Source organism: Vipera berus, assembly GCF_964194415.1.
Source record: "Vipera berus genome assembly, chromosome: 3".
Lineage (NCBI taxonomy): Eukaryota > Metazoa > Chordata > Lepidosauria > Squamata > Viperidae > Vipera > Vipera berus.
In genome coordinates, this window is record NC_138204.1 from 182,097,950 (window position 1) to 182,386,307 (window position 288,358).

Here is a 288,358-nt window from a genome sequence, read left to right on the forward strand (position 1 = left end):
AAAGATTTTCAGGGAGTGATTAACATTATTCTTGAGATATAAAATCTCAATGATCAACCTCAATACATGCATAGAAAGTGGAAGCTAAATGTTAGGTAACACTGAAGAACTGTGCATAGCAAGGAAAAGGCAGGACTGCTTGTCAATGGAAGATTAAATGCTTAACATAGCAGAAAAGCAAACCCAGTAAATATTATATTTTATATTATATTATGTTTATTAAATTTTTATACCGCCCTTCTCCCGAAGGACTCAGGGCGGTGTACAGGGCAATAAATATTCAAAGACAAAGTACAAAAGTTAAAAAACAATTAAATATTATGCCCGATATATACAATAATTAAAAACCATGTTAAAACCCCAACCCCAAACCCATCAAACCAGGCCGGATTGCTCAAATAAATAAGTTTTTAGATCCCGCCGGAAGGAGCGAAGGTCGGGGGCCATCCAGAGCTCAACCGGCAAGCGGTTCCACAGGTCTGGCGTGCCCACAGAGAACGCTCTCCCCCTGGGGGCCACCAGTCAACATTCTTTGATCGGAGGCACCCTGATCTCTTGTACCATATGAAAGTATCGACCTCCAGTGTTCCAGTCTATCTCGTCTGAAGAGCAACAACTCAGAGAAGGTAGACAAAATTCAGTAGGTGAACAAATTAATTATCTGAGATAAATCCTTGGGTATTTTCCATCCATTCTGGTGCTTTCTGAATGTGACCTCACCCCACTCAATCACATTTTCCAACCTATCATAATTGTTCTGAGCAACATTTTCTTTGTTTTTCTTTTGTTTCCTTTAGCTCTTAAGGTAATCTATGCTGGTCTGAATGTAAGGAAGTAAATTTTTGTAATTGTTCCATTTCAATATGATTCTATCATCATGATAATGATCTCTGTTCTAGTGTTCCAAAGCTAATGCCCAAAGAGACCTATTAGTTCTTCTGATCTGTTGTGTGTTATTCTTACATCTGAAGAAATACATATCATGGTACTTATCAGGATGATAATTATCAGTTTATTTTCAGACTGAATCAAGTCACTCAGTGTTCTTAATGCATGTAGATACATATGTGTAGATACCTATTTATTTAAGAAAAAAACTATTCATATTCTACTAATGATTTGTTAGCAGGAAAAAAATATGTCCCATTGGGAGCCCAAACACATTGTAGCTGCATAATATGCAGAAATGGAATTGTTCTTTTTATTTAACTGAATTCTATCACACAATGCATATCTATGTCTTTATAGGCAAACTTTATATCATAGCATAAATTACAGACATTGGAATACTTATTCTGCTAATTAGATAATGTTTTATAATTATTATGCAGTTACTTGGTAAAAAAATTTGGGACCAACATGGTACTGAAAAGAGGGTAATTTCAGGAACTTTAGCTTGACTCAAACTGACATGCTGTGCCTGACTGAGGAGCACCTCTGTACTAATTATCTGTGATAAACCCATCATTATCTATAAAAATGTCACATTCTTCTGAATGCTAATGTATCACTTAAGTAAACATATTGCACATGCCAACTGGTGATAGTGATTAAATTCATGATTTATAATCTCTGTATTTACATTTTCATTGAACAATAAATAGAAAATATAATCATCTATTTTCATTAGAAGCATCTATACTCATTTGACTAATTGTAACATTAAAGAAATACATAACAATTTTAATGACTTGCAGATCTGATAAACGTGAATGTATTATTTTGAATGTAATACACACACACACACACGTATGTATGTATGTGTATGTGTATGTGTATGTGTATGTGTATGTGTATGTGTATGTGTATATATATATATTGTTGTTGTTGTTGTTAGTTGTGAAGTCGTGTCCGACCCATCGCGACCCTATGGACAACGCTCCTCCAGGCCTTCCTGTCCTCTACCATCTTCTGGAGTCCATCTAAGCTCACGCCTACTGCTTCAATGACTCCATCCAGCCACCTCATTCTCTGTCGTCCCCTTCTTCTATTGCCCTCAATCTTTCCCAGCATTAGGCTCTTCTCCAGTGAGTCCTTCCTTCTCATTAGGTGGCCAAAGTATTTGAGTTTTAGCTTCAGGATCTGGCCTTCTAAAGAGCAGTCAGGGTTGATCTCCTCTAGGACTGACCGGTTTGATCGCCTTGCAGTCCAAGGAACTCGCAGGAGTCTTCTCCAGCACCATAGTTCAAAGGCTTCAATTCTTTGGCGCTCAGCCTTTCTTATGGTCCAGCTTTCACTGCCATACATTGCAACTGGGAAGACCATAGCCTTGACTATATGCACTTTTGTTGACAGATATATATATATATATATATATATATATATATATATATATATATATATATATATATATATATATATATATATATATATATATAAATAAAGGGAACAGAAAATAAGACATCCTACTATTAAATACAGTACATTGTGTTGTTTAAGTGTTCCCTTTATTTTTTTTGAGCAATATATATATATATATATATATATATATATATATATGTGTGTGTGTGTGTGTGTGTGTGTGTGTGTGTGTGTGTGTGTGTGTTTTCTGAGGTTTTCGCGGGTGTTTGTATGTGGATCTTTGGTCATTTGGGTTTTTTCCCGCATAGAATTGAAGGTGTAGGAGCAACGTTTCGATGGAATCCCATCCGTCATCCTCAGGCTGGTGGCTTCAGCTTCCTTCTTCTGGGAGAAGCATGTGGTAGTGGCTGTTTGTTCCTCTTTTTTAAACTGCCAGAGGGGGTGTGTTCTGTGGGTGGAGGTGTGCTCTGATTGGGTGGGGGATTAGGTGTGTTCTGATTGGGTGGGAGTGTGTTTTGAATGGTGGGTGTGTTCTGATTGGGTGGGGTTGTGTTTTGAGTGGATGGGCTGGTCTCAGCTGCCAGCCTTAGACCTGAGCTGGTGAGTTGTGCTGCTTTTGTTCGGCTTCGTGTTTGTGGTGGTGCTATGTTTTTATAGTGGGTGTCAGTTTGCTTATTGTGTGGTTTGGAGGGGTTTAAAGTGGCTGATGTTGCAGCTATAGTTAGGTTTCTGTTTTGTGGTTGTGCGTCGTTATCATTGTGGGTTCGGATTTGCTTTTTGAATGGTTGTGTGGTGGTGATGTCATGTGATGTTATCATGAGTTTGGGTCTGGTATCATTCTTGGTGGTTGGGACTCGTCTGTCAATCAAGGCGGGTTTCCAAATGGCTGGTAGGCAAGAGGTATCATCTCGTTTGTTCATGCTGTGGGGGCGTTTTTCTATCTCAATGGCTTCTCTGATTATTCTGTTGTTAAAATGTTCAATTTTGGCGATAGTTTTGGTTTTTTTAAAATCAATTTCATGTCCCGTGGCTTCAAAGTGTTGGACCAGGGATGAAGTTTGTTCTCCCTTTCTGAGTGAGTTTTTGTGCTCTTCAATGCGTGCACTTATTTGAAATCCCATGCCCCACCTGCCCCACCACATACATCGGACAGACCAACAGAAGAGTCTTGGTGGATGTGGTGAAGCTAAAGAGGATTGCACTTGGATTGCATTTACCATTAATACCAAGTCTATATTCTATAATGGGTGGGAGGGATTCCAATAGGACTGTGGTGGCGAACCTATGGCACGCGTGCCAGAGGTGGCACGCAGAGCTCTTTCTGTGGGCACGCGCACTGTCACCCCAGTCCAAGTCTTCAGCTGGGTTTTATAAAACCTTTTCGCTTTAGGCCTCCACCGCCATATGCAAAAAAGGGTTCAATTTCAACTTCTTGCGGGACAAAAAAAGATCTTGCAAAGTTGGAATTCATTGATTGAACTTTTTAGTCCCAACCAGTCTGCCATTACACTGCAGCCATGCCCACCCAATGGGCCATGCCCATCCAATGGGCCACGCCCACCCAATTGACCACACCCACCCAATGGGCCATGCCCACCCAGCACCCACCGATACATAAGTGGGTTTTGGGTTGTAGTTTGGGCACTCAGTCTCTAAAAGGTTTGCCATCACTGCAATAGGAAGTAATGGCAAACCTTCTTCCATTTTGTTGTCAAGAAAGGCCTGAGGATGTGTCCAGGAAACAAGTTTGACTGTCCTGAAGGAGATCTTAACTTTGGCGATATATTTTATCATTAACTCAAGATATATTGGATTTGGACCAAACTGTTGGTGCAAATCAGGCTGATGTAACTGCTTCATCTTAGTTGGATTATTATACATCTTGTCAGGATGTTGGAATGGTAAAGTGAGGATGCCACTTTTTTATTCAGTCCCTATCCTTCATCATATTACCTAAAAAGTATTGGTACCGTGTCTAACAGAAGTTAATGCTTTTCTGTAGAAGATTCTAAAAGAAGCAATAAGATACCAGCAGGGCAATACTATTTTTCACAATCAGAGTGCTCTGGCATCGGTTATTCTGACATTCTGAAAGCCCTATTGGCAAGCGCCTGTAAGTTTGGAAAGGAAGGAAAGAAGACTTTTGCAGAACCAGTTCTTTTCCCAGCTTTGTTTGCTAAAGAAGAACATTTGTGCCAAGGCCGGCATTCATTGTACATTGTATCCAATAGAGGGACATATTGAAGAGCATTAGACCTTCAACACTGAAACATGACAAAAGGCTTTCTTTTGGCCTTTTTCTTCTTTGGAGTTTCCAGTTTGCTGATATTAAAAAGAGACTAGCTTAGAGCTGGCAGGGCACATTAAAGGGATTCCAATTCCAACATCAAATCTCTGTTCTGAGGTTACAATCTTATTTTCCTCCAGCTGTAAAAGAGAAAAATCTGATATATTATATGATCCTTGGAAAATTGTCCTAAGGATAATAAAACTGTAACTGAAAGAAACCTGCCTGACCCAGCAGGAGAATTGCAGTACAGCTGCAAGGACACCAATTTTGGCCAAGATTTTTTTTGGCCCAATACTTTGAAAAACCATTTATCTCTACTACTAATTGAGATTAAGACAATTGTGTGCACATCTTCAAGTGAGCATTGACTCCTGGCAACTGTCTGCAAAATCTTTGCTGTTTTCTTGGCAAGTGTCCTTGAAGATGTCAAAACGGGCTTGTTACTTCCTCCTTGCTAGGGCTGAGAGAGAATGACTGGCCCAAGTTCACCCAGTTGGCCTAAAGCAAGAGTAGAACTCATTGTCTCCTGCTTTCTAATCTGGTGCTTTAACAACTACACCAAACTGGTTCCCTGACAGTTGTCACAATATCAATTACTAATTACTAACCTAACAATTACCAGCAGTTCTTTCAGACATTCAATCAAAAGGGAGAAATGTAAACAGAAATATTTAGACCTTTTCTCACTTAAATACCCAAGAGTTCGGAATCTTTTGAAGGATTATGAACAGCCTGCAAAGACACTGATGGAGCACTGCTCTTTCATTATAATCCTTTAGCATCATTCTACAAGTAGATGATTTATTCAGGTAGATCCAAATGTGGAGCTACGTTTCTCCATCCCATTATTTTGTCTTGCTACAGTTACCAGAAAAATACATCACTGTGTCTTCTGATAAACTCTGCTGCATGGCAACTACTTTGGATAAATTGTGTTATATAAATAAAGTTAATAATAACTGCAATGTCAAGGGGAAAAACAAGGGATGCAAGCGTTGAAGCATGCACAATGATATTAAATACCCTTTTTGTGTGAGCAGTCCAACTTTCACCAGAACATAACATCCAGATTCAATAGATGTCTCTGATAATAATAATTCTACAGGGAGGGACCTAGCCACTGACTCCTTAGCCTTTTGACTAGCACTTATAAAGGCTTCAAAATACTGGACCAATGCTGGAGAATAACATATTTGGACATATTGCTCAAAATTTTATGACATGCTGAATAAACTGAAATTACCTGGTGCATGGCACAGCATATTCAAATGACAGTTCTAGAAAAACAACTGAAAATCAGCTGAGAAGCTTTGCAATTGCTGTCAGTTTTTCTGGGCTTCAGTTCAAGTTGTTTATTTAAAATTTTAAACACTAAATGACTGAAAAGTTTGCTGACAGTGGAACTACTTCTTTTGCTAGGAACCTACAGTATCTGTCTATTAAAATGGAAGAAAAGGCTTCTGGAAAAGGGCTGGCTGTCAGATAAATGTGAAAGGTCTTTCTTAGTGGTGCATGAAAATGGAAGAATATACTCCTTTCGATCAGTACTCCAGTTTTAAGGGGTGGGGAAGTATGAAAACAGACATTATTCATCCTTAAATTTACCTAAGACAGGACTTAGGTAAATTTAAATACCCAGTTCAGGCAAAAATTGGATTATACAAAGCTTTCTGGAACCAACATTTTCATGTAGGTATTGGAAGATTTCATGTTGCTACAAGCCTTGTAGTTTTTAATGTTTTTCTTCTTCCACTGTTGTATAATAACTTGGTTATTTTGCAGGGAAGTGGTGCAAACATGGACAAAAAAGTTGAGAGGGAAATGGCATAGCATCTAATGTATATTATCCACAAATGTTACTTGTAAGAATATATTTTATGAAATGTGATATATATATATATATATATATATATATATATATATATATATATATATATATATATATATATATATGCAAATTATTCAAATTGCTAATAAAGAATTTGGGAGGCTAAGATGATCATTTCGAACTCTTTATGTTCTCATCAGTTAGTCATACCCTTTATCTGAGATTCGATAAAGGGTATGACTAACTGATGAGCAATTTGCAATTTGAATAATTTGCACAATAATGAGCTGTCATAAGTTGACTAGTTCCTGTGGATAAGCCCTGAGCCGGGCCAAAACAGGAATGAAAGAGTTAATTAGCAAGGTCCATTCAAAAAGCCTTGACAAATACTTAAAACATATATATATATATATATATATATATATATATATATATATATATATATATATATATATATATATATATATATATATATATATATATATATATATATATATATATATATATATATATATATATATATATATATATATATATATATATATATATATATATATATATGAATGAATGACTTGGATTTTACATTCCTTTTTGCCAGTGCCTAATCTGTCTATTGTCTAAACGAATATACTTTATTCATTAGGTTTGTAAGCCACACATTAGTAAATCAAGCTGCCTTGCAGGAAACTGGCATATGCACAAGTAGCTTTTGCTGAAGGCCTCCATAGTACCAAAATAAATCTATTTCAAATAAACATAACTTCATTGTCAATTCGACAAGCTGAACTAAATGACTTTTCTGGACTGATTTATGCATTTGTCTGGCACCATTTGCTAAGATCAACCTGGAAGCACTTTCTTCATCATAGGTCTGATTTATACCAGAAAGCTGCACAAAAGAAAATGAGGGTTCTCTATCTTCTTCCTTTCCTTTATTTTTTTTTCCTAGGCTCCTGTTACTATATAACTAGCATATTTGTTTTCTCTAATTACCTTTTCCACGGCTTGAGAATTTTGATGACTTGATTAAGTCTTGCAGTGCAGTTCCAGTCCCTACCCATCTGATTAATTAGCCCAAAGCTTATTAACTTCCAAATTTCAATCAATAAGGCAGTGATGCTTAACAGTACAAGGGCATACTAAGGATAGCACTTTTATTTAAACCTATAGAGAGAGAGAATGGCTAGTCTTTTTCTACTATGTACTTTAAGTTGTTTCACAAGAGTCTTAAAAATGTGGAGCAATGGTGTAATATCAAAAATAGAAAATCCAGGGAAGGATACTTTTGAGGAAAAGATGATATTTCTGTACAAGGAAAATTGTAGCAAGATAGATCCTAACAGTTGTATACAAGTGAAGACAGAATAACTAGTTTAGTCAGAAAGTCCCATTAGAATGCACACAATTGTAATGAGTTACTACCTGCCTATATTCAGAGCTCTGTCAAGGTTTCCTAGTTATTTCAGTGGATGAAAACAGCTGTATGAACGCAGCAGGCTTTTCCAATCTCATTATTTCAAAAAGTCAAAGTGAGAAAACTAAAAAAGGAAGCAACTATGCATCAGAGCAAAGCACAACTTTCCAGAATCTTCTTGATTTCCAAGAATGCCCGTGGATTCCATCTAGACTGCATAGGTATTCCTAGCTCTTGGTTTTCCTGGCAGGTCCCTTTATATAGAGACAAAAGTGTGTATGGCTTACACAGCTCACTTCAGGATGAGACTGAGACTGATATTTTTATATGTAAGTAGGTATGTTCATATTAGACAAATTTTAAAATACTGAAAGCTAATAGTGAAGCCATCAAAAACTGAAAAATTCAGTTGAGAAAATCTCAAGTTCATGGGCAATATATTAGATGGGCGGGGAGGGCGTGGCTTGATCAGCTAATCTACCAATCAGTATTTCAGGGACTTGGATTGTGGCAGAGAGTGTTTAGTGATTAGCTACACTAAGGTGTCCAAAATCTGATCATGTGACTGCAGGGCGGGGGTTGTGGCCACCGGAACTTCACATCTGGGTCATAAATAGCCCTAGAGAGGATGTTCAGAGCAATTGCAAAGCAATCAGCATTAAGTAAAGGTCTACCTGTACTTGTCTTTTTGTTTTTTGACAAACCATAGAGCATGGCTTTTCAACCAGTGGTATGGGTACCACCTGTGGTACATTGGCACTGGCAGGTGGTATGCGACCATCCTAGAAAAGTGGTAGCGGGGGAGGGGAATGAGCTGAACTGGTGGCAGCACTGCACAAGCTTGAGCGAGAGATTGCTGCAGCTGCAGGGCTGTCAGAGCTCAGCAGAAGTGCTAATATCAGCGCCAGGCTCCAGCTGGAGCTCGGCACTGATCCTAGCCCTTCTGCTGAGCCCAGAAGAAGCACCGATCAGCTGGAATGTTGCAGCATCTCCAGGGTCTTGTGATTTACATTCAGATGCTTGGCAACTGATTCATATTTATGATGGTCACAGTGTCCCAGGGTCATGTGAAGTGACCAAAACCTCCTGCAACCACCCAGCAGATGGGGGAAATAAACACCAAACACCCCCCCCCGCCCCATCCCTGCTGCCAATCCTCAACAGAAATGCTCACAACAATAAAAAACTCGGACAGGAGGAAGAGTGCCGCCAGGCGGGCAGGCAGGTGTCTTGCTCGGCTGTGGCTTGGGGGGCACTTTTTTCAGTGCCATTGTAACTTCGAACAGTCACTAAGCGAACTGTGGTCAATCGAGGACTATCTGTACTTCATCAAGTTTTTCACACCTTGCTAGGCGACTGGTGGTATTCGGATGTTGCCATATCCTAAGAGTGGTACAATGGGTGAAAAGGTTGAAAAACCCTGCCATAGAGTTTGTTATGGCCTGTTTTGTAAGGCTAAAAAAGAACCTATAGTACTCTTTTATTATTTTTCCTTCTTGGTGAAGAGGAAGGTATTATACATATCTCTACTTTTATAGAGTAAAAATGATTTCCAGTAAAATATAGTTGGAGGATGGATTTTTGTGGTAAAAAATTTGGTTGTGTTTACACAATACATGGTTTGATAGTTAACTGAACTAAAGTAACCTAATATTTGCATTTGCAAAATATTCTTAATCAAAAGCTAACTCTATTTGTTAACAGCAACCATCATATTTTACCAGCTGAGATTGTAGTAATATTTGCAAAAGTTTTCTACTCTTGCTAATAGAAATTATTTAACAAGAGAGCCCAACAAAATTTCTCTAACTCCTATTTTCTTCTCTGTGGCATTGGGGAAACAGATTTAAAAGTATTCCATGGTAACATTACTTGAAAATAATTTCCAAATATTCAGTGTTACTTACCTTTGTGGCACTGTCTGTGTTAACATTACACTAAGAAACATTCTATAGATTTTTACTAACTAAACTGTAAAATGGATCTCTTTGCAAAGATGAAACAGTATAAATGGAAGTTCCATGTAAGTCAATCTTCATAAATATTCAAGAGAGAGAATTTACATAGGTTCTGCTTGAGGAATTGATATTATTCATACCATAGGATATTTTTCTAGGCCACTTTATTTTGTAGAAATTACCAATATTTTGGAAAATCTAACATTAAGTTACATGAAAAGCAGGAACTAACAAATGCGTTTTTCTAACTCTGATAATCTTACCCATATCTTGCTCACTGATTTCTGCCCTTCAAAATTATTAAGAAATAACCCAGGCTACAAAATGTGATGCGCAGAACTACCCACAGATCTTTGGTCAGATTTCAGTTGTGGTCCTGATCAATGTTCAAAGATTTGCTGATGAACAAGGCAGGTCCAACCATGGCTTGATGGTTTTAAGTTATTTTAATTCTTCTGGAAAGTAAAGTTTGACGGGAGAAATAAAAAGAGGGAAACAACAAGAAATTGTTTATAAGCTCCAAGTCCTGTTACCACGTAAGCTTGTGGGGGGCCTGAATCTCTGTATAATTTATGTTTCCTCCTATGTATAAAAGCTAAGATTAACATTTCACCCATCTGATGAAGTAAACTCTAGTCTGAAGACTAGCTTCTGAATTGGTGGTAAATTAGGATCACACAGAGTGATACTTTCTTGCTTGCTTGAAGTCAGGCCAGAAATGTTGATTAGGGTGTTGATCTTATCTTTATGCTTTGTATCCTTCACATTGTATTAATTTATTTGTAGATAAGGGCTAGCTCCAAATTTTATAGTATGGAACCATGGTGGTGAACCTATGGCACGCATGCCACAGGTGGCACGCAGAGCCCTCTCTCTGTGGGCACGCACACCCAGTCCTACGCCTTCAGCTGGGTTTTATAAACCCTTTTTCCTTTAGGCCTCCACCACCATGTGCAAAAAAAGGGTTCAATTTCAACTTCTTGCGGGACAAAAAAAGATCTCGCAAAGTTGGAATTGACTGATTGAACTTTTTAGTCCCACCCAGTCTGCTGTTACCACCGCAGCCATGCCCACCCAATGGACCACACCCACCCAGCACCCAACGATACATAAGTGGCTTTTGGGTTCCAGTTTGGGCACTCGTCTCTAAAAGGTTCGCCATCACTGGTACAGAACATCAATGAGATGTGATCTTTTTTACTAATTCATTTCACAATGGAATTAAATAACTACAACTTCTCCATCACACTTACAATACATTTTAACAAATGGATTTTAGTGTCCAGAAGACAATAAAATTCCTTTATCCCTCATGTTTCCCTAGGGGATTTGGCTGTAGCTTTTACCTAAGGACCTTAATGGAAGCATCCTAACCAGTGTGAGATTTCTAATACAATGACAACTCAAGGTCATTCCTCTTAAAATGAAACATGTTCAATATCATAACTAGAAAACTAGGTATAGCACACAGACATACTTGAATATGTCAATCAGATTTGTTGCTACTTCTTCAAATATGAAATTTAATGGGGGCATTTATGCTAAAAGGCATTAACAAAATCAAGAAATCAATTTCTAGCAAGAAGCATTCAGAATGAAGAGGAGCAAATGTTCTTCCCATCTGTTTTCTTTTCCTCTTACAGAGACTATAGAAAAATTGCAGAAGGAATGTTACACCAGGTTATTGATGAAAAGTAGCCAAGGGCAAAACTGCATTCCTGGAACACTAGCAAAAAAACTAATAGAGATATTCCATTGAAATATGATTTTAAGTCAACAATAAGCAAGGTTTGTTGCATCACAACTTGGCTTAGGAATTGTAAGATAAAAGACAGTTTAAATTTAAGATGTAAAGAACTAAATGCAACAAGTAACAGCCTGTTAGGTCAAACGCTGCATTTTGATCAGCTGAATGGGTTCTTCCATTCATAAAAGAAGCCTAGTTTTAGTAAAGATTTTTACCAATATTCCTGATGCTTAAAAAATTGTAGTTGTGCTTGGAAATGTTGCATTAAAAATGTAGAAGAAAATTCAGAATGTATTGTAGGACAATAATTTAATATAACCAAATTAAAAGTCATGAATAAGCATTTTTTTTGAGGTTTTCCAGAAGTTCTTCAGGGAAATAATTAAATTTCAGCCTGAAATATTTTATTGCACCTCTACCAGAGGCACACTAAAATAATAATACTAGAATAAAACAACAAATAACAGCAAAGTTGTCTTTAACTAAACAAAAGCCTAGTAAAAATTCTTAGTTCTAGTTTCTGATCTTACTGAATCCCTCACTTAGAAAGAACATAGGAGCTAAGTGAGATGATTACCATGTGTGGATGTGCATGCATGCACACATACACACAACATCCTGGGGCTATACTTGCTAAGTATCTTCTTGGAATGCAACTGCTCCATGGTTCATCTACATATAAATAGGTTAAAGAGCTTCAAAAAAAAATCCATTACAACTATTTATGGAATAATGGCTATTATGCTGCCCAAAAGTCTCTCATCAGGAATGCAAAACAGTTTTGTTTCTCAATTCATCAAGTTGTATGCAACCTCCTGAAATATTTCCAGGCGAAGGAACTCTTGGCTATGGCTACCTGTTGAATTCCAGATGTATTCTCAGAAATTCTGCCACATATCTTTTCTACCATCTAACTAATTATTCCGTAACACTTAGAAATGTAGTGAGTAGTTTCCCATGTAATTAAGAGAAGTAATAAAACAGGGTTCAGTATTCATATTGTAATAATATCTTTCTTGCATAGTAAAGTTATTTTCTATATGCAAAAGGATTACATTTTAAGGTAGGGATTCAGAGTGTCATGACTGTGCCATTTTTAAATGTTCCTAAACTATTATTTTGCAACACCTCTATTCCAGTCAGTTTTGCCTCTGTGGGCACCTTGGCCAATCACACATCTGACAGTTACCACAAGCCATAATAATGGTAAAGCCTGCCCCAGAGACTGAGGGAATCTTTGCATTCATAGCAGAGATAGTTGTGTTGAAGCCAAGAGGAGCGAAGAATGTGTCTGATCTTACCTGTCAATTCTTTTCTACAGAACAGTCAGCTCAGAGAGGTCTGACTCTTAAGCCTAGATAAACCTCTGAAAGATGGAGACAACCACAGGAAAGGAAGGAAATGGTCAGTTTTGTCTTAGGCTTCTTTTGAGGCTAACTCATCATTCCCTCAACTGGAGACCAACCATTATTACAGTCATTGTCATGATTATCTTGAAATCTATTGCCTCTGATTCCAGGCATCTATTAGGAAAAGACCAAAGGCCTTATTAGTGTGGGCAATAAAGCTTAGCTGAGAAGGAAGCTAGTGGGAAGATAAATTAACCTACCTTCTAGCTACACTCCAATCAGCTTTGTTAATTCTGAATGACATTTATTGATATGCTACTTTTTATCACCCCTACTATCAATCTGATGGACACTCTCTTGCCAGACCTTTATAATCATTTTGTGGGCAACCAAAGACTATATATATATATATATATATATATATATATATATATATATATATATATATATATATATATATATATATATATATATATATATATATATATATATATATATATATATATATATATATATATATATATATATATATATATATATATATATACAAGCTTTTCCCACCTAGAGGGCTCATAGCATTGGCTACTATTAACCTGTCTGCCTGCCTTCAAAAAGGCTAATCTGATATACTTGCTTTCAGCACAATTAAAACAAAATAGTTGTTCAGTTTTAAGGATATTTTGTCAGTTAGGAGTTCAAATTAATACTCAAATTATTTCCTATCAATATATTAGCAGCATTGTAAAGGTCCAAAACAATGGTAGAAAAGCTCATTGGTTTTAAACCAAACTATTTAAATAATAAAAAGGATTCTCAAGCTTCAGCATAATCCAGGGTCATTATGAAAGAAAGGTTTCTCTTTGTGTACATTTTTTTTAAAAAACCCCAAATCTATCTTAGCAAATTCACAAGTCTGTTTTTCTTATGCAGAGATGATGAGATCTAAACCTTACTCATGGGGCACTTGGGAAATATCAAATTAAATTTAAAGCTGCTAGTTTTAAAATAACAGCCTGCTGCTTTCAACTGAAATCAGGAAGTTTGTAACTCTGCTTTTGAAGGCATTTTATTTATGTCTTCAAAAAATGATGAATGCTGGAGGAATTTTTAAAATATCAACAAGACCACACATTTTATATCCCACCCTAACAGAAGGCAAGCAGAATGAGAGAAGCTCAAGGTTATGGCAACACAGTAATCTGAAGAACTGAATGCTGAATAATCTGACCAACATCCTTAACTGAAACTACTCCTGGCAGTGGAGAAAGGTGCCCTATTCCTAAATTGCAACACAATGCTAATCAGTTTGGTCAGCTTCTGTGTGTGAAATTGGCAGAGGGTAAAATCACCCTATTCCTGTTGTTTGGATCAGAGCTAAAATCAGGGTGCAATATATTAAAACATAATCCGTTAAGGAAATCTGGTTAAACATTTATCTCTTCTCAAATTATTAATTATATTTCAAATCTTAAATATTTAGCATCCCTACTATAGAGAAAGGGACGCGGTGGCTCAGTGGGTTAGGTCGCTGAGCTTGTCGATCAGAAGGTCGGCAGTTTGGCGGGTCAAATCCCGAGTGCCGCATAGCAGAGTGAGCGCCTGTTACTCGTCCCAGCTTCTGCCCACCTAGCAGTTCGAAAGCACGTAAAAATGCAAGTAGAAAAATAGGGACCACTCCGGTGGGAAGGTAACAGCGTTCCGTGCGCCTTTGGCGTCTAGTCATGCTGGCCACATGACCACGGAGACGTCCTCGGACAAGCGCTGGCTCTTCGGCTATGAAACGGAGATGAGCACCGGCCCCTAGAGTCGGAAACGACTAGCACGCATGTGCGGGGGAACCTTTACCTTTACCTTTTTACTATAGAGAAGTTGCAGTGATAAAAAGAGTGATTTGATAGCATTAAGGTTACCAAAACATCACATAACTTTCTACAATAGTAGAAATTTAATGGTTTTCTGAAATGAATCTGTACCAGATCTCATAGATTTGATATCCTTATAGTCAACATCTAAAGTTTACCTTTACTATTAAATGGATTTCTATAGAAGTGGTCTCTTTGAGCTGAGCTAATAATCTTGTTCCTTCAGAACTCAGATAAAGACTATAAGGAATTACTAACTTACCTTATTATTGGCCAAGCTAAAAAGCCAATCACATCTTAAATGTTTCAGGAGAACTACCATATACTGCCAATTAAAGGAAAGCATTTAATCTATTGTGATTGGTTTTTAATGACTGAACACAGTTACCTTTGACCTAAAGTATAGAACTATTCTCCAATTGACCCTTGTTTTGCTCCTTGTAGATACCTCTAAAATTATGACTGAAAGTCTCTGTGTGATCAATACTAATATGTTTAACTAATGCATTAATAAGACTTCTTTACAGACTAGCCTTTGAATTTACACCACCAGTGACCCTGCCACATATGAGTAGAATGTTTTAGAGCCTAGTATGGATGTTAACTGACAACAATGGAATTAGAAGATTAGGCTATGCCAAACAGCAGCTTTTGGTATAAGTATTTATATACGGTAATAATTCCTTGGGGGGCAAGAAGAAAACAGTCCTAGAAAAAGCAAGCTCACCATCTGCCATTGTTGTAAAGTCATCTGTTCCACATTCTTTTAAGCAGTGGATGGAAATAAAGAGAAACCACTAAAGCACCCATTTCTCAATGCACAACAAATAACAAGCGTGAAATAAGAGGCAAACTAAATTGTTCTGAAATGGAATTCAAAATGAATTGGAATAATATCCCTTAGTCCTGGTTCAGATGCCTTCACAGATTCAAACATTTCGCTGTGCAAGCTTTTTCATTCTCTGAAGTTAAGGACCTACATTGCTTGGCTTGTTTTTAATTTTTATTATTCCAATTTTTCTTGTACTATAGAGGAAACAATAGAATGGGCTAGTTTATAAACATCAGGCTTGGGTAGTAAAGATGAGAACCACAATAGCCTCAAATACTATACAGAACAGACTTTCAGCTGAACTTTGATCAATCAAGGGATGCTTCTTCTGTCACCCAAATTGCCAACAGCTGCCCTGAAAAGACATCTGCTACAACAGAGGTACCCAACCTTTTGGGCACCAGGGACCGGTTCCATAGAGAGAGGTTTTTCCATGAACTGGAGGGGGTGTGGTTTTGCGTGCTGCCTGCATCCCGTGGATGGGGCTTTGCTTGTTTGTGCGGACCAGTTGATGGCATGCTGGAGCCCCCTACTGGTCCACCAACCAGGGGTTGGGGATCCCTGTGCTACAGCAAGGAAGGAGAATTTCAGAACCAAAAACTGTTTCTGACGTTAACATATCATTGGAAATAGATCCTTTGAAAAATAAAAGTATTGTAACATGTATAATTGTTTCTCAAGGTAATTGTATTAGGGAAGGGAAAGCTTTATCTCAAGCTTCTCCCTCCTAGTGACCTCCAAATATATTAGATCTCATTTCCAATCCTTCACAGCCACTGTTAACCATAATATCGTAGTCTAGTTGGTTAGCGATTAAAGGAGTTGAACTCCAACATACCAGGAGAGGACAGGGAAGGCTATATTATCACATTTGTGACAAGCAAGCTCAAATCTCTTTGGCTCTTCTTTGTGCTGAATGAACATTTAGAGAAAGAACCTTTTTGATTTTTCTTGGCAGATCTGCCCTTAAGTTGAGCAGGAGATTCCTAAGCAACTCTGAGGAGATAGGTTTCTTTTATTATGACCATGAGGAAGAAATAAGTGCTTTTCATTAAAGGAAATGCTTGAAAACATGAAACTGATACCACCACCATAATTTTACTCTATCACTGCTTCCCTCTGTTATAATGGCCTTTGCATTAGGCAGCTTGCTGGGGAAATCACTGATGTCCATTTACTTTAGTAAAGATTGTTATTGAATGGAAGCTGTAATGGGTGGGTGGGTGGGTGGGGAGGCGTTTATGATCCTACTCGACTAAGAGCTCAGAGCCCTGTCTTAGAATAGTCTTTCTCTCCACCTTGACAGCTATTAGAGAATCAATACAGGTAATATGTCAGCAGTGGTCAGCACTCATGTAAACAGTAAGGTGAGGCTGAAATGGAAACTGACAGGTAGCCACTTAGAAAGAGTCTGTGAGTCAAACACATTGAAAAGTGAAGCTCCTTGAGGGACCCCCACCAGCAACAGCAGCAGGTCCCTTGCTGCTCTGGGGCAGGAAATTAGAGGGGAATCCAAAGGCCAGACACCCTTCCAACCACACAAGGCATTAGTGACACACACTCCTCAAACAAAAAAAAAGCAACCTTACATCCCAATGATTACAGACAGACCAGCAGTGCAACTCTGTCAATTTCAGAGGGCTTTTAGGATACATCCAGGTCAAGTCTGTGAAGATGAGGTGAAGTAGCTGGGAAACAAAGAAAAAAAATTGGCCTCTTGAGTGAATGTCTTAATGCTGGATGTTTTGAGGTTGCTACTTCTGGCTATAATTTAAATGCAGTTCTTTACTAGGTGACCTTGCTGTTCTCAGAAACCTAAACAGGGAAAAGTCTAGTTGGTTTACGCTTGGATAAGAGACTGCCAAAAATATCAGGAATGACAGGTAGATTGGAAATTGACCTTTTCCTCAAAAAAGGCAGTAGTCAAAACAATTGCAATACTGTATTGTTTTCACAAAAAGTACAAGGACATGTTGAGAAAGATCCAGAAGTTGAACAGGATTCCTGGGAGACTCTGCCTTTTATTATTCATCTATTTGTAAAGTAGGTGCTGTTGGAAACTTTTAAATTTAAAGGGAGTTGGAGAGCCTTGCCCAGGCTCTGGATATGAATGAGGATAGGACCAAAATCCAATTGCAAATTGTAAGGGCTGTTCAGACATATCTGCAGAGTATGGTTTTAAAAAAAGAATGACAGTTTCACCATTGCAATTGACGTTCCAGCTGTGTTTTATATGGATGTACATAAAAATCATGTGGCACTATAATTGCCCTATTATGGCCACCATCTCACATTTTATCATTTGCTGCAGACACCCCTTGCAGTTCCATACACTGCATCATCATTCTGCATTTCAAATACATCTTTTTCCATATTTTCATATACTTTCACAACCAGACCTTGTGGGAAAAATGGCTCCCACTCACATGTGCAAACCTGTCTTTTGGAAACTGCAATACAAGAATGCTGATTACTTCAGCTCTGAATAAAGTCTATTGGATTGAATGGTTTTCTTTGTTTAATGAGCAGTTTGGTTTAATCAATATTTGTTTGCTGCATTATCTGTAACTCACTAATCTCTTGGCTGCTTCCTTCTATTCCGTGGGGAGAAACAACTCTCTTCTTTTTCTTTTTCCCCTCACCCCATTCCATTAAGTACAGTAAAGCAAGAGCTATTGAAAAAAAAGGTGGGGGAGAGGAAGAAAAGGTTAGACCATTTGGTGTCATGCTGGAATTAGCCAAAGGGTAGCAGATGTTAACTCTAGTTGCTTTTGTTTCAGCCTGAGCTTTAGGACCATATTACTGTTCTATTGTCATTCACATTACAGGGGAACCCATTCCTCTCCATTTAAAGCCCAATGACACTTTTGAGTTTCCCAAAAGCCTCTCCTTGTTTCTGTTTAGAATACTCCCCAATCAACATTTAAAATACTCTTACAGAGATCATGCAAAGCAAGTGAAATCAATTAGCTAGTCCTGCAGGTTGAATTTATAGTGGTGACCTTCTGCTGGATCTCTGTCAACCTTCTTCAGTTAGAGATGAGTCTTCTAAGCAACGTATTTCCCCTCCCAAATAATGGTGGAGCTACAATTCCCATCATTTTCATCCAGTAGGAATACTAATTATTTTGGCTGAGGTGCATATAAATGCTTGTCTAACCATCTGACAGGCAAGTCTTAGACAAAAAGAAAACAAAGACCCTCAAATAATACATGATATGTATTGCTAAATAGAGACTAATAATAGAACGTAGTAATAATATCTTAATTTCATGTAGCTCAGAAGTTTTCTTCATAAATTCTTTGACATTTAGTCATTTGCTATATTTATATCCTGTAGTTTCATATATTTTAAATCGTATTTAATATGATTTTTAAAAATTTACAGAAACTGAAATTGGAAGATTTGTATAATCTGCCTGTCTCTATCATCTGTCTGTCTGTCAGTCTGTCTGTCTGTCTGTCTGTCTGTCTATCTATCTATCTATCTATCTATCTATCTATCTATCTATCTATCTATCTATCTATCTATCTATCTATCCATCATCTAGTTAAATAAAGTTTATCAATGGCCTAGTTAAATAAAGTTTATCAATGCTGAATATTAGTTAAGAAGATGCCAGGAGGCAAGAATCAAGACATGGTTGCATAATTAAGATTACTATCAACAAAAGGCCCTCTCTCTAGTGTTCATATGCCTCATCTTTTTACAGAAAGGCTCTAGAGCAGTGATGGCAAACCTTTTGGGCTCAGTGAGTCAAAAATTTAGAAAATATCTAACTTGGCATGTCACACACACTCTTCTCCAAACAAAAAAGAAGCCATTCTCTATCTAGGCCATCCTGAACAGTGGCATAGTAGGAGCATCAAGGCTGGGCTGAAGTTGAGACCCAGCCTTGACTCCAGACCTAGTACTACTGCTGCCACTCAAAAAGTCTGTATTGCACCATTCAGTTGCTCCCATAGCCCAGCAGCCCTCAGAATCTGCTGTGCATTGCTTACTTTCAGGTAGTGTTCTCTTACTGTTGACAGGCTCCTACAGCCTACCCAGGTTGCATAAGGTTTTTGTTCTTGAAGCAGCTTTGAAGAATGCTCTTCTGTGGCCTCTGAAGCCTCTGAAAACCATTCAAAAGAACACCCCACACATGCAATTTTCAGAGGCACCAGAGGCTGCATAAAAGCACACCCCTCTTGTGCATTTTCCAAAAGATCCAGAGGCCACACAAGAGCATACCATATCCTCATGCAGTTCTGCAGCATCCAAAAATGCTGCGAGAATGGGGTGTGCTGTCAAGAAGAGTTTTGTGATCAGGTATCAGTGAATTCTGGCATATCACCCAAAACATTGTGGTGAATCACTTTTGACACGCATGCCATAGATTTGCCAACACTGCTCTAGATATTTCAAGATCTAAAATAGGAAAAGGCAGTCTTTCAGATATCTAATTTGAAACAATTTAGGCCTTTTGGGATTGGAGTAAATACAGCAGTGGTATAATGTGATCAAAATTTCCAGAGCAACTAGTATTCAAACCATTTTGGGGAAAAAACATTGCAATAGTCTAAACAAAACTACCCAATTTTGTGAAGGTGCATTCAGACTATCATAATAGGAGTTTCCGAAAACATGAAAGGATGTCACAAAGTAGAGAATGTGGGTTTATGTTCTTCCTTACATACAAGGGTAAGTCAAAAACCAATGGGTGAAGCTTAACAGAAAATCAAACATGAAATAAGGAGAATTTGTCTAACTGTGAAAACTATTAAACAGTGGAACAGCTCAATATAGTAGCTAAATGTCAACCTCCTAGCTGGTGATTTCCCAACAATATTTGTCTAGTCTGAGTTAAATCTCAGTTTGTTGACCCTTGGTAGTACTTGTTCAGGAAACCTTTTGCCTCACTTGCCTCTGATGAAAAAGAGAGATAAAACTCTGACTGCCCATTGGACTAAGTGGGAAGCTTGGGCACATGACCAGACTGTATTGGAGTGGCTTCTCTCTTTTCACAGACCCACTGCTACTACTTGATTTACTGAGGAGCACAGAAAGATGAAGCAGAAGAGATGCCTAGAACACCATTGGAGGGAGACCCATGTCAGGTTTGACCTACCACTGTGTTTTTGCAAAGAATATCAAAAAGGAGATTGTTTTATCATTCTGACTGCCTCTGTTCAGTGTTGCCCAGCAACTGTTTAAAGTGGCATATTCCCTTTTAAGAAAATATGATAATCATTGCCACTGTGAAACATTCTGAGACTGACTGGCTGACATAATTGTTCAGATTTAAAAAGGAGTTGGACTTCACATGTACAATGCCAATGGATAAGACCGGGACTTAATATTATTTCATTTTGTGAAGCCACTTCCTACAGTATTTGTATTTCTGTTCCTCATTATTGGTTATAGCCTCCTGTGGGATGATAATCAGCACTACTTTGACAGAGAGAACTAGCAATACTTTGGAAAAGAGAACCAGTTTGGCCTAGTGGTTAAGGCATGAGACTTGAAAGCAGGAGACATGACTTCTGTCTTAGCCATGAAAGCCAGATGAATGACTTTGGACCAGTTACTGTCTCAGCAAAACCCATCTCACACGATTGTTGTTGTAGGAAAAATAAAAAAGAGGAAGATGCATTGGATATGTTCTCCACCTTGAGTTATTTGTAAAAAATAATAAAGGCAGTGTATAAATTAATAAAATGTTCCCATCACAATTGTGCCTTCCACTCCGGAAACAGTTGCTTAACTCACCTACTGTATGCTTCTGTTTCTAATCTTCCCTATTTGGAAAGGTTATAGAGAAAATGGTGGCCCTGCAACTTCAGGAAGCCATAAACAAACTAGATTATTTGGGCCCTTAGCAATCAGGTTTCAGGCCAGGATATAGCATGCTCACTTGTGGATGGCCTATGGAAAGATTGGGATTGGAAGAGTGCAACCCTCCTGGTCCTCAACCCTTCATCAGCTTTCACTAGCATCAGACAAGTATCCTATTGAGATGTTTCTAAATGATTGGTAACTTTTGCAACAGTTCTCCTTCCTGATGGGGGGGGGGATCTGCTGGAAGCTTCTATTATATGGAGTGCCTCACCACTTATTTTTGACATCTGCATAATAGTGATGGGGCAGGTCAGCTCTGGTATCATCGATATGTCAATGAGATAGTGACCCATTTCATCCCTGAGCCAAACAGGTTTTGTGCCAGAAATGCTAGATTCAGTGCCTGGAGGGTATGGGTATAGATAGGTAAGAACAGATTCAGACTGAGTATCTCCAAGATGGAGTGGTTTTGGGTTTTGTGCACTAACAATTCCAGAGAAATGCCAACTTTGAATGGAATTGTACCCCCATTTACAGGGAATTTGAAGATTGAGGATTTTCCTACTTACGTTGTTTTTGCTCATAGGGCAGATAACAGTTCTGGCTAGGAGCACTTTCGCAGTTACATAATGTGCAGCAATTGCTTTCATTCTTAGATGAGATTCTAGTCATTCACACAACTTGGACTACTGTAATGTGTTCTACATGAGACTTGCCTTGAAGAATATTAGGAAGCTACAGCTGGTTCTGAATGCAGTTGCCTAGGCAGTGATGGCTGCATCCCAGTAACTTTTGGTAATCTAATTCAGGGCTTTTCAACCCGTGGTAAGTGTACCACTGGTGGTACACAAGCACCTGACTGGTGGTATGCGGCGTCGCCTTCCTCCCCCCGCCTCCCCCCACTCCACTCCTTCCCAGCTCACTTGCTGCCAGAAAACATGCTGCTTGGCCGCAGCCTGCAGGAACCCTACCAAGGGTGAGGCCCCGCCCTCCCCAGGGAGTCATTATGCAACAACTTCTTCTCGTGCAGGATCCATGTCACCCTTACCCCCTTACTTCAGAAGGGAGAGTGTCTTGCTTGTCTTCCTCCCCCTCCATCCAGAAAATAGAGTGGGCCCTGGAGGAAGAGGGTGCTGCCCGCTATTATACAGGGCCTGGCCAGGCGGAGGCTCCCGGCTGAGCCAGGGCGCTCCCCATGCTGTTCCAAGGACTGTAATCAGCGGCGGCGGCGCCTTGCAGCCACCACAGGGCAGAGTGCAAACAGCCAGGAGGCCGCACCAGCCCCTTCAGCCATAACCGCCCCTTCCCCCTTCCCTGCAAAACCGGAAGAGACACCTCCCTTTGTGCTCTGCTCACTCCCCGCTGAAAATGTTTAGTTTGGATCTGGGGCCCGCCAAGGAGCCAATCGGCTTCGTCAAATTCCTGCAATGGGTAAGTGAGCGGTTGTGGCTGGAGGCGCCCAAACAGCAGGGCCCCAGTGAGCTGTGCAGCAGAGCCAGGATGCCGCGCAGGGCCTGCAGCCAGAGTAGGCTACCTCGACCCCCTCCCTCCAAAAGGGTCAAAAACAGAATGCAAAGGAGGCAACCGGGGAGGAGGGAATGTCACTGCCAGACAGCTGGGAACCCTGGTATCTTCTCCCCGCCGCCGACCAGCTGAAGGTCTCAATGGCTCGCCCCGGCGCCGCTGAACAGCTGGGAGCGCCAGTATCTTCTTTTGCCCAGTTTAGCTCCCCCGTTTGCATTTTCCCCCCTATCTCCCACCCTTCCCTTCCCGTTGTTCTCCCCCCACCCACCCACCGGATTTATAAACAGACATGGCCTCCGGGCTGCAAAGTTCCTTCTAGGTCCATATTATGGCTTTCCCACACCCTAATCCTCTGGCGGTCTATTTTTGGGACTTTTTCCTCTCCCTCCCCACCCCCGCTGCATACTGTAGTTGTGCTGTGTTCACACAACTACAGAAGCCACATGCCTAAGCCGCGCAATCTGCGGTGAGAGGTCCCGCGGTTCCAATGGGTCACTCTTAAATCCACTAAAAATTCTGCCTGAAATGGTTGGGTTTCCGCCCCCCAACACACAACTGACCTCTTTCCCAGGAATACCAGATCCAAAGTGCCCGTTACATTGGTGAAGGAATCCAGAGGCTTATAATAAGAGGTCTGGGGCTAATAGCTGAAAATGTAAGTTTATGGGGGGGGGGGGAAGAAGAGCAAAATGGCACCTGTTTTCTACTGCCACCAGATGGTGTCCCCTTTCAAGGGAAGAGACCAAAACCTGCGGCAACCACCCAGCACACTGGGGGGGGGATAAAAACCCACCCCACCCCACCCCTGCTGCCAATTCTCAACAGAAATGCTCACAGTAATGAAAACCTCGGACAGGAGTAAGAGCTTGGGCGGGCGGGCAGGCAGGTGTCTTGCTCGGCTGTGGGGGGCACTTTTTCAGTGCCATTGTAATTTCGAACAGTCACTAATCGAACTATTGTAAGTTGAGGACTACCTATACTTCATTTTTTTTCGGTCACGTTTTTGACACCTTGCTAGGCGACTGGTGGTACTCTGATGTTGCCATATCCTAAAAGTGGTACAATGGGTGAAAAGGTTGAAAAGCCCTGATCTAATTAATAAAACTACAGGAGCTGCTATACTGCTTCTGGGATCCAATGGGCTGGTTGTCAGTAGAGACCTGCTTGGCTCCAGATTGGTCACCTGATAAGATTGCTTTCTTTCATATAGCTCTACCTATTGAATAGGGACAAGTTTCTTCAGGTTTTCTCTTTTCCATCAGGGAGGGCCTCAAAGAGAAGGAGGACTCTTTCAATAGCCAGCCCCAAACTTACAATACCCTTCCCTGCAGAGATTTTATCAGCTCCATCCTTCCTGACGCAGTGGCTCAGTGGGTTAGGATGCTGAACTTGTCAATCAGAAGGTTGGCAGTTTGGCGGGTCAAATCCCAAGTGCCGCGTATCAGTGTGAGTGCCTGTTACTTGTCCCAGCTTCTGCCAACCTAGCAGTTTAAAAGCATGTAAAAATACAAGTAGAAAAATAGGGGCCACTGCGGTGGGAAGGTAACAGTGTTCCGTGCGCCTTTGGCATCTAGTCATGCACGCCACATGACCACGGAGACGTCCTCGGGCAAGTGCTGACTCTTCAGCTTTGAAACGGAGATGAGCATCGGCCCCTAGAGTTGGAAATGACTAGCACGCATGTGCGGGGGAACCTTTATCCTTCCTGAGCTTCAAGAAAGCCATCAAAACTACTTGTCTTTTTGGAACAGGAATGCTTTGATTGGCAAGCACCCTATTGTTATTCATAGGCTTCATTCTTTTATTTTGGTACTTTTCATACTTTTAGGTATTTTTGCATCGTCTTTTTATTTATGTTTTATATTGTTAGCTGCCTAGAGCAGGGAGAAATTATTCAGATACTTTTAAAATAATGCCTACAATTAACAGGATGTCTACAGCAACAGAATTGAAGGTGGTTGGGAGGTGTATGCATGCGGCAGGACTAACATTGTCTTGAAACAAAGAATCCCCCCTTTCACTCCCAAAGGGAAGAAATTGTAGGCATCCCTTTCTCAATCTACAGTAAAACAAAAGTGGAAATAGCCCAAGTTGTTTGGCATTTTGCAAGCTGTCTCATCCCATGTCCAAGGAGGGAAATAGAATGGGGATCTTGAGAATTTACTATTATTCTAATATCAATATTCTGCACTTAAATTGAAACATATTGACCCTCTGGGATCAAGCCAGTTCAAAGAGTAGTGCATTCAATTCTAAGCATAAACATTCAATAAGTGGATATATGAAATGAATATCTGATTTGGCTACAAACACTTGTATTTGTTTCCAAGCTTAACAGGGCAAATGTTCATTATTTAGATGATGTCCTGTTTGCAAGTATGAGAGCAGCCATATATTGCAGAAGCACATTTCCAACCTTTTATCAATTAATTGAACTGAGGGGATTTGTAATCCTAGAATTAAAAAGGTAATTGCAATAATGTTATTTTATCAGACTTGTCAATTCAGTTATGCTTCAGATGTTTTACACTATTAAAACCCCATTATTACTACCCACTAAAGGCTCCAATGGGCGATGGTTACTGTTATGTATTGGGCTTGTGGTATTACACCATGTGTGTTGCTGGGAGAGCAATGGCTCTTCAGCAACCCAGACAGGCCATCTCCGGTCCTGCAATTGGTCAGCCCCAGGCGGCAAGCGCAGGTTCAAACCTACTGGCTGCCACCTTAGGGCTAGGCTATATATTGTGGCTGGGTGCGGCCCAAGCTCAAGTACAGTTCCAGCAAGAATAAAAGAATGAGTTTCTCTGTACTCAGCCTTGTTTCATCATTCCTGCTCACCAAAGCCCACGACTTAACAGTTACCATGCAATAAATGAGCCTAAATTCATGGCAAGGATAAAACTAAATGTATAATACAAATTCTACTTGTATGTAGATGTGTTGGATTAGAAAATGTCTGCAGATCTTATAGTCATCTTGTCCTCTGTAAGACTCTCATCTTCATATCAAAATCTAGCAAAAATTGACTCCATGAAGGAACATCCCTAACTGTATCTCTTGAGAGGCCTGGATCCAAGTCAATGAACCTATGGGCCCATATGAAGATCTTTTACTTCTCTACATTAAAAAAAATCAGTAAATAATACTTTCAATTAATAATGTTACAACAGAATCCTTTATGTAGTTACATACATTTTTATAAGCATTGTTTGTGTCAACAAAAATGACATATTCATTTTCTGTCAATTTGTGCACAACAAATCTAGAGAATGCCAAATTATAGAAAGCTGGTTCAGTCCTGATAAAATGGAATTTTCACATTCCTAGGCTGCTTGTCAGAAGTCAATTAAAATATATTTTAATGTTCATACATGAAATGTCATCCATATAAATCTTTCAGTAGAATAATTCCTTGCAAGAATTTTCAGACAGTTGTGGTCCTAACAATGTGTAATTTTACTAATGATGTCAAGAAAGAGACATAGAAGATCAAATTGAATATTTTAATTATTTTGTATCCTGTACCTTCAGCACTCAAATGCTCTCAGGAAGAAGGCTAAGAAGTAAAAGTAAAATGCTTAGCAAACAAAACATGGAAAAAGCAAAACAGAAACACATCAGCATATCTTTAAAAATCAAGGAAAGATAGTTTTAGCAGCTGTATTCTGAAGTAAACAACTATGAATATATTCTTAATCATCACTCTGCAAGCATATTATACCAGCTCAGTGCAAAATATTTTGTAGCTACACATTTATAAGTACAAATACACAAAAGCAGCAGCATAATGCTAGTACACATTTTTGTTTCTTAAAAATTGTAGTTCTATTCAGTTACGTCTTTTGTTTTACAAGTCTTAATATTCATATAAGAATTTTATAAATACATCTCTGTATAAGATTGCAACCATCAAAACAGCAGGACCAGCATAATTTCTGATAAACAACAGAAAAGTTAGTGCAAACCATTTGGTACCGTATTTTCCAGCGTATAAGACGACCCCCTACATTTCCTGTTAAATTATAGGGTTTGGGCTATACTCGCAGTATAAGACTACCCCTCTTCCAACGCACACCAAATAAAAATTAAAAAACATCAGATTTGATTTTAATATGGTAATTTTAATTCAAATGCTTATGACATGCAGGTACTTAGTAGGAAAACTGTCACTTATAAACATAAGGCTGTTTGTCATCAAACATGTAAATATAAAACAGTGCAAGTGGATCAAACTTTTCCTAATTCACTCTAAAGCTTTCCCTGCGCAAATGGGAGATCCGCTCCAGGTTTTCCAGCCAGCCCGCCCAGTTTCTGAGTCAAATGTGTCCTTAGAGCTAAGCAGCTGCTCTGGCTGCTGCATTCCCCACCTGCCTTTCAAGTTGGGATAGACTGCAGCTGCTCTTCAACTTTAGAAGGAAAGACGCCCAGACCCCAGCCTGTAAAAAATCACAGACTGCAGCTTCTTCTCCAATTGGTCCTGCTTTCCCTGCGCAGACAAAATGGGAGATCCGCTCCAGGTTTTCTAGCCAGCCCTGTCCCTAAAGTTTCAGCACCCGGCGTATAAGACGACCCCTGACTTTTGAGAAGATTTTCATGGGTTAAAAAGTCATCTTATACGCCGGAAAATACGGTAAATCATTCCTAAACATAAATTTTTTTGATTTCAATCGTCAGCTAAGAATCAAACTATATTTAAACAATTCTCAATCCTTATCTGATCCCCATTGTTTCCACTTGTGCAAAAGACAATACACCTACTTGGCTGAAATAAATATTTCAATGTTTTAAAATAACATTCTTCATAACAACAAAATTATCTTCTTCTGCATTTTAAAATGCAAGCCATCTTTTGCTGTAAATCCCTGTATACATATTTATTCACTTTGGAATCATTGTTCTACTATTTATTTTCATGACTGGATCATAATATTGCTATGACTGATTAACAAATGACAATCACTCACTTCCCATTTTTTGTTGGATGACCTTAAGTAAGTTATTAACTCATCATAAAATGTGCTAATTTTGTGCATTGTTTTTATTCCACGGGGAAAGGAAGGATATAATTATCTGTATTGCCATGTTAGCATTTTTCTATGTTTGCAGCCATTTTCTTTTAACCAGTATTTTTTAAAAAAAACAACCCAATTTTATATTGATTGATCCTACTCTTAGAAACAAACTTTTTTCATGCCCTCCTTTCTCCAGGCAATTTATTAGATTAGTTTATATTGTTTCTCTCTTATAATTGTGTGTGTTTTACTAGTTTAAGGTTTTGCTTTAAATATTTTGTTTACAAAGCTAAGAAAATGTATTTATACAGCCACCTCAGACATATTTCTGCTCTACTGTCTTCTTCAAGTAGCATCCTTGAGAGTTAGTAATATAAGAAGATAAAGACAGTTGCTATTATAACTAGTTCAGTCAGTAGATAACATCCAGTGACTTGAGGATACACTGGCAGGGGAAAGTTTTAAACAGACAATCAAGTAGGAGGAAAATAAATGAAAAAAACCTGATTATACTCAAGTAGTCCACAACCAGTATTCTGCTGTACTGATAAGCTTCTGACAGGCCAATCAACAAATTCTTCTAAGTTTAGCATCCTTATGTGGAAAAGCCAGAGATACTAGGTTTGCAGAACTGAAAAAGACTTTTGCTAGTTAGAAGAACAATTTTTTATACAGATAGTCCTCGATTTGCAACCATTTGTTCAGTGACCATTCGGAGTTATGGCCTTGCTAATGAAAGAACTGATGGCTGGTCCCTTAAGATATGACCATTGCAGTGCCTCCATGATCATGTGATCAAAATTTGGCACTTGCCAGCCTGCTCACACTTATAACTGCAGAGATGCTTCAAACTCCCTACCTGCTTATACCCGCCCCCCCTTTCTATTCCCTTTCAGGTCTTGGCACTCCATAGCTCCTGCTGCCCCAGCTGAATCTTCATACTCCTGCTGCTGACCAAGTATGGCTGCCATGGCCCTTTGCAAGGTAGCTGCTGTTTGAACAAGGTTTTCTTCTCCAAATCACACACAGCAGTCTCTTCATGAGGCCTAGGGAAGAAGGTTATACATGGCCAGCAGCTGCTTCACAAAAGGCCAGGGCAGGCACACCTCATCAGCAGTGGAAACAAGAAGACAGCAAAGGTCAGTGGAGCAAGGAAGGCTCTCTTGAGTAAAGGGTGTGGTGTGGGTGACTTGGCTAGGAAGGCTTCAGCTTTGCACTGCACTGCTGGACCAGTCTGGACTATTGCACTGCACTGTGGCTCAGGACTTTCTTCGAGCCTTAGAGACGTGATGCACCTTTAAGGCCCTTTGCACCAAGCTGCTGGGCTGTGGTGGCTGCGGCTTCCAAAGGTGGCTGTGCTGGGGCTCAGCATCTTCTGTGCTGAACTGTGGGTGTGCCAAGAAGACTTGCAAGGCAGGTGCAGGTGGGCCAAAAGAGCAAAGATGGGGAAAACAGGAGTAGGGGGAGTTGAAGGGGCAGTAGTCCCTTACTTTGGCAAAAAAAGAAGGCTCAGGAGTTGGAGGGACCAAGCCAGAAAGGCTTGAATTGGGATGGGTCCTTTTGCCATAGCTAAATGATGCAGTCATGTGATATTATACTTTATGACCCCATAACTTAGTGCTAGAAATTCTGTCCCAATTGTGAATGTAACTGAAGGATTACCTGTATGAAAGAATTCTTCATCATCATTTTAATTTTTGTAACCAAGGTACAATAGCCCTATAAACATCAGTAATGGAAGTATTGTTTCTTTTCTTATACTATATACATATATACACATGCTAATTTTGATAGGCTCCAAATCGACATAAAGACCAAGTTTCTCCATTGTGCTAAGTTTAATCAATATAGAACAAACCACAACCAGCTTAATAATGGACATGAATCATACACTATGTTTTAAAAGTCACAATGCCTGGTTTAGTACCTGCTAAACCAAAAAAATGCCCAGTTTAGTACCTGCTAAACCAAATCTAGCCTGCTTTAGAAAACAGTCTAAGGGAAAAAATGAAGTTAACAGATGTTGTTCATAAGGTCTGCAAGATCAGTTAAAGGATGAGATTATGGAAGAAGGTGCAGACTTTTTTAAAAGGTAGGTTTTCCCTTTTGCCAATAATGGTTTCTGTTTGCATCATGAATATAAAATCCAGAAGTTACTTTAAGCCAATCTTTTGTCCTTAGATGGAATACACAGGCTACTCAGGTAAAAGGCAGACTTAAATAAAAACTAAAAGCTGAAGATGAGAAATAATCAGAGAAAAACAATCAGTAGAAACTTTAAAGACATTCTCTAACAAAATGAAGTTTTAGTTACATATGCCCATCTCTAGCTTAGATTCCTATTGCCAAGAGTCACAACCATTGTTTCCCAGGTCACATAAAACACAACCATGATAACCACAGTAAAAAAATCTGAAATCTAAGTTGCAGCAATACCTTTTATTAATGGTAAGGCCACATATTGATTGCAACAGCAGAGGTCATGATGTCCTGCATTTTGATTGATAAGTCAGCCACACGGTTTATAGTCTTTCAGGACTCCTCATGCCTCTTACCAGCTCATTCTGCCTACCTGTGAATCCAGCATGCACAGCACAATATTAAAATGTACATAATGTCACAGGAAGGCAGACATGGCCCCAACCATTACTTTGCTGACTAAAGAGTTGTGTGAAATTTCATATGGAAGTGAAATTCTTCTGCCTCTAGGAATGTTTTACCACACAGTGTACATGTACAGCTTTTGTCTTTCGTACTATGCGTGCGTCGCACATGGCTATCATGGGCAGCGTGCGAAGCAAACACTTTACCGCAGTGCTTACACTTGAAGGGCTTCTCTCCTGAATGTTGGCGGATGTGAGTACGCAGGATGCTGGAGGCGGTAAAGGCCTGCAGAGATCAAAGGAATGGATAAGGAAGTAATTAGACCTCAGAAACAAAATGCCAGAAACTGAACTCTGTAATAATCAGGGGCGCATCTCAGTAACTGAGGTATTCATAACTGTGGGGACTCTTAATCTCATGCTTATGAATTAAAGCTGCTCCTTTATTCAATAGTTTAGTTGTAGTATCCTTGCCACAAACTGGAGAAAAGCAGCTACCGTGTTTCCCTGAAAATAAGACCCTACCATAAAAGAAACCCTGATTTTTCAGGATGCTTGTAATATAAGCCCGACCCCAAAAGCCCCAGGTAACATCGTCAGCTAGATGGATGCATTTAGTACCGTATTTCCCTGAATATAAGCCATAACAAGAAAATAAACCATATTGCGTCTTTTGGAGCAAAAATTAATATAAGACCCGGTCTTATTTTTGGAGAAATACAGTAGTAGGGCAAATTCAGAATGGTTCCACCAAGTACAGCATTCTTGTGAAAGATGATCCAAATGGCTAATTGAGGGAACCAAACATTCCAATTTATAAAAAATTGAAATATTGCAAGAGAATTGCAAGAAACATATCCTCACCTTGTTGCAGTATACACATTTATACGGTCGTTCTCCAGAATGCACCCTCGTGTGCTTGTTTAGACTAGAGGACTGAGAGAAACTTTTACCACACACAGAGCACTAAAATAAGAAAAAAATATCTAATCATTCGGTAGAAGCAGTTAGATCCCATTCTGGTAGAACATAGAACTGTGCAAACATTCATATTATGCAGGTGAATTACCACACACGTTAGAGCAGTCTGTCACTGCATAACAATATACATGTGAGGCTCTGAACCTTTCAAAAATTATTTAGAAGTGCTTCAGATATCCTTGAAGCAAACCATCTTTTGGGGACTTCAGAATTTGAAAAAAAGGCGTAACTACTCTATCTCTTTGAAACATGCAAGCAATGTCCCAGTAGGAGTAGCAACACCACTTTCATCGTTCTGACACACATGCCCCAGACATTCCCAAGGAATATAACCATCTTTCCCCAAATAATGCACATTAATACCTGGCATGCAGCTGTAGTCTTACTACACGACTTTTACAAATATAAAAGGTTGTTTACAACCATATAGTTCTGAATTAGATTCAGAATGCCCTCTTGATAATTATTCTAGCATTGTTTATTTACCTGGGATATCTAATTGCCATCAAGGTACAAAAACAATGTCTTTCTCTAAGATAAGAAAAAAAGCCCTTTTCTCTTCTCCCTGCCCAATTTTGGCTTATTCCCAGTCTTTATTATCTGTTAAGAAAATATGTCTGTGCTGCTATTTGTAAGGAAAATGCACAGAATGCAATGAAACTTCTAAATATATGTGTCTTAAATTGAAACTGTCCTCGTATGTATTTAAAAGTTATAGTAAGACGAGCAAAACTAATCATATGAATTGTAACAATTTTAGACACTATGTGTGATGGTGCATATGTGCAATAATTCTGTCAGATGCACATACAATTCATATATTTTTTAAAAAAAACATATACAGGTTTGTTTCCAGACAATTTGATATCCTGTTGGCAAAATAGTTTTGAAAGACAGCTCATATCCTAAGCATGCCTCCTCAAATGTATACCCCAATGAATTAAACTGCATTTACTTTTAACTTAAGTATTTACTTGAATTGCAATCATATGTACTTCACAGAAAAACTAACAGTTTCACTTAAGCTTCCATAGCATGAAATAAAATTCTATCTATCCCAATGGAAGTTCTCAGAAACTTTAAAAAATATTGCACTTATTTCCTGCTGGGTCAAACAGTTTGAATTATTGAAAATCTACTCAGAATGTTAAACATATAATCTACTTCTTAATTTCTTTTAAAGCCTCGCTTTTTGGAAATAAATGTGCTTTAAAAATGAAGAAATCATTTTAGAGGCTTAGTTTATTTGCATTGTGCTCCTAAGGCCTCCCAGGAGATGATGCACAGGTGGTGATAATAAATGCCTTTCTGAGGGAGAGGGTGGTGCTTCAGTCCATTATGGCGGCTATGGTTCTACCCCTTCTTAAGAGGCCATTGCTTGATCCCACCCTACATGAAGAATTTTCATCCTGACTCCAACCTTTCCTTTTGGGGAAAGGTGGTTGAGAAGGTGGTTGCGCTGTGGTTCCAAAGGATCCTGAATGAATCCCTTTCATTTGGGATTCAGGCATGAATATGGGACGGAAACCTCATTGGTTGCACTTTTGGATGATCTCTGGTAAGAGCGAGATGGTGGTAGAGCATCTGTCTACTCTCACTCTTTTTAGCAGCTTTTTATACTATCAACCATGCTATTTTTCTGGAATGGTTCCAAGGGTTGGAGGGCACTGTATTGTCCTGGTTCACTTCCTTTTTCTAAGGCCATTATTGGTGGTGCTGATGAGGAGCAACCAATCTGACCCCAAGTCCTGCCTTTCAGGATCCCTCAAGGGTCAGTATTTTCTCCATTGCTATTTAACATCTATATGAAACTTCTGAAGGAGACCACCTGTCACCATGAAGTAAGATATCATCAGTATGCTGATTGTACATGTTTGGGCAGAACTCTGGACAACCACTAGATGAGAGGATGGAGATTTCTGCCATCAATAGGTTTCTTGCTTTTGCAACCCAAGTCTGGTAACAGTTAGGATTCCTGGCTGAAAGCCAACAAGGTGCTGAAAGTCTAGCTCTGTTAGTTGAACCTTCTCAGCTCAAATTAGCAAGAGAGTCACCAATATTCTTCTCTTGGTCTCCGTCAATAATGACCAAAATTTAGAAGACTACTTCTTACACACGTGTGCTTATGAGCTACTAAAATTAGAGAGCATGACTTGTGATAAAAACCTTTTCAATTCAAAGCATAAGGTAAGATTATAAATACAGACTACAAGAAATGGTAGTTGGGCTTCCATCTATCAGATTACAAGCCTAGAACCATATTTACTCAGAAATAAATTTCAGGGTAGTAGATTTTACTTCCAAGTAAGATTGTGTACGGAGTGCTTCTTGAGCATAATTCCAACAGAAAAATAGTACAGAGATACTATCTCTCTCCTCTGTCTTATGCTAATGAAGAAATGCCTGCCCCAAATCCCACTCCTAAATCCTGAGAAACTGAAAGATGACATTCTGCTTATGCGTAATACCACTCTCCTCATCACTGCTGCTTCCACTGTTGTAAATCATGGAGGACTTTCCAGAGATTCTAGTAGAATCATACCAAGAAACTGAATGCCTTACTTTATGAGGTCTGTGCTTCTCATGGACATGGAGAACGTGGATCCTCAGACGGTCCCGTTTTTCAAAAGATCGGTTGCAAAGATGACATGGGAATTTTCTGTTCCCTAGGTCCACACATCGCGTGTACTTCAGATGTTTGTCCCGGTAGTATCTGTAGGCAAAGACTTTTTCACACCGCCCACATTCATAACCTTCCACAGATTCTACAAGGAAAGGAGGAAAAATCACCCTCAGGAGCTAAAGACAACTTACAGTCAAAGACGTGGGCAGCAATCGGAAGGCAAGATTGTACTGTATAGCAAAGGAAATGACTAGGGAAAGGCTAAATGAAAGATCTCTTACAACTACAGTGCTGGGGTTGCCAGTATTTTAATTGAAAACCAGCTATTTTTTCCGTTTTCTGAAAATATATTCTATGACAACGTTCACTTTTAATGCTCATTTTATATGTTTTTGCCTCTGCAAACCAAGTGTGGCTACTGGACCCCTTTGAAAAACATTAGCCACACATAGACAACATAGATAACATAGACAACAAAGATGTAAACTCCTATCCCTTAACATTTTTACAAATAAGGGACAATGGAAGCCATGTGAGTAGTAGTGAGTTAAATGCAAAGTAAAACACTAAATCCTGAAGATTCATTTAAGTTACCTTTTGAGGCAATACGTTCCAGCTCCCTAGGTTGGATTTCCTCAGTTCCTACATCCAGCTGGACTCTTGGTAAAGATTACAAAATAATATGGTACTTTGGACAAATAGCTTATCCTACTGTTGTCATTATACTGCTGAATGTTAACAATACCAGAGGAAGAAGGAAACTGCTTCTTCTCAGTTAAAACATTAAATACGCAGACGACGATGCTTCTCGAGCAATCAAGAACTATGTTTGTGTCTCAACACTGAGACCCTAACTCAACACTTCAGTTTTTCTTAAAAGAAGGATCCTTGCTTTCAACCATAAACCTATAACTCGATTGCTGGCCAAATCAAGACATTGCTTGCTTGCATAGCACACTACCCATAGTGAACTTAATGCTTGTTTGTTCTAACTACCATTTTTTGTTTGCACAATTCCCTAAAAGATTCATGGGGGCTGGCTTCTCGTAACATGTGATGGTCAAAAGACGTCTCACTGTTTGCAGTTTAACTGCTTCCCAGCTGTTCAGAGGGGAAAGGTTTGCAAACTGACCTTCACTACGTTGTGGGGTTCGCTTTTCTTCTGCTGTTCCTTTGAGGCTGATAGGGATGCCAAGAAACTGTGAGTAACAATCACCATACCAGACCAGCAGTTCTTGACCAGGTGTAATTTCTTTGCAACTCTCATAATAGATCTCCCCTTGACACTGAAGGGCTGTCAGGTTTTGCTCCTCTGGGAAGCGGGCACAGTTCACTAATGACATCCAGTTTCCAGAAGAGCCTCTGCCATCAATGAAATGACTCAATTGCCCACCTTCAAAAATCTGCAAAACACACATCTTTAAGAAATGCAGAAGTCCAGGCGTTTCTTGGGCAAGGCTTTCACGCATCTTGTTGCCCAACATTGAACCAGCTTTACTATTAGAGAATTGAATGGTTGACTTCAGACAAAGCAGAAGAGAACATAAAACTTTGATATTCAGACTTAGAAGATGGATGTAATTATATATATGTTTTCTTGGGGAAAATACCTTGGGGGAAAATTTTTAAAAAATCAACAAATAAATTCAGGGATGGAGAGGCTAGTATCTAACCAGCATAGCTGTATCATACTCAGCAGGCATAGGAGTGGGATGTACATTGTTTCTGTCCCACCTTAAACCCTACTACCTTTCAAACTATTCTAAGACAGAAGGTGCGATTTCAAGTACCTCCCACATCAAAGAATTGTCATCATAAGTTTTAATCTCGCTGGTGTTGACCACTTTGCCCTGGAAAGGACCAAACCGAATACCCTTAAGGAGGGTTTCTGTGCAGAAGACACCCAGCTGTGGACCATCAATAAACACAGTCTGCAACACAGTCAGACCTGGAGGGAAGAAACCAAGTTGGTTAGTCAAGTCAGAGCAGAAACATCAGTGATGGACAGTAAACATTCTTCCCAAATAAACAAAATTGTACTACCTTTGGGAAGTTGCAGAGTTGATCTATCCAGAAGTTGGGGCTGACTGTCAGTATCACCTGAAAGAAAAGCAGTTATGATGAGATCAACAGGGCTTTAAAAAGAAGAATAAGCAAGAATAAACAAATGTGCTCAAATTGAAAACTCAGCTAAACTAGAACTAATCCAAAATAAACTGCCATGAATTGCCATAATACCAATGGAGCAGCAGCTCTAGTTTAACTAGCCCACTTTAACAACCTCAGTTGAGATGCCTCTTGAGATGAATCACAAAGTGGTTCAAGTTGCCACTGAACTGTGTTTACAAAAACAACCTCTGGGTCTTGCAAAGAAGGGGACATACGCAAAAAGGGTAAGACATCATTCAGAAAAAACATTGTAAGATTCTATTATGCCATCCTGGTTGGGAGTCAGGAGAGTGAACCAATAGATCTGGAATGGATAAGTTAGATAAGCCTATTTTGGACCCATTTTACCTTTAAGGTATTTATTGAAAATAATTCAATATTTCATGAAATTCCCCATCCAATATTTTGTTAACAAAAATATCAACGTCCAGGGAAAATAAAACACCAGATCAATGAGACCAATGTAATTATAACTAGGACAATTAGTAGTTGTTGTATTCCAACATAGGGACTACTGATTTTTAAAAAGCTACAATTTTTAAAGTTAAGGGCAGTTCAGGTATTTATTTATTCCACTCCTAAATGCATAGAAGTGCACAGAAGCTATCCTCTTTAAACCGTTCCACTCTTCTCCACCTCCCCCCTTTTTAACCTCCTTCGTGCTGCAGAAAAGGTCTGTGCTGCTGCCGATACACAGTAGTTCTCCTGCCAACCAGCATCCTTGATGCTTTGAATCGATGCTTCCTTTTGCCAGGAATCAGACAACTAACTGGAAAAAAACATTACCAACCAAGATCGGGGCAGGTTCGAGAACTCCTTAGGCACCAGACCAAAGGTTTGCTCAGCCTTTCGAGGAAGGGATCCAGAGTCAGGGGAAAGCAGCCTCTTACTAGAAGGGCGAGCGGTTTCCAACCATCCTCCTTCCTAGCAGAATTTCCGCCCGCTTCCTCCCTCGCAATCCAGAGCATCTTTGAGCTTCAGCCCGGCCGATCAAGAGACCTAAATATCAGAAGAAACTTCCTGCGCGGTTTGGTTTAGCGGGGCTTAAGCTTAAAGAAACGTTCCCTCCTTTCACAAAATGAGAAGTTCCCCCCCCCTCTCAAAATAAGCCACGTGCGATACAATTTACAGAGCAACCGAGGGCGATTTGAGCAAAGGCGCGCCTCTTTCAAACTCGCCCAAAGCAGAAGCGAGGCTTTCGGGGTCGAGACTGGGCGGAACTGCCCGAAGACCCGCAGCGAGAAAGCGGAGGGAGAGCGCCGGCTCAGCCGCCTCCCTTACCCGGACTGGGGCCCACCTGCCGAGAGGGCGCGCGGCTGCCTCCGCCCGGGCAAGGCGCCGTAGAGGACGGCATGGAGCTCCTGGGCCGTGAAGCGGTAGCTGGGCCGGCGCTGCTCCGAGTCCGCCGTCCCTTCGAGGCTCCTCTTTCTGGGCGAGGCTCTCCTCCCAGGGAAGGGCGCGGCCAGCACTGGCACAGGCCGGGGCAGCGGCGGCGGCCGGAGAAGAGGAAGGGTGGGCGGCGGCAGCGGCGCCTCCAGGTAAGTGGCGGGCAGCCGCTGAAAGGGGAAAGGCGGCAGCGGAGGCGAGCACGGGCTCTGGCGTCCGGCAGCTGACGTCGGCGACTGGAAGACCACCGTCGGCCGAAGGGTGTCGAAGAAGAGCGGCGGGTGCAGAGCGGGGGCAAAGGAAGCGGCGCCGGTGGGGCAGCTGTGGAACAGCATCAGCAAGGGCTCGCCGCCGTCGGCGGCGCCCTCAGCCACGCCGGCCTCTTTGGAGGGCGCGGTCCCCGCCAACGACGAAGCCATCGCTGCGCGCCGTCAGGAAAAGACGCGGCACCTGTGAGGCGGAGAAAAGGCAGAGCTGAGGCAGCGCGCTTCGGGGGAGGGGCGGCCGAGGCCCAGAATCCCCGCCCAGAAGCCTAAGCGTCGCTCCAACCTGTCTGGCGAAGAGCCGGGGTACCTCAGCTCTGGGCAGCCGGGCTCGACAGGCGTCGCCCGCTCACTCTGTGGCTTCCCGCCTCCCGCCCACTTTTCTTGAAGGAGGGGGGAGGGGGCAGCTCGGCCCGGAACCTTCCCGAACTTCCTTCAGCAGGTTGGATGAGATCCAACGGCCCTCAGCAAGGAGGGCCCCGGGTGGGGGAGCACAGCCGCCCCCTTTTCCTGACTAGGACCTGTTGGTGCTCTTTGGACGAAGTAGACTGCAGCAGTCAACCCTGCAGCAGTCGTTGGCCGTGTTGACTGAGATTGTTGGGCACTACATTCCCATTCGCGTGAAGGGCCGGAGAGCGAGAAAACCTCCGGGAAGAGAGTAATTCTGATTCCCCGCCCGCTATATTGATGCGTTTGAGAGAGAAATACAGAGGCCGGTGTAAGTATGGCCTCTCTTTCTGCCTCTCGGGCATCACTGGGGAACGCACCAAGAGCGATGAAAGGGGAGACCTGAGAAAGGTTGGACGGCAATAGATTTTTATAGGACTGCTATCCGCTATCCGTGAAAAGCCCTAAAAATTGACAAACCTTCTCGTCGCTTCCTTCCTTTTCAGAGGTGCTCACTGTCAGGTACGTGGGTGTAGGGCTTTTAAGTAAGCCAAATCTTCCCATTTTCCCCGAGGAAAAAAAATAATTTCGTAGTTTGCTATACAATCGCCCTTGCGAGCGTACGTACACATGAAATATACGTGTGGATTTTATTCCTTGGGAAAGGGATATTGGACTGCAGCTTCGGTTAGTTTTAGAAAGATTTGTTTCCTCGACCGGTTTGATTCTTTTCTGAATTCTTTCTAGCTTTGCCATTATTAGAGGGCTCTTAAAAGTACATTTCTAGAAGTACGAATAAGAACTTGGTTTTAATGATGAAGCCGGCAATGAAATAATTCCCAACACAATGAGTAAATTGGATAGGATTACACTGCAAACGTGTTTCTCAGGGAGGGAGGTCCGTGACTGAACTACATCAAACTTTTCCTCTTCTAAAGCCGTATTTCCATACATAACTGTTTTGGACCAAGCTGTAGTACAATTTACTCCCGAGTAAATTTGAGGCTTATCTGGAAACGGTTTTGAGACCTTCCAGTGCAATCTCATTCCGGCCTCCTCCAAAGCAAGACGTGTTTTTCTGAACTAGTGCTTCTGGCAGAAGACCGTGCTATAAGGACCGTGAGAGGCTGTATTTCCGGCCTAGAGTCTACCGGCTTTTCTGCAGTGCCCAAGTTTTTCGTTCGCACGTGCTCTCTCGGCTGCTACAAGAAAGCTCTCCCCAGGGAAAAGGGCCGCGAGGATGATCGTGCGGTCAGACCTTGGTGAGACCAGAGCTGCAGAGGATGGCAGAGAAAAGGTCGCCTTGCATAAGCAACACATAAAGAGTGCGCCTAATTCAGAAAACGAGCAAGAGGCACTTAACGTAGTTTCCCGCTAAAATAAATCACGCTTTTCCTTCTGCCCAGCTGCAGAAGAGCTGCTTTGCTTACATATGTTGCCGGCTGGGGGACTGCGGTCTCTTGCTTGGAGATCGCGGTCCTTAAGCGGCAGCCCGCGGCTTCTTCGGGAATCCCTTCACCCCTCCCGTAGTGGGCAGACCCAAAGCAAAAGGCGGAGGCTCCTGGAAGACGCGGCGCCTCCCCGTGTAGAGCGGAGTCTGTACGCCGCCGTCGGTTAGAGGCAGGGGTGGGTCTTTGCCAGCGCCCGAGGCGCCCCTCAACCTCCCAATTCTGCTTCCAGGGCTCTCCGGGTCATTCTGAGCAGCTCGATTCATCCAGCCTGCGTCGTCCACCAAGGCCGCTGCTGCCGGCGGCAGCTACGATGGGCCCGGAGGCTTTCCTCTTCTGGAGCAGGGGGACGGGGGGGCTGAAGGATGACGGGGGGGGCTACGGCTCCCCGTTGTGGCTTTGGCGGTCGCCTGGCTCACTTGCTACCCGGAGCGTGGTGCTTCTTTGGCCGGCCTCTCGGCTGCGTGGCATAATCAGCAGCTGCACCCGAGAGGGAGCCGCGGGCTCTGCGTGGGCGACTAGCCCACCTTTTACTCTTGCCCTTCTCTCGGGCCTTCGGTTGCAGAACGCCGCTTTTCGCAGCTACCTGCTGGCGGAGAGCAGGTGTCCAGCTCGGCTTCTGCTTTCCTCCGACGGGCTTATAGAGGTAAATCGTAAATGTAGAATTTTAGGGCGCCGTGAACCATAAGTGGACTCAGTCTGGTGAGAGCGATGGAGTTAGGAGCGAGCCACTTGGGGTGCATATTTATCTCCGAGGTGGGTGCAAGTGCTAGAAGCACAGAACAGACCCTGAGCATCCAAGCTGTGTTCGCACAAAACCTTGCACTAAAAATCTTGTAAGTGTGTGGCTTCGAGACATTAACCCAAAATCTGGCTGACTCGGCCTCAAACGCAATCTGGTCTGGAAACAATGCCTGGTTTACTGGATGGGCTTCCCACCTCCCTCGGAATGTGGGGGCCCCACCCGGTCGGGAAATCACGACGCCCTAAAAGTGCAAAGATTCGCCGGATGGTCAAAAGAGTCAAGATGGCGGTTCAAATAAGGGAGGGGCTTCAATCTCAACTTGGTGGGCCGCCATCTTGTCTTTTTCGACCATACCTTGCAGATACCCGTGAACCTGAATCTCGCTGTAAGAGACAAAGGTGAGGAGTGGTGCGGCAATTCCTTGTATAAAGTTAAGTTTCTCCCTTGGACCAGAGCCCGAATGAAAAGTTCTGCAGCGATTCTAGTTCCTGGATGATTTATCCCATGGTGGAGCTTACAACCGATGGGGTCCCATCCAAGACAGGCCCAAGCGTGATGCCGCTTAACGTCTCGGTCCCGACAAAGCCAGCGACATTGTTGCCCTTTCCTGAAACTTCTGTTGCGCCCAAGCTTCGCAGTTTCGGGGGGGCTAAGCCCCCTAAGCGGAGTCCGCCTTGAAGCTTCCGGCTGAGCCTTCCCTTGCAGACGTTTGGAGCTCCCCGCATTTTCTGCCAAGGCCACCCACCCATGTGAGCCACCCACCCATGTGAGCCCCCAAACTCCGGACAACCGTGTCCTGGCGGCAAAGAGACGCCGCCCGCCCAGTCTTTATTGTTCCCCAGGAGTGCTGCGTCGCAAATAACTTCGTCCGATTTTCTGGCCAAGCGGCCCTAGAAAGAGCGGGAGGGGACAAACAGGCCGGCCGGCAGCTCTTGGGCCTGGAAGCCGAGCGAGGCATCGAGATTTCCAGGCCAAGGGCTAAACGAGTGGACCGAATTGGAGGGGTTTTCCTTCGGGTTTCCCGTTGCATTGAGAAGATCCACTACGGGCTCCTCTGAAGCAAAATAGGAGGAGCCGCGAAGCCGAGCCCGCGGGAGTCTCGGGTTCCCACCTCGGCATATTTCTATTATGGCAGGAGAAAATCGGCCGCGGGTTTCGACGGGCGTCCTTTGGCTCGGACGCGCGCGGTTCGTTCCCCCTTCTCTTTCCCGGCCCTCGAATCGTTTCGTAGAAAGTCCCCTCCAACCGAGACCATTTCAGGAGTTAGCGGTGGGAAATCGGAGAGAGGATTCATTTTGAAAATATCCAAAAATGCTTCTGTCGAAATGAATTGCTCCAAGTTGCATCCCTCCAACCTTCTCTCAATTGATCGAGGGATTCGTCTTGGCGCTTTCTTGCGAAAGCAGGACTGTAATTATTCGTCTACCATTTCTTCATTACTTAAAATCTTGCTTAGCGGTGTGGACAATTATGTTACTATGTTGTGTTTGTAAACCTCTTTTGCTTACAAACCATTTCCTCCGAGATTCTCCTTCGTTGCTTGGAATAAATGTTGGCCATGAGAAAAGGCGGGGGGGGGGGGGGAAAGAGCTGTGTCCACGGTCACAATCACCTAAACGCCTCCGATCCATATCAAGTGAACATTAACGAAAAGAATGAATCCATCCAGAAGTGAAAGGCTATGCATTTCCGAGGTTTCGGGGTCGGTTAATGCTTGTTACCATTTGCCTAACCATGGTTGGCTAAGCCTCATATGCCTTGGTTCACGCCTCGTACCCAAAATATAAACTATGTTGGTCCGCAAGCCACGCGGAGCTCGCACAATTGGCGATACCAAAACGAAAGCCCATTTTCTGCCTCAGTGCGACGAACCACCCCTCTGAAGCGTTGGGCAATTTCAGCCGCTTTTCTCTCCCGCCTCTTCTGAAAATGAACCGGCCAGAAAAGATGCATTCCCCCCCCCCTCCAAACAGAAATTTCCTCTAACGTTGAATCTCCGTTAACGAATCAGAAAAAGCGAGAAAAATCCACCATGACGTGTCTAAATCAAAAGGATCTCTAAAGGCAACTGGATCAGCTTTCTTTTGATTTTCTGATGTTGGTCTCGGGCGGGGTGGTGAACGCTCGTCTTTCAGATTCCCACAAGGCAAGTAATAAGAATCGGCGGAAAGGAGTTCTGCCCACCGAGAAGAGAATCCCCCGGGAGAAACCGGGCTGAAGATATGATAGCCCCCTTGGCTTGGGGAGGCGGGGGGGGGGGCGTCAATGAAATATTAAATCTGACCTTCCCTTGGAGTTTGGTTAGACCAGGGGTCGGCAACCTCGGCTCTTTTATGACTCGTGGACTTCAACTCCCAGAATTCCTGAGCCAGCATAGCTGGCTCAGGAATTCTGGGAGTTGTAGTCCACGAGTCATAAAAGAGCCGAGGTTGCCGACCCCTGGGTTAGACCAATCAGTTAAACCTTGATCTAGGGCTATTTTAAGGACTACCGCGTGAAAAGATAAAAAAAATACGTGAAGGCAGAGGAGAAATAAAAACTGTGCTTCTGTCTTCTTTTATTAACTGGGGAATTGCAAGAATAACCTTCGGCCCATTTAATTGTATTCGTTAACAGCGCCGCCTTATGCAGAGAGGTTCAGAAGGAAATCCTATTGAGTTCCAAAGGATACATTCCCGGCAAAGTTTATATATTAGAATGACATTTTAAAATTAAGAAGGATATAGCTTTCCACCAAAATAATTCTTACAATATTTACTCTCGCTGATCAAATTATTTGATCAGACTCTGTAGCTTTTACAAATACAGAAATACAACGGAATATACTTCAAAACTACCTTACAAAGTTTTCCATAGGTACTAGGCATATATGCTTATATATTCAAATGCAGACTCCACTGAACTGTTTTTTTGCTTAATCATAGTCAAAGCTCTTTACTGAGTATCAAGAATGTTTACTTGTAATATCTAAAATGCATTTTAAAAAGACATTCAGGTTACATTGGCATTATACACAAGGCGTGTTGTCAACAGGAATTTTAAGTCCTTGTTAATGTATTAAAATATACAGGGAAAATGGATTAGGAAACTGAGTAAGACTGCCACCCCATTAAACGATGTTCAGTCAAGCAATTGAGAGAATAGCTATATTATTTTTTTTGTATCTACATTTAGAAATCTTAAAACTGTTTCCAGAACACCTGGAAGTTTAAATTCAATAGGTCACTTAAGATTAGCTATTTTTTGAGGTATTAAGAGTTATGCTTCCTCTTTCCTCTTCCTCAACTTGCATAACACTCCCCCAGATTCCCCCCCCCAATAGCCCACTGTGGGACTGGGAATAAGGGACTGACCCATTTCCCCAGTGGCTGTGAGGGGAAGGGAGTTAAGTCTGGTTGCCAGGTGTCACCAGTCATTTAACACACAACGATTATCATCTCTAGTCTGGTCTTCGTCCAACACCAGTTCACATCAGTTCACACAATACCTTAAGCCATGGCTATGTTACCACTGTTTATGGAATAAACCCAGTTGATTTTTTAGTTCATAAAACAGACTAAACTAGGAACAAGTAATTATATTTTGGCTGGCAATGTGAGTCACCTCATAGAGAATATCTGAAAAATCTTAAGAGAAGAAGCTAGCCAACATTCAAGATGTAGGAAGCCTGCTCACAGTTTGGTAAGTGTGGCTGAACCATGATTTGTAAGTAAGTCACAACTGGCTAGGTTCACAGAACCTTTAAGCAGTACAACGTGATTGACGGTCGCGTTAACTGGGTTCACGCACGCAACACGTCTCAAATAAACTACGTTTGAGTCCGCTGAGTTGTATGAGAGTCGCACGCGTCTAAGCCGAACAGCCCGCATAGCCGCGCTGGGAGGAACCCTGACTTGCTCCTTTACTTTGATTTAGAAGCGAGTGCAACGGAAACACCTTTTTAGGAGGATTACAAGCACCAGGAGTTAATCGCTCCCGCCCCACCCCCTAAAAGACCGATTCTGGATCCGCTCGGGGGGTATTAGAAGCGACCGGAAGGTCTGCGGGAGCCAGACAGTTCTTTAGCATGGGGAAATACCGAGTTTGCCGCCATGAACCTTCAAACATTAACTTCCTACCGTTATTCCTTACGGTGGTCCGTCTTCCTCAACGAATCTGGAAGTTCCAGGAAATTGAGGAACAATAAATGCAATAACTCCGGATGGGGTGGGGCAGGTTCGGAAAGGGCGAATAAATGGCTTTGAAGTTTCTCCCATGCTTAAATCTTTCCTGCACCTGACATCTTGCTAAGGCTGGTCATTCTGGAAGAAAAAAAAACTTCTAGAGAATTGAACGATAGTTTTCTTGCTTGCAGAAGGACACACGTTGAGGGCTTGTTTGTTGAGTTGATTTATAACCTGCCTTTATTTTGTACAACTTCAGGCATGAGACCTCAGGCGGCTCTCACCACCAATTTCTCCCTCAACAACAACCCTGCAATGTGGGTTGGGCTGAGAGGGCCCCCCAAGTTCTCTGTGCAGCTTTTGTGCCCAAGGGAGGAGACTGACTCCTCTCTAGCACCTACTCGCTGCACTAAACTGTCTGTTGCTAATATGAGTAACTCATGTGTAAAATATACATTGAACCCAAGGAAAAGGGTCTGTTGCAATCAAATGTATTTAGTATGTAGTCCAGGGGTCTTCAAACTTGGCCCTTTTATGACTTGTGGACTTCAACTCCCAGAATTCCTCAGCCAGCGTGGCTGAGGAATTCTGGGAGTTGAAGTCCACAAGTCATAAAAGAGCCAGGTTTGAAGACCCCTGCTGTAAGACAACCACTAATACCCAAATCTCTATAGTTTATACTTGTTTTACTATACTTAAATAGGTCTCCATCAAAGTGATCTTTGCATTGTGTTGGGATCGTAACACCAGGTCTCTTAACCAGTATCTGGAATTCTGGGAGTTATAATCCTGACATATTTGAAGGGGGAAACAGGCTTAGTTTCTTTTTTTATAGCTTGCTTTGCAGATGACTCATGATGTGGATTGTTAGAAATCAAGTCACTGCGTTTGAAAGATTATGCTTTTCATCTCTCCTTTTCTGTGAACAAAAACCTGTTTTTCCCCCATAAACTATCACTTAAAGTATGATACAATGTGTAAATGCATCATGAAACTCGGCTGCTGTAACTGCATTCATAGCTGCATTTTTTTACTACCCAGATGACAGCAATTTGTAGCTTAAACAGGTGGTGGTCTTATTATTTACAGGTGCTATCTCACCTTTTCTCTTCCATTTTTATCTCCACAGCAAATTTTTGCGGGGTAGCCAGTGTAAGTGTTTCATAGTCTTGTATCTTACTCAGTGTCTCACCTTGGCAACTTTAAGATGTGTGGACCCAGAGATTCTGGGATTTGAAGTCCACATATCTTAAAGTTGCCAAGGTTGAGAAACATTGCCTTCACTATTAATGGTTGTGTAACAATTTGTATTCAGGGGGGAAAGAAGGCTTGGGGAAAATGTGGGACCTCATAATTATACATTTTGTTAGTTGACAAATTCAGGTGTATCATGAAAATTACAAAATCAACTGAAACAGTTCAAATGAGCAAAAGAGTATTTTAATGTTCGAAAACAAGTTGCTCAGTGTGAATCTCAGCCATGATTTTTCTTCATGTACAACTCAGTTTGTATTTTTATTGGTGTTATTTAACCTAAAGGATGGAGATGAAGTGATGGCTTCTTCAAGTGGTCTGGATCTGAAGTTGCAGTTAAGCACAGCTAAATGATCGCAAGGTCTTCATACAAGCAGTTTTATGTTACCCTGGGTAAGTAAAACTGCTTGATGGTACGAAATATGAAGCTCCTAAAGTATGTCCTTGTGTTTCTAAAAATTCAATTGATTTTTGTCTCCTCTGCTGTAACCTTGTGAAAGAACTTGTCAAACTCCATGCATCTTCTTGTTTACCAACAAGATCCCTTAATCAAGGATCCTCGGGTTCAGTTTTGATATCTGGTGGAACACCAAGTCTTGTGATCCATTCTCATCTTAGGATAAATCGGCAGAGAGATTGATCTTCTATTCTTTCATATTTCTGAAATTCTGGTTTTAATTCTGTCTAGTACAGATTTCTTCAAGCTAGAGCCCTCCAGATTGGCTCATTTTTTATTTTTATTTTTAATCCACTACCGCCTAGCATCTCCAATGAATATCCTAAAGTTTGGGAAAATGAATCCTACCTAAGATTTTTGATCTCCCAAGAGGTGATGGCAGGATCATAAACAAATCTTGGTGATGCATGCCTGATCCACGTCAATGTTCAGTTAGATGGAACAATTTTTTGACTGTATAACTAAAAAAGTTTTACTATTTTTTGCATGCTGGAAAGCATATGATCTAGTCTATAAAGCATATTTTAATATATATGATCTTTTAAAGAAGTATAATTGCCTTTATGTCTCTGCTGCTCAGGACTCATGGAAAGAAGGCCAACCTGGAGTTCCAAGAACATCATTGTCTCTATGAATTTCCAGTTGGATGAGATGACCATTCAGATGCCTATTTGCCTGAATAGCACTATAAGGTCAGCAGATTATGAGGTACTTGCACAGTATTCTACCCAGCAATTAATTCAATTATTTGCTTCATATCATATTGAACCTAACTATATGGTCTGGTTTTATACAAATTTGGTTAAACAGTATTGCTTGATTTGTGGTTCACTGTCATGTAAACACAGCCAAGGAGAAACGGGAATTGGTTATCCATTGTTTATTGATTGTACAGCTCCAGCTTTCAATTTGGAATCTTAGAAAATCCACACTATGTAATAGAAGTAGGCCATTTTAAAAAAAATTCTGCCATTAGGAATTGGGCTGCAATCTCTACCATTCCCAATTAGTATGATTTTGGAACTGTTTAAGATTTCCATCTTAACATGTTTTAATTGTGTTTTTTTATATTGCTAAGAGTCTGATTAAGATTGTGGTGGGAGAGAAATTAATATTTGAAGGTTAATGTAAGTAGTCTCCATACATTTGTATTTGCTGCTAATTGTTTAAGCAAAAGTAACATTTGTATCAAACCATATACTGCCTCTTATCACTATTCCTGTGTATGGGGGAAACATATTACTCCTTGGACCAGTGTTTACCTATATGCTAACAGGTTGGTGTCAATTTGCAGTGATCATATAGATTTTCTCCATAACAGTTCGTGCCCAACCTGATCCTCTAGGTGTTCCAGTAGTTCACCCATTGCTGTTGTAACAGTCACTCCATCTTTTGCACTGATCATCATCTTTTTCCTTCCACCACCCTTAGCATTATAGCCTTTTCCAGAGAGCTACGTCAAAATATGGTAATTTGAGCCTGGTTATTTGTGATTCAAGTGGTTGATTTGTTGGCTGAGAATTGTTTGCTTATTTGTTTAATTTGAATCAACTCTGCATTGATTTGTTTGATGATGTTTGTTTTCTTGGCAGTCCATGGTATTCTCAAGAGTCTTAACACCAAAATTTAAAAGCATCAGTACTTTTCCTACCCTGCTTCTTCGGAGTCCAATTTTCATTTCCACAGTGTCACAGGGACTATCATGGCTATTCTGATCTTTAGAAGAAGAGACAGATCATATAGCATCTAAATATTTTTTCAGAAGCCTTTATGGTTGGCTGCAATACTGAGTGATAATCTGCAGTGGATGTTTTAACAGCTTATTCCTTTGTTATTAATGGTTGATCTTAAAAGACGGATGTTATCTGCCATTCTGACATCTTCATTGTGAATTCTAAGGTTGATTGTCATTTTGTTATATTTTAGTCCCATTATTTTTCATTGTACTTCTTGACCTAAGTTATTTTATAGGTAAGGAACATTGGAGTGAAATGCTCATTGCATTTTTTTAAACTAGCAGTTTTTAAACTGAAATAAACTCAGTTTACTTGCAGTTTTGAACTACTGGACTCAGAGACCTTTAGAAATTTGTTGCTGAGCATTGAGAGATCTAATATAGATCACAAACTACTCTCTGTTGATTCTATATCAGCATCCTAATGGTTGTAAGGGAAGTGTTCTGTATTTGTTTTCATTGTAAAAATGGACATAGTCTTCTCATTAATGTCTCAAAGGTGCTTTTCAAAAGGCAACTGAACTTTTTTTGTTATTGAAAATGTTTTGCTTTTCATCCAAGAAGCTTCTTCAGTTCTTCTCAGTAAAATAATTGATTTTCAGTTCTTTGGGACAGGGCATACATGGAACCAGAAAACTGGCCAATTCACCGTGCCTTTTAATGCAAATTAAATTCACATGTGAACATTCATGACAAGTAACTATATTCTGAACACATCTAGCAATTGTCCAGTTGAGGGACTGATCAACTTCAAGTTTTTCTTGTGTGCATTAGACAACGGTCAAAAGGGAAGAAATCAGAAGAAGGTTAGGAAGAAAGTCAAGGCTATTTTAGTAAGCTATATTGTTAATTATGAAAATGCCACCTATAACCTATTAGTTCCAAGGCATACATTACAGCATTCCATTACTTCTCAAAGTCAAGAGACAAATACTGGTTGTTGAGGCAACAAAGGTAATGATTAGGATTCAGTATGGTTGCTGCTTACCTATTTATGAACAGAATTTTGTTAAACCATTCTGATACAGCTGTTGATACACACAAAAGGCGCAACAAAAGAAATATTGCTATATCTGAAACCATGTAAAACCCGAAGGCATTAAAATTTATTAAATGATGCAATAACTGAATTCTTTATTTACAATAGCATTATTTAACATCAAATAAGCGAATAGCATCAGCAAAGCAATATTAACTTGCATAAATGTATTTAAAATTTCTCTGAATATATCTACCTTTGCATAAACTGCTCACACTAGAAATACAAACATCAATGCAGGTGAACAAAGTGATGTTCAAAGTTAACTCGGTCTTGAAAATAATTCACAACCTGAAAACACTGTAAGCTTTCTCCTGAAGAACCATAGTTTATATATTGCTTAGTTTTACCCTTGTATAATCTTTTCATATACACACACTCATACACATCTCAGATGCAACTTCATGAGGAACTGTACAAATAAAATTCACGAATGACCAAAAGGAAAAAAAGTCAATGTTTGAAGTAATGTGTCCATCATCTCTACTCAACGACTGAAAGCTAAGTGATGATGCGCTTATTCCAAAATTGTACACAATTCACTATACAAATATAATACATCAGACAGCTATGTAGGAATATACAAGACTTAAAAACAGATCTAAGGCATTATGCTAGATTTTAGCATTTTGAGGTTCTTGCACGTAGCTTTACCTGTAGTAAGAAACTTAAAAGATTTTGTTTTAGTCTACAAAGAAACACCAGGGAGAAAAAATCTAATTAAAAACCAAAGCCACTACAGTAATTTTCTTTTGTGCAGAGAATGCTTTTGCTCTTAGGCAGCAATACTACCATACAAATACTAGAAAACTTTAAAGTCACACCAACAATTAATGGCTTAAATTGCATTTCAAAACTGATTGTGTATCTTTGGGTTTTGCAAGTAGAGCTGAACCATCTTTTCATGTGTTAAGCCCATATGAACTCATTTTTAAAAAATACAGATTAAAAATGCTTTGTATAAATGGCAAAAAGCATTGCTTTTACGTAATACAGACCAATAGAAAGACTGGGAGAGGGGCAATCTTTTAAGTTTGAGAAATATTTGAAATAACTAGTGAAATGTTGAACAAGATGTTTATCAGCTTACCTGGACATGACTGAATGGTTCTTTGCCCTGTAGAATTATCTATATATTTTTCTGACTTAATACATTTTGCTTTTCCACACTTTTGTTTGACAGAACTCTGATGCTCCAACATAAATCTAATTACTATCTTTATTTACTGAATAAGAAATACTGTTTATAAAAAAAATAAAACAACTAACTTGGCATCATTACTGTTGTACCTAGTGTGAATGTTATACTCAGAAAATGCTTAAACCCACTGCCTTTTACTAATTTAAATGAAAGGGAAAATCAGCGATTCCCTGGACATGGCTGATAATACAAACACTCCATTTTATACTCAGTTGAAATCATTACTAGATGGTGTTAATATAATTTAAATTGGGCCTTATTTAAAATAGTTTATTTGCCTACTAATCTACTAAAGCATGATTTAAAAATAATCTATTTCAAAACTATTTTATCATCCAATTTAGAATGGTTTAAACCCTTTAATCTTCAAATAATGTGCATTTGTATTTATATTCTCTCAATAATACAGAGTTCAGGGCTGACATTTTATTATTTCCACCAGATGGCTCAGATGTTTGAATAACTTTTGAGTCTGGTGACTCTTGAGAAATATAGTTTTCATCTCAAGGGGTAAGAAAGCCATTCAACAGGAAACAGATGATTTGAAATGCATTCTATATATTCCATAACTTGTTCTTTTCAGCACTCTATGAAAGTCAATTTACCGTATCTGTATATTTTAACTCTCATTGCAAGCAAACACCAGGTTTCAAGATAACAACCCTTCTATTTCCAAGGACATGAATATTGACAAGAGAAAATATAAAATGCATTGCACTTTAAGTAACATCTAAATTTTGAGTTACAGGTACGAAAGTGTAGATTAAGTGGAACAGAAGAAAAGGAGGTCGAAAACAATCAGTTTTCTGATATTTCAAGTCCTCAAAAACTGATGTCAGCTTATATTAAAAGAATACTCAGACCAGATCCGGTAAGAGTATAACCACTTTCAGGAGTGGTCTGCTGAACAACAGTTTTGCTAAGATTATTACGAAAAAATATAAAATACAAAAAAGTCAAGAATTGGCTCCTACACTGGCTGCATATAAGGTTAGATAAATGATTTATGAGCAGAATTGCATTTAGAAAAAGAAGTCTCAAGCTTACAAATTAGGTCTAATCAAGGCATTGTAATCCTTTACAAAACACATTTTTGTCCCCAGGAGACACGCACAGTTATGAAGATATCTAATTTAATACTGAAGTACCTCATTTGGAAATCAACTCCACAACATGTATACCTCACAAAATTATACAGTTAAAACACTAAAATCTTCAACTTAAATTATTGCTTGTTTACATAGAAACTGTTTTGTATGTACCTTACAAAACTTCCTCAAAGTCCACACTGCTTCAAAATAATTGAACACATGATGGTTACTTCTGTAGTGATATCTGCTATAGCTTAAGTCATTGTTTCCCCTAAATATGGAGATGGGAAAGTAGAAAATTTATTGTTTAAATCAGATGCCTTTGGCTCTGATATCATGCCTCAATCCTGCCACTTCCATCACCAAGAAGTGCACCTTTGTTCAAATGAAATTATTCAGCAACTAATTTACCTGCAACCTAGAGCTTAGGTAACAGATCTAGAACTATGATGGGGATTACACTTTTATCTAACCTATCAGAAAGTCCAAGTGAAGGCAGGAGAACAGGGATGCTAAGATTAGTTAATTTTAAGGAAGCTGAAATCAACATGGGAACTTAAATTCTGTGACTGACTCATGATTTTATCCCAAAGTTATTAAAAAAGCTTTAAAAGCCCTCAGATGTTTTAACCCACTTAAACATTTACAGTTACTTAAATAGATTTAGATCTGTTCAAAACTAAATGTTTGTTTTACAGAATAGCATATCTAGCCACTAGATTAGATATGTATTCTCATTTTTTCATCTGTCACTCTGGAATTCATAATTTGGCCTACTCCCTATTTCAGAGTGTCCTAATACAAACCATTGATTTCCAGATGAAACTAAATACTTTGCACCTGACTGTGTAGCTATGGAAAACAAAACAAAACAAAACAAAATCTACAACTAAAACAGAACAGAATGAGATCATGGTTGGTTTTCCTTAAATACATTTAAATACATTCAATCTGACACGTTTTATGAAAACTGGCTATCAACATTTACTTTGCAGGAGAGATCTAAGTTGCACTAAGGTGAATGCAGTGTACAGGCTGAGCAACTGTCTGTACGCTAGCTTCAGACTGTCAAAGAAGAGACTGCTCTTCCACCAAGAAAGGTTTGATGCCACTCAAGAACAATGCTGTTCTGTTTGCAGCACTAAATTCTCATTTCTCCAGTAGAAGTGCTGGCAGAAAAGATGGAGCAAACAGACATAGGCAGCTCTTCAAACTGGCAAGTAGTTCAGAATGGAGAGCCCAATCAATTGAAGATACAGCCAATCTTCAGGGTCAGCAATATTTCTGTAAAAGAAAGCAAGAACATTTATAATTATTCAATTAATTAAGCGTAAGGTTTTATCTTTTTCTAACTTCAAATAATCAGAACAAAAATGAGAGCTTTCAGGCTGATATAAGACATAGTAAGAAAAAAAATCTCCAAATTCCATCAATCGATGATGGAGTACATGACTGAATGGAAACTGAGAAGCATAGAATTAATATTAAAATCAACAAATCCTTAATGAAAAAGATGTGTCCTTTTTGCAAAAATCCTGGCATTATCCAAAATCCATCAATCAAAGTGTATCATCTGATTGGACCCATAATTTGTCTTTTCTTGTGTGCCTGTCTATGGAACAGCATCCCATCCCCTAAAATCGACTGGCTGCAATCCTGCCAGCCTTTAAGAATGCCTGGAAGACCTGGTTCTCCCCTTAAGACATTGAGACACATTGACATGAACTGGCATGGTGTGAATATATGGGTATCACCCATAGATCACAATGTTATGTAATTTTTTTAATAAATGATGCTTTCGTATTGTGATTTTAACCTTGTTAGCTACTAAAGTCGCTCTGTGAGTAGGTGGCTATACACTTTAAATGAATAATAAATACATAATAAAATACATAAATAAATACATTATCTAAACACCTTGGGGGATCTTGCAGGAGAGCTCCCTAAGATGCAACAGAAATAGGCTTCTGATAGCAGCAGCAGCATTAGGAGAGTTTTCCAGCAGATCTTAAGAATCCAAAAGGTTTTTAATAGGAGGTTCAGCCCTTCAGATAGTCCTAAAACATTTAGGACTTCAACTTACACGTGTGTCAAACTTTTGAGCACGTATCAGATTTACTTTTATATATATATCAAACTACTTAAAGAACAGTCCAAGATAGTTTTCATCCAGGAACTTTGTTGTTGTTCAGTCGCTAAGCTGAGTCCAGCTCTTCATAATGCAATTGACCATAGCCTGCCAGCCCCCCATCTTCCACTTTCTCCAGGAGTTTGCCCTAATTCATGTTCATTTAGTCAATGAACCTATCTAACCATCTCATTCTCTGCTATCCCCTTCTCCTTTTGCCTTCAATCTTTCCCAACATGAGCCTTCTCATTTGGTGGCCAAAGTATTTGAACTTCAGCTTCAATATCTGTCCTTCCAAAGAACAGTCAGAGTTGATTTCCTTTAGGATTGACTGATTTGATCTCCTTGCAGCCAAAGGGACTTCTCAAGAGTCTTCTCTAACACCAAGCATCAAAAAATATATTCTTCTGGCATTCTGTCTACATGACCTTAAATCTATTCACCATCTCAACTGTACATTCATAAGGGATGTGATTTAAGTCATATCTGAATGGTGTAGTGGTTTTCCCTACTTTCTTCAATTTAAGCCTGAATTTTGCAATAAGAAGCTCATGATCTGAGCCAGTTGGCTCCAGGTCTTGCTTTTACTGATTGTATAGAGCTTCTCCATCTTTGGCTGCAAAGTAAATAATCTGTTTTCGGTATTGACCATCTGGTGATGTCCATATGTAGAATCACATCTTGAGTTGTTGGAAAAGAGTTTTTGCTATGACCAACATATTCTCTTGGCAAAACTCTTTGCCCCACTTCATCCAGGAAATAGGTGAACTTAATTTAAAAGAAGAATGGACAACTTCACATTTCAGGGCTGTATCAGTTCACAAGAACTTTTTAGTTCATTCCAAATATGACTACTGAAAATGGACAGCATTTTTCAGCCATTTGTAGTGGCAATTTCATAAAAAGACCTAGAACAGGCATGAGATTTAACTCCAGGGACAATCATAAAGAAAATCATGCCATTAACCATTTAGATAGCTACCAACTATGGCCCTTAGACCTTCAACAAACTTAAGTGAAGTCCAAGGTCAACTGAAAGTTATCCACTTTAAGTTAGTGTCACAGTTGGAATATTTATTACTTCATACCCGTGATGCATCTCCCTCCTGCTTTATCATGTCCATTCCAGGTAGCTGGTTTGGAAAAAGACTGCCTCCTCTCATAGCAGGATCACTGACCTGAAAAAGAACAATGTTTAACTCAGTCACAGAAACAAAAGACTTAACAAATCACAACCAACTTCACTAATACCCTTTCCTTTTGTTTAATAAAATAACCCCCCACTAATAGTTGAGCAATTCATTTTACTGTCATGCCTATCTTGGAACCTTTTTCTATTTTCTACAACACATTATTATCTGACTGCATAATTTGCTGACTTACCCTATTGTCAGTTTGTTATTTTGAAAGGGGGAGACAGCAAACTGAGCTAAATTGAAAATATGAAAAATGAGTGTATACTAAAATAGTGCTTTATCTTGAATCTCCAAAGACCTATGCAAGGGTCCTTTTTGTAGATTTCAGTTCAGCATTCAATACCATCATTCCAAATATTCTTCTCGCTAAACTAAATCAGCTAGCCGTGCTTGACCACACCTGTAAGTGGATCCTAAGCTTTCTAACAGACAGGAAGCAGCAAATGAAGCTGGGCAAAATCACATCAGATACCTCTACACTTAGCACAGCGCCCCACCAGGGCTGTGTGCTCTCTCCATTTCTCTTCTCTCTATATACCAACAACTGCATCTCAAAAGATCCCTCTGTTAAAGTACTGAAGTTTGCAGATGATACAACAGTGACTGGCCTCATTCGAGACAACAACGAATCGGCATACAGATGGGAGGTTGAACAACTAGCCTTGTGGTGTGGCCGGAACAATCTTGAACTGAACACACTCAAAACTGTAGAAATGACAGTAGACTTTAGGAGAAACCCTACTATTCTACAACCTCTTACAATACTAGACAACACAGTATCAACAGTAGAAACCTTCAGGTTTCTGGTTCTATAATATCTCAAGATTTAAAATGGACACCTAACATCAAAAATGTAATAAAAAAGCACAACAAAGTATGTTCTTCTTGCGCCAACTCAGAAAGCTCAGAGTGCCCAAGGAGCTGCTGATACAGTTCTACAAAGGAATTATTGAGTCTGTCATTTGCACCTCTATAACTGTCTGGTTTAGAACTGCAACCAACAAGACAGACACAGACTTCAACGAATAGTTAGATCTGGAGAAAAGAACAATTGCTACCAGCCTGCCTTCCATTGAAGACCTGTATACTGCACGAGCAAGAAAGAGGGCTGTGAAAATATCTATAGACCCCTCACATCCTGGTCATAAACTATTTCAACTTCTTCCCTCAAGATGACGCTATAGGGCATTGCACACCAAAACGACTAGACATAAGGACAGGTTTTTTTCCCCATGCCCTCACTCTGCTTAACAAATAATTCCTACAACACTGTCAAAATAGTAGTAAAGCTGTATTACTATGATACTCTTCATCTTTCCTATTACCTATCCTTATCTCATGACTATAACTTTGCTGCTTGTATCTTACAATTTATATTGTTTTTTTGTACCCTAGTATGATTTATGTTGTTTGCTTAGCTAGTACTCTATGACTATCACTAAGTGTTGCATCTTGATTTATGATGAAGTGTTCTGGTTCACAATTTATGATAAATGTATTTTCATGTTGTATATGATCATGATTATCACTATTACTTGTATGTATACTGAGAGCTTATGCACACTTGGTCAATAAAGAATTCTATTCTATTCTATTCTATTCTATTCTATTCTATTCTATTCTATTCTATTCTATTCTATTCTATTCTATTCTATTCTATTCTATTTATTGTAACTGACTCAAAAATGTTTCATAGAGATATAACTTTGTCAGGGGCTTGAAAAAAATATTTTTGACACTTTGACACTATTTCACAGTACCCCAAAGACCTGGTTTTGCCAACAAGGCTGGAAAACCCATAGTGGAATGAAGCCTATCAAGTGCTAATTGTTTGTTGTCACCAAGGGGATGGGATATTATTGTTTGTTTATCCCTTTTTATATTGGTTTTGTTTGTAAGCTGCCCAGAGTCACTGAGAGTGAGTGGGTGGCTCTATAAATCCTCTAAATAAATAAATATGCTTAAAGCACACTAAAAGCATCAGTAATAAAACTGAAAAATTATTAATTTAACTGCAATTCATAAAAACAGAATGACATTAAGGTTACATAGTTTAAGATGACAGATAGATTTAGTCAAAAAACAGAACCAGATTATGTAATACTTTTAACTACAGAGGGATGGAAGGAGGTTGATTCAAATTCCCATTTTGCTACTAAACTGTATTTTCTTAGTCTAAACTTGAATTTCAATAAATCAGTCCACCCTAAACAACTGGCCCAGGTCACATAAATGTACTCCAATTTTTGTGAGTATAATGTCCTAAAATCTCACCCAGTATGGGCAATGTATGGAGCTTGCATCTCAGTGGAGAAAGGGGCTACCTGTCACTTTCTGTTCCCTGCTTGCCACCCACTCTTTTTTATTTCTGATATCATCTTTTCTAACTCCCAAGCAGGAGGCTGCCAGGAAAAGAACAAGTAGCTCTTCCCAGAAATGTGCAGTTGCCCATCTGTGACTTTGATGGAGTAGTAAATATCTTGAAAATCCACTATATTGTACATCTATAACAAGAATGAGCCATTCCTGAAATTGTATTTTTAATGTAACCAGTATGATTTATGACACAACATTAGCAAAATATTTTGATGTTAAAAGTAAAACTATTTTTAAGTATGCCAGGCTGAGATTCTCACCTGCTCAGGACCCATGGAGGGCAACCCTGATGTAGGCACAGAGGCTGCAGAGGTCATGCTGATCTGCCCTGTCATCTGGTTCATGTTGCTCAACCCGCCACTGTTGGCCACCATGGACACATTGATGTTCATGTTGTTATTGTACATGCTGGTATTTGCTTGCTGTCCAAAGTGTGGTGGAGATTGTTGTGAAAACATGCTATAGTATAGGATAAAGCACAATGACCATGTCAGAATCAGAAAGACACACTTACAGGACTCAAAATATTCTTGAACTCTTCAAAGAATCACTGTGTGCTTGGATGCACATAAGGATCTATTGCAATTAGAAAAACTGATCCATCCTTTCATTTAACCAGAATCTCTTTACCTATTTCTTAGTCAAATGAAACTGATCGCATTATAGGAGAGCGCAAGATTACAGATAATTCTAAAAGGCTCTCCATTGTACGATAGTTGGTGAAAAGAGTGTACAAAGAAGTTATGTGACAGTAATCCAAACCAGCAGGTTATAAAATGCAGCCAAAATACATTCTGAATCCTGAAGCGTACCTATTTCCACCAATATTTCCTTGTCCCCATCCATTTATCTCTGTAGAGGACTGATAGGCAGGATTGGCCTGAGATTGCTGTATCAAAGGATTCTGAGTATGAGCCATTCTTGGGGACATCAGGGGACTCTGTGGAGTTGTAGCTCCGGTGAAGCCTGGATCAGGCTGCTGATTCATTCCTAGAAAAGATAATAGGAACTTCAATCATGTTTACAGGACAATTAAGAATACATGCTGTAGTACAAAAAGGTCTGTTATGGATTCATTTATTTGAAGAGGATTCACTGGACAATAACAAAGCTTTCAACTGTTCCTTACTGTTGCTTTCCTATCACTTACACTGCGGAGTTTGCTTACTGTTTTAATTAGCCTTCATTGTAATCAATAGCATACAGTGACATCTGCTGGGCATATTTATTTGACTGTATTCAAGAAGAATTTTCCAAAAAGAAACCACCTCTTCCAGGGGCTGATGCCTATGTATTATATAAAAAAATACACTGAGAAATCAATTAATACCCAAACAATCTCATTAAATAAGTGGAAATGATGCTATGATAAAAGCAAGGTGTTGATATCCAATGCTTAATACTGTAAAGAACATGTAAAAACCATTCAAACTCATGGATTCTTTTAGAGTTGCTATTTCAAAGAATTCATTTGCTGAAGAAATGATAATCTACCCTTTTATTTTGATTTTAATTTATAAATTTCCAAATTAAAAAAAAACCTGTTGTTTTCCCTAAGTTGTGACATGGGGGATTATAAAAGCTATGTAGATTTGGGGAAATATAAAAGTTATGTAGATAAGACAGAATTTTTAAAAGGCTTGCCCTTTTCATTCCACAATTATTTTCAAGATTCTCAGTGAGCTAGCTTAATCTAAGAGTCTTCCTTGTAATTATATGACAAAAATGATGATCCCAAGAAGAAACTGAAAACTTGTAGGCAGTAAAGTCTGATGAAAAATTAAAAAAATGCCCAATACCATAATTTGGAGGAAATGGAAACTGCTGGGTGTTTGTCTGGGGAATCCGTGGGTTGCTCATGGTTGCTGGTATTCCCCCAGAAGCCACCATACTTGGCGTCATATTCATACTCTGGCCACGCATCATCAGGGTTCGTTGTTGAACTTGGTGCATCTGTCTATGCCTCAGATGTTGGCTTAGTATCTCTCTCTGCCTCTGGGCTAGCATTTGAGAATTAATATTTCCCTACCGAGAAAACAAAATGTTTATCAGTGTAAGTAGCTGGTTGATTTTCCACATGTCATATGAGAGGTTTGAAGACATACATAATATAATATGTTGTTGATATGCAATTGAACAAAGCAAGTAAAGCTGATTCCTATCAAGACTAGCTCTCAGACTGTTGTTTGAAAATAAATTCTAAAATATCAAAGAAAATCATCTGTACCTTGTATCTCATAAATGTCTATTAAAAAGGCAGGTGTGTGGGTGTGGGTGTGTATGTGCAAATATTTCTTAGTATTTCTATTTTTTTATTTATTAAAATAGCTGTGAATTCACTGAAATATTCCATGGGAAGGACACTTTGTTTAAAGTTATCTCTATTGCCCTGTTCACCGCCCTGAGTCCTTCAGGAGAAGGGCGGTATACAAATAAAATTAATAATAATAATAATAATAATCTCAAGGAAAAGTTTTTCATGTGATTTGCATTATAATTGGTTTTAATTATGTTTTAAGGATGTGCAAAGTATTTGAAGCAAACATTTTAAAATTCAAAATATCTTGTTTTAGTGAAATGGCCTTTGGAGGTGTGGACAGCTTTAAGTGTTTGGAGAGAATTGCATGTTTGAAACAGTGTTTCATGCTTAGAACAGAGCTGTTTTAAGCTATGGAGGACTTCCAAAACACTCAAAATAGCCCATTTTGCATTAGAAAGAGCTGTTTAACAATCAAACATTTGTTTAGAACATTGTGTTTCAAACAATGTGGTCTAAAATAAAAAATATTCAACTAAAAACATTTTGCGCACCAGAATTATATTCTTTCATATAATTACAACTAAAGCTGGTCTTGAATTTAAAATATTCTCCTATAAAGAAGAATGATCTAAGCAAGATAGGCCACATACAAGTTAAATAAACAAAAAACAAACACTTCATTTTTTTTCCTATCCAGAGAATTGCAATATATCTGAAGGGAAATTTAGGCAAATAAGATGATTTAATGGCTTCATACAATACTAGAACAAATGGTGCAGTTGTAGAAATTATGAAACATACAACTACAAATCTAGAGAAGAAATATTGGCAGTACTGTTCCCTCACCTGTGTAGGTATTCCAGGTCTTAGAGACAGGTTCATATTGGAAACATTGCCAATCTGATTTATCAACGGCTGGCGATTCTAGGTTAAAAAAAAATCACATACACAATAGGAATAAGAAATGGATTTTATGAAAGTGCTGTTTCAATAAAGATCATAATTAGATCATATTTTCTTTAGTAAAAGGGGAAAGATTTATACGATCTGAAGAGAAACCAGAGTATATTATTTTCTTGTATAGTTCAATCTGAATAGCTACTTGCATCAGCAGCACTTAGTGACTGACATGTAACACATATACCGTATTTTTCGGACCATAAGACGCACCCAGTTTTTAGAGCAGGAAAACAAGAAAAAAAAAAATTCTGAACCAAATAGTACCGGTATACTAGGAAGGAAGGAGGGGAGAGAGAGAGAAGGAAGGAAGGAAGGAAGGAGGGAGGAAGAAAGAAAGACAGACTTGCGTTGACTGAACGGGACACGTGTTTTCGCTTACCTTCGGACCATAAGACGCACCTCGTTTTTCCACCCACTTTTGGGAGGGGAAAAGTGTGTCTTATGGTCCGAAAAATACGGTAGGTAGTCTCTGATTCAGGACAAGGTTAGGCCTAGAGTTTTCATTGCTAAACAATGCAGTTGTAAAATGAGATTGTATTGCTTAGCAATAGCAAGCCCTGCAGTCCCAGTTGTCATCATTAACTGAATCCCACAATCATTAGGCAAGTTAATTTCCTGTTGGCTTCCCACAACCAAAGTTTATGGGGAAGCTAGGAAGTTGCAAGTCTCAGACCCGCAAGCAGGTAAGTAGCTGCTGCTGGGTGGGGGACAGAGCAAGGAGTGAGCAGAGTGAGGAGGAGGGTGGACAAGAAGTGCTGCATGGATTAGGTGCATGAAACGCATTGTGGGAGTTAGGGAGAATGCATGATTGATCAGAATGAGTGCAGTAGGTGGGGTGCAAGTAGGGGAGACTTATCCCAATGACTTGCAATTTTTCCTGCTAGCTTCTCCTTTGACTTTCTACGGAAGCCTGCATGGAAGGTTGCAAGTGGTGATCATGTGATCACAGAATGCTTGGCAAACAGTCACAAGTGTGAAAGGATTACCAAGCACCCAGATTGCGATCAAGTGGCCATGGGGGTGCTGAAACACTGAGGATCAGTTGTAACCATCATTCCTTCAGTACCATTGTAACTTTGCAGGGTTGCTAAACAAGTGGTTGTAGGTTGAGGACTACCAGAACCCAGAAAAAAAATGCTGGAAATATGGGTTTGCTATCTTGAGGAAAAGAAATGTTCTTTTGTTCTGGATACTGTTTTTAAATTCAAGCAGGTGCTCTGATGTAATATCTTACAAACGTATGAAGAGAAATACTTCTGGATATTTTTTTTAAAAATGAAGTAATATATGCCCTATGGTTTCCAAGGTTAAAGAGTTATCAAAAACACCACTTTAACTTTGAAGACATATAAAAGAAATGAATGCTCTAGATGAAAATAAATACATAAATAGTAGCAGAAAAAACAACATTTACAGATATGTTCACATTTAATTCATATATAGTGAAATATTTTAGAAACCATTGACAATCATGGTACTGGTCAAAGCAAAATAAATGACTACCTGCTGTGCTTGAAGCCTATGCTGCAACTGCAATCTCAGTTGATTGGGTGGATTCTGCACCAGACCAGTAGGCCTCAGACCAGGCCTAGGCTGCATCCGTAGTGCTGCATAACCTGGCCGCTGTGCCATTGGGTGAAAGTTTGGGTCCTGCAGCGGTGTGTAATTGCCTTGGGCCATTTGAGCCTGAGACGCATACTGTTGTGTAAAAACCGGCGTTTTTTGTTCTAGAATAATATTTGGTTCCTGGCTTGAGAATGATTCTGGATCTACACCTTGGGTCTGCTGAAGAACAAAAGCACAGAAATATACATAAAGACTTGGAGCCCACATATGTAGAGAACATTGACAAACATAGCTGCGACACAGCTATGACAGTACTATAAGCAGCCTATGTGATACATATAGGTTAATTTCCTCCACATTTTTCTGTAATGTATCTGATCTAATACTTATTTTCTGTGCTGAAGTCTTTTCTAGAAAAAATGTATTTATTAAAATATTTCTGGACATTTCCCATTAAAATTTTGTTAATATAAATTTAAAAATATCACAAGTGAAAGAGCCCATACTAGCTGGAAAAGGTAACCTAAAAAGAGGTGGGTTTTTTACAAAAATATTTAAAATATGTTAGCATTAGCTTGCTGTTTCACAGAAAACACAGTTACATCACTGAGTAGGTGTCATTTCTATGTCAAGTAGCAATCAAGAAGCCATGATGTAACAGATAAACCATAAGCCATCATTCCCCATATTATCATTACAATAACAATCATACCAGAGGATATGAATCATATTGTCAACATTGCCTGCTGTAGCACTGTACAGCAGAGGAGGAATGGTGTTAAAATAAGAAAATAATTTTCATATAGTAAATTTCAAGAAGTTTAAGTTCATGACCCAGAAAGTTTGTATTTAGATTTTTTAGAAATATCCAATAAAGCAATACCTGGCTGACAAGTTCTGGTATCCCAAGAGCTCTATCAATTTCTTCTAGACCATCAAAATTCCTTAGTGCCATATAAAGCTGATCAAGGAGAGCTCCTTCATCATTTGGAGACTCAGAGGCAGGATGCTGACACATCAAGTCATCTGGAGAGCCTACAAATGGTTGCCTACAAAGGATACAACTTGATGAGCAACTTGAGGGACAAAAACATTTACTCTTTAGACATTCCAAGCTAACTGGATGTTATATACATTAGGTGTGCTAGTTTGTTGGGGAAATAAGTTGAAAGCAAACTCAACGTTTCTCTAGAACTTAGTACATCTATCTAGAACATACTTAAAATGGTAAAATACTTTTCATCTCTCTCTCTGTCTCTCTCTCTCTCTCTCTCTCTCTCTCACACACACACACACAGAAACACACCTATACTTTTTTCTAAACTACTCAAGCCAAAACCTGAATTAAATTGTACAGACTTATTCAGGAAGTGTGGAGAAAAACTGCTATCAATTTGGAATTTTTATTACAATGATTTACAACAATAAATTTTGTCCGTATTTATGACAATGTATTCTCTTTTGACCTTAATTTTGTAATAAGCTACATGACTTCCAAAAGCCCTAATCAGATCATTTAAATCTGAGAAGACAAGAGTTTGCTTTTCACTTTTTTATTAAACAGTTTATTAGGAATTCCTGATAGCTAAGAAATAATCACTGAAACAGAGTAATATTTTATCATAAAAGGAGATGAAATCTAGTTAGCCCTAAAATAGAGATTAGCAAATAGTAAAAGCAGTTGCTGGTGTAATCATATATACAAAATCATATACATGAAGTAAAAATTAAGTGCTTAACAGATTATAGTCATGACAGCAATAGCAATACCACTTAGACTTATATACTGCTTCACAGGGCTTTACAGCCGTCTCTAAGCAGTTTACAGAGTCAGCACATTATTCCCAACAATCTGGGCCCTCATTTTACCAACCTCGGAAGGATGGAACGCGGAGTTGAGCCCAGTGAGACTCGAACTCCTGGAGTGAGCAGAGAGTTAACCTGCATTCTAATCACTGAGCCACCATGGCTCTGATACAAATTCACTGTTCATGAAATACATAAATAAGAAATTGCTGACATGAAGCAGCCACTACTGGGATGTATTCAGTGCTGTCCGATGAAAGCCAATGACAGAACAGAACTGGAGAAATGTACAGGAAGAAAGGAAGATGGTGTTCTGTTATACAAATGGAAATCCACTAAAATTATTCCAATGTGTCATGTTATTGCTATTATCTGCTTTTTTAAAAACGTACTGCCCATTGCTTAATAAAAAATAAATTATGCATTCAGCAACAGATGTGGGAAATGGTAAAATGTAGGGGCACTTCCACCACAGTCACTGTTCCCAATTGCTCAAAGCAGTTTAAAGCTGAGCAGTGATCAACTCCACTATTACTAATCTGAAAGGACTAATAGATAATCTGCTTTTTCATTCAGCTGTGCAATGATAGAATATGAAGTACAACATTCAATGAGTGCCATACCCAGAGTTTAACTGAATGTTGTATGCATTTGTTAATTGCTAATGAATATCCAGCCAATCAACTTGCTCTGAGCGTGGGTTTGGGGGGGAGGCAGAAGTGTTGAGGTACATCTTGTTTCATATAGTGACTGAATGTCTGTGGACTGAAAGTAGAGACTGGCTGAAGCTCAAAAACTGGAAGGCCAAATTCTCACTAATGAAAAAAATGGTCCATCCAAAAAATCCTGCAAGTTTTATGGCTATAAAAAAAAGATTGCTGTGATTGTAAGTTCAGATACATCTCTACCGAGTCTGGAATAAACTGGTTTATCTGCCAAACACAGACCACAATGTGAGGCCAGAAAAGTGTGGACTCCATGCAGAAGTGCCCTAGCCTTACAAGTCAATAGTATGAGGCTGCATTTGCTTAAACATTTTGCTTAATGTTTGACTCTTGTTGGTGCAGTAATTTGTGCTCACATGGTTTATTTAATGATTAAATTCTTATAGTTTCATAACAGATTTTATGCTAGCTTGAACACTATGAAGATGGAGTTAACAGAACACTTAATGTAACAAAATACTAAAAAAATAACATTTTATTCCACTGCAATCTTGAAGGTCCTCTAGAGGTACACAGGACATACCATAGGAATTAAAAGATCCATATTTCATTTGAAATTAGGAACTTGTAAATACATAAAACACAAACAGCCTGATAAAATAATTAACAATTACTAATTATAACCTGAGAAATTGCCTGAAAGTGAGATGGGTGGGATATAAATTTAATAAATTTATAAATAAATAAATAAAATCTAAATATCCTCCAGAAGAACTCTTAAAAAAAAGGTAAAACAAGATTGCCAAAGATGCTGATCCTGGTATAATTTTTAAGAATGAATATTACATTAAATTTTGTAGTCTCAATTGAATTGAATTGAATTCCAATGTATTCATCTCTCTCATCTTGTTGGAAATGGCGCCTTCCTTGCACTAGTCTAGCTAAACAGGGACATGTTGAGCCATCTGCATGGAATGATAATGCGGGAAAGATAATGCGTAGGTGTAGTCTAAGTTGCCAACAACCCCTTTCCACTCTGCCAATCATTTGTCACAGTCCAGGAATATTCTTGGTACAGTCAAGGGATGTTTGCTGTCTTCTTTGTGTAGCAAGTAGTAACAATCAATGAAGCACCTTTCCCTTTTTAATTTAATTGTGGAGTCCAATGAACAGTACCAAGGCAGTTCAGAAAGACAAACAATATAGAAACTGAACAAATTAAATAAAGCAAAAAATACAAAAGAGTTAACTATCAGCAGGAGTTTACAACGATTCAGCATTGACGCTTAAGTAAAAGACTTACCGGTTCTGATTACTAAACGATGCCTGATCTATGGGCAATATACTGTCAGGCCAAGGAGCAGTCTGATTGGGAGGGGCTTGCTGTTGGGTATACTGAGGAGCTCCCATATTCATCTCCAGTTCTGAAGCACCTGAAGAGCAACCATCACAAGTAAAAATTCACTGGAATTATAGGTGTTGCAGAAGACCAGCCATCTACTACTTACTGTATATATTTCCTTGAACATTATAAATGAATATTTTTGCATAAGCTTGGACTGGGACTAGTAGAACCAAACTCAATTCAAATAAGGCTGCTTCAAAAGAAAATAAATTATGTTCTTATATAATCAGCATGTTATGCAAAAACATTCAATCAGATCCTTTGTCTACTGTATAATTGAACTCCCACATCTGCATTTGTATCTAATTAAAATGTATTTGTCATCCCTGTTAATATCATAATATTCAGTATCTGCTGAAACTATGCAGATTATGACTTGGATTCCACCTTACCCATATTCATAACTTGAGACTGTAGCATCTGCCTTGGAACAGCTTGACTGTTAGGTCTCAAGGGAAGGCTGGATGTTGGGTTACGTATCATGCCTCCTTGGATTGGCCTGTTCATGGCACTTGTTGTTGCAGCACAGGTCACTCTTACAGCAGCAGCTTGGCTCCCCCAATCTCCTGATGACATAGCGGGCCGAGGGGTATTACCAGCAATCATTCCTATTAAAGCACACATATGTTTATGTTGAACTATGGCTTGAACCCAGTGCTAATTAATGCTACTTTCTAATGCCACTTTTACAATCAGCTCATAGGTCAAGCCATAAGAATCAAGTATGTTTTTAAAAGTAGCAGTTGGCATTGATGCAACATCTCTGCCCCTCTGCTAGTTTAGAGCTATGGATAGATACCTGAGCATATTTCTTTACAAAGATGTGCTCCAAAAATAATCCAATAAAATATGCACTCTTATAATTAGAAAAACTAGAGATCCTTGTGTTGTCAGATTAAGATGATCAGATCTCAAATAATTCAGGCAGAATTTATTTCTGAATAAATTCTAAATAGACTTATACTTTAAAATTGCAATATTATAGTGTAACCAGTCCCATAAAAATACATCTATCTGAATTCAGTGAAAATGAATTCAGCATTGGGTCACAATCTCATGACCCGATGAAGCCGTGACCCAATTTCAACATATTTTATGTTGGTTTTAGGGTACTGCTGGGGTAAGCGATCCTTGTAGTCAGATGCCTGCTCTTTCCATATTAGAAGTAATGTGTTATCACAGAAAAAAAACAACCACCAAGCTTTTTTTTTTACCTGGATTATTATTCCCAAGGTTTCCTTGATTTCCCATCATTCCTTGACTACCCAACATGCTGGGCTGAGGTATCACTGAATATGGACTATTGTTTCTTATGGGTGGAAAAGATGAAGCACCTGGTGGATTTTGCAAAGCAACGTCAAGCTGCAAGTTCTGGTTCGGCAACATCCTTCCCAACTGTGCTTGTCTTGCATTAGAAAAAGCTAAACAGTAGGAAAAATGGTGAAAAACTGGGAGCTTTGAAAGTTACATTATAAATATACACTATTAAGTTCTTTTCAAATTAATTTAAAAACTATGTTTCAAAAACAAACGCAGATATTTACACACATTTAACAAAACGTTCTTTTAGCCTTTCAGGTGAATCCATACAGAATTTAAAACTAAATGAAAAGCTCCACCATCTACTCTACCTAATGTCCATCATTCAACTGTAGGTTCCTGCACTGATTTCTGACTTGGTAATCGTTTACAAAACTGTTTTCACGCCCAACCTCTGTCCTGTTACAATATTAATCTTGTCATTTAATAAAATACTACATTTAAAATTAATGAAGCTTAACAGAAATTTCAACAATTTCTCTAAGACCTGACTTGTATAGATATCCTCATAGCACTAACTCTAGATTTCATGCAACAAAGAAGTCAAAAATGTGTTCGATGCTCCCTTCCTTGCCCGCTTAAGTAATAGTCACATCTGTTGAGTTTCCCTTTAGAGCTAGAATGGGAATGCTTTTTTCTTAAACTGTGACACAATCATGTTTTATGGATTACTACATTTAAAGAGATAACTTTTATTTTTTAGCCTTAGTGAGAACTGAGCTTATAGCATGTAGCTCTTTAGTGATTTCATTGTACAGTACAAGTCATAACCATGTGGTAATCTCACAGATTACTGATGGAAATAAAATAAAACTTTCAATAAAATGAAAAGTGATTTATTTATTTCTAAGTCAAACAATATTCTATTAGTTGGAAGATTTCACCATGCTGTGATTTTATAAGGAGAACAGCAGATGGTGCTGTTTGTTCACTGAAGACTTAAAGCATAGCAACAGTCTGAAACTGACATGAGGCTTTTGAAAAGATCCATTTCTTTTGCAACAATAGTATTTATTATCTGTTTCTAGAACCTGATGAATAGTTCAGACTCACTGCTCTGAGAGATCCTCCCTGTGGGTTTCTGGGATCCAACAGGTGTGCCAGGACTGTTTTCACCTGTAATCTGCATGAGGTCATTGATAATGGCTTGTTTGTCAACTGATCCTGCTGAAGCAACCGGTCGGGTGTCTGGGAAAAGTTGAGACAACTGGCTATTCTGTAGATCATCTAGAATTTCTTCCAGGTTATCAAGCTCGCTGCCAGGCTTTCATGAAATTTGAAAAGAAAACAGATATTTTCATAAGGTCTTTTAATCTTGATTAGACAAAAATACTAGGAAACAGAATCAATACCTCCAGCACTGAAAACACATTGAAAACATCAGGATATCTGAAATCTGTTCCTACACATAACCCTTTAGTTTTCCTTATCATTGTGCCTTCTGGAAGTACAAAATAGGCCAACTATAGCTCTCTTTTAAAAACAAACTAGTAATATTCTCTGTCTGTAGTTTAGCCATGAATTGGCAGAGAGATGTCTCCAAGGGGAGGGGGGAGAGGATGCAGATTTCCATGATGTAACAAAGAATCTTTGTTCAACAAAAATCAACACACTGTCATTACTGTAATTCTACTTGGTTATAACAGGACTAAAAATGTTCTATGCAATAGTTACTTCCACATGGTTAAAAACATTTTTCATCTGAACTTTTAAATCACTGACAGAAAAATACCAACCATTTAAAGAAATGAAGACAAAAGAAAATATAATAAGAAATAACTTTTTTGGCTGGAAACTTGTAAAATGGAAGTAATGTTCTACTGCTCAACATGTAATAAGAGTGAAAAAACTAGGCCAAAAGAAGTTTAGAGAAATAGTTCCAAATTTGAAAAAAAGTGGAAAGTCACAGAATATTTATAAACATAGATTAAACAGCCAATAATCCCCTTAAATCAAACAAAATAGGTATAGAGTAATAAATTTCAGTATTTAATAACTTTGCATGCTACCTGAGAATAGTGCTGGAGCCTATTTTCAAATGGAGGATATTATTATGGCATAGTAATCATTGTGCTTCTTCTGTAAACAAAATGTTGCTTGCAGCATGTTAGTTCCCTTGCACATGCTACTAACATGCCCTCAATTTATAAGTAATAGTTTTAGAGGATTGAGTTTTAACAGTCCCATCCTCCATATATGAGCTCTAGAGGCTTTAAAAATGGCACAGTACAAACAAGCCAGCCAGCAAGAACTGTCTTTTACAATACTTCAAAAATCGCCAAACCAAATTGCTGTTAGAAACTACCTTTCTTTTATTTCCTCCCATGATAGAATGGTTGACATAGTATATTCATACAACTAGATACTGAAATAGGATTGGGAGGCCATGAAGCTCCCTTGGTAACTGATCTACTTGAGACTTCTCAGGCTAATCTGTCCCCAGAAAATCGAGTATATAAATTGGGGGGAGTGCTGGGGGTGAGGTGAATCATGTCCCTTGAGAACAGATATAGAACAGGCTGGAAATATAAACAAATAGAGCAAGCAAATAATCAACCCCATGTAGTAAAAGAGATCAGTATAAAAAGTGATGACAATGGACTACGTAAGAATTATCACATGCTGGAAAAATAATTCTTTTTAAAGATAAACATAATTAAAGGATACTTATATACAGTACATTGTTGAAAATATTTTCTCCGAACATTTCATTTCTTTTTATGTTTTTGCAATGTTAAATAACATTAATAAAAAATGTAAATGATTATGTTAAGAATGAGTAGTTCCTACAAACACATACATAGAAGCAACAAATATAGCAAAGAAATTGCTTCTTGTGCCTCTCATGCTATACCCAGGCCTTTGCCAGGAAGGAGTGACAGATCGCTGGGCCAATAATCCAAAGTTTATTCAAATGCCAGTTTGAAAGCTCTTGGGCAGCAAGGCTGGAAAAACCTGCCAGAAATTTTTAGGAGCTGCTTTATTTAGAGAAGATAATACCTGAACTAGTGGCCAGTGTCAGCCTAACCAAAATGTATATATTTTTTCTGGTGTTCTTTACCTAGCAGAACTGCAGAACAAACTGATAAATGTAAAAATATCCATCAAACAAAACAAGTCACTTCTGAAGGATTAAAATTCTTGCTTCTAAGTAATTTTTTTCCAATGTCTTCAACACTTAAGAAGCAGACATCTCCACTGCTGAAGCACACTGGGCTGTTCAGTGATTGTTCCATTATGACTCAGACTTTTTCAGAAGTGTTTTAGCTGTGTTTGCTCTTCAAATATATATATGAAGCTAGGACTTTCCTAAGCAATGTGCATCATTTTGCTCTTGTATATAGATATCATACATACATACATACATATCTGACCTAGCTGCAAAGTCTAGAGAAATTCTCTAGAATTTTTTATTGATCACTGGAAATATTCCCATCTTAATTTTGGGTGGAGGTAGGAAATGCAGTATTGGGTTGCTGCCTAACACTGAATTATCTCAAAGTGTTTAGACAAACCTAACCAGTTTTTCTATATACTTTCAGGATGCACAGTGACAACTAGTAAGTGAAATGGAGACAGGGAAATGTATGACATGCTGGTTTCACTAGATGAGCATTATGTGGAAACTTTGATAAGAGGACAGTTTTTCAAAATATCATAGCTAAATGTTACCAGCAAACCTAAATAATGAGGCAAGCATCTTTTATGGAAAAGACTTTCCTGTTTTGGCAAGAATTATTCTCAAGCAGCTCCAGCCTTAATGTTTTCCAACAAATTATGTGGCAGATGAAGAAACAGGAGAAATTGTCACCTTTATTTTCTCCCTTAATTCTATTCTTCTGTAAGAATTGTCAGATATGTAATTTTGATAAAATTATGTGAAATAAAGGATTGACTAGGTTTTCATTAAAGTCCAATGCAGATTCCCAGGCTTGAACATGGCAAATTCAAGACTTGAACCTTGGTTAAAATTGCTCTGAGTACTACAAATACTGAAGTTTATAGTCCTTGAATAGGTGCACTTTTCGTGTAGTTAATGCACTGTTTCCAAATTCAACTTTTTAGTTTACAATCACTTCTATCTATTAAAGATTATGTAGGTAAAACCAGTCACTTGTATTTGCCATGTAATGCACTTTGTCCAGCTTTTTCACTGCTTTCCAACTTATTTGTCAAAAACTAATAAACTGCAGAGGAAACAATTATGAAAAACCATTTTTTCTATTCTGCATAGAATAAAGTGTACACTGTGCCAGCCTGTCTCTCACTTGGCTTATGTGTTCAATGACTTTGTAAGTACTGGAGTGGGTGAAAGGAAGAGCCGGATTAATAGTTTCTCTATGATATTTTCCCATAATTATTTGTGCTAGTAGAATATTATTGTGGACTTTTTTCATCAAAGAATGTTTAAAAGAATGTACAATGATACAGGCAATAAAATCTATGCCAACAATATGGAAATAAAATGACAAAGCGCACAGACAACATAAATTATACCACTGCTGCAGAAACATGAGATTCATTTTGCAGAGATTTAAGAGGCAAAAGAAGTTCTGTAAATTATTTTTGAGCTATAGAGAAGAAAATGTATCCAGAAATTAAGAACATTGTTTCTTATAGCAAAACTTACTGCAAACACAAAGAACCCAAAACTTTGATATACCGTATTTTCCGGCGTATAAGACGACTTTTTAACCCATGAAAATCTTCTCAAAAGTTGGGGGGTCGTCTTATACGCCCAGTCGTCTTATACGCCGGAAAATAGTACATAAATCAATCGAGCGCCCCCGTTCTTGCAAAGCAACTTCAAGCCTCCTTAGTCCAGTCCCCCCTCCAACGTGACTCTCCCTTCCCACCCCCAAGAGCCTCTAAGCCCCTTCCCCTCCCCCTTGCAAACGCCAGACCCCGGGAGCTCTTGCGTTTATTCCAAAGGGTGGGTGGAAGGAAAAGCCCCTTTCGGCTGCCTGGCGTGGCTGCAAGTCGACGAGCCTGGGAAGGCACGCCCTCCCCTCTCACTGTGGAGGAAGCAGGGCAGGCTGGCGTCAGGCGGGAGCCAGCAGGGCAGTCCAGCGCACGCGCGTGCTCCCCGGCTGCTAAGGATTGCTCGGGGAGCCGTGGCAGGCACCTCACACCCTTCCCTCTCGAGGCGGCACCAGCGGAGCCGTCCGGCGTCGGGCGGGAGCCGGCAGGGCAGCCCTGCACACGTGCGTGCTCCCCGACTGCTAAGGATTGCTCGGGGAGCCGTGGCAGGCACCTCACACCCTTCCCTCTCGAGGTGGCACCGGCGGAGCCGTCCGGCGTCGGGCGGGAACCGGCAGGGCTTTGCACCATCTGCATCAGATGGGTCTGAATCAGGCTTGTGTCAGACACTTGGCAACTGGCATGTAAGTATTTTCCAGCATATAAGACGAAAAATCTTGAAAATCCTCTCAAAAGTCGGGGGTCGTCTTATACGCCCAGTCATCTTATATGCCGGAAAATACGGTACATTTGGATTATGTTTCCTGTGAAAATGAGACTTCTATATAAATCTTGATTTGTATGCTTTCTAATTAGTCTTTGCACAGAAGCATCTATAAGCTTAGGTATTTTCTGCGTTTTTTCCCCAAACAGTACTTGAGTCTTTCTCAATTTACATTTTATGATTCTAAATGTTGCCCTTTAAAAATCACACAATAAATCAGATGTTAGATTGAAAATTACTTTTCCAAGTAGCTTCTATCAATGGGTGTTATTCCCATCCCACATTTTCATTCTCATCTCCAAAGCTAAATGATACTATGCCAAGCACTACATTTTAAATTACCGTATATACTTGAGTATAAGCCGACTCGAGTATAAGCCGAGACCCCCAATTTCACCCCCAAAAACTGGAAAAAGTTATTGACTCGAGTATAAGCCGATCCGCCGTTCTGCAAGCCTGAATACACAGGAATACCCTGTGTGGCCGCGGCTCGTCGGCAGGTCTCCGTTCCTCCTGCCGACCTTTGGGGAGGTTTGGGCGCCTCCCCAAACCTCCCCAAACCTCGGCAGGTCTCCGTTCCTCCTGCCGACCTTTGGGGAGGTTTGGGCGCCTCCCCAAACCTCCCCAAACCTCGGCAGGTCTCCGTTCCTCCTGCCGACCTTTGGGGAGGTTTGGGCGCCTCCCCAAACCTCCCCAAACCTCGGCAGGTCTCCGTTCCTCCTGCCGACCTTTGGGGAGGTTTGGGCGCCTCCCCAAACCTCGGCAGGTCTCCGTTCCTCCTGCCGACCTTTGGGGAGGTTTGGGCGCCTCCCCAAACCTCCCCAAACCTCGGCAGGTCTCCGTTCCTCCTGCCGACCTTTGGGGAGGTTTGGGCGCCTCCCCAAACCTCGGCAGGTCTCTGTTCCTCCTGCCGACCTTTGGGGAGGTTTGGGCGCCTCCCCAAACGTCGGCAGGTCTCCGTTCCTCCTGCCGACCTTTGGGGAGGTTTGGGCGCCTCCCCAAACCTCCCCAAACCTCGGCAGGTCTCCGTTCCTCCTGCCGACCTTTGGGGAGGTTTGGGCGCCTCCCCAAACCTCCCCAAACCTCGGCAGGTCTCCGTTCCTCCTGCCGACCTTTGGGGAGGTTTGGGCGCCTCCCCAAACCTCGGCAGGTCTCCGTTCCTCCGCGCAGACCTGCCGACCTTTGGGGAGGTTTGGGCGCCTCCCCAAACGTCCCCAAACCTCGGCAGGTCTCCGTTCCTGTTTGGGGAGGTTTGGGCGCCTCCCCAAACCTCGGCAGGTCTCCGTTCCTCCGCGCAGACCTGCCGACCTTTGGGGAGGTTTGGGCGCCTCCCCAAACGTCCCCAAACCTCGGCAGGTCTCCGTTCCTGTTTGGGGAGGTTTGGGCGCCTCCCCAAACCTCCCCAAACCTCGGCAGGTCTCCGTTCCTCCGCGCAGACCTGCCGACCTTTGGGGAGGTTTGGGCGCCTCCCCAAACCTCCCCAAACCTCGGCAGGTCTCCGTTCCTGTTTGGGGAGGTTTGGGCGCCTCCCCAAACCTCGGCAGGTCTCCGTTCCTCCGCGCAGACCTGCCGACCTTTGGGGAGGTTTGGGCGCCTCCCCAAACGTCCCCAAACCTCGGCAGGTCTCCGTTCCTGTTTGGGGAGGTTTGGGCGCCTCCCCAAACCTCGGCAGGTCTCCGTTCCTCCGCGCCCAAACCTCCCCAAACAGGAACGGAGACCTGCCGAGGTTTGGGGAGGTTTGGGGAGGCGCCCAAACCTCCCCAAAGGTCGGCAGGTCTGCGCGGAGGAACGGAGACCTGCCGAGGTTTGGGGAGGTTTGGGAAGGCGCCCAAACCTCCCCAAACAGGAACGGAGACCTGCCGAGGTTTGGGGACGTTTGGGGAGGCGCCCAAACCTCCCCAAAGGTCGGCAGGTCTGCGCGGAGGAACGGAGACCTGCCGAGGTTTGGGGAGGTTTGGGGAGGCGCCCAAACCTCCCCAAACAGGAACGGAGACCTGCCGAGGTTTGGGGAGGCGCCCAAACCTCCCCAAAGGTCGGCAGGAGGAACGGAGACCTGCCGAGGTTTGGGGAGGCGCCCAAACCTCCCCAAAGGTCGGCAGGAGGAACGGAGACCTGCCGAGGTTTGGGGAGGCGCCCAAACCTCCCCAAAGGTCGGCAGGAGGAACGGAGACCTGGGGAGGTTTGGGGAGGCGCCCAAACCTCCCCAAAGGTCGGCAGGAGGAACGGAGACCTGACGAGGTTTGGGGAGGCGCCCAAACCTCCCCAAAGGTCGGCAGGAGGAACGGAGACCTGCCGAGGTTTGGGGAGGTTTGGGGAGGCGCCCAAACCTCCCCAAAGGTCGGCAGGAGGAACGGAGACCTGCCGAGGTTTGGGGAGGTTTGGGGAGGCGCCCAAACCTCCCCAAACGTCGGCAGGTCTGCGCGGAGGAACGGAGACCTGCCGAGGTTTGGGGAGGCGCCCAAACCTCCCCAAACGTCGGCAAGTCTCCGTTCCTCCGCGCCCTGCCTGCCTGCTTCTTTCCGCTGCGGAAAGAAGCAGGCAGGCAAGGCGCGGAGTTTGGGGAGGTGCGCGCGCACCTCCCCAAACCTCCCCAAACTTCGGCAGGTCTCGGACGGCGGTGGCTTGGGAGAGGTGCGGGCGATCCCGGAAGCACCAAAGCCTCGGCCGCGCACAAGTCCTCGGTAAGTTTTTTTTGTTGACTGGAGTATAAGCCGAAGTGGAATTTTTCAGCCCAAAAAGTGGGCTGAAAAATTCGGCTTATACTCAAGTATATACGGTAAGTGGCACTTTCCAGTTCAAATTTTTCAGCCAGTGAACTTTTGGCCACAGAGACAATGGTAGTAATTCTAATCATAAAGGACATTGTGTTAGAAGAGATACAGAACAATAATTGTTTCTGTACCTATCTCTGATACAAATAATATAAATAAGTAAAATAAAATCCCAAGTTCTTACCTGTTCATTCGGCTCAAAGCGCATTTCTTCTTTTTCAGTCTTCACAGCTACTGGCTTTAGTGTGCTACTGGAAGGATCTGTTTTACTGTCCGACCGTTCCAGTTTGGGGGTTATGTCTGGTAAACCAATTTCTTTTGTATCATCTTTATCTAGCAAGTAACGAAGTAGTGCATTTTCTTTCTTCTTGGGACTCACCGGTTCCTGTTTACCAGTTATCTCTGAACCTGGAGCTGTGCTACTGGTCTCCTGATTCAGTTCTTTGCCTGTGGCCTCTGCTGTGAGTTTGGCCAAATCTACAGGAGAACTGCTGTCCTGCAAGAGCCTGTGCAAAATTTTATGCTTCTCCTTGAGCGAGGTTCCATGTGCTGAACCAGAACCAGATAAGCTTCCCATGGAGTCCTTGTTAGCATCTCCCATAGTATTAGCCAAAGATGAAGGCTCCATCTGATCAGATTTGGTGGTCAGCAGCTGTAACAGCTTTGTCTGGCTTTTGCCATCATGCAGTCTGTTCTGTCCATCAGGTCTTTCACTGCCAACTTGGGGCATGTTATCATTTTCTTTCTGTTCTCCTGAATGGCAGACACTTTCTACTTGTCCAGTTGTTTCGTCTGATTGTTCCCCATGCAATCCAAAGCTATCTTTAGAATCCAGATTTCCCATTTTGGTTAGTTGGGGAGGATTCATACTTACAGGTGAATTCTGTAAATTACCCATTTTTATATCAGGTGAAGCTAATGATGACCCCAGAGAGACTCCATGCCCCTCACTGAGAGCCTGAAGTGCATTGAGGGAACTGTTGGTATAACTATGGCTATTTCCTGTGCTGCTGCAAACTCCAACAGGTGAATGCAAGCTTCCTGCAGGAGAAAACTGGTTGGGTGGGATCCGAGGACTTCCTGCCACTCCAGGACTCACACGATGCCTTGGGGAAAGCATAGAGTTTGGCTGACCAGGTGTCATGCCAGGGCTGTTTTGAGAAGGACTATTCATTTTAAGTGCATAGTTACTGCCCTGAGGAGTGGAGGTTTGTATACTTGACACATGGTTCATCCCACCTGAACTACTAAACCTGCTTGTTGGCATACCCATTTGTTCCTTTGGGCCATTTATGGCAAAATTCATATTGCTATTGATGGTCATATCCTGACCTGGATTCCCACTGCACATGGCTTGATGGGCAGAACTGTTAGAGCTAATTGTGTTCAATGGCTTTCCCAGTACTTGTCCAGTTAAATCTTGGTTCATCCCACAGACATTCTGTTCCCTACAATGTGAAAAAAAGAAAAAAAAACCCTATAATATTGTATGTTAAATTAAAACAGCTTAATAAAAAGATACCATAGAATATTATGCTCATAATCAATCCCATATGCAAAAATAAGTGTAAAATTTGTTCAATTGTACTATATCTAAAAACCTGTGTGCTTATTTTAAAAAAAAAACAGAGCAGAAACAATTTCTTACAACAAATATCTTAACCATTTTCAGTAAAAAAGATAGATTTGTGAGAAAAATATGTTGAGTTTAATATATGTATTGTCCTATTACATACAAAAAAATATCTAAGTCTTTGATCTGTCTAGCACGTTAGGGGATACAAATTATGTGATGGGGCCGAAGCACCTAAGTCCAACAATTAGGCCAGATACTGTGATCTGCAAGATGGTAACTGTAATAAGAAAGAATTAGTTATTAACTAGCTTTACTGATATTAGATTATATAATTCTCATTCTACACATACAGATGAAGATCACTGAATTGGAGGCTATTGCTATCCCCAGTGTAGTCAGACTTCAAAGACTTGATGTCACACAAAAGTAGAATTAGACATTTAAAAGTTATTTTTTAAAAAACAAAAAATTGAATTCCTTTGTTTACTAACATGGGGACTGATGTAGCCAAGTTTAGTTAGTGTAGAGAACTAAGGAAATAGGTAAGAAATGCCATTCTGGTATTATGCCATTTAGGTAGTGGTTCATATTTTTCCCCTAAGTAAATCTGTATCAATACATGGTTTGCACTATTTTTTTAAAAAAAGCTTTTAATTCAATCTTGGAAATCTCAGATTAGCACATTTCAGAACAAAAGAGGAATTTCTGAAAACCACAGATTCCTTGTGTCCAAAATGCTAGGGTTCTGCACATCCCCAATAAGCAATTCACTTACTTTGTTGCTTTATATACATTGCTATGTAGGTTCTTTTATAATAAACCAAATAAGTTACTCGTTTATATATTAACTGAAAGATTTAAAAACATTCTACAGTAATATAAAAAATAAATAACATTTCATACATACAGAACTATACTGCTTTTTAAAAACAGGATTGTAACTTCAGTTCAGTATATATTTCTGTTATTTTTATGCCATATTGTTTTCAATGATTGTTACTCATAAATAAGGCCTCTGAACAAAGATTTTTGTCTGAAACAAACTGGGTTTAAAATTGTAATTTAAGTTATCCCCCTTAATGGCTACAGTGCTGATTAAGCAAGCTTCATGCCTCTTCACATTATCTTCCAGTTAGCAATGTGGTGTTTCCTCAGGCATATATCAGTCCTCATCAGTGGACATCCTTAACTTCAGCAACTAATCCAATGTACACCTGTTACTATGACAAGGATAGTGACAAAAGACAGAAAGTAGTACCTATGTATCCTCAATTCATATCAAATGTATTTCTGCTTTAATAAAAAGATTTCTTAAGTACACAGTGGTGCTTAAATGTTTATGAGCCTTTTCTATATAGTTCTGGAGCTTTTCCTCAATAAATAAATGAACAAATATAATGTTTATGACTCATTTGTTTAACTGAGAACTTTTTACCTAGTTTTAGGACTTATATAGAGAACAGATCATGTTTAGATCACATTTATGTAGACATGCTGAAAATTCCCAAGGATTCACAAAGTACACTGTATTTTCCACAAACATTACATACTTCTTTGACCAGTAAGTAAAATGGTCAAATTCACAGCTCTATGTAAAAAAAAAGTGACAAGAGTTTGCTAACATTTAAATGTATGTAAATATATGTTTCTCAAATCTGTAGCTGTTTTACTAATTAATAAGACTTATAGAGAAAAGCAAGTGTTTAAAATCACCTTGAGACTTCTCACCCCCACCCCCACCCCAAAAAACAGCTTTATGGAACAGCTCTTAATAAGAAACTCTGAAAACAAAAAGCTTAAATGAGATCCACCTAGTTTTAGGAATATTTGTATTTCTGCTTGAATATGTGTGTCCATGTGTGCGTATGTGCGTACAAGCTGATGCATGCATTTCCAGAGGAAAATAGTAGACAGGAATCTTTTCTGCATGACTAGACTGTTCCAACCACATTTTCTCTTTCAAAAGAAAATCATACAAGCAGCAGCATGAAATTCCATATACATACAATAGATGATGGAGAGAGGGAGGAAATGATAGTTATCCTGCAAGGAGACATGTACTGTGTTGATTGCTCTCCCTTAATATTTTACAAAATACAATAGCTTGTTAAATGCAAGTTTCAGTGTAAGTAAAGGTTACACAAAGCTTTCAAAGTTTCCACCGAATAGGAAATTCAACCTATATGCTGGGAAATCATTATTTTTGAGGAATTTACAGTGTAAAGCTTATTTTAGGGAATCACAGGACAATGGTTACTTCTGTCAAGTTTGAGACACAGTAGCTATTACTTCTTCTCAGTTTTGCAGCTTCTTAAAAAAGGATACATCTCACATTCTGCCATTTCAATCTTGTAGTGGCTGCAAGTTCCAGAGACTGAGCAGATGCTCTGAGGTATTTTATATCTTATAAAAGTTGTAGAGGAACATTTTGTGAGAATTTGGGAAAGTTTGCTTTAAATCCTACTGGACTTTCTGACCAAAGTCTAAAGCAGGGGTGTCAAACTGCCAGCCCAGAGGCCAGATACATCATGCCGAAATCGCGCCCACCAGCAATGGAAAAAAAGTTGCGATACGTCGCGACACATCACGTGATGTTGCGAGTTTGACACCTCTGGTATAAGGGATAGCTTCTTTCCTACTCTTTTCTTAAAGTTCTTTCAAAAATGTCACTCTGTAGATTTCCATCATTCCAAGTATTAATGTAGATGTCTACAATATATGGAACATAATCAATACCAGGATGAACATTTGCAGTCCTCCAGTATGACTCACTAATAACCATGCTAACAGGAAGAAATTATAATTTAACAACTAGAGACTCCACATTTCTGTTCTAAATGCTAACATTTTGGGAGGATTTTTTTTTGTCTTTCAGAGACAGTTGTGAGGAAAGTATTTCTTTCAAAAATGTGTTTTTTTTTGCAAAGATGCATGAACAAAAATATTTGAAGATCTTCCTTCTTGTTGTTGTTGTTGATAGATATCTGAATAGTTCCTTTCCTCAACAACTTAAATTTTCCAATTATTTTTCCTCTCTTCCAAAGTTTGTGAAGTAAATTGGCAACAGTTTATACTGAGGGAAATATGTTTAGGAACTACATTTCAAAATATTTTGGTGGTAATGTAGGTATTCCTTGTAGATAGAACTTTGCAAGATTCTCAGCCGAAATATTTAGTCTGCTCTGTTTATGGCAGAGGATCCCAACCTTTTGAGCACCAGGGACTGGTTCTGCGGAGAGAAGTTTTTCTGCAGACCAGAGGGGATGTGGTTTCATGTACTGCCTGCATCCCATATATGGGGCTTTGCTTGTTTCCACAGACCGGTTTCTGGCATGCCGTGACTCGGTGCTGGTCCATGGATCGGGGTTGGGGACCCCTGGTTTATGGCATGAGAACTTGAAGAAAATCAAGCAATGAGTGAAGTAGAAAAATAAAACACAAGAAATATAAAGGTTTATTTTAAAATCTTTTCTCAAAACAATATTAGTATATAAGTTCAAATTGTCTAATATTTCATGTTTTACTTATCATTTCAAGAACCACCCCCAAAATACGAAGAGATCTCATTCTTTCAATGTGATAAATACCTCCTCTTGATTTTGTTAAGGGTGGTTTTCTGATGTTTGGCTGCTATGTATTTTTATTTTTATATTGTGTATGTTATCTTTTTATTGTAAGATGCCTTGTGTCATGTATATGAGATTCATGGATATATAAATTGAATCAACAAATAAATAACAGTTTGAAATTGTCAAACTGCAATTCTTTAGATGAGTATATTCAAAATCAGATATTTTCCTTTTATTAAATAACGTTAAACAATGTTTTTATTGAAAAGAAGCAGAAAAAATTGAAGAAACATTGTTATTTTAATTACCATTTGAGTGCATGAAAGATATTTTTCCCACACAAAGATCCCTTCTTTAGAAAGTCTAGAGGTATTTCAATTATTTAGAAATCAATCAGATACGTAAATAACAAATATTTGCATATCTGAAGCACTGTCACATCAGTTATTTTTGCTGTTTGCTTGCTAAGTACCTTGCAAAATGACTTCATTAGTATAAAAATGTACAAGAGACTTTGCTAGATGCACATCTCCAATGCAGGTCCCTGCCCTCTAATCTTCAAGTAATAGGATTAAATCCAAGTTGAAGATAGAATTATAGAAACAATGCTATCAAAGGAGTAAACTTGTCATACAAGAAAGTAAATTGTTGATTAAGCCTGAATACATATAACTACAACAGATAAAAAAATCTCATAGTGAAAAGTTATCTTTAAAACACCATTCGGTGTTCTGAATCGCAGACACAATTTTATTTACTTATACAATGTGTTCAAGTAACAGGATTCTCTTTCAAATAAATGTTTAGATCTTTGACATTAGTATTAGTTAAGAAAACAGAAACTGAAAAACAACTTAGCTTATTATTGGAATCTATAGTCATTGTAGGTAAAATATCTTTAAGGTTATAATATACTACAGATGTAATTGACAGTGAAATCCAGTTTTTTTTAAATTTTAAAAAAAGTTTACAGAATTACCTGTGAAGCATATGTAAGGATATTACAAGCTGAGGTTCGCTAGTAGTCTGGGAACGGATGAGCTTGCTCTTCGTTTGGGCAGCAACTATAGTGCCATCAGACAAAGAAAATCGATACACAGGACTGAATGCTAATCCTTGCCTCAGCACTGTAAGCAAGCAAAAACAAAAACAAAGCATGAAGACACCCAGCCTACTATAGGACTAATCACACTAAAGTGGAACTCTGTCCACTAATATTATTCCTTACTTTAGAAGGCAAGAAGAAATCTGCAATGTCTTTTGCAAAATCAGCAAGGCAGTATTAAAGTACTTTCGAGTTAAGACCAAAGAGCAAGTGGAGTAAAGTATTAACCGAAAGAGAAATGTTGCCAACATTGATAAAGCGATGTAACTACACATGAATGGATGGGCTTATGTCACATACAAGAATAAGGTCACAAACTTTTTTTTTTGTTTTTTTACAATTGTAAAATGAATTAACCAAATTTGAGGTTTGCTGCAGTTTTCCTATGTTCCTTTCTCAAAATGGCTGGAAAGTGGTATTTCTCAGAAAGGCTATTGGCAACTATGACATATTAAAAAACATGGGCTGAAGCTGTGCAGCCCAATGGCTACTGTTGCTCATCTCTGCTACAAACTGCCCTTGCAGTTCCTGAAAATGTTAGTACTCAGTTTCCTCAAATAAAAGTTTGGTTTTTTTCTCTCCCTCTGCTTTCCCACCTCTTTCCCTCCCTCCCCACAGCCTCCCCTAATCTACTGTCACCATCTCACAATGGGACTCTGAGAGGATACAACAAAATAATTGCAAACTAACAAGAATAATTTAAAAAATACTAAAACAATAAAGTTATTAAAAAATAAAAGGCATTATCTTCAGGAGAGCACAATTAATCTCACTAACACTACAGCTATTTTGCAGAGTCTGCTCCACCATGCCAATTCCCAGGCCAAACAGCAAAGCCATGTTTTCAGGTCACTCCAGAATGCCAAGCCTGTTTATATTTACATGTTTATTTATAAATCTATTAAGGCTATAGTTCCAGAAGACCTACGTTTTTCCTTAAAATATACACATTTTTATTATTGTTCAAGGTTTATATACCAAACTAGCTCAAACAGCATAATCCAGAGGAATGTTTCAATAATCCAATTTAAAACCCTATGATTTTTCATATTTTTAATTTTTGCTTCTTTTTCTAATAGAAATAAGTATTAAACCTGGTTATTGTAACCTTACTTTGATACTTCATTGAAAAATGCATTAAACTGGCTTCTATGCTATGGGCTCAAAAACCTCCATTTATGGAAATCCTTTCAATAACTGATTTTTCAATTGCTTGCTGATCCTTTCTGCTAGTATTTTAGTGCTTATTTTGCTATTTTTTATTTAGCATTGTAACTATTTTGATAAAAAAAGATGTATTATATTTTAATTGTTTAATTGTTTTGACTTGTAATTTTTAATGGCAAATGTAATTGAAAATGTATATATATTTCAAGTCAGTACACAAATATTTTAAATAAAAGATCATATATCTAAATTTTTAACACATTAGACTTCAGGCACTCCTAGAAAAATATTTATCTAAAGATCTATCTAAAAATGAGTAGATATTAATAGTTTTATCTTTGATAATTGTCTTCTTTCTTTCAGTGCAAAAAGGTCCAGTTCATATTGTTGCCTATTATCAGTTTGCAGCTTTCCTATATAAATCATATCATATACCCTTCCACAGTTTTTTTGCTTTCCAGAAGCACATTATCTGGGAAAAGAGAGTTATAATCCAAAACTTTTGAAGGGCCAGGTTGGAAAAAGCTGACAAGATATATCAAATGACATTAAGAAACTGACAGTTCTAGGCATTTCTTTCTTGTCCAGACTTGCCACACTGGTATTGCAGGATTTTCTTTTGTTTTTAATCTATTTTTGCCTTCAAGTGGTCTATCCTGTTATAACATTCATCACGAAAAGTTTGGCAGAATAAAATCAGAAAACATAACTTTAAAAATCATAAAGGTTTGTTATAAGAATGAGAAACAAAGGCCATGCTAATGGTGGAATAATGTATAATAACAGTTCACATTAAAGAATGCCACTGATTCAGCCTGAATATTTGGGCAACAGTTCTTTTCATAAGGAGCAGGAAATTCCAATACATCCCTGTCAAGAACACTGAGGTTAAGATTCTTAACAGCATTTAATAACTAAAAGGACAACATTCTAACTGCAAGCAAAGGGATTTTAAAAAAAATACACTATGACAAATTGTTTTTATTTAAAATTATAGTCAGTTTAGATTTGAATAAATACATCTAATGATCTTCACAAATAAACAAAACAAAAATCAAGCTATGTTTGTTATCATTTCTCTCATTCATTATAAAATGTGTGATACCTCACTTTTCTGTTTGTGACCAGTAGCAATCCTACTTGAAAGTTTTGTTCAGAGTATAATCCATTTTAAGTTTACAGAGGAAAGCAACAACAAAAAAAACATGATTATTTTCTGGAGTAACTTGAAACTTGGCAGTAAAGTTAGAATTCAGCCAACAACTAAAATACTGGTATTGTCCCAAATCTAGTTCCTAATCCTTGTGGAATTGGCATGTATAATACATTAAACAGATACAAGATCATAAGGAAAACCCTTATGGATGCATCAGGCCTCATCTTAGTCTATCATTTTCTCACAATTACTACCCAGATGCCTCTGAAGTATTCTAAGCAGTATTCTTAAGTATTCTCTAGATTAGGCAAAGGCTTAATAAAGAAATATCTCCTCCTTTGACCACAGAAACAGCATACAACATGTATGTGGTCTTCTGAGAGCATGCTCTATACATCAGCACAGATGACTATAAGTTGGAAGGAAGGGAAAAAGACTTTCTGACAAATAAAAGCAGTAATAATAACAGCAATAAAATTCAAACCTGTAGCATGCGACATACAGGCCTCAATATTCCTTTCAATGTTTGAATTTACCTACTGGCCAACATAGGACATTATATCAGGAAAATAATGTTTAGTAACTCCACAGCCAGAATCATACAAACTGGATTTTCAGACAGAATGGTCAATGTAAAAATATTTTCCTTAAAATCTTGTGAAGACAAGTTACAGTTCTTACCACATTCTGCCAGAGGTATTTAACAGGATCAAAGCCCTGTCCTTTAACTTTAAAATTAAAATGCCCCAATTGGTTTTTTCTTTTTTTAAAAACAACAACAACATAGTGAATGCTTATTTGAGAAATGTCATTATTTTACTTTAGAAAAAAACCTACAATCTAAATAAACATCCATATGTAATTGCACAAAGTTTGCTATGAAAATGAACAACACTGAAATAACTAGAATTGATTTTTTATATCACAGTTTGCCTCTAAAAGTTCATTCTTATCAGTTAAAACTAATCTATCCTGTTATAGGCAAAGGTTAAGAAATTATTTTTGCCATTGAATTTGCACATGCTATTAAATCCATTATTCTATTCATATAGGAAATATGAAGCTAGTTTAGATAAACAAAGTTTACTGAATTTATTTGAAATTGCAGATGTGATTATTGCTGTTTTCCTAAATAAAGTTATTTTATTCTAGACATATAAATACTGTACATTGCTTTTAAAAGGAATTTCTCATTTGACCCTACCTACAAGACTGTATGTGCAGGTAATGCTTGTGTCTCCGGATTCATAAACCTTCCTCTCTAATTTCCTAGGCTGGACTGTGAAGGGAAGCATTCTTCACTACACAATCTGAAGTATGTTAAGAAACACAACTTTAATGTGTGTGTATGTATGTGTGTGTGTATATATATATATGTATATATATATATGTATGTATGTATATATATGTATGTATATATATATATATATATATATATATATATATATATATATATATATATATATATATATATGTATATGTATATATATATATATATGTGTGTATATATATATATATATATATATATATATATATATATATATATATATATATATATATATATATATACATATATATATATATATATATATATATATAAACTTGAAATATATAACTTGAAAGATCTTGAGAGAAAGAATCTGTCACTAATTTTAAAAGTTTCTCCTATCCCAATCTATAAACATTAAACAAGTTTTGATCCAAACTTTTAGCAAGAAATGGTATCATTCATACTATTATTAATGGCATGGGCTTCTGATATGAGAAAATCATATTCAGTGGTTCAGTATTTGAATAAACTTTTTATATAATTTTTAGTTTTTAACACAGTTAATTTCTTCTCTTACCACTTTTGAATTCTGTTTAAAATATTCCAGTGTTTTTGTCAACAGTGCTGCTCAAAAATATTTACATATACTACCAGCCATCAGTCATCAATAGACACATAGAGATAAATTTATCATTCAAAAGAGACAATAAAAAGCTAAGAAGGAAACAAAAAGACAGACCACATCCTCTCCATCAGCCTACACCCAGATAAACAGGATTAACACCAGAAAAACAATCAGACAGAAAATAATACTCTATTCAAGGAATTACCAAGGAGAAAACCATACCCCAAGGTAAACTACTGCATGCCACGCCCCCTGTCAATACTCGCAGGGCAAGCTACCCCACATTTACTATTTTTATTTTATTTTTATTTTTTTAATTCCATTTATATCCCTTCTCCGAAGACTCAGGGCGGCTTACAAGCTTAGCAGTAGCCTTCATTCTATGTATATGCCTGCTTATTAGGGCTTTTGGGCCCCCCCAAGCTGCATTATTACAAAGTCAGCTTATTGCCCCCAACAATCTGGGTCCTCATTTTACCTACCTCGGAAGGATGGAAGGCTGAGTCAACCTTGAGCCTGGTGGGACTCGAACCTGCACTAATTGCAGGCAGCTGGTGTTACTTAAGGAGGCATTAGCCCACTGCTCCACCAAGGCACTAGCCCAAATAATGTTAACTGTTATGGCAATGAAAAGTGTGCAAGCAAAAGCCAAGCTCAGACAGCATGAAGGACTTATATACATATAAAAGGTAAAGGTTCTCCCACACATGCGTGCTAGTTGTTTCCAACTCTAGGGACTGGTGCTCATCTCCGTTTCAAAGCCGAAGAGCCAGTGCTTGTCCGAGGACGTCTCCGTGGTCATGTGGCTGGCATGACTAGACGCCAAAGGTGCACAGAATGCTGTTACCTTCCCACCGTAGTGGTCCCTATTTTTCTACTTGCATTTTTACGTGCTTTCAAACTGCTAGGTTGGCAGAAGCTGGGACGAGTAACAGGCGCTCACTCTGTTACGCGGCACTCGGGATTTGACCCGCCAAACTGCCGACCTTCTGATCGACATGCTCAGCGTCCTAAGCCACTGAGCCACCGCATCCCTTTATATACATATACAGTACTATAAATATATTCTATCCTATACAGTCTTCTTTATTTACTGTAGCATTTCAATCTGTTTGCTGATTTATTTTTGTCACTTTTTCTTTATTTTACTAGTTTTTAACAATTTTGGCAAAGTGCATTAAATGTTATTTAATAAATTACAATTTCACATATTACATAAGAATTATTCTTAATTGCCATGGCAGATAATGCATAACCTTATTTCCATATAGCAAGTAAAAAATGAACATCCTTACCCTCTTGATGATGCCTCTTAGCAAAAGATATATCTCCCTCATGTTGTGCATAGAATCTCTGAATGCACCTTCTCACCACATCTTCCCAACCAGGTTTCATAGCTGCTCGCATGGTACTAGTGTCCAGTGATGTTATTTTACCTGTTTATGCATAAATACATATATATATATATGAAGAGACTGATACGAGAGATTGTTCAGGTCTTGCAAATTTTTTAAACTAAAGATTTTAAATGTGTTCTTTGTACCTTGTAAATCCTGCCGAGTACTAAAAGTCTCTGAGGAGGGCAGAAGTGGCCTTTCCTTCATTGGAACTCTCCGTGCCACACAAATCAAGCAAGATTGCAAATCTTTAATGGAACAAACATATTTTTAATCAAACAAAAATATCTGATGGTATAATACAGAATTACCGAACACTTAAACAAGACAGCAAACATGACAACGGCATGCAGAAAGCACTATTTCCCTACTGTAGTGAACTTGCTTAGTTCCCCAAGTAATCCCTAAGTTCTTTTGACTAAATTTCACTAATTTCACTAATGTGAAATTTCATCAAATCAAGTATTTCATCAAATCAACACTTTTCCAAGCAGTTATTGATAGAACTCTGGTCAGAGCACAAACAAATTTTTTTTGAAAGACTGGAAACCTTATATGTATTTTTTGCTGAAGAAAACAAAATGAATTGATGTATGGATTTGAAGAGTAAGAAAAATGTAGTTTAAATAAGGGGGTGAGGGAATCTGCAAAATATTTAAGCAAAAGAAGGGACAATAAGATTACAATTATCTGTTGAAAAGAATGTAAGAAGTCATTTAATCTAGTTCATTAGGTTTTTTTCTTATATTTGTTTTTCTTCTTTTTATCTCTTATTTTATAAAAATTCTTAATAAATATAAAGAAAAAAAATAAAATTGTGTAATACTCATTTTCTTTATGTATCTTGATTGTTAATTCTTTGCCATGCAGGGAGGGTTTAGATAAGGAGAGTGGACCTGCTTAGTACTTATTTATTTATTTTATTCATTTAAAATACTTATATAGCCGCCCATCATTCAGATCTAATATTTAGATGGAGACTACCAGGAAATTCCAGGACTGTAGACAAGGAAATTGGAGGCCAAATATTCTGGGCAACATTCAACTTGAATGACCCATTCAACTTCTAAAGAGGAAAGCACTTATTAGCAAATCAGGCTGACATGCTCTCCATAATGTCAAGAGTTAAACCAGACTTAATTCCATAAAACCCAGAGCTTAAAATAGCACAAATATACATAACTTTGCCTAAATAATTCTATCCCTCAATGCTCAGCAATCAGTAACACAATAGCCTTTCTTACAAGTTCCAAATCATGAGTTGTTACTCCTTAATGCCTTAAAATCTTAAGTCTCTGGCTCCCTTATAAAGTTGATCTGCATTCTAAATAGAAAATCACAGTACTTCCCTAGAGTACTACCAAATTTAAGAAAGTACTAATAAGCAGTTCTCAAAGAATTCATAAATACACTTTAGTTATTTAATGCTGAAGCAGCTGCTGGTTGACAACTACATGCAAGTCAAGGTTTCTAAGTCAAGCAAAGAAAGTTGAGAAGAATCTTGCACACTAAATCCATTCGTTTTTGCATTTTTCAACTAGCTAATGTTCAAAGTATTCTGGTACAATTTATTTTATCTTGAGCCTTTTAGAAGACCATTAAATAAATTATGTTTATCTTTTTCACTTGTATAGCACACCTATCTTGAATGATGTACCTTAATTTATTTTTGTTAGTCTCTGCAGTCTTAAGAACTCAAGGTGACACACATTACATTCCTTTCTACTATTTTTTTACACAGTGATGACCCACTGATAATAATAATAATAATTAGTGAGGTTATACAGCTGAAGATTGACCTGCTTTTCCTATTAATCATCATCACTCACTGGTATTTCATACAAAATGCCATATGTGGGAATGCTTATAAATTTGAAAGTTGCAATGCTTTTAACATCATTTTTCAAGAAAAACAATGAACACTAACAAACTTAATGAAGTAAGTTGTAATTTATAAAAAGTAAGTCCTACTATAACTTAAATAATTTCTATCAACATTTTTAGGTATGCATATTTTACAGCAAGTTCCATGAAACAAAAATGTCTTACAGTCTACACTGTCAGCTTGGAGAAGAGATTAAGAGTATTCAGATGCAATAATTGCCATTGCTTATATACAATAAGCAAATAATTATGCATACCTATCTGCATATACTGAGTGTCAGCAAATGTTTAATTTAAAAATCAAATAAACTCTAACATTGTATTAGTCAATTTTAGAGAGGTCAGAAAATATAAAATGTTTCCTATGGTCTTGTAAATAGTGCTTAATTTACATCATATAAGTAATATACGCTGCACAGAAAGCTCTCAGTTTTTGTTGCTGCCTGCTTTAAGCTCCTCTATGGTAAATGCATTGTGGAGTGAATATGAAACTATACATGGACTCCTCATCGGTTTTTAATCAGTTGTTAGTTTGTTGTCTATTAGTTGTATTAGTAACTAAATTGTGCCAAGAAAGAAGAGATGAGGAAAGCCATCCATCATACTTATAAAATGTCTGCTTACCTTCACCATCTTCCTTGATGGACTTTGGCTGAGAAACCGCAAAGCACTGCATAGTTTCATATTTCTGATGTGCTTCCTGGTTTTCATGACTTTCTTCTTCAGAAACAGTTAAAGGTTTTACTAACATCCGACAGTTAAAAGTATGGCTATTGCGCCTAGGAGATTCACCAGACCAAGGTCCACCATTCACTAAATAAAACAAAGTTCACATAGAATAAATAGGTCCTTACCAAGATGTTCTGATCAATCATATTTAAAGCCGTAAAGGTAATTTACTAGCAATCAGTCTCTGAAATAGTAAATTACAGTCCATGCCAGTTCTGACATTGCTGCTGTCTCAGGACTAGTTCAAAGTTGTTGTTAAATCATATTCTCGTCTTGAGCTAAATCCTTGCCACAATATAAACACTCATTCCATATTTCAGTGGTTCATGTTTTTTATATCAATACTGCATCACCTTAAGAAAAAAAATCATCATGTGGAACAAGTTGATGAATATTATTTCCATTCATGAACTTCATATTCAGTGAAGTAGTGATTGAAAGAGCTGACAATATAACAGAAAGCTAAATTCATCCACTGAGGTAAAACAATATTAGGCATCCAGAAAAAAAAGAGTTTTTTCCTGTATGCTTAATGTTGGGGTATAAAGATGAACTCCTTGAAGAAAGAACAGAATAGTACTTGCTAGCAGACAAATACAATTTATAATTTCTAGTTACCTGAATACATTAGAAATAAGCAATATTTCTGGCAGCTACCACTACCAAGAGTTTCTTTAGTATTTCAAATTTAGCATACTATCTTCTGTGTGTCAAAATAAAAAGATGCTTCATGCACTGAATTAATGAAACTTCTCTCTCTCTCCCTGTGTGTGTGTGTGTGTGTGTGTGTGTGTGTGTGTGAGAGAGAGAGAGAGAGAGAGAGAGAGAGAGAGAGAGAGACAGACAGACAGACAGACAGACAGACAGACAGACAGACAGAGGTGGGGGGAAGTAATGGCAAACTCTAACTGTAAAAAGCAGTCAGAAAGGTCTTGGAAAAGGTATTCAAATACCTACAAAGGTCAGAATCATGCAAGGTATGATATTCCTTGGACAGGGCTTTTTTTTCCTCATAGAATGCTCAGAACGGAGTTCCGGCACCTTTTTTGGATGGAACCTTGTAGGGTAGGCAAGGCGGGTTGTATGACACGTGTGAGTTCCGGCACCTTTTTCTTCTACAAAAAAAGCACTGTCCTTGGAACACTCTATGGAAGTGAAAGTTAGACTTCAAATAAGCAGGTTAGAACTTTGATGTTGGAAAAGACCTCTGAGAATACTGTGGACAGCCAAGAAAATAAACCTCTTACTTGAGCCAAAAATGCCCAGGCTCATATTATTCTACTTTGGACCCATTATACGAAAGCCCAGCTCTCTGGAAAAGGTGTTAATGATGAGAAAGGTGAAAGGAAAGAGAAGACAAGGACAACCAGCAGCAAGGTGGATGGAGTCAGTTACAATGGTGGTGAGGGCACGTTGAGAGACTGGAAAGAACAGATTCAGTCAGATCATCATGTGACTGAATCTGTTATTTACCAATAACAACTTGATAATACATAATCAGTCAATAAATTAGCAACTGTAAAAAACACTGGTGATCACAAAAGGAAAAGGACAGTTCATTTTTTGTTGGTATTGTCAGTGCAAAAAGAATTCTATTTGAAAAGCAATCTCTCTGCTTTACCTCCCAGTGAGCTGAAATGCACAATGGCCAATCCCAGCAAGCAACAAAATGTTCATTCCCTGTTGATCTGAAGTGAACTCTGCCTTGAAATGTAGGTTGTGTGTAGGGAGGGTTATGTGTGTGCATGATCTCAGAGAGCATGGTGGACATACCATTGTTATCCATCCATTTTAATTTTTAAGGATTTTACTGGATATGCTCAGTAGTACCCATCACCACCAATGGGTCCCATTTCATTGAGACACTGGAATTTTTACTATTTTGTCAATGACATTAAAAAAAAGAAATATAGGTTGTTCAAGGCTTATGTCCATTCATTCAGTGATCATTCAAAGTTACGGTGTGCTGAAAAATGGACTTATGATGGGTCTTTGAAATTCTGGCTCTTACAGGACCCAGAGCCTGAAAAGGTTACTAATCTCTGAAGAATATATGCAAACATTTGAAATCCATTCCAAATGATGGCAAAACCAAAATACAAAAGTAAACAAAAGCATATTCACTACAAAATATATCTTTAGAACACTTACTTAAAGACTTTGGCAGCAAGTTTCTGACAAATTCATTATGGTCTCCAACATGTAGGATGTTATATACACTTGTGTTCATCAGTTCTTCCTGGTTGTACCGTAAGTACTGTGTAACATTCTCTGACACAAATACCACATTACCTTCTAGATTCACTACAAAGAAGAATCCATCGAGGGCCTGAAGTTAGGAAACAACATTTTAAAACACTGTTGAGAATCCACAGAAGATGAAAGTAATATTATTACCATCTCATAAAATCTCTTAAAGAGGACAAAGATTTTATTCATAATATTAAAATTCTAGCTGTTTTGTTATTTTTCTTGATTAAAGACAAAGGGGCAATGCTTTCTTCCCTTTTTATTAAAATAAAGTTTTCATACCAAAAAAAGTACTATGCTTAACAACAAGCTGCTCCATGGATGCAAACATGACTGAACATTAAAGCTTAGAAGCAGAATTTCATGTGCTATATTGTGCTGGAGACAAGAGGAGATACATGGCTTAAATTTATCATGTAAGTTTTCAGCAGACACACTAAAGACACAAAGTTTTAGTGAGTAGCATAAAAAGGTTAATTGCAAAATTCTGGAGCATGAAGGGAAAATTAAAATGTAACCTGAATTCTTGTGAGATCATTGAAATTATGAATACCTCAAAGTTAAAACTATTTGTCATAATATGTATTGAATATTTATACTGAAAAATAAGCTATATTTAAAAGCATATTTAATAACTTAGGCTGCAAATCTAAGAGAAGACTCACTGTACCTAACTAATCTTATTCCTTGGTTGATGCACACAGATTTGCATTATTTTAATTTAATTAGTGACTTACAGAACTAAAACCATGTTAAGATCCTGGTAGTAATCTAGGGTAATATATGAACAAACCTCTCAACATAAGTTCAAATTGGTATTCATGAAATCTTTTTTTTAATATCCTCACCCCAGATTTTAGCATAAGGTAGCACTGAAGTATGTTATCTCTCAAATAACAGAAATCTATGCTTTTTTCTGTTGGGTTTAGAAATCTTGTCTTCATGAGGAGTCATAAGCATACCTGTTTTTACAAACAGCACAGTTTTTTATTTAGGCAGGGTTGGACCCAATAAACCAACCGGAAAAGATATCAGGATGGTTTGCTGTTGGCTATGGCTCTTTAGCTTTTTTTTAATGCCCCAAATTCAGAAGGACATAATTGCAATTGTGAGAAACTCAAACAAGAATGTAACATTTGGGGGTGAGGGAGAGAAAAGGAAAATAAAGACTTTAAATCCCCCCCATCTAGATCAACAAAAAATATCAGACCCACTCACCTATGTATCTTCCTGCTAACTAAACTCCTTGGATTGTAATGTAATATAATCAAAATGAACAAGGAAATAGTATCTCATGGTAAATAAATTGTGATTCTAACCTTATCTCTACTTATCAGTAAATTTATTTTCTGTCTTTCTTATATGACAATGGAAGATGGGATCAATATGATTTGTTTTATCAGCTCTTTTTGCTGAAGTTAACAGTCAATGCAGTCAATAGTTAAAATACAGAAAATGCCTAATGAAAGAGCTATGTTCTAGTTGGTTTTCTAAAGACAAACAGAAAGGATAAAATGCAAGTTCTAAAGATGTGCATTCTGTAGTCCAAAAGTAACACAGGAGAAGGCCTCTCCCTTTAGAGCAGTTAAATAAAATTCTGACAGCTGGGGCTCTGCAGGACAAATCCTTCAGAACTTAACTATCAAGCAGGACTAATTGAGATAATAAATTAACAGGAAACATTTATCTTTTTTCTCTGAATCTATGAGAACTAGCTACTTGAATTATGGGAATGAAATTTAAAGAGAACATCCTAGCATCACAGTCTGGTTTAGAAGCATCACTGCTTTAGACAGGAAGGCGGTGCAGAGTGGTGAGGATGGCTGAAAAGATAATTGGCAGTTCCCTCCCTTCCATGCAGGACATAGCAGGGTCTGGGACACTACACATCCTCTTCACGATCTGTGCTCCTTGTTACCTTCTAGGAGGAGGCTCCATAGTATACGAAGCAGAACATCCAGATTCAGTCACAGTATTAACCTTGTGAACTCTAAAGCTTCCTCCTTCTGTTATGTATTCAAGATGGACAGTGATTAATATTTATATTTTACTTATATGTAAGGGTGTAGGTCTATACATATGTTGCATATAGTATGTTTAAATGTGTGTTACGTATGTGTACACTTAGCAAGCAATTAAATTTCATTTTTAATGTGTGCCATTGTGCCCACAGTAAAAAATGACAATAAAGGTTAAGGATGTCAATTTTGTCCATTCAATTAGCTGGAATCAAATACATTTCAAACTGGAGAAAAAAATCTTCCTTGAACAATAGTCTGCTGTTTCCTGTATAGGTACATCTGCCCATAAAAATGAAAACAGCATTATTAAATTGACTTCCAATTCTGGCTCAGTAAGAAGAATAAGATGAATGTTATTAAATAGTCTATTTATATACTAACAAATATACAATTATTTGTTAATTGTATATTTGTTACTGATATTTAATTGTAAATATAATTATTTATATTATGAAAATGAAATTATGATCATACTGTTATTACATATTTATGTTATCACTGCCTCTATATTTGTCTTTCTCTAGCAGATTCTTTACATAAGATACTGTTTTCCTAACCATCTTTGATCATATCTTTTACAGAATGCAAAGTACTCAATTTTTTTATTACTCACTGCTACACTTTTAAGTCAGATTATTATCTAAATAGATATGCTCTCTTATAGAAAACTAGAAACACAATGCAAGTTAACTTTTAATCCTTCAAAGAGTATTCTGAAGCTGAACTATAAAAATAACATGGAGAAAAACATAAATCAGTATATCATATAATTCAAAGTTTTATTATATTTGGTTGCATATTGTACTATCTTTGAATTTTACAATCCATGCAGTCCGTAAACTACAATTTATTAAGTGAACCTTATCTGTAGAAACTAACATATGTTAGTTTTTAGGATGGCACAAGATTTTATCATATACTGCTTTTGCAGAAATAAAATCTATTTTTTTATCTTGCTGAATCTTACCAGAATATTGGAAATAATTCTAAATATGAAAACTTTCAACACTTTACCTCAAGCATCATTGGTCCAAGCGCATCCTTGTCAATTACACTCTGACCTGTGGATGACACATCAGCTTTCTGCACTTCATCTTCATTGGCTGCTGCTGCTTTCTCTGTATATAAAAAAGAGAGGAAAAAAACACCTACTTTATAGTATATGGTATTGAGTGCAGTGCAGCGTAGTGTAGTGAAATATATAAGAATATACTTGATATTTATTATTGAAAATGGACATAATGAACCCAGATGGAATCAATCACCATTTTTAAATTCATTCAGATAGTACTAATTCCTGCCTGCAAGATCAGTGATTGTCAAGTACAAATATTCATGAGCAAACTGGTTATGTGAATGAAGAAAAGTCTCTTTCCAATGGTACATATTTATTACCAGGAATTCATTACAGTGAATTAATGAATACAAGTTTTGTCTTTGATCTCTCACGAATAACCTTTCAGTGGATCTTTATCTGTAATTACCTCTAAACTCAAATAGTTTAGAGGCAGGATATGTGATTTTTTTTATTACTGCTATGTTTTTATTAATTACTACAATATACTATTATTTACATTTTTACTTTGGAATCTAGTTTGAGATGTTTATTCAGAAAAGGGACCCCCTAAATATTACAAATAATACATTCCTTAAGTAGAGAAAAGATTATATACATATATACAGTATAAAGAGTATCTTAAAGCCAGCCTTGTTTTCTGGTGACTGTGTAGATTAGTCTACTCAGTTTTCTCGGGAACATTTTTGGAAGTGGTTTGTCAGAGCTATCTCCTAGGACTGAAAGGCCATGACTGGTCTAAAGTTATCAATTTGCTTATGTACCTAAGAGAGGATTAGAATTCAAATTTCCTGGTTTCCAAGTGCCTTAAACCAGCAGTCCCCAATCTTTATGGCTTGGCGGCCTGGTGGGTGGGGGGGAGAGAGGGTAACTGGCCTGCGCAAGTGGCAAAATGACTTCTGCCTGTTTATAGGATTTATGTCCTTATTTATCCTGTATTTAGAGCATTTTAGACAAAACTTTGGGCAGCTAAATAAGCACATCTAAAACAAAAATGTAATTTACTACTTAAACTGAAAGATTGTACTTTATAACTTAACTAGATTTAAATTCCTGATCATTATAATTGCATGAATGCTATGCTAATGACTGGTTAGAACCAAATTTTCATGTGAGAATGATGGATTTAAGCGTTAGGACAATCTTTCTTATAAATGTACAGTACTTTCATATATTTATTATATACGTTTCCTAAACTATTAAATTTTCCTTCAATAGAGTTGTAGATGAATATTTGTGCTTCACTACTTTGAAGACTGCATTTTTTATTAGTTAGCATTATTAAATATTGAGCTCAAAGGATTTTCAAGGAAAGTGCTTTAATATAACTTAATATTAAAGGAAAACACACATAAAAAGCTATGAAAAAACAGAAACTCAATTTTTAACAGATTAATCTCTTTCCATTTCATATGTAGATGACAAAAACCCTGATAAGACAGTCAGATCAAGACTAGAAATTAAAATAAACTAAGACCAGAAAACAATTCTGGATGATCCTGTAAGTGTGAGAACTTTAGCTAGCCCCAGAGAAAATTGAGGCCATAATCCAACTAGAACTTATTTAAACTCAAGACAAATATTATTGGATCATCTAATTTTATAGGATTCAATTATTATCCCAATTATTGGATAAAAGCAAATTATTGCTATTAAAAGCAAAGCAAAATAGTGCTGCTAAAAATAAGTGTGAGATCCACACAGCATTTTAAGTCTAACTGGCAAATCAAGATTTACTAATAATGTTTTACTTGCATCAACAATTTACACTTCCTACATCTGTGGAAAGCCAGAAATACCACACTAATGATAATTACTGAACTAAAGCATTTGGATAACAGTTAAGGCTAGAAAATATAAAACATTAATCATGAAAGAACGGCTACATCACACATGAAATATGATTTATAATATATTCCATTAAGTTTAGGTAATTATGATGTCATCCTATTTACTTGTGAGTAGATTCATGGGAGTGAATGAAATGAGAAAAAAAAGAAAAAGAGAGAGAGATGATTATCTGGTATATTTATATCAAAGAGTTCAGAAGAAATACACAATACCATCGAACATATATTGAACCTCAAAGTAAATGGAGCCATTTTCAAATATATACTTAACCTTTAATTTACATTCTGTATTTTTAATTCAATCCAATCTTATTATTACACTAAAAAGACTATAAAATTGGAAAAAAATCAAAACTTCGTACAACTTACAAGAAAACAGAATAACATTTACATAATTACAGTATTTATTTGAACAAATTTCAACAATCCATGGGATCTAAAAAGCCTTTTATTCTATTTCATAAATATATTTTACAGGCGGTGAAGTGGGAATGATAGACATGATGGCAGTTGAAATATCTGGATTTATTTTTATTTATTAAATTTCAAATAATTCCAAATGTATAAGAATCCACAATATTGTTCAACTAAAACAAAATGGCAAACCCCCCAAATCAAACATTTTCATAAGCGTTCGAGTCTGACCAGATTGCAAATAGGTCAAGTGTAATGAAATATTCCAACATTATTCATACTCTTTGTTCATTATTAAAGATTATTTTCACTGCATTAGTCACTGCATTAAAATTTTGGATTTTTAATATAAAAGCACGTAATAATCATGTCTTAGCATTTCAATCAGTTGGGAAATGTATTATTTTCACAAGATTTTCAGCTTTTCAGAAGAGTTTATAAAATTATTAGCTGCCATTCCCATTTCCAGTCTCAGGAGGAAAGCTACGCCCTGCCCTCCCTAACAATGTTTACCTTTTATTTAAAGAACATACTTTCTCATTATATTTTACAACATACCTTCATAGACCTGCACACAGCCAACAGGCACCCTTATTAATAAAAACCCCCAAAAAGATAAAATTGCAGAATGACTTTAGAAGGTAAAACAAGGGAGAATTATGCATCTGTACTAAACTAAAATTAGAAAATCTGCCATATGGCACTGTGAAGCCAGCAGAACATTCTTATTCATTAGGAAGCATTCTGCCAACATTAAAACACAAGGCCCCTTCCTGCAATCTTCAATTGTGTTTATCTTTTCAACATTAATGCACGATATGTCATCAGCTTGCCGAAATCTCCTGCAGTGCATATTTTAAAAGCACAGCTGCACTATTTCCCGGTTTGTTTACTGAGATCAGCTTTAAGGGTAAAGATTTGCTTTACTCCCTTCTTTAGGCACAGTCCATCCTGTCAGCAAATGAGTGTCTAAAAATCTGCTGAGTGACGGTTATACAGCCAATCCTAAACTATGAATGATGCTACATTTCTAATTCTTTTCTTTCTTTCTTTTTTTGTACCAATCTAATGGCTGAGAATAGAAAGCAGTCTTGCTTTCATTTTTATCCCTAGTGATGCAAGTGCAAGGGGTGCAGAGGGGTAAATGAATTAATCCAAGAGATATTCAGGAGTTGAAAGCTAGCTGACTCATTTTTTGCAAGTCAGTGATTCTCTTCCAGTAGAATTTGCTCCTGTATTGTATTGGCAAGATGTGTTACTTGAGGTTGTGATAACTAGGTTCACTTGTCCTTCTTTGAGAAAGCATAAAACAATTCTCACATGAGAGACATGATAACAAATATTTAGAGGCACAATAGATCATTAGAAATTAGAAAATAGTATGTAAAATACATCTAATTAGGACTGGATGACAGTGGAGAGATACTGAAACTTTTAATATATTTGGATTCTGTTAGGAGACAAAGATATCTTACCGAGATTATACAAAATGCTTTCATTCAGCATATGAATCAGTATGTTCATCTAGACCAGTTTGCAAACCAACAATGACTAAAACTGACACTGAACAAGTGAAATATCCAAGAGAAAATACAGAGGATCATTCTTAAGAGTTGGGATCCAAGTTTGTATTATCATGATATGTTGTCAGTTGTATAGAATGGAATAAATTTGGATTTAATAGTTCTGTATATGATTTTAAATATAGGGTGTACCAAAAATCAGGCCCCATAGGCCCATCATGTTTTATTTATTATTTCTATCCAGAGAAAATGTTAGAATGCTTAGGAATATTCAAAGGTAATGCACCAAGGAAATAAGGACGTTTTTAGAAAAAACTTTGTATGTTAGACAGTTTGCTTCAGTTATGCAGGAAGAATTGTTCATGCTTTTATAAAAAACTTAATAACAATTTAAGAACAAATTCAAGCAACATACAAGTACGTGACAGAACCAACTATAATTCAAAAAATGAAAACAGAACAGAATACATGGCATCTTCTGTTATTCAGTGAATAATCTCGTAGATACTGCCTTCAAGTATGGCAATTGACTACACAACAGAGAACCACTGAGGGAGTTATTATGAACATATTTGTTGCTAAAAATTACTATACACTGAATCAAATCCTTAAAAATCAAGGACTCAATTGTATCCTTATTCAATTTTCAGCCATATTAATGTTTCCCATACTGTTTTAGGAGAACAGATGATTTCTGCTTCTGTAAACCTCAGTAAAACCCATTGCCAGAAAGCATTTGTTGCAGGAATCTTAAATCCTGTAACTTCTGATTCTTAAGATGCATACCTGCTATTCTTCTTACTCGTAGATTGGTGTCATAGAGCTAATCTTAAAGACAAAGGGGAGCAAAATATTGGCACAGATTATGCATTTTTTAACCTGACAGTCCTAATAATCAATGTGCGATCATACGCACAACCTGTGAAAAAAGTCATGCTCTGAAAGTTGTTCTGTTGTTATTTATTTATTTATTTATTTATTTATTTATTTATTTATTTATTTATTTTAATTCCATTTATATCCCGCCCTTCTCCGAAGACTCAGGGCGGCTTACAAGCTTAGCAGTAGCCTTCATTCTATGTATATGCCTGCTTATTAGGGCTTTCACACACACACCCCAGCGGCATTATTACAAAGTCAGCTTAATTGCCCCCAACAATCTGGGTCTAGGACACCCCAGTAGACATTTCTGTGCATAGATTATCAGGTAATTAAGTTATCTTACTCAGCATCTAGAAGTTCAACATGTAAAAGTTGGAGCTAGAGAAATATGTGAGGCTGTATTTGGATTTCCATGAGCTCACTTGATCATTGTAAAATTGACTACTAGGCTTTATAGACAAGAGAGATAAGTCATATGTCATCCTGAGGTAACTGAGAACACTTACTGTATGACCATTCTTGATGAGAAACCATATGCATGGGCTAAAATTATACAATATGAAAAGTCTTTCTGACAATTAGTTGACAATTATTATTAACTATAGCTATACTTATTTTATGCAGAATAAAGTTCCAACACATTGTTCTGCAATAATAATAATAATAATAATAATAATAATAATAATAATAATAATAATAATTTGCTGTGATCTATAATGAAGAATCACTTTGCAAGTCTATTCTGCCTATCGTAAATAATTTTTACAAGCCAAGTAACAAAATAGTTGTGTTAGGTTTAGACAGAGGTATCAGAAACTCAGTATATCTATTCACAGGTATAAAAAATTGCTCGTTCATGATCTGAAGTCAAGGTGGAAGGCTCTTGCAATTACATATATTGTAGTTATGGACCAATAAATGAGCAGTTCATTCTGAGAAAGAATATTGCAAAAAACTGTCAGAAATCCAAACATAATATTACTCACCTCCCATTAATTTATTGTAATTATTCCTTTTGGTTGCATTTCAGTTCATAAAGAAGTGAACCAAAAACAGGGAAAAGCACATTATCTTTTAAATCTACTATGCCAAATGCACTGAATTTCTTGTTAATAATATTGAATAAAACAATAATTATATTTGCTCTCTCCATATTTCTCACTTACTGCAGAACTCAAGTAAGAGATGTTTTTCAATAAGTTACAGAAATGATAAAAGATTATTTTTTACTATACTAGGAAAAATGCCATTAAACAAAACTATTTTAAAAAGCATTGCAAATTTATATGCATTAAAAGTTTAGCATTACCTGTTAACTGTATCACACCTGACCTTAAAAATGCATTAAATTAAGTTGTTAGGCAAAAAAACAACAGATCTCAAAAAAGTGGAAGTAAGATTACATTTATCTTGAACCCTATACTTGCTTCCAACAATAGTCAAAACACGGTTCAAGTAACTACAATGACAACTAGTCTTCTGGTTACGCAACTCTAGCTGTATTAGCAAAATCACTTGCAATTTCACACTTACAAATCTAGCTGAGCAAACCAACAGGAACATTTCATTCTACTACTGCTAGAACAGAAACTGTGATTTTGCATTACCTAAATGATACCTACACCCCTTGCATATTAAGTGGTTTACATGAAATTAGGGAGCTGAGGCCAAGAGGAGCCATTACTCCATAATGGCACATAGATTATGAAACAGTTTTTCCAGGATGCTAAATTAGATCCAGCATTGTGGGCCTTATGAAAAAAGTGAAATGGAGTTCTTCTGGAGATGATAAAAGTTCTGATGATAGGAATCTGTGTACTGGATTAAATTATTAACTTTATTTTTATATATATATATATTAATTCTTATATTGTGGATGCTTATGTATTTTGTGCAGTTACACTCCTTTTTCTCATAGCAATAGCAGTAGCACTTAGACTTATATAATCTCCCAGGGTGCTTTCCTGCACTCTCTAAGCAGTTTACAGAGTCAGCATATTGCCCCCAACAATCTGGGTACTCATTTTATCAACCTCGGAAGGATGGAAGGCTGAGTCAACCTTGAGCTGGTCAGGATTGAACTACCGGCAATGGGCAGAGGGTTCATGATAGTGTTAAACTAGAACACAAATAAATAAACAAATACAAGGATGTAGAATTAATTTTATCCTCAACTTCTTAAAGGGAATAACATTTCTTGTTGGACAAGTGCCTAGGCAGGATGTCCTTTATGCAAAGGCATATTACACTGTATGAATATACAATATATAGTATTTTAACTATCTAAACAAAATAGACAATTTGCTTCCCTAAGGTTGCATATGGTTCCCCCACTTTTTTGCAGCCTGGATATATCCTTCCAACCCTACTGCTGACTTTTGATGAAAGCAAATGCATGATATTCTGCTATTTTAAAGGAAACACTTAGAAACTATATAGTGTGCCCAAACATTTATTTGACAGTTATAAACAAAAACAGCATTTCCAGAAAATACCTTGCACAACAGAATGTGAAACCTGGCCATACCATCAGTGTTGAATCACCATCTCACCTCCTGAGCTCTTCCCTAAGTGCAGGGATTTAACTTGCTCTTCCCATCACAGGATATCAAAACACCCAATCTCGAACAGAGCTCCAGGCAACCAGAGCTTCAGCAATCAAATGGCAGGTAGCAAATGAGGACAGATTTCATATTTCATGGACTATGGATATATTTCTTCAAAGTCTGATGAGATGTCCAATAACAAAGTCATATTACAGTAAAGAAGAATTCATTCTTCAGGCCAGAATAGGAGCTCCTACTCATTGGCTCATTTTTAAAACCTGTTGAATTGATAGGCACTTCTGACAAAGCCATCTTAAAGTTTGTGGCCATACTTTTATAAATCTTGTCCCAAGATTCATATTTGGCATATTTTTAAAAAATGAAGTAATTTTGACTGGCTTTTAATGAGTACTTTTATCGTTTGTGCAGATCCACTAATGTTTTTATTGTTGTAGTTCTAAACTTACTTTTATGTTGCCTGAATTATATTTTAATATATATTTCGGTTTATATTTTTGAATTTAAAATTACTGATAATCTTCAATTCATGACTACAATTGAGACCAAACTTTCTGTGCTAGGCAAGAGATTTTGTCAGAAGGTAGGAAAAGGTGATTACATGACCCTGGGACACTGCAACTGTCATATATATAAACCAGTTTATTTATTTTATTTATTTTTGGGACTTATATGCCGCCCTATCTCCCGAAGGACTCAGGGCGGCTTACAACAATAAAAAAACAATACAAAAATTAAAAAAGAATTAAATAACACCCCCAAAATAAATTAACTACAGTTAAAAATTAAAACATATTTAAAAACCCATCATCAATCCAGGTCAGCCTGATGGAAGGGAAAAGTTTTGAGGTCGCGGCGAAAGGACCGGAGGTCCGGGGCCATCCGAAGCTCAAGGGGAAGTTGATTCCAGAGGGCTGGTGCTCCCACAGAGAAGGCCCTCCCCCTGGGGGTCGCCAGCCGACATTGCCAAGTATCCAAATTTTGATCATGTGAACATGGGGATGTTGCAATATAAGTGTGAAAAACAGTTGTAAGTCACTTTTTTCAGTGCTGTTGTAATGTCAAAACGGTCACTAAATGAATGGTTGTATGTCAAAGACTACCTGTATATTATAACACATACTGATAACAATTGATTTTTTTATATTCTGTTGGTTGCTTTCGGTAGATAATTTATATTTAAATGAATATGCATGTTTTCAAAGAACAAAAAGACATATATCATAATTCATCCTACAGCCAAATGCTTACTGAATGTAAACCAAATTTAAACTGGATCAGAAATACCTGGAAAGGTACAAAATGTTTAAAATAAAGAAAGAATGGCTTGTAAACAATAAAATGAATAGCTAGGATAATATAACCATGACTGCAGCTGTAACAGATAGTGTCTTTTTAAATTAATCATTCTTCTTGTGGTTTTCATAATCACAGTACCATTATCAAAGGAAGAGGCTGATTTTAAAGATAAAGGAACAAAGTATAATGACCAGGCTCTAATAAAATGAACTGCTAATGTGCTAACTGCCACCAATGTCATATTATACTGCACTCTTATTGAATTGGATCCAAAATGAACAATATGAAGTATATTTAAAGTAATTAATTGGATTTAATTCTGATTTATTTTAGAAAGTTCACTCTAAGTGCAGCTAACTAAATACAATTTACTATTTCAGGTACCTGTTTTGTTACTATTTCAACATAAATAAATAAATTTGTCATTTACTGGAAGAATTGCAGATCCCCTCTTAAATGAAGGATATATTTAAGCATCCCTGATAGTATATGACATTTCTCCATACTAGTATTATATATTTTGACAATAAGTTTCTTCAATACCAAAATAAATAAACATAAGGAATTACTATTGATGAAGCAATCATATCTCTACCCAAATAGAGAATTTCAGAAGATATATTATCTACATAACATTCACCTTCTGAAATCCAGTTAGTACTTTATACCACTGTGTTTTTCATTACGAATTTTTTTAGATTTACAAAATGTTTTATTTTCCAGGAATTCACCATGAGTTATTTGCAAGTCTACTTTTTATTTTCTCAGCAACATTCTAACTGGGCTAAAAAAAATGTGACTTAAACTCACCCACTGAGTTTCTTGATGGAGATCCACTTGAATTTTGCTTGCTTTTTTACTACTGTTTACTATTTTTACTTCTCAATCATATATAATAGCCCTTGAGTTATAATACTAATTGGTACCAGAATTTCTATTGCAAAGTGATGCAGCTACAAGGTGTGATGCCATGTAACCACATTTCTGAGCCACGGCAATCCTGGCATTCCCTCCTGCCATTATTAACTGAATCCCACCAGTTGTTAGCTCAGGACCACCCAAATCCAAGGAATTCCTGGCTTAGGCCCTGGCAGTTTAGAGCCTCAATAAGTAAGGGACTTTGAACTTCCCTCACCTGTCTATCTCCCCTCTCCCAATTCTGTCTTTTTGGCCACCTTTCACTCCACTGCCTCTGCCAGCCTTGCTGCTCTGCATTTTCCTTTTCTCCCAGCTTATGCTAGTTCACCATGCTGCCCCTGGCTAATCTTCACTGTCTTTCTCCTACAGTTGATTTGGAGAACAGCTAGCACGGCCTTCTTGGTTCATTCCAGTTTGGTCTACCTGGGAAGACTGACAAGAGTGCTAAAGGCCTTGGACCACTACTGCAGCCCTAGCTATGACGGTGAGTTGGCAGAAGATAGGCAGGTGGAGGGAGCTGAAGAGCCCCTGAGATTGTTAAATGCAAGAGGGCTGCCAAATGCCCAAAGTTTGTTCATATGACTGCAGGGACATTGGAATGGCCATAACTTCAGGTACTGGCATTAAGTATAATTCATTTAGCACTGCCATTCCTTTAAATGGTCACTGAATGAATGGTTGCAACTTGAGAATTCATTATGATAATGATGTAATTATGATGTTGTCATATATCTTCATGCTTGTTAAAATGTTATTTATGCTGCTGGATTTAAGTCAATAGCTACCACAGGCTGGTTTGACCTTGTGAAATCTAAATATGATGAATAAATTTGGATTCAGAATGAATACACCTATTAAAATATGTATTAAGAGTTCATTTTCACTAAATTATTCCCACCCTTTAACATTTGAGGTTTAATCCTATAGTTTTTTTCTCCATATCGTGGCAAAACTAGTTGCTACAGGGGTCTCTTGGTTTAGAATATTTTGAGAGCAATCAAAGTTTCAACAATGAATATGTGGCACCCCAGTATTTCAACTATCTGAAATTGAAAAACTTGCCTCCAGATGTTGTGGGTGCTCCAACACTGGAGGTTTTTAAGAAGAGATTGGACTCTGAATTGGTGAGGGTTTCCTGCCTGAGCAGGGGGTTGGATTGGAAGACCTCCAAGATCCCTTCCAACTTTATTATTCTGTTAAATTTATAACTACCTAACAACAGGTTATTACATTTCAATTTTCACCGAAGAAAATGAACATTTTTATACTGAAGTATTCTTCATAAGAATTGTATTATAAATCTGTGAATGATTTTAGAAATTAGCTACAACAAATTTTAAGGGCCCCATAAGGCATCTAAGACGCAATAACTTTATCATCTTTTTGTGGCCTAGACTTGTGTTAGCTTTTTTAAACTACTAACAGCCAGGCAGGCCCCTCATATCTTTTCTTCTCCTTCTTTCACCCATCCATACACATTGTCAAAATTACTGCTGCTGTGTATGTGTTATTCTTTTTGTACTTCACAGATATTTTTGTATCATATCTAAGTTGTATAAATCTGTTTCTAATCCTTCTGGGAAACTCCTTTAAATGGAATACAAAATAGATAATTCCTCAATAAATCTCATAGTTTCTGGTTAGAAGCATTTTGAACAAAGGCTTTCAAGTCTACCGTAGTTCAAAAGCTTTGGCTGTAAAAGAGAATTTAAGAATAAAACATATTAATTTTCTAAGTACAAACATATGAAATGTTTCAAGATCTCTCTCCTCGTTCTAAATAAAGCATGTTTTTACAATAGCAGTGTATTATGTCATCTAGGGTCTATTGAATAGAAGTCTATTGACTACTGATATATCAACACCTTGATAATTGTACAGTGCTGTAAGATGCTGTAAAACAGTTGTGTGGAAATGACATCATTATATCCTGATCTTCTAACATTATTTGGAAGATTCAATCTACTGATTACTTTTTTTTGTAAACGTATTATTGGTTTTTTACAATAACAACCTTAGTGCCTGGTTTAGGGCGTGTTGTCTTGGTTCATAATTTTTTTAAAAAGAATATACAATTAATAATAGTTAATAAACAATCAATAGTAATTATTTTTTTATATTTCCTTAATTAGTATATCAATTAATATATTTTCTTGATCTCTTCACCCAGTAGTATTCTCCTTCTACAACATTAAACAAATATAATTTCTAATATTTGATATTTTCCATATTTAAATGATTAAATAAAAACATTTTCTTCTATATTTATACCAACAATAGTAGCGTTCATATATAGCATTTTTTCTTATCAGCTTATTTTCGTAAGTCATCTTGATTCACCATCTTATTTTCATAAATCTTGTTTAAGCTCAATTTCTCCATAATATTCAAACAATTCTTATCATATTTTCCCCAGTATTTAACATCTAAATATCCAAATTTTCCACTTAAAAATCCCAGTATTTTCATATTTCATATATTATAGAGATACTATATTACTTATTTATCATAACATCTACCCATAACATCTTTCTAGTCAATTTATATTTCACTTCTATTTGTAAAAATTGGTTAATTTTTACAAATATATATCCTTTTTTCAGAGTTCTTATCAAGCCTAATATTCCCTCAATATTTCAATCATTCCTTAATCCTAAATCTTTTCAAACTTAATTTGTCTTTAAAATTCAAACTTTTCCCTCACTTACAACATCCTAATATTTTTACATTTTGTATCTTATCAAAATGTACTATATTACTTATATCTCTTATCCCACTTATTCTAACGTCCCTTTATGGCCAAAGTTATTTGTTTATTTAGCCATATTCAAACAAGTGTTTACTCATATAATATTCCATCTGGTAAGGCAAATCCAGTCTATTCAGCCCTTCTCCAATCTTCCTTCTTTGCCAAATTGTTTTCCAAATTAATATTTTCAACTTGTCCAGTTTTTATATTTTTGTAGTTATTGTTAGGAGTAGAGAATACATAGTAGATAGAATGTATGCTTTTTGTCTCCCAAGCAATGACTCTTCTGGCACTGTCCATTTGTTAAGTCTTCTTTCTTCTCAGGTTTAATTTGACGTTCTAATGCATAAAGTATCTTTTCCATATTTGTTGTTGTATCCAAGTCTTGTAAGTCTTTTCTTGTTTTCTTGTTTGTATTGTTATAATTCCCTTCATTTTTAACTTCACCAGTTAAGTCATTTTTTTCTAGTTCACATTCTGTTGTCTGGATTGTTTGTTCATTTTTACCATCATTCTTTGGATGTTTTTTATTGTAGATTTAAGTTAGAAGTATATTCACTTATAGTATCAAAGTTATGTTTAATCTTCTCATGGTTTAGGTCTATTGTAGTTTGTATCTGTCGTAGCATTGCATAAATTTTATCTTGGAAAATATTTGTCTTGTCTTGAAGTGTTTCTAAAGGTCTTTGACCTTTCAGGCTAAATCTTTCAGGAGTAGATATTAAGTGTGGTTTTCTATCATTTTTTTGATGGGTATATCCATGTCTCCCCCTTTCGAGTAGTCCGTCATAAATGCCATAGTCTCTGTAATTAGCCTTGTCAAGCTAACCAAAATTCAAAATCCATACAGTCCAATTTTGTATACTTGTTTTTATATATAATTTTTGTAATCCACTATAATTTTCAGTTGTCAAGGTTTCAATAAAATCAATGTTTTATAACAATTCTTTCTTTCAGGAGTCAATTGTCAATTCAAAATATTTAGCCCTTAGATCCTTCTTGTAACTTCACTTCTCAATAATTTGTCATAGATCAAAGTTTTTAAACAGTACATAAATTTAAACCACAATCAAAGTATTTCTTTTCCTTCAAACATTTTCCAATCTTATAGTAGGCCCAGTATGCAATCTCTTCTCTGTTCCTTAGCAACTATTTTCTTAAAGGTTATTAGAGTTCATGGGAACAGATTTTTTTCCCTTTGTTTCTGGGCATTGTCTTTAATGTGCTATATTCTCATTGTCCACCGGATGTCAGCAAATAATTTATTTTCCAGCTCTTCCAGACAAAAAGTTCTTCTTATTTTTATTTTTTTATGTAATTCAATCAAAAATCCTTTAGAATATAATCTTAGCAGTTTCTTTTAGTTTCTAAGTTTGATTAGATTGTAGTATTTTGAATTTAATTTCATTAAGGTTCTTTTCTCCTTAAAGGTTAATTTGCTGCTTCTGTCTATGGGGGAATGGGAATGTAGCCCTTTCCCTCACTTTCGGAGGTTGTTTGCTTTGGGGATCTTTCCCAGGGACTAGTTGTAAAATAAGGGAGAGAAGATCAAATACTCTCACCAGTTCCAAGCATGCTGTTCAGCGTTGTTCTTGGTACTTTGACTTCGGCTGCAGTAGCTTGGGCTAGATGCTGGCATGCGGCTAGTCTTTCTCCTGTCGGGTTCAGAGGGCTTTACCCGGATCAAACAAAGCAATTGCCGTCGCTTCATGATCAACGGGGCGCCCCTCCTTCGCAGTCACCTCTGCGAACTGGTGACTTCATACCTATCTAAGGTCTAGGGTCATACCTATCTAGGGTCTACCTGGCAGGGAAAAATTAGCCATGGGGAGCGGAGGTCCGTTCTTACACGGCCATGCACTACGAGCGCAAACTGGAAGTCCTACTGATTACTTTCTATTCAGTTCAATTTCAATAGAATTCAACACTGTGGGATGAAAACATATTTCAACAAAATAATCATGCGATTAATAGTTTCAAGTAGGAAATACTAAAGTTACCTAAGTTTTGATAGAAAAAACAAAGATCATATATGATTCTTAAAACAATTTCCCTACCTTGTTCTTTTATTTGACGAATCTGTTTCACAGTTTCTTTCAAGATTGCACATTTGTCAGGTTTGAAGTTAAAGTTGTCAATATCATTAAAATTAGCAAAAATCAGCTCTGCAAGCTCTTCTATATACTTATTCTCTTGTTCACGATTACGTTTTTCAGTGCTTCTTTTAGGACTGGAAGAAAGTTTTAAAGTTAAACTCAAAAATGTACAAGTCATAATTAAAGAACAGTTTTAATCAAAGTAGCAAAATACAGGGAAACAAAATAAAATAAAAATAATTCATTAACAGTCCTTCCTAATTATGTTTTATTCAGAGCCATTTACACACACACACACACACACACACACACACACACATAAATATATATATATATATATATATATATATATATATATATATATATATATATATATATATATATATATATATATATATATATATATATATATATATATATATATATATGGATCTTTGGTCATTCGGGTTTTTTCCCCGCGTATATATATACATACACACACATACATACATACGTATACATATATATATAAAATTAAGGAACAAAAACCAGGATAACATGAACCAGGATAAAAATCCATGTCAACTTTGTAAAGATATATTTTTTAAAAAGTAGTAGTATTTTGTAAAACTTTAGACACAATACTCTTTACTTATTATAGAACAGAGTATTCCAGGTGAGGATTACAATGAAACCACTGTAGGGCACTTCAGAGTTTTAACTGTTTCCATCCTCAAACCTCACCGGTCTTCTCTAAAGTGGCCAGAATGCCTTATCAGCAGCAGGAAAAAGATAAAGAAGGTCAGCTGAGGGTGTCAGGGGTAGGTAGGGGAATTTATGGTGGCCAAAAGGGCAGAGACAGGGAGAGATAGGTGGGTGGAGAGAGTTAAATTCGAGGTGAGTACATCAGAGCAGAAATGTGAGGCCTTGGCCTAACAATGCTGCCCTTGCCTAACAAATGCAACCGGGACTACATGAACTGCTGTTGGAAAATGTGCAGTCATGTAATGCTTTACCTAATGACTGCATCATTTCGTGATGTAAATTAGGGCCATTAAGCAAGGACTATTTGTAATCCTGTTCTGGATTCTAATTAGTTAGCCAGAAAATTTAACTTACTGATACTACCAGCGTAAAAGGATAATTTCTCAAGTTCTAAAATTATTTTTATCACAGCTTCATTGTTGTTTATTATAAAAAGGTCATAAAATGACCAATATTCTTTTGTTTCTTTAAGGAATTTTAATAGGCTAGCTGCCCAAGTTTATATTTACAACTAGACATGAAGATACAGCATGTATATAAGCTGACTCAATGTAAGTGTCCATAGACTTTATTTCTAGCCTGCAATATATAAGGTAATTTCTTGATACATAAGCAAGTGCTACTGCCAATTAAAACTGTAGAACTTGGGCTCTATAGGTTATATAAATTCTGTCTTCCAGAATTTACCAGCCAGCCAACATGATCAGGACTGGGAATTCCTACTATTGAAATCCAAACACTTGGAAGAAGCCCAAGCTAGACAGATTGCTACAAGTAGTGATGTAGGAATAGGAGTTGCAGATCTTGGGGCACAGTCAAAAGAGGAATCAGCCTAGTCTCTTACTCAAATGGAGTAAGTCCCACCCTTCTTTAATGCTACTAATCCTTAGCTATTGCAAAAATAGTGCTAACTGTTAGTTGAATAGATGCCTGTGCATAGACATGAGTTGTAATAAATCAGTTTAACTGGAAATTGATGTGTGGTCCTGGTTTTTCAAGCCTGACAAGAGCTCATTTGTTTTGTGCTTCATCTGTGTTCATTTTTCTCCCACCCAACCTCCACTGCAGAGCAGAGACACTAGAAAGAAAGGCATTGCAAGAGAGCAAGTTGTTTACTCTTCTACCATTAAAAGCAATGTGATCACACAATCAACCCTGGGCATGTTCTGCAGCAGCTTAAATTATTTCGTGAAATTTCTTTTTCTCCAATCTCTCTGATTTGCTTGCAGGGTGGGAAAAAAAACCTAACTGAACTGCTTTCAATGTGTATTAAGACAGTAAGCAGAAAACTCCATCATTCCAAACTGTGGGTGAATGGTTAGGAGGCAAACAAAAGCTTTAGGTATGAAAATGAGTTGTCTCTTTTCAACTGGAAAATACAGGTAGTCCTTGACTTACAACCACAATTGAGCCCATTTATGTTGCTAAGTGAGAAATTTGTTAAGTGAATTTTGGCCTGTTTTACGACTTTTCTTGTCCCATTTGTTAACTGAATCACTGCAGTTGTTAAATTAGTAAAACGGTTAAGTGAATTTGGTTTCTCCATTGACTTTGCTTGTCAGAAGGTTGCAAAAGGTGATCACATGACCCCAGGACACTGCAATTGTCATAATAAGAGTCAATTGTCAAGCATCCAAATATAAATCACATGACCATGAGGCTAGTGCAGGGGTCGGCAACCTCGGCTCTTTTATGACTCATGGACTTCAACTCCCAGAATTCCTGAGTCAGCGTTGAAGTTGAAGTCCATGAGTCATAAAAGAGCCGAAGTTGCCTACCCCTGGGCTAGTGCAATTGTCATAAGTGTGAAAAATGGTCATAAGTAACCTTTTTTAGTGCTGTTGTAACTTTGAACAGCCACTAAATGAACTGTTGTAAGTTGAAGACTAGCTGTACAGACTACATGCCGAGTCTTCTAAAATCGCAATCCTGCATACATTTGTTGTTTGCTTTATAAGAGGCTGCTCACTGTTCAAGATTTAATTTATTGAAGACCTGTTCCTTTAAAAATATTCACCCAACTTTCCACAGATAGAGAAAGAAAAAATCCAAACTCTAACTAATTATGATGAGGCATGTATACAGCTGTTGTTATATATCAAGGCAATAATGCTTTGGTAACATGAAAGTGCACAACTTCACATTATACAAAACATATTTTTCATGTCCAAACTAACCTGGGTCCAAGTTGATCAGGACATTCTTTGCGTTTTCTTGACTCTGCCCGGGCTGGGTCAGAGGAATTTTCACCAATTCCACTCATCTTAAACACATATCAGCAACTGAAAGACACAGAAAAGTCAGTAAAAAAACACATCATTTATATCACTCAGTTTTCTTAGCACTTAATATTTCACTTGCAATTTTATGCTCCCTCTTTTATACACACCTACTTCAAAATAGCACTTTAAAAATGGCACACTTTTTTCCTTTAAAATATAAAGTTAGTAACAGTAACGTTACTATATTTCTCCCCAAGTCTACAAAATTTATCCAATTACAAGTAGATCCAATAAAAGGAAATTATGATACACAATGCATTTCAATAATATGTAATCTTTTAAATAAATTTCACAACAGAAATACACACAGAGGCTTTCACTACATGTATACTAAATATTCACCAAAGCAGGTTTTAACATATTTAAAGGCATAATACGTTGGATTTCTGTATTTAAAAGGCTCAACATTTTTGGAAAGAGAAATGCTAGCTCTTCAATAAGCATTTCAAGGCAGCATTTTTACTTTTCCTAATGCAGCATTCAAGTTGAAAAAGTTACCTACATTCACTACCTCATTGATCTAAGGCAGGGGTCCCCAATCCCTGGGCCGCAGACTGGCACCAGTCCTTGGCCCACCAAGAAATTGGTCGTTCGAGTGAGCAAAGCCCAATCCGTGCATGTGCAGGAAGTGCACAAACTCACACCCTCCCAGTCCATGGAAAAAGTGCCATCCACTGAGCTGGTCCATGGCATCCAAAAAATTAGGGGCTGCTGATTTAAGGGATCAGACAAACATTCTAAATATGAAGACACTTCGTGCTAACATTTATTCATCTTAAATAAGACTACATTAGACTATACACAGCAATGAGCAATTTTGACTCTCAATTTGTTCACTGAATGTGAAATCCATTTTCATACTGTTTAGAATCAAAATGACTGAAATGGCAAAAAAGTGCTTGTAAAATATAGACATACATACGCACAGAGTGTTTACCTTTAAAATATCTGTCTTTCTAATACTGTTTTCTTTTTATATCTATGCTAATTCTTTAGCTTCATTCAATACAATATCCTGCTTAGAGAGGCTCTGAACCTGCCCAAAACAGTTTCACTTTCATTTGTGTCTTACTTGTGAATATTCAAGGACAATTACATTCTCCACAATGGAAGTAACCAATGGACAATCCTCCTAAGCTCTTCCGAAAATTTTAATGAGACAATAGAGCAGGGGTGTCAAACTGCCGGCCCGCAGGCCGGTTTCATCATACCAAAGCCGTGCCCACCCCATTGCCAGCAATGCAAAAAGAGTCACGGTACGTCACGACACATCACGTGACAAGTTTGACACCCATGCAATAGAGGAAAATGTTGAATAAATGGGAAGTAACTGTATCAACTGAGTTGAAATTCAACTGATTTTTTTGCTTGCTACTTAAATTTGGGATTTAGCCCTTAATTTGCTGTTCAAAAGTTAATTATGGCTTTAAAAGGTTGCATAATTTTATTCTATATAATGCAGAAGAATTCTTATGTTACAAACTATAATTGAAAATACTATATTTTTATAATAAATCTAACCTGAATGCAATTTTTTAATTCATATTATTTTCAAGCAAGCATGACATGAGGACATGTGTGTGCATGTGTAAGTCAAGCCAAAATAGGCATTAGAAGAATGGGACAGGTTTTTAAAAACTATTAATGTGTTTTAAGTATGTAAAACCTGAAGCTAAAAGAAAATTTTTAGTGACAATTGCTAATTTTCAAGTTGTATGTATTTCCTGATGTTCTTTTGAAAATCCCACAACTGCATCATTGAAATTTGACAATTGATATGATTGTCACTAATTATATCACAGATCCCAGATCAATATTCAACAACTGAAAACATTTCATTATAAAATTCTGTTAAAATTTCACATCACTTATTACTATTTTAGATCATCTTGTGTTTTCATTTTCACAGTTCTAAATAATCTCTCCACAAAATTCTTATTTTTATAAACTTGTACCAGAGGAAAATTATTATTATTATTTATTATTTATTTGACTTATATACCGCCCTATTCCCATAGGACTCAGGGCGGTTTACAGAGCAATTAAAACCATACAATACAAAATTAAAATAAATTTAAAACAATTAATTAAATTTAAGCCCAAAAGTTAAAACTTTAAAACCCAATTAAAAACCCCTCAGTCTAGGCCAGACAGCTCAAAGAGCCAAGTTTTTAGGTCCTGGCGAAATGAACGGAGGTCGGGGGCAGTCCTAAGTTCCATAGGAAGTTGGTTCCAAAGGGCAGGCGCACCCACAGAGAAGGCCCTCTCTCTGGGAGTCACCTGCCGGCAATCCTTCACCGGCGGTACCCTAAGAAGGCCCTCCCTGTGGGAGCGCACAGGACGATGGGGAGTTAATGTCGGCAGCAGGTGTTCCCTCAGATAATCCGGACCCAAGCCATTTAGGGCTTTATAGGTCATCACCAGCACCTTGAATCTCACCCGGAGGACAACTGGAAGCCAATACAGCTTGTGGAGAAGAGGTGTTACACGGGAGTATCGGGGGACTTCCATCACAACTCGCGCGGCTGCATTCTGCACCAGCTGAAGCCTCCAAGTGGTCCTCAAGGGCAGCCCCATGTAGAGAGCATTGCAGTAGTCTAGCCGGGAGGTCACGAGCGCATGGGTAACTGTGCGTAGGGCATCTCGGTCCAGATAGGGCCGCAACTGGCGCACCAGGCGAACCTGGCCAAAAGCCCCCCTGGCCACGGCGAATATATGATCTTCAAAACTGAGCCGTGAATCCAGGAGGATGCCCAAGTTGCGAGCCCTATCAACAGGGGGTAACACCTCAACCCCCATCATTAACGATGGAACAAACTGGTTAACCCGAGATGCCGGTATGCACAGCCACTCAGTTTTGGCAGGATTGAGACGAAGCCTGTTTCTCCCCATCCAAACCCGGACCGCCTCCAGGCAATGGGACATCACATCGAGGGCATCACTGGGTTGGTTTGGGGTGGAAAGAAAAAGTTGGTATCATCAGCATACTGATGATACCCCACCCCGAAACCACGAATGAGCTCGCCCAGCGGCTTCATATAGATGTTGAACAAGAGGGGAGAGAGGACCGACCGAAAATATCACTGATATAATTGAGATTTTTTTCTCAGGGAAGTGTATGTATTGTGTATGCCGCAATTTACAACAGTCTTTGTTTAAGCTGCTTCTGTTTCTGTTGATTCTAAAACTTCATGAAGTATTCAAGTAATACATTACAATTCTTCTCCACAGGATGCATTGGCTAAACCTGGTATTTGTTATTTACCCAATGAAAAAAGTCAGCAGAGTGTAATAAGTTATATTAAAATGGTTTAATATAAAAAGTAATGGCCTACAGAGCAGCACTAAAATATACAGTATAAGACATTCAAAAATATTGTAAAGAATTTAAGAGACACATAAGAAAAATTATGATATTGCCAAGTGTCTTAGTAGCACTGATGTTCTCTTCTGATACAAGAGTAAGCTTTTATATTTTCTTTAAAAAGTCAATTTTCCTCTGACTGTTAAAATAGGAAATATAAGATCCTTTTCATGAACATTAAACAAAATGTTATCTGGATAAGCTCTCAGGATGTAATTACAGTTATTCAGAACAATCTAGTTTCACCAGATGTTGGGTGAAAGAACATAGCTTGTTTCCAATCTCTCCTTGTTATCAGTAACTAAATAAAAGTTTCTGCTTTCATTGTGACAGCATACACTTATCCACATCCTCTACACATCTTGCATGAGAACAGCTTGAAGTTGAGCATGTAGTATAAGCAGTGCTTTTTTTGTAAAAGAAAAAGGTGCCGGAACTCACACATGTCATACAACCTGCCTTGCCTACCCTACAAGGTTCTATCCAAAAAAGGTGCCGGAACTCCGTTCTGAGCGTTCTATGAGAAAAAAAGCCCTGAGTATAAGCAATGATAATCCTATTGGTAATCTCACTTTATTAAAATACAGAAACTTAAAAGTAAAAATGAAAAAAGATAGGTTTGCAAAAAGAAATATGCCACAAAACCCCCCAGAATGAATTAATGGTTCCTATTCAATTTTCTGGTATCGCATTTTTTAAAAATTCAAATTATAGAAAATGTAATTAAATACACTCTTATAATTTTAATCCTCAATCTTAACTGATGAATGCTGGACTACAATTTGTTGCTGATGGCCTTCTTAGACCTTATACCATTAGGAAAAGTAAAGTGACACCATATTTAATCCAAATGTAATATATTGTATTACTAGAAAAAGATGAGACTTTATCAATAGACATAATCCCATAAATATCACACAATAAATGGAACATCTTATATTCATAACTATTGAAGGATAAGATAGTAGGTTCAGTTGTGATTTTCCATAGTATATTTTTTTATTCCCAAAATCGATAGCTGTGATGAAGTTAATTGTAACTGCTGGTGATTAAATTAGTTTCTCATAGTTTGAAAAAGCTTCATGTCTTATCAGAGACATATATCCACACACCAGAGGAATTTATAAAAAGGAATGAACAAAAGAAACAACAATTACAACATGTAGAGTTCATAACTTCAATAGCTTAGCACTGAGATTTAGGTTATTTAAATGTTAATATAGCAATAGTTGAGAATGCTTCAGTATTTATCTTAACTTCAACAAATTACTCCCCAAGTATTTGATGAAATAAATTAGGAGGTTTGCAATGTTAAGTGGTTATGAGAAACTAAATATTATTACTCAAGGAAGAAAGAAGACTGAGAACTCAGATTTTATGCTCTGCCTAGATTTTTTCAAGATTGAAAAAGTCACTAGGTACTGTTCTGCTCTATTTAAAAGGACTTGCAGGGTTTTCTAAGTTTCTATATTAATAGAAAATTGAAATATGGTAACTTTTTTTCAATATAATTCCTACAGCTGAAAACATAGAGTCCCTCAATGTTCATGTTTTGCACTGCACCAGATTAATTCTAACTGCACATCCTCATCACACCAACTTGTTTCGAGAGCTGAATCATCATTTTGTTTTTCATTTTAGAATGCATTATATGAGGGTAGAGGAAAGCTGGATACCCCACCACTCCTTAAAACTATTTTTCTATTGCTTTGGCCTTTTGTTTCACTGTACAGCCCAAATTCAGGACACAAGCAAGCCCTTTGCTCAGCATTCAGTACAGCCTAACTATGCTAGAGAAGGTCTAGAACACGGGTGTCAAACTCACAATGTCACATGATGTGTTGTATCATGACTATTTTCGCATTGCCGGAGCTGGGTTGGGCATGGTCTCCACATGATGCAACCGGCCTGTGGGCCAGCAGTTTGACACCCCTGGTCTAGAAGAAACTATAAAGTAACTGATCTTTATTCTTCTAGTAAGTCCACAATTGAATGAAAAGCTGCCACAGTTCATTTTCTTGGTATATGTGTATGTGATCCAATCTCTCATCACCTATGTTACTTTCCTCCTCTAATATAAACCTATTGTGAAAACACTGGGTTGCAAAAATACGGTCATATTATACTTCCACTATCACAGCCTTTATTCCAGGGTGTCCATTCCCCATAACAACTGCTGCTTCCTTGTTGTTGTTTTTTGTTTTTTGTTTTTTGCAAATAGCCAGACAAATGGAAAAGTACATATTATGAGTATTGGAAGTCAGAATAGGTGAAAATTCTAGCATTGGGGTCTTTGGGGAAGGGTTGAATGGGGGCAAAATATTTTTGTTACTCTAGGTCATGGGTAGGATATGATTTGAATTCTACATTTAAACCCTGTTTCTCAGCTGGAAGGAAAACTGAATGGCTCACTCTGTTCCCACAGTGTTTCAATGTTCTGAAGCTGTCAGAAATAAAATGTTCAATATTGGGGATGGAAACAGAGTTAAAATTTTGAAGTGCCCCTACTATAGTTCCATTGTAGTCCTATCCATTGTAACTGTGTTCTTCAATTAGCAGACAGTTTGCTTTTAATTATTCTTTTTTATCATAATTATTATATTTGTTATAATTATTCTGTAAATATTCTTTGCTTTTAATTATTCTTCTCTTCCAAGATTTTCAGACTGACAAAGTTGCTGAATCAAATTAACATGTCTTAACAGTTTCCTTTGTAAATACACAAAAATATATTTTTCTTTCAGAATATTAAAGAATTTATGTTGGTTATTCCCCAATCTAATGTCAAAAAAAGGTACAATTAGTGAGTTAATCTATTGGTTTTAAAGGCACACCTAACTAGGACAATCAATCACATGCCTTTCTCTCTTTCAATAGTTGGCCTGGTTAAAAAGTTAGATTGGAAAACTGTTTCTATAAAGAAGTAGCCTTGGGGAATGGTTGTTTGGGAACACAATTTACACAGTGCAAATTAAAGGAGAAACAATGTACTCTACAGACACCATTCTGACCACAATTATGTTGTATTGAATACTTTAACAGACCATAACAGATTAGATGAGTCAGCTGTAAAATTCGTTCACAGTTCTGACTTTGAGCACACTTTTGTAAAAATAAAAAAAAAATGAAATTTCCTAGCAAGAAGTTATTTTCAAGAACTATACTGAGTGCACTTCTAAATCAGTTACAACTCTAGAGAACAGAACTGGATAAGACAGAGAAGCTTCTTCCCTCTCCTTCCTTTTTAAATAAATAAATAAAAAAACAAATAACAAATAATCCATTCAACATTTCTTTGCTGCAATGAACTAGATAGAATGGGGAAATTCTTAACTCATCATCATCCATTCCTGTATAGAGAGAAAAAATGTATGGAGCTGCTACATCAACACATTTCTCTTTCATTATATAGGTTGTGTCTATTTCCTATTTTTCCATACTGTGTGGAGTAGTTTAACATCACTTTTATAAGTTCAATATTTCTTAAAAATCATAAAACAAAAGTAAAGGCAAAATGAAACATTTCATCATGATTAAATGAACAGCTTTTTGAAACTAAGGAATGTTCAACTATTAAAATGCTTCCTTCATTTGCATTTCAGTTGTGCCATTCATAAAATCATAAATAATATATTTTAGTAGAAAGTATAAGCATATAAGATGCTTTATCTAATTTAATGTGATTTTTCCATCATAATATGCCAGTTAATACATTTCCCTTTATATCCCAGGATGATTGCTTGATATTTTACAAATAATTTCCTAAGAACGTTGTTATTGCAACATCTGTAACTACCCTAAAACTTCACACAATTTTGTTCATAGAAAAAAAATAAACTTCACTGTTAATAGCTTGGGTATGTAATTACACATTGACTTGTGTTTCTGATTTAAATTTTTGTAACTAAAATATTAGTGAGAGCTAACCCTGTTCAGGAAGACTGAAAACCAGACACAATTGAACAGAAGAAAAAAAAAACCTAAGATATAACTGGAAGATTTTATGCAATGGAATGTCACACTGAAACAATTCAGTTGTAAATATAAAATATATTAAATAAATAAATCTACAATTAAAATATGCCATATTTTTAATTGAGTCTGATTCTACTTATTGCATATACAAATTTCAAAACTGAGGTATGGATAATTATAACATAGATTTCAGAGATAAGTGGCTATGGAATGCATAGGCTACACAAGGATACAAAATTTGCCTATGGCTGACATATGGTTAAATTAGATGTTATTCTTATTTAAGCTATCTCATTTTATTTATCATTTTGTTAATGTACTGTCAATGGAACTGGAAATCCGGAAATAGTTCAGAATACACTTTACGCTGAGAAGTGGGTTTAGAAAATGTGGGTTGGGTTTTCTAAACCAGAACTTTTATCATTTTTACTACCTTGGACTGCTTTTGGATCGATTTAAAAACTCCAGCTTAGGATTTGATATCAAATGATCACCTGACTCCATGAGCACAAATCTAGAGTTTAAAGAATTTTTTTTAGGCCTTTCCCAATACTGTACGGTTTGTAGCTGAAGTATAATGGGCAGAGAATACAATTTTCCACTAGCAGTACCTCTTCTGTGGATATACCTTAGAAAAGCTCATCAGGCATGTTAGCCATTTTAAAGCAATACAGGTAGTCCTCGACTTACAAACACAATTGAGCCCAAAATTTCTGTTGTTAAGTGAGACATTAAGTGAATTTTGCCCCATTTTACGACATTTCTTGCCACAGTTGTTAAGTGAATCACTGCAGCTGATAAGTTAGTAACACGGTTGTTAAATGAATCTGGATTCTCCACTGACTTTGCCCGTCAGAAGATTGCAAAAGATGATCACATGACCCTGGGATGCTGCAATGGTCTTAAGTATTAATCAGTTGGCAAGCAACTGAATTTTGATCACATAATCAAGGGAATGCTACAAAGGTTATAACTGTGAAAAAAAGTCATGTCACTTTTTTCAGTGTCACTATAACTTTGAACAATCACTAAATGAACTGCTGTAAGTCGAGGACTACCTGTATAGAGAAAATTTTCTCTCTCTCTCTTGCTCTCTTTCTGCTATGTATGTATCAAAACATAGAACCATAGGATAACATAGAACATAGAACCAAAGATAAATTATATACTGGAAAGACTAAACCAGACTATACATTATTGCAATACAAAGAACGATTATTATCATTCTCCTTAGCACCTTTCACATGTAAGTAGATAAGTAATGTTTATTACAGCCAAGAAATCTGAATAGATCTTTCACATGGGAAACAGTGTTGCCTTTTATCTATGCCTCATTCTTCCATGCTATGTTAGTGGAAACTTGATACTGGACTGAACATTCTGTTCCATTGTTATTAATTTGTTTCAGTTTACTATAGCCTCTATTTTTTATATTAACATTAAAGCAAAATTATTAGAAAAATGAATAACCTTACACTACCTCACTGAAAACCAACATGGTTCATTTCTTTAAAGCAAAAAGATGGCAATAGGAAGGTAATGTAATACACACATTAGCTATAAATGTACAAAAGGAACTTTTTATCACAGGTGCATGGTTAATATTCATGATCAAGACTAATAGTATATATAAGCATCATCTTCACTTTTTTACATTTAAAAATCATTTCCGATATGGATAACTTCAGTTCTGGTATACTTACCTATCATTTTTCTGCTGTAAGCTACATATGCATTCAACAACAAAAATTGCTAGCCTGACATCAATACTGTAGTGCAAAATGGTTTCTAATTTCTGTGTTCATATATGCTAAGGTTCCTAATATAGCTATTCAGTGAGCTGTTTACATATTAAAGTACGTCAGCCACCTCTAATAAGCCCCTCTAAATAAGCTCCAAAATAGCAAAGGAAGGTTGTAACACTAAAACAGAAAATTGCTTTCCTTAAGCAATGTGCAGGAATCCGATTCTGATTAAATCATTCAGCAACTAATATTAAGATGCTTCTTGACTGAATCATAACAATTACAGCAACAAGCTTAAATGCTATTAAAACAGGGGAAAATGAAGGTAATAGGGGCATTGGGGGTAACAAATCACCCATTTAATTAAGTTTCTCATTATTCAAAATTATAATAAAGCTACAGCCAAATTATGGAACATCTTCTGCTAAAAAGCAAAGGGTACCACAAAGATTATTGTATACTGTTTCACACTGAATATTTATTTACTAATATTTATATGCCTTCCAACTCCAAAGCCTATGGATAGCTAACATTCAAGAAATAAAACCCACAAAATAATATCAACATTAACAGTAATATAAAATACACACAGAGAGACACACAGAGAGACAACTCTCTTCTCTCCCCTGAATGATATGGATGGTATGAGTCCTTCTCAATCTTAGGTCTGATCCTCTACCAGAAGCATAGGTTTTTGAGGGTTCTTGGCAGTATCTTTGGTGTTACTTGCTCCCATTAGGCTGAGCATGTTTTAATACACAGATCCATATCCAAATATATATGATGTAGATGACCAGGCTGAGCCCCAGGGAGAAGTCAAATATGTCACTGGTTTGGAGTCCCTTCATCTACATCCAGCCCTCCCCGAATTCCATTGACTCTTATCAATCACCAATTTGCTTTAACAGTTCATAGTTCAAACTCTTAGTTAGAGTAAACATGGCATAAAATTGCACTCATTTTGAATCTAACTGGACTACTGATTTCTTGCACCTGATACACACATACACACACATACATAATCTTTTGAAAAAACAGGCACTTGTAATTCTCTAAAAAGGTAGGCATGTGGGAGTAATGTACACAATATACATTTGTATACTGTACTGCCTATCAAGGACTTAATTTCTTTAACAGAATTGAAAAATAAGGATTTTATATGTTTGTAACTGATGTGCCCATAATTTAACATGAAACTGAATTTAGATGCAATGTGCAGTTAGAATAAAATTACAAACATTAATGAAGATAAATTTTAAATAACATTCAACTGAAGTACTATTGCAGTATATAACATAAATATATAAAAGTCAAGCAGTTCATATTGAATTTAAAATTCCCTACCCTCCCCATTCCATTTGACTACATGTGTATCAAAACACAGAAAATACAGGAAAGATAAATTATATATTGAAAAGACTAAAGCATATCATACATTACTGCTATATAAGCAGCAGATTATTATCTTGCTAAAATGACTCTTTAGAACAGGGGTGTTGAACTGCCAGCCGACAGGCCGGATGCCTCATGCCAAAACCACGCCCACCCCATAGCCGGCAATAGGAAAAAAATAGCGATACATCGTGACATGCCACATGACATCACAAGTTTGACACCCGTACTTTAGAAAGACAATAATGATGAAAAATTGATCATTTTAATTTATAACAATCACATGTCATTAAAAATCTTCTTAGTTACAACATTTTGAATTTTACCAAACATAGTATGTTCATTCTGGCCTGCTAATTACAAATTCAATACACTTGATCAAATAAGAAATAACACCATACTGATTAAACTGCAGATTTCTAACTTGGATGAACTACAACTGTGGATTGCTATTTTAAATAAAGATGTTTCATTTTCAACAGGTTGCCCGATGTTGCCTAAGCTAACACAGGATTTTTCTCTTAGGTGAAATATTAATTGGGCAATACAATAAACAGTGACCTAGATCCTCCTTGATACATAAATTTGTACATGATGGGAATCTTTTGGTAGTACCCTACCAGCTAGTAAATTATCATGGAAAGAGCACTGCTCATATAATACAGTTTAAACTGCATTTTGATTGAAAATAGAATAATTTGGGTGCTTTCTTTTTTATTAATGTAATAAACTCCTAACACTTTAATATAGGCAGTCCTCACTTACTAACTGTAATTGAGACTGGAAACTTTATCATATGTTGGTAAATTGACACATGTTGTGCACCTGACTTATGACATCAATTCCTGCTGCAATAGTTAAGCAAGTCATCTAGAGGTGTTAAATGTGAGTCATGTGACTGCAACTTGTGACTTCCCCACTAGCTTCCCATTGATGTTGCTTATTAGAAGCTCAGTGTGAATGTTGCAAATAGTGATCACTCTTGACAGAAGGCAATAGGAAGCCACTTATGTACCGTCAAGAAAACATCAACATATTCTCATAGTCAATGGGAGTGACTGTGGAATGCTGAGATCATTGTAAATACATGCCAGTTGCCAAGAAGCTAAATCATGATCATGGCATGGGGATGCTGTGACAGTCATAAATTCTAAGACCAGATGTTACCCTTTTTTCAGAACCACTGTAGCTTTGACCTGTTACTGAGCTGGTTAGTAAACAAGGTCTCCCTGTATTGCACCACAATGGATACCTGAAGTGCAGGAAAGGATCACCAACACAAGCTGAAGGCCAGAAATAAGTATGCAGAAAGATAGTCCAGCCAACAGAAACTGAAGAAACTATAAGGTATAAAGTTAAAAACCCATAACCCAACCAGCCAGTTACATTGAAAAAATGTATTTCTAGGCAATAATGAGTAGGAGTAGAGTACGCAAACTCAGCCTTAGTCTATTAACATTCTCCCCTATTTATAGTACTCACTAATAACCAAGGCTGGAAAATTATTCTCCTTTCAACTTTCCATGGAACTAATGAGAGTTCAGAGGCTACAAGTGGACAACCACTGATTAGAATCAGGGTTTTATAGATAATGGATTAATCTATCCAAACCCTTGAGAGGAGATAAATTATTCTAATTCCCATTAACTCCTTAAATAAGTTAGGGAAAGCATGCGTAGCATGGCTTTAAGAATTCTTTTCAATCTCTTAATAACAATCCTGCTCTGGGATTAGGATGGAGCAATCAGATGGCTATTGCTCAAATGCTTCTTCTATGGCGATGAAATGGGGAAATTTTTCTAGATTCATTTTCTCCACAATCTCAGCCTGATCTGGCCCATTAAGTTCAATCTTTCTTTTGCTGGCTTCTCTTTGCTGAAATAATTTGGTTCCTTTCTGTTCAGAAATATATTGTGCTGATTGTTTTTACATAATTTGATTCCAAGATCCTGCTAGGTTGGAAATAATAATTACTTAGAGAAAGGATCAGAACATGATTTCTGAATTTCAAAACAGTTCCACTCTAGGGCGTGTGACTGGAAGGGAGGATGGTTTCAAATGGAGGACTTGACAACATTTCAAGCTACTGCCCAATTATCTTTCCTATGGGGATGCGTTTGGAGGCTGGCAATTTGTTTTGTGACAATCAACATCTCAGTTGCAAATAACAGTATACTCACACTTCTAAAGAATTATGTTGGATAAATAAACTAGTGAATGTCAAGAGGAAGTCAGATATACCAGCAAGAACCATGCCAACATTGTGTCACTACTCGTTTCTGACCTCCCTTGAGTTCCTAGCTATCTCTCAGATGTTAACATAGGTTTTCCATGCCTTAGTTACAACCATCTCAACTACTGGAGTGCATTTTCTATGGGGCTACCCTACTAAAGCATTCAGAAGCTGCAAATTATATAAAACATGCTACCCACACTGCAGACTGGTACATAGTACAAGGATCATATCATGCCTGATACTGAATGATCTATCCATTTAATTTGTTGATGCTGACCTTTAAACCCTAAATAGCATAGGGATGATAACTGTAAGACTGCCTGTCCCACCATGTGCTTGACCAGTTACTTAGATTAGTAGGAATGACCATTCAGAAAATGCTGGGAATATTTGGGAAAGAGCTTTTTTCTGGTTAGTTTGAAGGCTACGGAATGTATTCCCTAAGTTAGTGGCTTATTTCCCATCCCTCACTCCCTCATTTTATAAAATATATCTTTTTCATCAAGCCTTTAATTTCTAATTATTATTTTAGTAACTGCTTTTTAATTCTGGCTGAATAAATTGTGATTTGCATTTGTTACTGCTGTCCTGAGTATCACAACAAACAAAATACAGTAAATACATAACATATAACATGCATGCCTACCCACACCAAGCAACCAAGTGATTCACCCAGATCAATTCTCCTCTCCTTCAGTCAGGATCCTGCATTTTCTGCATTCTCCATGACAGATATGCCTCAGGAGCTGACAGGAACAGAGTGCAGATCCAGAGGGCATTCTAGACACTGCTGAAGGTTCAGGTTAAGGTTCCTGTTCCACATGTTTATTTAAGAAAATGTGTATGGCCACCCACTCACTCTCAGTAACTCTGGGCAGGTAAAAAAAAAATCCAATATACAAACAATAAAAAAACAATTCCCTTCCCCCATAGGCAACAAGAATCAATCAAACAAAACACTTGATGGGCTCCATCCCACTCTGGGTTCCCCAGGCCTGTTGACAAAACCAGGTCTTCAGGGCCTTAGGAAAGAGTATCATAGTGGGGGCCAAAATGGGATGATGTTCCAAAAGGAAGGAGTCACCAGGGTGATTTTGCTGATTTTCTGTAATACAAAATTGCTCAGCTTTGTTCAAGTATCTATGACTTGATAAAAGTCTTAAAATATTTTTCTTTCTCTACTGCTTAATAAAAGATGTTAATATTTAAATTGCTTATTTGCAATCCCAATAACTTAAAATATTGGACCTTTTCCCCCCCATACTACTTCATGATGAAAATCTGGACTCCAACTTCATAACCTCCAACTCTTGGTCATTCTTTCTGGGATAGATCTATTTCTGAAAGAGCCTAATGTACCTCAGAAGCAGCTAGGAAGATGTGGTGGCTGGAGGCAAAATATGGAGATGTCTGGGACTATAACCTAGCTATTCCTCAGCAAAGAAGGAGGCCTGATAACTGAGGAGAAGCTGTAATTAACTGAATTTGTTCAGGGTTACTTTTTATTGTGTATGCAGTGGCTTCTGAGTAATGTGTGGAAAAACTCAAATTTGGTGACACTGCATTGGGTGGATGAGTGGACCTCAGAACTAAATATTTTAGGTAGCTAATCTGTACCATGATTGTTGGGGCTGCCCATGCACATTTTAGCGCTGTTATTAGATATGCTCCACAGTTACCTTTCCCTCTTGGATGTCTTTCATACCCACAAGGCAATATTATAGAAGAATATAGGCTGTTCCAATTATATTATACATACCTGATATCTGTTTATCAGGTTAAAAACTTAAACACACGAGATCAAATGATATAACAACATAAGTATCAGAAGCAGCAGTTAATTTACCCAAACTCAGAATCCAATACAAAAGAAAAACATTACAACTCAATTCCCTCAGTTGGGAAACACCCAGGTAGGCAGAGGGAAGGCCTAAAGCATGGAGTAGCCACAAGAAGTCCAGAAGTGACCCCATCCCATCCCTTTAATCTCCATAGAACCTTATCTATCTATTCTCAGGCTAAGGCTAGCAGAGATTCCTTTATAACAGGCAGAATATAATAAAGTAGTGAATCTTGAACCTTACACAATGGGGAAAAAATAACTACTACATACAATAAGAGATTGGTGCATAACTAAATTTTCAACCAGGTCTCTTGTGCTTCTCCATGATCCAGACTAAAAGATACTACTTAATCCTTCTAATGTAAGAGTGGCCAGGGAAAGCATGCAGGAGTGCTTTCCATTAGGGCAATGGTGTAGTTAGTACATTAGGTTCAAACGCAAAGGTGTGCTTTGTATCACTTGAAGGGATGCATGTAGCACTTATTTGTAATTCCTTAAACCAAGTATGTTTTCCCTGGGTTTATACTGTAAATGCAGCAAACAGCTTTACAATCCCAAGAAAGGATGAACATGTTTTAAGAGGTTATAGGCTGCTGCTGAACATCTATAGAAAATCTGCACATATAATAGCCATTTATGAAAGAAGAAAAATGTCATGGTTCCAACAGATGAAACCCATCAAAGCTTATACAAAACTGTAGATACAAGGATCTTATCCACAAAAATATGTTCCCAAAATTGGGGGTATCCCCAGAACAATGGGGATGTGATACTAAAAGTGAAAAGCAAAATAAATGAAAATAATGAAAATCACTTAAGGATTAATGTAGAACATTTTGTTCAAATACACTGAAAGTTTGACCATTTTTTTCACTGTTAACTCTTCAGAAATATAATGCATAACATATCTCAGCAGTTCATGTATAGCAGTATATAAAACAAAGTAAATATCCTTTAAGTTCTCATGAAGAAATATATGAATTTTACAAATACAAATGTACCACTTTCACACAGCTACATTAAATATTTTTGAGAATATGACAGAATTTTCATTTTATTATTATATTTTATCTGCTATATACATTTAATGCAAGGTGAAAATAGTTAAAGATCTAATGCTTCTACCTTTTATTTTCCCCACAACAGTAACCAACTCTGTGAGATAGGTTGGGTTAAAAGAGAGTAACTGGTTCGAAGTCATCCAACTGGCCTTCTTTCCTAAAGGGAGGCCTAAGACTCAGTCTTCTGTTTCAGCACTTTAACCATTACACAAATGCCTAGGTCTGACCTGTGCAGCTAAAATAATTTTAGGGAAGTGGAAACATCACACATTGATATATAGTGTATCATGGTTAATTATCATTCTTTACTCTTAAGACTTACAAGAGGACCTTCTTTATATATCCATTGCCCATTGATGTCTTAATGTAAGTAAAACTCTTCCCTATTTGTTTGAAAATTAAACAAAATATCTGGATTAGTACCATGATATCCCAAGAAAAGCTAAAAAGCACCTATTTCTAATATAGCTGTGTCTGGATTTCTACTCTACAAAAAATGCAGAAGTTAGTTTAGTTATAGTAAAAAAAGTCAATCATATAAAAGTTTAATATTAAAGATGTCTACTATTCATTTAGAAGAAATTAACAAGCATTCAACATTATATAGCTATTAGTAACTTGACAACGCCCACCTAGTAATATTTGTGGCAGGGGGGGGGGAGGTTAGCAGTATAATACTATGCATATCTACTGAAAAACAAGTTCCATGAGTTCATGGGGGCTTAATGCTCATATAATAAGCATACAGAATAGCTGATCAAGAATAGCATTTCACATTTAAAAAAATAAAATAAAAAGATTTGCAGAGAAATATTATTTAACAATATCAAGCTAATTTTCTCTTCAAGGTTAAAAGAAAGGTAAGGATTGTTAGTAAGGTTAAATGCATCAAAATATTCAGCATCATACAGATACACAGACTGAAGTTTAAGTGCCATTGTCTATATAGGAGCAAAAGACTAAAGCAATAAAGATTAGAAAATGAAGTTACTGAATGTAGTCATATTTACTACTACAGTACATGACCTATTTTAAGCCCTGGGTCAGTAAATACAAAGGTAATAAAATACCTATCTTCCTTTTATTTTAGAATTAGCAGTCGAAACAATGTAAGTACTGCATTGTAATTATACAGCAATTTAAGCATGCATATTCTTCAGCCTTTCTTCATCCTGAAAAACAGGGCTTATATATAAAAAGCTTTTATTTTACTTGGCTTTACTACACATACTGGGCTTAGTGTTCAACATTTTCTATTCTACACTTTTATACATATATATTTACAATAGAATACCCAAAACATAAATATTAACAGGGGTATTATTAATGAAACTACAAGTAATAGTTTTTAAGTGAGAAAAATGGGTAATGAATATGCTAAGACACACTCCCTCTATTTGCTAAGGAATGCCAATGATAAGCCCTGCCAATGATCAATTGTCATGATCTGCATCTTCTACATTATACAAAAGACATGAACATACCAAATATGAAGTCATTGCACTTCTGAAAACACTCCTTGAAATCTTCCAGAGACTCTGCCATTCAATGAAAAATCAGCAGCTTTTCCTTTATTGTCAAGCTGTGGTGTTTATTTACACATGTCTCTATACTGCTTGTTTTATTAAAGCAACAATGAATAGCAACCTATTAGAAAATAAGTCCTGTGTTAACTTAAACTATCCCTGTCTTGCCCTAAACTAAAACACATGCTGAGTGAGGATGTGCGCACATAGCAGCTTATCTCCTTGCTCATCTGCTTCTAATGACAGCTGATAAACTAGCCACAACTAATCCTTTTTTTAGCTGCTGATCAAATAGACAATCCAGCATGGTGGAGCACTCGAAAATTCCTCTTGCTTCTGTTCTCCTGCTCCTCTAAAAGGCAGTTTCCTTTTCATTGAGATAATAGCCTTTTCTGCAGTCACATGACTCAGAACCTACATTAGCACAGCGTTATGATAATAGATCGCCCTCCCCCTTTCTACTGCTATTAAGAAGGGCATCTCTCTAAAACCCACTTAAACATTTTGCAGAGTAAAGTGCCAACACTGTATATCCCTTAGAAGGAAAAAAAATGGTGAGATAAAGAGACAGAAGAGAAAGCATTCTGATGCTATTCCTTTTCAATAATGCATATATCCTAGCTATAACCAATTCATGTAGAATGAAAACAATATTATACATGATGTTAGAAGACATAAGTACGGTAATTATTTGGTTTACAAACTCTAGATTTTCAGCTTTAAGCTTAGTTGAAGCATTATTTTTTTTGGCTCTGTAATATTCTCCTTTATCCTGGTCACATATTGTAAAAAATGTGTATTATTTTGTTCTTATCTCTTATGTATTTTCTTCATCTTTTTTGTGCAATGAGTGTTCCAAAATCTTATACTTACAGTACATCATATAAGGACAATGGACATAACAGATCCTTTTCTGATTAGAACTACGTAAAATTAATTTTTTTCCTGACTATGCATGCTTTAAATATAACTGACAGAAAACATGCAAGCTTTAGACTGGTTAAAAACTTTCCTTCAATTATTAACATAAGATTCAAGGTTAAATATATGGACTTCTCCAAGTCTGACATTCTACTGTTTCAAAATGTCAGAAAACCACTAGGATGAAAACTGACAAATATTTCTGATTTTTGTTGGCAAACTGTATGAAAAAAACAATTCAATGAAGTACATTTGATCTATGATTAAACATGTGACAGAATACAATGTAGTACACACCTAAGAAAACTTGATTTTATTTGCTGGCATGGGAAAGAATGTTAAAACTTTGCTGTAAAGTTATATTCAAACCATAACAATAGCAGCAAAATCTGCTTGCCAACTCTATATTGTTCTGACGGTAAACATTACAATTTGTATGGATTTTGCAAAATAGAATTGTAGAGTAATACTACAATACTTTAAGACACTAGACTAGAAAAAGGGTGACTGTCAGCTTTAGTCCTCTCCCTTTGTTGTTATTAGTTGTGAAGCCGTGTCTGACCCATCGCGACCCCATGGACAATGTTCCTCCAGGCCTTCCTGTCCTCTACCATCTTCTGGAGTCCATTTAGGCTCACACCTACTGCTTCAGTGACTCCATCCAACCACCTCATTCTCTGTCGTCTTGCCCTCAACCTTTCCCAGCATTAGGCTCTTCTCCAGTGAGTCCTTCCTTCTTATTAGGTGGCCAAGGTATTTGAGTTTCAACTTCAGGATCTGGCCTTTTAAAGAGCAGCCAGGGTTGACAAGGTTGATCTCCTCTAGTCCTCCCTTAGGAGCAAGCTAACTAGTGACTTTGGGCAAAATAAATCAATAAAATTGAAATATCAAAATAATTTTAATATGTATTATCTTATTAATAAAAAAGCAGTAATATAGATCATTATCTCTATCTTGCATGGATTCCATGGAGATTCAGAATACTGTAGAAGTTTCTTAAACATCCATGGCATAGATCAGTGATGGCAAACCTTTTAGAGACCTAGTGTCCAAAAACTGGCCCAAAATTTCTGCTGTTAACTGAGACATTTGTTCAGTGAGTTCTGCCCCATTTTATGATCTTTCTTGCCTCAGTAGTTAAGTGAATCACTGCAGTTGATAAGTTAGCAATCCAGTTGTTAAGTGAAATCTGGCTTCCCCATTGATTTTGCTTGTCAGAAGGCAGTAAAAGGTGATCACATGACCTTGGGACACAGCAACAGTCATAAATATGAACCAGTTGCCAAGCATCTGAATTTTGATCACATGATCATGGGGATGTCGCAAAGGTGGTAACTGTGAAAATGGGTCATGAGTCACTTTTTACAGTGCCGTTGTAACTTTGAACCATCACTAAATGAACTGTTGTAAGTCGAGGACTATCTGTAATGTATCTTACTTTCTTTTTAGTCTGGTTTAAAATAATTATTTTGCATTTATTTTGTTAGCTGCTTTGGGTGGTTTCTGGGCATAAATTTGAAATATAAATTTAATAGTAACATCTTAATTCACAGCCCAATTTCATAGCCATTTCTTTTAAAAAAAAGGTTTTTAAATTCTCAGATACCAGTATAAATTTTTTAGGTACAGACCTCACTTAGGGATGCAAACTGTATCAAAATGATATATACCAGTAACATATCTGAAGCTCTGATGTTAAATATTTCTTTGAAAATTATAACACAGAATTGTTCAAAAAGGAGAAAATGTCAGACATTAACATTGCATGTCTTTAAAAAATCATTGCCATATTATCTGAATGAAATTTAAATATTACAATATATATGATATTTAAAAAAGGCAACTGTGAATGAAAAACCACAAAAGGGCATATTAGCCTACTTAGCAATATTAACTGTCATATTTCTTTATTCATGCAAAGCACTTTCTTTCCAGTCCACCTCCCCCCTCTCCCTATTAGACACACATATTCAGAGGAATGGGTGGCAAGCTCACTGATTAAATTTGCAGACAATATGAACATAGGCAGAATAGTGAGCACTGCAGAAGCAGAGCTAATGTTCAGAAATAGACAAGCAGTGAGAAATAAAATGAGCTTCTACAAGGACAAATACAAAATAACCCACTTGGGAAGTAAAAATTAAGGAGCATGTACAAAATGACAGCATGCTGCCTAGACAGTAGTAGAAAACTGCAGATCATGTAAAATACACTACAATGTAGTAGTAAAAGGTTTTTAGGCAATACTGCAATAGAAAAGAAGCAGAAATAATATAAAGAACTAGAACTACCAGGATAATTAAAAACTAACACAAATGAAAACAGGTAGTATTCAACAATTTACAGCAGCAAATTGAATTAAAGGGAAAGGATGCCAGAAAAATTATTACGCTATATCACTATCTGCCTAATTTGGCATAAAAGTATATTAGCAAAATAATTTTTCAGCCATACTTTAACATTTTTAGTGAGAAATTTCAGTTTCTGCCTAAAATGATTTGTTGGCAATTAAAAGCCCTAGGGCTGCAAAGGACCCTCAACTCATTTTTGAGGTGTCAAGATTTCCAAGAATATACCATCTGAACTTTTCTTATTTTCAAATGTGAATCTTTGTAATGCTATGATTTATAGGGGAAGAAAGCCTATCTTCTCTACAAACCAGTGAAACAATGAAAATTATGGCCCTGCTCACCCAGTTTATGTCTTCAATCCACTTATTTTGGCCTTTTTGCTTTCCTCCAAAAAGCCCAATGCTGTCTCAAATTATTAGAATTTGAGTATCATATCAACTACTTCAAAGTTGTTCTAATTTATACCTATTACAATGGACTATATTAGACTTAATATGTGAAGGAATCTAAAACAAAACAATGATCCTATACTGAATGTATATAATTTTAATAAGCTCAGACAGTAGATCACAGGGTATTGTATGTATAATGGTCTGCTGATCCAGTTTTGTCAACAAGGTTGTTTCCTTAAGTAAGAAATGGAACAAGGTGTCTTAGGATATAGCCACAACTATGACGACACAAACTGATGATAGCAATGTTAACTACAAAATACATCCAACAGACTGTACTTTTTAACTCCAGGATTTTTTGTGTTCTAGAACACCAATCATCTTTTTGTTCGTAAGTATCAAACCAGCAAGACAAGGTTCCCATAAAGGTCTAACTCAACATCTCATGTTCTATATTGCACTGGTGCGGCACATTTGGCATATAGACTTACAACCACAATTGAGCCCAACATTTCTGTTGCTAAGTGAAAGTGAGTTTTGCACCATTTTACGACTTTTCTTGCCACAAGTGTTAAGCGAATCACGCAGTTGTTAAGTTAGTAACATAGTTTTTAAGTGAATCTGACTTCCTCACTGACTTTGCTTGTCAGAGGATCACAAAAGGTGATCACTTGATCTCCAGTTGCTGCAATAGTTATGAGTCAGTTTGCCAAGCACCTGAATTTTGATCATGTGACAATGTGGATACTGCAATGGTTGTGTGAATAACAGTCATAAGTCACATTTTAGTGTCACCTTGGAGGTCTTCTAGTCCAACCCCTTGCTCAAGGCAGGAGTCCTTATACAGTTCTTTTAGAACTGTTGTGAGTCAAGGACTACCTGTACTGTACCTCTGGTCACCATGATACAAAAGATTGCCAAGACCCTAGAAAGAATGCAGAGAAGAGCAGCAAAGATGATAAAGGGTCTGGATGCTAAATCATATGATGAAAGGCTAAGGAAACTAGGTACACTTAGTCTAATGAAGAGAAGGCTCAGGGGAGACCTGATAGCAGTCTTCCAATACCTGAAGGGCTGTCATAGGGAAAAGGATATTGATTTATTCTCCATACCACCCAAGGGCAGACAAGAAGCAATGAATGGAAGAACGTCAGAGGGAGATTCAGCTTGGAAATTAGGAGGAATTTTCTAACAGTGAGAACAATTAATCAACGGAACAGCCTGCTCTGGAGTTGTAGGTGCTTCATCACTGGAGGTTTTCAAAAAAAATTTGTCCTGGATGATAGGATTACTGCCTTGGGCAGAGGGTTGGACTAGAAGACCCCCCAGGGTCCCTTCTAGCCCTATGATTCTATGGAACTATGTAGCAGTTTCTGGGTTTAAGAATGCATGGATTTATTACATGTTTATCAAATATATTATTTGAAGTACATGAAGTGCTATACTAAAAAAAGGCTCTGAAATGTAGTTATTGTGTTTTAGTCCTTAAGTAGGCCAGCAAGACTTCTTTTAGCTGTTAAAAAGGCTTTATACAGGTCTTAGAAGCATCTTATTTGGATTCAGAAGCTAAGCAGGATCTGGCTTGAAAATCCTCAGATCAGAAATTACCACAGAATATCAGGGCTTGATCTGGATTGCGATTTTAAAAACATTCTGTAAGAAGACAATGGTACACCATATCCAGACTTTTGCTAAGAAAACTGCAGATTATATCCATGCATTCATCACTTATCATCCTCCATAAAATATAATTTTACTTTCTGAAACTTTGCTCTCTAAACTACAGAGAAGCTCCCTGAGGGATGGGGGCTCTAGCATGAGTCCGAAAAGTTGGAAGATGAAAACTCTGGTCCCAGTGACCGACCCAGATTGGCTCGTGCAAAATTTCTTTAATCCATGAACAAAGTTTGCTAGATTGTCCAATTTCTTTATTTTGCATTTTGATAATGGCCTTTCAGAAATTGTCGTTCTTCAAATAATCCTTGTTATTTAATAAAAATCCAGCTCCTTGATGAAGCAAGGTTACTGAATCTCTTGAACCTTATTAAAAATTTAAGTATTTTTTTATATACACCTGTTTATGTCCTTGAATATATGTAATCTACTGATATTTTCAAACAAAACAATAAAATGTAATATAAAAAGCGATAATCTTACATTCATTAATGTGAAATTAAGGATTACTGATTTTGAAAGACTTTCAAGAAAGTATATATAGTCTTCAACTTACAACCAACACTGATCCTAGAGTTATGGTTGTAAGTCATGGTGGTAATAAGCGGGTCACCATGTGACAGTTACCCAATGTTATCTTTTTTTGATGGTCATTAAGCAAATGTGAGCTAGCTGTTAAGCAACCAAAATGCACTCATGTGTCTGTGGGTGGGTCCAATGGAACTGACTCAAAACTGAGTCATAAGTAACTATGAGGAGATATATTATAACTTCAAATTGTCCCTAAATGACCTGTTATAAGTTGAGGACCACCGGTAGTAGTAAGCCTTTTGGCCACATCTGACAAAACAAGACAAAGGCTTTCCATAAAATAGATATCTATCATTTCTTTGGTTGTATGAAAAACAATTTACCATTTTAGTTGTTTGGTAACCGTTTGGAACGGTTGCTGGAATTGGGTATGTGTAGTTTAATGAAGAGAAGGGTGAGGGGTGACATGATAGCAGTGTTCCAATATCTCAGGGGCTACCACAAAGAAGAGGGAGTCAAGCTATTCTCCAAAGCACCTGAAAGCAGGACAAGAAGCAACGGATGGAAACTAGTCAAGGAGAGAAGCAACCTAGAACTAAAGAGAAACTTCCTGACAGTTAGAACAATTAACCAGTGGAACAACCTGCCTCCAGAAGCGGTGAATGGTCCAACACTGGAAGTTTTTAAGAAGAGACTGGACAGCCACTTGTCTGAAATGGTATAAGGTTTCCTGCCTGAGCAGGGGGTTGGACTAGATGACCTCCAAGGTCCCTTCCAACATTATTATTATTATTATTATTATTATTATTATTATTATTATTATTATTATTATTATTATTATTATCCTATTAAAATACTAATGTGAAGCCATCTATTAACACTAGAAAATGAGAGCCAGTTTGGTTAAGGTTAAGGCTTAGAAAGTAAAAGACAGACAAAGCTGGCTGAATGACTGGGTCAGTCACTCTTGCTCAGTCCAACTCACCTCAGGGTTATTGTTATGTGGAAAACAGGAGTCTTGTGTTTAAAAGTGAGATAAAAATTTAATAATAAATAAAATAAAAATTAGAAAATGTTTTCAACATTCTCGACTGTTGAAAGCTTTTAAATAGTTAACAAAAATTTGCAGACATGTCCATAATGGACTTTGTTCTTTGTTTTTGCTAAGTTAGAAGTTCTGTTTAATATGTTTTGAGTGGATAGGCCTCTGATGTTGAAACTCTAATTAAGGCAAAGCTACTTCTGCAAAACAATGGAAGTGTCAATTACTTGAAACAGTTTTCAAATCAAATCTGTCTTCACTATAAAATGAATTTGCAAGAACACTTCACCTTTTCAGAATTCAATTAAACATGTAGGTTACATAAGGATCCGTCTTAGGCCCAGTACTCTTCAACATCTTCATCAATGACTTAGATGAGGGAATTGAAGGAGAACTCATCAAATTTGCAGACATCAAAGTGCCTGGAGACAAACTCAGGATCCAAAAAGATCTTGAGAAACCTGAGCAACAAAATGAGTTTCAATGTGGAGAAAAGTACATTTACATTTAGACAGGAAAAATCAAAGGTACAACTACAGATTGGGTGAGACCTGGCTTAAAAACAATCTGTGAGATGGACCTTGGAATCCTAGTGGATGATCACTTAACCATGAACCAACAGTGTGCAGCTGCCGCCAAAAAAGCTAATACAATCCTGGGTTGTATAAACAGAGGTACAGAATCAAGATCACGCGAGGTATTAGTACTGCTTTATAAAACTCTAGTAAGACCACACTTAGAATACTGCAGCCAATTTGGTCACCATATCACAAAAAAGATGTTGAGAGTTTGGAAAAAAATCATAGAAGAGCAACTAAGATGATCAAAGGCCTGGAGACTAAAACATATGAAGAACGGCTGCAGGACTTGGGTTTGGCTAGTGTAAAGAAAAGAAGAACTAGGGGAGACATGATAGCAGTATTCCAGTATTTGAGGAGCTGCCACAAAGAAGACGGGGTCACGTTATTCACCAAAGCACCAAAAGAAACAATGGTTAGAAACTGATCAAAGAGAGAAGCAACCTGGAACTAAGGAGAAACTTCCTGACAGTGAGGACAATTAACCAGTTGAATAGTTTGCTCCCAGAAATTGTGGGTGCTCCATCACTGGAGATTTTTAAGAAGAGGCTGGACAGTCACTTGTTTGAGATGGTATAGGTTTTCCTGCTTGAGCAGGGGGCTGGACTAGAAGACCTCCAAGGTACCTTCCAGCTCTATTCTATTCTTAATTTCAGCTTTAGATATATGACAGCTGAATTTTAAAGAGATTTCTGGAATTTTTCCTATCACTTGCAACAGATGTATTCGATTGCAAAAAGAAAAGTTTTTGCTTTAAACACTGTTATAAAACAGTTTTTGCAAAGGAATCTAAAGACCAACTGATTTCTGGTCTCCAAAGTTCATCTAGAAGCATACTTTAAGCCAGGGGTCTTCAAACTTGGCTCTTTTATGACTTGTGGACTTCAACTCCCAGAATTCCTCAGCCAGCGTGCCTGGCTGAGAAATTCTGGGAATTGAAGTCCACAAGTCATAAAAGGGCCAAGTTTGAAGACCCATGCTTTAAGGAGTGGTTACAATCCTACTGCTCTAATAAAAATCACAGCAAAAGTTGAAAAATAAGTTCAACTTATAAAAACAACATAGCTTGTAATAAGTAATAGGAAACTTTTCTAAATGTGGCACATTTGAACCTTTCTTTTGCCTAAAATGATAAATATAGGGGACATGAACCATTACGTGCAAACTTTTGTAGACCGGTATTCTAATCTAAAGCTTTGTGGATGCATCTCCACAAAACTTTCTAGCATCATGAAGGTGTATCTTCAATGACAAATGTTTTGGTGATATGGAACCTGCACAAACTTACCATCATCCATTTTTTATTAACAACTTATTTTATACATCCTACATTGGATATAGGATGCACCCTGTGGTGGAGATAGGATGCATTATTTTATGCATCTGGTATAGGTTTACGGACGCGGTGGCTCAGTGGGTTAGGATGCTGAGCTTGTTGATCAGAAGGTCGGCAGTTTGGCGGGTCGAATCCCGAGTGCCGCGTAACAGAGTGAGCGCCTGTTACTCGTCCCAGCTTCTGCCAACCTAGCATTTCTAAAGGACGTAAAAATGCAAGTAGAAAAATAGGGACCACTACAGTGGGAAGGTAACAGCGTTCCGTGATCCTCTGGCATCTAGTCATGCCGGCCACATGACCACGGAGACGTCCACGGACAAGTGCTGGCTCTTCGGCTTTGAAATGGAGATGAGCACCGGCCCCTAGAGTCGGAAACGACTAGCACGCATGTGCGGGGGAACCTTTACCTTTACCTATAGGTTTACAAAATGTCACAATAATCTGCCTGAAATTTCAAATCAACTCATTCGCAACAAGACTGGTCATATACAAGAAGCTCTTGAAAGGACATGCAGATCCTTACTCAGGCTTTTAAATATTTTACATCTTAAATTTAAAATACTGTACATTTAAATACTCCAAAGTCATGTGCTCATTCTCATGGCTATTGTCATACTGAAACATTTTTTCAGATACATTTGAAGTTAGCTTATACATACCTCCCGAAATATTAATGAAACTACACAAGCAGATTAATTCCCCAAAAGTAAACATGATTACATTCAAAATAATTCTGTCAACATATCTGTTGAATGAGAACATATTGATTTATTTAAATATAAATAAGGTACTATAAAATATTTAAAATTTAAATATATATTTAAAAATACATACAGTACATAAAGTATTCAGACTCCCTTAACTTTTGTCAATCCATTTTTTCCCTTATTTATCTATACTAAGTACCCCATAATGACAAAGTGAAAAGAGAAGTTTAGTCATCATGGGGTACTGGGTGTAGATTAATGAGGAAAAAATGGATTTCAAAAACTGTAGAATCAGACTGCAGCATAACAGAATTGACAAAAGTGAATGGGGTTTGAATACTTTCTGATTGCATTCTCTCTCTCTCTCTCTCTCTCTCTCTCTCTCTCTCTCTCTCTCTCTCTCTCTCTCTCTCTCTCTCTCTCTCTGTGTGTGTGTGTGTGTGTGTGTGTGTGTGTGTGTTAGTACCCAGGTTGTGAAAATGCTTTGGGGGGGTAATCATGCTGTATAAGTGAAAGATTAAATTATATTCCATCTGTTCACACTTTAAGAAGCCTTTCAAATAAGCCAGACATCCTTTTTTTAATAAGAAAAAGGCATCTTAAATCTTCAACAGTATAATTGGGTATACAAAAAACTTTACTAGAATTTTTCACTAAAATTTAAATTGAAAGCTACCCTGTCCCACACAAACTGTATAGGCCAATATATAGTTCCATTCTAGTATCCTTCGGCCTTCTTTAATGGAATAAGCCTCACCAAAGTTCATGACTTTTAACCAGGAGAATGTTCACAATTATTGTCATTTGAAAAAAATCTGAGTTTGTAGTACATATCTAGGACTAGTATTTCTTTACATAAATCTTTCAGTCACAAAAAGCGATCATCTTATCAAGATTCTCTTGACAAGCTGTCTAGCTATTAAAATGTATATGTATCAAAGAAAACATTCAATATAATACAATCAATAACATTTTTCAGGGGAGCTCAGACTTTGATAATCATATTTCCAACTATCTATCATAAGCAGGATTTCTTATATTTATTTAAATTAAAAACACTGAAAAGAACATTCTATTTGTGTAACCTAACATACTTTATTGTAAAAAATTAAGATGCTCCTATATTGAATAGAAAACATAGAACAGAATAAATGCAGCCATTTCACTTTTCAACAGAAACATCTGAAAAAGTTACATTTTTCTGACTCAGAAATAAGAACCTGATATTTCACTTTCTCAGTTGTCAACGCTAATCTGTAAGGTGAACAAGCTAAGGCACAGATAAACTATCATATTTATTTGAAAGAGATTGTTACTATATAAAAAGGGCTTTCTTTTTCACAAGATATACAAGCTTATTGAGATGACATGACTGACTGCTCCTTGGGGCAATTAATTCAAGTACTGTGCCCTGAAAATGCATGGCTGCACATGAAATAGCCAATCACTTAATGGCCACAACTTTTCACTAGAGGATATCTTCACTTGGTTTTTTTTTTTTTTTGGTGAAATACTTCTGATGAACGGATTAGGATAAGAAGTTGGGACATTTACTTTATTCTTTTCCAGCCTCTTGGGGACAGTGAGTAAAAAGAGACAAGTGTGCTTTTTGCAGACTTATTATAGAATGTCATTTCTATTTCCAGAGCAGAGAAAAAGTTAAATGATGGTGGGGTCAGAATGACTCCAAACAGCCCAGCCAAGGAAAGTCTAATCCCTCTTTGCATAACTGGGCGACTTAGATGATGGGATTATGATATTACCACATTGACCTGGGGAAGTTAAATAACAGGATTATGGTATCTCTACAATGACTTAATTTCCTCTTGACTTCAATATGTCACACGAATAGTGAGATGCAAGTTGAAAGGAACATTGTGAAGCAAGCTCTGGAGTAGTTTATATGATCTCCTAGAAAATCTTCCAACATTTATAATGAATTTACAACACAAGAACATACAGTATACACAAAAAGGGGTTCCAAAAATTCCTCAGCTGAGAATTATTTGGTTTGGTTACATTTTTTTATTAACTAAAATGCCTCTGTGGGATGATCAGTTATACAGAATTGAAATAGTATACAAGACTAACCTTTAATGGTCTCTCTCCAGATAAGACAAAATTGCTTTAACACAGGGAGAGTAACAAGCTGTTTTTAACTTTTAGGCAACCAGTTGTGTAACTTTGGGCCAGTCATTCTCTCTCAGACTAACATCTTCACAGGGTGGTTGTTGTGGCGAAAATAGGAGGCAGGAGTATTAAATGTGTCTGCCGTCTTGAGCTGATAAAAATACGTAACAGTCAAGATAAAAAAACCTATTGTGAACAATAGCACTAATAACAACTTTAACAACAACTATGCACTCAGCTAATCCAAAGTACATGTAGATAATTAGAGCCCTGTGCCAGTCTACCAGTAAGCAATCTGTAACTTTTGCCTAGATCAGAGTGCCTCATAAATGCTGCCAACCACTGGATAGAAAAATCAAAACATATATACTAAGATTTATAATTCCCATTCATTTTCACATTTAAAATTCTAGATTGCCTCAGTGGTAGAGATCATAGGAAATGTAAGGCACTCTCCATATCTGAGGAAGGATTCTACATTTTAACTATTATCTCTTTAGGAAACATAGCTAGCATAACATTCCAGATTAGAACTTATATAATTGCCTAAAAATGTTGTGACCTACTCTACCTAAAAGTCTGCACAGAACAGAACTATAATTACAGATTCACAACTGTTCTTATTTAAATATTTTCAAGCACTCTACCCAAAATAATCTTCTGCAACCAGACTGGTATATATTCTCACAGCAGTTATAGAATACTGGCAAACAAAGGTACATTTAATGTTCTAAAAATATGTGCAAAACTACTGTCACTCCTATTTCTAAAGTATTTTCCACTATTTTTTTTTACTACTAGTGATCAGAAGGTCTTTCTCATGTGATTTTCTTCATCTTGAGAAAAGCTTTGCCAATGTTATATATAACCTTAATACACTAACTAAAGAACTTTCATAATATACCTTTGCAAAGTGCCTAGTTTTAATGTTTTTCCAACTAATCTCTATAAATCCACAATATTTGTTTTCCCAATGGATCCTGTGTAAATCCATTCTTTTTCCCAACCTATGAGTATATTCACTATCTTTCATATTCTTTGTTTTGTATCTTCAGTACATTGTTTTGTATTTTTACAGCTTTCTTATATCACCATAAGTGCCTGAAAGTTTTCAGCTGCTCTGTCTGAAACAGGTATAGACACGGCTACCATGCACTTAAGAGAGATGCTTACAATAATTTAATTAAGTACAAGATTCAGCATGTATTGTTCAGTGTATTTTACTCCACTAGCATCTGAAAGTAGTTCATCCAGTAGAAATTAAGATAATTGTATTAAACAATGTTTATTAGCAAGAATTAATGCACTGCATCTTCCTTATTCCCCAACATCTAAGGAAAAAGTCTTGATTGCAACACAACTGGGGTGGTGGTGGGGTGAAACTAACTTAGTCACAAACAGAAAAGAATGTATAATCTGACAGGTAAGTAAGTGACACGTCTACTGAGATAAATTTATCATACTTCTTGCTATATGAACAACAAAATAAATTGAACATCTTTGAAATCAGTCAATGTTTCTGGATACAATATACAAAAATAAATAAATAAATATAAAGCAGTTCACTAAATTGAAAATAATCTGTTATGCAAAAAATGTCATCTTTAATTTACTAACAGCAAAAATACTTTGTGTTTTTTTCCCTAGTTTCTTAATGTCTATACAAAAAATACAAGATGAAAATACAAAGATGTATAGTATTAATGACTTTTCTTCAGAGCTTCTGAGCTCCAAAAGTACAGACTGATTATATCCTAAAATCTGTAGGGATTGTATAGTTTCAATTGCGAACATAGTACAATTTTGCTCTCTAGCATAAAAACCTGTTCTAACTATAATCTCTGACTACCCCTCAAAGCATATTGTCACAAAAATATTAGAAAAATCCCATACAATTTTGAAATCATGTATTTATTGTGTAATCAAATTCAATAAACTGGATGAAATAATTATTTTTCATTCTGCCCTTGAGGGCCAATACCATCATAGGTGGAACAATGAGTCATGAGCTTCAAGCAACAGATTTTGACAGGAAGTGATAGTGAGCTGTTGAAGGACATAGCTGTATGCACAGATGTCTAGTAGAAAAATTAAAAATGATATTAGATATATCATGACATTATCGTACAACTACTGTATGTTTGATAGGTAAAGGTAAAGGTTCCCCCGCACATGCGTGCTAGTCGTTTCCGACTCTAGGGGCCGGTGCTCATCTCCGTTTCAAAGCCGAAGAGCCAGCGCTTGTCTGAGGACGTCTCCGTGGTCATGTGGCCGGCATGACTAGACGCCAAAGGCGCACGGAACGCTGTTACCTTCCCACCATAGTGGTCCCTATTTTTCTACTTGCATTTTTATGTGCTTTCGAACTGCTAGGTTGGCAGAAGCTGGGACGAGTAACAGGCGCTCACTCTGCTACGCGGCACTCGGGATTCGACCCGCCAAACTGCCGACCTTCTGATCGACAAGCTCAGCGTCCTAACCCACTGAGCCACCGTGTCCCTTTTGTATGTTTGATATAAAATGATATAACATTTAAAATTTGTTTGACATAACACACATTGGCTCCTCTGTAGATGTCTGTAGCTGCTGCTCCATAGCCTGACATGCTTAAGCTGGCCTACAAGTCTGATGCAAGGCAATGACCTACTGCCCATGTTTGAATAAGACTGAGTACTCTTGAATCAATTTTTGGAATTGAGCTGCCACCATATTACAGGTACTCTTCCAGGTATGACACTAATGGGCTTACTCTTTGCTCCACCATCATTTGTGAACCAAGAGGCTAAAGAATTTGCTCAACAGCTGGAGCTTCTGGAGGGAATGTCGATGGCCCAACAATTGTTCTGGCAAGACCAGGTGGCCCTCCATCTCCAAACTACAGCGCCTGCAACAGGTGCCCAGACTGAAATTGGATTGGGTGGATCAGCTGTTCTACATGCAATCTTCAGTAGTACACAAATCCTCAAGGCAAAACAAAAGACAGTACAGGGGAATGCAGAACATTTTTCTGCAAGCAATCTCAAACTATATGCAAGCACACAGTACAGTGTAATGCAATGAAACTTTACAGTACTAAATCTGCTTTCTGTGGAAGCTGGCTAGAAGTTCTGTAAGCAATTCCAAGACAAATGCAAACACACTAATGGAAAAAAAATGTTATCTTTATAAATTACTTACAAACAAGTACAGTACTATAATGAAAAAGAAAAATTTAAAGTACTTACAAAGGCAACTACAGTATTCCAGTCCTCTAGGCAACAGCAACAAAAGAAGCAATAAGGGCAGCAATGAGTGATTCACACCTCTAGTTGCCCACCCAGCAGCAATAAGGAAAAAAAAATAGCAGTCTGGCTGCAGGCTCTGATCTTGATTGGTCATGTGACCAGGAAGGGAAAGCTGACCCTATGAGCCTTGGAAATTGCCTGTCCTAACAGAAGATGACAATGGGCAGACATAGGACTAAAAATGGCCACCACTTCAGGAGTGATAAATCCAGGTCACATGACTGCAAAGGCCTCTTGGTCGCAATTTTGAATACCTGTCATATGTATACTTTTGGGGTACATTCGTAACTTTGAACAGATGTTAAACAGATGAACATATTCCATGTAAAAATTTATTTATTCTTATTCAATTTACATTGTGCTGCCCTGGAACTAATGCAGCAGATGAAAGGGTTTTTTCAATTGCTAATGATTTTTGGAAAAGTGAGAAATCGAGATTGAATGTTGATACTCTAGTTGCAGCACTTGCTGTAAAATTCAATATGAAGGATATTTCTTGTTCAGATATTTCCAATACAGTTAGAAGATGATACATTGACAAAAAATATTCATTCATGGAAAAGTACTCATTTAAATAATAATTAATAGGCATGTAAGCATAATTACAATATAAATGTTACTGTTACAAATGTTTTTTATTATGCATTTATCATATTATAGTGTATTCTGTATTATTGTTGCAATGAATAAAATGTGTCTTTTATTTATGATTTTTTTTCTTCAATTTATTTGTGTCCTTCTCATTGTAAAAAAGTTGGTCACCTTATTAATAGACTTGCAAAATATATTATTTTTTCTGTGACATTTAAACATTAAGTCTAGCAAGATTTTTCTGATTATGTAGAAGGAAATACAATAGTTTCAGTCAAACTATGATGATAATCAATACATTAAAAGTGAACTAAATATGTACATGAATAAAAGAAAAAGGATGAAAAGAATAAAAAGAAAAATGAAGTTCTAAAATACGACCTTCTCTTCAACAGATACTGACAAACTCCTTCTCTTTCTTCCCTGTTATCTTTTCCAGAAATTTCTTCTGGGATTCTCATCTTTTTCAATAATTAAATCCATAAATCTTCATTTCACATTTTTTTTCTTTTAGGCAAGAAGTTTTCAGTTAATCATAGATTATTAAATGGGCAAAATGTTTTACCTGACCAATTACTAAATATTGTGCAGTAAATATATAAAATTTCCGTAAGTATAATTGTTAATAAAAAGTTTGTATCTAAAAACCTAACTGGAGAAAAGAATGATTACAGAGAAGAGTATACGTATTGTTTTAAGAAATATGTTAATGAATTTTGGATATAATAAGCCTTACTTTACAATTACTTTTCCTATCTTGATCTGAGAATTGCTTTCTTTTGATATTATTTTCAGCCCACCACATATATAGATGCATGTACCATTAATACTATTTCATGTTATTTCATATTTAAGAACACATGAAGTTGTTTTTTAAAAATATTTAAAATTAACAATTAAGGTTATTTAAAACACATTTATATACAAGCTAAAATACAAATAAAAATATCCTTTAACATTATTTTAAAGCATAAGCCCATGACCTTAAAACAAAACAACCTTACTAATTCTCCATTGCAGCAGTTAAATAGTCATATATGAGTAGTATTCTGCTTTTAGTACAAGTTCATCTATGTGCTTAATACCAAATCTGTACAATCAAATGTATAATATAAACTGTTGAAAGAAAGATATTAATGCTGAAAGACATTGATGTAAGAAACCTAAAGTTTCTTACAAATTAAAACTGTCCAATGACCAGGATGTGAGACATTTGGAAACCAGGTTGTAAATTTTCTTTGGAAATTCCACTTAGTTTTAGCAGGGTTTTTTTATGACATGAAATAAATATTCTGGTTTGCTTATTGGGTACAACACAATAACCTTACCTGAACTTAATTATGAAAGTTGCAGTTCAAGCAAATCTATAGAAACTAAGATTGGGAAGGTCAGTTCAGGCTTTTAAGAATCCTAGTTTCATTTTGGTGTTTAAGCATGCTAAAATACCTATGGATTTGTGTTGCAACAGGTGGCAACAGTCTTCTATTTTCTATTTCATAATACCCAATAATTTACATTAAGGTATTATAAAATAAAAGAATCTTAATATGAATTAATTTGTGAATTTACCATCTATTGCAACATAGAACTTCTAAGACAGGGGTGTCAAACTCAATGTCATTGAGGGCCACATCAGCATTATGGTTGCCCTTGGGGGGGGCGGGTGGGTGTGGCCAAGTAGGCATGGCCGGGTGGGCGTGGCCAGCTCAACGCTGCTCACTCAGCGCAGCTGACTCTTGGCTTCCATGTTTGCTAACTTAATGCTTTGTAGCATCATACCAGCAAAGTTTTGATTTTAATTTAATTTTCATGAATAAAATACTGTCCGGATTCATACACTCTGGGAAGTGATGGATTATTTAAAACATGAAGTACCAAATGAACAATTAGCTGCATGTAGACCATCAGGCTACTTCATAAATCATGGTTCAAAAATCCGAATGATTAAAGACTAAGAAATATCATTATGTATAAACTCATTATACAGATCCTTCCTCTAGCGTCCCACAATAAACCTTAAAAGTGGGCCTTTAATTCTAAGTTAAGGTGGTGACTTTATTGCAGATAGTCCTCGACATACACCATTTCATTTTGTGACTGTTCAAAGTTGCAATGGCACTGAAAAAGTTATGAATGTTTTTCACGCTTATGACCATCACAGTATCCCCATACCCATATGATCAAAATTCGGATAGGTGGCAAACGGCTCATATTTAGGAGAGTTGCAGCATCCCAGGGTCACATAATCACCTTTTGCAACCTTCTGACAGGCAAACTCAATGGAGAAGCCAGATTCACTTAACAACTGTGTTACTAATTTAACCACTTTAACAATTGTGGAAAAAAAGGTCGTAAAATGGGGCAAAACTCACTTAACAATGGTCTCACTTAGCAACAGAAATTTTGGGCTCAATTGTGGTCATAAGTCAAAGACTATATTGGCAAAATAACTTCAGTTTTACACAGAAAAAAACCCAGATGCATATAAGTAGGTCATGTTTGGACTATCTCATGGGTTGTTCAACCATCACAGAAGTCTCTATACTGGGATCTACTCTTCAAATCTATGCAAGTTACCTCTTGCAGGATCCGGGCCGGGCTGGCCGGGCGCCTCTGCTCACCCACTTTCTCGCCCTCGGCATCGCCCAGCCCAGGAGCCCATGCGCCAGAGCAGCCCAGCAGAGGAGCCGGAGCGGCTCCACTGCTGGGGGCGTGCCTCGGCCAGGGTGTTGCAGGAGCTAGGCCGGGCCAGCCGGGCATCTCCGCCCGCCCACTTTCTCGCCCTCGGCAGCGCCCGGCCCAGGAGCCCACGCACTAGAGTAGCCGGCAGAGGAGCCAGAGTGCCTCCGCTGCTGGGGGCGCGCCTCAGCTGGGGTGTCGCAGGATCCGGGACGGGCCAGCCAGGCGCCTCCGCTCACCCACGACACGCCTACCAGGAGCTCCTGCCGGTCCACACTCCAGCAGGCAGAGCTTAGCGTCATGCTGCATCCCGTCTATGCCCAGCGCTGCCGCGGGTCACACTCAGGATAGGGAATGGTACCATGGAGTGGCCGCCGGGTCAACTCCAGCCTGACTCACCACCGCAGGCCAAGCTGCTGGGCCGACTGCTGGTCTTCTTCCAGTACCTGCACGTGCAGCTGGCCGGCAGCGCGTCCTGGGGCTTAACCCCGTGGGGCGGGCTGGAGCACGTCGAGCCCCTCATCATCTCCAAGGTGAGTCTGCGGTACAGTCTCCCCAGGGAGTGCAGGCTGCATGGCTCCGTGCACCGGGAGGTCCGGAGCTGTTTCTCTGGCCGCCTCAAGTCCGCTTTCCCGCCCAGGCACCTTTCCCCCTCGCCGGCTGGGGGTTGCTCACCCTCCCCCCGGCGTCCCGCCTCACTCCTGCCTCCTGCTTGGGCACAACTTCCCTGCGTTTCTGGGCTAGGTGACGCTCCGCAGCTCTGAGGAGACCCCAGCGCTCCACGGCAAGTGAGAAGGGGCGGTGGAGCAGGGCAAGGGGAGATCTGCCGGGCAGGGAAGAGGCAGGCCCGGGGAACCCAGAGACTGTCCACCCCCACCTGCACAGCAAGTAGAAAAAGGTCCCACTCACCTTTCCAGTCTCTTCCTCCGCTGACTCCACGTGCAGTCCAAAGAAGCAAAGAAGTTTGTGGGCAGTCCCACAAACCAAAGAAGTTCAATCAATCAATTCAAACTTCAAGAGGTTTTTTTGTGTGTGTGAGCAGTTTGAATTGATTGTTTGAATTTTTTCAGTCCCACTTTTTTTTTGGGAACTGGGAGGAGGCTGCCTGGGAGCCACAGGAGACGGCTCTAGCCAATGAGCTGTCGAGGGGCTAATGAGCTGCAAATGTTGCTGGGCTCCACCAGCCCATGTGCACTTGCCTCCTACTGAGCAAGTGCTCAGCCGGGCCAGCACCAAGGTGGTGGGGGCCAGACCTTTGTAATTTCCAGGAGAGTTGTACGGGCCGGATTCAATCATTTGGTGGGCCGTTTGTGTATGTGTTTGACATGTCTGTTCTAAGACATTTAATATCACATTTTAAACATATTCTGTGAACTTAGATCAATAACCCCTCACAAAGTAAAAACAGAATCAACACTTCCTAAACATGTGATAGATTCAATGCAATCTCTGTGCAGTAACACATAATTTAAGAAAACAGATTAAGAGTTCATGAAATAGACTTAAAAATAATTGAGAAACATTGTTAAAATAATAATAATACCAATCACAATAATAATGATATATAAGTAAGGAAAATCATTTTGTTAATAGTGTGTCCTTCATCAAGAAGGCATAAAAATGTCAAAGGTTATCACCTAGAATATTAGTACTCATTGTTGGGCAATGAGTAAAAAAGCTCCAGAATTATATTGTTAATCTACTGGACTGGGTTTTATTCTTTCTAATAATAAAACAAGGATATTTATCTTGCTTCTTAAACTGCTGGAAGAGATTGGGTGTCAAAACCTGAATTGTCAAAAATGTTTAAATACCAACAACCATATGAGGGCAGAACATGTAGCAATAGCTTCCAAAAGTGTTAACAGGATTAGCATAAAGTGTATTTCTTTCAATAACATTCAAGTGAATTGTTCAAAACATTCAGCAAGTATCAGGGGAAAGGCTGAATCAATAGAAGAAGCCTTATGCATGTAAGTATGCATGTATGTATGTATATATGTATGTGTATATGTTTTATGAAATTTATTTGCTGCCCATCTTCTATCCAACAACTCTGGGCAACTTACAGCATATAAATCTTTTTATGTGTAAAGACAATGTCTAAAAGAATTATACCAAAAACTAATTATGTCATAAATTACTACTGATGGTCTCTATTCATGCCATCTTAAGAACTAACTTCAAACCAAAATCTTAATTGGCAATATTCCCCATATTTTACATATACTCACAGTACAACAATAAAATATATTTAGTTTAAAATTATAATGATATCGTTGTTTTTAACTTTGTTCCCTGCCCAATGTAGTTTGGGTGGGATGGGTAGCCATATAAATTGAATAAATAAATAATTACAGTAATAAAGAGATAGCTACAATTTATTTTGATTTGTAGGTCAATATTCATTCCTTGTGGCACATATTTATTTTTAAAGGAAAAATATTAATATCCATTAAATATACTATGAGAAAAAGTAGGCATCTGATGCAAAAATTTGCACAATTTCTTTCCTCTAAAAAGAAAACAAGCATGTCTTGAATAATAACTGCCTTGCTGTCCTTTAAGTAAACTTTGAAGACCTGGCTCTTTCCCAAACCTTGGAACAAGAAGTCATTTTATTTGATTTTCTGTTTTTTTAAAAAAAATAATTTTATCAGTTGGACATTTTAATTGGATTTTTTTATTGTAAGCCATCCAGAGTGAACTGATTTGGATGACTGCATAAATTGATAAAATTCAATCAATTAATCACATTAATTTTGGGAATATTTTAAAGATACAAGCAAAATAACAAAAGCAAGTTTGTTCCAGCTTTCAGTACTAAAAGGGAAAATTAAAAAGCAGCACATTATAACTAAGCAAAGAACAGTAAAAGGTCGACAATCAGGAAAAATGTTAAATTTTAAAAACTTTATTCTTTCCAGTCAATGAATATATATTTCAAAGATAATAAAATGAACAAGACTGTAAAATGTAAAAGCTATTTAAACTGAACGAGGGGCTACAAAACCACAGTATTGTAAAAGCAATAAAAAAGTAATTAATTTGAGGTAAATTTTGATCAGGAGATAAAATGATGCTGATATTTGATAAAATTACTATCCCTGTAGTCCAGGTTATTATAGAATTCAGACCAAATTATTAATCATAAGTAGGACAAGGAAGAAAGCTCTTCACAAACGTATGAAAAAAACCACACCAAGTGAATCCAGGAGAATGCTGCCCAACTAGATTCTGTATAACAACCTTTTGTTCACCCCACCCATAGTAGCAAACAGTAACAATTAGAGTCTAGAGCCACTACCCTGAAACTAGGACACAAGGCCATTTTGCAATTAGAGAATGGGGATACAACGTAAATACATTCCTCAGTAGTATAAATATAAGTTGTATTCAAAGCCCATATTAACTGAATATTACCATGTCAAAACAGATCAGGGGAAATGAAAGAAAGGGAAGAAACATTACTGGAGGGAGAGGGGATTCTTAATTAAATGACTATTCACCTTTTATGAATATATTTTGTTATCATTGCTTCCTTTTATTGACCTGCAATGTTTTTTTTTCTGCAAGAAGGTTAATTATGCTTCTTTTGAATTAGACAAATTCAGTTTGATGATGCCTTGACTATGACATTCACTGCTAAAAACAAAAAAACTGACTGAAAACAAGGTTGACTTTTTAGGATGAATCACTCTGGATATCCCATTCTCACAGCAACCGAGCTCATCTTTAGGCAACTGTGCCCAGCTACACAGGTGACAAAGTCATGTTAAAAAATAAACACATTCCATTCAGAGGAAGGACTATAAAATTTATTTACTGATTTAGATATCACATTTATAAACTTCAAACAATTGTCAAGAAAACACCCACTGTTCCTCTAGTGACCAGAGTTTCATTCCAACAACCACGTTGTTAAGTAAAATGGCCCCTAAGTGGACAGGTAAAGGGGAAGGCCCCCCTGGAGATTGCTGGTTGCTGCCATCATTCAGATAAGTTTTCTTATTTGTTTTCTCATAAAGCTACACAAGTATTATTCTCACTCCAGTATGTGTTCTTCGCAGGGAAACAAAATTTGGTCATAAATGAATGTTTTATTACTGTTCATTACCGTTATATTTGCAAATGGTTGCTAACCAAAGTAGTCACTAACCCAGGAGGGATGTAGAATGTATGAGCTCTTCCATTGCTAAAAAAATAATGAAAACCAGTAACTAATTTTCAATAGAGAAGCCAAAGGAAAAATCCAAGCAAATGCAATTATATAGTCAACCATTTCAGTTAAAAATAAGGTGTAACAGTTTGACCAACAGCTAATTAAATACATCTGAATTTGATGCAAAGTTTTTTTCCTTCAAAATACAGATTGAAAATCTACCTTTGTGCTTTAATTCTTACAACAACAGAAGTAATAATTGGTTTAAGATATCATTCAAAATAGAATTTTTGGAATCATAAATTAAAAATTCAGAATATGTCCAATACTGCAATCTAAAACAAACCTGTCATTAAAATGTCTTATTTTATACACTAATAAAACCTTACAATGGTAGCTAGAATGCAATGACTCTGAGAATAATAATTAAAGTGGCTTTTTCTTCCCATTACATTTATATAGACCAGTTTTTCACCAGTAACCAGAGACATCTAGTCCTATTGTGGGGAAAGTGTCCATTCAACTCTTAGCCTAAATGAAAAGAAACATTCACAATTAAGCAATAATATTTATATTGAAATATGTTGGGTTTTTTGTTCATAGAAAGACATGAAATTCAAATCAGAGAGGTAATGCTATGGCTAATAAAAAATTGGTGTATAGTTTAAATGTAACTCAACATTTGCCAAAGTAACACTACTAATCACCAAAGCCACTTTGAGACAGTAGAGAGCTTTCCAAATGATCATTGTGGATTGCCTCATCCATATTTGGCAGCAAACCCAACCATATAGCAGCCCAATACTGCTCACTATATTTTACTCTGAGGAAAATGTGTTGATTTATTTCCTAGCTAATCTCAGCAAGTCAGAGAATATTAAAAACACACTGATTGTAATTAAATGAATGTATTCTCTTAAGAACTTAGAACTTGAAACCATAATTGTATCAGATTCCCTCTCAGTCTCAAAGCTAACTAAATTGTTCCCAAACAAGTTTCTCTAGCCCAGGGATCCCCAACCTTTCTGGGTTGGCGGCCCAATGGGAAAGGGAGGGACAGGCACCTTTATGCACACATGCGTACGAAAGCAAATGTGGCTGCATGCGTACGAACGGGGCCTGGAGCATGTGTTAGAAGCAAATGGGGTTAGTAGCACTGGCGCAGAGCACTCAGCTTGACTAGCGCCGGCACGCGGCTCATGGCCCTGCTAGTGCCAGCGAGAGGCTCACGCTTTGGCTAGTGACGGTGTGTGTCTTACAACCTCGCAGTTCGGCTAGCACCAGCGTGAGGCTTGGGACTGAGCTACCGCTGATGCATGGGGGGCTGAGCGTGCGCACATGCACATGCGCATTGGCCAGCCACTTACACAGCCCGGTGGCCAAGAAGCCACAGCCCGGTAGTGGGCCGCATAGGTTGGGAACCTCTGCTCTAGCCTACATCACAGTATTGATAAAAGTATTCACATCATCAGTTTATATCAATAATTTCAGAAATGTATTACATACTGATATTGTTGCCAATACAACAAACTTGATTATTAACTCCATGTTTCAAGTTCCCTGTTATGTGGGAAGCCCTCAGTCATAGAAACCTATTGAGCTGTACTAAAATAGGGATTTCTAAAATACAGTATTAAAATAAATAAGAAACAGAAAACTAAGATTTGATTGGATCATAATATCAATATGATCCTCAGGTTTAAAAATAGACAATGAAACCCCTGGTTCAATTTTGTTCTCCTTTTACCTTAATATCACCCATTGAAATACGGGTATCCTCAACTTATAACCACAACTGAGCCCAAAATTTATATTACCAAGTGAAACGTTTTAAGTGAGTTTTGCCCATTTTATGACCTTTCTTGCCATAGTTGTTAAGTGAATCACTGTAGTTATTGAGTAACATGGTTGTTAAGTGAACCTGGCTTCCCCATTGGTCTTGCTTGTCAGAAGGTGGCAAAAGGTGATCACATGACTCTGGGATGTTGCAACCGTCACAAATATGACTCGGATGCCAAATGTCTGAATTTTGATCTCCTAACGATGGGGATGCTGCAAGTGTTATAAGTGTGAAAAACAGCCGTCTCTTTTTTATTGCCATTGTAACTTCAAAAGGTCACTAAGCGAACTGTTATAAGTCAAGAACTACTTGTAATTGCTTCAATATCACGGCAATTTACACTTCAAAGTATTTGAGTATTAGCATTAAGCAATTGAAAAAATGATAAAGGGAAAACATTCAAACATCATAATTTTTACTTTTAAAAAAGTTTAAAAGGCTGAAAATAAGAGCATATTGTTTTCTGTTTAATAACAGTTTTCTAAATCCCAGGAATGTCATCAGTTTTGCCAAGTATTCCAAAAACACAAGAAATGCAGTACTGGTCCCTTGTCAGCATATTTTTTTTAAAAAAAATTCTTTTCAGTGTCATTCATTTTATTTCATGATCAGAAGGTCAGAAATGGAAATCATTACAATGGAGAGTGCCAACGTTCTTATTAATTTTGTTTAAGATAAATAGAAAATAAGAATTCAAGAGTGTAAGCCTTGAATTCCAGTGCATCTATCCTATATTTCAACACATTCAATGAAAAGGAGCCCACCTGGATAATTGGCTTAGTAACTGATAGGATCCCATCAAAGATATTTTTTATAAATGGTAAACATTACTCTTGCAGAAAAACATAGGAAGGTTACAATAACCATTTTTCCCACAAGTTCAGCATGACCAATGGGTTAGAAGTCAATCTCTCGTCATGCTATCAGGAAATGTTGACACCAGATAGCAGAAAAAAAAATCTAAGCCCAGCTAACCACAGCATGAGAGTTAGTGTGAAAGAAAAACAAGTTATACTTCCATCTGTATCCTAAATGATATACGGTACATCTTTGCATGTAATTAAGCCCAGTTTCTTTCAGATCCCAAAAGATTATTACCAGGTAAGGGGATTCTTCTTTGTAGTTTTAAAAACTTAAAAGGAAAGGGAGAACATCTGTATAAACATCAAGGGAAAATAAAATGGGAACAACACAGGAAGCTCTCAACTTATAGCCATTTCTTTGACAAATGTTTGAAAGTTACAACAATGCTGAAAAATGTGACTTGCACTTACAACTGTTGCAGTGTTCCTGCTGTCATATGGTTAAAATTTGGGTGCTTGGCAACCAGCATGTAGTAACAATGGTTGTAGTGTCCTGGGGTCACATGTTTGCATTTGCAACCTTCAAGGGGAGGGTACTTCTGACAAAGGGGAAAGCCGGATTCACTAAGTAATTGCATGATCCACTAAACCCAATAGACCATTATTATGAAGAAATATTTATAAGCTGATGTGTAAATGACCCAAAACAAGATTTGAAGGCAGCTTTTAACAGTAACCATAATTAAGACTAACAAAAACTGCATGGCCAAATAACAGCTAATTTAATGAAAACAGAAGAAAAAGGTTTCTATTTTATTCTTCCAATTAAATCATAGGAGGAAGAACACTCCTTCTTAGCATAAATTCTTATAATATTTGTTTATGCATTGTTTAATGTTATGTTTGCACTATCACAGTGAATCACTAGGAAAACTGGCTAGCACAACTTGAAATGAACAAACAACAGGAAGAAATAGGTGATATTTCCTTGCCTTCATTACTATTAAATAAAGGTTAAATATTATAGGTTATGTGGTAGAGAAAAGCATTAAAATAAAGAGGCAAAACTTAATGACAGGTCCCACAATGACTATGTATTATATAAATTGTATGGGACATTTTTATTTCTTTCCATGAATAAGCATACAAATGAAACATATTTGATGCTTAAAGTATATGCCAGATTTCAACTACCAAAAGTTACATCTAAAATGCACATCTGAACTTTCAGACACAAGTTAAAACATAGCTTAATTCTCTTTCATACATTTCCTCCTTATTATATTGACTTTGCTTTTATGTTTTTTAGCATTTTAGTTATCATCGTAATAGCAAACAATGAACTGATTTTCTCTAATCAGGCACCTTTTTGGGTTTTTTTACAAGTTAAAAGTCTTTTGGGCATTTTTAGGCCACTATTCAATCCTAAGGATTCTTTTCTTAAAGAAAGGCATATGGAGCATAACTCCAGAGATCACTTATATTACTGCTTTATCTATGTAAATCCTTTGAAAGAGTTGCTTCACAACACATAGCCATACATACAAAGCATTGAAGCAGCCATCTCTCTTTTCCCAGGCTTTACAACTGCTCCCAGCTGTCTCCATATGCATGTATACAACACAACAGCTCTGATGTCACTGTTTTATTGATCTGAAGAAGGGTGCTTTGAATATGGTCCTGTGTGTTGCAAAATACCTCTTTCAAGGGATTTGCACAAGCCTAGTCACTGATGCTTTTGTTTGATAGCAGCAAATACTGTTTAACGTTTAACTTTAAAATTCAGAATATTATTCATTGCAATGGGACAGATTCTACACAGGACATCTTGAAAAAAATAATCAGTTTGAAGGAGGAATCCTTCTTTAGGCAGTTTGAAAAACCTAGATGAATACTTTTGACCACTTCAAGACTGATTAGGAGTGCAGCAGTAGATGGCATATACATACATACATACATAGATACATACACACATACATACATATATACAGTATATATATACACATACACACATATATAGTTATATACAGTTGCAAGAAAAAGTATGTGAACCCTTTGGGATTACATGGAGTTTTGCATGAATTGGCCATAAAATGTGCTCTAAACATCATGCAAGTCACAACAATAGAAAAACACAGTCTGCTGAAAATAATACTACACAAACATTAGCTGTTGTCATGTGTTAATTGAACATAACATGTAAACATTCACACTGCAGGGTGGAAAAAGTATGTGAATCCCTAGCCTAAAGACTTCTCCAAGAGCTAAGTGGAGCCAGGAGTGAGCCAACCTTGACTCCAATCAGTGTGATGATATTGGATGTGTTGCTGACAGCTGTCCTGCCCTTTAAAAACACACACCTGTTTTGGGTTTACTGGTCTCAAGAAGCACTGTCTGATGTGAACCATGCCTCGCAGAAAAGAGCTCTCAGAAGACCTACGATCAAGAATTGTTGACTTGCATGAAGCTGGAAAGGGTTACAAAAGTATCTCCAAAAGCCTTGATGTTCATGTGTCCACGGTAAGACAGACTGTCTACAAATGGAGAAAGTTTAGCACTGTTGCTACTCTCCCTAGGCGTGATCGTCCTGTAAAAATGACTGCAAGAGCACAGCGCATAATGCTTAATGAGGTAAAGAAGAATCCTAGTGTCAGCTAAAGACCTACAGAAATCTCTGGCACATGCTAACATTTTTGTTGACACATCTACAATAAGGAAAACATTAAACAAGAATGGAGTACATGGGAGGACACCACGGAGGAAGCCATTGCTGTCCAAAAAAAAATATTGCAGCACGTTTGAAGTTTGCAAAAGATCACCTGGATGTCCCACAGCACTACTGGCAAACTATACTGTGGACAGATGAAACCAAAATTGAGTTGTTGGGGAAAAACACACAACACTATGTGTGGAGAAAAAAAGGCACAGCACACCAACATCCCCACTGTAAAACATGGTGGAGGGAGCATCAAGGTTTGGGGCTGCTTTGCTGCCTCAGGGCCTGGACGGATTGTTGCTACACTGAAACAGTTTTGTGAAGAGGAGTGGTCCAAAATTACTCCAGATCGTTGTGCAGGTCTGATCTGCAACTACAGGAAACGTTTGGTTGAGGTTATTGCTGCCAAAGGAGGGTCAACCAGTTATTAAGTCCAAGGGTTCACATACTTTTTCCACCCTGCACTGTGAATGTTTCCATCTTATGTTCAATTAAAACATGACAACAGCTAATGTTTGTGTAGTATTATTTTAAGCAGACTGTGTTTTTCTATTGTTGTGACTTACATGACGTTTAGAGCGCATTTTTATGGCCAATTCATGCAAAACCCCACGTAATCCCAAAGGATTCACATACTTTTTCTTGCAACTGTATACTATTAAATTCTTGTTGTCATGACCTTTAAATGGGTGAAATGGTATATCACAGGGCAACAATTTTTGAAACAAGATACCTCAAATGGGCTAACTTACAGACTATGTCCCAAATCCAGGACCCATGACTCCCAAGGGAATGAAATTTGGGAAAGCTGAGGCTGCATCAGTGCTGATAGGTTCTGGCTTCTTTATTTTCAATATTCTGTGACAGTTTCCCAGCCATTCTCCCAATCCCTTGCTACTTCCCTCATCCATCAACAACCACTTACCAAAGGGAAGGGGAAGGGAAGGTTTCAAATACTCCCTGCCAGATTCCCACAAGGAAATTCAATAAGGAAGCTGAGAGGAAGTTGGAAGTCACTTTTGCTTTTTTGCTTGCCCTTGGTCATTCTGTTTAGGTAATATCTCTTAAATGATAACCCAATGGATCTAATATTTTATTTTTAAAAAAATCACCGTGCCACCAAAAAAAGCAAAACCATTGATGTTTAGCAAAGAATAGGTTGTTATTCTTCTCTAGTTTAGTTATATTTCCCTCCTCCCTTTCATATTATAATTTATCCACTGTTTATGAATACACAGATGCTTTATGCATTCACATAAATCTTTCTCATGCCTTAAAGATTTTTTACTCTTTGCATTTCATGGTCTTTCTTTTGAGAAAATCTAGAATGTATAATACAGATAAATGGTATTTGGAAAATAGCTAAAATACAGGTAAGCACTGACAGAAGTCAAATCTAACCAAGAGACATGAAAGATACATCAGGGCCACTCAAGAATGGAAGTGGACATGCTTTTGCTTTTCCATGTAGTCCTCACTTTTTCTCCTTCTCCATTCTTTTTATGCATGATGACAGGGGTATTTATTTCCTATGTTACTAAAAAAGGCACAATAAAAGCCAGATTGAATTATGTAGTTTATCAAAGAAAAGCGGAATAAGAAACAATCAGTCATTGTACCTTATTTCAAAATTCAGATGAGAAAATCAGCTATTATCTTAAAATGCCTGCACAGAATTCTTTTCTTCTAGATGGAAAATATAACATAAATACATTCATTTCTAAATATAAACATTTTGTATAGTGTTACTAAAGCTATTAAGAAACTATTACAGTTAATAGGAGCAACACCTACTGCTCCTTCACTGATGGATCAAACAAGAAAGAGACATCACAGGATTCCTCTTTTCTATATAATATTCTATTCTTTATATATTCAAGCAAATAAATTAAGGTAAATAGGAAGGTGTTGACACTTAACCCTCTACCTTGTTACTCTCATTCTGCAAAGACCTATCCACCACAGTTACAGTACATAATAGTTTACTCCTAATAGGAGTTTACTCCCCATGAGTACCATTGACTGGACTCGTGAAATATATAAAGCCATAGCAAATTATATCTGAGTGGAATGCATGGAACCAAGCAGCTCACAAGTTTTACAGATAGTGACACTATTCCAGTGTGAAGTTAGATTACAATTTCTAGAATTCTCATCCAGTACGACTTAACAATGCAATATAAGGAAAAACCAAAGGAGGATATATTTTTGGACTTGTTATTTTATAATAGCCTGATGGCATTGTCTGATGTGGGTAAGGGGAAAAATATCCTTTGCAAACATATACTTATGGTGAACTAAACAAATATTCATTCTTTACCAATCAATGTAACATCTCTCATTAATGCAGAATCTTGTTCAATACCTTATTTTGCTGAATTATGCTAGTGCCTAAATAAGACGAAGCTCATTTCATATTTTCAGACAGCTTTAATCATGTGTTTAGCATCAATACCAAAGTTTGGACTGTAAATTTTGCATAATGCAATAAAATACTTACATGTTTATGAACAGGGAATTGAAAAACTAACACATTTTATCAAAAAGCATAAGCTGTTGTGCACTACAGTTCATCAGAAGTGATGGAGTGGCTGAACTGGTATAAGATTTAAATTGGTATGAATAGGGCAGTGGTGTAGAACCTATGGCATGGGTGCCAGAGGCGGCACTCAGAGCCCTCCCTGTGGGCACCTGCGCCATGCCCCGGAGGTGGCAACTGTCCCTCTTCAACCAGCCGCCTGCTAATTCGCCGAGATCCCATGTGGCTGAATGCATCCCGGCACGGCTGGTTTTCCTCCCTCCCACCCATCCTGTCCCTCCTGGCCTCGCATGCTCTCCTTTTCCCAGGGACGATCCACTGCATCACCTCCTCAGCTGTTGGCCGACCATCCATCTTGGAGGCGGCTTCTCTGAACTGCTGGTGACGGGCTGCAGAGCCCGAGTGTGCCGGTCGAGGGGCTGGCAGGCTGTGGCTAGTGACGGACACCGTTGGCCCCCATGCGCTCGCTGACCTCTGTGTGCGGGGGCCAATGGTGTCAGGCAGCAGCTGCCCCAGCCCTTGCCTTGCCCCATGGCAATGGCATCCCCACCCTGCCTCGCCTCACCCCGTAGGATGAGTCTCTTGCCTACCGCCCCACCTGCCAGAGACCTCCTGGAGCTCCCCCAACCCCGCCCATCCCCAACAGGTGTCCCTCCCCATGAGCAACATTGAGGTGACCACACCACCTTGGCCACACCCACCCAATCTTCCATGACCACCACAGCCACACCCACCCAGTGGGCCATGCCCACCTGGCACCCAGCGATAAATAAGTGGGTTTTGGGTTGCAGTTTGGGCACTCAGTCTCTAAAAGGTTCGCCACAACTGGAATAGGGGGAAAAAGAGACAAGGAAAGACAATTTGGATAAGAAAATGTAGATTACATGTGAAACAGAGTGTAACTACCTTATCAATTAACTATTTCAATGTGTTAAAATCTATTGCATTTGTTTGGGCCTTCTAAGATATATGTGAGCTCAGCCAGATATATCTGACTCTATTGTGCTATAAAAGTGTCTTTTTCCAAGATGGCTGCTCTGAGGTCTGTAATAGAATGTCCTGGAAATTTGAAATGCATAAATAACCTGCCCTGTGTCTTCTCCTTTCCCCCTCATTCCAATTGAAATCCTATATCAGTGTAAAAGCTTCTGATGAGGTGAGCTATAGCTCACAAAAATATATAGTTTTTAATAAAATATGTTAGTCTGAAAAGCTGCTGTCATTAAGCTAAACATAACCATAGTTTTGTCTATCATAAGCTACCATGGCTACAGTGAATGATTCTTTATGAATAGTCTTCCAATAGCAGCCATCTGCCTAAGCTTCAATAACACAAAGCTGTCTAAATATGGAACTATTTTGCTGTTAGTTTTTGCATTACTAACTTCAGTATTATGGCACAATACAAAAAAATGTTTGAAAGCTATATTGTTTGGCTGATATTTTTGTTTATAGATCTTAATATGTCAGAAGTGGCAAACAGCTCTTCCCTTAAGTCATGTTGAAAGTCTGGTGAGTTTCAATTTCCAACAGTGTAGTTGATTGCAGTAGACACTTTTCATGTGTTCAGACGGAAAAGAAACATGTCAATTCCCTACAGAGGAAATCAGGTCATACCATAGACAACTCTCTATTCAGTTACATTAATATGCATGAAAAGATAAAACATTATGATACTATTCATGTGTGAAACTCTCCGTATGAAAGTTTTTAAATTTTAGTTTCACAAAATCTAGTTGAGTACTAGACCAGGGGTCCCCAATCCCTGGTCCGTGAATCAGTACTGGGCCGTGGCATGCCAGCAAGCGGTCCACACAAACAAGCAAACCCCATCCGCAGGATGCAGACAGCACACAAAACCATGCTCCCTTTGGTCCACAGAAAAACCTCCCTCCACGGAACCGGTCCCTGGTTCCCAAAAGGTTGGGGATCTATGTATTATACTAAACAAGCCTGATAACTCTAATACCAGCTTAAAACGAATTACTTAAATGTAATAATAATAATAGTAATAATAAAGTTGGAAGGGATCTGGGAGGTCATCGAGCCCACCCCTTGCTCAGGCAGGAGACCCTATACCATTTCAGACAAATGGCTGTCCAGTCTCTTAAAAACTTCCAGTGTTGGAGCATTCACAGCTTCTTGAGGCAGGTTGTTCCTCTGATTAATTGTTCTGTTAGGAAATTTATTCTTACTTCTAGGTTGCTTCTCTTCTTGATTAGTTTCCATCCATTGCTTCTTGTCCTGCCTTCAGGCGCTTTGGAGAATAGCTTGACTCCCTCTTCTTTGTGGCAACCCCTGAGATATTGTAACACTGCTATCATGTCATCTCTTGTCCTTCTCTTCATTAAACTAAACATACCCAATTCCACCAACCGTTCCTTATATGTTTTAGCCTCCAGTCCCCTAATCATCTTTCTTTGTTTGTTTGTTTGTTTGTTTGTTTATTTATTTATTTATTTATTTATTTATTTATTTATTTATTTATTTATTTATTTATTTATTTATTTATTTATTTATTTATTTATTTATTTATTTATTTATTTATTTATTTATTTATTTATTTATTTATTTATTTATTTATTTATTTATTTATTTATTTATTTATTTATTTATTTATTTATTTATTTATTTATTTATTTATTTATTGGATTTATATCCCGCCCTATCTCCCGAAGGACTCAGGGTGGCTGTTTGTTGCTGTTCTCTGTATTTCTTTCTAGAGTTTCAATATCCTTTTTACATTGTGGTGACCAAAACTGGATGCAGTATTCCAAGTGTGGCCTTACCAAGACATTGTAAGACACTTCCCCCTTCATGGATTACTGCCTTGTCATGGCGAAGGGGCTTGTGTAATTCAATGAAGCTATGAGCTATGCCGTGCAGGGCCACCCAAGATGGACAGGTCATAGCAGAGAGTTCTGACAAAACGTGATCCACTGGAGAAGGAAATGGCAAACCACTCCAGTATCTTTGCCATGAAAACCCTATGGACAGTACCAAAAGGCAAAACTATATGACGCTGGAAGATGAACCCCTCAGGTCGGAAGGTGTCCAATATGCTACTAGGGAAGAGCAGAGGGCTAGTACTAGTAGCGCCAGAAAGAATGAAGCGACTGGGCCAAAGCCGAAAGGACACTCAGCTGTGGATGTATCTGGTGGTGAAAGGAAAGTCCGATGCTGTAAAGATTTTTTATCCATAGGAACCTGGAATGTAAGATCCATGAATCAAGGAAATTTGGACGTGGTCAAACAAGAGATGACAAGACTGAACATCGACATCTTAGGAATCAGAAAACTAAAATAGACAGGAATGGGTGAATTTAATTTAGATGACCATCAGGTATACTACTGCGAGCAAGAATCCCTCAGAAGAAATGGAGTAGCCTTCATAGTCAATAAAAGAGTAGGAAAAGCAATACTGGGATACCATCCCCAAAATGATAGAATGATCTCAGTTTGAATCCAAGGCAAACCATTCAATATCACAGTAGTCCAGGCCTATGCCCAAACCACCGGTGCTGAAGAGGATGAAATTGACCAATTCTATGAAGCCCTACAGCTCCTTATAGAACTAACACCAAAAAATGATGTCCTTATCATCATGGGGGATTGGAATCCTAAAGCAGGAAGCCAAAAGATAACCGGAATAACAGGCATGTTTGGCCTTGGAGTACAAAATGAAGCAGGGCACAGGCTGATAGAATTTTGTCAAGAGAATATGATGGTCATAGCAAACACTCTTTTCCAACAACCCAAGAAACAGCTCTACATGTGGACATCACCAGACGGTCAACACAGAAATCAGATTGACTATGTGCTCTGCAGCCAAAGATGGAGAAGCTCTATACAGTCAGTAAAAACAAGACCAGGAGCTGACTGTGGCTCAGACCATGAGCTTCTCGTTGCAAAGTTTAGGCTTAAACTGAACAAAGTAGGGAAAAGCACTAGGCCACTCAGGTATCAATTAAATCATATCCCTGTTGAATATACAGTAGAGGTGACAAATAGATTTAAGGAATTAGATCTGATAGACAGAGTGCCTGAAGAACTATGGACAGAGGTTTGCAACATTGTAGAACAGGTAGCAACCAAAACCATCCCAAAGAAAAAGAAATGCAAGAAAGCAAAATGACTGTCTGAGGAAGCTTTGGAAATAGCTGAGGAAAGGAGGGAAGCAAAAGGCAAGGGAGAAAAAGAAAGATATGCCCAATTGAATGCAGAATTCCAGAGAATAGCTAGAAGAGATAAGAATGCCTTCTTAAATGAACAGTGCAAACAAATAGAAGAAAACAATAGAATAGGGAGGACCAGAGGTCTCTTCAAGAAAATTGGAGAGATGAAGGGAACGTTTTGTGCAAAAATAGGTATGATAAAGGACCAAAATGGCAGGGACCTAACAGAGGCAGAAGAGATTAAGAAGAGGTGGCAAAATTACACAGAAGAACTATACAAGAACGAGCTTAACATCCCTGATAACCACAATGAGGTGGTCACTGACCTCGAGTCAGACATCCTTGAATGTGAACTGAATTGGGCCTTAGAAAAGCTGAGCAACAACAAAGCTAGTGGAGGTGACAGTATTCCAGCTGAGCTAATCAAAACCTTAAAAGTCGATGCAGTAAAAGTGCTACACTCAATTTGCCAGCAAATTTGGAAAACTCAACAGTGGCCACAGGATTGGAAAAGATCAGTTTACATTCCAATTCGAAAGAAAGGCAGTGCCAAAGAATGTTCAAACTATCGCACCATTGCACTCATTTCACATGCTAGTAAAGTTATGCTTAAAATCCTACAAGCTAGACTCCAGCAGTATGTGGATTGAGAACTACCAGAAGTACAGGCAGGATTTCAAAGAGGCAGAGGAACTAAAGATCAAATTGTCAACATATGCTGGATCATGGAGAAAGCTAGGGAGTTCCAGAAAAACATCTACTTCTGCTTCATTGACTAAAGCCTTTGATTGTGTGGATCATAACAAAGTGTGGCAAATTCTTAAAGAGATGGGAATACCAGACCATCTATCTCTTGAGAAACCTATATGCGGGTCAAGAAGCAACAGTGAGAACTGGACACAGAACCACTGATTGGTTCAAAATTTGCCCTGTTCACCGCCCTGAGTCCTTCGGGAGAAGGGCGGTATATAAATAAAATTTAAAAAAAAATTGGGAAAGGAGTCCGGCAAGGCTGTATACTGTCACCCTGCCTATTTAACTTATATGCAGAGCACATCATGAGAAAGGCAGGGCTAGATGAATCGAAAGTTGGAATTAAGATTGCCGGGAGAAATATAAACAACCTAAGATATGCAGATGACACCACTCTAATGGCAGAAAGTGAAAAAGAACTAAAGAGCCTCTTGTTGTGGGTGAAGAAGGAGAGTGCAAAAGTTGGGTTGAAACTTAACATTAAGAGCACCATGATCATGGCATCCAGCCCTCTCAATTCCTGGCAAATAGATGGGGAAGAAATGGAGGTAGTGACAGATTTTATTTTCCTGGGCTCCAAGATCACTGCAGACGGGGACTGTAGCCAAGAAATTAAAAGACGCTTGCTCCTGGGGAGGAAAGCAATGGCAAATCTAGACAGCACACTAAAAGCAGAGACATCACCCTGTCAACAAAAGTGCGTATTGTCAAGGCTATGATCTTCCCAGTTGCAATGTATGGCAGTGAAAGTTGGACCATAAGAAAGGCTGAGCGCCAAAGAATTGAGGCCTTTGAACTATGGTGCTGGAGAAGACTCCTGCGAGTCCCTTGGACTGCAAGGCAATCAAACCGGTCAGTCCTAGAGGAGATCAACCCTGACTGCTCTTTAGAAGGCCAGATCCTGAAGTTGAAACTCAAATACTTTGGCCACCTAATGAGAAGGACTCACTGGAGAAGAGCCTAATGCTGGGAAAGATTGAGGGCAAGAGAAGAAGGGGACGACAGAGAATGAGGTGGCTGGATGGAGTCACTGAAGCAGTAGGCGTGAGCTTAAATGGACTCCAGAAGATGGTAGAGGACAGAAAGGCCTGGAGGAACATTGTCCATGGGGTCGCGATGGGTCGGACACGACTTCGCAGCTAACAACAACAAGAAGGGTGGACAGGTGCTCATTTACCATTTTCTTGCCTATCTTGTGTTTCTAATCTGTTTTTTACGGTACTGGTTTTTGATAGGTTTGACTGTAATTTGAAGCATTAGATACTGAAGTTAAAGAAACTATAAAACTGCTTAGAGTGCAAAATGAATCTCCTAATTGGCTTAAGAATTAATTGGCGAGAGCAGCTTTTGCTCTTAATCTAATGTAAATGCTTAAGGCTGCAAAATTTGATTAAAGATTAATATAAACAAATGAAATAATTCCAGTTTTGAAAGCTAGAAGCAATATAATTCAAAGGTTATTCCTTTAACCTATGTTAAGGGAATTGGTAAACTTTATTAAACAATTATTACTGTATATTTAAACTAGTCCCTCAATATATCCCCACAGGAATTACAGGCTACATGAAATTCAAAAATGTGCTGTGATACATTTTTGTTTTTGTTTAATGGGGATAGTGTTTACTCTCTTTTGGAAAATAAACAGATTGCAATTTGTGTTTGAATAGGTATAGTGAAAATAAGACTAAAACATTTTACTGAATAAATACATTTAACTCAGGGGTTTCCAACCAGGGGTGCTCGCAGCCCCTGTGGGTACAAGACAATATTCCAGGGGGTGTGAAAACTTGGGTTTAGAAGTTTCAAAATTATAGTGTATTTGCATAATTCGTTATTTTGAACTTTTGTAAGGAGTGTGAGAATATATCAGAAGCATTCTAAGGGTGCGGGGTATAGAAAAGGTTGGAAGCCGCCAATTTAATTGATCTGGAAACCAGGACTGATTAATCACTGACTCAACACTTATTAAAACATACAAAAAATGCAAATACTGAATATTTTTAGATTAAAAAAAATATTAACCTAGTGTCTTCAGATATATTGGGCTGTAATTTCTACTGTCACTTGTTATTACTGATACTATCTGGATATGATGATATCTGAAATCCAAAACATCTGGAGTGCACCAGAATGCCTAATTTAACAGACTGGAACTTCACATATCCATTTGGCATACAGTGAAGATATACATCGCTTCAAGTTTACAATTAGTTTAAATATTTTCAAGACAACAGCAGAACTGTCAAACATAGCCAAGTCTGTTTTACAGCTGAAAGTTATACTGAATATTATTCTTAAACCCTTCAGTGAAATTCTATGAAAGTATATTGTGTTATTTTATAAGAGTTACAATTACAGAAACCAACTGAATCTGTTTGTAAAGAATTTTATACAGATGTGTCATAAACAGGAATTGTTTATTGTATTGGTAGATTGGAATGAGAATGTATTTAAGTATTTAAATTATCATTCTTAGGAAACTTGACAACATCCCAGTATTTTATCCATTCTCCCTGAATAATATTTCTCAGAAATGTATTTTAATGAATTCACTAGATAATTATGCAACTAGGTAACTATTCTTTATTATTCTTTTTATTGGCAATTTTAAACATATTTCTAGATGGCTTTTACTTAATCCTATAATTTTTTAAAGAATACTTTACAAAAATATACTTTGAAACTAAAATATTTAACAGTTTAAAATTAAGTTTTTTAACTATTACATTTTGTCATTGATGAAATTATCATTTATCTTAGTAAACTGTTTTATCATTATAAGAAAATCTGCAACACATATTGAAACAAGTTTAAAGCAGTATAACCCAAAAGTTTTGAAAAGCAAAAAAAAAATACTTTAAAATAAATATTTAAAACAACAGGTTTCAGCTTCATTTTGATCATCCCCTAGATATAAATTAACCTTCTAGACCAGGGGTGTCAAACTCAATTTCATTGAGGGCCGCATCAACATTGCAGTTGCCCTCAGGGGGCCGGGTGGGTGTGGCCAAGGTGGGCGTGGCTTACTGGGTAGGTGTGGCTAGAGTGCATATGGTCTACTGGGTGGGCGTGGCCAGCTCTACATCATTCACATCAAGGGTGCCTATGGGGGCCCTGGCAGGATTGGGACAGATCTGAGGGTCTCTGGCAGAAGGAGGGTCTCTGGGCCAGGGCCAAGGCAGTGGGGGCCGTTCCCTCACTGTTTCCAGGATGGCTTCGCGGGCCGCATGAAACCACTTCGCGGGCTGGATCCGGCCCCCAGGCCTTGTGTTTGACATGTCTGTTCTAGACATTTGAAACTACAACTTCCTTCACTGACATTTGGCTGGGACTTAGATTAATTTAGGACACTGGAAGCCAACAAACCATCCTATGTTCTCAAAACCCACTCCAATAAAGAAGTATCACAGAGCATAATTTTTAAGTAATTTTGATACTAAAATATTTATCAGTACTAATATTAATTTTTTAACTACAATACTCAAAATTGGACAAGTTTGTGGAATTTTCTTAGCATTATTTTCAGTAGTAGTTTGCTAGGTCTAAGAGTGATTAGCTCAAAGACACTCAGCTTATTTCAAATTAAGGCTGGACTAGAACTCATGGTCTTCTAGCCTGATGCTTTTAACCAGTACTGTACAGCAAATTAGTTCCCTCTGAAAACTAGTTCAAACTGATTTTCTACTATTTAAGAGAAAAAATATTTTGCAAATCTTGGACTGATAACCTTCACACATTACTTATCCAGCCAGCTCTTTTTGAAGGAAAGATGCTATGACTTACAGAAATTAGTTCTCAGCAATCAGACTTGCCACTATTGTTATAGTTAGTAATTAAATTACTACATCTGACAGTCCTGACAGGTCTACAATCAACCCAACATCTCTAATGCAGTGAACAAGATGAGAAGGAGAGTTTCAAACAACAGTTTTTGCTGATGCAGCCACAAGTATCAGAGACATAACTAGAAGAACTGATGCAAGATAGCTCAATGTAAAATATCTTATGTGCTGAGAAAGTTAACATTTTAACATTTTTTTGAAATCATATTGTTCTTTGTATCTTATTAAGCTTAAAAGAATGAATATGTATTTAAATATAAATTATATTGAATTTATATTATTGAATATTTGAGAACAATACACCAATACTTCAGCAGATACACAAATATCTTTTCATTTCTGAGTTGCTCAGAGGACAGGTATTATTTCAGATAATGATCTGAACCAAGGACACACTAAATGTTTCATGGTTCCATTTTCATCCCATTTGACTTGTTACATAACTAAAATAACAGTAAGACAAAATAACTGCTGCCCAGCTTTCAGAAGTGGTCTAATTTCACTCCTGAACATACTTTTTATATTCTTATAAAAAGTTCTTATATATAAGTATATTTTCTTTTACTACAGACAAATGTACTATAACCTATAAATACAGTGATGCCAATATTTGAAATGTATTTGAAAAATGTAATTTCTAGAGGTAGTTTTTGAATATATTATTAAACTACCCATTGTTGTAGGTTACCATATTCTTAAACTTTCCACTATTTTTTCAAAAAGATAGTGGGCTTACAAGCTATATAAATTCTTATTTATGTCTGATTTAACACCTTTCAGGATAGACACAGATTTGGATTTTCTTTAGTAAAAGAATCGGGATGGTTATTAATTACATTTGTAGTTTGACCAGTCTAAACAGTAAAATCTTGAAGAACTCCGATTTAGCCTAAATTTAATGTATATTTATGCATGAAAAAGGCCCATTTTCATTTATCTGTTGAAGTTTACTATATGCTTTCTTTTAAAATCTTGTAGCATAAATCCTACATGTTTTCAAAGTTCAATATTCCCACATCAGACGTTCTAGTGATAAATTCCATCAAAGTCCAAATCAGCATCATTATCTAAGTTCCAATACAAAACTTTACTGTGTTTTAAAACAAATGACCAAAGCTTTTCCAGCAAAGCTATGGAAAAATTTACAAAATTAAGATATTAGAGCATCCATGCATCTTGCTGAAATAGTATGACATGCTTGATTTTAGTTTAGAACATTAACTATGTTATATTCAACAAACTATGATGATTTGCATAATATAAATCCAGACATTAAAATGTTATAGAAATATGTTTAGTAGGAATTAGCTGTCAAAAAGCACAAAAACATCATAGGGATTAAGGTAGATAATGGCTGAAATACGAGTCACTTTATTTTTTGTTCCAATAACCTGACTGTTGTGTACTGGGTTCTTGCTGGAAAGCAGGAGACGAGGTGAGAGAGTTCAGGCAGAAACATGCTTTATTGAATGCAGGAACTGAACTGGGAACCAAGGCTGCTACACAGCTATTTATACTCTGGCCACTAGGCAGCAGCCAATAGGTTTAAAGGAACCTATTGCCGCCCTAGAGCCAACCAATGGTGGTCCTGGAGATGGTCTGTCTGAGAAGCCAGCGACCGTTACCCAACTCATTGCTTAAGCAATCTCACAGCATTCAAAATCCACGTGGTACAGTTTAAGCAAAACTAGGCCCAATACATTACACCAACCATGATTTATTACCAAATGTTTACTGATGTAAACTATTTAAAAAGTCCTGGTTGGCAAAAATAAAATATGTTAAAAATTTCTTATCTGAAATGTGAACAAAATGCTCCAAAAGGCTGATATAAACATGCCACCATTCTAGAAATGTATTTTGAATATGTCTTTTATAAATTATCAATATATTTTTGACTAAAGCAAATAAAATAAAAATAAAAATGAGCAACAATGTAATTTTTAAAAATGGTTTCATTTTTGAAAAGTGTAGCTAAAAAACTGTAAATCATTATGTAGCAGCATATATATTTCCAGTAATGTTCTAGGTGCCACATATATATATATAACTGAAAAACATTAAAATAATTAAAGCAAAATAGGTTTATTATCATTACCGTATGGGAAGTTTTCAACCTATGACCCATTAGTTTAACAACCAGTCAAAGTTACAATTGCCTAGGAAAAAGTATCTTACAACTATGTACTCACACCTATGACCATCCCACCACCCCCATGGCCATAGGATCATAATAGGGTACATGGCAACTGGTTCATATTTACAACCAGTTGTATATCCTGTAATTAGATGAATTTGTAACGGTAATGATCACCGTAAAAATTGTTGTAAAAATCAGACCTGACCCAATTTATGACCACAACTTATGACTTCAATTCTGGTCCCAATTATGGGCATAAGTCAAGAAGCACTTCTATTCATGCACATTTGTCATTACTATTTTTTATATTTATGTACCATAGTAGCAAATATCTAGATGTAGCCCAGACTATCAGAAATTCATTCACCTAGGATAGAATATGCCAATTCAAGCAGGGCATTTATATTACTCTGTTGCAAAAATATGCGTATTACTATTACAGTTTGTTATATATTTTAGTAGACTGTAATCTACTTCAGAAGATTAGAAAATATTCATGATATGTTCGTGTGATTGGCAATACATTACTTACAATAATTTATGCAATCTTATTTCACTTACCCTCTGAACTCCCTATTTCTTATTTCCTTTAATCATGTATACTTATGTATAATTCAGGCTAAGATACATGTTTATGATTAAAGAAAAACTGAGCTACGAAACCTTATATTATGAATTTGCTAGACTTTACCATACCACAAAACTCATCTGTTTTGTTAGGCATGCTGTTTGTGCTGAAACAACCCAATTCAAGAGTTACAATCCAAGTACTTTACGCAGAAAAAGGGAGCCTATAGGAAGGTGTTTTTTTTAAAAAAAAAAACTTTTCTTCAAATTTAAATCACTCTACTTGCAAGAAATACAATAAATTGATAGGTAGGTAGATGTAACAGCTGTTTCCTAATTCAGAGGATCCCTGTCTTCCTGAGCCAATTGGTACATTTAGAATTTTAGGCACATGAAGATTGTTCCACTATTACTGAGTGCAAAACTATGAATTAGCAATCTGAAACAAATTAGAAACAAACAAACATTTTGATAGGTTCTTTGCTGCAAGACTTTGCCTTTTAAAGATGCACTAGCTTGTTTGTTGGCAAGTTTGTGAAATTTATTTCACTGTTTTTGAGCAAATAGATTTGATAAACTGGCTCTATCCAAAATATTTCTTAAAAATCCATTTTGAATTTAGTGTTCTTTTTTTGTAGACAACTGAGTTTTTGTTTTCTTTCATCAGATGTCTATGATTCCCTATCAAACTGTGAAACTGCAAAATATTTACCTATGCTCAATACCATGGTTAGAATGCAGTACTGCAGGCTAACTCATTGCTCACTCCAAGTTCAATTCTGAGCAGCTCAAGGTTGACTCAGCCTTCTGAGATCAATAAACTGGGAACCCAGACTGTTGGGACCAATATGCTGACTGTAATTGCTACAAGAAATCCTATTAAGTTGATCCAAACTTTGAACTTACCCCCCCTCAAAAGCTGGAGGGTAGGAATTGCGAATACCTCCAGGGAGAGTTCCAGAAAAAGGGGCTACTAATGACATGAATGTACTTCGTGGACTTCTAAGGGAGGGAGGGAGGGAGAGAGGTGAAGAAAGAGAGAGACTGAAGTGGCTTACAATGACCAAATTGAGAAGGCAAATTCTATTCTGACAAGGCATTGCTTGATATAAACTACTAGTATTATATTATGTAGTGCTTTAAAAACAACAATTCAGCAACTTATAAATATGTGTTATCCTTCATTTGTTGGATTGATTCACCAGCACTCTAGCTGATCCATTCCCTACCAGCTGTTACCTTCCATCTCTAGAGGCAACCCCACGTAAGGTAGGACCATAGTTGGTGAACCAGCCAAACCTTCCATGTGCTGTTCAAAACTGTCCAGGAAGAGAATAACCCAACCCAAAATAATTACTGGGATCACTATTGTTAGGGTGCCATCTGAATAATGCCATCTGAATAACAATTCCATCTTGAATGGATTTAAATAAGCTTATTTTACATTATTTAGATCCTCACAGCTCCAAGCACTGATTCAGGGTTTCAACAGTATTGCTAGGGTGGCAAGGTAAGGCTGAATGTTATCAGGATATTCTTGTATGGTGGATATAGAAAGTCTATAAACCCTTGTTGAAATGCTGAGTAAAAAATGTAAAAATATCAGACCAAGATAATAAATCGCTTCAGATTTTTTCTGTCTATAACATAACACATAAGCTGTAGAATTCAATTGCAAAACAAACTGAAATCTTTTAGAGGGAAAAAATAATTAAAAATTTAACATGGTTGCATAAGTGTGCACATCCTTAAACTAATACTTTCTTGAAGCATGTTTTGATTTTATGACAGCATTCAGTCTTTTGGGGTAGGAGACTATCAGCATGGCACGTTTTGCCTTTGGAATCTTTGTTATTGTTCCTTGCAAAAGTTCTTCCAAACTGTCAGAATTGCAAGGGCATCTCTTATGCACAGTCCTCTTCAGCTCACCCCACAGATTCTCAGTTGGATTGAAGACTGGGCTCTGGCTAGACCATTCCAAAACTTTGATCATCTTCTGGGGAGGCCATTTTGTTTTTATGGAGGTATGCTTTGAGCTGTTGTCATGTTGAAAGGTAAAATTCCTCATCTTCAGCATTTTAGCAAGTTTTGTGCCAAAATTAACTGATATTTGGACTGTCATAATTCTCTCCACCTTGACTAAAAGCTAAAGCTTGTTCTACTGAAGAAAAGCAGCCCCAAAGCATAATGCTGCCACCACCATGCTTCACTGTGGGTATAGTGTAGTTTTGGTGATGCACAATGCTGTTTATGCGCCAAACATACTTTTGGGAATTATGGCAAAAAAGTTATATTTTGATCTCATAAGACCGTAACATATTTTCCCACATTCTTTTATCATATGTGATGTAAGTATTTGCAAAATGTAACTGGGCTTGGATGTTTTCTTCGTTAGAAAAGGCTTTTGCATTGACACCCTACCCCACAGTCTAGACATATGGGAGAGTGTTGTCACATGTAATACAACCAGTACTCCTTGTTGTAGACCTCTTGGACTAATTTTCTTCTTTGTTTTTTTAAACAATTTTGGAGGCATATCCAGTTTTTGGTAGTATCACTGTTTGGGCATCCACTTGTTGATGTCTTCACTATGTCCAGAGGGTTTGGAATCAAACCTTGATCCGTATTGCGCATGCCCAAGATGGCGGACGTGCTCGGCTGAGCCCCGCAAGGAGCTCCAGCGATTTTGGCGACCCTGGAGTCCACAGAGGTGCTTTCGCCCTCTCTGTTGGGGCCGGAGCGGAATGGATAAGCAGATGGCTGTTGCTGCTGCTTTTTATAGCGGCATTGCCCTCCGTACCTGATATTGGCTCCGTGAGTTCCAGCGATCTTCGGAGGGGCCTGGTTGGGCCCGGAAAGCCCGGAAGACCCCGGAGGAGCCGTGGCTTGTGGCGGCTCCGGTCAGCTGATTTTTGGGGCCGTTGGAGCCGGTCAGCTGATTTTCGGGGCCGTTGGAGAGCGTTTGGAATGGGGCTTGAGTGGCGGAACGGCGGAGGAACGGCAGCGACGTCTGGAGCAGCTGGCGGGGGAGGGCTCCATGGCTCCTTTGGTACTCCGTCGGCCGGTGCTGGACTCGCTTGTCACCTGACCCGTTACTGACACGGAAAAGAACTTTTGCAGCTGGGTCATCTTTTTACTTTATCATTTAGCAGGCTTTTATGCCTTTGGCCAGTAGCTGCTAATTCCTCCTGTCTTCCGTGCCCCAAAAGACTCAGAAGGACCCAGGTGTTGAGTCACTGTGAGAGAGTGGCTCAGATGTACCACCTGCTACCCCCCTTAGAGGTGGTATGCCTTATCCTGGATGTGTATTCCATGCCGCCTCCTGGATCAGGACTGTGACTGTTATGAGAGGATGGTGGCCAACCTGTTCGGAGGTTGCCCGGCTCGAGTGGCAGTGAAGCTGGTTTGGCGGACTGGATACCTACCTACCTTCTGACTTTAGATCCTCCTTATCAATCATGGGGTTGCCTTTGCTGGACCTGCATGGACAATTATGGCTCGCCTATACTACACTAGCACGGACTTATTCGCTCTCAGGTGTGCCCCCCCTTCCTGGGTGCGACCCGCCTGCTTCTTTACTTCTCCTCTTGATGAAGGGCCCAACTGTTGGGACCCTGAGAGATGGTTGGCCAGGGATAGGAGCCTCCGATATAAATCTAAGAAGAGGCTCCTGGTTTGTTTTTTATCGAAATATTTTATAGGGTTAGGAAGGGGGGAAGGTTTGCAGTTTTGGTTGGATTTTGGGGCGTGTCCACCAACCGCTGTTCAGGCCAGGCTTGGGATAGATCACGGCGGGACGGGACTTGGGCTGGTTGCCTCCAGGGCCCCGGAGCGGGGTGTGGGATTATCTATTCCCACAACGTTAGGGAATGGCAGCAGGCGTTCGAACAGAGGGCCGTATCAACATCCGGGAGTGCGTCCCCGCTGTCTTCAAGTGGTGATGTGCTCCGACCCTCTGGTTTCGTCCCGTGGTTCCGGGAACGAGGATGAGCAGACACCTGAGCTCAGGCTTGTGTATTTTAATGCCAGGTCCGTAGTCAATAAGGCCCCCTTCATCCGTGATTTGGTTGAGGAGGAGCGTGCGGACCTGGGTTGCATTACAGAGACCTGGTTGGGCCCAGAGGGAGGTGTCCCTCTGGTTATTTGCCCACCAGCTTTCCGGGTGCTTCACGAGCCTCGGGCTCAGGGTAGGGGCAGGGGTGTGGTGGTAGTTGTGAGGGAGACCTTATGTCCGCGGGAGGCCACCGTTGTCCAAATAGCTGGGTGTGAGTCTCTCCTCCTGAGATGTGGCCCTAGGGCTCAGTTGGGCTTGCTGCTGGTGTACCTTTCGCCTAGTCGCGTAGCAGCAGCCCTGCCTGAGCTTCTCAACATCCTCTCGGGGTTGGTGATTGAGTTCCCCAAATTTATGATTTTGGGTGACTTCAATCTACCATCCCTGGAGGGATTATCTGAGTTAGCTCGGGAGTTCATGGCTTCCATGATGGCCATGGACCTGATGCAAGTAATTCAGGGCCCGACTCATGGGGGGGGTCACACGCTCAATTTGATTTTTCTATCTGGACAGTGGTTAGATGATCTGGGTGGGGGTTTCCCAATTGTTATGCCCGTCATGGACCGATCATCATCTCCTGCGGCTGGTCTTGTTTTGCCACTCCCCGTCGTGGGGTCGTTGAACCAACAAGATGGTTCCGCCCTAGGTGCTTAATGGATCCTGAGCGATTCCAGGCCGCGCTTGGGTCCCCACCTGCCGCCTTCGCTCACAGCTCGGCCGATGCCCTAGTGGAAGCCTGGGAAAAGGCAACCACGGAGGCACTCGACCGAGCTGTACCCATGCGGCCCCTGACCCGGTGCAGATCCCAGTGGGCTCCATGGTTCTCTGTGGAACTCCGGGAGATGAAGCGTTGGAGACGGGGCCTAGAGAGCTGTTGGAGGTCCAGCTGGTCTGAATCCGACCGATTGCGGCTAAGGTCCTCTACGAGGTCTTATCTCGCGGCGATGAGGACGGCAAGGTCTAATTACTTTGCCGCCCTCATCGCATCCACAGATAACCTCCCGGCCGCCCTGTTTAGGGTGACCCGCTCCCTCCTTAATCAGGAGGTGAGGGAGGAGCCCTTACAGGGTCGTGCCGAGGAGTTTAGCCATCTGTCGGACAAAATCGCTCGGATCCGGACCGGTTTGGACTCCGACTGGGCAGAGTCTGACGGTGAGGACATGGGTGGTCTTGGCGATGTCATCTGGGAGGAGTTCGATCCTGTGACTCTGGAAGATGTGGACAGGATTATGGGGAAGCTGAGCTCCACCACATGTTTATTGGACCTGTGCCCCTCCTGGCTGGTTTATGCGGCTCGGGAGGGGACACGAGGCTGGCTCCAAGCAGTGATAACTGCTTGAGAGAGGGTAGCTTTCCTGCCACCTTGAAGGAGGCGGTGGTGAGACCCCTCCTCAAGAAGCCTGCCCTGGACCCAGCTGTTTTAGACAACTATCATCCGGTCTCCAACCTTCACTTTCTTGTGAAGGTTGTTGAGAGCGTGGTGGCGCATCAGCTCCCTTTGTTCCTGGAGGAAGCTGATTATCTGGACCCGTACCAATCGGGCTTCAGGCCCGGGTACAGCACAGAGACGGCATTGGTCGCGCTGGTGAATGATCTCTGGCGGGCTCGGGACAGGGGTTGTTCCTCTGTCCTAGTCCTATTAGACCTCTCAGTGGCTTTTGATACCATCGACCACGGTATCTTGCTGCAGCGTCTCAGGGGGTTGGGAGTGGGAGGCACTGTTCTTCAGTGGTTCTCTTCCTACCTCCTGGGACGTTCACAGTCGGTGTTGGCAGGGGGGCAGAGGTCGACCTCGAGGCCTCTCGTTTGTGGAGTCCCTCAGGGGTCGGTCCTCTCGCCTCTCCTGTTCAACATCTATATGAAGCCTCTGGGTGAGATCATTCATGGCTTTGGAGGTGGTTATCATCAGTACGCTGATGATACCCAGCTTTTTATTTCGACCCCAAACCACCCCAGTGATGCCCTCGACGTGATGTCCTGTTGCCTGGAGGCGGTTCGGGTCTGGATGGGGAGGAACAGGCTTCGTCTCAACCCCGACAAGACTGAGTGGTTGTATGTGCTGGCATCTCGGGAAATTCAGATTACTCCATCTCTAATTATGGGGGGTGTTATTACCCCCAGTAGATAGGGCTCGCAACTTGAGTGTCCTCCTAGATTCGCAACTCTCCTTGGAAGATCATATAGGAGCTGTGACTAGGGGGGCCTTTGCCCAGGTTTACCTGGTGCGCCAGTTGTGGCCCTATCTGGACCGGGATGCCTTGCGTAGTCACTCATGCGCTCGTGACCTCTCGTTTAGACTACTGCAATGCTCTCTACATGGGGCTGCCCTTGACGACTACTCGGAGGCTTCAGCTGGTGCAGAATGCGGCCGCGCAAGTGGTGGTGGGGGTTTCCCGATACTCCCATGTAACACCTCTACTCCGCGAGCTGCATTGGCTTCCGGTTGCCCTCCGGGTGAGATTCAAGGTGCTGGCGATGGCCTATAAAGCCCTAAATGGCATGGGTCCGGATTACTTACGGGAGCACCTGCTGCCGGCATCAACTTCCCTTCGTCCAGTGCGCTCCCACAGAGAGGGCCTCCTCAGGGTGCCGTCGGTCAGAGAGTGTCGACTGGCGGCCCCCAGGGGGAGGGCGTTCTCTGTGGGCACGCCAGACCTTTGGAACCGTTTACCGGTTTAGCTCCGGATGGCTCCTGACCTTCGCTCCTTCCGCCGTGACCTAAAAACTTACTTATTTGAACAAGCTGGCCTGGTCTGATGGGTTTGGGGTGTTTTAATATTAATTTTATTATTTTTACTGTAATTGGGCTACAACGTTTAATTCTTTTTAACTTTTGTACATTGTATTTCTATTGTATTTATTGCCCTGTACACCGCCCTGAGTCCTTCGGGAGAAGGGCGGTATAGAAATTAAATTATTATTATTATTATTATTATTATTATTATTATTATTATTATTATTATTATTATTATTATTATTATTATTATTATTATTATTATGTTCCATGGTATATCCAATGCCTTGAAGCATTTTTTTTGTACCCTTCTCCTGACTGATACCTTAGAATGAGATCCCTTTGATGCTTTGTAAGCTCTTTGCAGACCATGCATTTTGCTGTAAGAGACAACTGAGTAAATGCCAAAAAAATCCTTCTGGAACCGTTGACCTTCACATGGGCTTAATCAGTCATTTTAATTGATGGCAGGTGTGTACTGACTATTTAGCATCAGTTTTAATATGACTGGTTAAATCTGAACACAGCCATATCTCTACTTATAAGAGAGTGTAAACACTTATGCAGCTATGTTTTTCTGTTTTTTATTATGTTTTTCCCTAAAAGATTTCAGTTTGTTTTTCAATTGAATTGTAGTTTATACATTATATTAAAAGTGGAAAGAATTCTGAAGTGATTTACCTTGATCTGATTTTTTTACATCTCAAAAACCTGGCATTTTAATGGGTGTGTGTAGACTTTCTATATGCATGTTCTATATGTATGTATGTTCTTCTGGAGTTCACAACATATCCTTACAACATATCCTCACTTAACATACAAAAGCAGATATTAAGCAAAATATACAGAACTAAAACCCTTTCAGCAACTGATATTGTTACCAATACAATACTGAGTTTACTGGAACAGCCAAACCTCAAATGAAAGAAAGCTGAATAGCAACTGTTCCATATAGGTAGTCCTCAACTTACAGCTGGTCACGTAACTCTTAGACATTATGATGTACTTGAAGAAAGTTTCTTATACATTTCCTTGAAGTTATAATTGCTTCACCATCCCTATTGGTTACAGCATCTCACAATCACATTTTGCAACCTTTTGCTTCTTTTCCAGCAAAAGCCATCCACTGGATAACCTACATTTGTAGTTACCAACATGTGAATCCCTTAATGACCAAATGACTTGCTTAATAACATTGTAAAAATGGTCATAAAATCAAATCCAGTCACATGGCGACTTGACTTATGATTGCAATGATGTATAAACAAAATTCTGGGCTCAATTGTGGCTGTAAGTTAATGATTACCTAAATGTGTTACATTTGTTGTGCAATTCTTACACAAGTAAACTGTATCAGTAGTGTAAACGAGAAACCTGGAAACTTAATCTTGGGACAAGAGATACACAGAAGTAATAGAATATATCAATTCTCAAACATTAGACAATGTACAAAACCCATAGGTATTTCAGAGCACATATAAAATACTTTTGTGTATGAATATAGCATAATCTCAACTGATGATTTCTAATCAAACTATTAGCAAGCCATGTAGAAGAAATACTGGGATGGACTGGAGCACAATGATAGATTATTATTTAAAAAATATGAACAACTCTTTGCTCAATACATCGTCAAATGCATAAATATTAAATTAACTAATTTCATAAAGAAGATACTCATTGTTTTCACTATGAATGCCAAGTCAGCTGCAATATAACACCAAGCTGACAGATAAACAGAGCTAGAAAATTAAGTTTTCTGATAGCCAAAAGAAATCTGGCTTTCATCCAGGAATCAGTGTCATTATTTGACTCTGTATTTAATTAGCACCAGTTACTGTCAAGCAGTCACTGGGGTAGTTCTTTCACTATCTTCACTCAGCTACTGGAAAAAAATCTGCCTTCATCTAGTCATTTTTAGATGGCAAAGATTGTTGCCAGTTTTTCACATTACCCATTCTTCCAGGTACTATAATACCATACAGCAGAAGATAAGCAATAACAGTCAGAATCCTGTATATCAAAACACATACTTGAAAACACTGTTATTCATAAAATTAAAATATCATTTTCTAAAAATCCTAATACTGATGTGCAAAAAAAGTGTAAGCTTTAAATATCTACTTTAGGCTGGTTCAAGTTTGATCTTTTTTTAATGGAATACTTTATATATCAGAAAATCTCATGGTGGGATTTTTTTTACACACTGCTTTTAATACTACTTTCAGATTCAAAAATAATGGGAAACAGGCAAAACATAGACTTGTGCCTACTGAGGCCAATGTGCTTTATATACTGTTTTATATGTCATAAAAGGTAAAGGTAAAGGTTCCCCCGCACATGCGTGCTAGTCGTTTCCGACTGTAGGGGCCGGTGCTCATCTCCGTTTCAAAGCCGAAGAGTCAGCGCTTGTCCGAGGACGTCTCCGTGGTCATGTGGCCGGCATGACTAGACGCCAAAGGTCATGTGGCTGGCATGACTAGATGCCAAAGGCGCACGGAACGCTGTTACCTTCCCACCGTAGTGGTCCCTATTTTTCTACTTGCATTTTTTACGTGCTTTCGAACTGCTAGGTTGGCAGAAGCTGGGACGAGTAACAGGCGCTCACTCTGCTATGCAGCACTCGGGATTCGACCCGCCAAACTGCCGACCTTCTGATCGACAAGCTCAGCGTCCTAACACAAAGCCACCGCGTCCCTACTTTATATGTCATAGCTAACCATGTTTACATTTAATGGGAAGGCAATGATGGTTCAAATTTAAAGACTGAGTAAGTTTAATATAGCAACAGAACCCATAAGAAAAAGAGTAAGGTAGGGGAGCATCCCATCACTGATGGGATCAGAAAGCCAGTGTGCTTTGACAAGACAAAATCCTACCACAGCAGTCTAAAAATTTGTTATAGTAAATGTGAAAAGGCTAAACAATTCCTGTATGCGTATGCTACTACTCCTTTGAAGCTTTTTATTCAACCATAAGCCTGCATGAATCTTACCTTTGCTGATCTTACCTTGTTTTTTTAAGTACAGCTGGAAAAATAAATACAGTGAGGGAAAAAATTATTTGATCCCCTGCTGATTTTGTACATTTGCCCACTGACAAAAAATGATTGTAATGGTAGGTTTATTTTAACAGCAAGAGACAGAATAACAACAACAAATCCAGAAAAACGCATTTCAAACTAGTTATAAATTGATTTGCAGTATTTGACCTCTTCGCAAAACATGACGTAGTACTGCTAGCAAAACCTTGTTGGCAATCACAAAGGTCAGATGTTTCTTGTAGTTGGTCACCAGGTTTGCACACATCTCAAAAGGGATTTTGTCCCACTCCTCTTTGCAGTTCCTCTCCAAGTCATTAAGGTTTCGGGACTGACGTTTGGCAGCTCGAACCTTCCAACTCCCTCCACAGATTTTCTATGGGATTAAGGTCTGGAGACTGGCTAGGCCACTCCAGGACCTTAATGTGCTTCTTCTTGAGCCACTCCTTTGTTCCCTTGGCTGTGTGTTTTGGGTCGTTGCCATGCTGGAATACCCATCCATGACCCATTTTCAATGACCTGGCTGAGGGAAGGAGGTTCTCACCCAAGAGTTGATGGTACATGGCCCCGTCCATTGTCCCTTTGATGAGGTAAAGTTGTCCTGACCCCTTAGCAGAAAAACACCCCAAAGCATAATGTTTCCACCTTCGTTTTGATAGTGGGGATGGTGTTCTTGAGGTCATAGGCAGCATTCCTCCTCCTCCAAACACGGCGAGTTGAATTGATGCCAAAGAGCTTGATTTTGGTCTCATCTGACCACAACACTTTTACCCATTTCTCCTCTGAATCATTCAGATGTTCATTGGCAAACTTCAGACGGGTCTGTACATGTGCTTTCTTGAGCATGAGGACCTTGCGAGCGCTGCAGGATTTCAGTCCTTCACGGCGTAGTGTGTTACCAATTGTTTTCTTGGTGACTATGGTTCCAGCTGCCTTGAGATCATTGACAAGATCATCCTGTGTAGTTCTGGGCTGATTCCTCACTGTTCTCATGATCATTGAAACTCCACAAGGTGAGATCGTTACCTGTATAAAAGACACCTGGGAGCCAGAAAGCTTGCTGATTGATAGGGGATCAAATACTTATTGCACTCATTAAAATGCAAATCAATTTATATTTTTTTTGAATTGCGTTTTCTGGATTTTTTTGTTGTTATTCTGTCTCTCACTGTTAACATAAACCTACCATTACAATCATTTCTTTGTCAGTGGGCAAATGTACAAAATCAGCAGGGGATCAAATAATTTTTCCCCTCACTATAGTTTGGAAAAGTGATGGAAAATTCTATACCAGGCATGGTGGTGGTAGACATTGGCCTCTAGTTAGATAGGCAGTAGCTATTTCTAACTAAACCAAGTCATTCTGTCAAGCCACATACGTTTATGTAAAGGGAAATTATGCGATTGCAAACAAAAATAATCTGACTATATTTGAACTGAGTTACAAATAGAGTTACTGTCTATTGTTCATTTTATATTTTGTCCCTGATTTACTCTTAATCCATCAGATATAACCCCATAACAAGAGCATTATCTTTGAAAAAAGGGAGGTATATTTTTCATGCAGTTCATGGTCTGCCTGCAGTTTTAAAGATTTATAATTTAAAAAAAAAGATCAGAAACAAAACTGAAATTGTAAGACTTTCAGAATGAGGCCTCATTATATAAACTCAAAATACAATTTTGAGGAAGCCAATGCAAGCTTTTAAAAAAGCACCTCACTTCAATAAAGCTGCCAACAAAGCATACCTTGATGCTGTTGTCAGACTTCCAGTCCAACAGGCAGGACTGGAACCAATTAGCCAAGCTCACACAATACAAGACTTTCTGATAAGTTATTTGTACTGAAAAAAAGATTCAAAGCCATAATGAAATATACCTAATGATTGCTATGTTTGAAGACCAATATCTATGAAATAGGCTATCCACCCCTTCTTTGGTGTGAAATGGTTGGTTTTCATCTGTCCCTTGTTTTTGCAATTTGCTCCCATGTTACTTTTTACTGCTTGTGTAAGAACTAACTCTTACACCTGCTTTGCAAAGCAACAGCAGTTTTTTTTACTGCTAAGACCAAAACAAAATAATTGTAATATTTTGAATTCTGTTTCAGGGTTCCTTCTTAGAGCTTCCATTACAGAAAACAACTGACAGGAACTTTCTTTGGCAAGAGATGGTAAGAGAAGGATAACGGCTGCATCATTAGGGTCTCAAGACTGGATATCTTCACCTCAGGCCCCGCAAGGTGAGGAAAGGTAGCCAGTCCCATTCCCAAAGATTTCCTAAGTGAGAGAGTCCAAACATGTAGGAAATCTGTTTCAAGGCCTGCTTTTCAATAGGACTTAGCTAATAAGTCTTTTTAATATGTGAACATATGAAGCCTCTTTTCAACAGAAAAAAGAATCTAGATGAGAATGAAAACACAACATGAATTATTTTTGTGCTTCATTCCTGATAATGATAATAAAGATAACTTACCAGACTCAATGAGGCAGTTAAATCAGTATTGGTTGAATATTTGAAAACTTCAATCTTCAGATACATCTCAAGCCTGCTATAAACAAACAAACAGACAATAAACATTAATACTGAATTCTATTGCTTATTTTATATTGCCACATTATTTTTTTATCACTCTAAAGCAGCGGTCCCCAACCTTTGTGGCTTGGCGGCCCGGCGGGATAGGGGAACTTGCACCATGAGAGCAGTGGGGTGGCATGCATGCATGAGTGCCAGCCTGCCACTCCACAAGGCACAGTTGCAAATAAACCCCGGCCTGGTAGTGGACGGTGGCCCAGAGGTTAGAGCGCCCTACTCTAAAGTACTCTAAAATGATCCTTTTCTTGATAATTTAAGCCACCATTTCTAAAGAACAATATTCTTTTTTAATGTTTTTTGTGTGGAAATCAGATTTACATGTAAAGAAATTTTAGCTTTAAAAAGCCAACCAGATAAAACACTTTATGACATCAAAAAGTTAAATATCCTTCAGTACAGAATATCTGGAAAATTTAGTATGATAAATATTGATGAAAACAAAGAACATAGTTTCTTACTATTAAAGGTAAGTTCCTGTAATCACAGCATTTAGCAACAATTTTTAGTATTCAAATCATTACTGCATGAAATACCTACAGATTATTTTATTTTTCAGAAGAAAATTGTAGCAGACTTGTGATTTTTTTAAAAAGTGATCTTATGGGCACTAAAGCTAAAACTGTATTTTAAAAATAGCTAAAAATTCATGAAGTTTCAGTAATTTCCTATTAGCTATTTAAAAAAAAAATACTGGTGTCTTCTCCAATTTTTCAATAGATAATACAAGTTATTTTTTTTTTAAAAAATATGACTTTCTAAAATTTATATTTAATTGGAGATTCTACAGAATATCAGAGAGGATATATTGATAATCCTCCCATGGCACAATGGCTTCAACCCAAGTAACCAAGAAAAAAAGTTATATTCTGTTCCTCATATGAAAAGGTGCATATAGTAAGACATGAACCAAAGGAAAAAAGGTTAAATCTATGTTTTTCTAACATAAAGCACACAAAAATCATTCCATGTGCAGAAGCTAGCCTTCATGTGCAGAAATATGACATCTAACAAAACATTAGAATCAGTAAGTACAATCAACTGAAGAACTAATTAAGAAAATTTTAGAGTGTGCAGAAATGTATAGACTGACTTTAAAGATAAAAGAAAAAAATGTATTTTAGAACATGGGATAATTTTTATCAATGGCTAGAAAAACGAGTTAGAGAGAAAGGAATGTGATACAGTCATGGCCGAAATTGTTGGCACCCCAGAAATTTTTCCAGAAAATCAAGTATTTCTCACAGAAAAGTATTGCAGGAACACATGTTTTGCTATACACAGGTTTATTCCCTTTGTGTGTATTGGAACACAACAAAAAAGGGGGGGGGGAAAGCAAATTGGACATAATGTCAAACAAAACTCCAAAAATGGGCTGGACAAAATTATTGGCACCCTTAACTTAATATTTGGTTGCACACCCTTTGGAAAAAATAACTGAAATCAGTCACTTCCTATAACCATCAATAAGCTTCTTATAGCTCTCACCCGGAATTTTGGACCACTCTTCCTTTGCAAACTGCTCCAGGTCTCTCTTATTGGAAGGGCACCTTTTCCCAACAGCAATTTTAAGATCTTTCCACAGGTGTTCAATGGGATTCAGATCTGGACTCATTGCTGGCCACTTCAGAACTCTCCAGCGCTTTCTTGCCATCCATTTCTGGGTGCTTTTTGATGTATGTTTGGGGCCATTGTCCTGCTGGAAGACCCAAGATCTCGGATGCAAACCCAGCTTTCTGACACTGGGCTCTACAGTGCGACCCAAAATCCTTTGGTAATCCTCAGATTTCATGATGCCTTGCACAAATTCAAGGCACCCAGTGCCAGAGGCAGCAAAACAACCCCAAAACATCATTGAACGTCCACCACATTTCACTGAAGGTACTGTGTTCTTTTCTTTGTAGGCCTCATTTCGTTTTCGGTAAACAGTAGAATGATGTGCTTTACCAAAAAGCTCTATCTTGGTCTCATCTGTCCACAAGACGTTTTCCCAGAAGGATTTTGGCTTACTCAAGTACATTTTGGCAAACTGTAATCTTGCTTTTTTATGTCTCTGTGTCAGCAGTGGGGTCCTCCTGGGTCTCCTGCCATAGCGTTTCATTTCATTTAAATGTCGACGGATAGTTCGCGCTGACACTGATGTTCCCTGAGCCTGCAGGACAGCTTGCCTTCCTTTGGAACTTGTTTGGGGCTGCTTATCCACCATCCGGACTATCCTGCGTTGCAACCTTTCATCAATTTTCTCTTCCGTCCACGACCAGGGAGATTAGCTACAGTGCCATGGGTTGCAAACTTCTTGATAATGTTGCGCACTGTGGACAAAGGCAAATCTAGATCTCTGAAGATGGACTTGTAACCTTGAGATTGTTGATATTTGTCCACAATTTTGGTTCTCAAGTCCTCAGACGGTTCTCTTCTCCTCTTTCTGTTGTCCATGCTTAGTGTGGCACACACAGACACACAATGCAAAGACTAAGTGCACTTCTCTCCTTTTTATCTGCTTTCAGGTGTGATTTTTATATTGCCCACACCTGTTACTTGCCCCACGTGAGTTTAAAGGAGCATCACATGCTTGAAAGAATCTTGTTTATCCATAATTTTGAAAGGATGCCAATAATTTTGTCCAGCCCATTTTTGGAGTTTTGTTTGACATTATGTCCAATTTGCTTTTTTTCCTCCCTTTTTTGTTGTGTTCCAATACACACAAAGGGAATAAACCTGTGTATAGCAAAACATGTGTTCCTGCAATACTTTTCTGTGAGAAATACTTGATTTTCTGGAAAAATTTCTGGGGCGCCAACAATTTCGGCCATGACTGTATGTAACATTGAATATACACTAGTAAGAAGAAGACTATTGAGTGATTAATCAACATATTGTTTATGGTAATTTTTTTAAATACATGAACCCAGACAACATGCTGTTTGCTAAATATTAAGAATGTTATTTTAAAAAGTTCTCACCCTAACCCCAACCCCTATAAAAATTATATATAGTAAAGTTAAAGGTTCCCCCGCACATGCATGCTAGTCGTTTCCAACTCTAGGGGCCGGTGCTCATCTCCGTTTCAAAGCCAAAGAGCCAGCATTTGTCCGAGGACGACTCCGTGGTCATGTGGCCAGCATGACTAGACGCCAAAGGCGCACGGAACGCTGTTACCTTCCTACCGTAGTGGTCCCTATTTTTCTACTTGCATTTTTACATGCTTTCGAACTGCTAGGTTGGAAGAAGCTGGGATGAGTAACAGGCACTCACTCTGTTATGCGGCACTTGGGATTTGACCCGCCAAACTGCCGACCATCTGATCGACAAGCTCAGCGTCCTAACCCACTGAGCCACCGCATCCCTATAAAAAAATATATATATACATACATATATATGCATATACACATACATATATACACATACATACATACATATATATGCTAGAAAGTACAAAATCTTCAAAGTTCGGGGTATGTAAAAACAGCTGTTTATTGTTAAAAACAACCGTTTGTTATACAAACAACTATCTATTGCCTCAGCTTTTGTCGATCCCCTGCCAACATCCTCAGAATGAAAGCTGGAAGTTGGAGTCTGCTGTTTTTGCGCTCTGCTCATCGAATGCGTAATAGGTCTATCCACTCTAGCTGACCATAATTACACTTGTCCGCATTACAGTCTTACTGTCCTTTCTCTTCCCATTGCTCCCTTCCTTGCCTGTTCTATTTTGCTCGCCCCAGTCAATCCTGTCTTCTTTGGCTGCGTCCCGTCCACTGGTGTACATGCAGATCTTGCCTCCCCTCCTCTCATCCCTGTCACCTCCGCCCATCCTGCTCGCACTCAGTTGTTTGGAGTTGTTGCTGGATCGTCCTCCGATTCCCCCCTCCCGTAATTCCCGTGAGTTGTTGTAGGCTCCGGTCTGGCAGTGTGCACATCACCCCCTCATTGCAGATCCGTCGTTCCTCTCTAGCTCCCGGGTAGGCCATGTCGGTGCACTCATCGTGCTTGTATGTTGTCCTTCCCTTGCCTGCTCCTTGCTGTTCATCCCAATTGATCTTGTCTTTGCTGGTTGCATTCTGCCTGTTTGAGTGTGTGCGGGTCGTGACACCCCCTCCCCTCACTCCATTCGCACTTGACTGTTGGAAGTTGTTGTTCCTCTCATCTTGTAGCTCTGGTGGATCGTTGTGTATCCTGGTTTACCTATCCTGGAGTTCGAGGATTTTGTATTTTCTAACATAAATATGCCTGAGATTCGTATTGGATGGATGGATGGATGAATGGATGATCATTTTAAATACTTGAATCCCAGGTGTAAACATTTAGAAAACTAATACAGCTACTGAACTCCGGGATACAAAAGAGCCTTTTAATCACCGAGCTTTTGTCAACCTCCTGTTGACATCATCAGAGTAAGGGCTAAAGTTGGGAAGAACCTACATATATACCTGTGTGACAGTTTAACTCTCAGGTTATAGAACATGTTATTGGCCCGCCCACCCCCCCGCTCTCCCACATTCAGCTGCACTAGTTCCAGTTCAGCCATACAAGCCAGCTTCCATTTAGATCTTGACATCTTTCCTCCCTCCAGCTGTTTGGTGTGTCCATTGTGTTGCGTGCGGCCACTCGGTGTCATTGCTGGACCATCACTCATGCTGTCTCGTTTGATAAAAAATATCTTTGGCTGTTTCCATCATCAAATTTTGCATATTTTTTTAAAAAATAAAAAAGTAATATATGCATTATTTTCCTCTCATTAATTTTTGCAGCTCACTTCCATATATTTGGTATCAACTATCAATAGATTTTTTCAAAAAGTTGCCTGAGTGTTTAACTGTTCAGCATTCCGAAATGTTTTAGTGCTATGTTTATAGGTTGCTTAATAGGAGACTACTAGGAAAGACCAAGGAATATATTAGATATGAAAGTTTAAATAAATGGGTTCAACTGCTGCAGAAGTTTTTACTCCTCCCAATATTGAACTTTTATGTATTTTATAAATAACTCAAAGTAGCAAATGTATTTTTTCCTCCTCCTATTTTCCTCAGAATAACAATCAAAGAGGTGAGTGCCTGGCACAAAGTCAACCAGCCAGTTTTCATACCTAAGGTAGAATGAGAACTCACAGATTTCTGGTTTCTAGATGCCAACTCCCTCTTATATATCACCCTAGAACAGACATGTCAAACTTGCGATGCCACGTGACGTCGTGCAACGTATCGGGACGGTTTTGCCATTGCCAGCAATAGGGTAGGCATGGCTTCCACGTGACGTGTCCGGCCCACGGGCCAGCAGTTTGACACCCCTGCCCTAGAACCTGTATTTGTGAATGGACAGTATATTAAAATCAAACAAAACAAATTTATAACAAAGAACCAATTATAGTAATTCCCCAGATATATATATTTTGTTTTCACTTCATGTTTTCACTCTATGTTAGAACAGAATAGAATAGAGCTGGAAGACCTTAGAGGTCTTCTAGTCCAGCCCCCTGGTCAAGCAGGAGAACCTATACCATCTCAGGCAGGTCTAGTCTCTTCTTGAAAATCTCCAGTGATGAAGCACCCACGATTTCTGTTGTTCTATAATTATTGATTTTATTCTTTTCCAAAACTCACAGATATTTCATTTTCAGTGATAGAAATGTACTAAATGTGCACATTTCTGCCATATGCCAATAATTATTCTCAAATTGGAATAGAGAATTAAATATTATATAGAAGTATCTTAAGATACTTTTTAGGATATAAAAGAAATCATTATGACAATGGAATGCAAATTTTGTAAAAATTAAAAATAATTAAAAATAATGTTATTAAAAATATTAAAGATTTATACCACTGCTTAGCATACACACACACACATATATATATTGAAAACAATTTATGCATATTAATTTATATAAATTTATATTTATATAAGTTCCTTCTGACCCTTTATATTCAATCCAGCAATTTAATGTTTCAATGAAGGAGAATATGTATAGCTTAGGGTTGATATGAGGGGTCCTTGGTACTCTCTGAACTTGGTTGATTCCACATGGAATCAGTGTAGCACAAAAGCTAACTCAAGGCCTTCAAAACATCCCAAGCAAACCAAAAGATCCAGCAGCCCCAGAAGGAAAATCAGGAGTCATCTACATACAGTATAGTGCAGTGGTGGCGAACCTTTTAGAGACCGAGTGCCCAAACTGCAACCCAAAACCCACATATGTATCGTCGGGTGCCGGATGGGCGTGGCCCATTGGGTGGGCGTGGCCCATTGGGTGGGCGTCACTGCAGTGGTAACGGCAGACTGGGTGGGACTAAAAAGTTCAATCAATCAATTCCAACTTTGGTGAGATCTTTTTTTTCCTGCGAGAAGTTGAGATTGATTGATTGAACCTTTTTTTTGCACATGGCGGCAGAGGCCTAAGTGAAAAGGTTTTATAAAACCCAGCTGAAGGCCTAGGACCGGGGCGACGGCACGCATGCGCACAGAGAGGGCTCTGCGTGCTACCTGTGGCACACGTGCTATACAGTTGCAAGAAAAAGTATGTGAACCCTTTGGGATTACGTGGAGTTTTGCATTGGCCATAAAATGCGCTCTAAACGTCATGTAAGTCACAACAATAGAAAAACACAGTCTGCTTAAAATAATACTACACAAACATTAGCTGTTGTCATGTTTTAATTGAACATAAGATGGAAACATTCACAGTGCAGGGTAGAAAAAGTATGTGAACCTTTGGACTTAATAACTGGTTGACCCTCCTTTGGCAGCAATAACCTCAACCAAACGTTTCCTGTAGTTGCAGATCAGACCTGCACAACGATCTGGAGTAATTTTGGACCACTCCTCTTCACAAAACTGTTTCAGTGTAGCAATATTCTTGGGATGTCTGGTGTGAATCGCTCTCTTAAGGTCATGCCACAGCATTTCAATCGGGTTGAGGTCAGGACTCTGACTGGGCCACTCCAAAAGGCTTATTTTGTTCTGTTGAAGCCATTGTTTTGTTGAATTACTTGTATGCTTTGGGTCATTGTCCTGTTGCATCACCCATCCTCTGCGGAGCTTCAGTTGGCGGACAGATGGTCGTACGTTTTCCTGCAAAATGTCCTGATAAACTCTGGAATTCATTTTCCCATCAATGACAACAATCCGTCCAGGCCCTGAGGCAGCAAAGCAGCCCCAAATCATGATGCTCCCTCCGCCATGTTTTACAGTGGGGATGAGGTTTTGATGTTGGTGTGCTGTGCCTTTTTTTCTCCACACATAGTGTTGTGTGTTTTTCCCCAACAACTCAATTTTGGTTTCATCTGTCCACAGTATAGTTTGCCAGTAGTGCTGTGGGACATCCAGGTGATCTTTTGCAAACTTCAAACTTGCTGCAATATTTTTTTTGGACAGCAATGGCTTCCTCCGTGGTGTCCTCCCATGTACTCCATTCTTGTTTAATGTTTTCCTTATTGTAGATGTGTCAACAAAAATGTTAGCATGTGCCAGAGATTTCTGTAGGTCTTTAGCTGACACTAGGATTCTTCTTTACCTCATTAAGCATTATGCGCTGTGCTCTTGCAGTCATTTTTACAGGACGATCACGCCTAGGGAGAGTAGCAACAGTGCTAAACTTTCTCCATTTGTAGACAGTCTGTCTTACTGTGGACACATGAACATCAAGGCTTTTGGAGATACTTTTGTAACCCTTTCCAGCTTCATGCAAGTCAACAATTCTTGATCGTAGGTCTTCTGAGAGCTCTTTTCTGCGAGGCATGGTTCACATCAGACAGTGCTTCTTGAGACCAGTAAACCCAAAACAGGTGTGTGTTTTTAAAGGGCAGGACAGCTGTCAGCAACACATCCAATATCATCACACTGATTGGAGTCAAGGTTGGCTCACTCCTGGCTCCACTTAGCTCTTGGAGAAGTCTTTAGGCTAGGGGTTCACATACTTTTTCCACCCTGCACTGTGAATGTTTCCATCTTATGTTCAATTAAAACATGAGAACAGCTAATGTTTGTGTAGTATGATTTTAAGTAGACTGTGTTTTTCTATTGTTGTGACTTACATGATGTTTAGAGTGCATTTTATGGCCAATTCATGCAAAACTCCACGTAATCCCAAAGGGTTCACATACTTTTTCTTGCAACTGTAGGTTCGCCACCACGGGTATAGTGAATGCAACAACCACTATGTAGGACAAACAGGCAGAAGACTTGCAGAACACATCCATGAACACCTACTAGCAGTCAGAAGATAGGTGAAAGCTCTTTAATTTCACAACATATGGACAGACGTAACCATAGTTTCAATTGGGAAACTGGGACAGGCCTAGACCAAGCCAATTCCAAAAATGCTAGGGAATTTCTAGAAGCCTGGCACTCTGACAAATCAGCCATAACAATATCTATGGAATATGCAAAAGAGACATTCAACAAGCCAAAAAAGGAACAAAAAGACCTAAGCATCTCTCCACAAGCAATCAGCATCCAGATGAGAATAGATTACCTCCAAGATTTAACATAAGACCAACAATCAAGTAAACAGTACCTCAATGAAGAAACTGCCAAAGAAGTCAACAGTAAACAATCCAATTAAAGTACTTCTAAAACCGGTAAGAATGACAGAGCAAAACAGTAGAATATAAACTGAGAGCAAACCCCACTCCTTACTAGCACTGACCCTGCTGCCTTAGTTTGGGGAATCTGCAATAAAACAACCTATTTCAGAGATCACCAAAGAACCCTCAATATAATGTCTAAAACAGACATGTCAAACACAAGGCCCGGGGGCCGGATCCGGCCCACAAAGTGGTTTCATGTGGCCCGCAAAGCCATCCTGGAAACAGTGAGGGAATGGCCCCCACTGCCTTGGCACTTGCCCCGGTCCCATCTCCTTCTGCCAGAGACCCTCAGATCTGTCCCACTCCTTCCCAGGCCCCTATAGGCACCCTTGATGTGAACAATGTAGAGCTGGCCATGCCCACCCAGTAGGCCATACGCACTCTAGCCACACCCACCCAGCAGGTCACGCCCACCCTGGCCACACTCACCCGGCCCCCTGAGGGAAACCACAATGCTGATGCGGCCCTCAATGAAATTGAGTTTGACACCCCTGGTCTAAAATATATATATTTTATATTAAAAACATTATTTTAAAGATAGGCTGCTTACATGTCACATACTGCATGAGCAAAATGTTACAAGCTTCATAGTCAGATGACATAAACTTCTTTCAATGGGAGAAAAAAGGAGATGGAACTGCAGCTGACTACACACAGTCCTCAACTTACAACAATTTGTTTAGTGACTATTCAAAGTTACAGTGGCACTGAAAAAATAACCTATCACTGTTTTTCACACTTACAACCATTGCAGCATTCCCATAGTCACGTAATCAAAACTTGGATGCTTTGCAACTAACTTATATAGTGAGGGGAAAAAGTATTTATTGATCCCCTGCTGATTTTGTTCATTTGTCCACTGACAAAGAAATGATCAGTCTATAATTTTAATGGTAGGTTTAACAGTGAGAGACAGAATAACAAAAAATCCAGAAAAACGCATTTCAAACAAGTTATAAATTGATTTGCATTTTAATGAGTGAAATAAGTATTTGATCCTCTATCAATCTATATAGTGAGGGGGGAAAGTATTGATCCCCTGCTGATTTTGTACATTTGTCCACTGACAAAAGAAATGATCAGTTTATAATTTCAATGGTAGGTTTAACAGTGAGACAGAATAACAGAAAAATCTAGAAAAATGCATTTCAAACAAGTTATAAATTGATTTGCATTTTAATAAGCGAAATAAGTATTTAATCCTCTATCAATCAACAAGATTTCTGGCTCCCAGGTGCCTTTTATACAAGTAATGAGCTGCGACTAGGAGCACTCTCTTAAAGGGAATGCTCCTAATCTCGGCTTCTTACCTGTATAAAAGACACTTGTCCACAGAAGCAATCAATCAATCAATCAATCAATCAATCAATCAGATTCCAAACTCTCCACCATGGCTAAGACCAAAGAGCTGTCCAAGGACATCAAGGACAAGATGGTAGGCCTACACAAGGCTGGAATGAACTACAAGGCTATCGCCAAGCAGCTTGATGAGAAGATAACAATAATTGGTGTGATTATTCGCAAATGGAAGAAACACAAAATAACTGTCAATCTCTCTCAGTCTGGGGCTTCATGCAGGATCTTACCTCGTGGAGTTTCAATGAACATGAGAACGGTGAGGAATCAGCCCAGAACTACATGGGATGATCTTGTCAATGATCTCAAGGCAGCTGGGACCATAGTCACCAAGAAAACAATTGGTAACACACTATGTCATGAAGGACTGAAATCCTGCAGCGCGCGCAAGGTCCCCATGCTCAAGAAAGCACATGTACAGGCCCGTCTGAAGTTTGCCAATGAACATCTGAATGATTCAGAGAACTGGGTGAAAGTATTGTGGTGAGATGAGACCAAAATCAAGCTCTTTTGCATCAATTCAACTCGCCGTGTTTGGAGGAGAAGGAATGCTGCCTATGACCTCAAGAACACCATCCCCACCGTCAAACATGTTTGGGGTGTTTTTCTGCTAAGGGGACAGGACAACTTCACCACAGCAAAGGGACAATGGACGGGGCCATGTACCATCAACTCTTGGGTGAGAACCTCCTTCCCTCAGCCAGGGCATTGAAAATGGGTCATGGATGGCTATTCCAGCATGGCAACAACCCAAAACACACGGCCAAGGGAACAAAGGAGTGGCTCAAGAAGAAGCACATTAAGGTCCTGGAGAGGCCTAACCAGTCTCCAGACCTTAATCCCATAGAATATGTGTGAGGGGCTTGTTCTGTACCAGCCTGCTACCGGCCCTGCAGAAAAGGCAGGGACAACCCCTTTTACAAGAAGGCAAGAGGCTGGAACTAAGCCTGCCAAATTTATGGATACAAAAGCAAACAAGACAGGAACCGTGAAACAGGAGCTATTCAAGCGGTTGCCTTCAGCAAACCAGCCCTCCCACGCATTCCCCTTTTATACAGTTCAGGGCGTGACTTCTCTCTGCCACCTTCCGAGGTGCCCCATTGCCTTCCTCTGTTTACTCCTGATTGACTGCCTCCTGCATCGGGCATCCTTGAACAGGGCCAGCTGTGGGTCATCTTCATCCATGGTCAGGCTCACACAGCTGGGTCTGCGTCGTGACCAGGTGGGAGGGGCCTGGCTGAGGGCTCTCATCAGCAAGCTCTCCAACCCCCTCAGCAAGCTCTTCAACACCCCCCTCCTCCTCTGAGTCGTCCGACCCAACTGCCGAACCCACAGGCTGACCCTGAATCACAACAGGGCTGAAGGTTCGAGCTGCCAAATGTCAGCCTCGACACCTTAATGACTTGGAGATAATCTGCAAAGAAGAGTGAGACAAAATCCCTCCTGAGATGTGTGCAAACCTGGTGGCCAACTACAAGAAATGTCTGACCTCTGTGATTGCCAACTGTGTCATGTTTTGCGAAGGGGTCAAATACTTATTTCACTCACTAAAATGCAAATCAATTTTTTTGAAATGCATTTTTCTGGATTTTTTTGTTGTTATTCTGTCTCTCATTGTTAAAATAAACCTATCATTAAAATTATAGACTGATCATTTCTTTGTCAGTGGGTAAATGTACAAAATCAGCAGGGATGAAATACTTTTTTCCATCACTGTATTTATGACGATTGTAGAGTCCTGTGGTCATGGGATCCCCTTCTGACAAGCGAAGTCAATGGGGATGCCAGATTCAGTTAATAATCATGTTACTAACTTAACAACTGCAGTGATTTACTTAACAATGGTGGCAAAGGTCGTATAATGGGGCAAAATTAACTTAAATGTGCTCAATTGTGGTTATAAGTTGAGGTCTATCTGTATATAAAAGTCTAGAACTTCCTGTTTCAAAAGCAAAATTTGAACCTGTTCATTTGAATTTCCAACATAGTTTCTTTGGAATGTGTTAGAAAGGTATCTGGTGCTGATCTGGACTTTACCTGGCTTAGTCTTTTTGGTACCTCCCAAATACCCTGGAAATAACACAACTCACTCACATCTTATAAACATGTGCTCAGAATACTTAGTAAAGATTTTTAAAATATGAGTTTTATAAGATGAAAAGAATACTTTATAAAATATAAAATGTGACCAAAAGTAATATAATCAGCTCGCCCACATAATCTACTGTGGTTATAAAGCAAGATGCACCTTCAATGTTCAACAGGAAACAGCTTTATGCAATATTGCTAGCATAAAGGTGCACTTCCTCTTTCAAGTTCAGCTGAGAACAGAAGTTTTCTCTGCAGTATTTTTAGATGACAACTCTTTCTATGCCTTCCCCTGAAAATAAAGTAATAAAACGTCTATATTTCCACACAAAAGAGCCAATAGAATACATGCTATAATGACTAGTGACCACAACTGAACATAGATACGATACTGAAATGAAATGGAAATTAGCCATAGAATTCAATAAAATTATGTTATTTTGATTTTCACAACATGCATCCACATTACATTATGAAAGGTCAAATACATGACAATTATTTTATTTCAGTTTGAACAGCTCTAATTTCAGTGGTTACTTATGAATCTGACATTTCAGTGGTTACTCAAGTGTACTCACTACCTAATATTATGACAAAAAGAGAGAATCCTGAACTTATTTAGAAGAATATATGTACCATTTAAATGGCATAAGCTTCTAAATTGCAGCAGCAACATATTAACAAGGCTTACTTTCCTCCCAAATGAATAAGGCTATTTGCAGTACCTTTTAGTTTACATGTAACTATTATATTCATTTCCTAAGTGAATAAATATTTTGGAAGAATTGACATATTGCTACACTTCAAATTTATTGTCTTTATTTCCAAGTCAAAACATTTTTGGTAAAATCAAAATTGCCCACTGTAAAAGATAGTATGCACCTGAGAGCAAATTATAAAGCTATAATTGATACTCCTTTTTCTATAGATAGATACACATATGTTGAACTAATTCTTTTTTACTATAGCTACATTTCCTTCCATAGGCTAGTCTTTACAACTATCCAAGGTGGTCAAAGAATATAATCAGATAATGGACGTTCTGTTTCATACAAATAGTGTTAACCTAGTAAGATTTTATTATATCGTGCAGGTGAGGAAATCTTATCTCTCTCACTCATATACACACATATGCACACATATATTGTACTATTGATTAAATTTGTATGCTGCTGCAATCAAGAAAAATCTTGGTGGCTCACAAGTTTGTTATAATTATGTTATTTTAAATGCATGTTCTTTGCCTCTTCAATGCTTGATATGAAAGCAATAAAATATTTATGAACCATAACAGGAAATCATACCTAGATTTTAATTCTCAAGAAAAAGTTAGCACATCTAGTATTATTGGAATATTTCCTTAATGCAAGAAAGAACAAAGAAAGGAACACCAAGGACTTGTCTAATAGACAGATTTTAGATTGTTATGTAAAGAGGATTAAACATGTGTAAGTCAATTCATTTAGAGCACAATATTTATAAAATATTTCAGAAAAACCTACATTTTCCTTGCAGTTCGAAAAAAATTTCTACATTATGAATCCACCCTGGGAGAGTTCATTATAGCTACAAACTACAACAGATGTCAACATATAGGCAAGATCATCAACAAAAGGTGACAGAAGACAATGAACATTGTAGAACAGCTACAACAAAGTCTACAGCTACAAGAAAGTCTATTTTAAACCTATCAAATTCATTTAGCATGACTATCACTTATATTAGTTTTCCACCCAAACACTGCAATTATTGTCCCATCACAAAAAGCATGTTTTCAGACAAACATTTTACAATTATCTAAAGGTTACAGTGAATAGTGATTGCACAAATTTTAAAGATTTTTATCAGTCATATAATAACTAAGTCTATAAATGCAATATGTCAACATTAATTTATGGCAGGCTATGTAAGTATTTAAAGCAGTGTTTTCTGAAACATTTGTAAGAAAATAGCACTCCCTGAAGTTCTAAAGCAGCTGTGTTCTTTGAAAGATTCATCACAGCTCTTCTGAAACCTTCCCCAATCATTTGCCCAAGTGCCTGTATAGCCACTTCACTTCACCAACATCCCACTGAAAATATTATCAGTGCATGAGGATATAGGAAACAAAGGAACACTTTTGAAGCAGCTGCACACTAAGCCCTTGAGAGAGTATGGCCTTTTTCAACACTTTGCATAGGGTTGCTGTGGGTAAAAACTGGAAGAGGGAGCTCCTAGAGAGGAAAGGCATAATATAAATTAATAAACAATAAAAAGAAAGATATGACACTTATCATTTTCTTAGTCAGACCACAATGAATACAATCAAACTTAATTATTGATTCCACTTCAGCTATTCCCCACTGGAGTCCACGTTTGAAATAAAGGATTTGCACAGATAATATACAGCAGGTGTGTCCAACCCACATGTGGCCTTGGACAGCTAGTAATGAGAGCCCACAAGATCATAAAACGTTTAAAGGAAGTTTGTTATTTATATGCATTAACTATATTATAGATTTTATATGTGACCTAAGACAATTCCCCTTCACTTAATGAGACCCAGGCAAGCCAAAATGCTGGTCACCCATGATATACAGTATCACAAAAATCCTAGAAATTGTTTTTATTGAATTTATATGGCAGCTTGTAACACTGAGCATGTCGGTTACCCAAGAGAAACTTAAGAATCAATCAGACTATTAGAGCATCTTAGTAGGGCACAAAGAAGTGATTTTGCTTTGCACCTTAATCCTCATTACCGAAGATAAGTTTTAATAAGTTAAATCTATAGACACTACCTATAAATCTATATACAAATCTAAAAAGATAACTCTGTAAACATAAGGCCTCCAATAATTTAGAGATTAGTAATTTTATTTTGTAATCACCTTTCATGTACTACAGCACATTTAAAATACAAATAGCAAAAGATATATGATTGTTACTACTACCAAAATCTTTACTATACTAAAAAAAAACAACAACCCTGAAATCGGTACTTTACAGCCACTGGAAAAAGCTTCTTACAGAGCAATATTTTTACTAATCAGTTTTTGTAAATTTTCTCACTGTATTAAGAAACACTGTAAATCACAATGGAACAAGTAATTAAGAACTGGTTATTCTGTAATCCAAGTATCAACAGTCTTGTATGCCACATACTATATTTGTATTGGCTAAAGCTGAGCTACTGCCTCAGATGCCCAGTAGAGATTTAGTATAAATATGGTAAGTAGTTTTTACATACACAAATTACAAATGAAGCGGTACATCTATATTTTATTTTTTAAAATACCTTTACTGTCCAGCTTTCCTTTTAAAAAGGGGTGCTTAAAGCATAATGAAACCAGAATTACTCCAAGATCTACATACCTGTAATGTTCTATGTTTATTTTTAAAATTTGTACACCTTTCTTCACATTCACTTAGTAAATTAGAATATTCAGAATTTTGATATAATTTCAGAGACCGTCCCAGGCAGTTAAAACTCTAAATTTCTGATTATGGCATTAAGTCAGTGTCAACTCTTTAGTGACCACACTGATAAGATTTTTTTTCATGAAAATTCTAAATTAATGAACTGGTTTTAGTTAATAAGTTTTTAAAAAAACCTTTTGGTCATCATCTTTTCATGAAACAACTTTAGAAATATATTCATAATATATTCATAGTAACATGTTTACACTCCTCTAAACAAATATGTCATTGAAAAAAACTATACATTTATGATTTATAGGTGAACAAGAATTATGAATTTATTTTTCCATTTTTATTATTCAGCTTTGTTTTATTCGTCTACTTTTTATACAATACAATGAGCCTAAGAAAGCCGCAGTATCAGGCTGATGACAACAATATATGTGGGAAGTGGCATAGATGAAAAATAGATACTACATGAACAAAGTCAAAGTTACCAAGACAACCAATAACCCTGGATACCTTTGCAAGAGCAGGAGCAAGGAATAAAAAAGCTACCGCCTATCAGGAAGCAAAAACGCTGTCTCTGTGCTTCTTGAAATCAGAGGCCTTAGGTACTGCGTGCACCTTCAATAGAAAGCTATAGCGAAACTGTGCTGTTTGTGTCCAACACCCTCCCCTTGCACAAGGAAAGGGAGCAGGTGGAAGAGGGATTAGGCGCACATCCTCACTGCCACACGGGAAAAGAGGAGGCGTACTATTAAGAGCAGGGGAGGTCGAAATACGGTTTTCTCTTTGACCCATTAAACAAAAAGCGTCCCAAATAGAAAGCAAGGTGACGCTTCTCCCCGCGCTTCCATCTCTATTCCCACGTATTGTACACAGCGCGATCGATTCGGCCCAGACGGAGAGGGAACGGAGGAAAGAGGGGCCGAACACCCGGGTGCTCCAAAGCCGAGGCGCCCAGGAAGCCTTCAGCCCACCGGGCAGCAACCCGGCTCCTTAGGCCGCCCAGCGGAGAGGACGACAGCGCAGCCGAGGTGCTGCCGGAGCCGCCTCCGCCACTACTACCGCCGTCCCCTCCCCCACCCAGCCAGGCACACGAAGCAGCAATGCGGCTCCCCAGGCTGCGCTCGCACCCAGCGGCGAGCAGGCAGGGCCTAGTCGGGTTCCGGGAAAGGGGGACTGCGAAGGCCGCGCCGCCGCGCACAAAGTTGGAGAAGTTAACCACAACAAAAGCTCGTTTAGGGACCAGAGTTTTGCCGCCCCGACTCAATTTTCCGCTGAGGCAACTTGCACCGCGACAGCCCGCCGCCGTAGCCTCCCCTGCACATCTCCCTTTCCTGGAGGGGCTCAGTCCCCCTCGCACTTGCCGAGGGACAGCAGGATGGGGGCTCCCTGGGGAAAGCTTCGGAGAGAGGCGGGTGTCGTTCAGCTACCACCCCTAAAATCTCTTCTGCGAGAACGACCCTCTTCGACGAGAGGAGGAGGAGGAGGCGCAGCCAGCTTTTTCCCTGCCAGCGACACCCCCGTTTCCCGAGGCGGCTCCCCTATTCTTCTCCCACCCCTTCGAGCAAGACGGCCGAGACACCCCCTTCTCTTTAAAGAGATTGCAGGAGAGGAAGATGTTAAAACCCCAACTTCAGATCAGTTCGCTCCCGCTTCCATTATTCATTCCCCGCTCGAGGGAACCGCACGCCCCTCATTAAGGAGCAGCAGACAACCAGGCGGACACCTCCCCCTTTCGGGTGAAGATCCCCCCAAGTTGCCTCTCGGGGAGGCGGAGGGGAGGAGGAGGAGGAGGAGGAGGAGAAGAAGAACCAGTCAGGCTGCCAGGTCTTCTCCCCCGTTTGGTCTTTCCCGGCATCAGCTCCGGCGGTTCCTTCGCCTTCCCCGACTGCGCCGCGCGCAAGCTCGGGTTATCCGACAGCGCACAGCCGGGAGCGCCCCTCTGCTATCCACCCCCCGCCTGTTCCGCAGAGAAGGGGCCCGGCGGCCGGGGCGCACGGGCGCTTCCATTTACCGAGGTCAGTAAAGTCTCCGGCTCCTATCGCTCAAGCTGCCGCCAGCGCTGACCTTTGCTTTGTAAGAGGAAGCTGGAGCTGCCGAGTCTTCCGCGGCCGCCATGTTCCCGTTTTAATCACTGGCTGCTTGTTTATTTCAATGGAGACCCTCCCACAGCTCACCCTCCTCCTCTCCGCAAAGCTCCCCAGCCAGAGAGGAGGGACTGGGAGGGCCGCCGCCGCCGCCGCCACTCCCTGCGACGGAAAGAGGGCGCGCGCACCCCAGCCCGTCGGCGGCTGTCGTCTTGGCCAGGCGGTTCGCCGAGAGGAAACTTCCTTTGCGACTTAACGCTGGTCGCCGGGACGTAAATCGGTGTTTTGGAACAGAAAAAGAAACCGTGACCGAAGCAAGAAGGCAGAAACGAAAGGATGTCATTATATCGATAACAAAAGAGAAATGGAAACCAATCGGTGTGATCAATCAATTTCCTTTACTTGGAGGACAAAATAAAGCAAGGCGCTCTTTTGCTGAAGAATTTAAAAGACCCGATGAGCACAAGCACATTGGCTCGCTCTCTCGCTCTCTCTCTCTCTCTCTCTCTCAAGATGAAACGCTTTCCTAACTAAGGGAACACGAGTTCTGTCACTATAAATCTGTGGAGGAATAACATTACGCCCGTCGTATAAGCTGGGTGAGAAGGCATGCCGCGCGGTTTGAAAGTAAATCCTTGCGGTTTTCAGTACAGAAAACAATAACACCTTTCAGCATAGACACAGCTTTACTGATGAATTATGTACTTTGGGGAATATTTGAAAGTTCAGGATGTTCCAGGCCTATCAGGTATGACACCAAAGCTGCATGATCTTAGGTCATCACCTCCATTTAGTTTTTAACTGTTGCGTTATTAGCATATGAAACAACATTTCCTGTTCATCTTGATAATGCCTATAAGATGGTGCATATACTAGGATATGAAATTGCCTTATGAAAGAATTGGCTGAATTCACACAAGATTTTTTAATCAGAGCTTGTTGCATAAAAGATTTGCACAACCCTAAACCAAGATCAATAATATAATGATTTAACATCATCTGTGGAGTCATAGTAAACATAAAGGTTTCTTTTATATAGTAAGCTTTTTATTGTTTTTTTCTCTCTACATACATATGTTAATTTTTCAATCAGTGTGTGATCTGGGTACATAAAACGCTAATACATAATCAAGTCCTACTCTGGTTCTCTAACCATTTGTAGAATGAATTCCAGCTTTGGTAATATTCTGTTTCTTCTTTGTCTTTCAGCCTCATAGTCTGTCCATCTCAGCGCATTCCAGTATTTTTTTAATTACTTCTTCCTCTGATGGTATTCGTTCATTCTTCCAACATTGTGCGTAGATTATTCTTGCTGCCGTTGTAATATGTAGAACCAAATATAAATTTTGCTTATTAATCTTTTCTGGTATTATACCTAATAAAAAAAAATCAGGATTAAATACTACATGTTCTCCTAATATTTTTTCTAACCAAGCATGTATTTTTTTCCAATAGGCCTTTACATTATCACATGTCCACCAGATACGATAGTATGTACCTGAATTATGTTTACATTTCCAACATTTATCTGACACATTTTTAACATTTTTGCTAATCTTGCTGGTGGCAAGTGCCATCTATAAAACATTTTATATAAATTTTCTTTATACGCAGTTGACATTGTCAATTTATAATTTCTCTTCCATAATTTTTGCCATTTTTCTAATTCTATATTATAACAAAAGTTTTTCGCCCACCTTGTCATTGTCTCTTTAGTTTGTTCACTTTCCATCTCTAAAATTAACAAAAATATATACATTTTCTTAATTAATTTCTCATCAGAAGTTAACAATATCTTATCAAATACAGTTTGTTCTTTATAAAATCCATAGAGTTTCACATCTTTTTCATATCTATTTTGTATTTTGTATTTGTATTTTGTACTCTCTGTGTAAAGAGAGTTTCCTCCTTTAAATTTCTGGGAGTCTACCTCTGTGAAGATCTGACCTGGAAAGTTAACACAACCCAGGTGGCTAGAAAGGCCCAACAGAGGCTTCACTTTCTTAGGGTCTTGCGGAAGAACAGGGTAGAACAACAGCTAATGACCCTCTTTTACCGGTCTACCATAGAGAGCGTCCTCTCGTATGGTATTGTGGTTTGGTATGCTGGTCTGACAGCCGCGGACAGGAAAGTATTACAGAGGGTAGTGAGCACAGCACAAGACATTGTGGGCTGTTCCCTGACACCACTGGATGACATCACCAGGGCTCGTTGCCTTGGAAGAGTGAGGAAGATTCTCAGGGATGACTCACACCCTGGACGGTATCTCTTTACTCTCCTACCATCCGGTAGGAGATATAGGAATATAGCCAGCCGTACCAACAGGCTGAAAAATAGCTTTTATCCGTGGGCTGTTAGGCTTTTAAATGGGACATAATCTTATGCAGAATTGACTTGGGAGGCCGGTGTGTGGTGTAGTTGGTTCACATGGTGTGGTGGGATGGAGGGTTTGTTGTCACTGTGTGTTGGGGGGAGAGAGCACAGGGGGAGGCTCAGCTAATCTCAATGTACACATGTTGTACTTTGACAATAAAGGTTTATTATTATTATTATTATTTGTAACATTGCCCACCATGACATGTTGATGCCCTGATTTTCCAGCTCTTGTTTCGATTTTAATGTCCCATCAGTATTCAAAATATCTCTATATGCCCAAGTTTTTTCAAAATCTAACAAATTTGGGTGTGAGAAAGCTTCCATCGTTGATAACCACCCTGGGATTTTTACATATATATTAGTTTTAATTTCTTCCCATACTGTTATCAAAGCATTTCTAATACAGTGATTTTGAAAGTACCACAAAAAAGCGTGCCACCTCAGTTGTAAGTCATGTCCCTCCAAATATAACAACCTTTTATTCCTAAGCATTATCCATTCTTTTACCCATGTTAATACAGATGCTTGATAATACAAAGCCCACTCAGGTAGGCCAAAGCCTCCATTTTCCTTAGCATCTTGCAACATTTTCATCTTTATTCTAGCTTTCTTTCAGTAAACATAAAGTTTTAGCAAGCATAGGATAACATGAGCAACGGCAATTTTTATCATATTTTCATGTTAAAAATTATATTGTACAAGTACAGAAATGTGCAAAGGAGCTTCTAATTTATCTGGAAATTGTATATCAAAAATATATTTTTCATACTGGTTTGCAGTCACTGTAAAGTAAATTAAAATAATTTGAGCTTATATTGTCTTAATACTCAGAACAAAATTATAAAATTAAGATCAATTACATAGATAAATAGATAAACTACATATGGATTATATGTGTGTATACTTTTGTATAGCATATTTCACTCAAGTGAAACCCTGGGCATTCCACACTAAAAGTGTTACAAAAGGGAAAAGAAAAGCAGATTTAAACAGTTTAAGACTCAGAATATTAACAACCTAGAAGAAACCTTAGTCCAGCCTTCTCTAACTAATAAAGTCTGCTTTCCAAATATGTAAGCTGCAATGTCCACAATCCCCCAGCCAGTTGCAGCTCCTAGAAGTCCCCACCCAGCAGTCTATTGCTGAAAGTACTTGAGCCCAAAATTTCTGTTGTTAAGTGAGACATTTGTTAAGTTTCTTTTGCCCCATTTTACAACCTTTCTTGACACAGTTAATCACTACAGTTGTTAAGTTAGTAATACAGTTGTTAAATGAATCTGGCTTTCCCATTGACTGCTTGTCAGAAGGTTGCAAAAGGTAATCACATCACTCTGGGACGCTGCAACGGTCATAAATATGAGTCAATTGCCAAGCATCTGAATTTTGATCATGTGACCATGGGGGTACTACAATGGTCACAAGTGTGAAAAACTATTGTAAGTCACTTTTTTCTGTGCTGTTGTAACTTTGAACGGTCACTAAATGAACTTTTGTAAGTCGAGGACTACCTGTACTAGAGGTTGAAATCAGCATATCTGGAGAATACTGAGATTGTGGAAAGCTGCCCTTAACCTACACCAAAAAGGTAGTCCAGTGTAAATTAGTGGAAGAAAAGTCATATGCTAAGCCCTAATTTATTTGTTTTTTAAAAATATCCCTGGTTCTTCTGTTCATCTTAGGAGAGGGGTCCCCAACCCCCAATCTGTGGACCTTTAGCAGGCCATGGCATGCCAGCAACCTGTCCACACAAACAAGGAAAGCCCCAAACACAGGATGCAGGCACCACACAAAACCACGCTCCCTCCGGTCCGTAGAAAAATCTCTCTCCACATAACCGGTCCCGGGGCGCAAAAGTTTGGGGACCTCTGTCTTAGGTGGTTCATAAACCTGCAGAAGTTTCTTCTGTCACTGACTTCAGTTAAATAGAAGTAATAATACCTTGTCTGCTTTTGTATGGGATAAGTCATTTTAAAATAGATCGAGCTAGTGTTTATAAATAGGTTTAAAATGAAAATTAACATCTACAGGAAGTAACTATATTAAATCAGTATGTGCAAGAGGACCAATTTAATTTTCTCCTTCTCTTTGTTAGTGTGACAGTGATAATTTTATTCCATAAAGTATTTTAAACTTTTTACCTAATCTCATGCATATCATTTTATGGAAATAATTCACGTTTAGTTCAGAGTAACATATCTGTTAAGATTGTGTTAATTTGGTTATTCTATTTTTACAAGTGGAACTTGATATGGAACACTGTAGTGATTTCACAAAGGTGTTAAATGTGTTGCTTACTGCATTGTTTTTCAAACTATCTGCTACATTCCATAACCACTGATCAGCTTACAAACAAGACTACATGAAACCAACCTCTGTGCCACTACAATGCCATTTGTCATCTGTAGTTCTGTAGGCAGCTCAGTTGCTGCTCTGGAATAAATACTGTAAAAAAAGATTTTACTGCAATTTGTTCTTTCATTTATTCCTTCCATTTGTATAGCAACTCATCTCAACAAATTGTTCTGGACAGCACACTTTTTTTTAAAAAAAAAAAAGTAAAACAACATGGAATGACCTTGGGGAAAGGAGGGAAGACATACTGCCTAGGAAACAATTAGACAAGAGAGGCAAAAGCCCCCAGTGACTTAACAATCAGAGAAAGAAAGCTTTACAGGACCCACCCTAATGGATCAAGCAGTTAAAAATAGCAGTAGGAAGTTTGTACTTTCAGCCTTGCAAGATTCTGTTAATGTAGCCTTACAATAAAGTAGATTTAGCTCATCAAGTCATGTTTCCTTTCTGGTTTAGCAGGGAGGCCTGACATACAACAATAAAAAAATTAAAATACATAGCAGCTAATAAAAAAAATACTTGATTTGAAAAACACACACTCATGCCACATTGCAAACTGCTTTCAAATTCTCCATAGTTTCAACAGCGGTTTGCCCTTGATGGAAGGGCTGGTATTAAGAACCAAGTTTGAAAATTTTATGGTATAAGCAGGCTCTTCTTTAGATCCCATTCCTTGTGCTTAGAAAAATATTATTTGCTTGTATAACATGTTAAACAGTGTTTTAAAAAGACAATAATTTATTTCTTATAGTGCATTGAACTAATCATATTCTACCCAAGTGTTAGCTGTTTTTTGCCACCAGGTAATTTTTAGTTTTATTTTAAGTATTAGCTGTAACTTGGATTCAGCTTAAACAATACTAGTATGAAATTGCTGGTCCCCATGATGCCTCTGTTGCCTCTGGGTTCAGTCACTGTCAGTCATCTGACAGTCATCCCTCCAAAGTAATGAGAAACAAGGCCTAACAGATTTTATCCATTTTGAAACTGTGAATAGATTCTATCCGTGTAAGAGGGAAAATGTTGCCACCATGCAATGTTTGAAAATGATTTGGCAGGAAAAAAGATCTTAACTGTCACACCTCTACAGTAGCCTCTTTTTTCAGATTATTGCCTAAGTCTAAAATGAGTTGTGGCCAATTTATAAACCATAATCATGTTCTTTAACCTATTTCATGTAGTCCTCAATTACAACAGTTCATTTAGTGACTGTTCAAGGTTACAACATCACTGAAAAAAGTGACTTATGACCATTTTTCACACAACTGTTGCAGCATCCTCATAGTCACATGATCAAAATTCAGATGCTTGGCAACTGACTCATATTTATGATGGTTGCAGTGACCCAGGGTCATGTAATCCCCTTTTGCAGCCTTCTGACAAGCGGTTTATCTAGACCCGTACCAATCGGGTTTCAGGCCGGGCTACAGCACGGAGACGGCATTGGTCGCTCTGATGAATGATCTCTGGAGAGCCCGGGACAGGGGCCATTCCTCTGTCCTAGTCTTATTAGACCTCTCAGCGGCTTTCGATACCATCGACCATGGTATCTTGCTGCGACGCCTCAGGGGACTGGGAGTGGGAGGCACGGTTCTGCGTTGGTTCTCCTCCTTTCTCCAGGGTCGCTCGCAGTCGGTGCTGACAGGGGGACAGAGGTCGACCCCGAGGCCTCTCGCTTGCGGAGTCCCTCAGGGGTCGGTCCTCTCGCCTCTCCTGTTCAACATCTACATGAAACCGCTGGGTGAGATCATTCGCAGTTTTGGAGTAGGGTACCATCAGTATGCTGATGACACCCAGCTTTTTATCTCAACTCCTAACAATATCAGTGATGCCCTAGACGTGATGTCCCGCTGCCTGAAAGCGGTCCGGGAATGGATGGGGAGAAACAGGCTTCAACTGAACCCGGACAAGACTGAATGGCTGTACGTACCGGCAAGCCAGGAGATTCAGAACGTCCCACTGCTTAACATTGGGGACAAGTTACTTCCCCCTGTTGATAGGGCCCGCAACCTGGGTGTCCTCCTAGACTCGCAGCTCTCCCTGGAAGACCACATTGGAGCTGTGACCAAGGGGGCCTTCTCCCGGGTTCGGCTAGTTCGCCAACTACGGCCTTATCTGGACCTGGATTCCTTACGTACAGTCACCCATGCCCTTGTGACATCTCGCCTAGACTATTGTAACGCTCTCTACATGGGGCTGCCCTTGAGATCCACTCGGAAGCTTCAACTGGTGCAAAGTGCGGCGGCACGGACACTCTTGGGAGCCTCCCGATACTCCCATATCACACCTCTCCTCCGTGCGCTGCACTGGCTTCCGGTTGCCTTCCGTGTGAAGTTCAAGGTGCTAACAATGACATTCAAAGCCCTACATGGCATGGGTCCGGACTACCTACGGGAGCACCTTCTGCCGATGTCAGCACCCCACCGTCCTGTGCGCTCCCACAGAGAGGGCCTCCTCAGGGTGCCACCGCTCAAGGAATGTCGGCTAATGGCCCCCAGGGGGAGAGCATTCTCAGTGGGTGCGCCAGCCCTCTGGAACACCTTACCAACCGAAATCCGGATGGCCCCTGACCTCCGTACCTTCCGTCGCGACTTAAAAACTTTCCTATTCCAGCAGGCTGGCCTGGCATGATAACGTTAATTGGGGTTCCAGTTTGTGTTATTAGTGTTTCTTATTATTTTATTGTTCGGTCTGTATACCTTCCTTCCTCTGTACACCGCCCCGAGTCCCTCGGGAGAAGGGCGGTTTATAAAAACTAATAAATAAATAAATAAATAAAAAGTCAATGGGGAAGCCAGATTCACTTAACAACCGTGTTACTAATAATTGCAACAATTCACTTAACAACTGTGGCAAGAAAGGTCGTAACATGGGGCAAAACTCACTTCACAAATCTCTTGCTAAGCAACATAAATTTTGGGCTCAATTGTGGTCATAAGTTGAGTACAACCTGTACAATTTTTTCAGGCTTGTATGGAATCCCTCAAACAATGGTCTATCTTAATAAATAGGAGTGGGGTTTGATAAATAGCAGCGAGACACTGCTTGCACAAAGTACCTCTGGATAATTTTTGAAATGTGTACAGTATCTCTCAGAAATGCTATATTAATAGCAATACAGCTAACAGTGTAGATTCTCTCCCTTTTCTTGGGCTGAAGAAGAAATAAAGGCAATATCAGGGGAAAAATAATTGTTGCCAGGACACAATTAAACTGTGGTTATATTAAGTAGGAATACAGCATTAGACTGAGTTGCACTAGTAGAATATTTCCTATCAATTTGAAATAACATCATATGAAACTTTTATGTTCTCTACTTTCCTTGTACTTTTAGTATTCTATCTGTTAATTGGTTCTATTAAACTGAATTTACAGATTTAGATGTAGTACTTTAAAGCCTAAAAAATTGTTTTTCTCTTTCAGAAACAGGATGTTCTGCTACTTCCTGCTGTAGTGTAGACTATCAACACAAATATGTTCTGAATGAAGATATTTAATGTATGACACACAGTCACTGTCAGTTTCACTCTTGCAAGTTATATCCAAATATTAAACATGCTAGTAGTATTCAAAAACAAGATTCTGCAGAAACTTCAGCTCCAAATCTCTTTGTAACAGTTTTCCTAACTATAGACTTCATGCTAGTGTGCATTTTAAAAAGGAACTATTAAAAGTACAAATTACTACAGTAAAATTGGACTGCAAAGTATATAGGCTACCCTAAACTTGTATATCATCTTCAGTACTATATCTAGAATTAGAATCAGAGTGATACGGTGTGTGCTTGGACCACGATATCCTGGATTGGAGTATTGACTTGGGCTAGGGAGCATTCATATAAGCTTCTCCGTAAAATGTATCATATGGCCTTGACCAAATTAGCCTAATAAAAATCTGACAGATTATTAACATAAAGGAGGAAAGTTTCATACATGTGACCTTAAACTTTTTAAGATAATGTAGTTAACCTTCAAACATCTGTGGGATGCAACATTATTTAACTGGATTATATTTCAAGCCCCCTGAAATTAACTGGGGGAGGTGGGGAGAGAGACAGAAAGAGAAAGTGATATTGGAACGTGTCTTATTTTCAGATAGTAAATTCTAATTATTTTGTACTCTGTTAATAGTACCAGAAATTGTAATCTTAAGAACAGTGCAATATTATTCTTAACAAATGTCTTGTAGTTGATTGCTATTAGTAAACCATCTGAATATCATGACAATTGTGCGAATGTTCTATTTTCTGGAGCAAGACACATTTGATTGGCTTTACCACTTGGTTGTTTTAATTAGGCTTTCCCAGATGTGGTTTCAGACCTATGCAGATAGCAGATTGAGTCCCCTGCCCATCAGTTGATGATGTCATTGGTACTTTCTATTGTGTCAGGTCCTAACTTGTCATACTTTTTTACTTTTGTTATTATGGGATAAAACTTTATCATCCCAGAAGGAAACTAAGATCTGGCATTACAAAACCTGGCTGGTGATGCCATTGAATAATCAACATGGGGCTCAGTTTTTCCCCTGGAGTGGTTTAAAGCTTGTTAGACCCATGAATGGTACTAGCTATGAGACCTACTCATATATAAATGGATTTCAGACACTTTAATGCATGAAGGGTCTTGCTTCCTCGATATTTGCCATTCTTACTAACTGTATATTAAGAAGTTCATAGAAAAAATTGCAAGACTTAACTAGGTTATTTGTTCTGGATAACATTCACACAACTATAGTTAATGCTTTTATGTTTAATTGATTAACAAAAGAAAAGCACACGTACAAATAGCAGAGCAAATGAAATAATTTCTGAAGGCAGGGAGGGAGGAAAATGTATTAACAGAATTCCAAGAGCTTTGGCCATATTGTTCAAAAGTCTTTGTCCTTTCCCTTTGTCAGAAAAGACCTTCATATATGGACAAACACAAATCAATGACCTACTGGGCCAAAACAGGTGAAGGTTTCTCCTTCTGATTTGTATGATAATTCTTTTAGTCAACTCCTCACCCAAACATTAATACATTGTACTAAACCATAATATGTTTTGTTGTTTAATATGCGTTGCTAAATGTAACGTGCAAACCTATCTCTTGTGTTTTGGAAATCACTGTTTATGGCTTAGCATGATATATGAGCCCAGCCAACTGTGTCTTAGAGAACAAACAATGGTTTAAAAGTTGTGCCTTAATGTGATGTATGAATCCCCTTCTCAACTACAGTGATGTACCTATTCTCAGTATTTTATTTTTGTTTACAGAATATTCTGTAAACAAATGTTTTTTTTCATATAACACTAAATTACGTAAATTACTCAAGCTTACATATCAAGAGGCTTAAAAAAGCAACTAATATTTATTTTGCTTATAAACAAACTACTTTTTTCAAGAAATAATGTAACACCAAATATGTGGGAGGTATAAGGAATTATTTTATATTTTAAAACATCCCACTTATCCTCAAAGAATATCTACTGTTCCCTTTGAACCTCCAATGCTCACCCCACAACAGGTTGAAACTGTCACCTTAGGCCTCAGTTAAATTTTGTACATAGTTAAAATTCTATTGATTTTAATAGCAGCAAGCTGGTGATTCAAAATTTAAACACACACACACACACACACAGCTTAGGGTTTGGGGATGGAAGAGCAACAATAATTTGTATTGGAAAGATCAGCCAAATACACTTAGCACCTTGCTTTCAGACTAAGCCTTTGACACTGTGGAGTAGTGTTTCATATTTAATGAACTGCTTGTTTTTTACTTCAGAGCATACTCTAATTATCTCACTAGCTGCTGTCTCCTAAGGCTTCTTAATTACCAAGAGTATATATACTCAACCTTGTACTTTATGTAGATAGATGGTTCTTCCTTATTGTTTCTGCCTGGTATAGATCCCAGCTTGAGACAAGTCAAAACATAGATAACTTTTAAAAATAATAATCTAAGAATGAAAGAGCCATTGGCAAAATTCACAGCTGACACTGATATTATCTTACTTTGCCAGACATTACTTCTCAGAAAATTCTGAAATGATGGCTAACCAAATAGTTATCCTTACAAAGACAATGTCTAGAATGATTTTTTCCAAAAAACAAAATGATTTCAGATCACTCTTGGTCTCAGTAGCTAAAATAGGAGGAGGAAATGGATAATGGATATGAAACATAATTACTCTTCTACTTCAGGAATGAGGCAGTTGTTAAGAAGCATGACCATTAGCCAGGTTAATAGGAGTTGGTAGAAACAGGAGTTCAATAATATTTGGAGAAACACAATTTTTTTCATTTGTATTTTAGCTGCACGGTTCTAAAAAAACTTAAGGTTTGATCCTTCTGTTACAGTTCAAACCAATAGTTGCCTATTTATTCAGTTGTACTTGTCCCACATAAATGATTATAATGTGCAACATAGAGAAAGTTTCAAATTTGCATGGAATATAATATAGATAACGTCCCACATGGTGATATAGCAAATTTTCTAGAACAGCTAATCAGAAGAAATGAGCTTAATTTTGTATTTGCTCTGGCTTTTAGTTGCTAAGATTAAGGTCATACTAGATCAGCCTAGGATCATCTTGCTTAGTATGTAGTTGCTACTAGTAGGCAGCCAGAAAATGAATACAACCATACTAACCTTACAGCTAATCCTGGAATCCCTATTCAGTCTTCATGACAAATTAGACAGTGAAAGAACTTGTTTGTGAATTTGTGGGACACTTCAAAGTCATCCAAGCTGGCCATCATCTAATATTACTAAAACTTTCATTGTAGGGTAATATGTTTCCTTCAGTCTCTCTTACATTTTAGCAGTAGTTTAACTGGGTGCTCTTTGAAACTTTTTCACACACTGCTATTTTATACACAAAAAATATGTACAGTAAATACTTTACTGTATTTACTTTATGGTATATTTGTAATTTGCTAGGAAATATTAAAAAAATATGTAAAAGAGAACGTTACAGGAAGTAACTTCCTCCTTCCCTCCCATATACCCATTTATTATGAGCTAATTAAACAAGTCAAATAAATATACACTTTATTTATTTATTTCAAATATTGCATATTTCTGAAATAATTCAAAAGGAACATTCAGACTGCTTACAGAGGGAGAAATTTCAGAAAGTGTTTCTTGATTATTCAATAAAAGTATTTTCAATTCTTTCTTGAGTTGTCCCAAAGTAATGCCAGAGCAAAATCTTCTGTCCCCACTGCCAATATTTATCCTGCTTCTACTGCTTCTCCTTTTTAGTAACTGTTGAATTGTATTGTTTATCATCTAGTGTCTGTCCCTTACCATAGGCATGGGGACTGGTATTGTCATCTGACTTTTCAGCACTTTATCAGCCACAAAGAAAACATCCTCAGCCCAAAACCTTGTAGTATAAATGGGAAAGGACACATCTCGGGACTCTTATCTGGTTTCACTAGACTCACTGATTTGTTTCTCCTGAGAAGAGTGAGGCAGATCCTACATAATTGTGGAACCAACTAGATCAGAGGTAGGCAACCTTGGTTCTTTTATGACTCATGGACTTCGACTCCCAGAATTACTGAGTCAGCTGGCTCAGGAATTCTGGGAGTTGAAGTCCATGAGTCATAAAAGAACCAAGGTTGCCTACCCCTGAACTAGATCAAATTGGGTGAGATAGTTAAGATTGACTAGCTGTTTTTAGCAACCACCTCTCTTCAAGGAAAGGATGGAGAAAGTGGCTGAAACTGTCTACCACATGAAAACTGGCAAAGAAGTAACAAACGCCCAATTCAGTCCCACATTTTCTGGACACTGCAGTGAGGAAAACAGGGAATACAAAATAACAAAAACAGCATCACAGTGTCATGATACAAATTCCATCCCTTTTGTACATGTGTATGAATGTCATGACACTTGTATAAAAAGAGCAAGCCTTTCATAATAATACTGTTTTTATCAGTCTATCCTCCTTCCCCAACATATGCATTCCAGGTTTTTTTGAGTATAGGATAAATATACCTCTTCTTTCCCAAATAAAATAATGGAAATCTGTTCTCTCTTCTACTTCATGAGAAATATGGAAATAATAAAATAATAAAAATAGGGAGTTATGATGATGGTAAGATATAAATCTAGGGGGAAAAGTCCCTCTCTGAAGGAGATAGGTGGTTCAAAAATGTGAAAAATAATTATTATTAAAACTTGAGGGAAATTCAACAGATCACCAGATGACAAAAGCATTATTAAGTTATACATCTTAAAATTGTCATAAAATAGTGTTAGCTTAAAGAGGAAAATATAATTGTTATATTACTTTTAACAATGTCTCTTTTATGACTTTCAAGGGATCCAGAGACTACACGACAGCACAATCCATTCTATATGGCCTCTGTAGCCTCTAAAAGTTGGACGGACATGGGTTGTGCTTTTGACTGTTGAGTGTTGGTGAACACTGCTATGTCACCCAAAATGTTGCGGCATGTCACCTTTAAGATGCATGTCATGGATTTACAGTTTAGACTGTTAAGAATTTAGACTATTCACTCACATTTGTGTGCTCATTCACAGGAAGGTAAGTGATGAAATATCCATTATGACATTGTGATTTAATCTCTGTCCCTTCATGCATGTACAAAAACCCAGAGCTTGTGTCATGACATCATGACACATATTTCATAATTTTGGTGTACTCGTGGTTACAGACATATTTACTGACTGTGACTAAAGGGATTGGAATCCAGTTGTCTGAATACTACAGTGCTTTTTCCTCCTTGCAATTGTATGCCATACAATTTATGGAAAATAGTATTGGTGTTGAAAAGATTTGAAAATCAGATGTGTTGGGTAAGGTTTCAGAAACTGGCATAATTATATATTTCCCTGCTTCCATAGTGATGGGCACAGGACCCCCAATGGTCTGATAAGACCTTAGTCTGCACTAGGATACATGCGTGGACTGAGATCTTTGAGTCTTACCTTTAATGTTTCAAAGATTTCAGAAAAATATTTTGCTCTGAAAGGATTTTTAAGACTTGAATTGTACCTATTTTATTTGGAGTTCAGACAAAACAGTTTGCCAGCCTGTAGACAAAGTGCCAGGTTCTGTTTGTTTTAAATATAGTCATAGACCAAAACCTGACTGCTGAATTTGCCTTTATAGCACTCATCAGCAGAAATCTAATTTAAGTTAAGGGTTGGACTTTTTAAACAAACAAACAAAAAAACTCCCTCCTGCTTCAAATAGAATTTTTGGCCTTATTGTTTCTGGCTTATTGACTTTTCCAATTTGAACTCCTGGAGAACATAAAATTTGTAGCCCATTGTCATTCCATTGTTCATATCACGAGTAAGTATATTCAATATATCCTCTTCAGAATCACAATATATTTCTTATATTGTAGGCTGTTATTCTAGCCTGCTTTTTGTCAATGCTACCTTCCCTATCAGAGCCCTGGCCTTATCACTTATGTAAGGAGGACTTATAAATGGAATACAGATCTGTTTTGTTATGTACTGCATACATATTACAGGTAAAATCTAGATCAGTCTCAGTCAATGTACATTTATAGAAGATTTTTTCAGATTTACTTCATTAGACTAGATCAATCAACATTTCTCAACTTAGTGCCCTCCAGATACCCAGCTTTTCATTTCGACCCCAAACCACCCCAGTGATGCCCTCGACGTGATGTCCCGCTGCCTGGAGGTGGTTCGGGTCTGGATGGGGAGGAACAGGCTTCGACTCAACCCTGACAAGACCGAGTGGCTGTGCGTACTGGCATCTCGGGATATTCAGGATATCCCATCTCTCTCTATGGGGGGTGAGTTATTACCCACCCCCCCGTAGATAGGGCTCGCAACTTGGGAGTCCTCCTAGATTCACAGCTTTCTTTAGAAGACCATATAGTAGCTGTGACTAGGGGGGCCTTCGCCCAGGTTCGCCTGGTGCGCCAGTTGCGGCCCTATTTAGACCGGGATGCCTTACGTACGGTCACTCACGCGCTCATGACCTCTCGTCTGGACTACTGCAACGCTCTCTACATGGGGCTACCCTTGAAGACCACTCGGAGGCTCCAACTGGTACAGAATGTAGCCGCGAGAGTTGTGTTGGGAGTTTCCCGACACTCCCATGTTACACCTCTGCTCCGTGAGCTGCATTGGCTTCCAGTTGTCTTCTGGGTGAGATTCAAGGTGTTGGTAATGACCTACAAAGCCCTACATGGCATGGGTCCAGAATACCTTGGGGAGCACCTGTGGCCGGCATCAACTTCCCTCCGCCCAGTACACTCCCACAGAGAGGGCCTCCTCAGGGTGCCACCGGTCAAAGAATGCCGACTGGTGGCCCCCAGGGGGAGGGCGTTCTCTGTGGGCGCGCTGGATTTATGGAACCATCTTCCGGTCGAGCTCCGGATGGCGCCTGACCTCCGCTCCTTCCGGCGCGATCTAAAAACTTACCTCTTCGAACAAGCTGGCCTGGCCTGATGGGATGGGGTTGGGTTTTATTAATGTGTTTTAACCTACTTTTTTAATGTGTTTTAACTTATTCGTGGGCATTTTGTTTAATCTTTTTTAATTTTTGTATTTTGTCTTTTAATATGTACTGCCCTGTTCACCGCCCTGAGTCCTTCGGAAGAAGGGCGGTATACAAATAAAATTAATAAATAATAAATAAATAAAGGAGGAGTTTTGTGTTAACAAAGGAATAAAGGACAAGATCAAAATCTAGTTGTCAAAGTGTATTAGGGGAAATAAGATTTTTCAGAACAGTGAAAAATGGAGAGAGAGTTAGACATGCTCAATGGCTTTCAGCTAGATGTCTAGCGTTTTTTTCTTGTAGCAATGAGAATACAGTGCAAATGTATTCTCAGGATTATTTAATTCACAAGCTACTGAGAAAATCAGTAGTACCAGAAGCAAATTGTGCACTTTACTTGTGATAAACAGCAAACAGCCTGGCCAGCTTTATGTTATTTTTTGTAAATATATATTAATGATTGTTTGAATTGTGGAAAAATTAATAACTGTAGTGCTCATTCAGTAAACATTCTTTGTATATAAGGCTGTGTTTGAAAAACAGAGAGAAAGAAAATGTGATTCATTAAGGTCTTAATAAACAATGAAGCCCAACCAATATGGCCAAAGATGAGGGATGGTGGGCTCTTGAGGTATCAAAGGGCCCAATCAGCACAGTCAGTGATCCAGGATGCACGAAGTTGTCATGCAACAATATGTAGAAATCTGCAATTTGAAAGGCTCATCGCTGGAGCTTAAGATTCTTGCCTTCCCCTCAGCCTTCTCAAGATTCCTATGAGATACAATCATTATGAAATTATACTTGTGTTCAGTTTGAAGAGGTCTGTCATAATCACCAAACATTTTTCAGGTAGCAACACTTTTGGAAGAAAATTGTCTAGTGAAATTATGGTATAGATTGCATAGAGTTTGGCCAGTGTTTAATCGGAATTATGGCCATTGCAAGACTTGATTCAACCTGCACTCAATGTTCCTATTTTGTTAAAAAGGGAAGGGAAGAAGAGGGGACAGAAAGGAAGGGAATTTTCCAGTACTTTAGGCAGAAGGTGGGAAAATAAGGGTAGCATGTTTCACCAGCCTGGACAGAAATAGACAGGGAAATGTAAATGTTGAATGGAGCTTAAGTTTGTAGGGCTGGGGATACTTCAACCATTGTTGAATACATCTCAAGATTATATATATTAAAAAACCCACCAACAAATTGAAAATATAGCAGTCTGGCACTACAGGATGAACTTGCTGCATAAAACAGAAATCAGTTACTGGAGGAAAGGAGGCTTGCAGCCAATTGGACCAAAGGCTGTTACTAGAATGAAGAGAAGACTGTAGATGATGTACTGAGGGGCTTAAAATTACTTGAGTCAGTTTAGCAGCACTTTTGAATTGTAGCTAGAAAATATGGCTGCAAGTTATTTTATAATGGCCTCAAAGTGGAGGAGAAGAAGAGTGTGTTTCAAATAATTGGATTAAGCATAGGTTTATTCATCTGTCATTTATTCATAGCCAAAGAATGAATATAAATTTAAAACATGATTAGTTTTAATTGTTTATGATGAGAAAATAACTAATGAAGAATACATCAGTGTTCAGAAACTCTGAATTGAACAAACCATTATTAGTGTCAAGAGCAGATCTTTGGAGAAATGGATATGGAAAAATAGAAAGAAGCAAAAGAAACCAGGGTGAAATTAGAATAATTCCAGGACCAGAACATCCTGTATGGAAAGTATTAGATGTGAAGTGAGTGTGGATATAAAATAAGAGGATGAGGAAGTGGTTTAGAACAGATTAAAAAGGACTATGTTACAGACCATCACAGGATTGTGTTGATTTTCACAATGGGACATATGAAGAAGGATGATCTGCTGAATGATGAAAGAGTAAAGGGGGAATGGACGAAAGGGAAAATGCACATACTAGAATTAATGTGGCAGAAATGTCGACGAAGGGAAGGCTGAAGAAGGATTTTGAGCAGAGTGAACACAATTAAAAATAAGTTTTGTAATAATTTGGAGTGAAAGAAAGTTGGAAACTGAAATGAAGGAATGCTGGATGGAAAACTAGAGATTTCTATGGGATTGATGATGACATATCAAAAATGTTGTAAATGCTCTTGTCCAAAGGTGAGAAGGCAGTCACAAATGTTCTGAGAATATTGAAAAATATTAAAACTGTAGGAATAAATTGTGTAAGTGAAGAGATGTTAAAATGTGATTTGCTTATGGAATATGTAACGTATTTAACATGTATGTGAACAATGTTTCTGTGCTTGACAGAATACTGTTATTTTACCCCTATACAAAAGAAGCAAGACTGAAAGGGAGAAGTTGGTAATGGGCAATATTTGGAAAATGCAGAATAGCTTTATGCTAGTCAGGGTTTTGCAGGTTAGATATTTGCTATTCAGTGGGTCTTTAGTAAGCATGTGAATATCAGAAAGAGTCTTATACATTTGTTAATTTAGAAAAAAGTATACGATAAAGTGAATGTTTAAATTATGAAACATTTTGTTGAAATACAGAATCAAAAGTTTGTTGTTCAATGATATTTTTAGATGTGATGATGCTAATCATGCGTGAGAATAAAATAAATGCTTAACAAATGCTCCAATACAGAGAAAATGGGTTTGTGAAATTTCTTTGGTTAGATAAATGTTTAAGGAAAGTTTGTGGTGACATTAGAAGTGTTTTTGGGGAGGATGTGAATGTATGTATATTTTGTATGCAGATGATGTTGTGTTATTGGTTGAGAAATTGAACAATATGCAAGAGAGTTTATAAGATGCTGATGATAAAACTTAACTCAATAAACAGTTAATTTAAACCTTAAATACTTGCTTAATCATGACCAGTTAAATAAATTGTGGGCAGGATAGTAGGCATACACCAGTGCTGGGATTCAAATATGTGAACACTGGTTCTCTGTGTGGATGCTGCTTCCGGAAGTCCATTCTAGCTACCGGTTCTGCTGAAGTGGTGCGAACCAGCTGAATCCCACCACTGCCATACACACAGAGAAGATCTGCAATTGCAGAATACTGAACTAACTTAAGCCTAGAGTTACCAAAATACTTACAGCACATCAACTCTCACTAGAGGCAAAAAATACATTAGACCACTGCTACACAACACTAAAAGATGCTTATCAGTCTTTACCACGAGCAGCTGTGGGTCACTCTGATCATTGTATGATTCACCTTGTACCTGTTTATAGACAAAGGCTTAAAACCACAAAACCAACAATTAAATCAGTGAAGTCTTGGACCGAGGAGACAAAGCTAAAACTACAGCCTTGCTTTGACTGCACTGATTGGAAAGTTTTCGAAGATACCTCCGCAGACGTGGATGAACTCACAGATATTGTAACATCATATGTTAGCTTTTGTGAAGACCTATATGTACCAACCAGGAACTTGAGAATATACAGTAACGATAAGCCTTGGTTCACAGCTAAACTCAAGCAACTAGGTTGTGCCAAAGAGGAAGCCTTCAGGAAAAATGATAGAATGCTGTACAATCAGGCCAGAAATGTATTAACAAGGGAGATCAAAGCAGCAAAAAGAAGCTACTCTGAAAAGCTATGGAATCAGTTCTCAGCAAATGATCCAGCAAATATGTGGAAAACTCTTAAAAATATCACCGGTTACAGCAAACCTTGTTTCCATGCTGAATGAAATCGACAACTGGCAGACGATCTGCATGTGTTTTACTGTAGGTTTGAGAGGACACCACTATCACCTATCTCCACCATCCCCATCTCAGATACACCAACAACAGCCATACCTCCTACAACGGAGCCCATTCCCTTGGGTCTCCCACCTCTGGTGATCACAGAAAATGATGTGTAAGGTCTATTTCACAAACAAAAGCCTAGTAAAGCACCAGGCCCAGACAAGATAACTCCTTCTTGCTTGAAAACTTGTGCTGATCAATTGGTCCCCATCTTCACCCGAATCTTTAATAAATCACTAGAGATGTGCAAGCTAGACTCTACAAGCTAGACTCCAGCAGTATGTGGATCGAGAACTACCAGAAGTACAGGCAGGATTTCGAAGAGGCAGAGGAACTAGAGATCAAATTGCTAACATACGCTGGATCATGGAGAAAGCTAGAGAGTTCCAGAAAAACATCTACTTCTGCTTCATTGACTATGCTAAAGCCTTTGATTATGTGGATCATAACAAACTCTGGCAAGTCCTTAAAGGGATGGGCATACCAGACCATCTTATTTGTCTCTTGAGAAATCTATATGCGGGCCAAGAAGCAACAGTGAGAACTGGACACGGAACCACTGATTGGTTCAAAATTGGGAAAGGAGTCCGGCAAGGCTGTATACTGTCGCCTTGCCTATTTAACTTATATGCAGAGCACATCATGAGAAAGGCAGGGCTAGATGAATCAAAAGTTGGAATTAAGATTGCCGGAAGAAACATCAACAACCTAAGATATGCAGATGATACCACTCTAATGGCAGAAAGTGAAGAGGAACTAAAGAGACTCTTGTTGTGGGTGAAGAAGGAGAGTGCAAAACTTGGGTTGAAACTAAACATTAAGAAAACCAAAATCATGGCATCCGGCCCTCTCAATTCCTGGCAAATAGATGGGGAAGAAATAGAGGTAGTGACAGATTTTATTTTCCTGGGCTCCAAGATCACTGCAGATGGGGACTGTAGCCAAGAAATTAAAAGATGCTTGCTCCTTGGGAGGAAAGCCATGGCAAATCTAGACAGCACACTAAAAAGCAGAGACCTCACCCTGTCAACAAAAGTGCATATAGTCAAGGCTATGGTCTTCCCAGTTGCAATGTATGGCTGTGAAAGCTGGACCATAAGAAAGGCTGAGCGCCAAAGAATTGAAGCCTTTGAACTATGGTGCTGGAGAAGACTCCTGCGAGTTCCTTGGACTGCAAGGCGATCAAACCGGTCAGTCCTAGAGGAGATCAACCCTGACTGCTCTTTAGATGGCCAGATCCTGAAGCTAAAACTCAAATACTTTGGCCACCTAATGAGAAGGAAGGACTCACTGGAGAAGAGCCTAATGCTGGGAAAGATTGAGGGCAATAGAAGAAGGGGACGACAGAAAATGAGGTGGCTGGATGGAGTCACTGAAGCAGTAGGCGTGAGCCTAGATGGACTCCAGAAGATGGTAGAGGACAGGAAGGCCTGGAGGAACATTATCCATAGGGTCGCGATGGGTTCGGAAACGACTTCGCTACTAACAACAACAGAGATGTGCTATGTTTCTTCTTGCTTCAAATGCTCTGCTATCATCCCAGTGCCAAAGAAACCCTCCATCAAAGAACTGAATGACTACAGACCGGTTGCTCTGACATCCATAGTTATGAAAACCTTTGAAAAGTTAATGCTGGCCCACCTGAAAACCATCACAGATCCGCTATTAGATCCCTTGCAATTTGCCTACTGAGCAAATAGATCAGCAGATGATGCTGTTAATATGGCTCTGCACTACATTCTACAACATCTTGAATCTCCAAAGACCTATGCAAGGGTCCTTTTTGTAGATTTCAGTTTGGCATTCAATACCATCATTCCAGATATTATTCTCACTAAACTAAATCAGCTAGCCATGCCTGACCATACCTGTAAGTGGATCCTAAGCTTTCTAACAGACAGGAAGCAGCAAGTGAAGCTGGCCAAAATCACATGAGATACCTGTACACTTAGCACAGGGCCCCACTAGGGCTGTGTGCTGTCTCTACTTCTTTTCTCTCTGTATACCAACAACTGCATTTCAAAAGATTCCTCTGTTAAAGTACTGAAGTTTGCAGATGATACAACAGTGACTGGCCTCATTCGAGACAACAACGAATCGGCATACAGACGGGAAGTTGAACAACTAGCCTTGTGGTGTGGCCGGAACAATCTTGAACTGAACACACTCAAAACTGTAGAAATGACAGTAGACTTTAGGAGAAACCCTACTATTCTACAACCTCTTACAATACTAGACAACACAGTATCAACAGTAGAAACCTTCAAGTTTCTGGTTCTATAATATCTCAAGATTTAAAATGGACACCTAACATCAAAAATGTAATAAAAAAGCACAACAAAGAATTTTCTTTTTGCGCCAACTCAGCTCAGAGTGCCTAAGGAGCTGCTGATACAGTTCTACAAAGGAATTATTGAGTCTGTCATTTGCACCTCTATAACTGTCTATATCTACAGATCCCTCACATCCTGGTCATAAACTATTTTAACTTCTTCCCTCAAGATGACACTATAGGTAGGGCATTGCATACCATAACGACTAGACATAAAGACAGTTTTTTCCCCATGCCCTCACTCTGCTTAACAAATAATTCCTACAACACTGTCAAAATACTAGTAAAACTGTATTACTATGATACTCTTTATCTTTCCTATTACCTATCCTTATCTTCTTATAACTTTGCTGCTTGTATCTTACAATTTATATTGGTTTTTTTGTACCCTGGTATGATTTATGTTGTTGCTTAGCTAGTACTCTATGACTATCACTAAATGTTGCATCTTATGATTTATGATGAAGTGTTGTATTTCACAATTTATGATTAATGTATTTCATGTTGTATATGATCATGGTTATCACTATTACTTGTATGTACACTGAGAACTTATGCACCGGAAACAAATTCCTTGTGTGTCCAACCATATTTGGCCAATAAAGAAATCTATCTATTCTATCTATCTATCAAGAGTCTCAGGTTTAAATTCATTCTTAAATTTTTCCTTTCATTTTTCGAATCAGCAGAAATTAGCCATGCCTAGTCAATATTTACGTAAGAGTTATACCAAGTTGGAGAATTGCTGCTTTACAAGTTTTCTTTCCCAATTTCTTCTACTTGTCTATCGCTGACTCTGGAGGTGCCAGAGGTATCTATGTCCTTCCTTCCAGTTGTAAGTAACTGAAGGATATTATACTCTTCCTTCCATTTCTGCTTCTTTGTTGGCTGGAGCTAATAAGTGGAAAGGAAAATTATAATTCAATACTGAAAAGGCTAAATCTGTGCTTGAATTTCAACAATGTATTGCTGTTACTTTTCCTACATTTCAAATGTTTCTTTTTCAAAAGAAAATAAAAAAGTAGATTTTCAATTTGATAAAATATCTTCTTAATTTTCAGAAACTGTGTTATTATTTTGCAAATTTAACTGTATTTGATATCAGCATTAGAAATGTCCTGAAATTGGTAATGGCATAATGCTTTACATTAGATTATTTGGTTGTTTTGGGGTTTTTATGAGTTTACAAAAAATATTACAGACCAAAAATCATGGTTTATTCATTAAGCTGCAATTAGAATAACTCATCTAATATGTTAAATTATGGTTTACAAATTACAATTAGTAAGCTCAGACCAAATACTTACATTATTATGATTTAATGTGAACCAGGCCAGTCTTTTTTTCATGAGTCTGTCATATCCCACAATTTCTCTGATTTGACAATGACTGTAGATTTAACAACAAAGAAAAGTAAAGAAGCACAAATTATCAGACACTGTTAGTAAATTAAAATTACATTTACTAAACTAATGAAAAGTAAAAAACCAATCCCTGAAACACCATCCTGAGTTAAATGATATAATATTATTAGTTTGAAACAATTGTTTGAAATTCAATAAATATTCTTTAAAATGTTGCAGTGAGATCTATAACAGATCAATATTTCTGTTGCCAGCATGCATAGCATCAAAATGACAATGGATGCCTGATGTATAAAATCAGAAAATAATGTAAAACTTGCAGAAAAAAATTGAAATTGTACATAACATTTATGTAGTAAGATACAACAAAAGAATTCCAAAAGTGCACCATGTTGTCAATTAGTCATTCTATTTCATGTGTACTCATAGGCATCCAATCAATTCTATAAATACAGATGTTTTATTGGAATATAATAATCATGTACCAACTGCCTTGCAACAACAAATCATTACATTAAACTTGATGTATGAAATTATAGGTCATTTTTGAAGGACACTCTAAAAGAGCAACAATAAAAGTGCAATCAATTTTCATTCCATGATTGTGATTGTGATTTTAATATTCCTTGATTCTTTATATCCACCTTTCCTAAGGGTGAACCTTGTGCAGAGATGTGCACATTTGTTTTAATGTTTCATGAAATAAACAGGGGCATATTTGCTGAATAGAATAGAATAGAATAGAATAGAATAGAATAGAATAGAATAGAATAGAATGGAATGGAATGGAATGGAATGGAATGGAATGGAATGGAATGGAATGGAATGGAATAGAATAGAATAGAATAGAATAGAATAGAATAGAATAGAATAGAATATTCTTGAATGTAACATACAGGTTGATGAAAATTTATGATGATCTTATAATAAAAATACTTGAAGTTAATGTTTCTAAACTCAGTTGGATTTACTTCAAAGTTTTCAGTTGTTAAATACAAAGCTTTTATAACATTGTTGGTTCATGAACTGACAGAAAATTCCCAGTAAAGAAATCATTTTTATTTGAAGGTCATCAAGAATTTTTTTATCAAGCTATATGTTACATTCAAGAATAGAGGGAGGCTATTTATCAAGCTATATGTTACATTCAAGAATAGAGGGAGGCTGAGGGTACCATCTTTGTTTTCCAAATCTATAGCTTGCAATAATCTCAAGCTAGAATGCAGAAGTTTTACAGGTAACCTAAAACTATACACTGATACAGTAATATGGCAATATAATTTGATTAATAAATAAAATTTGTTTTGGAAGGTACATCTGGGCATGTTGACAGTTGCCCACTTCCATTTTAGTAATTATTCAAATTCATTCCACGTCCTGTACAATACACAATGGATAGTTATATATGATTAAACATAGGATAATGGTATGTGGGAATGACATTGGGAGACAGGAGGAAGAGCTTCAATAAAGGAGAATATTTGTAGTTCAGGGATGCTCTCTGAGCTTGGTTGTTTTCTTGCAGATGTTTCATTACCCTAAGTTAGTAATATCATCTGTGCAGGAAGAGCTTCACTTAAACAGCGGTCTGATAAACAAAATCTGAGTATGAAGGAGGGAGGGAGAAAGCATCCCTACTTTTCAGGAGATTACATGTAAGGGAGGGGAGAAGTACTTTCAGACTTGCAAGATTCTGTTACAGTATACAGTAACTTTACAGTAAAGCTAGTGTTACTGCTTAGGGTTGGTGCTTCTTGTCTGGACTATGTTTTGCAAGTTTTGAATTTGATAGTTATTATACTCCTGGAGTTTAATTAGACTATGTGCACTAAAACACAATATTTCAGTGTTACATTTTCCTTTCGGATTTTTTATGTATGGCAAGTCAGACTTGAGTTTAAATTGCACTCCTCAGAAACATAATAGTGATGTATAAAAATAAGTCAGAAGATAGCTATATTCAATATAATAGTGGGAAAATGGTACAAAAATTCTTAGGCATACAGTAAATTCTATTTCAACAAAAGCAGACCTTTCTTTTTTAACTATAACTAACATGCAATCTGCAGTTCATTCTGTGGAAATGCAGTGCTACCTCCATTTTCTCCCTAGGAGAGTGGGAAATTGAGTTTCTACCATAGTTTATTTCAATATTTCCTGCCATCAAATTATATGGAGAAGTAATCCTTTGTATTTCAGCCATAATCTTATTTTCAACAAAAAAGTCTACAGTACATGAACAGTATAACACAGTCTCCTCAGGTGATCTATGTCTCTTGTTGTATGCTGCCCAGACTTGGACATATTTTCATATAAACAAGATTCCCTTCTTCCTTAAAAAATTGTTAGTTTGATAAATTTTGCTCCATGAACCCCACCCCCTAAATCTGTCTTTAAAGATGACTAGATTAATTGATTATGAAGTTGCCATATGGCAGGGATTCTCTTAAAATTCCATTAAGAAATGAAGAATAACACTGTATCTGCAGTAACAGAGCAACAACCCATATTCACTCCCCCCAAGAATTCATTGTGTGTTCTGCTGCAGCTTAACTAATAATGTGCCACAAAATGAAACCAGGAAAGAAATACCTTCAGTTCTGTGTATTTTTAGAACATTGGATTTCTCCTCCTTCCTGCTAATAACATGCTATGATTCAAAATACAATTTAAAGAGAAATCCTACACTCAGTGCTCTGGGAGTAAGCACTTAATTCTGAGTTAACAGATCTTAAGCTCCTTGTTTTTTAGATGAAACATTTTGAATATACACCCTCCCAAAGATGAATAAAACTGAGTCAAAGGCAATATGCCTGTCATGTATTTGGCAAAGAAGGAGAAGAATGAAAACAGTGGTTGAAAAGCAAGCAAGTCTTTTTCACATATTTATCTTTGTGCTTCATTAATAGCATGGTAGGGAAAAGCCAACATGAAAATTATTCTTCATTGATATATTATGCTTGAAATCTCCTTACTTCAATCTAAATGAGAGTTTAAAACATCTGCTTCATAAAAGCTAAATACATAAATGGTCTATAACTCTAAGCTTTCTAAATAGATGAGCTTGCAGACATTTGAGAAGAAACCAATAATGAGAAAACTATCCAGATTGACAATTAAGGAAGGTTAAGGTTAAGTAAATTAACAGCTGCTCTATGCTATCTACATGCAAGTAAATCCAACCACCCTGAGGCATGCATATGGTTGGATATTCTCCTGTATGAAGCACTAATACGGGAGAACATGAGTCTTGCCAACTTCTGCAGGTCTCCATGATGCACATATTGTATTATAATTTGCTGATTTCTGCAATCAAGATATGATACCTGTTGTCAAATGCTAACAAACAGATGAGATTTTTCCCTTCTCTGCCACTAAATCTTCTCCAATGTACAACTCTGAATAGATTAATACTACTCTGAGGAGTAACTGTAAAGATGGCCCAATAGGTTCCAATAGAAGAGTAATTTAAGGCTCATTCACCTTCCTTCCTTCCTTCCTTCCTTCCTTCCTTCCTTCCTTCCTTCCTTCCTTCCTTCCTTCCTTCCTTCCTTCCTTCCTTCCTTCCTTCCTTCCTTCCTTCCTTTGTTGTGGTATTTTTACCATTTTTTTTAAATGAGCACCTACCCCTTCGTACAAAATCATGTCTGAAATCATGACAGAGCAGAGCCAGTCTGAGGATTCATCTTACTGAGTTTCCTAATTCTGAGCACCTGCTATTTAGTTGCATAACAAGAACAGCATAGAATTTCTTTGCTGCAGTGTTCATTCCTCAGCAGAAGATTCCCTTCCTAAGCTAGCCAAGGTAATATAGTGTAAAATATTATACTGAGATTAATGCTGAGATTACATAATTGGCAATATCAATTATTATCCAGCTTCTATATACAGAATAGAGTATATTCTTAACATGGCATTCTTCTAGGGTGAAAATAGTAGAGAAAAGACAGGGATACTGCTTGGTCCTCATAAAATCAGTCATTTTAATTTATGCTGTACAACTGTATGAAAGCAGATTTTCCTATTCCAAGAAAACCTAATAAAAATGTTTTCATTTTAAGTTTATGAAATAATAATAATAATAATAATAATAATAATAATAATAATAATAATAATAATAATAATGCTTTGAATCGCACATACTGTATGCATGAAAGGTGTCTTTCTTAGAACTCCCTTTGAAGACAAAACTGTAAATAATATAGAATGTAACTCCCTCCATATGGCTGAGACTGCTTCAGCCACATATTATCTACATTCCAGACAGTGCAATGGCTTATGTACAATTTTAAAAGTGTTTTTGATTTTTAAAACCCCACATGATTTGGCCCTTAAGTTTTATATCTTTTCAGGCAAAACTATCCTATCCAGTTGGGGATGTTGAGGCACTGTTTCTCCACAATGGCTCCCTCTGAGGGAATGAAGCTTGAGTTGCTGTTTCCAGTTGGGAAAAGCTGCTACAGTCAGGCAGAGGTGTTTTCCACCTCTACTTTCCTAAGGCTCAGCTCCTGTCCCATTTCATAAAGGAATGTAAAAGTTTATACCCCAGAAACTTGAGTGAAGATGGTTTCTTTCTTTCTTTCTTTCTTTCTTTCTTTCTTTCTTTCTTTCTTTCTTTCTTTCTTTCTTTCTTTCTTTCTTTCTTTCTTTCTTTCTTTCTTTCTTTCTTTCTTTCTTTCTTTCTTTCTTTCTTTCTTTCTTTCTTTCTATCTTCCCTGCCTCTCCCCCTTTACTTACAAGCACCCATGCTAGTGTTCAGGTTTCTGGCTAATGGAGCCACACCCTGGCAGTTTTCAGGCATGTGCCAAGATCCATAAGCAGCCTCTCAGCCTACAAATGTTTGGGTGTGAAGGCAGTGGTGGGATTCAAATATGCGAACAACCAGTTCTCTGTGTGGATGCCATTTCCGGAAGTCCATTCTGGGCCTGGGCAACAAAAAATTAGCTACTGGTTCTGCCGAAGTGGTGTGAACTGGCTGAATCCCACCACTGTGTATAGGAAAGAAAAAGAAGAAGACAATAAGCAGATGAGAAAGCAGAAAGTGATGTCTGGGATACAATTATTACAAGCAAGCAAGAGCTATCAATCAATTGCTAAGATCACATGCTACAAGCCGCTCATTGTGCTGGAATTCTTGGCTTGGAGCTTGGTAACAACAAGAAGAAATAACCACACTGAGGCAGCACCTAATCCCAACAATTGCAAGGAGGGAGGCAAAGGCCATTTTAAACCTTCAAGACTTTTACTTCTTTTTTTTTATTGAAAAGTTTTAACATACAGTTTATCTTTAACAGTCCCCCCTCCCCCTCCCCTCTCCCTCCCTCCCTACCCCTCCCCCCCTCCCCCCCCGACTTCCCAGAGCTAAATACAAGGTATAGGGAAAAAAAAACCAATCATAAGCAACCATATACTAACAACCATAAACTCTAAAATCCATCACTCTCTAGCTTATACAGGATAATACAAATCTTAATAATATCAAATATATATAGAAAAGAAAAAAGAAAGAAAAAAAAGGAAATAAAGAGAGAAAAAACGAAGGAAGACTTATTCAAATGCTACATGAAACTTCTTAACCCTATATTTATTCTGAATGTACTCAACCCATTTTCTCCATTCCATAAAATAACGTTCTTGCGAGTGATCTTTCAAGTAAGCCGAAATCTTTGCCATCTCTGCCAGGTCGGAAACCTTTAAAGTCCATTCTTCTATAGTCGGCAGTTCCTCTTTCTTCCAATACTGACCTATTAAAAGTCTTGCTGCCGTGATTAAATTCAACATCAACTTAGTGTCCACAACCGTAGCATCTGTAATTATTCCCAGCAAGAAGAGTTGCGGACAAAACTTTATCCTTTGCTTGAAAATCTTCTGCATATTCCACCAAATTTTTATCCAAAAGGCCTTACCTCAGGGACCACCTGCTGCCGGCATCAACTCCCCTCCGCCCTGTGCGTTCCCACAGAGAGGGCCTCCTCAGGGTGCCGCCAGTCAAGGAATGCCGACTGGTGGCCCCCAGGGGGAGGGCCTTCTCTGTGGGCGCTCCGGTATTATGGAACCAACTGCCGGTGGAGCTCCGGACGGCATCAGACCTCCGAACTTTCCGTCGTGGCCTGAAGACCCACCTATTTGAAATGGCTGGTCTGGCCTGACGGGGGATTATGGGTTTTAATTTGTCGTTTTAGATTTGTATTACTGTTTTTAACTGGGCATGGGTTTAATCTTTTTTAATTTTTGTATTGTCTTTTTTATATATGCCCTGTGAACCGCCCTGAGTCCCTACCAAGGAGAAGGGCGGTATACAAATTAAATAAAACTACAAACTACAAACTACAAAACTTAACCTTTTTACAAGTCCACCATACATGAAAATATGTTGCATCTTCATCACCACACCTCCAACATTTTGGTTGATAATTCGGATACATACTTGCCAGCTTTTTAGGATCTAAATGCCATCTATAAAACATTTTATAAAAGTTCTCTCTTAGATTTTGAGCTTGTGTAAATTTTACATTCCTCACCCAAATCTTTTCCCACGTGTCCATTGTAATAACTTCTTGAATATTTTGGGCCCATAAGACTTTTACTTCTTATAATGACTAACCATCAAGGACATATTTATGTGGCCACATCAATTTGCTTGGGAGGATGGAGTTAAACCAGGGCAAGAGGATAGATGTGTGCTACAATAAGGTATATTATAGTGTTATCTTCAATGCCAATGATGGCAAATCTTTTGGGCTTCGTGTATCAAAAATTCTTCAGCCTCATTGCCACTCAAAAAGGCCGCTTCTGCCATTCCCCAAAGTTTATGAGCCTTGGGGAATGATGTAATTGTCCCATATGGTCCTGTGCTCCCCGGGATTTGCTGTGTGCTACTTACCTTCAGGCAGTGTTCCCTTTCTGTTGATGGGTGCCTGTGGTCTATTCAAGGCTCCTCTGGGATGTGAGGACTTCATTCTTGAAGCAGATTCTCAGAATGCTCTTTTGTGACCTCTGCAGCCTCCAAAAACTGTGTAAAAGCACACCCTTTATTGTATGATTTTTGGAGGCTCTGGAAACTATACAAGATAATGGCCTCCTTATGCAACTTCTGAAGGCCATGCAAGAGTACACTTTATTTTTGCGCAGCCTCCATAGCTTCCAACAATCACATGAGAACAGGTAATACTTTCAAAAATCATTGTTGTTGGAGGTTGGTGAATATTGGAATGTCACCCTAAATATCATGGCATATCATCTTTGACACACATGTCATATGTGCATAGGACCCATGGTGGCGCAGTGGTTAGAATGCAGTATTGCAGGCTAACTGCCCACAACCAGGAGTTCAATGCTGACCAGCTCAAGGTTGACTCAGCCTTCCATCTTTCCGAGGTTGGTAAAATGAGAACCCAGATTGTTGGGGCAATATGCTGACATTGTGAACCACTCAGACAGTGCTGTAGAGCACTATGGGGTGGTATAGAAGTCTGAGTGCTATTGTTATACATTTGCCATCACTGATCTACACTGTGGTGAGCCAGTCCTTGGAAAACAAAGCTCCCTCACACCCCTGGATGTTAGCCTGGTGCCAACCATGATACCTTTTGGCAGTCAAAACTATTGGGTGCTCTTTAGAAATTAATGCTACAAATCTTGTTGGGCATCTATGGTTATGGGATGTGATATTGACATTGTTTTCATTTTAATTACATATTCTGTTATTTTTGATTTTGTTGTTTTGTGATTTATATTCAACAGAATATAAATGGTATGACTGAATAAGGATCTTACAGAGAAAAATTCAGATAAAAGGCACCACATTAGCTGCTTCTTATTAATGTCTCTTTGAAGCATTCTCTCTCCTGCCAAAATAACTCTGCCTGTTCTCATACAAAATGTTGCCCAAATCACATTACCTCAATTCTCCCACTTTAAAATAATGCAGAAGATTACAAATCTGAACTGAAACCTTATTTAGCCTTGTTTCTGTTTTTTTAATTCAGTTGTAAGGGCTAAAACATAACTATGGATTGTTTTTTCACTGCGTTTTAAAATCAAAAATAGTATAAAAATATGCAATATATTTTATTTTAAAACAAAACAAAGCAGAATATAAAAACCTGTCTCCTTTATTTTTATAAGGCATTCAACCAGGCATATAATATGTTTCTAAAATTATAAGAGAGTCAGAAATATAAATAGAGGGGTGGCAATAGCTTGCCAAGAACACCATTTTTTAAAAAAAGATAATCTTGTTTATCTTGTATAGTTAACTAATATCTAGTATATCCAAGGTGTTGGAAAAAAATTATAAGTGAATGGCTGAACACACCCACAGCACAGGGTATAATTTTTAGCCATACTGAAGACAAGAAAAAACAACCCAATAGTTATTATGGCATATTATTTTCTTTGTAATCTCCCCAAGATATCTAGTAAGATAATTTAATAGCTAAAACATACTTTGACTAGCAATTTTACATCATGAAAGAAAATTATACTACATTACTCATGTAAGCTTTCATAATTCAAACACAAAAATAGTTTGATTCTGAAGCAATTTAATGACAAAAGTTCAAAAGAAATGTTTGTGACTGGTGAAGTGCGTAGGGCCACTTTACAGCTGCACAAAACAGAATTGGATTTTACTGTTATCTATCTATATATATTACTATTATTATTACACATACAACAACTTGAATTCACAGCTCCAGTTCTTAATATAGCTTGTTTGCTTGTTTGTTAGATGTATACTCAATCTTTCCTTAGGGAATTCATGATGGTATAGATATGACTCCTTCATCCAGTTTTATTCTGACAATCGCAAGCTGGTGAGATAGATTTGGTTATAGGTACAGGGAGGGTGAGAGTGTCCAGGAGTTTGCATTGCGTAGATAGGGCCATGGTTAGCCTCATAACTACTACAACCTAGTGATGGCAATGGTCCTTCTTTGGACTGAGAATGGAGAAAACAAATTGACTACATGAACATCACAATGGCCCATAATTAGCTTGTACAGATGGGGCTTATTCACAGTCATACAGCTCCTGGGGACCCTCCCCCTCAGCCAGATTCTACATAGCAAAAGCAGAGGTTTTGCAGTTTGATTATAGGCTCCCATTTCCCTCATTACACACCAGATATTATTGAAGTAAAGCCAAAACAAGTTAGCAAGCCAGTTGGAGAACAAATTGATTACACTGTCAGTGAAGGAAAATTTGAGTTCGTTAAACTATAAATTTATTAACAGAATACGAATCACAGTCAGTCTATGCTTCGTCTCAACCCTTTCCACCCTGTAGTTAATATTCTTGACTCTTTCGTGAGTTTTCCAGGTGGTAGTTTCCTTCATGTTGAATTTCAAAATGTAGTATTTAACCAGAAAGATAATGCAAGAAGATAAACAAATGCTTAAGACAAGGGTCATATTGCACTACGTTTTTGAATACTGCCATTACTTAGATTGAGTAATACTGATTATTATTTGGATTATTCTTGCTACACCAGCAAAGATCACCAGAAAGAATGGGTATTGTAGCATATCTTAGACTGGTCTATACCTTAGAGTACTTGACATTAGATTGATCTTTACCAGTGTTTCTCAACCTTGGCACCTTTAAGATTATGGACTTCACCTCCCAGAATTTTCCAGGCAGCATGCTGTGAAAGGTATAATAACTATGGCATGGACCAGTCCACTAATTTCTTCAATGAGATTGGACCTATTTGAATCGGCCACTCTAGGCATCTTATGCTCCAAATGGTTTCCAGTGAACAGGTTAGGAGTTTCCTAACATTGTGGAGTGTAGCATACACCTATCCTCAAAAGAGTAGATTAATCTCTGGAATAATCAGAGGTTATAAAGGGCCATGTTCTTTCCTTGTGTGGTGACCTAGAAGTTCCTTGATTTATTGAGAGAGAACAAGTGCCAAAACAGACATCTGGAACAACACTGACAAAAGACAAAGAGTGAACCTTTTGCAGAAGGATAAGATGCTATTATTCTTTAAAAGGCCATTGATAACTCCCTCCATAAGAGGGACCTGGCTGATGATTATTCAGTCTCTTGCGTTCCTTTTGGAGGAACTTGGTGATAAGATAGAAGGACTCTAGAAGCAACAGACCATTTGGACCATTTTGTGACTGACTACACCAAACATTGCAGTCATTTAGTAAATAAGCAAACAGGTACTGAGCAATCATTGTATGAACATGCCTATAACTTTTTCTCTTAATGTAATTTGTGTCCAAAAGTTAGGGAATTCTGAGTCAGTGGCAATAATAAATTAATAAAGTGAAAAGAACAAAAAAGCTAGCTAGTGCAGTTCAATACCTCTGGTAGGCATTAAATTGAAACAGCTTTTTATAATCTGATGAAAAGTTATATCTGCATAATGTTTAACTTGTAATTCTTGCCCCTAACAGTCCCATAATGAATCATCATTGCCAAAATATCATAACCTGGTGACAACTAGGCAAATTTCAAAATTATACCATTATTTTTTCATTTAAAATGCTTACAGATAGAACAACAGTTCCTCTTTTTAAAACATAGTAGCCAAGGTTAAAAGTCACTGATTCAGCAAATACATTTAAGTATAATAACTGCCTAGTGTCATGCTATCTGATGTATGGTGCCAGTATGTTAGTTAGTATGGCACAGATCTATTTGATAGTGTATCTACTTGTCAGCAGAACCCAGTTTCTGTTTCAAGGCAGAATATTCAAAACAAGATTAGCTGGAAATCTGTCTCTTATTTTTGTACTGCTCAATGGCAGTACAGCCTTCACGCAGTCCATCTGAGTTCTATTCTTCTTATGCTTGTCAGGTGCTAGTCATCTTTGTCCTCTTATAACCAGAGACATGGTAGGTAGCCTAGTCACAGTACCACACTCTACTGTGTGGTACATCTTTGCTTCTAAGGTTGAGCTAAGTATATATGCTATATATGTAAGATCCAACTTTGCTCTAGAACAAAGGGGAGAAGTTTGATTTTTGCCAGGTGTTTGGACTTCAGTTGCCATCAGCCCCAACCAGGAGGACCAATGCTAAGAGTCTGTGAGAATTGTATTCCATAACATCTGGAGGAGTCTGGAGTTATCTGATCCTTTATTGACTTCCTTCAGAATGTAAAATGCATGAACAGAGTCAGTTGCATCTGTTCATTTAGGCATGAAAGCTGGCAGAGTGACTATAGACTAGACTGAATATACTGCTTTCTGTTGTCCTATGAGGGCATTATAAAAATATTCCTCTACATCACTTTTCCATGCCCATATAGGGAGAAGTCAGTGGGGTTCTTGCACCATACACTCCACTGTTCTCAGATGACATTCTAAAAGAATACGCTGGCAGAGAATACAAAGCTTTTTTATTGCTTTTTATGTTTGATAAAGATTCTAATATTCTCCCAGGTTGCTAGATTCTGTGCTTCTATTTGTTCTGTTTGTCTTTTTAGATGATGATGATGTTGTTGATGATGATGATATCTATTCAGTCCTGTTAAACTCAGCAATTCTATGGATCAGCTCTCTCCACATTTTCTGATCTTGTATGGCTTCTTTCAGATGCTTTATGTTCTGACTGGTATCAGCTTTGATGGTGTCTAGCCACCATCTTTTTAAAGCAGCATTGTTTTCTTTTACCACTGATCATCCTGAATGTAAACTACAAACATCAAATAGTGAATGTGAGCACATCACGTGGCTGAAGTAAGTAAGGCAGAATTTTGTGATTTTGCCTTCCAGTGATATGTCAGGTTTTATACACTCCAGTGCTTGCTTGTTTGCCACATTTGCAGTCTAAGGAATGTGCAAGACCCTTCTCCAACAACACAAACCTTGCCAAGAAAAGTGTATTGAAACTGAATTATATTTTTCTTAATTATCACCACTACTACCTCTCTCACACTTTTGTTATTTAATTGTATTTTATACTTACTTTTGTCTTTTCATTATATCTATAGATTTTAGGTGCATGTGCTTCTGTATATATTTGATACACATATTTGATCCTATACAATATTATGTTTTCTGGCAATTAGTCAGGATAGATAGAAAGAAAGAGAAAGAAGAAAGAGATTAATTTAATTCCATGAAAAGGAAAATACTTTCTTTATGTCATTGGCATCCTTCATTTTTATGCCAGACAATTTTTACTTCTCTCAGGGCTATTGAATTACCCAGTCTGAGTTTTGCTAGCAGATTGAGCTGCCAAAACCTCAATACCTTTAGATGGTAGTAATGAGTTAAGAGGGTTTATTGTCTCTTTGCTGGCATCTAGCAATTGTCTGGATTTCACAGTACAGGTCAGGTGGTTTTTAACTTGTTTTTATTTCTATTAATGCTACTCCTACACCATTTAGCCTGCTGTATCAGTAGGATAAAAATATATTAAAGGTGAATTAAACAGGTCATTCATTCTGCATTAACGTACCTCAAGGGACAAAAAGTCTTCCCTTTTATTCTGGGGCAAAATGATCCAGATAATCTTATCTGCTCATCCCTCATGTTAGTAACATATTTATGTATTGGCTAAACTTAAATCATGGTAGTAACATTGCATAATAAGGTATGACAAGCTGAAAAGTTTAATTACATGATGTTTTTAAGCAGCACTTTTTCATTCTGCTGGGTGCTAAAATGAATGTCATCAGTGTCAGTCTAGGAGCTCTGGATATGCTAAGGTGAGGAATTGGTCCTTTTAAAGGAACCCTAAGCTTGACTGAAATCATGCTGTCATGCACATTCTGGCTGCTTGTTGTCTGACACACACGGGAAGTTGTCTGAACTAAAACAACTGGCTTGGTGTGCATGGCTGAATAAGGAGGAAGGGCTCCTTATGTAAAGCTAATTGAGTTTCCTAGAAGGAATACAGGAAATTCTACAAAAACAGGTATTCATGTAGGTGAAACAATGTGAGTCCACACCCTGTGGTTAATAGTGCTGGAAGCACTTCCAGAAAGGGCAGTTTTGTTCACCTCGGCTTGTTTTCTTGATTTTTAAAACTTTCAATTATGTATTGCTTTGTGATAAGTGATTCTATGTACACTGCTTTCCTCTCATATCATTCAAGTGCATCTCATGTTATTTGGGAGCCATCATTTGACTCACTGGTTTGGATGGGCAATTCTGAGGTGGACAACAGAAAAACTGGCTTAGGGCTGTGTATGAACAATCCATTATGGTTTTTTCATCTAACCATAGTTAAAATGAGCAAGAGCTTAGTGAGATTTATAAAACCAGCCAATATATAATTTGGAATTAGGAATTGGTTGTTAAATACAAATGATGGATTATTTTGGGTAGCACACTGTTGTAATTTAGCAGTCAACAGGAACAGAAACAGACCAGAATTCTTAGCTGGACATAATAAAATCAAACTTGGTTAGGGATGGCCCAAAATAAGGGAATACTATGAATGGCCATGCTAACTCAGAATGATTCACTTGCTACAATTAAAACCATTTCCTGTGTGTACCCAAAGAGATAAATGTCATGTCACAAATACTCATCTGAACCATTAGCAATTAGTGAACAAAAGCTCAGAAGGACTTAACTAGCCAGATGTTATGTTGTCATACAGCCATAAAAATAATTAGCTGTGGAAAACAGTATTTAGAAAAAGATGTTGTACACCTGTAGACATACTTGCTTTTACACTGCTGCTTTATTCATTCATTTATTCATTTAAACTCTGTTATAAGCTGGGGTACTTAAGACCTACAGGTGGTTGTTTCCTTAATGGTATCAACTTTTTAACCTTAACCTGGTCACAGTGAGGATACGTGGTATCTGGCTCAGAGGTTGCTGCACCAAATCAAGCAGTCTCCTCTCCTGATATTATTATGATGATTCATTGCACAGTCAGCCAGATGTTGGGCCTGGTTTTGGCATTTTTGTCCACCTATTATTAATTCTCAAACTGGTAATAAGGTTAGTAGCTGTTGTGTAAACAATATCTTCAAGCAGGCTGGCCAGTCTTCTCCAAAGAGACAAAGCTCTTCCCCTGGATGGCAGTCATAAAATTAGAAGGGAATAGTTTTAAATTGCATATATAAAAGATTCACATCTGAAAGCAAAAAAAATTGTTGGCATTTATTGTGCTATAACCAAATCCTTTGTGTGTGTGTGCACGCGTGTGCATGTGTGTGTATAACAAATATTGTTCTTTTGTAAGGAATGGGATGACATCCATATTTCCAGAGGGTGTCAATTATAGTTTTCAGGAATAGAATATAGGAATAGAATTTCTAGTGGGTAATGGGTGAAAGTGCATAGTATTTAATATGTGTGTACTAGCAGTGACCAGGAAAGGACCTTGGGAAAACAGACAAACATATTCTGAACACTTTCCAATTAAATACTGAGGAATTTCAGATTACCACAGGAGTATTTGACTATCACAAATTGAGTCCAGTGGGAAGCTGAAAGGGAATGAAGGCATCTACACTGCTCCACCAAGGCTCATTGAGTGGGCTAATGCCTCCTTAAGTAACACCAGCTGCCTGCAATTAGTGCAGGTTCGAGTCCCACCAGGCTCAAGGTTGACTCAGCCTTCCATCCTTCCGAGGTAGGTAAAATGAGGACCCAGATTGTTGGGGGCAATTAAGCTGACTTTGTAATAATACCGCTTGGGGGGGTGTGAGTCAATGTGAGCCAATTTTAACTGAATGTATGAATGGTTTTTAGTTCAATATGCTTTAATTTTTTATGTATCACTGATTATTTTCCATTTTTTGTTAGCCACTCTGAGCCACATGGTGAGTGATACACAGCCAGACAGACAATTTCCATTGGTGGAAGTCTTGCCTGTCCAATTCCTGCCTTTGGGCTTAATCTAATAATCATCTGTGAAAGATTAGTCTCCACAACATCTTACAAAGACATTATTATTCCATAGCTCTTTAAAATACCCAAAGACATAATGTCTTGGTAACATTGTAGCCCACACACTTCCATTGCTACAGCATTTGTTCAGGTTTTTAAGATACCTGTTAACAGAAGCCACTTGAAATAAAAATATGAAGAGGTAACATATACTGTACTGTTTTTAATTGTCTGACTGGTGAGTTGAAGGGAGCAATGATAGTTCATGGGTCCTTAATCTATGAGGTTGACAGCAATGAAAACTATAAATCGGCTTCAAATGCTTTCACATAACTGAAGAGGGAAAATGATAATGGTGTGAAAGTGCCCATTGGTTATATTATATTGCTAGCTACAGTCTATGGAATGTAGGCAGTGCCCAGCTCTGAGGAAAATCTGAAGACTTATGATCAGCCAAAAAAATGTAAAATTGCAAAAGTAACAAAAACTAATTTAATATTTTATCCTCAAATTTGGTGCCCCAAATTTATTGAGCTAGTTTATTGTCTACAAGTAGGATACTTCACAGAATGCTACAGGTAAATTACCTCTTCTGCCATTTTATAATAATTGTTTTTCAATTTTGCTTCTGAGAAGAGCAAAAGAACAAACAAACAATCATGGCAGAGAACTATAGGAATGTTCTTTAAAATATATATATTCCTTGAGCAACAGAATGATTTAAGCAGCAAAGATATTGGTACATGTGACTGAGTACAGAGCATGCAAGAATGGAGAAAAGAAGGGAAGGCTAGACTAGACTGCAAGATGTTAAACACATTTTATTTTGTTTAAATCCTCAAGAATAAGGATTTCCTGTCATGTGATTGTGAATATTTCTTACTTTTGCTGAGACTTCACTCTTCTACCCCACCTCCAGTGTGGGTGTTGGCAGCAGCTCTGACTGACTCATTTGCTGAAGGCTGTGTTAAAGCAGGGGCAAATTTTATAGAATACATTTTCCTCACAATTCAAGGACAAGAGAAAGCACATTACTGCAGATGTAAGGGAGAGTTCTGTATTAATGAAGGACTTCTGCATCCAAATTAATAGCATCTGAAACCACTATGAAGAAACCTTATTTAAACAGAACGAAGTGCAAAGGAAGCTGACACCATGGCTGGGTATTTGATCCAATATAGCTTTACTGTAAGTGTCAGCTCTTGTTTTATGAGGGCCCTAACTGGTAGAGATAAGTTGGAGCTGTAATCCTATACCACAATGTGATTTATTTCTTTTTTTGTAATATTTTATTAATTTTCTAATTTTACATTTAAGTATTTAAAAAGCAACGTGATGGCTGGGTAAATCAATAATTCAGTAACATACAAAAATCTTTAGTACAAATCTCAAGCTACCATATCAAATATTTCTTCTCTTTTTCCCTTAATATCTACTGTCTCATATTTGAACTAATACAGTTCTTATTATATAAATCAAGTAAAAATAGCATACATTTATCAATAAATTTTTAGCTTATACATATCCTAGTTACTTTAACATTTAATCTTTATAGACAATCAATGTCCTGTAATTAGTTTTTTCCAATTTTTAGTTTCCCATTAATATTTAAATTTAACATTTGATATTTATAATTTCCAAGTTTTAAGTAACCAAAGTTTCCTTTATCACAATTCATAATAAAGTCTAATATTCAAGATACACATCTTATCTATTTGAGTATATTCTATTTCCCACCATCTTACATCATCTAGTTAATAATACAATATAACATTCTTATTTTCAACTAATTTCCAAAAGTCTTAAATTTAATGACCAAATTTTCCCCTATTTCAATATCAAAATTTCCCTCTTTTCCCCTTAATATCTATTATCTCATATTTAAGCTAATACAGTTCTTATTATATCAACTAAAACATGTTTATTACATTTATCAATAAATTTTTAGCTTATACATATCTTAATTACTTTTACATTCACTTTATAGACAATCAATATCCTACTTATTTGTTTTCCTCAATTTTTAATTTCCCATCAATATTCAAATTTAACTTTTAATATTTATACTTCCAAGTTTTAAATGACCAAAGTTTTATTTATCTCAATTCATAACAAAATCTAGTACTCAAAATACACATTTTGTCTATTTGAGTATATTTTATTTTAATTAGTAATATAAAATCCTCTCTAATAAATCAAAACTCCAATTTTCTTCAGCCTTATTCTGGCTTTCTTCCTTTGCCAGCTTGCCTTCCATGTCAATGCTTTTAAGTCATCAAATAGATCTCCCTCTGTTGTTATATATATTATTTGAAATAAAAGAGACCATCCAGTTGCCATTTTTTGGGAAGGGCTAGCGAATTGTCTCTCTATTATTCCAGATCCCCATATTTGTCTTGATGTTTGTTTTCCCTTTGGTCTGTTCTTCTTCTTGCTTCTCAAGTTTCTTCTGGTTTATATAGAAAGTCTTTTCCATTTTCAGTGTTGTCAGTCCCTTTTCTGGATTTTCCTTTGACTGTATTTGTTGGTCAGTTGAATCCTCTATCATAGTATTTAATTGTTCCACTTCTTCTGTTATGTTCTGCATAGTTGATTCTTTAAATGTAGTCAAAATTTGGCTTCATATATCTAGGCTGACATTTTGTTCTTTTCTGTAGCATCTTATTTCATCACAAGCTGAAAGAATGGTTTCATGTATTGCTTTGAACATAAAAAGAATCTGTTCCTAGTCTTCATCCATATTCTCGTAATGGTGTGTTAAATTGAGAACTTTAAAGTCAGAGAATGAAAATAATTTTATAATTGAGTATAGAACACAGCTGTGCTTCTCACAGCTGATATTTGTCAAGGTTGAAAAAGTCTTATCTGTAATCTGGACTTCAAGCCAAGTCCCTTTTAGACAATAACAAGTTGTAATATAAAACTTGGCCACAAAATGTCACCAATGCCTTTTAAGGTTTTTTAAGTCCAAATTTTTTATAATCCTTTTTCCAATTTTATTTTATTTTTGTAAATAAAACCAAAGTCTTCAGTAAAGATAAGAAATCTTTTGGTCCCCAAATTTTAGAAGCATATAAATCCAGTTAGATTAAGGTTATTCTTTCAGTGTTTTAACTCCCCTGGATAGTCAGTCACCACTATTCTTAGAGGGTGGGATAGAAGTTCCCTTCCCTCTCTCCTCACAGTGGGGAAGATACTTTGGGCAGCTTTTACAGGAAAAGAAAATACTTAGGATTGAAGAGAGGTTCAGAGCTCATCCAGTCCCATCTGTGCTGCTTTAGAAGTGCCTGGTGGAAAGTTTGACTTCGGCTGTCTGCAGTCTAGTGACGAGCCATATTTCTATGGCTGGTCTTTCGTCCACCAGTTTGGAGGGCTGCCCCAGATTGAGCAGAAGGGCTACCTCCCTCCTGCAATCCAGCAGGGGGCCCCTCCTTGCTTGTTGCCCCTACAGGGTGACTCTTGACCCTTTCCAGGGTCCCCCAGTGGAGCGAAACTGAACGCAGAAGATAGAAATTGCTTTCCAGCATCCACGGCAGCCGCGATGGCAAACTGGAAGTCACAATATGATTTATTTCTGTATTGCTATGTTGCACCAACCTGGCCAATATGATTTATAAAAATTGTTTTGCGACTTAGCAGGATGCATGAACCTAGATAACAGGGTTTATTCAAACTATGGTTTAGCAAATTAACATGATCTCTGAACCTGATCACAATGTGCAGCCCGCAAATTAACTCACATTTTCCTTAACATGGTTGGATGTGTCATAACGAAAAGAGGAAATACACTACTCATTAAGTTGGTGGTACTAGTAAAAAAGTAAAGTTGTCTTGAATGGAGCTTAACGTCTGCTGACTTACATGGATATGTTCTGTAGTTTTTCTGGATATGATAAAAATTTCATGATATTTCTCAGGATAGGAAGAATATCATATCTTTGGTATTGGATACAACTGTTGGGAATACCATGAATAGCCAACAAAACAACCAAATGGATACTCAAGCAAATCAACTCAGACTTGAGGCACAAATGATCAGGCTCAAATTATCCTATTTATGTGCACCCATTATGTGAAGATTCAACTCCCTGGAGAACTCGCTGGAGAACTGGGAAAGGTGGAAGACTTAGTTACAGTGTTGATCAGTGCATTGTTGAAAGATAAAGTAGGGACAGATTGTCATAGATTGGTTGTTGAGAGTCAACACTGATTTGATGGCACATCAAGATGATCATTCTAATCAGCCCAGGTTGGCCAGGCCTTGGGAGGCCTTGACAAATTCTCCGGCTTGTCTTATATCTGATATACTTTTAATTTATGAATAACAAATCTCTTCTTCTATATGGTATTATAAGTATAAGCATTTTCCCCTCTGGGCTATGTGTCTAGGAAATAGGTTTCCTGTTATCACATGTGTGGTGCAGTTTTAAAAGACCTGTTGCACTTTGAGTGACCGTTACAATTATATCCACCATCATGTGGTGGATATAATTCAGGCAGTTTAAAGAGTTACACTCAGAGGCCAGAATAGAAAATAACCCGATCTGCAGGACATTGTAGTAGATCTGTGCTTTAAGCGGATATTTTCAGTGGGCAAATGTTGTTCAATCATCAAGTTTAAAACCTGAACTAAGCTAAATGAGAGGTAGTGAGATTATTATAGAAAATAATTGTTTCTCTTTACATTTATACTTAGGCTTTTAATCTTGGCTTTGTTGCTTCATTATCAGTAGCCTATGGTTAGAACTGGGTCCCCTCTGTTCTGATTAGAAACTGTTTTCATTTGATTCATTGAAAGAATGAAACACATCACATTGGAAACTTCTACTACAGCAGTTTGCAACCTGTGAGTTTAACAAGGTTGTTCAGATCAGGAAACTGACTTCTCAAGAAGACTAGAACTACGTTTTATTGCAATAGGCTATAGTAATAGAGTCTTGCGAAACTGACTGTGATTTTCCTCACCTCCCTCTTATACATCTATGAGCCAGAGGAGAGCCAGCCTGAGTCTCTGCCTAATACTATCTCCTTTCTCAGGGCATGATTTTTTCTTTTTTAGTTCTGTAATGGCTTTTGAATACTTCTCTGAAGGCCATCTCCATCATTCTCTACACCAACTGAGTCAAGGTTGACTCAGCCTTCCATCCTTCCGAGGTAGGTAAAATGAGGACCCAGATTGTTGGGGGCAATTAAGCTGACTTTGTAATAATGCCGCTTGGGTGTGTGTGTGTGAAAGCCCTAATAAGCAGACATATACATAGAATGAAGGCTACTGCTAAGCTTGTAAGCCGCCCTGAGTCTTCGGAGAAGAGCGGGATATAAATGGAAATTAAAAAAAAAAAACTGGGACCCAACCTGTATGTTAATCTACAAACAGCATGGTCAAAATATTAGTCCAGAGCTCCATAGAACTCAGTATCCTATTTCCTATAGTGACCCACCTGAGGTTTTGGCCCTTCCCCTCTATTTTTCCAATTCTAGAGCTGAATTGGATGGTATTTGTTCTGTGATATCGGTACCTGAAGTTTCTATTTAACCCTCAAAAGTATCAGTGCCCATTTCACAACTATCAAGGAAACACATTATAATCTTGAGTTCTACTGTTAAAAGAGAAGAATAAATATTTTCTATTGATTTTCTTTAAACCTGTAGTTTGGACACCCACTCTTAATCCTGTAAAATGAATTGGTCAATCAAAAATTTGAAGTAAATAAGATGGCGGTGCCTGGATCGGCTGCGGCTGCATTGGCTCTTGAATTTGAAAACTTTTTGGAAGGATATAAGGGATATAGGCCACATGATCGGGAAGGTTTTAATGTGTTTGAGCAACGTGGGGGAACTAAGCTGACATACAACCGACAATCTTTGCTGGTATGGTGAGTGCCTCCTCGCCCTCTGGGCCCACTCGCCACCTGCAAGGACCGGGACTAGGATGGGTTGGCCCCAAACGAGGTGGGGGCGGTCAGGGAGGGGGGGTAGGTCTGACTCGGCCTAACCTACCTCCCAAGACGGGCCACCCTGGGGAGCCTGTTTCCCCTGATTTCAGAACCCTTGTTGAGACCGTTAAAAGTCGTTTGTGTCATTTGGAAACAAGATCTGACTGCTGGCACAGTAATGGATTCTATTGAAAATCAGGGCTGTTTCCAAAGGAGGCAGAGGAGGAAAGGTCCCAGGGCTTATGGAGCAAAGGAACTGGATGAGGCTGTCGGCAGGCCTAGAGGAAGGGAGAGGCTTTTTGAGGAATTGGAGCAGGTGGCAGCGTGCTCCAGGGGCAAAAAGGAGTGAGGCCCCTTTAAGGAAAAAGGTGGAAGAGACAGGATCAGAAAAAGGAAAGAAGGGGAGGTTGTCATGCAGGCATCATACAAGCTAATTTGAGGACTAATCCACATGGAGCTCTGTTTCCAACTGTCCTGTTTGCCATTGTTCGCTCCCTAGAGATTAAAATGGTCATTCTGAAACTTGAGCTGGTCACGAACAAGGAGTGTATATATATATATTTATTACATTTATATCCCGCCCTTCTCCGAAGACTCAGGGCGGCTTACAAGCTTAGCAGTTTGGAGGTGGTAACCCTTTGAGAGCTGTATGCAACAAAATTTCATTTTGATGTATGGCAATTGGTGTATATTCAAAGTGACAATAAAATTATTATCATTATCATTAACAACAACATTATCAGTATTACTATCCCTTTTGGCTTCCAGGAGGGATATGATGAACAGCTCTATGAAAGCAAAGCCAATAACCACAGTAAAGACCAAGTAAGTAGACTGGTTTTTTTGAAATGTCTCTGAAGAGAACAAAAGATTATGTACATGTGCTCTGGATGGCTATTCTGACAAGGAGGCTGCAGGACAATGGTTTTGTGCAGGTTGGAGTGCCAGGAGATGATGGGATTAGTGAGCTTGCACATAACTGTGGCCAAGTCTTTTAAAGGACACTTTCCAATTATTTTCAGAAATTGCTAACCCTATCCCTAAGACAAGTTTGAAAGCACCAGGTGAGTTTGTTTTTAATTTTGAATGAAAGAAAAAATTAGTCATAAGCTAAAGAATTTTTTTAAAAAACCTGAAATAAACAGCAAAAAGCTAAATAAGATTTTGATTTAAAAGTGATAACTAGGCTAACGGTCCAAATAAAACTGGAATACTGAAACTTTTACAATAGGATTTTGAAGTTAATTATAAAGAAAAACAGGTTCTCTTGGTTCTGTTTTGGTTTTTATAAGAAAAAGCAAAGATAAAAATGTCATCCTCTAGAGTCTAGACTATGTTCGAAAGATGTTATTGAAGAAATACAAATGTAGAACACAGTGATCTCTGGAGGGCTCGGGACAAGGGATATTCCTCTGTCCTAGTCCTATTAGACCTCTCAGCGGCTTTCGATACCATCGACCATGGTATCCTGCTGCGGCGTCTCAGGGGATTGGGAGTGGGAGGCACGGTTCTTCAGTGGTTCTCCTCCTATCTCCTGGGACGCTCGCAGTCGGTGTTGGCAGGGGGGCAGAGGTCGACAGCGAGGCCTCTCGTTTGTGGAGTCCCTCAGGGGTCGGTCCTCTCGGCTCTCCTGTTCAACATCTACATGAAACCGCTGGGTGAGATCATTCGTGGTTTTGGAGTTGGGTATCATCAGTATGCTGATGATACCCAACTTTTCATTTCGACCCCAAACCACCCCAGTGATGCCCTCGACGTGATGTCCCGGTGCCTGGAGGCGGTCCGGGTCTGGATGGGGAGGAACAGGCTTCGACTCAACCCTGACAAGACTGAGTGGCTGTGCGTACCGGCATCACGGGATATTCAGGATATCCCACCCCTCACTATGGGGGGTGAGTCATTACCTCCTGTAGATAGGGCTCGCAACTTGGGAGTCCTCCTAGATTCACAGCTCTCCCTAGAAGACCATATAGTAGCTGTGACTAGGGGGGCCTTCGCCCAGGTTCGCCTGGTGCACCAGTTGCGGCCCTATCTAGACCGGGATGCCTTATGTACGGTCACTCATGCGCTCACGACCTCTCGTCTTGATTACTGCAACGCTCTCTACATGGGGCTACCCTTGAAGACCACTCGGAGGCTCCAACTGGTACAGAATGCAGCCGCGAGAGTTGTATTGGGAGTTTCCCGATACTCCCATGTCACACCTTTGCTCCGCGAGCTGCATTGGCTACCAGTTGTCTTCCGGGTGAGGTTCAAGGTGTTAGTAATGACCTACAAAGCCCTTCATGGCATGGGTCCGGAATACCTTGGGGAGCACCTGCAGCCGGCGTCAACTTCCCTCCACCCAGTACGCTCCCACAGAGAGGGCCTCCTCAGGGTGCCATCGGTCAAAGAATGCCGACTGGTGGCCCCCAGGGGGAGGGCGTTCTCTGTGGGTGCACCGGATTTATGGAACCATCTTCCGGTCGAGCTCCGGATGGCGCCCGATCTCCGCTCCTTCCGGCGCGATCTTAAAACCCATCTTTTTAAACAAGCTGGCCTGGCCTGATGGGACGGGGTGGGATTTTTATAAATGAATTTCAATTTTAATTTGTATTAATTTATTATGGGCATTGTTTAATCACGTTTTAATAATTTTTAATTTTTGTATCTAGTTTTTATGTATTGCCCTGTTCACCGCCCTGAGTCCTCCGGGAGAAGGGTGGTATATAAATTAAATTAATAAATAAATAAATAAATTTTATTTGACAAGACAGAGATGGTATTGAAAGTGGATTTACAACTGACAGACCAAGAGAATGGCTTAGAAAAGGATCTTCTCTGGATGTACAAATGAAATTAGCTAAAGTTTTAAAATTTAAAAGGGAAATAAAATGACAAATCAAGAGAATGATCTGTATACTTTTTCTTACTGGATTTACAAAAGAGTCTTGTAAAAACTTTGAAGAACTTTGGCTGATGGGACAAAGAAGAAATATAGAGAAATCAAATTGTATAACAATATTTGAATGGACTAAAGATTTACTATTAAAAGTAAAAGGAATATAAAGTTGCTTTATTTGATTAAGGTTAAAATAAGAAATGTTGAATTTTGGCAACCCGTTATGAACTTTCTTTGACACCAGGATGGAAAACATGATACTTTATGAATTTGTTTATAAGTAAGGAATAGATTATAGGATGAACAGATGTTTGTAACCTTAGAGGTAGTGAAAAGTCATTACATTTTTTTACGCTAGTGATGAAGGTTGGAAGTAACTTCTTTATATATTCCTTTTCATTTTGTTATATTCTTACTTTTTTATTTCTTTCTCTTTTTAATTGCACTTTTTACTCCTTTCTATTTTTTAAATTTAGTTTGTATTATGTTTTACTATTATAATCAAAATTCTTAATAAAAATTATACATGGAGCTGCACTGATATTCAGAGCCAAAACCTTTGATCCCCCTAGTGTTTAAAAGAAGAACTGCAATTTCTGTTGGAACACATTACATGTAGATTTGGTGAAATTGTCAGACTAATACTAATAGTTGATACATGTCAGTGCAAACTATTGTAAAATGGGAAATCTTCCAGTCAAGCTCAATTCCTAATTATTTAATGGATATACAAATATACTTTTATTGGCAGCAATTTCTTGTGTTGTTTGACTTCTTGGTCTAGCCTACTAACCTAGGAAAAACTGAAATTTCTCAGAAGTTCCCATTTAAATATTAACCAGTGTCATACTGCATAGCTTTGTTGACCAACTGCTGCCCCCCCAAATAATCTTTGCTAACATTTTACCATTTGCCAGTCACAGAGGGAATTACCTTGTAAAACAAATATTTATCCAATATTGTAGTTTTCCTAATCATGTTAAGTATTTTGCAGTAGACTTCTTGGCTATAAATGACTCAAGTAAAAGTCAACTTCTTCTGTTTGATTGGTGCAATTTTAACCTGCTATAAGGTCTTTTTTTCTGTGTCTCTCCTATTTTTGGATGATTAACTTTTAATAACATTTGCTATAGAATAATATGGTTGTTGTAAAATGCATAACTTTATGCAGATACAGCAAATAGGATTGGTCATACATATAGGCAAATCTGTCAGATGAATGCAAATAGCAGATTCCAAAATAACAAATAGAATTATGCTACCAATATGTACTTTAATGCTAAATATCATCAGAATACTAGGTTTAATAGGCAGAATGCTGTATTTTAATATTTTGTTTATTCTCCTAACCATCTTTGTGGCAAAAATGCTTATTTTGTTCTAACTCTAGTACTGATGATGTTTTTTCAACTGCCTAATCACAGTTATGAAATCAGAAGTTGGTGACAGGATCGATAGCAAATCTAGGAACTGAAGTCCACACATCTTTTTTTTTATTTTTATTTTTTTATTACATTTATATCCCGAATTATCCGAAGACTCAGGGCGGCTTACAAGCTTAGCAGTAGCCTTCATTCTATGTATGAGATTCAAGGTGCTGGTGATGACCTATAAAGCCCTAAATGGCGAGGGTCCGGGATATTTGAGGGAACACCTGCTGCCAGCATCAAGCTCCCTTCGTTCAGTGCGCTCCCACAGGGAGGGTCTTCTCAGGGTGCCACCGGTTAAAGATTGCCGGCAGGTAACACCCAGGGGTAGGGCCTTCTCAGTGGGTGCGCCTGCCCTGTGGAACCAGCTGCCTGCGGAGCTTAGGACTGCCCCCGACCTCCGTTCATTCCGCCGGGACCTGAAGACCTGGCTCTTCGAGCTCTCTGGCCCAGGCTGAGAATTTTTTAATTTTAATTTTAACTGGGTTTTTTATTTTTCTAAGGGTTTTATTTAATCTTTTTAAATTTGTTTTAACATTTGTATTGATTTTCTTTTAAATGCCCTGTAAACCGCCCTGAGTCCTTCGGGAAAGGGCGGTATATAAATTTAAATAAATAAATAAATATATGCCTGCTTGTTAGGGCTTTCACACACACCCCAAGCAGCATTATTACAAAGTCAGCTTATTGCCCCCAACAATCTGGGTCCTCATTTTACCTACCTCGGAAGGATGGAAGGCTGAGTCAACCTTGAGCCTGGTGGGATGTGAACCTGCACTAATTGCAGGCAGCTGGTGTTACTTAAAGAGGCATTAGCCCACTGCTCCACCAAGGCTCATTAAAGTCACTGAGGTTGAAACAACTGTACTACAGCATCACTCCTCAGGTGCCAGGACCATGATTAAAACATTTACAATTTTTAAAGAAAAATAGAGGAGGGGATCCTTTTTCTCCCTGCAAGCACTGTCATATGGAAATGGGCAGAATCACAGCAGTGACAGCAGTGGGCAGACTTACAGCTAAAAGTGGTAGAGTTAGCCATCTTCTTCAGTTTCCCCATCCCCTACTCCTTCTGTTTTAACATTAAATTTCTCATCTCTTCTGTAATATTTGTCTCAGCATTGAGAGGAACAAATAACTTCCCCATTTCTTTCTTTCACTTCACTGATTACCTTTATAGATAGTTTATTGAGTCCTGGATGGCCCAAAATCGTGATAGACCTTCAACTGTTAAAGTTTACATAATATAAAAGTATAGGTGGAAAGAACATTTTAGCTTTTTGAAGCATCTATGTTTCACGGAAGCATGCTTTATTGAAACAATATGAACTCAATTCACCAGCTATCAATAAATACTACAGTATGAGGCTGAAATGAAATCCTATTTATTATAACCAAACAAGAATATTTTCAATAAAGATATAAAACATGGATGGTTGAGTTGGAGGAATTTGGTTTTGTTGTTGTTAGTTGTGAAGTCGTGTCCGACCCATCGCGACCCTATGGACAATGTTCCTTCAGGCCTTCCTGTCCTCTACCATCTTCTGGAGTCCATCTAAGCTCACACCTACTGCTTCAGTGACTACATCCAGCCACCTCATTCTCTGTCGTCCCCTTCTTCTATTGCCCTCAATCTTTCCCAGCATTAGGCTCTTCTCCAGTGAGTCCTTCCTTCTCATTAGGTGGCCAAAGTATTTGAATTTTAGCTTCAGGATCTGGCCTTCTAAAGAGCAGTCAGGGTTGATCTCCTCTAGGACTGACCGGTTAACCAATAAAAGTTTATTTAGCCACAATTTCCAGCCATTCCTCACCTTGCTTCCTTTTAGTCTTCTTATTGTGTTGCTTCCTAGAAGTTTCTTAACATACTCTCCAAAATAAGTAGTAACTTAATTTTGACAGATACTCTGTTCTTGATTTTTGTGCCTCAGCAGCAGCTGTGCAGAAGATAAATAGCCACGATCACTTGAAGTGATGGTAGGAAGCAGTGATAGAGAGTAGGGGAGCCAAAAGGGCAGAGATGGGGGAAACATAAGTAAATAGAGGAAAGTAAACACACACTACAATCACAAATGTGGATGGACCTGAATTTTGATTGTGTAAATCCAGTTCCCCAATTACAATGGCTGTAACTTTAAGGGCCAGCCACTACCATTTGTTCAGTATTGTTGTAACTTTGAATGGTCACTAAACAAATGGTTGTTAAAGAAGGACTATTTGTAAACATGTCATCAAAACTAGGTTTCATAAAAGTCTGTCACTTCCAGCTGTCCTTCCCCTGGGTGAAGTTCTCTGTAGCCTCACATTCTGAAGTACAGTAGTCACATATCAGAAGTAGAAATAGACTACTACCTCCCGGTATTTTAGTGGAAGTGCAATATTTCTCAAATAGTTGATATTTCTAATTAAAGCACTACCATATTTGTGTTAATTAGTTCAAAGAAAAAAATGGAGAAATACCCTTTTCTAAACTTTGGGCCCTATTATGGATTATAAATGTTTAACATAGCATATAAATGAAGCAAATGTTCATCAAGATAGAAAATTATTTCATTATTGAAAAAAATTAAAACAAAAATATTATTTGCCTATATGAGACTCATATCAGAAAAAGGGTACAAAGCGTTTGATTTATAAAACTTTGTGTGAAGAATTTATTTTACCAGATATCAACGAGAGATGTTGAATTGCCTTGTATATTAACCCTCAATTAAAACCAGAACTTGCATTGATTGACTGTTCTCACAAGGCCCCCTGCACTCCTTACCTTATTGCCATGCGTCTCCCCTCAGGAACTAAAGGTCTTGCTTGGATTTTAGCTCCCTCTTGTCTCTGAGAGATGGTTAAAAGTGATTCTCCTGAAGGATTTCAGCTCAGTACCTGCTTTACACTAAAATCCTTTGGCAGAGCAGGCACAAAGAATTTTCTTTTTTACTTTTATTTATTTATTAAATCTCTGCTGACGATTTCAGCGCCATGCAAGCAGGCATGAAGGATTTTAGTTCTGTACAAGTAGGTACAGAGTTGAAATTCTTTGGCAAGTTCTTTTAGCTAGTCTCCAGAAACAAGACGGAATCCTATTGGCAGGTAGCAGCAGCCTGTAACCTTTTCTGCAGGCTTCTCCATTGACTTTTTGGGGAAGCCAGCAGAGAATATTGCAAATGGCAATCACAGGATCATAGCGTGCTTGGTAACTGGTCATAAGTGCAAATGTGTTGCTAAGCATCCAGATTGCAATCACAGATTACAAGGGGGAGGGTTGTGACATAATAAAGATAGGATATAAATGAATAGATTTTGCAGTGGTTGGAAGTGTTTTACATCAAGAGTCCATCATTAATCTGAACCATCTTTAAGAAGTTAACTATCATTCCTTCTCTTTTTTTTACTTTGCATTAGTTTTTATTTTTTTTTTACTTTAAAAACTTCTTTATGTGCAGAAATTTTCTGAAGGACAGTATAATGAATATTATTATACACTGATTAAACATAAACATACTTGGTCAGTTTTTAGCAACATATCAATAATTTCCAGTTTTAAAACTATGGTTTAATAATAGCATGATAACATAACATTTCTTTAGGAAGGGCTGGGGATTTATTTGCTTTTGTTTTACTTTTTGTGGATGTCCCTTGTATATGATGGGTTTATGATTTATTAATAGCACAAATAGACATCTCCACAAATACACTGTGTGGAATTGTATAACTGTGTACATCCCAGACTTCATGCTTAATTTAGGAACACCTTTGTTTCAAAAAAGAGAACACATATGCAAGGTTTCTTTGATCTGTATTCCAGAGTCTATAGCAAAATGAAATCAAGTTCACAGGAGTGACATTAGTTACCTCAAAACTTGGTATTTTCTGATTATACTAGACAATGTTCCTAAGTTAATGCTTACTAAAGTGCAGTTAGCTGTTATAAACCAGTGCCAATGGTCCCTTTTGTAGTTAGCAGGAATTTTCACTAAGATAAAGTATAGTCAGCAAACACAGTGGCCCTCAAATATCTGCATAATTAGGGATATATTTCATAAGACAGACACAGGTAGCTAGGAAAACAATGCCGCAAATCCAGATTTTCAGGAGTTGCAACTTGCAAAACAGCTTCAACCTTTTTTCAAGTTTAATTCTTTCAGCTGAGACATATCCTGATATAGCAATTTCTTCAAGACCAAAGTGGTATTTGCTTTCATGTGGTTTAAGGTCTCTTTAATGGCATTAGCCAAAAACTCCTGTCAGTATATGGCAGAGCTCTTGAACAGTTGTTGTATAGCTAACATCAACCATATGCCAACAAGAAGAGTCCTCAGGCTAAACTCTATTGCCTTTTAATAAGCTTCTGAAGTACTTGAGATAGGAAACAGTGAACTTTATAGAACCTCAGTTCATTACTATAATTGTCAAAGGGCAAGATTCTGCTGCCAATTTTATTTGCCAAAATATTGTGGAACAACTCCTGGTTAACAACTGCCTTGTTTAGTGACCATTCAAAATTACAACAGTGCTGAAAAAGTAATTTACAACTGGTCCTTGCATTTATAACCATTACAGCACAATGATTGTAATATGGTTTGCAGTGTTTCTTTACAGAATATAAAGGCCAAGAGTAGCTTTTCAGCCGAATAATGGATCTTGAGCTACATGAACAGCAATCATATTATTGTTCCAAGCAAACTGCAAAATAGCATAACCTAAGCATATGGGTGAACGGATCTGTACATGAAAAAAAAGGTTGGCAACAATTTTATTCCTTGCTAGAAAATACTGCATAATAAAGATTGCTGCAAATAAATTTCTATACAACCCCACTATTAATCATGAATTCCTGTTGCTTGCCAATAATGCTGAAACTTTTTCTTCGGCATTTATAAAATAAACTCTTCCTCCTTCCTATCGTCACTTTTTTGTTGCACTAAAAATCTTACAAATTTTTCCTCAAGAATGTTTATATCCTGGCTATGAAATTATTTCTGGCTTTCTTGTAACAAATTGAATTTAAAGGACCCATTTGCAATATAAAGATAGTGGTCACTGCGTTCTGTGACAACAGTCCACAATATCACCACCTTTTGCTGATGGATACAATTAATGAAAAGGCCTACAGTTGCTATCAGCTTGCTTCTAAATCCTTTTCATACGTTCTGAATGTGATGAATGCTTTATTCATTCAGATTTTCCTGCTGCAGATATATATCATGCTGAGTTTATGGAGTTCTTTTTGTACATATGGTTTTTGTTTTTGTTCTTGGATATCTGTTTGTTTTCTTTTCCCTCCCTTTGTTTTGTATTTTATCTTTGGAGATAAATAACACCACCACTTTCAGATGGTGTCTGTCCAATCTTTCTCCTTTTCCTCTCCTAAATCCTTCCTCTTCCTCTCTGCCACAATGTCTTTTAAGTCTTGTAATATTACACTCCAACCAATTTTTAGTTATTTTTTTCTTATTTTCTTTTAAAAGAAGTATCATTATGGTTAGCCACAGAAAAAAATTCTTTTTCCCCCTGCAATGTAACTAAGCCTAACCTTGCATGCCAGGTATCTAAATCTATGTCAAATCTACCTTCCAGAGTTGGGAAAAGGCTGAAATTTCACTTTGTCTGTTACAGTTATGGCTTTGATACCGACTACCACATCAAAACTACTCACCATATTCAAAGCTTTCCAAGTGTGACAGTTTCCTTATTGAGGAATAGAAACCACTAGTTCCTTAAATGCTTTCTTAATCTCAGCTCAGCATTTAACTTTTATTTAACTTTTCCATAGCAGTGTGGCAGAGTTAAATAGAGAAATGTAATCTGTGGCTTCTCATTTCTTTGCTATTTGTCTGAAAGAAAAAGCTTGACTATAAATATCTATCACTCTATTCTCTTTCAAGATAAACAATATCATGGTAAATACAGAAAAGAAAAAAGAAATAGTAAATAAAAGAAAGATCGTAAGACAAACAGAAATATAGTTAAAATTATTTCCACCTTATTCCACCTCCTCTTCAAGTAGAAAAGGAAAGTTGAAAGTACCTGGATACAAAGCTCACATGTAATGCAAATCAGCAACATAATCCAATTATTGAAGGTAAGGACTTTTTCAAAAAATAGACATACCTAACTCCAACAATAGGAATGTACTGCTGTCAAAGCCCTTTGTATCTTGGTTACAAGGCAGGGAAATCTGGTTCAAAGGATTAGTATTGGATAAACAGACAATAGTGTTAGAGAATAAACAGACAAAAGAGAAACACTTCTAACAAGGGGATGCATTTTCAGCTTAAAAGATATCCCAGACTCATTTATGATAAATGCACTACTGTTGTACAGAAAAAGGGAAGTTTGTGATTCTTCCTTATTTTCATAAAGACAGATATTGATAACAGGTAGGCATCAAGCAATTTCAACTTATTTTAAGACAGCATGCCATTCTTTAGAACAGTTTTCTTGGGGCAAAATATTACAATATTTTTTTTCTCCCCAAAATGATTCTAGTTAGATTAGGTTGGGTCTATTTTATTTTTTATCATATTGATAACAATCAGTCATAATCCAAAATGGAATTACAAGAACAAAACGACTCCGATGATTTTTGAGCAATTTTTCTTTTCACAACTATTGTACTATTGAATTCATATATTTTTCACACATACAGTGCCCAAGGCTTTATTTAAGCAGTTCTTTTAAACTGTAAAGCTGAAACTCATGTAGATAACTGCATTCTACCCAAAAGCTATTCCAAGTACTCAGCTTTTCTATTAATCCTGATCCATAAAAAAGATGGCAAAAACTGAAAAAAGAGAATACCAGACTATAAATTGGCTTCTTTAACCATTTGGAAGCTAGTAATATGTAACATAAATTAGTTGCAAAGAAGTTCTTCTTAAGCATTACTGGTGATTAGATGACTCCTATTACCACCAGTTTTTTTAAAAAAAAAACCTTTAAAGTTTTGTTAAGCTCAGTAAATGCTACAAGGAGTGATGTTTGTTCACGAACCTAGTAACATTAAATATTAACATTGTTAACATTATTTAGTAGACCAGATGACTAGTTTTTGTTAGGTTTCTCTTATTCAAGATAATAGTACAATATAGAAAACAAGAAGCAATTTTAGAAATGATATATATTTATCTAATTTGTAAAACTTAGGACATCTGTGCCCAACATCTAGTAAGAACACTTTCTGGACCAGAAAAGGTATAGGGATAGGAACTTCAAGTAAGCTGCTCACATTGTTCATTTACAATTGAGAGCAAAGCTTGAGGTTGCAAGTAGAAATGAATTCATTAGCTTAGGAAGCAGTTATCATTTTGTTGGCCAGCTATTTCTGTGTTCTCTCCCTCAATTATATCAGATATAATTAAGAAAGCTGAGAAACAAACATCATAATATAACCCTTGTAGTAGTTTAGGTGTAGTCACGGGTCCAGAGATACCCATCACAAACAGATCAAAATATTCATGGGATAACTTTGGGCCAGCCACATCTCTAAGTGTACTCTATCTTGAAGGGCTGTTGTAAGGAGCATATGAGATTTTGAAGAGCAATGCCTTGAGCTCCAAGAGGACATGTTAGATTTGAGTATAATAACAAAACAATAAAAGACTCAATATTATTTTGAATTCCATACAAGTTGTATTTGACTTATTAACTATTTATATTCATAGATTAGGGTTGTGAATCTATGAACTTCATGAGGATGGGCACCACCATTACGTTACTGAAATTCAAAATTCAAAAAATAAAAATAAAATAAATGGTTGATTCCAGAAAACTTGTTCCATTTCTTCCCTTAAAATCTCTCTTTCCACAAACTGCACTATCCAAGTTCTGTTGCCTTGCAAAGGAATTTCAGTAAGAGGATTTTTAGCACTTTTCAAATCTTGTATAAATTTTAAAGTGTGAGAGTAAAAGTAGTCAGCCTTGTGACCCATTCCTACCTTTAAACTTCCCAAAGTCTGAAAAATTCTGGCCATATCATGGAATGTTTACTGTAACCTTCCAACAGACTGGGAGGTGATAAGTCCTCACTGGTCTCAGTGGCTGGTCACCCATTCCTAAACCATATCTTACTAAATCTAGAATTACACAAGAGATTCCTAAATAAATGCATACACAGCAACATTTTAATCAGTTAACTGTGTTTTAATAAGGGATTTTTTTGAATCAATGTAGATATTATCTACAAAAAATGATTATTTTGGTGGTTACAAATTCTGTTCCAAACTGTGTTTCAAAATATAAACCTAAATATTAGAGAATGCCTAAAAAAATAGTACAACTTTAACTTCTCCTTTAAAACAAAAATGTCCTAACATCATATTCAAATGGATTAAATTCAACCACTATAAAGCTATAAGGAATGGCAGACTTGTATTACTGTGTTTAGAAGTAAATTCTCATTAATACCCAAAAAGATTTTTATAGCTACTAAAAATAAAGTGGCCTTTTCATTTAAACATTTAAAAAGTTGCACAAAACATTCTGATATCAATAATCAAAAAGGCATTAATTTTATTATTTTTTGTTAACAGTAGGAACTATGGTGCTGAACGATTTTCCAAGTAAAAAGCAGTTCTCTTTGGGGACATTAGTCAATTAATTTAATAAAGTTCTGTTTTAAGAGGATTTTTCTTTTCTGTTGCGAGGTGAGTCTGCTCCATTTGAGGTTAATGTTCCATTGATTCCATTTTCTAAAAATAAAAAACAAACACAATTAACTCTTTCCTCTGGATTCCAAGCCAATAGATTATGTAGATTTAAAACATCTTAATACAGAGCTTTAAAATTAATTCGGGGAAGAAGCTTCAAGCACATCCTAAATCAGAATGTTTCTCACAGATGCTCTAACAGTATAATGTCCAGTGATTTCTACCAGCCCATTTAAAAATGGTGCTCATTTCTGCGTCTAACAAAAAATGACTGCTGAATCACGTTCAGCCACTTTAGAACATTATGAAAAGGGAGGAAGCAGGTCCTTCTGGGGAAGAGTACAGCTCATCAGTTTTCTCCCTCTAGGTGGTGGTAACATTCTTGCAGCAATTCTACCGAACGCATGTATGACCATCACTCCTGAGTAGCAATGCATTTTTCTTCTCCCTGATCTTGTATTCCATTCTAGCTTTCACTTAAAAAACTTAATAGTTTCAAGGGCTTTGCCCAAGCTTGCTCCTCTCTTCCCCTTTTCTTCATTCCCCAGGTCAAGCCACCTACTAGTACTCTAGGAAGAAATAAGCATAATAGTCTTTTTATAAGCTGCTTAGGAAATTAGAAAAGTAGTTCTTGGGTTATGATGGCAATTGGCATTGGAATTTCCATCATTAAATGATGCGATCGTAAAGTGTGACATTCATGTGATCATGCTGTTTAGTGATGGCAATCCTGGCAGTACTGGTTGCCATCATAATGCCAGAACCATGTGGGTCATTAAGTTAGGACCTGAAATAACTACATAGGCAGGAATTCCAGGCAAGCAGGCAGGGGTGTGTGTGTGAGGTGGTGCTGTATGTTGGTCTTGTGGAGCAAGAGTAAGTGCCATGAGGTGGGTGCTATGGAGAGCAAACGAGTGAGTTGCAACCTCCAACTGGCTTTTCAATTGACTTTTGCTTTTGAGATGTCAGCAGGGAATTTTGCAAGTGGTGACCCCGTGCCTCCAAGACACTGCAACTATTGTAATTGAAAGCCAGTTGCCTAGTACCTGTTCATGTGACCACAGGAATGCTGCAACAGCCACAACTGGTTTGCAGAAGTTGTAACTTTGAACAGTCATTGAATGAGTTTTAGTAACCCAAGATCTACCTGCACTAGATGTCCAATGATGTGCTGCAGACTTATATTAGAGAACTTATCAGATTAAATCATATCATTTATAGTTTCCTAATTGTGCAAAGCATCTACTTCCCTTTTGTACTTCTGTCAAAAGTATCCAGAAATAAGAAAAGCACAAACCTCTTTCTTTTTTTGAGGGCTTGCCTTTTGTTGTCGTAAACTTCTTTTTCATTGGTTGAGGAGGTGAAGAATGTTCTCTCCACCTTCTTAATTGGAAATTAATGAATTTCCACATCATAAAGGCCTGTGTTAAACAGATTGATGCCAGCACACTGATTCTATAAAAACCAGATATAGAATATTAGGATTTCTGATGATCCAGACATGGAAAGGATTAGAAACAACTGTTTCTTTTAGGAAGATGTTTCTTGAAGGCCACTAACTAATCTCTACCTTGCTTGGCACTAGTGTAAACAATTTGGTATATTGGTAACTAGCAAAAGGAATATCATCAGTAGCAATACATCTATTAGAAAATCATTTTTAAAAAATGACACATAGCAAATCCATGTTTTTATGCAGCAACTACATTAGGATTCTGTGGATCAGAAGATCAGATATAATAGTCTAACCTAGGGCACATCTGTCTTGCATTCTGAAGACCATTTTTACTATATCCTCTGAAAGAGATCAAAGTATATGGCTAGATAAATGCTAGCACAATATCTGAAGAACAGAAAATACTGTGATAGCATCCTTCCAAGAACTGCAAATACAGTCAAAGTCTTCTGTAATAGAAAGTAAAAAATGAGTTTACTTTGAAAGTGAACATCTGGTTGTTGCTATTTCTCTTCTTCCTTTTTGTACTTTCTAATTATCAGATACACTAAGCAGTCACTCTCATTCTACCATAAAACTGTAATAGGTCTCTCAAAAGGTAACATTGAAAAAAATCAAAGTAAATTCAGTGCCATGTTTTATATACAAGATTAACAAATTTTAGGCCCTCAATTTAATTTCAGATTTTTTTTGTTAAAAATACAGATACAGAACCTAGGAAGAGCTAGTGTTTCTGGGAAAGTTGTTAAAGGAGAAAACAGAATATGCCAAATAATCTATTTTCCTACTAACTTTTAACTTTGGTGCCATTCACTATTAAATATTTTGATAACCATCTAAATGAACTTACAAGTGGCCCTTGATTTACCACAATAATTTGTCATTAAGTGGTGCAGTGACATGACTGCCCCCGATTTTATGACTTTTGTTGCTGTGGTCATTAAGCAGCTCAACCATGGTCTTTTAAGTGAGACATTACATGACCCCTGGTTTTCCAATTGACTTTGTCAGAAACTAGTTTAGAAGGTTGTAAATGATGATCATGCTGCATGATGCTGCAACTGCTGTTAACTGGCTTCCAAGCACCCATTTTGTAATTAAGTGTCTTCAGGAATATTTTGTGATGATTGTAAGTGTGAAGATCAGTCTTAAATTATTTTCTTCAGCATCATTGCAACTATGACCAGTCGTTAAACAAATAGTCATAAACCAAGGACTACCTGTATCATATAATTATCCCAATAGATGGCACAATTAGCAAGCAGCTGCTAATTTGGAACATTACAATTTAGTTTTGCCCCATAGATGATTTAAACAAGCCCAAGTGGGAAAATTATGATTTTAAAGCATCATAAAAATGACAAAAGAATTTGCAAAATATAGTAAAAGCTATTTTAAATAATCATTTTTCTTTCTCATAATAATATACCCAATATTTCTAACAAAGAGTTTTCTCAAGCAATTAGATCAAGAAAAATCTCTCTGAAGATAATTTTTAGCTATTTTGTTTTAATATTATATGCTCCATGAACACATATCCGTGTTATACCTGATGGGTAGCACATTAAAGTTTCCAGTACTAAAATCCAAAGTTTGATTCTCTGCTCTAGCAAGGCCAAATCCAACAGTAAGGACAGACAGAATTAAGGTCAGGAGTCTTCCCAAAACAAAAAGAACAGCCCACAATGTAAACCTAGCAGAAATAAATAAAAGATACATGATTTATCAGAATTCATCCACCGATTGTGTTACTCACATCTTCAGTTTCAGACATTTATACACATTATGTACTAGGCATTCTGGGTGAATAATTCTGCCTGTTAAGATAAAACATTTCTGAAATGTATTAGGAGAGATTTTTTAGTATATGGTATTATCCAGCTCTGGCACAGATTTGATACAACATTGCTCTTCTCCCACTGATAAATAAAGCACAAGAAATCTTCTGGAAAGGCTATTATGTAGTCTTCACTTGAAGGATACATTCTAGCAAAGATTCCAAGGTATGGACAGATTTGAGGTCCTTGTATGTAAATGAATATACCAATCACGTTTAATTCTATTTTGAACAAAAAGCTCATATAAGCACAGCTACTAATATATGGCATACTGCACACATATTTATTTTATCTAAAAGTAGGTAGTATTCACTGTATACAGTACACAACATATGCATTTATGCATGCAGTATTAACTAAATATGAACAATATTTATAGACAACATTTATAATGTGAGATATGGCATATGTGAGATATAACAGTAGAAGCACGTACCCTTTCTGGTATTTTTCATCACTGAAGTAAAAAAGTCTGGAAATATGGAACAGAAACTCCACAAAGTAATGTAACACAAGAAGAACAAGACCAAGATGGGTCAAACTATAAAAAAGAAAAAAAATTAGCACCAGATGCTAATTGGCAAAGAAACAAAAGATCTTTAGAATTACGTTTGTCATAAAAATGCATCTGGAAAACATTTGGTACATCCAGGATAGAACACCAACCTCAAATTCTCAGACACAACTGAAGGATAGAAACTGGCGTTGTCCCATCCTCCCCGAGTTGTGTAAAGAACAATATACATCTATTTGCACGGTAGGGAGGATAGCAGAATCCAAGAATAGGTAGTTGCCAAGGTCTCTCTTTCTAGAGACCTCTGCTATTGCCATGCTATTAAATGTTGGATGGAATCCTTCTAAACATCGGCACAACATATTGGAAATTGATATGTACTTTTATAGCTTAATTTGTCTTCTGAACTATGCTACAGAAAATATTGCAAGATGATCTATAATGTATCATTGGAGGCACCAGTTTTCTACTTTACTTATTATAAATTATTGGACAGTATCCTACAAATTACTGGACTCCCTGCCCCAGAAAAATAACAATGTCACTCACTTTAACAGATAAGCTCCAGTGATATGGAAAAGATATAACCCAATGTAAACAAGCTGGCGAGGAATGTCTTCCTATGAAAGAGATGCAAGCTTATGAATTTTCCAAGAATTCTTATCATATTCAATTAGTTTTCATAACCGTGCTTCTCATCTATGACCCTCTCTAATTGTCAGCCCCAAAGATTGCAGAATATGTTGTTTGGGAAGTATAGGTATTGTTGTCCATTATCTAGGAATACTTAGAAAAATAATAAACTTATCAATTTACTGCAAAATTTTCTGATCAATAAATCCTCTTTCTTGCTTACTATTGTTTTTAATGGAAAATACCATATTTGTTAGTGATATAAAACACTTAACTATTCCATTACTGCCTAAAAATAATCTGTTTAATTTATGTAGTGATCTTTAAAAAGGACACTATGACAGGGTATATAACATGCTAAGTTGTAACAGTTTATTTATTTATGTCTCAGTGTACTGTATAAAATCAGCCAAAAAGCGTTATTATAATAAATGATGATGTCACCCACTCACAAGTTCTAGGACAGGCAGATTTATAACTTAAGTTCCATACTGTAACAGTCCAAAACTGAATATGGGTTAGGGTTAGAGAGTGGGGAGAGACATAACGTCAAACCAGAATCTTAGAAGAAGAAATTATAGCAGGCTCATTTCTTGGTTCTTTAAACTAATCAAGAAATTGTTTCTCAATTTGAGAAGCTGCTCGAACTGACTGCAGGAGCAGTGAAGAGAGGCAGATTTGGATTGGCTGAAACAAGAAGCAAAACCTTCAAAATAATTACTCAAGTAGGAGAAGAACATAAGAGCCTGAAGTTACATATCTAAACCTTATTTCTGACATTTTTTGAGATTACGAGCTCCATTTTAAAGGTATCTTTCTTTGCAAATTACATAGACATTTCTGCTTCTTCTTGTCTGGAAAACCATGTTTATTATTTATGTATTTATTTGATAAGCTTATGGACAAGATATTAGAAGCAAACTTACTTTTTTTATCTTTTGAAAATAGAATTCTGGAAAGGCATGAAACCAGTATGCCATCTGTGAGATATAAAAGAACTTCATTTGAATCCTGCAGAATACAATATGTAAAAATCAAAATTAAAATTTACTGATTATTTCATACAAAAACTCTGAGCTAAGATTATACAACAGATTATTTTAAATTTTTTGGAGTATTTAAAAACTAATGATATAAGATTACTGTAAATGCATTGTTAATAAAATAACTTCTGTTATTTGCCTGAAAATACTAGATATTTTTTATATAAGTAGTTTATTTTAATAACTACAAAAGTGAGTTGGGATAGATACAAGAAATTACTGATGTCATTCTTAATTAAAAAAACTCACGGCATTGATGTGTGTGGATAGTCTCTCCAGAGTGATGTTGGATCTGATACATAGTTTTCCTGAAAATAAGACACAGAAAATATTAAAGTACAGTTCAATGCCCTGTGAAGTTGCTTAACCTCTTTCTAAGCATGGCCAACAGCAGGGAAGGCTGATACAGAAATCTGAGTTAAATAACTTAGCATGCCTCAAACTGAACCGATTCCTCATTTTAAACAGAGTGCTTTTAAAATACAAGAAAGAGAAGCAACAGTTTTACATGAACTACACATTTCATAGAGCTCAAATTAATGCCAGATGCATATGAGACAACTTCAACAAAAAGTAAACTCCTTGTTGTACCATAAAAACTATCTGAGAACCTTTCCTAGCCACCGAAGTTACCTTGACTGGCAAGTCCTCATTAACAAACTACCATCCCCACTTAATAATTTCATTTAGCAACATATTTTCTACGTTTTTTGCATTCTAGGTTTAGCATTTTAAACTTCAGCATCTAATGTCCCAGGAAAGTATTGATCCTCCTTGGATCCTCTGACATACTCACCGACACAAGGATGCTTGTTCCCCAGACGCAAGAGAAAAGATAAAACGCACTGAGTTGTCCAGATTCATTGAATTTACTATGTTTTGTTTTGGAAAAGTGCATTCGCCTGTTAATTTTCTAAAGAAAAAAGTTATCTCATTATTGATAGTTATGATAGTTTAGATACTAAGTTACTTGTCATATATATCAAAAGTCCATAATGCAAGTCCACAATGCAATCAATCAACTTCTACTGTGGTACAGCCCATTATTAGTCTAACAAACAATACTTACATCTAACACATATTCTTGAATAACAGCATGTATGATTATTGCCACTAGCATGTAGAAGAAAACAGTAGCTAGATCTTTGATACCATAATGATATAATGTCACTGTTTCTGTAGGCTTGTTTTCTGGGAGAAAAAAAGAACAATATTTAAGAATGCATTTGTTTTAACCAGCCTCCTTCAATTTATATCGGGAATAAAAAACAATAGTTTAGAATTATATCTAATTTTCTTTCTATACTCCAAGTGAGTACAAAACAGGAGTAGTAGTACAGGAAAAACAATCCAGGCAAAAGTTTATAATATTGAGATTTTCACTATCTTTCTGTCCAAATTTTAAATTCAAAAGCTGATTAGCAAACAGATTTAATTTAAGCTGTGATTCCTAAACTGTAATCTGCAGATACTGGTGGTTCATATGGATTCCCATGTTGATTTGCCAAAGCCCATCCTCTGCCTTAGATATGCCCTTCTCTTTTCACTGGCAGTTAGCTGGCTGGCTGACCACTGGTGCAAGAGGGAGGGTGAGTGAAGGCAGAAAGTGGGCTCTGGCTTGGCCAGCTGGCTGATGGTGCACTTAACCAGGTCATTAAGTCAGTTGGCCACAGTCTGCTCTCTTCTTAGCTCAGCCCCCTCTACATGGAGCTGCCCTTGAGGACCACTCGGAGGCTTCAACTGGTGCAGAATGCGGCCGCGCGAGTTGTAATGGGGGTCTCCCGATACTCCCATGTAACACCTCTACTCCGCGAGCTGCATTGGCTTCCGGTTGCCCTCCGGGTGAAATTCAAGGTGCTGGTTATTACCTATAAAGCCCTACATGGCTTGGGTCCGGGGTACTTGAGGGAACACCTGCTGCCAGCATCAAGTGCCCTTCGTCCAGTGCGCTCCCACAGGGAGGGTCTGCTCAGGGTCCCACCGGTAAGAGATTGCCGGCAGGTAACGCCCAGGGATAGGGCCTTCTCAGTGGGGGCGCCTGCCCTCTGGAACCAGCTGCCAGTGGAGCTGAGGACTGCCCCCGACCTCCGTTCATTCCGCCGGGGCCTGAAGACCTGGCTCTTTGAGCTCTCTGGCCCAGGCTGAGGATTAATTTATTTTAATTGGGGTTTTAGTTGCACAGGGTTAAATTTAATCTTTTTAAAACTGGTTTTAACTTTTGTATTTTTGGTTTTTAATTCCCTGTAAACCGCCCTGAGCCCTCAGGGAAAGGGCGGTATATAAATGTAATAAAATAAATAAATAAATAAATAAATAAGTTCTTGACATACTTTTTTTATACAAAAGTTAGTTTTAAAAGTTTATATTATAAACAAACTCATCATGGGGTTTCTTTGGACATACAAAGGAGAAAGGAAGTCCATGTCTTTTTGGAACACTTAGTGGTCTGTGTTATAGAAAGTTCAAGCAATACTCCCTTAGGGCAGGGGTTCCCAATCCCCGGTCCGTGGACCGGCATGGGCCACAGCATGCCAGCAACAGGTCAGTGCAAACCATTGAAGCCCCATCTGCAGGCAACATGCAAAACCATGCCACCTCCAGTCTGCAGAAAAACCTTTCTCCATGGAAATGATCCCTGGTGCCCAAAAGGTTGAGGGCTGCTGCTTTAGGGGATGCAAAGCAGATACTAGGCCCTACTTTCATACAAGCTTTGTAAGATTCCCAATTTATTTCCTCCTGTAGAAAACTGATTCCTTTCTAGATTTGCAGTATGCAATGATATGTCATTTTGTTGGAACTGGCAAAGATTTGCTTGTACATTAAATGCAAGTCAAAATTAAAAAACTAGGATCAAATGTGGCATATTTCATTGTTTTGATGAAATAACTAATTCTGATTTTCCACAAACTAGGAAGAAAAAGATGAAATCTCCATCCATGAGAAGAGGAATGAGCAAAGACTGGAAGAATCCAAACCTCTGAGCCTTTCAAACAACAACCATACAGCACTGAACCAGTGTGATTATATATCTAAACCATTTCTGTGGTCTCATGTCACAAATGGAACAGCATTATCATTTCTCCTGATGTATGTCATCCACATTTGGTTATCTTTCTCTTAAGACACAATATGTTCCTGGTGTATAATAACATTGCAGACAAATACCCAAACATTTATTAGAAGATTACCTGTGACAGGAATGGTAATATTGTACTGAAGTGTAACAAAGACAACAGCTGCTTTGGCTGTAACCTGCAATAAAACAATTTGTCTATGTGATTGCACGGTAAATCATAGGAACATGCTATATTCCTTCATATATCTGAAAAAATACATTTAACAGGCTGAAAAATAATGAACTAGGCTTAGTCAAAAATAAAAGATGACTGGCTAAATGCAAATAAGCATTCTGACATTTTTTTGGTTAGCCTGCTTACTATTGTTGTTTGCTTGAAGTCCAATGAATGTAAACTTCCTTGGCCAGGGGTGTCAAAGTCAATTTCATTGAGGCCTGGCGTCCCAGGTGAAAGGGAAGCTCTCAGAACTTGGTCACCCTGCGGGGCAAAACAGCCACCCGGGATGCCAGACCCTCTGTGCCAGGCAGGTTTGGCTTCTCACCAGCTTCGTGCCACCTGGCCCAGCCACTTAGTGCTGTGAGGAGAGCACCCTCCTGCCTGCCAAAACTGGGTAGGCTGGGGACTGGGTGGTGTTGCACAGGTAACATTGACTCTCACGCAGCTTGCGGCATCCCCTCCCCAGGAGCCCACCAAGCCAGATATATGAAGTAGGTGAGGGTCATTTGCTGGCCACTTTCAGGTGATGGTGCATTTCTTCATTCCTCACAAAAGGTGACACCTCTCCAGTGTGCCCCCATGGGGCAGGGCCGACACAGTGGGAGCCATCCCTTGCTGTTTCCAGGATGGCCTTGTGGAGCAAAGACTGAATGTGTTCCAGCATGGATGGCCACCATGAAATTGTACATTGGCTCCTGGCCGGCCTGGGCCAGGGCCAAGGCAGTGGGGGCCGTCCCTTTGCTGTTTCCAGGATGGCTTCGCGGGCCTCATGAAACCACTTTGCGGCCGCATTCGGCCCGCAGGCCTTGTGTTTGACATGTCTGATCATGGCAAATGAGCTATCACCTATAAATCACTGCTGTTCAAGTAATGAAAGTAATTGTATTAATAGTAATTATGCTACCAAATTATCATTTTTAACCACAAAATCCTTATTTAAAGCAGTCATTAGCCAATTAGCAATTTAATCAGGATAAACGTATTAGGACATCATAGACAGGCAAAATAATACCAGACTTCATCTTCTGCAGCCTCTTCTTCATATGATGAACAAATCCACCAACTAAATTAGTATTATACTGATTAAATACTTTTTACACAGTGGTGGCTGAGTTCATACTGAACCATCATTAATTTAAGAATGAATTACAGAATTCAATTTCCTCGCTTTGCACAACAGTGAACGCTAATGATACTAGTTACATTCAGACAAAATTCTGAAATGAAAGCCAATAGGATTTTCAGCCTATGAAGTTTGGGACCTCAGCCAATGATTATTCAGCACAAAATACAGACTGCTATTCCTACTTTTCACACCTTTCAAGAAGGCATATTTTCTCCATGCTAAAAGTGATCAGAATTAGAAATTTTAAAGTTACACCATTTAAGTCCTTTATTATCTTCTGGAGCAAATTTTCTAACAGTGGGTGAAGCTCCAAGGATTTTATCTCCGCCCCACTACCACCGAAAAGCAACTTATGGAACTGGGGCATACTGCAGCTTTTTTCCGGTACCTGTTTCTACACTCCAGCTGTAACAGGCAAAACTGGATACGTGTCATACCATCCTCAGGGGCGTGAACCAACCCCGCCCCTTCTGTTGTGCATCGCGGACGGCTCTCTGTACACGTCAACAGTCATTTCACCTTTTCCGAAGCGGAGGGGAGGAGTCGCTTGCCGCAACGCCCCATGGGGTTTGTAGTTCTCCGGCTGCACACAAAAGGCAGCGCGTCTTCTCTCGCCCCCCCTCACCCTCCCGTCAGCTTTGGCAAGGGGAGACGCCTCGCCTGCAGCCCCCCTCGCCCCAGCCCTGCCGGCCCTTCCCGCCCCGAAATCGCAGAGAGGCGGCCAACTCCCCCCGCCCTGACACCGAGCTCGCGCTCCGAGTGCCACGTAACCTATCCGAGACCAGGAACTCGCGCGCTGGAACGAAGCGTGCGCGGCGCAGCGCCTTCTGCAAAACATACAACAACCGCCTTTCCCTTTCCCTCTTCTTCCCTGCCAATTTCGGGAAAGCTGAGCATCGCAAGTCGCTGCTGCACGCTTTGGCTTCGAAAGCCGTTCAATCAGTTCTATTTCCCAGGAAAGGGGCGTAAAATACAAATGAGTAAAAACAGGCTCTCAGCGATGCATTTAAGCCCGGGTTGCGCCAGGATACTGCAGCTGCCCCGAAGAAGCTCACCGAGACGAGCGACAGAGCTTGCAATGGGTGCGAGACCCTCCTAGACGACTCTCTCAGAAAGGGTTTGATGAACCAACAGGGAGAAGGAAAACGACCAGCCGTATCCATCGAGAAGGGACCACCGCTCCCGCCGGCAGGTGGTTGCACCTTTTGAGTTGCTGTTCTTCCCATCATCTCGCTACAATCATTGCTGCGGCCATACAGCCCTCTACCTGCCCCCTTTTCAGACAAGAACAGGCAATAGAAGGGACGACCGAGATGACCAGATATGACCCGGAGGACAGACACGCGAAGCTGCCCTTCCACATGGAGTCACAGAGTAGGACACGCTCTCCAGGTGCTTATTTTTTTCTCTTCTTCTGAACTAGCGACTAGATAGTTCCGACAAAGATTTACGAGCAAGAGACGATCGCTTTCCTCATCCGAATCAGCCAAGCAATTTGTGGTACGGGGATCCATACGATCACACACTTGGGTATCTTTAACACGTATACCGCTTCAGGCACTGCGTTTACCCCACCCCGGCAACGGCAGTTAGGAGAAGCGGCAACCAAGGAATTAAAGACTCACGCCCTGCTATCAGAAATCAATTCTGGCTTTCCTGGTGTTGACCATTCCCATTTGGTCCCCTCGTCCGTGTCACTCTGAAACATCTTCCCCGCTAACCTCCGCCCGGCCCTTCCTAGGGTGTCGGGCAACCGCACTGGGGTCTTGCAGCGCTATGCTCTCACCTCGAACATGAGTCCCAACAAGAAGACCATGGCCATGCAGGAGACGATGTCCGCGTGGTTCTGCACGACGAACTCATGGCTGAGCACGGGAGGGTTCTTGTTAGTCTTCTTGCGGATCGCCATGGCGAGACCCTCCTCGGCCCCTGCTCGATGGCCTCTCCCTCCGTCCCCTCGTGCGTCTGCTGCGCGGCCCGAGAAAAAAACGCTCAGGCAGCCGCTCCGCCCAACTTCGCCTCCGCCTTTTCGGGCGACTCTCTAGCCCTAGCGTCGTACAAAACCACCACTCGTCGTTTCCTGCCCCTCAACTCGAACGGAGGGACCTCGCTCCCTGTGGGTAGTCGCAGGAAGTGTACCACAGCACCCCCTTTCGGATAGGCGGACCAAATCCGGAACTCGCAGCTGATTGGCGGTAGCAAAAACAGGACGAGGCAGCTGGGACAGCTTGGGGCGTAAACGGTAAAGAAAGTGGGAGGTCCTTTGCCCAGCCCCCTCGCGCGTCACCCCAACGTTCAGGAGGGACGTTTAGCCAATCACAAAAATGCTATCATGCGGAGAAGCGCGCGCCTCCAGAGTGGTTTTGATCATCTGTTCGTCTGCTGAAGCTGCAGTCTTCCCCGTAGTCGTTCACCGGTTGGGTGCTTGTCCAAACAGGAATTCTAGACCGTGGTTTCTGAGAGTTGTAGTCTGAACACATCTAGAGCAATCCTGCTCTAATATTCACCTAAGACAATTTGTTCTTCTCCTCTTTTCCTTTTATTGAGCAAGAGGTTTTATGCCTACAATTCTTTTGTTAACTTTCTGTCGGCCTGGTTCTGCTTGAAAGGGAATATCTCAGGGAGAATTTCAAATAAAAATCCCACCCTCTCATACCTTGGGTTTCCGAAAATATGCAAAAAGTCATTGCAGAGATGACTATCATCGGAAAGTAAATATTGTTAAGATCCATTATAAGAATAAAACCTCATTTGTATAGGAATCCAACTGATAACACACTTGAGTAGAGTAGACTAGCATCCTTACTGTACAAAAATTTAAACTTAGAACTTGTGAAGCAAAACAGTTTGGGCTTATTCAGTTTCCCAGCCCAACTTGAAAGAAGCTTTATAGTAGCTTTCACTGCCCTCTAAATGTGTGGACTTTGATCTGCAGAACTGTCCACAGTAGCTTTACTTGTTTGGGAGCTGATGTGTACATATTTGGAGAGCTCCTTGATTAGAGGAAGTGATTTTAGAGGGCAAGATTGACATTTTCCTCTCCCATTTTCTCTGTATCTTTTCCTTGCTTGTACTTTCTTTCTTTTAGATATAAGCAATGATTTATTCTGGAAGTTGCACTAGCAAACATTTTGGCTAAATGATCCATTCCACTAGGTCCTATATTGGAGGGAGGGGGTAGGAAGATAGACAGTTTCTGTTCCTTTCTGAGTTTCTCTTTTCTGACTCTTGACATCTAAATGCTTAATGTCCTTTTTTCCCCTAAACCCAGGAAAAAGTGAGAAAATTTAAATTTTAATCTGGCTGTGGTAGAGGATACACTGTCCACTCAAAATATAACAAATATAAAAATATTAATTTTAAAAATGAGTTCTTAGATTTATTTACAGTTATGCCTTTAGTATTGTGAATTATCACCTACTAGGGTACCTTTCAGTGATTTCGCACTTGCATTTTGACCATGATACTGAACATATCTGAAGGTAATACTAGTAATTAAGAAGTTTGCCCACAAGCAAATTTTTATTGTGCAGCACTATTTCCTTTTCAAATCAATAGAAAAGTATAACTTGATTTCATATTAAAAGGAGATTGTGAGTGTTGGTAATCTAAAGCTGAGGCAACAAGATTGGGTCAGGATCATCTAACACAGGGGGATTCATCTTATGGCAGTGCCTGATAGTCAATTAAAGAAATGTGGAAAATGTGTTCTTTGAAAATGACCACAATGCCTAATATCTCTTTATTTTCTTTCAGTTACCATTCTCCCAAAGCAAAAAATGCCTTAGTGGTTACATATACTGCATATATTAACTTCTATCATTATAACAGAATTTTTCAAAACTGGTTTTAAAATGGTCTCTTAGATAATTTTTTCTGAAAATTTGACAATTAGCATGTTACCATTCAATCTACTTCTGCCACTCTTGGGATCAAAGAACATTTAACAACTTTGGATATCCTGACAGAATGTTATAAACATCTCTATTAATTCTAAACTCAAAATAGAATGTATTTTTCACTTAGATCTTTGCCTATTATGAAAATGGGTGCAGACCTGGGTTTGGCTAGTCTAAAGCAAAGAAGAAACAGGGGTGATATGATAGCAGTATTCCAGTATTTGAGGAGCTGCCAAAGAAGAAGAGGGTGTCAAACTATTGTCCAAAGTACCAAGGGCAGAACAAGAAACAATGGTTGGAAACTGATCAAAGAGAGAAGCAACCTGGAATTAAGGAGAAACTTCCTAACATTGAGGACAATTAACCAGTGGAATAGCTTGCCTTCAGAAACTGTGGGCACTCCATCACTGGAGATTTTTAAGAAGAGACTGGACAGTCACTTGTCTGAAATTGTATAGGTTCTCTTGCTTGAGCAGGGGCCTGAACTAGAAGACCACCAAGGTCCCTTCCAGATTCTATTCTTATTCTTATTCTTATTCTTATTCTTTTCTATTCTTATTCTTATTCTTATTCTTATTCTTTTCTATTCTTATTCTATTCTATTCTATTCTATTCTATTCTATTCTATTCTATTCTATTCTATTCTATTCTATTCTTTCATAGCTAACAATCTTTTTTTATTTCACAAGATACCATATATTTTATTTTTTTCCTAATTGACACAAACATTGCTTATTTGCTGTCAGCAGTGTAAGCATGTAGCTCTCCTTTAGGGCTCAGATGAGATGCTTGGTGTAATCAATGTCAAATTTTCACAATGTTCAGTAGAATCCAACTTCATTATTCAAAACACTTATTTCTGTGGCTCCACACAGCTTCTATAAAGACTACACAGCTTGTTCTAATGCCTTGCAGGCTTTCCCTAAAGCATTCAGCAAACATTACTGAACTACAACTTTCAGCATTTCATATTGCTAAGGAATGCTGAAAATTATAGCTCGACACTTCAGAAATACATCTTCCCACATTGATTTTTTTTGCCATTGTTATGAATGTAAAGGCTGCAAGCTCAGGACTTCATGGTTTATCAGACTTTAAGCCAAACAAACTCAGACAATTCACATTCATAAGGGAAATATGTTTTCTGTGATATGAACATAGGAAGATAATCTAGGCCGTTGCTCTGCTAGATATAAAAAAAGTTTTGATCCTTTTAAAACTGGGAGCAGAGGTTACTGCCATGAAGATATAAAAGTGAGGGCTTTAACATTGCTCCACCATACCTTTTGATGAAATCTTGGTTTCCAAAAAGATAGGAATACAGAGAATTTGAAACAAGAAAAGAGATGCTTCAGGGGAGGCCAATTCTGAAGAGAGAAGTCAAATATTCCAGTGAGGAATATAAATTTTAATTCTTCTATGTTGTGCTTTTAATGTCATTTTTTCTTCCTTTATATAATTTGTAGAATTGAATGATTGTATCTTTGGCTATGTCCAGCCACCATGCTTTTCATGATTTTTTTTTGAAGATGCACAAAATTTTAACATTACTTTAATACATGCAGATTTGGAAATTTGCAGGAAAGTTGCAGACAAAGTTCAGATCTAAACATTTCATACTTTCATTCAACTGTATTTAAATGAGGTTGAATGTTATATTGCTAGTATTCATTAATCTATAGAAATCCTATGCTATACTATTTTAGTCTTTTTTCCCAGTCAAGTTAAAAAAAGATTCTGAAAAAGTATATAATGATTATAATGACATAATGATGACATAAAAAAGAAAACAACTAAATATGAACAAAAATAGTTATTGTATTTATTATACAAATAACATAGTGGCAATGAAATTACAATGTTTAAATAAAGAAACAAGCTTAAACCCTCATATTGTTGAGTCAGGAAGCATACAAATTTAATCAATAATAACATTCCAAATTTCTTTACAAAACTATTCAAGCGTCCAAAGGAAGTTTAAAATATTTTGCTTTGAAATAAATAATTCACTCGTTCCTCCCTGAATGATTCTTCCAATTGCTCTCTGACAAGTTATTATTTAATCAGATTAATAAGAAAATCCAGGTCCATTTGTGTTTGCTATTTATATGCAATTTTTGTATTAAAAATGTTAGTGCTTTTCCAAGTTCAGAATATAGAAGAGCACGTCTGTCAAACTTGTGTATATGCCATATCTATAAAAGACTTTTCCACTTGAAGTTAGGAGAATTTTCATGTACTGTAACAGAAAGAAGGGTCATTATAAATAACCTAACCTAATGCCCTAACCAATATGTAAAATATTTATCTTTAAAAAACCTAAATACATATACATATTAACTACATTTCAGAAAATGATGAAATTGATGTAGTTAATTTTCATATTTTCTGATGATGATATGCTGAGAAGCATTTTGTCAGATAGTTTTAGTCATTCTTTTAATCACCTTTATAATATTTTTAACACAAGTTATTTTTTTCACCAAATAAGAATGTATAAAAAGTACAGGTAGTCCTTAACAACCACTATTGGGACTGGCCAATTTCACTGCTAAGTGACACAGTTGTTAAGTGAGAGATCATGTGAATATGACTTGCTGACTCCTCCATTGATTCTGCTTGTTGGTAGCCGGCTATGAAGTGTGCAAATTAAATAAACAAAAATAAATGATGGTCATGTGACCGTGGGATACTATGAGGTTTGGAAATGCTCACTGATTGTGGACAGCCCAAATCCTGATCACATGACTGCGGGAAAGCTGTGATGATTATAAGTGTAAGGACTGGTTGTAATTTTTAGCACTGTCATAATTTTGAACCATTGCTAAACAGGATATTCATTAAGTGAGAACTACTTGCACTGATTATGAAACAACAGATATCAAGTTCTGTTTCTAAAAGTTACAATATATAAGACACTGACATTTGCAATCAGAATTGAACATTTTATCTTTCTTTCATCATTCAGTATCCAACAATGTAATTGTTATATTTATTTATTATTTATTTATAATGAGACTTGTATGCTGCCCTATCTCCCGAAGGACTCAGGGCGGCTAACAACAATAAAATACAATAAATACAAATATTAAAAAAGAATTAAATTATGTCGAAGTCCCACTAAAACCAATAAAAACATTTAAAATCATAATTAAAACTCCATTATTATCAGTCCAGGTCGGCCTGTTGGAAAAGATATGCCTTAAGGTCACGACGAAAGGACCAAAGGTCTGGGGCCATCCGGAGCTCCCGGGGGAGCTGATTCCACAAAGTAGGTGCCCCAACAGAGAAGGCCCTCCCCCTGGGGATTGCCAGCCGACATTGTCTGGCTGACAGCACCCTGAGGAGGCCCTCTCTGTGCGAGCGCACAGGGCGATGGGAAATCGTTCCTGGCAGCAGACGGTCCTGCAAATATCCCGGGCCTAAGCCATGTAGGGCTTTATAGGTAAGGACCAGCACCTTGAATCTCTATATATATATAAACAGTGAAGTTACTTACAAACTTTTCCTTCTTTCTGTAGTTTGTTCAAATGATGATGGAGATTAATTTTTGCAGCTGGATGCAAATGGACAGGTGTGTCCTTGAATAAAGCATTCAAACGATACATATTAATGGAACTTCATTTTTAAAATAGTAAAACAGTAATGACAACTCCTCAAATTTGGTACAGATTCAAACACTTTTCAGGGTTTTGATGCAAATGGGAGAAATTATTGTCTGATTAATACCTATTTTAATGGGGGGGAGGAAGGGGAAATTATTTAGTCCTATTTTAAAGTTTATACATTTTCTTTGAGTAACTTTACTTTTTCCTGGTCATATCATGAACTCTTATTAGAAGTTTATCCTCAACTTCAGAGTGCAGAGGAAAATTTATAAAACTTGTTTCACAGATCTCTGAGTGGTAATTATTCTCCTAATACAATCTTACAATTAAACCATGAAAACAAGAAAATCAAAGCAAATCAAAAGGAACAAACATAACAGAGATAACACCCCCCCCCCCCGATAGAAACAAAAAAGAAGAAGAAGGGGGTTTCAATCACTTTCCAAAGGCCTGGGCGAAGAGCCAGATCTTCAAGACTCTTTGGGACACCAGTAAAGTGGGGGGGGGATTCATATCTCATGAGGGGGGAGCCTCACTCTAGAGGGCAAGTGTTGCTACAGAGAAGGCGCTTCTCTGTATTTTGAGTGATTCTTTGCAAAAAAAAGATAATAGGGATATAGAGAACTCATTGATTCAGGGACAGAACATTCCTTAGATCTTAGGAACATTCCATACCCCACCCCAGTGTTCCCCTCCCCCATGGTGAACATCCTCCTAGACCACAGTGAAACCAGGGTTAATTTGATAGCGTCTGGAATAATTTCTTCAAGCTGGAAGCAATTTGAGGCATTCAGGACATAGTGTTTTTGTTTTACTATAGTTGCAGTTATTAAAAAACAAAGGAAACTGGTGTTTGGGGGCAAAAAATCATTAGCAAATTTTACAAAAAAATGTGTCTATTTTGCAACTATTAATACTATGTACTTTCCAGCATACAACCTGGTGCAGTATACATACATGGTGTTCTTTAGATAAATGCTGTTTTTGCTATGAATCATTAATTGCTTTTCTATTGCATTGCTTTCTGCATAACTGAAATCTATTTTTAACCCAAACCAGATGCCATCTGTACCTTGTAAACAATTTTCACAAGTTCCTCTGCTGTGAAATTCTTTCCAGCATTCTCATCCAGGATGTTTAGGATTTGTTTCTCACGTGCATTTCTATGTAAAATATATTCCTGAATTTTAGCTCTTGCTTCTTTTATTACTGGCCCATGTCCTATAAAGACAACAACAGATGTTTCTTTAACAAAAAATTCTGAGATAACTTACTAATCAATAGTGCATACAGGATAGTTTTTTAAAGAAGAAATGATTTAAAGTGTTCATATTGCAGAGTTAACACAGGACAGCCCAACAGCTTCTAATTTTGTAATGTGTCTCCTTATTTATTGCAGGACTGTTCCTCTGGAGTAAGACCCCTAGAGGTCCAGATGTTGCCCCACCCCCACATTCAGGAAGCTATTAAAGGCTTTCTTCAATTTATACCTTGATCTTATATTCACAGCTTTCCTTCCAGGCTTTGAAGGAGGATAAAGAATGAGGCCAGCTAGATGGGATTTTTCCCCCCCTGATTCTATGTAGTCTTTGGTTTACTCAAGAGAGTTCTATCTTTTTCAAAAAAAAGTTTTAAATTGTAAGCCATCCAGAGTTGTTGGGAATTGGGTGGCTTGTATATTATGTAAACAAAGAAATGGGAATTGTGATAAAAATGCTGGATGGGATGAAAAAAGGACAAGTCTTTGATGAACTATGGAGACAATTTAGTTATCCTATGGCTTTGGTTCCATCTACATTTCATAATAATATGTATGAGGATAGAATGGAGAACTTCTATTCCTTCTGGACCATCTTGCATTCCCAGAGAAAAATACTGGATAAATAAATACAGTAAATGGATGAATTGAAAATGACTTCAATTTGTTACATCCCTAAACATCATTTTAAAGCAGGTTTGAATCAGACAAGACTTTTGGCTTAGTATTATTATATTATATTCCATTTCCATGATTTCTTTCATAGGTTATTTTGGAGGTGCTGAATTCTGAATACTATTTTCCTTATGGGGAATTGGGGAAGGGGGAAGGGGAGAGAGAATGAGTGTAAAGAACAGACATTTAGCAGCTAAAGGACCTTTTACAAGTCAAGTAAATAGAGGATACATTTCATTTACTAGGAAGGAAACAGCAAATTATATTACAGTCTAAAGCATAAGGAAACTAAAACAATGTTTTATTTAAATAAAAAGCATCTGAACTCTCCTCCCAGGATGACCACTTTCTATGAAGCTCTATATGTAGATGAAGGTAAAAGATTCTGAAAGCTGGAAAATTTTAGCATAGAATATTCTCTTATGGAGAGAGAAAAATTTCAAAACATCTTGCAAACAGGTGTCAATACCTGTAAGAGACACCCATTCCTATTTCCACAGTATCTGTGATTACAGAACAACGAGATCAAAAATCTCTAAGCAGCAATGCAGTGTTTGAGACACTTAATATACTTATGGCGAAGAGTTAATATAATTAATATCAAATGTATAACTTACCTGGGTATATTAAATCAGCTTTGATTCCCAGGAGCTTATCCAATGACTTCATGTAGTCATAAAGGTCTTCAAACACAGCTGTTCCTTCTCCTAAAATACAGTCACCAGAAAATATTGCATTTTCTTCTAGCAAATGTAAAGCCATGTGGTCATCTGTATGCCCTGGGGTATATAATACCCTGCAAAGTGACAGAAAAGTGAAATGTGATTATATTATTCAAGTCATAAGTTGAAGAAAGGTCTTATAGTGGCAAATGAAGATACATTTAAAAAGCTCAGATACAAAATTTAAATGAATGATCCTTATAGTGTGTGGATGCAGAGCTATGAGCAATTTTTTCTTTGTAAAAGTATTTTTTAAATAAGGACAAGTTTTAACTACCTATAGCTTAAGATAAATTTCCTAAAGAAACCAAAAGTCTCACAAGGCAGATAAAGCCATTCCAAAGAATCAACCAGGAATAATTTTATGCAAATTGGCATACATCCACCAAAAATACAGATGTACCCCTACCATGTATAGAGGTAGTCCTTCACTTATAACAGTTCATTTAGTGATTGCTTAGAGTTACAATAGCACTGAAAAAAGTGACTTATGACCATTTTTCACAGTTCCGAACATTGCAGCATCCCTTGTGGTCATGTGATCAAAATTCAGACGCATGGCAACTGACCCATATTTATAACAGTTGCACTGTCCTGGGGTCACGTGACCACCTTTTGCCACCTTTTAACAAGTAAAGTGAATGGGGAAGCCACATTCACTTAACAACCCTGTTACTGACTTAACAACTGCAGTGATTCATTTAACAACTGTGGCAAAAAAAGATTATAAAATGGGGCAAAACTCAACAACTGTCTCACTCGGCAATAGAATTTTTGGGTTCAAAATTTGGATGTAAGTCAAGGACTAATTGCACTGAGAAAAAGAGCATCACTTAAAGATATTGGGGCCTGACCATACACATACAGGGAAACCCGACTTACTTAGGATTTGAAGAAATTTCTTTAGAATGTTGTGCAGAAAATATCAGGAACCAGTAACTCTTCGAAGAATACTCAAATTTGCCTATAAAAAGCCTTTGTCAACAGTCTGAACTAGGCAGATATCTTCAAGCACATGAGGGCAGTCTAATCAAGATCACATGATCTGTATCGTATGATTACTTCTGATATGTAAAGGAATGGTTATAGTGAATGTATAACCCTCAGTTGTGCAAAACTCATCTACTGTACATGACAAATATTTATACCACAGTTTATGATGCCACAGAATTGATAGGAAGACAACAGACCCAAAGGAAACAAATGTAGTTAACACACTTTCTAAACATTCATATTTGTGTGACTTGATACAGAGATAAATACGTGTACTACAGGCATTAAATGTAAAGGTGTCCCCTGTCCATTAAAGGTAAAGGTTTCCTCTGTTCCTACTCTACGGGGAAGTGCTCATCTCCATTTCCTAAAAGGGAGCCACCATTGTCTGAAGACGTGGTCATGTGGCCATCATGACTATAGGCCAAGGCTCATTGAATGCTGCTACCTTCCCACCTAAGTGGTACCTATTTATCTACTCGAATTTGCATGCTTTTGAACTGCTAGATGGGCAGGAGCTGGGGCAGATAATGGGAGGTCACCCCTTTGTGTGGCACTCAGGTCTCTAACCCAGTCTGTTAGCTGAGTCATCGCACTTCCATACTGTATTCATTAAAGGCTAGACCAGGGATCAGCAACCTGAAACAGTGAAAGAGCCACTCGGAACCGGTTCCCTCATAAAAGGAAAAACTGGGAGCCGCAAAAAATGTGTGCACATGCGCGTACATGCGCACATGCGCAGAACAGGGTTTGACTGAAGAGTGGAGCCAAGGCGAGATATGCACCTACCCTGCATATTTGAATTGATTGGTTGAACTTTTTTAGTCCCACTTTTTTCTTTTTTGGGACTGCACATGTCAGAGGACTGGGAGCCGCAGGAGACGGCTGAAAGAGCCGCATGCGGCTCCGGAGCCGCGGGTTGCAGACCTGTGGGCTAGACAAAACATATAATCTATCTTAACAGATCTCACAAGCCTTTTTAGTTCTGAAATGATAAAATCTGCAAATGAACTGCAAAAAAATCTTGTACATGAAAAACTTGCAAACAACATCAATATGAAATGTTGATGTTTACCTGAGAGTAGCTCCCTCTGTATTTAAAACATCTCCATCTCTTAAGTACGCATACTTCTGCTTTCCGTCTATTACTTCTTCTTGATGTGGGTTACGTGGAAGCTTACTTATGCAATATTCATAACCTAATTTAAAAATTAAACAATGTGTATCATACTAGTTGGAAATTCATACACCCCTTTTTTTTAAAAAAAAGGGTGTGTCCAGATGAATTCAGGACTGAGACACGTGGAACTTATGACCATCTCTGATCTTAAAAAGAGTTATAAAATAGCTCCAAATGATTTCAAAATTTTGAAAATCATTTAAAAGGTTGCTTTGTGTTACTACTTTTATTTTTAATGAAAGTTTTTTATAAAATTGATTTAAGTTATGATACAAGTGCAGATCAATCAAGTTCTATGCTATGCATGCTGCCTATTATTCAAATAATTGTGATGACATCCTCTAGATTATCAGTACAATCTAGCAAGTCCCTTGTATATTAATGGTTTGTTTGTTTTGCAATAGCAATTTCTTCAACTTTACCTAGTCCTAAGGAAACATCTGTTAAAATACATATTAGCAAACATGCCTGCAAATATTAAAATAATCAATGTTCTTTATTTTGCAAAGAAGCTCCATTTCCTGCCCTCATGAAGAGATCTGAAAAGACCCATTTCTGCAGGATTTTGTAGTAATTTAACTTGAACAAGGTCAATACAGCTGGGAAGAACACTTGTTGCTGTTGCTTGGAAGACCATTCAACTCACCCTAGTAATAATGTAATTTAGGTTGGTGCTCACATTTAAACAAAAGTAGAACATATACATACTTTGAAATAAAAGCTCTTCTGTTTAAAATAAATGTTTAACTTTTTACATTCAAAAAGAACAGTGAAAGTTTTCAGTAATATTTATTTTAACTAATTTTTATGTACTTAAATCCACAAGGCTGAGGCAAATGGGTAATGAGATATAAGTTAGTAGAATTATGATCCTCTTCCCAAATCAGAAAGAGAAAGAAGATGGCATCTTCAGTTTTTATGAATGAATAAAAAGCATTGATTTGCAAAAGTCAGGCTTATTAAAGATAAATTCCTTAGTTTAAGAGAATGGCAAATGTTATATTTTTATAATACAGTTAGTCCTCAATTTATGACCAAAACTGAGATCACAATTTTGTTGCTAAGCAAGGTGGTTGTTAAGTGAGTTTTACCTGATTATATGTCCTTTTTGGCCACGGTTGTTAAGCAAATCAATACAGTTGTAAAGGGAATCCAGCTTCCCCCACTGACTGTCAGAAGCCAGCTGGAGAGGTCACAAGTGCGAATCACATGATTGTGGGATGTTGCAACCATCATAAATGCATGCCAGTTGCCAAGCACCTTAATGTTGATCAAGTGATCATGGCGATGCTGTAATAGTTATAAGTATGAAGACCAGTTGCAAGTCACTTTTTCAGTGCTCATAATTTTGGACGGTTGCTAAACAAATGGTTGTTAAGTTGAGGATTACCTGTACCTGATTTTTGCTAGCTTTAATTTTGGCTAAGTATACTTACAATTGGTGCTTCGGAAAGTTCTGTCAGAAGCTGTTTCTCAAATTTAATTATTCCCCACTGTGTCTGTTAATAAGTATTTAAGTTCAATGTTTCTGACATCCTTCCTTCTTTGCCTGTCTACGATATAACTTCCAATATAACTCTAACCTGCTTTGTACATAAACTATACAAATTTTAAAAACTACAGAAAATACTTACTAGCTGGAATCTTTTCACAAATATCTGATATGCCTCCAGTATGATCATGGTGCCAATGAGTTACTAAAATTTCCTGGATGGAAATGTTGAATTCATGAAGTGTTTGTTTCAAACAGCTTATATATTCAGGGACATGTGGCTCTCCGGTATCTATTAGGATCCTTCTATAATAAAACCAGATTAGGCCAAGAAAGAGCTAATTAATTAAAAAGAATGATGCTAACAACTTTTTGATCCAGGTTAAAAAAGTGTAATGTGTCATGAAAAGAAATATAAGAACAATTAATCAATGGAACAGCTTGCCTCCTGGAGGTGTGGATGGTCCATCACTGGAGGTTTTAAAAAATTGCTTGGAGAACCATTTGCCTGAGATAGTATAAAACTCCTGCCTTGAGTAGGGTGCTGGACTAGATGACCTCTAAAGTCCCTTCCAACCCTATCATTCTAGTTCTATTTCTATATCCCATTCCTTTTGTGTAATTTGGAATCCTAAAGAAAATTATATAAGATGCAAATCAATAAACTAATAAATCAAACTGGTCTTATATGCCTTTTCAGTTGCCTCTGAGCAGCTTAATTTTATATAAAAAATTTACAATAGCCACCCAGAGTCACTTGACAGTGAGGAAAGATAAGTACACTCGTTCAGATGCCCCCCCCAAAAAAACCTTTTAAGTATTGCTTTTAAAGTATGCTGGAAGAGAGAGATTCCATTGCCTTTCTAAACACAATAAAGCTTGAAGCCATACACATCTCAAGCGGGATGCTGTTGCAAAGTAGTCTCTTTTAATTTCATAAGAATGTACTACACAGCTAATAAGCCTATGAGAAGAGAGATAATGGTGGAAAAAAAATCCACTGGAGCAGAAATCTAATCAGGTGAACAAAAGAAATGGTACTTTAACATAAAATGGATCAAAGATGATCCAATAAAAATGTAATAAAGAGAAATTTGTCCACAGAAGGGGAAAAATCTTTTGCCAAGAGCAAAAGAAAAAGTGACCAGCTGAATGAGATTCCAAGTAAGACTTATATTGCCTAAGAGAACTAAACTGTAATAACCAAGATTCAAGATAGGGCTGTGTAGAAGAACCAGACACATGCCCTAGATAGCAATCATCACCAGATCTAACTGCATCATGATGTCTAGCTGCTTTTAAATGGCATGTATGCCTAAGATTGCCTTTATTTCATTCATCCTGGAGTAAAGGAAGCATAAATTTAGCTACAGTTATTCCAGTTTTAAAGTGTCTTTCCTGGACACAATTTTCACCATAAATATGACTTAGAATGCTTCATTGACTTTTTGATTAATCAGGGAAGGAATCAGCCCTTCTTGGATCACTTTGGGTTGTTGTGGGTTCACACCCTCCTCTTTGGTCCTTGGGCAATGGCCCTTCTTTGGTCCCTGGGCAATGGCCCAACATTTGCCCATACGTTGGCTGACTGGCTCTTTCTAAAGTATTTGTCAGTGTTACGTAAGCTCCTTATTTGCACAGGTTTACTAGTGCACTTCTGAAAGCACCAGGAATTAGGTTTAGAGAAAGCTATATAGAACGCTGTTCTGAATTGTGACAGGAATGACTGTGGCAGTTGGGTGTGAGGCATTACTGCTTCTAAAGCGCTTCAGCAAGCGCTTTAGGGGGAATGATGCCGTTTTACTTATTTCTACAGCACCACATCTATTATATAGGTTACTCTTGGATATTACAGCCCAGGAGTACTTCCTGCCAGCACTTCCATTGCTTGCAGCATTACAGGTAGTCCTTGACTTATGGCCACAAGTTTCTATTGCTAAATGAGATAGTTGTTAAGTGAGTTTTGTCCCATTTTATGACCTTTCTTGCCACAGTTGAATCTAGCTTCCTCATTGACTTTGCTTGTCAGAAGATTTCAAAAGGTATCACATGACCCTGGGACACCATAACCATCATAAATATGAAACAGTTGCCAAGCATCTGAATTTTGATCACATGACCAGTGATGCAGCAATGGTTGTTAGTGTGAAAAACAGTCACAAGACACTTTTTTCAGTGCTGTTGTAACTTAAAATGGTCATTAAATGGTTGTAAAGCCCTAGGCTTTGTCAATGAAGCAGAACAGATGTTTGCAAATTTTTGTGAGGTTAATGACCAGAGAACAGCACTTCAATACAGTAATGTTAGAGTCCTAAGCCTGCACTTCTAGGTGAGTAAGACCTTGGACTTAAATAGGATTTCTGAATAAGAAGATCGCATTGCAACACTGCTAGGTTGCATCAATGGTTTTTACATTTATTTATTTACTAGATTTGTGTGCCGTCCAAATGGTCTAAAGGCGACTTTTAAGTGCACACATATAATAATCCGGTTAGCGATGCTTCCTCCGCCGTCAAATGTTTCTGGATTTTGGGGGTTATGTGTGTGTGAAGATATTTTTTAAAAAATGTTTTTGTTATTTCATCTAGGCCCCGCCTTCTTCCGTCACACTACTACTTGTACAAGAAAGAGAAATCGTACGAATTAATAATACTCAGAGCATCGCGTGAAAAGCAGGGCGGGGGGGGGGGGCAAAATACGAATTCCCGGGTAGCCTTCGAGTTTTCCCTAGGGAAACTAGGGAAGGGAAAACTCACGCCAAGGAAGCGCGTTGCCCAACAGATCCCAGGGAGTACACCGGCCCTCGTACCGAGCTGCTTCTCACCTACCTGGACCCGGTTCCCACCAAGTAGGTGTTGGTCCCCTGGAGCGTCATAGGCCCGGGATTACAGCCCAGGACGCGGATCACCCGCGCCGACAGCTTCTCCACTTTAGGCAGCACGGAGAACATCTTCGCAAGCACCTTCGCGGCCAGCCAGAGAAGAAGGGCTCAGAGAGAGAGAGAGAGAGCGAGAGAGCAAAAAACATAGAGATAAGGAAAAGTGTAGAGTGACAACTTTTGGAGACTACATTGTTGGGGTTTTTTTTTAACGCCACTGAGTTTAATTTTGTCTCGTGCGCTCGAGTCCTCTCCCCTTCCTTGGTTAGAATATTTTGGGGCACGAAGAAATCCAGAGTTTTGAAGAGCGCGATTCTTCAACGGTCCAGGCCTCACACATTGTGCCCAACTGGGTAAAGAAACGAAAGATTGCTATCAGTGGAGAATGTAATGAAAGAGTTAACTAGATACTTCCTTAAGAGCAAAGTGGGCAGAATCTGCACAGAAACAGGGAATCCAGGGGAGGCGCTTCACAGACCCGCGGGGAAGAGAAGGGCAAGCCTGAGAAGCAGAGCCAGTATGTAGAAGAGGAAAGGGAAGCGCTTTTAGCAATCGTTCTTTACCTATAGGAGAAGTTTGTTTCTAAAATATGTATTTATAAGAAACTATAAATATCCTACGCTATGTATCCTGTAATATTATTGTTGAATAAAATTTTAATTGTAGTCAGTTAGTCTTCTGGCTAAATAAATATATGTTCCCCATAAGATACTATGCAAATGTACCTAGAGGAGATAATTGTTGGCACAATATCAACAATCACTTTATAGTTTATATCTGTATGGTTTACCTAGTAAAATAGAAGTGGTTTTCCGTATTACCTTCTTCTATGCCAGGGATAGGCAACCTCGGCTGTTTTATGACTCATGGAGTTCAACTCCCAGAATTCCTGCTGACTCAGGAATTCTGGGAGTTGAAGTCCATGAGTCATAAAAGAGCCGAGGTTGCCTACCCCTGTTCTATGCCATATGAAATGAAGCCTTCGCTATGGTTAGCAAAGCGATGCCCAGCATCTTCCTATGTTGCTGCTGCGCAACAAAGGTGCCAGTTTGCCTTAGCTGGGCAGCTGGGCAGACCTTCACACCTTAGGTGACCCTGTAAGATTAAATTATTTTGGTATATATATGCTCCCAGTATTTTTCATCCATTTCTTACAGCATTAACACACACACACACACACACACACACACACACACAGAGAGAGAGAGAGAGAGAGAGAGAGAGAGAGAGAGAGAGAGAGAGAGAGAGAGAGAATGAGGAAGCCTAGCATTTGACACAGAACTCCTAGCTCAAATTGGGACTATTAGATCTGAGCTACAAAAGCTACATATTCCTCTTGAAGACAAAGATTTAAACTGAATTCAGAAACATCTGGATGGTATTCAAATTACCCACCCAGATGGATATGGTTTCATTTCCATAATCTGACAGCCCTAAACAAAATTGGAATTAGGTTTGTGGAGAATTTCATGGAAGGAACCTCTTTGCCTTGCTCATTTCCATTGGGTGGGTGTTTGGGTACTGTCCAGATGTTTTAGAAATCAGTTGCTATAAGATCCCATTTAAATCACCATAACCTTTAAGGACTGCAAGCGTTATGGGCTTCAACAACTGAAACATTTAATGTTCTCTACTGTTACTAATCTTTATAGTTTAGGATAAAGTTTGAGAAAATGTCCAATCTCTTACAACTTCAATACCCAGAAGGTCCTTAACCAGCACTGGTAGAGGTTTTTGGGAGATGCAGTTCAATAATGTTTTCAAGAGTCTCTCACAGGTTTATGTTGAGGATAAATTCACTGACAAAACAACTGAAATATTTATGCTTCTTGGGTTCAAGGTGATTTCTAAGTAAATTGCATAAATGAATAAAAAAATGTCTTAGCCATTCAAACACTATGCCAAGATATTGATGTAACATGTCATTGAAAACACATTTTGTCTGTAGATGGCAGTAACAGCACTGAAGATTACAAACTGCCATAATAAAATTTGTGGGGAAAGTTAAATTGCAAAATACCCCCAATATTGTATCTTTGGAAAGCAGATGATTAAAATTTCTGGGTGTACTTAAATATATAATATTGTGCGTAGTTAGATTTATATGATTCTTTTTTTGTACTGAAACATCACTAATTGTTCAATAGATTTGTAGTAATTCTTTTCCAAACATCTACTGGCAATCTACCACCCCAACTTTAATACTGTAGTTAGCACCAGATTATTACTTCTTCACTGCACAGTGAGATAACTGTATTACAGTGCAATCCATCCTTGAGCTAAGGAATAAATTGCTTTGCCCTATTGGCCAAGAACGAAGAATGGAACAGGAGACTAGAATAGAATAATAACTTTATTGTCATTTTGAATGTACACTAATCTAAAGAAAAGAAGAAATAGGGGAGACATGATAGCAGTGTTCCAGTACTTGAGGGGCTGCCACAAAGAAGAGGGGGTCACGTTATTCTCCAAAGCACCAGAGGGCAGGACAAGAAACAATGATTGGAAACTGATCAAAGAGAGAAGCAACCTGAAGGAAGCTCAAGAAGTAACTGATGTAAACTTATCAAGAAGAATTCCATTCAAAGGGTAAATTTCCTGACATTGAGAACAATTAATGAGTGGAATGGCTTGCCTTCAGAAGTTGTGAGTGCTTCCTGACTGGAGGTTTTTAAGAAGAGACAGCCATTTCTCTGGAATAGTATAGGGCAGAGCTTTTCAACCAGTGGTACCCATGCCACTGGTGGTACATTGGCACTTACAATGGGTTGAAAAGCACTATTAAAAAAGTGTAAAAGTGTAGCGTGGGATGAACTGGAGTGGTGGCAACACAGCACAGACCTGTGGGAGAGTCAGCTGGAGCTGCAGTGTTGCCAGGGCTCTGCTGAGTGCCCAGATATCCGTGCCAGGCTCCAGCTGACTGGCACTTCTGGAAGCTGCACGCAGCCTGGGGAAAGGAGTCAGTTGGAATTAAGGAGTAACTTTCTGACAGTGAGGACAATTAACCTGTCGAACAGCTTGCCTCCAGAAATCGTGGGTGCTCCATCACTGGAGATTTTTAAGAAGAGGCTAAACAGTCATTTGTCTGAGATGATATAGGTTCTCCTGCTTGAGCAGGGGGCTGGACTAGAAGACCTCTAAGGTCCCTTCCAATCCTATCCTATCCTATCCTATCCTATCCTATCCTATCCTATCCTATCCTATCCTATCCTATCCTATCCTATCCTATCCTATCCTACCCTACCCTACTCTATTCTACTCTATTCTATTGACATTAAAATGAAATTTTGTTGCATTCAGCTCTCAAAGGCTCACCACCTGCGATATACACTACATAAATATGACAAAAATAAATAAATACAGAATTATGCATATACCCACATATGTGACACAGAGAAACAACAGTCTAGTTTGGGTTATGTATACATGTGCATGGCAAGAAAAACAAATTTTGTCTAGTGAGCAGTCTTCAAAGACCTTCTGAAATAACCAGGATTTAGCTATCTTTTGTATTGGAAAAGGACTATTCTTGCTTTGGGTAGAAAAGAGAGGACTGCAAGAAAAGTTCTTTGCTCCCTCTGGCTGAAGGTCTTATAGTTGGTTGCCTTCAGAAAACATTCTGTATGTATGGACAGACAGGTTCTGGTCAGAAAAGGCACTCTTGAAGATAGCAGATTCCCACCATATTGCATTTGAAAACAAACTTGAAGCTAGTGCAGTGCTATCAAAGGTCACTAAAGGTCTAGTAAAATGAGAATGTTTGTACTCCCCACTGTAGGACAGCACAATACAGCTTCTGTCCCAAACTGGTGTTTAAATCCTGATGATCAAAGATTAAATTTTATTGATCTGTTTGTTTGTTTGGTTGATTGATGTGGTGCCCATTTTGTCTAGAGATGACTCTAGATAGTCTGCTTCTCTAATCTAGATAATCTGCTTCTTCCTTAAAGTAAAGGTAAAGTTTCCCCCGCACATGCGTGCTAGTCGTTTCCGACTCTAGGGGCCAGTG

At 38.1% G+C, this 288,358-nt stretch overlaps 4 protein-coding genes across 6 annotated transcripts; all 4 read right to left on the reverse strand.

Moving 5' to 3' along the window:
* Nucleotides 1-30,599: 30,599 nt before the first annotated feature.
* PRDM14 (PR/SET domain 14) lies at nt 30,600-38,122 on the reverse strand (the record flags this gene model as incomplete). The annotated part of the gene is made up of 7 exons (XM_081325607.1): nt 30,600-30,830; nt 31,409-31,510; nt 34,088-34,290; nt 35,281-35,551; nt 35,939-36,096; nt 36,192-36,235; nt 37,599-38,122. The coding sequence occupies 7 exons, from the start codon at nt 38,120-38,122 to the stop codon at nt 30,600-30,602; spliced, it is 1,533 nt and encodes a 510-aa protein (XP_081181733.1).
* Nucleotides 38,123-49,234: 11,112 nt separating this feature from the next.
* Nucleotides 49,235-201,557, reverse strand: NCOA2 (nuclear receptor coactivator 2). 3 transcript variants are annotated; one of them, XM_081323501.1, is made up of 23 exons: nt 201,362-201,557; nt 183,744-183,819; nt 112,444-112,548; nt 109,484-109,656; nt 95,167-95,270; nt 92,033-92,210; nt 89,777-89,965; nt 87,415-87,516; nt 87,167-87,307; nt 81,528-81,675; nt 75,588-76,851; nt 68,222-68,432; nt 67,063-67,269; nt 66,241-66,456; nt 65,747-65,876; nt 62,856-63,021; nt 61,910-62,191; nt 60,293-60,370; nt 58,986-59,211; nt 57,999-58,176; nt 57,447-57,645; nt 54,703-54,792; nt 49,235-52,770 (listed from the first exon to the last, which is right to left on the reverse strand). In XM_081323501.1, exons 3-23 carry the CDS (start codon nt 112,527-112,529, stop codon nt 52,759-52,761), a joined length of 4,380 nt encoding a protein of 1,459 aa, XP_081179627.1. In that variant the 5' UTR covers nt 112,530-112,548; nt 183,744-183,819; nt 201,362-201,557; the 3' UTR covers nt 49,235-52,758. The 3 variants fall into 3 exon arrangements, with proteins under 3 accessions (XP_081179627.1, XP_081179628.1, XP_081179626.1); XM_081323502.1 differs by having other exon boundaries at nt 183,744-183,816; nt 201,309-201,557; XM_081323500.1 differs by having other exon boundaries at nt 201,309-201,556.
* A 56,108-nt stretch (nt 201,558-257,665) lies between these two features.
* Nucleotides 257,666-269,700, reverse strand: TRAM1 (translocation associated membrane protein 1). The gene is made up of 11 exons (XM_081323504.1): nt 269,431-269,700; nt 266,414-266,477; nt 264,295-264,416; nt 264,022-264,138; nt 263,475-263,533; nt 263,109-263,193; nt 262,099-262,169; nt 261,472-261,576; nt 260,747-260,890; nt 259,039-259,196; nt 257,666-257,783 (listed from the first exon to the last, which is right to left on the reverse strand). The coding sequence occupies exons 1-11, from the start codon at nt 269,551-269,553 to the stop codon at nt 257,710-257,712; spliced, it is 1,122 nt and encodes a 373-aa protein (XP_081179630.1). The 5' UTR covers nt 269,554-269,700; the 3' UTR covers nt 257,666-257,709.
* A 3,641-nt stretch (nt 269,701-273,341) lies between these two features.
* LACTB2 (lactamase beta 2) lies at nt 273,342-284,677 on the reverse strand. The gene is made up of 7 exons (XM_081322579.1): nt 284,300-284,677; nt 281,614-281,777; nt 279,875-279,998; nt 277,702-277,880; nt 276,224-276,372; nt 275,043-275,124; nt 273,342-273,782 (listed from the first exon to the last, which is right to left on the reverse strand). Exons 1-7 carry the CDS (start codon nt 284,419-284,421, stop codon nt 273,739-273,741), a joined length of 864 nt encoding a protein of 287 aa, XP_081178705.1. The 5' UTR covers nt 284,422-284,677; the 3' UTR covers nt 273,342-273,738.
* Between the last annotated feature and the right edge of the window lie 3,681 nt (nt 284,678-288,358).

What these genes read in the sequence shown, in the direction of transcription:
- NCOA2 (XM_081323501.1), bottom strand. Translation starts at nt 112,529, where the DNA reads ATGAGTGGAATTGGTGAAAATTCCTCTGACCCAGCCCGGGCAGAGTCA. An exon ending in TAAGAGGCATCATCAAGAGG is followed by an intron (nt 81,676 to 87,166) that starts GTAAGGATGTTC and finishes GCTTGCTTACAG; the next exon opens with TGCTGAGGCAAGGATTAGCA. An exon ending in TCGTTTAGTAATCAGAACCG is followed by an intron (nt 63,022 to 65,746) that starts GTAAGTCTTTTA and finishes TATCCTTTGTAG; the next exon opens with GCAACCATTTGTAGGCTCTC.
- TRAM1 (XM_081323504.1), bottom strand. Translation starts at nt 269,553, where the DNA reads ATGGCGATCCGCAAGAAGACTAACAAGAACCCTCCCGTGCTCAGCCAT. An exon ending in TTCAAGAATATGTGTTAGAT is followed by an intron (nt 264,139 to 264,294) that starts GTAAGTATTGTT and finishes TTTTTTCTTTAG; the next exon opens with AAAATTAACAGGCGAATGCA. An exon ending in GCCCTCAAAAAAAGAAAGAG is followed by an intron (nt 257,784 to 259,038) that starts GTTTGTGCTTTT and finishes TTTTATTTTTAG; the next exon opens with AAAATGGAATCAATGGAACA.
- LACTB2 (XM_081322579.1), bottom strand. Translation starts at nt 284,421, where the DNA reads ATGTTCTCCGTGCTGCCTAAAGTGGAGAAGCTGTCGGCGCGGGTGATC. An exon ending in TTGGTGGGAACCGGGTCCAG is followed by an intron (nt 281,778 to 284,299) that starts GTAGGTGAGAAG and finishes GTTTTATTATAG; the next exon opens with AAGGATCCTAATAGATACCG. An exon ending in AGCTGATTTAATATACCCAG is followed by an intron (nt 276,373 to 277,701) that starts GTAAGTTATACA and finishes TTGTCTTTATAG; the next exon opens with GACATGGGCCAGTAATAAAA.